The 288358-nt window shown below is 36.5% G+C and overlaps 2 protein-coding genes across 3 annotated transcripts; both read left to right on the top strand.

The window, feature by feature from the left end:
* Nucleotides 1-146770: 146770 nt before the first annotated feature.
* On the top strand, nucleotides 146771-270337 carry LOC135074513 (voltage-dependent calcium channel gamma-3 subunit). 2 transcript variants are annotated; one of them, XM_063968821.1, is made up of 7 exons: nucleotides 146771-147090; nucleotides 154443-154469; nucleotides 264766-264889; nucleotides 266311-266549; nucleotides 267736-267828; nucleotides 268679-268819; nucleotides 269304-270337. In XM_063968821.1, the coding sequence occupies exons 1-7, from the start codon at nucleotides 147009-147011 to the stop codon at nucleotides 270095-270097; spliced, it is 1500 nt and encodes a 499-aa protein (XP_063824891.1). In that variant the 5' UTR covers nucleotides 146771-147008; the 3' UTR covers nucleotides 270098-270337. The 2 variants fall into 2 exon arrangements, with proteins under 2 accessions (XP_063824891.1, XP_063824893.1); XM_063968823.1 differs by lacking the exons at nucleotides 146771-147090; nucleotides 154443-154469 and adding an exon at nucleotides 164578-164749.
* Nucleotides 270338-270635: 298 nt separating this feature from the next.
* On the top strand, nucleotides 270636-284268 carry LOC135074958 (uncharacterized). Its single transcript, XM_063969324.1, has 16 exons — nucleotides 270636-270760; nucleotides 270930-270944; nucleotides 271699-271834; nucleotides 272072-272224; nucleotides 272906-273030; nucleotides 273323-273434; nucleotides 273980-274067; nucleotides 274222-274282; nucleotides 274626-274754; nucleotides 275177-275279; nucleotides 276198-276313; nucleotides 276543-276634; nucleotides 276762-276857; nucleotides 277364-277560; nucleotides 277685-277837; nucleotides 284058-284268. Exons 1-16 carry the CDS (start codon nucleotides 270753-270755, stop codon nucleotides 284220-284222), a joined length of 1749 nt encoding a protein of 582 aa, XP_063825394.1. The 5' UTR covers nucleotides 270636-270752; the 3' UTR covers nucleotides 284223-284268.
* The last annotated feature ends 4090 nt before the right edge of the window (nucleotides 284269-288358 follow it).

The raw sequence follows: 288358 nt of genomic DNA, 5'->3' as shown, positions 1-288358 counted from the left end.
ACGTTGAGACGTTTTTCCTTAGCAGCATCAGCCCATTTCATCTGGGCCTCTTTATTTTTCATTTCTACGAGGATTGGTCCCGGTCTGTTCTTGGTTCCCGGCAGGCGCTGCGTTGTCTGTATGTCACTTACATCCATTTCCAGTTTAGATGCCACCTTAACTAGGATCTGGCTTACATCTCTGGGGGCAGATTCGGGTAATCCAGCAATTTATTCGGGTAATCCAGCAATTTCATTGCATTTGCAGTTAGCCTTATAAATTCACTTGTGAGGAATATGAAACTATAGATACTTATAGAGTTGCCACCACTAAAAGTAGTCCAAGTACTAGAGTTAGACTACCCCAAAAGCGTCCAATTCACCACTTCACCTATCACCATAAACACCAAAAAAGTATCAAGTAACTGCTTCCCCGAAAGTAAGGCAAACATGGAAACAAACTATTCATAGTCGCCGAAGGGACGCTGTTATCGTATAACCCCTATCTCCCCTACAGGCCCTGCAGCCCTAATGTCGATATCGATAGATATGAAAGAAGTTAAGTTTTCTAAGACAATATTATCTGAAAAAAAAGGAAGAGAAAGTCAGGATTTATTTTTACTTAATTTAACTTTAGCATAAACAACCTTTGTTATTCAACAATAACGTATCCAAATGGAAAAAAAATACAAAGAAATTTTAGTTTTGCGAATTAAAATATTTTTTTAGTGAAAACGTATGGGTACTTACCTAAGTTTGCTGAGTTGCACCACTTAACCATAACGATAACCGGTGCTTTTTGCATGTTTTGACACATTTTTGATGTTTGTTAAAGTTGAAGTAAGATGGTGCAACCCAGCCCTAAAATTATAGAGCTTCTTCTTAATCTGCTTATGTGAATGAAGTACATTTACTTATTTTATTATTTATTGATTGATTCCGAAAGGAAGGAAGCTTCAAAGGTCACAATTATCGATATCACAAACGATACACATCACTACTCAAACTCATACCTTTGTGTTTGTACCACTTTTGCAAACTTGCCCGCAGAGGCTATTATGGCGCACAGCTTTCTTATGTTATTAGGTGAGCAGCTATGGAAACTTGTGTAGTGCTCATAAGTGCTTAGTTATTGTGGACCGTGACCGGGCAGAGGATTGGCAAGATATAAGGACTGATGCTAGGTGTTTCTTTACGAGATCGAATCAGAAATAGGGAGATCCGTAAACGAACTAAAGTCGCTGACATATCCCAACGGATTAGCAAGCTGAAGTGGCAATGGGCAGGGCATATAGTACGCAGAACTGACGGCCGATGGGGCAGCAAGGTTCGGCCACGTACCGGAAAGTGCAGCGTAGGACGTCCACCCTCAAGGTGGACCGACGACCTCATAAAGGTAGCGGGAAGGCGCTGAATCCAGCCCGCCACCAACCGGCCATTGTGGAAATCATGGGGGGAGGCCTATGTTCAGCAGTGGACGTCCTATGGCTAAAATGATGATGACGATGATGATGAAGGACTGATGCATCTAGGAAATATGGAAAAATATTACCAGGTTACTTAAATAAGAGTAGCATTTGCCTGCTTCGCTAGTTTATAAACGGCTTTCTTCTGTTATTAGGTGAGCAGCTATGGAAACTTGTGTAGTGCTCATAAGCGCTTAGTTATTGTGGACCGTGACCCGACAGAGGATTTGCAAGATAAGGACTGATGCGTCTAGGAAATATGGAAAAATATTACGAGGTTACATAATCGTAGTTAGCTTTCAACCGTAGCTTCGCGCGCCTATAATGGTAGCTAGCTTTTACATGCCTGAAATTTAGTTTGTCACAGAAAGACCGATTAACTTGACAATTAACGTTGTAATTAACTTAATATCATTCAAAGTATAGCCTACTCATGTTATTATTCTGATTTCAAAGTTGTAAAAATCCATTCAGTAGTTTTTGCGTGAAAGAGTAGGTATATTCAGGATAGGGTTAGTACCTACTTAGGCAGTAATAATTATAGGGTATCTAAATATTAGTGGATAGGAAAAGAACATAATCTATGAACTTATAAATGTAACTAGGGGCCGCCCGCCCGCCCGCCGTAATTAATGTAAGTGCGTATACAAATCAATAACTCTTTTAAGATAGGTATAATTAATTTATTATTCATCAAAATTTTTAAAAAAATTTGATGCTATGAATAACCATTGTTTAAAAGGAAACCAAGAGTCTGAGTTGTGTTTTTTCTGACTGAAACATCCACCGAGACCCTCAGCTTGCAAACTTTTCTCAATTTTAATTATGTAGCTTGTAAAAAGTGTATGAATTTTAATGATTTGCACAACTTGGCTGTGTAATAGGCCTACAAAATTTCGGATCAACCCCACGGTTCTGGAACGACGTGAAAATTCCAGAAAGTTCCAGGATCCAGCTATAAGGCCGCTCTGTAAATATTTACTGTCGGTTTAAAAGTTACAAGTCAAATAACATCTGCATTTCAGTGCAAACGTTTAAGTTTTTGCTCGGTTGTTGTTGAAAAATATTTGTTTTGCGAGCACCTTTTAGTAATTACTAAGCTTTAAGTTTAACTTGAGTTTTCTTTACACAGACAGTGGTTTTGACAGAAATGTAATTGATTGAAACCAACACTACCTGGGATGGAAAGGATGAATTAACTGGTCCTGAAAAATATGTGAACATGTAAAAAATTATATTATCATTCGATACCAGCTTTGATTAGATAAAATTACGTACTACTGATTTTCATGAACAATAAGATCCTGGTCTTGGATTGATCTAACCCTGTGCCTGGCCACTGACAGGCTTTTGAATGTAGAAGCACTAATTTTCATTGACAAAATATCGCTTGCTACACTAATTGGGCATCTCTATAAGTATACCGCCATAAACTCTGTTGGTTACCACAACGGCTCTTGTGTGTACCGCATACGTACCCTACACCTTGCAACGGGGCGTCTTAGCTAGCTCAGTCTGACACCCCGCTGTTTAGTACTAAGTCCCAGTTCGCCTTCTGCGATGAGGGATGTGTACCTATCCAGGATGCCTACAGGGATATTTGACCAAGGAAACGCACAATCAATAACACAATGACACTTTGTATTTCTAGTTCCACAATGGTTCCTTATTCTAACTTCACTGACTCTAAGTTTATTATTATTACAAGCAGTTACTTTACAGGTTATTTTACAATTACTAATTAATGGCAATGAAAATAATAGTGACGCGCCCGGTCCGCGTCCCGAAACTAATTAACATATCCGCGAGAGGGGCGGCGCCCTGTGCGAGGTTTAGCGAGTGTTAGTGGATACTTATAACTATGGGGGTAGGACGTGATTTCATACGCTAGAACCATGAGACCTAAGTCGTCAGGCGAGCTGAAACCACTAGGGGAAAGGCGTCGGACCTACGTGGCGAGGGGGTATGAAGTTTGGGATGGGTGGCAGCAGGATTGCTACCGCAGGTTCGGGATGAGTATCACATGCACTACTTGGTAAGGATGAGAATAGGCAGCTATCAACGATAGAACGTTTCAACAGCAACACGAAGCTTTATGGCTCCGCGGAGGTAAACGAGGTATCGAGTCAAGCCAAGTTAGTGGGAACAGTGTGGGTAGCAATTCGCTAGGGACTCTGTGCAATGCAACCGAGGGAACAATAGACGCGCGCGCGAACGTCTGGTTGTTGCAATGGCTCCCGGAGTTGTTGTTTTTCTTCGTTAGTTAGTGCTTTATCCATATTGTACGTGGGTACGATGTTAGATTCTGTATTTTTGCTGGAAAACACTACTTCTTCGCTTTTATCACTGTCTTCTTTAGGCCATTCTATTTTTGCTCCTAGTCTGTTTACTATGTCCATGCCTATAAGTATTTTCTTGATTTGTGGGTGATATAACATTTGATGGTTAATTGTCTTCCCTTTGATACTTATTTGCATGTCTAGTGCTTCTTTTATTCCTGCTTTGTTTCCATCTGCCATTATGGCTGTTATGCATACCGTTCTTGGTTTTAAGTTTTTCTTTATGAACTTATCGTACACTGATGATCTCGTGGCTCCGGTGTCTACGAGTGCTTGATATTTTTCGCCTAGTATTGATACGTCTACGAATGGTCGGTTGTCTTTATGTACTGGGTTCGTGTTTATCGCCATGGAGTGTGTGTTTCTATTTGATTTCCTGCAGCAATTTCTACTCAGTGTGCCGATTCTACCGCAGCCGTTGCAAAATATTACCTTTTTGCTTCTGCAATCTTTCATTGAGTGTCCTTGTTTGCCACAGCTCCAGCAGCATGTGTTTGTGTTGTAGTTATGCATGTACGATGCCGTAGTTTTGTTTCTTGTATTATCGTTGGTTTCTTTGTTTTCCGTTTCCCTGTTTTGGTAGGGTCTATCGGCTTGACTTGTGTTTGTTTTCTGGTAATCTTTTCTTACAACACTTGTCTGACGGTCTGCTGTGACGTTCTCGTAGTCATTTGCCAGTTGTATCAGTTTGATTATCGAGTCGGCTTCTGATTTTTTTATGTAGTATTTGTATTTAGTGTTCATGTTTTCGTAAATTCTATTTAGTTCTTCCTCTTTTGATAGTTTTGCGTATCTGCGCATGAGTGTTTGTATCTCAATCAGGTAGTCTGTGAATTTTTGGCGGTAATGTTGCCTATAGTTCACTATTTTGGCTAACAGGTCACTGTCACGGCTCACAAATGTCAACTTGAAGTATTCTATGAATTCGTTCCATGTAGTGAACGAGTTTTTATTATTCCGATACCACAGCACAGCCTTACCTTTCAGGAATCTGGGGAGCACTTTGAGCACTTTATCTTGTTTCACCTCGCCCGACGACATTAGTTCATCTAGTCGTTCTAGGAACTCCACTGGGTCGTTGTATGTGTCGAAACTTAGGTTCCATCTGGATGTTATGTTTTCGGTCTGATCCATGGTGTACGACATGTTTGGTTTGTCGTTGTCTAGTTCTTGGTGCATCTCTGTGTCTTCGAAATCGGTTTCTGACTCACTGTCTTCGGCGGACTTACTGGCGGACTGGACTGGTTGCTGGGACTGCTTGGTTCTGAGTAATTCTGTGAGGCTCTGTCTCAGTTCTTGTACGGTTCTGTTCTCCGTTTTTATGTTTCTTCTTTTGCACTCGTTCTCAAGTTCTGTCTTCTTCAGTTTATATATCCAAGATGTCGGTTCTGACATGTGTAATTTTCAATTTGATGCGAAGTTTTGCGTTCCTTGTGGTCTTTCGCTTCTCTAGCGATCTGGTGGTCCCTGTAGGTTCCGTGGGTTATTCAGTTGGGCGCCATTGCAACGGGGCGTCTTAGCTAGCTCAGTCTGACACCCCGCTGTTTAGTACTAAGTCCCAGTTCGCCTTCTGCGATGAGGGATGTGTACCTATCCAGGATGCCTACAGGGATATTTGACCAAGGAAACGCACAATCAATAACACAATGACACTTTGTATTTCTAGTTCCACAATGGTTCCTTATTCTAACTTCACTGACTCTAAGTTTATTATTATTACGAGCAGTTACTTTACAGGTTATTTTACAATTACTAATTAATGGCAATGAAAAGAATAGCGACGCGCCCGGTCCGCGTCCCGAAACTAATTAACGTATCCGCGAGAGGGGCGGCGCCCTGTGCGAGGTTTAGCGAGTGTTAGTGGATACTTATAACTAGGGGGGTAGGACGTGATTTCATACGCTAGAACCATGAGACCTAAGTCGTCAGGCGAGCTGAAACCACTAGGGGAAAGGCGTCGGACCTACGTGGCGAGGGGGTATGAAGTTTGGGATGGGTGGCAGCAGGATTGCTACCGCAGGTTCGGGATGAGTATCACATGCACTACTTGGTAAGGATGAGAATAGGCAGCTATCAACGATAGAACGTTTCAACAGCAACACGAAGCTTTATGGCTCCGCGGAGGTAAACGAGGTATCGAGTCAAGCCAAGTTAGTGGGAACAGTGTGGCTAGCAATTCGCTAGGGACTCTGTGCAATGCAACCGAGGGAACAATAGACGCGCGCGCGAACGTCTGGTTGTTGCAATGGCTCCCGAGCGAATGCTAGGCGCCCGCTTTTTTTTTTTTTTTTTTTTGAAGGGACGCGCGCTGGTAGCTTGAAGAGCTTTTCCAACTTCACCGGGCAGAGTGGCGAGTACAGAAGGTACTCTAGCCGTTTGGCGATCGTCGGTCGCAGACCGACGTTCGCGATCGGGCCGTATCGAGCGCATAAGGCGCCCGATCAGTGGCGAACCCAACTAGAGGGTTGCCCACCGCGGTGTTGGACCAAAGTCCAGCCTACGGCGGGCTCACTCTAGTGGGCCCGATCGAGGGGGACTACGGACGCGGCCTGAGGGCGCCACGGTAGGCTCGGACCTCGGCTCAGGCAGTGTCCGGGGGACGGATTGGGGAGAACCGGCCCGGTACATGTCTGTACCGTCCAAAATGGAAGGCAGGGCCTCGTACTCGCCGGCGAGTACGGTGTAACGAGCTACTGTGTTGTGGAGTAGTTGGCGTGCTTAAGGCAGTGATGTCTGTGTTCAGAAATTCGGTAATAGGATCGTCCGGGTCGTCTAGGACATGCCTAGGTCGTCGGTATTGGGCAGCGACATCTTTCTGGGGTGTATACGTGGCGGCGCTAACGATAAGAGGGTTCTTGTGGTTGATCGCTTTATCAAAGTAGCGGCGAGAGGCTTCTTTCATAAAGTGATCAATCGATGGGATCTCGAAATCTCTATGGAGATTCGTATTACGCACGAACCACGGGGCATCCGCGGCTCGGCGTAAGAATTTGTTTTGGAGGGTCTGGAATTTCTTAAGGTCTGTGCAGGAAGTGTGAGCAAACACCGGACTGGCGTAAGTCAACACTGGACGGATGCAGGTTTTGTAAATTGTCAACTTATTTCTAAGTGACAATTTACTTTTCCTTCCAACTAGGTGGTAGAGTCGGTGGATGTAGTGGTTTGCACGGCTCAAGACGCGTCTGAGGTGCGGAGCGAACGTTAATCTCTGGTCGAGGGTGACACCTAAGTATTTGGCCTCACTTTTCCAAGGAATAGTTTGGTCAAATAAGGTGAGATGGGTGGGGACATTAGGACGAGTGCGAACCGGAGGACGTTTCGCAGACAAAGCCCTAGAAAAGTACACTGCTGCACTTTTTTCAGGATTTACCTCGATACGCCACTTCCTGAACCATTCGCCTAATTGTGTGACTGCGCGTTGGAGCGCCAAGATGATGTAATTCCGATTACGTCCGGACTTGTAGAGTGCGGTGTCGTCCGCAAAGAGGGCTAAATCCGTATGCGGATATTTGGGGATGTCATTGACGTACAATGAAAAGAGGATGGGCGAGAGCACGGAGCCCTGGGGGACTTCTTATGGGGCGGGGGGAGGAGAGGGAGCCATCTACTCGGTAACGAAAGGTGCGATTCGATAAAAAGTCACGTAAGATGTGCACGAGACTGTCCGGCACACCGAGTTCGTAAAGCTTGTAAATCAAGCCATTGTGCCAGACTTTATCGAATGCCTTCGCTACGTCGAAGAATAGCACTCCTGTCCCTACGGGTGGCTTAGCAGTGAGGCCGCTAAGTATGTGCTCCGTTAAGCGGTGCACCTGTTGTACGCAGGAATGTGAGGCGCGGAAGCCAAACTGTTCGTTTATTAAGAGATTATTAGAAAAAACATAATCTCTTAATCGAGAAACAATTATACGTTCGTATAACTTACCCATGGTCTTTAAGAGACTGATGGGTCTGTAGCTTGTGGGGTCAGCCAGTTTCTTACCGGGCTTCGGGATGCCAATGACTTCTGCCTCTTTCCACGCGTCGGGAAAGATGCAGTGAGACATGGCCGCGTTGAAAATAGCAACTAAGAGGTATACTAGGGGGGCGGGCAGGGCGCGTAAGACTCTATTAGAGATACGGTCCGGGCCGGGGGCTTTGTTGGGACGGAAACCTTTGATTATCGTTCGCACCTCATCGACGTTGGTCGGGTCTAGGGTTGTGGTCGGAGGGAGGGCGGCTCTACGTTCGGTTCGTTCGAGGGTACTGGGGGAGCACTGTGCTTCTAGACTGTCGGCTAGACATTCGGCTTTGGCGTCGTCGTCAAACGCAAGCGTTTGATCGGGACGTAAAAGCGGTGGCGTGGACGCTACGGTGTCGGACTTAAAGGCTCTCGTCAACTTCCAATAGGCTTGGTGAGATGGCGAGATTTCTTTAAGTAGATCATCCCACTGATTGTTACGGAGTTCCGCGATACGAGCCTTGACAGCGCGCTGTAAGGAACGTAGGCGGGCTCTGTTTTCCTCGGTTGGATAAGCGTCGTAATCGCGAGTGGCTGCGTTCTTTGCCCTCAATAGCTCTCGCGCGTCGTCCGGCAACCTGAGACGGTGGTTAGCCATCGCAGGCACTTGCCTAGACGAGTCGCCGATGGCGACCGAGATGTGACTAGTGAGCGCATCGATCGCGTTAATAGTTTCGTGAGGCGAAACTATATCGTCGGGGATTGAGGACAGTTGTGGGCTCTGACAGTTCCCAAGTTTTACCTTGAGTTTGTCCCAGTCCACAACTGTCTTCATAGTGGGTGTAGACTCAGGAGAGCCTAGTTGGAGTACGACCGGGCGATGGTCAAAAGTGAGCGCGTGCATGGTTTCTATAGAGTGTAGGCGGAGGCCTATATTCTTTAGAATTGCCATGTCAAGAATGTCGGGCCGATGCTCGACATTGTAAGGATAGTGAGTGGGCGTCATAGGGACTAAGATATCAAAAATGAGTTCCTCAGAGAGTTCGCTTAGCATCATGCCGTTGGCAGTGGATGTTACGCAACCCCAATGAGTGTGTTTGCTATTAAAGTCGCCGCCAAGAATGACTGCACTATTCATAGCAAACAGGGCCTCAAAGTCGCTCCTTAAGGGAGTCTTGTTCGGGGAGAGGTAAACCGAGCCGATGAGTATGGGCTCGTGTCCAGTCATGGCTAGCCGACAAAGGGAGACTTCTAGGTTAGAGAGAGAAGGGGGATCGACTAAAGCACAGTGCAGAGAACGCTTATAGTAAATAGTTCGCTATCCTAGGATTGCGAATAGAGGGTGTTAGGAGGGTCTCTTGAACCAGAAAGATGTCGACCTGGTGGTCGGTAAGGAACTGAGTAACCTCGTCCTTCTGCTGTCTAAGACCGTTAGCGTTGAAAAAAGCTAAGGTGATTGACCGGGGTTTGATCCTAGCGGTGGGGTTAGCCATTACGGAGCGTGGAAAGAGGAGATAGCGTAGCAAAAGTCTACGTGTTCGGCGAGGATAGATAACCTATCCATGATGTTGCCTTCGCCATTAGTCGCGCGCAGTTTTGCGGCGATCACAAACATCTCGCCGACATTAATTTGGCCAAAGAAGTCTCTGCAGGTGAATGTGACGGCTGGGGCTTGGCCTGAGGGGCCGGGACTTTGTGGGCCGGTGCCTTAAGGGCAGAGGGACAAGGGTTAGGCGCCTGATGGGTAGGTGCCTTTGGCGTAGCCTTAGGGGCTGGGTGGGGTTGAGGAGCCTGCTGGGGCGCGGGTGGGGCCACAGCTGTCTGGGCGGGGCTAGGCGCCCGCGGTCGCCGCCGTCTCTTATATTAGCTCTGTCCGTGCGGCGTGCGGCCGCGCAGCCGTAGGGTTGTCAAAATCTCTGCGCTCGGTGCTAGGGCTGTCGATGCGTCGCGGGGCGCGTCACAACCTAACTATTAGGTATGTACATGTACATATTGACTGTGTACCTACGTCGAGATATATTATCTCCCCGAGACGCTGTATAACATTTCATTAGTGGTCAGCCCACGCTCCCAGCTCGGTTACACAAACAATAAATTTTCATTTTTGCAAAGGGACAAGTGAAAGAAAAGATAAATAGAGGCGGAGATTTGCGTTACTGTCGCATAAAGTGGGTAAACTTTAAAAGTATAGAAAGAGTCCCCAAAAAATGGTCTGCCCTCAAAATAACATGTTGTTTAAGCTTATTGCTTCTTTAAAGCGGCTACAATAGTTTTAAAAATATAATATAAAGAAGGAAGTAGTACTCTACATAGTATCGAGCCATAATAAATGCTTTATTGGTTCTTATTTATTTTATGTAAGTAGTAAGTTGGTATACGAGTAGATACCTACCTACTGTAAATTTTTCTTCGATATTTAAGTACATCTTAAAACAAAAAGTTTCTATGTGTTATTCGTTTTCCCCACGAACTATTCGAAGAACTGAATACTCGACCCGAGTGCCGTCGGTAAAATATTTGATTAACAAAAAAGATTCATGAATCTCTACGCGGACCGTATTTTTGGGAATATATCGCATTAATGATTTTTCTTTTTGCCGTTTTGGGTCTGGGTTTTGATTTATGGTCGGAATAGGCTAATATCGAGAAATGTTTCAGCAAATATTTGCCTATATGAAAATTGTGTAATATTTTCCTTTAGTGTCCCACGGTCATTACATAGATTTGTTTTTGACTTTGTATTGCAAAAATTGCTGAGTAAGGGCTCTTTCCCACGGGGAAATTCCGTTTTTGGGCTGGAACTGTTCTTTGCAGGATCACGTTAAGTAGTATAGGTACGTGTTATAATATTAACATTCACAAGATCATCCAGTTTGCAGTGTTCCGCATAAAATCCGTTCGGATTTGGAATTTGAATTTCAAACTCACACAAATGTTCACATAACTGTTTTGCGGAATCCTGCATTTCTAGATCTGAAAGGACCGTTACATCACTATTATATTCGTGTAGCCAATACATTCCTTTGACAGATATTTCTCCAATACCTGGCTGTTCCAAACACGGAAGCAAAAATACCTAAGATAGCTTTTAAGAAAGATCGCGTACCGCATTACGTCGACGGCGCACACTGACTCGATTTCAGGAAATTGCACTTTCGACTTGCAGTGTCTGTAGAACTAATACCTGATGGAATAGCTTGAGACTTGATTTGAAGTCAAGAAGAAGGGATATATGTAGTGATTGCCCTGTGCAGTTGGATTTGTATTTGTGGAGCGCAATCCGTACTGGTAAAAATTGTCTTGTATACCTACCTTCTTACGGACTTTGGCTTTTGCGTGCCTTGGTTTTTTTGTGAAACGTAGAAACTTATAGACCAGTTAAAGGAACCGCGGAAGCTATCAATGAAACTGAAAGAACCAGCGAATGTCAAAAGCGAATCCTGAAAATCTACTATTGGATAATGTATATTTAACAACTGTCAACTATTTACTTATAAGCAACAAAGAGACATGAAATAATCTTTTAGGCAGATCTAGAAGATAATAAAAGAATTACAGTTAGTTTCATTGAGGTTAAATACTTTAACCATACACTGAGGTCCGAGTCGGTTTAAATTGCTTACAGCAACATTACTTTGCCTATTCCTACTTATACATTGTTCATATCATCATCATCATCATCATTTCAGCCATAGGACGTCCACTGCTGAGAATAGGCCTCCCTCAATGCTTTCTATGTTGATAGATTGGTAGCGGCCTGCGTCCAGCGCTTCCCTGCTACCTTTATGATGTCGTCGGTCCACCTTGTGGGTTGACGTCGGACGCTGCGTTTTCCTGTACGCGGCGTCCATTCCAGAACCTTGCTGCCCCATCGGCCGTCAGTTCTGCATAATATGTACCCTGCCCGTTGCCACTTCAGCTTGCTAATCCGTCGGGCTATGTAATTTTCATTACGTATAAATAAAAAATAAAAACTGTTATTTCGAATATTATTATATTACTGTTAAAATAAAATAAAAACAAAATCTCTTATCAAAAAGTAACAACCGCGCTTGTTATTCCACGGTTTTAATTGAAAAGTTATTAAGCCTTTGCGAATTTGCGTAGATGGCTCGCCCTTTGAATGAAAGTTGAACGCGGGCAAAGTTTTATGATATTAACCAACCCACGCTAGATGAGAGATTACAGCGGAACTTACTCGTTGGTCTAGATTACCCCCTCTAATTCCAACTGCATTCCACTTAGTTCCTTGAAGCAATAAATTGCTACTTTCAGCTTCTTTTCCCAACTAACTTTAATTGCGTTTTTAAGAGCCACTGCTAATACTAATCTTGTTATCGTAGATTATTGTTAATTAAGGGTCTAGTCTACACTTCAACACTAATATTATAGAGGAAAGATTCGATTATTTGTTTGTTTCAAAATAAGCTCAAAACTAGTGGAACGATTTGAAAAATTCTTACACCATTGGAATCATACATTAGTCCTGATTAAAATAAGCTGTAGAATGTTGCCAAAAGCTACCGCTTTTGAAGTTTGCTAGGTCAGCTAGTATAAAAATATAAACGTAAAACAGGTCTTTTTAAGGAACTTTCCGAAAGTATTTTATCGAAATATCTTCAGCACGTGTCGAAATTGGCTGTAAACCTAATTATTTGAATAACGTTTGACTGTGATCATACGCTTTGGTTGGATTACTCATCATTTTACGAAAGACCTCGTCAATATAAATGGGGGGGTCTGTTGTCCTCAAGCTTGTAATTATTTTTGATTTCTCAGTACTATGTATTAAGTTAAATGCAAAATACTGAGAAAATACTTGATTGAAATTGGAATAAAGGCATAATTCGATGAATTTAAGAAATTGGCAATTTCAAGATAAAATAAATCATCTTGAATTTGATCACAAAAATTACTCTGAAATCGGAACTGGAAGATTATTAGCTTTTATTTAACTTGCAGCTTGTGTAAACAAAAATACTTTAATTAGGTAGGTAAGTTATCTTGATTTTGCCATAAGAAAAAAAATCAAATACTTAGGTTAAAAATACAATCTACATAAAAGAACCTACGCGACAAACTTGTAGTCATATAAATTGAGTAGTTAATGTAATAAAGGACAATGTTCGTTCTCCATACATTGTTCGCCTAAAGAACCAACAATTTTGACATATTACTACCCGAAAGCGAAATAATACGATTCTGTGTGTAAGAACAATGATTCCTGATGGACACTTGCCATAAAATTAATGATTAAGAATATTAAATCACAGCGATTTTATAATATGTCGTTTATGACAACATGGCGTCTAATGTATTGTGTGAATGTATGAACACCGATTCGCGAAAAATGTTTTGTATTGTCGTCACGCCGAGTCGCAGCCAAATAGTATAAAATAATAGAACAAGTTTTAGAAATACAACTCGGCATTCCACTTTTACAATATGCCCACATATTGCACGTAAATAAACAACATGAATCGTAGGTTGTTTCCACCCTTGTCATCTGACACATGAAATAAACTCCTATTGTATTATAGATATCGAAGCCGAATCGTATATAATAATAGAATGGGTTTTGGAGATCACTCGGGGTTCCACTTTTATAAAATACCTACATATTACATAAAAATACCACAAATCATGAGTTTTCTTTTCACCATTTACATCTGACACGAGATAACAAACTCCTATCTCCATGACTACCATCGTAGTCTATGCCAAAGACTACAATATTTTAAGCAAGAAGTTTCAAACCTTAGCGGCTACGGTAACCCCTGGGCCACATACATCATGATAACATTCGGTCGACACCGGAACGAAGTCTTGCGATTATGCAAAAAAGCATCGTATTCTAGTGCGGCTATATCACGTTCAACCGGGGTTTTAATTCGACTAAAGTCCTGACTAAAGACTGGAAGAAAATACGCCGCATTGTATGAGCACTTCGTGTTCGTTAAAGCGGCTTCAGATCTAGAGCCCACATAGTTTTCTTTCCAATAATATCCGCAAGTAGCGCTGCATGATCTTTACAACAAAAACGGCAATAGTTATTAAGGTGCCAAAATTATATGATTACTTTGGCACGGTATTATACACGTGCGAAGATTTGTCATTTTCATTCATTTCTTCATCATCATCATCATTTCAGCCACAGGACGTCCACTACTGAACATAGGCCTCCCCCAATGACTTCCACATCGCACGGTTGGTAGCGGCCTGCATCCAGCGCCTTCCCGCTACCTTTATCAGGTCGTCGGTCCACCTTGTGGTGGGTTGACATTGCAGAATATGACTTTTGATAGGTTCATCATAGAATTCGGCGGGGATATCCTCACGGAGGAAGTTCGTAAAAGGGCGGAACAAGATCTTATAATAATGCAAGGCCGAAGCTGTTACGCGCGTGCTCCTACGTGTAATCCGGCGAGTATGCAATAAATAGTAATGTCTGGTAAATAGTGGTAATACGTATCGTTCGTTCGTTCGTTTCAGCCGAAAAGACGTCCACTGCTGGACAAAGGCCTCCCCCAAGGATTTCCACGAAGACCGATCCTGCACCGCTCGCATACAGGCACCTCCCGCGACCTTCACCAGATCGTCGGTCCACCTAGTGGGAGGCCTGCCCACGCTACGTCTTTCGGCTCGTGGTCGCCACTCAAGAACTTTCCTGCCCCAGCGGCCATCAGCTCTACGAGCTATGTGCCCCGCCCAGTCTATGTCTGTATGCGCTACGATTACAGGGTATCATTTTGCATAGTCGCAAGACTTCACTCCGCTGCTGTCAAATCAATGTCGCATAATGTTATCGCAATGTGTGTGGCCCTTGGCCAAATCACAGAAGCCTATGCGAAGAAAGAGCACTTGAATGACAATAAAAATCAGGGTTACCATTTTATAAGATTTCCTCACTATTGAGGGTAACAAAGTAACATTAATAATCTAGCCATTAATTACATTTATTACCTATACGAGAAAGTAAAGCAACATGCGGTTTTATTTTAATTTGTAAAATATTAAACCCCTCATATTTGTAACAGTTTGTTCCAAGTTTAGTTTTACTGTTTTGTTAACAGTATTGCTGTTTCAGCTGTCACTGTGAAGCTTTGGGAAAATAAATAAATAGAAAAAATATTAACATAAATATTTATTTAAGTTTTTATGTTCATTATCATAATATGCCAATTTAAGTTACACTGTGTGACAGTCTTTGACACTAAACAAACTCTTCAGCTTAATAATACCTACCTACAGGGCGTTTTTATAGTTACTCTTGCTGATGAAACAAGAAGGGTTGATTCTACTACTGAAATACAACTACTTTTCTTACAGGACCAATATCAAATTCTCAAAAAAATTCACATCCTCGTGATGGTGATAATTTCTATGGAGAGGTTTTTTTTATATTCGGTCTCTTGGGATAAGTTATTCCATTTGAGCAGTAGAATTAATCCTTTTTATTCGATCACATATAAAAACAACACAAGTGTTTAGGAAAACTTCTTCTTTGGTATGGTATCACTACGGAGTTATAATGTCGGCAACTCTGTATCACTGACTTGTAACTTTCAAACAGCATGAATAATAAGGGCACCACATTGGTTTTCTTTCTGAAAAAAGGCTTTCAGTTTTAGTACTAACCCTTTAGCACTATTTCATTGAAATAAAAATACAATAAACGCACAGAAGACTGAAATTGAGTCAACTGACGTGACATTTATAATTTGTTGACATTATGACAGTTTGACAAGACTAGGGATTGAAAAAGTTTTAATTGAAAAAGTAAAATGACAATTTATTAAAACGATTCACATGGATATAATCGATTAAAAATATTGATAAAATGTTCTGATACTTGCCTGTAGCGATTATCCAATCCTGGTTTCTACTGAAAAACTACCTCGTGGCAAGATTTTAATAAAATAATAAAATCTTTATCTTCTCTTTCACAATCTATAAAAGTTCATTTGGTCTATTATTATACATGTGCTATGAATGAGGGTTTTCGCGATTGAAAAATCCGCGAGATGGCAATACGTAGACGCGAGGTCCAAATGCTGCATGATTGGTGGATATCTGTCAATGTCATGTCAAAAATAACCAATCGTGCAGCATTTGGACCTCACGTCTACGTATTGCCATCTGGCGGATTTTTCAATCGCGAAAACCCTCATTGGCATAGATTATGAGAGACTGGCAACTATACTAGGTTGATATCAGGTGATCCGTCTGCTCATTTGCCTCCTGTCACATAAAAAAAAATATATATGTTTCTCACACTTCAACTGGCATTGGATTCAACATCGGATTCTGACACTTTTACAGTTATGATACCATGAATATCAGTTTATGGTCCTAATTATTTTTATTTTATTTACGACCTTCAACCAGTTGGACACTTTAGATATCTTCTTGTAATAGTGTCAAACTGTCAATATCTTTTTAGCTTTTAACGCAAATCTAGTCTTCAAAGCAGTTTAATCGATTTATTTTATTTTCAAAATCGATATTTTATTGTCTATGATGGCCGCAGGAACATCACTATACATGGACTCCCAGCAATAAAGTACGGTAATGCCTCGTACAGATTTTATCGGCAAAAATTATGGAACTTGATAGGTTTTAGACCATGCCACGCACCAAAACGTCCGGAAGTTGTAATAGTATTATAGAATAAACGTTAAAAGACTTATTTATTTAATTTTTCAATGCTTAAGTGTCCATTAGAATGAAAGGGTGCTTAATGTATTAAAAAAAATAGAAAATAATTATGATGGGTTAATGTTTTTGGGCGGTTTTTTAGGCGGTTTCTGACAATGTCCTTTATGAGTTTGATAGAATTTATATTTTTTTAATCCTTTTAGAGCATATAAAATCTTGTTTTTAAGAGAGGTTTCTTTCTTTTAATTTTAAAGCAAGTTTCAAATAACTAACAAACTTCATGATATCCAGCTCCTTAATAATAAAGTTTAATACGAGCCCAGGCAAACATCTTCGGGACCTACAGAAAACTAATAACGAGAAAATAATACGGCTTCAGCAATTTGCCTTGAGTTTCGAAGCCATGTTTGAGTAAACAATTTAAGATGCAAATGTTCCACTTGTGAGTGGACAATGTTCTTAATTTAGCTGAGGGTGGGTAAAGACACAATATAAGTTTATACGTATTTCGTTTTAGGTTAACGGGAATATTAGTAATTTATGCAACACTTAGGTAGACCGAGGAGAGTTGTGACAGTTAATAGCTCGCTGATAGCTATCATTAAAACCTAAAATAAATTAAATAAACTATAGTTAATAAGTTGCCAAAAATCGACAGAGTCACAACTCTCATCTGTCACAACAGCTCTTCTCGGTTTCCCCTGTACTAATGGCATAACTAAAACTCGTACACTTTAAAGAGTACAAATACCAAAATGTGTGAACAAAATGACAAAGGATTTAGTTATTTCTAAGAAGATGTATTAAATTTAAAAGATAGAAAAAGAGAAAATTAAACATAATTAATATCATCTTTTAGATCATCTTTTAATTAAGAGCGTTTGTAGCAAAAAGTTGGCGTTCGAATTTTAGGTTTTTATTGCTTGACGTCGCGTAGTGAGTGCGCAAACTGCATTTATCTGTACAATTTCAACGCTGCGTCGACTAAACGATCTTAAGAGCGTTGTAGCAAAAAGTTGGCGTTCGAATTTTAGGTTTTTATTGCTTGACGTCGCGTAGTGAGTGCGCAAACTGCATTTATCTGTACAATTTCAACGCTGCGTCGACTAAACGATCTTAATCCGTAGTTTGTATCGTACCTAAGACAGTACATCATACATAATAATAAAGAAATAATGTATAATTTACCTATTTGATTTTTTCTCAGATCAGACTTTTAGCAAAATCAAGTTACGTAATTAATGTATTTTTTACACTAGTAAATCCCGCGACAAGTTTTTAATCTTTAAATTGAGTAAAGTAATAAGTTGATGGGTTTGAAAGAATTTATGTTTTATTTTATTCTTTTTACAGCATCAAAAGCTTGTTTATGAAAAATATTTACTATTTAAATTTTACTTTTGACTTTTTAGTTTTTATGATGCGGGATGGAAAAATTAAAATGTATTCTGATTTTGTGACGTTTCCGCACATAAATATGGATAGGTTAAATAAATAGAATGAAATGTATGAAAACGAGCGTGCCATTTTTTAAACGTTATCTATAATATTTGTGTCCATCAAAGAGCTTGTAACTAAACATCGTAAGCGCCATTCAAATTATTATCTAAAAGTTAATAATAAATATTTAGTTTTTGTAAATCTAAACAAGTCAGGAAATCAAAGAGGTAAATACTGATATCATTGTGATTTTATAGAATTTATTATTATAAACCACGGTCGTATAATGCTAAAAAATCAGAGGTAACTTTAAGATTTTTATCCATAGAGCAAAATTTATCTAATCGTGTTTTTAAACAGTTATCCCATTAGGTACACATGCGTTCTGTAATACAAACCCATCAAAAACAATACTTGTCAAAAAACCAAGTCTCACTACTCAGTTGATCTACGGTAAAAAGTTGTGAGATCCATGTAATACCAAGTCCAATCCAGGAAATCATTAACGTTTAAACATAAATATATTGACTTGGCCATCGCATGAAAACACGTGTAAATTAAATTATTTAGTGCGAAATGAAACGAAATTTTGCATGCCTGTGTAGACATGCAAAATTTCAGCTCAATGGGAAAACGGGAAGTAAGTAAATTTTAAGTTGCAAGATTTTACAACTCCAGATGTCAAAGAAAATAAAAGCTTCTTTACAAAGAAAAGAAAGATTTATGAAGAAAATAAAAAGTACTGTCTACGATACATTTGTTAGGCCGTGTTGCACCGTCTTACTTTAACATTGACATCAAAATTTTGGATGTCAAAAATCTGTCCAACATAAAACATCGGTTATTGTCAGTTAGGGTCAAAGTTAGGTGGTGCATCTCAGCCTTAGTGTATTTTAATTAAATTTAATACAAATAAGGATGACGAAAATATTCGATAAGTGATCTTACTCGAATATTTCTTATAGTAGGTATACAAGATGTCGAACAAATGGTTACTTACTGAAAAAGTGCTTAATGAGACCTAGCAAACGGCATCAATAATATGTTTAAGAACAAACTGAATCTATTCAAAAAACCTATATTTCCAGCTTTCATACATTTAATACAGTTACAAACAAACACGAAATCAATGGTTTCTGAGAATTCTGAGTGCCTTAATGCCGTCCCCTTTATCTGTTTATTTAGTACTAGCTTTCCGCCCGCGGCTTCGCCCGCGTGGAATTTTGTCTGTCACAGAAAAACTTTATCGCGCGCTTCCCTGTTTCAAAAACCGGGATAAAAACTATCCTATGTTCTTTCCCGGGACTCAAACTATCTCTATGCCAAATTTCATCAAAATCGGTTGCGAGGTTTAAGCGGGAAAGCGTAACAGACAGACAGACAGACAGACAGACAGACGGACAGACAGAGTTACTTTCGCATTTATAATATTAGTTGGGATTTATTAATTAGTATCTCTTGATGATATTGTAGCAAGTTAAACCTAAAATCATGTTTTCCGTAAATAATTTAAATAAGAATGCAATTTACGAGTTTGTTGTTTAATTATTATATATTACTCAATTAAAAATTTAAATTTAAAAAATTAACACTTCTAATATGGTAGGTATGGCTGGCGGCATACATTTAGTATGAAATTCGGAAACATTGAATTTTCGCATAAATCCACTTTATTCTTTGACCTATTTATTGTTATTGTTTTAAAGAGCTCATGAAGCACTTACAGGAACAGTAAACAGTTTCTCGATATCTTGTATAATTAAAAATCAAGTGAAATCACTTATCGTTTCCACCCTGTACCTATACTTTTAAAAATAAACTCATTTTATACGTTTATTTGTATAAGTATCTACAATTCGTCAAATCTACAGTCAGTTTCTCCTTTTATATATTTAGATTTGTCTAAGTGTCATCGAGCGACCGCTGGTGGATTTGCCATTTACCTGACCTACCCCTTTATTACTAAACGTTTAATATCAGATGAATAGTTACGCACCAATTTCTTTCATTCAGTCGTCAGTAATTGAACTTTCGGAAAAACATGACGAAGCGTTGTGTGACCATACAGACGCTATTCAACTTTTATTAGTAAGGAAGAGTATATTTTATGTTGGTAGAAACACAATAGCATAGACTAATGTTTTGACACCCTGTTAAAATTTTTGTTAGTCATTTATTTTTTCCTGACCAAACAGATACCATAATAATATCTTTTATCTATTCTACCCATATTCCGTAAGTAAAATAATAAAAAGTTTGAAAAGAAAGAAATTACAAGTCCGATTTACCTAAACAAATAAATTAAAAATACATGCGGATCAAAAGTACTCAATCATACTACAATTTACGAAAAAATCACGCGTGACGCATATACGTCAGTGGGCAGTCAACTGACATAGACCCGGCGTCTACGAGTGCCAAAGCACGACTGATTTATGCCATTTGATGCACCCGATTTTATAGTATTTTCAAATTAATTTTTCATTTGAAGATTGAAGATAGATATTTTTTCTTTTTCACACAATAATAGTACTATGTTTCTTCTTAAGTATAAAGTAGTTTATGTTGCCAAATGACTTTTAGATTATGAGATGTGACCTGTTTTCTTGCAGTAATTTTCTCGAATTTTGACTATCTTAGACATGATAAAAATGCATTTTAATGAATTAAACATCAAAATTTTCTCAATACACTTTCTTCTTTAGGGTATGCTTACTCTAATGAATACATTATATCTTCTTGCTTAGAAATAAATTTGTTGTAATATTAGTTCAAAGTTGTGCCTTCGCGAGTTACCTGGAAATCGGGCTTTCGAAATTCGCTGTTTTCGTAGGCAAAAATCCAATTTGAACGAGATTTTGTCAATAGACATTCCGTAAAAACGTATGATAATTACGATGATATAAGTCAAAAGAAGCTATAACAATAAATTATATGACTAAAATCATTTCGTAATCTGCCAAATTCTCGATTTCTGCATGAAAAATGTGACAACGCTCTTAATCCGTAGTTGTATCGTACCTAAGACAGTACATCACTATAATAAAGAAATAATGTATAATTTACCTATTTGATTTTTTCTCAGATCAGACTTTTAGCAAAATCAAGTTACGTAATTAATGTATTTTTTACACTAGTAAATCCCGCGACAAGTTTTTAATTTTTAAATTGAGTAAAGTAACAAGTTGATGGGTTTAAAAGAATTTATGTTTTATTTTATTCTTTTTACAGCATCAAAAGCTTGTTTATGAAAAATATTTACTATTAAAATTTTACTTTTGACTTTTTAGTTTTTATGATGCGCGATGGAAAAATTAAAATTTATTCTGATTTTGTGACGTTTCCGCACATAAATATGGATAAGTTAAATAAATAGAATGAAATGTATGAAAACGAGCGTGCCATTTTTTAAACATTATCTATAATATCTGTGTCCATCAAAGAGCTCGTAACTAAACATCGTAAGCGCCATTAAAATTATTATCTAAAAGTTAATAATAAATATTTAGTTTTTGTAAATCTAAACAAGTCAGGAAATCAAAGAGGTAAATACTGATATCATTGTGATTTTATAGAATTTATTATTATAAACCACGGTCGTATAATGCTAAAAAATCAGAGGTAACTTTAAGATTTTTATCCATAGAGCAAAATTTATCTAATCGTGTTTTTAAACAGTTATCCCATTAGGTACACATGCGTTCTGTAATACAAACCCATAAAAAACAATACTTGTCAAAAAACCAAGTCTCACTACTCAGTTGTTCTACGGTAAAAAGTTGTGAGATCCATGTAATACCAAGTCCAGTCCAGGAAATCATTAACGTTTTACATAAATATATTGACTTGGCCATCGCATGAAAACACGTGTAAATTAAATTATTTAGTGCGAAATGAAACTAAATTTTGCATGCCTGTGTAGACATGCAAAATTTCAGCTCAATGGGAAAACGGGAAGTAAGTAAATTTTAAGTTGCAAGATTTTACAACTCCAGGTGTCAAAGAAAATAAAAGCTTGTAGATAGCTTTACAAAGAAAAGAAAGATTTATGAAGAAAATAAAAAGTACTGTCTACGATACATTTTGTTAGGCCGTGTTGCACCGTCTTACTTTAACATGGACATCAAAATTGTGGATGTCAAAAATCTGTCTAACATAAAACACCGGTTATTGTCAGTTAGGGTCAAAGTTATGTGGTGCATCTCAGCCTTAGTGTATTTTAATTAAAGAAGAACGGTCACGCCCCACTGTATAATCCGGCTGTATCTCCAGGTCACCTAGATACATTCCATAGCAGCTGTAATAGACATTTAGGTACATACATTTACCAATTTTGGTGATAAATAGGCATTTTGTATTAGTTTTTGTAAAACGCCTGAACAAAAACAAAGGGTAATATTTTGGTGTTATACATAGATTTCGAATATAAAAAATATATAATTTTACTAATTAAGCCATGACAAAAAAACTGAGGTATGTCTCGTTTCTGTCGGGTCTGGGTCACAGATGACCGTTCTTCTTTAATACAAATAAGGATGACGAAAATAATCGATAAGTGATCTCACTCGAATATTTCTTATAGTAGGTATACAAGATGTCGAACAAATGGTTACTTACTGAAAAAGTGCTTCATGAGACCTAGCAAACGGCATCAATAATATGTTTAAGAACGAACTGAATCTATTCAAAATACCTATATTTCCAGCTTTCATACATTTAATACAGTTACAAACAAACACGAAATCAATGGTTTCTGAGAATTCTGAGTGCCTTAATGCCGTCCCCTTTATCTGTTTATTTAGTATTTATTAATTAGTATCTCTTGATGATATTGTAGCAAGTTAAACCTAAAATCATGTTTTCCGTAAATAATTTAAATAAGAATGCAATTTACGAGTTTATTGTTTGATTAATATATATTACTCAATTAAAAATTTAAATTTAAAAAATTAACACTTCTAATGTGGTAGGTATGGCTGGCGGCATACATTTAGTATGAAATTCGGAAACATTGAATTTTCGCATAGATCCAGTTTATTCTTTGACCTAATTATTGTTATTGTTTTAAAGAGCTCATGAAGCACTTACAGGAACAGTAAACAGTTTCTCGATATCTTGTATAATTAAAAATCAAGTGAAATCACTTATCGTTTCCACCCTGTACCTATACTTTTAAAAATAAACTCATTTTATACGTTCATTTGTATAAGTATCTACAATACAAATACCTAACCAACTTAGTTGACGTTTTATAAAACTATTTGTCTAAGTGTCATCGAGCGACTGGCGAGCTGGTGGATTTGCCATTTACCTGACCTACCCCTTTATTACTAAACGTTTAATATCAGATGAATAGTTACGCACCAATTTCTTTCATTCAGTCGTCAGTAATTGAACTTTCGGAAAAACATGACGAAGCGTTGTGTGACCATACAGACGCTATTCAACTTTTATTAGTAAGGAAGAGTATATTTTATGTTGGTAGAAACACAATAGCATAGACTAATGTTTTGACACCCTGTTAACATTTTTATTAGTCATTTATTTTTTCCTGACCAAACAGATACCATAATAATATCTTTCATCTATTCTACCCATATTCTGTAAGTAAAATAATAAAAAGTTTGAAAAGAAAGAAATTACAAGTCCGATTTACCTAAACAAATAAATTAAAAATACTTGCAGATCAAAAGTACTCAATCATACTACAATTTACGAAAAAATCACGCGTGACGCATATACGTCAGTGGGCAGTCAACTGACATAGACCCGGCGTCTACGAGTGCCAAAGCACGACTGATTTATGCCATTTGATGCACTCGATTTTATAGTATTTTCAAATTAATTTTTCATTTGAAGATTGAAGATAGATATTTTTTCTTTTTCACACAATAATAGTACTATGTTTCTTCTTAAGTATAAAGTAGTTAATGTTGCCAAATGACTTTTAGATTATGAGATGTGACCTGTTTTCTTGCAGTAATTTTCTCGAATTTTGACTATCTTAGACATGATAAAAATGCATTTTAAGGCTGATATTTCAATCGTCAGATATCTTTTAACTGAAGAATAACCTTGTCATTTTGACATATTTCCCGTACTTAAACTGTCAATGTGCCAAACTTATTCTTCAGTTAAAACTTATCCGACGATTGAAAAATCAGCCCTTAATGAATTAAACATCAAAATTTTCTCAATACACTTTCTTCTTCAGGGTATGCTTATTCTAAAGAATACATTCTATCTTCTTACTTAGAAATAAAAGACAATGCCGGAAATTGGCGTCTTTTTTTTTTCGCGCGGCCATCGACCAAACTTTGTTTTTTGATTACAAAATAGTGTAATAAATCAAACTTACTATGACATGTATACCTCTAAACTCAGTCTGAACTGAGTTACGAGCATTAGAAGTTTGATGATTTTCATACTAGATTTGCTTTTTGCGCGCAAAGTTTTGTAAGAAATTGCAACAAACTAGTGAGATTGTATGTGTAAACAAACAATCCCATCAAAAACAATACTTGTCAAAAAAACCAAGTCTCGCAACTCAGTTGTTCTACGGTAAAAAGTTGTGAGATCCATGTAATACCAATGTATCCAGCATGTAGTACAATGTACCATGTAGTCCAGGCCAGGAAATCTTTAACGTTTTACATAAATTATTGACTTGGCCATCGCACTAAATAATTTAATTTACACGTCTTTTCATGCGATGGCCAAGTCAATATATTTATGTAAAACGTTAAATATTTCCTGGCCTGGGCTTGGTATTACATGGATCTCACAACTTTTTACCGTAGAACAACTGAGTTGCGAGACTTGGTTTTTTTGACAAGTATTGTTTTTGATGGGATCTCATTTCTTTTTGTATTTTGTAGACAGCAATTATGTATCTAGAAAACTGGACCGAAATTGAAAAAAATTACTCGACTTGGCGGTTGCACTACCGTGCCCCCAAATATTTTAGTTTTGATTTGATTCATACACCAAACACTACTTATATTCCAAATTTGAAGCTTCTAGGTCTGCTAGAAGTGCCTTAGAATTTTGATGATCGGTGAGTCAGTCAGTCAGTCAGTGAGTGACAAAATTAAGTAACTTTGACCCGTTATAATTCTTAAACTACTGGTTCAAATTGAATGAAATTTTAAATATACCGTGTCTTTACAATGCCTGCATAGCTAATGAAAATTCAGCCTTCTAGTTTTATCCACGACGAAGTTACAGGCGGTCGAAAATGGCCTGAATTGCTTCGAGAAAAGGATGGTACGGCCGTGCCGCTTTTTTGCTCGACTTGGTGGTGTGCCGTGCCCCCAGATACCATCCATTAAATGGTCCAGACATCAGTATGGAGCAGAATCAGCGCAATAAAAAAATATCGCAATATTTTGTTGCAATTTCTTACAAAACTTGCGCACAAAAAGCAAATCTAGTATGAAAATCATCAAACTTCTAATGCTCGTAACTCAGTTCAGACTGAGTTTAGAGGTATACATGCCGTAGTAAGTTTGGTTTATTACACTATTTTGTAATCAAAAAACAAAGTTTGATCGATGGCCGCGCGAAAAAAAAAAGACGCCACTTTCCATACAAAATCTGGCATTGCCATTTGTTGTAATATTAGTTCAAAGTTGTGCCTTCGCGAGTTACCTGGAAATCGGGCTTTCGAAATTCGCTGTTTTCGTAGGCAAAAATCCAATTTGAACGAGATTTTGTCAATAGACATTCCGTAAAAACGTATGATAATTACGATGATATAAGTCAAAAGAAGCTATAACAATAAATTATATGACTAAAATCATTTCGAAATCTGCCAAATTCTCGATTTCTGCATGAAAAATGTGACAACGCTCTTAACTTCAACAAACTTAGATAATAACAAAGTTCAAAGGAAATTCATAATCAAATCTCACGTGAATCTAATTGTTAAGATGAATAAAAACAGATGTAAACTAGAAACTCTTGTTAACTTTTCCTTAGCTACTTTGTTGGTAACTTTCCCTTATCCCAAAATCAACCAAAGTAACCCTTGCCTTTGGTGGCTGCTTGTTTGACCCAGTAAAGATACAAGAGCAACCCTCACTGCAAATTAAGTTTGATGTCAATTTATTATTTCAGTGGAACTCGTAAGATTGTTTTCAGTAGCTTTTTATAATTTAAATATTGTTTTGGTTGATGGATTTTAATTGCCCTGTTATAAACCCAATTCTTTACTTTTTTAACACAATCTGTCTTTTCTGTACGACTAGCCTGCAGCCTACAGCTTGAATGAACTTACGTACCACTTTTTTTTAAAGAATAAATATAATAAGTACCTAAGTAAAGGACAAAAAATATTCCTGTTAACCCTTCATACTAAGCTAAGTCACGAAGAACTGGAAGCTTGAAGACGTAACGTTGGCAGGCCTCCTACTAGGTGGACCGACGATCTGGTAAAGGTTGCGGGAAGAACCTGGATGCGGGCAGCGCAAGACCGTTCATTATGGAAAATCTGTCAAACTCTATACGAAATACACCAGTTATCGTTATTAGTTACGGCTAGTAGCTTGGTGCCTCAGTCAAGTCTTTTTCTGCTGTCAGCGTCTAAACTTTAGCCTCTCAATCATCGGTGTAATGGACACTGTTAGCACGTCCCGCGGTCTATTTAGCAACTAATTACTATAAAGTGGGTAGTCCAGTATGGCGGGTCGGCAGCTGTAGCGAATAAGTTAAACTATAATTAAGGCGAAGTTCCGTTAAAGTTGTTTAGATAAATTAGTGACCCTTTTCTAAAATGTCAGCATTGCCCATTAACTGCGGCCTTGAAAAGGGTGTAGCCGAAAGGCCCTTTGTGTATTAAAAGTTGATTAACGTTTGCTTAGACCAATAAGTTGGCGATCTGAATTTTTGCTCGACAAGTACCATTAAGGTAGTCGCATTATTAAGCACTATCTTTTGCCCACGACGTCACAAAATAAACAATAATACTGTAGTTTCATTTAAATCTGTTCAGTAGTTTTTGTGTGATAGAGTAACAAACATACATCCACACAACCATTTGCATTTATAATATTAAGGCCGAGTTGCAACACCAATCTTTAACCGTAACTATAACGATAACCGGTGCTTTTTGTATGGAGTTTGACATATTTTTGACGTCTGTTATAGTTAAAGTAAGATAGTGAAACCCAGCCTAAGTAGGATACATAAAGGGGTGCGATGGTGAGGGACCTCCTCGTGGTGCACCCTGGGCAACGTCCGCGTGGTCTGTTCACGCGGGCGGCTAACTTTTCACCTGCGCGGCAGGTCTCGTCAACTCGGCGGGCCTGTCTGGCAACCCGTAACCCACAATTGACTGGGCCGGGGCCGTCGAGGCATTTGCCCGGGCCACGATGCAGGGGACATCTTTAAAAACCCCCACAGGTGGGGGCTGGCGGAGCGTTTGCCCGGGCCCATTCTTTGGAGGGCCGCTCTCGGTACTTCTCTGATCAGCAGAGCTGATCGAGCAGCGGCATAGAGCAGACCGTAACCCGCTACGGCGGGCCGGGGGTCCTGTTTTACCAGGGCCGCGAGGAGAAAACCTCTATAAAAAACAACTGGAGGAGGGTATTGGGGGTTCCCTTGAAGCCAAAGAGGCTCGCTCGTGAGCGAGCCTCTAGCCTGAGGCGGAGCTGCGGACGAATGTCCAACCAGGACAATAACTCGCGGCTCCGTTTCTTTGGGGTCTGGTGGAAACCGTCGGGTTTTAGTGGGTAGGCCCCGCCTTAAGTGGGTAGGCGGGGAGAGTCCCACATAACCCACTGGCCGTCCCCATAGACCAGTGGGTATGCGCAAAGCATTTCCCGACGAAAAAAAAGTAGGATACATAGAGAAATCAATCTCATACCCTTATCTTAGCTCACATTTACTTGTTGTAGATGTGGAAGCGTTGAGATTCATAGACACTCATAGATCACAGGTATTTTCATTCAAAGAAAAAATGTATTCAAATACAAACGGCTCATGAAATCCGACAAATAAGCACGCTAGACATGATTTATATAATCAAATCCTTTGTCAAAACTAGAAATCCCAGGCTGAGTTGCACCACCTAACTTTGACCGTAACTATAACAATAACCGGTGCTTTTTGTATGGAGTTTGACAGTTTTTTGTCGTTTGCCAAAGTTAAAGTAAGATGGTGCAACTCAGCCTTAATTAAGCTTCGAATTTCGGAAAACAATTAAACGCGTAATCCTGCATCACGTAATTCCTACATATCCATTAGTCGATCCGAGTTTACGTCCATTTTCACGGGTAGAAACGAGACTTTGCCCATTATGAGAGGTTCGGAGTACTCGCCCTCAGGGGCTATCAGGGCAAACTGAGGACGCTACCTGAGAATGGAAAAGGGGAATTACTTGCAAGTGTCGGTAGATTGAAATGACATTGCTTCGACGAATGAAAAATTGAATACTTTTTGGGAGGATTTATTTATTAGAATTAGCTTGGTTGGAGATACAATCTTTAGGTATATTTGAACAAAGTATAGTCGAAGGTTACTAACAATTATTCTGAAAAGCTTTACAGTCAATAATATAACATTTTGAATTTAGGACATTCAGAGATTACAAAGATTAGATCTGATAGGGTCAAGTAATGAAAAGATGCGGTATGACAAATCCGATCTTCATAACTTATTTGTAAGTCTCAGTTAAAAGTGATTTGCAGCTTTTTATATATATTTATTTAAGTATAATTATTATTTCATATCTCTATTTTCACAGTTCCGCTCATAGAATTTCAAATCCGCAAGAAAAAATAATCAATAAATTGTGGCACAATACAATCTATATCGTGTTTTATTAACAAATACCTAACTGTGCTATTATCTGACAAATTTTGATGTCAAGAATATAGTAAATCGTCCATATTATATCATAAATCTCTATTAAATGTACATTGACTACCTCCAAGTCTCTCGAGGTTTACCCTGAAAATTCACTTCGATATAATATCGTCTCTATTTGTCTCTTTCAGATACCTTAGCATATTATGTGTGAGGGAGGGTGATAGATATTTTCGAAGGTTTGAAACCTTTTACGTGGTTGCACCTCAGTACGTTGATTGAGATACAAACTTGATAGACTTAACAAAGCTCTGAAACATGTAGATTGACGAAGTTAGGGATAAATGGATATCTAATTATTCATCGGAATGTACGACATCTTGATCCATTGTAGGTGTATCAATTGTCAAAGTATTTAAACTCGACATGATGTAATAGAACAGTTCCATTATCTAGACGACTATGGAAATAACAGAGAGGTATTTAATGCAGTAGTTGTAGTATAGGTGCAATTATAAAACACCAAACCAGATTTACTTGATTTGTTTGACTTTTGTACTTAAACTAGCAGTAAAATTAGCAATATTCACGTTAAGTCTTTCTGTTTCTTTCTATTATTATCCCAACTAATCCCAACTAATATTATAAATGCGAAAGTAACTCTGTCTGTCTGTCTGTCTGTCTGTCTGTCTGTCTGTCTGTCTGTCTGTCTGTCTGTCTGTTACGCTTTCCCGCTTAAACCTCGCAACCGATTTTGATGAAATTTGGCATAGAGATAGTTTGAGTCCCGGGAAAGAACATAGGATAGTTTTTATCCCGGTTTTTGAAACAGGGACGCGCGCGATAAAGTTTTTCTGTGACAGACAAAATTCCACGCGGGCGAAGCCGCGGGCGGAAAGCTAGTTCCTTATAAGTATTTTGAGTTTTTTAAATTCTACTCCAACATAGTAGATCTTGTAGTGCGGTGACTATTCATTAATTAAACACACTAATATATTAAAAAAATATTTTTAAAATACGCTTCATAACTACTAAAATTTGCTCGCAGCTGGATTTCAATGCATAACCCCCATCAGTCGAACAATAAAATTGATTATAGAAACGTTACTAACTTTCAGATTTCAGCGAACTTTGAGAAACGCTGCTTCTTACTCGTGGGTACTCAAACCTCAGCTAATCCTCCTAAACTGTATTCCCCGTAAGCCCCACCTTTGGCAAGTTACCTCGAGTTGCCAGAACTGATATTCAAGGCACTAATCCTCCACAGATTTCTCTTTCAAGTCCTTTGTTATTAACCAACTTCTATTGTTCTATTTCGGCTTACAAATTGTTTTGAATATTCAAGATCGCTTAACCTAAACTGGCATTGAGAACAGTCACCATATTTTGAATTTTATTGCTATGCCTTAAAGTTCAAAACAACGGCAAGTTTGAAGCTAATATGCTCGTGTAAGGGTTAAGTTAGTCGATTTCTAACTGGCGTTTAGTTGTTAAGAGCACTTTGATTTTGTTAGTCAGAACTTGTGGCACAAATAAAATAGGCGAGTTTACAGTTAGAAACTTCGTGTTATGCTTACGTTAGAATGTTTACGTTAAGTTTACGGAATAATTGAAGTTATAATTATTATGCATAAGGGCTGTTTTGGATTACCTGTGTTTGGGAAGATTCGTCGTCTTAATAATTTGAATGTAAGATATTTATGTGGTTCAATCAAATGCTGGTAAATTATCTTTATAATCAATTTTCTAAACGAACAAAGACTGACATACGTAGTAAATATAATGTTTCATATTATTTCTACCAATTAGGTAGGTACTTACGTATCGATAATGAAGAGAAAGTAACACAAATCGATACCCACGTCTGTCAATTACGAATGATAATGCCAATCGATTCCCGAGCGAACATCTCGTATTACACGTAGATTCTTATTTGTAGTATCATTCAATAAATAATATTTATGAAACTGTAATAAGTAATAACGGCCTATAATAACACTTCCCTTAGATTTATAGATATCTCTAATTCTTCTAGTAAATAAGAGAGGGTGCTGCAGTGGAGATGAAATGACCTGATTATGATGAATGGTTTGTAAATATCTCAAAATGAAGCCAATACCAGATATTGGAAACTGGCCAGCAGAGCGGCCTCCTTAGTTTTAAATTAAGAAGACAAGACTTTGATGATATTTTGTTTTTTCCTTTAGCTGTCACTTTTCTAAACTATTTTGCAGTTCTCCTGATCAGTGCTCCTGGTAGGTTTACTAGCTACGAATACGTATAATATCTAGTTTCTATACAGTCCTCTCCGTATCATCAGTTACATTGGTCTTAGCCAAAGAAGTACTCGATTCAAACGGGACTATTCCCACCTCTCGTTCCCACCACTGCAACTCCTGTGTAGCCAGGATCTACAGCTTGACCGCCATAAAAACCCAACCAATGAAGGTCAAGTTTGTCCCGGGGGAAAGTTAAACTGTCATTGGACCCGCAACGAAATTAATCAGAAGAACATAGGAGGAGTTCAAAACTAAGGTTCGACTTCCCTCCATTGCAATGCGGATGACAGGTGACAAAGGTTTAAACCCTTTAAGAAAAGATTATGCACTACGGACGCGTACTCGGTTCAGTGACCACTCGCTAAGCCTTGCTAAAACTAGTGTAATATTTTGTATAACAACACGTCTCGCGTAATTCACACCGCTTCCTCGGACCGAAATAATGTGGCGCATTAGCGGCCGCCACAGTGATTAAATGAGTGGCTGTGAGGGAAGTAATAAAACAACGTGTACCAACGCCGTGGGTAGTGTTTTGGTTAATGGCTAGGCTTAGTAATCTGGATGAATTTGGTACAAGTCCAGCTTAACCTTTACAGACCTTATACTATGACAGTCTATTGGCTAGCACTTACATTAGTACTTAAATTATGACATCAATTACAGTATAGTGTGCCTACCATGAGTTTACGTTAGGTGTGCTCGCTAGCGACTGCGTAAAAAAATGACATTTAAATGTATGACATATTGTGCAGCGCCCCTAGCGGCTACTTTCAAGAAATAAAATCTTCATAGAATTTTTTGACGTATTCGCTAGCGAGCTCACCTAACGTAAACTCATGGTAGGCACGCAGTTCGTTGAGGCACACCGGTATAGATCGTGTCATCCACGAAGACGCGCCCACCATTCTTCCGCTAATGTTTGAGTGTTATCGGTACACGCTATCCATGAGTGCACACGCACACTACAATAATGACGCTCGGATTGCTCAGATCAAACTCCCCGCACCCTGCGCTTTCCTCGACCAAAAATTGGTGTGGCGCGTCTTCGTGGAATGTGAAAACCTTTAGACACAACTTTAGTCCACGTTCGTAACTGAAATTTGATAACGACGATCTATACAAGTCAAAGATTGAAACCGAAAACTGCATTTAAACGAAGGCTCAGCTCATCGCTCTTAGATTACCAAAGTCCTAAGCTAGCCAGCTATATGACCGCGTAAATCATGTTTATGCGGGGCCGAGGCGCCTCTGCCAAAGGCTCGTCGCTTCCGAACATTAATTACGGGCCACTGCACCCCGTGAAATATGAACCTGCGTGATATCAACCATTGCATTGTGATGGGAATTATTTATGCGATTCTGAACGGGAGACGTCTAACTGGATTTAGAGCGCATATTGCAGTGATATTCACTTTAGTCGCTTTAGATCACGTTTCTGTATGATTTTGACTTAAATGCAGTTTTAGAAACAGAACCTTTTAAATATGCACTTGAAAAAACTTTGATGAATGTATTTGTTTATTATTTATATTTATTTTCCTTTGCTCATAATAAAATGCCTCTTTCAAAATTGTCACAACCCTGCGACTAAAAACCCTCAACGGATTAAGCCTAAAACATAAATAAGATCACTATTAGTTAAATATTTGTTCTAAATAAACTTACAAAAACATAAATCTCTATAAATTCTTTATTATCCTAAACGATATCAATTTCATTCATCAAACATACACTCTACCATTTTCTATTGCGCATTGAACGGCGGAATAAAGTTCATGACATCTCATAAAAATAAATCAGATACGGTATTCGTATTTCAATGAGAAACACCGATTACTTTTGTGCTACAATTTTTATCAATACCCGCTAGTGTGAGTGTTATTGCCTTCGATTTTTGTATCGCCATATATTTACGAGCTATATAAATCAGTATATCTTGTATGAGCTACTTATCGCGGAAAATGTGATATGTTTTGTCCCCCGGGTGATGTATGCTCTGAGCCCCGTGACTTCCACCTCGAAACGGCAACATGTTTTCTTTCTAAAATCAATATAGCACCGAAGCACGTATGAGAATGAGGTGAGAGGAAGCTAATGTCACGATGTTTGTCACCCAGATGTTATTTGCGATGGTATTTCGGTCTGAAGATATATTTTATGAACGGGGATTGTTTATTTTTTATAGCGAAGCCAAATAAACTTGTACGAAAGTTGGAGTTCGCAACTTTCGAAATAATTGAGCAGGTCCATTGTCGGCGAAATATTCTTTTGAGAATTCCAAGTTGTATAAATAGGCGTGTCGGTAGGATTTATTATGAAGGCCAACTCCAAAACAAGTTCGGGAAGTGTGTGATAAATAAGAACGATGAGCGATTTCTTTTCATTTTCGGCTTTTTATTTTTGACGTGAGCTAAGCTTCAGGTTCCAGAGGATGTGAGAGAGCTATTTTACAAGCTTTTATTTAACTTGATGACATTATAGATTTATTAGCGTTCATTTAATTTTAACTAGCGGCCGCCCGCGACTTTCGTACGCGTGGATCCCGTTTTACCCACTTCATCTATCTTACGCGGTTTAGATTTTTTCATACAAAAGGATTTTCCCGCTAATTCCCGTTCCCGTGGGAATTTCGGGAATTACTTGTTGTAACTAAGCTTTAAGTTTACTAAAGTACCTACATACCAAATTTCAAGCGTCTAACTTAAGCGGTTTAGATTTTTCATACAAAAGGATTTTCCCGCTAATTCCTGTTCCCGTGGGAATTCCTAAGTATACTATAACCTGCCCAGGAGTATGAAGAATAATTGTACCAAGTTTCGTTAAAATCCGTCGAGTAGTTTTTGTTTCTATAAGGAACATACAGACGGACAGACAGACAGACAGACAGACAGACAGACAAAAATTTTACTGATTGCATTTTTGGCATCAGTATCGATCACTAATCACCCCTGATTGTTATTTTGAAAATATATTTAATGTACAGAATTGACCTCTCTACAGATTTATTATAAGTAGGTATAGAAGATAAATAAAAAATGCCAATCCGTTTTTCCAAAGCAACCAGTGGCAGATTTAGCAACACCATAGCCGCATAAATTCTAAACAACGATTTAATTCAGCTTAGCTCGTTAACTGACCGATCAGTGCTACAGCGAGGCATAATAGTTATAAATTACGTCGCACACAAGAGCCTTCTGCGAGCTTCCGCCGCTTCCTACTCCCGCCGGGCCACGATTTATGTCAGCAGAAAAACTTGTTGTCTCTGTCTACGCGTTTAGTACATAAATCTGTTGTAGCGTAGGTTACGTTAACGACAGCTGAATACTTTATAGCGACAATAGGCGTTTGTAAACATGCGACTTTACCTCGAATTACCGACAGTGGATTTCGTAGGGTTGACACAGTTAGATTTTACAAAATGTTTAGAAAAACCAAGTGAAAAGTTCTTTTAAGATTTTTTAAAATAAAAATCAGAAGCACAAATGGTAAAGACTTTCTTATGAACACCATAAATTGTTTGAAAAGTCTCTTTAGGGGTATTTGCTAGCCCTGGCTACGAATAATGCGTCTAGTTCCACTAATTACACTGGTTCCCTGCAAATTACATTACGTTAAAATGTTGGTGCTCTAATGTAATGTAGTGTTTTGGTATACACAATTACTTAGCACACATAGTTATTTTTGCATTGCATTTTATAGATCTTAATATTATTATAGTGAAAGTAAGATAAGCCATTAGGTATATCTGAATAAAAAGTGTTGCGTTAAAATTTGTTTAAGATCATTGGAGCTGCTGTAAACACATTTTGTATGCAGTGAAAACTGGTATCGCTGGAAGAAACTAAATCTTAGCTGCTTCCAAAATGTGACGGTCTATACTTGAGTTAACAGATAAACTCTAATAAGTACTTACACACCCAAGTAGCAATTGGTATTAATGGCAAAATCTTACTTGTCTTAACTCTATCTAAATTTACACTTAAGCTAAAACCAAATAAACTTAGAATAGAGATTTTTTTCTTTAAGAGTTTATATTCTTCATCGAGCACTACTTAAGCAAATTAAGAATGTCCAAAACCAAGTTAAGTATTCTTGAGATAATTTGGTCTTAAGTTATTCTTAGCTTAAGTTTAAAAAATCTTATTTTACTAAATTATGATTTTTTGTATGCTCACTTAATACTAAAGAGTATAGATGAAGTATTATTTAAGTGTTGCAAAGTAAATAAAGTATTCGTAGATTTTCTTAGGACTCTTTAAAGACCATTGTCCTAGAAATAGTTTTCTGAAGATTAAGTTAATTACTTTTTCACTAGAATTAGTACATTTTGAGAAAAAATACACTTAACGGGACGATTTCGATAAAACAGGATCACGCCTACTAATTCAAAGTAATGCACGCCTGCGGCGTGCGCACCTTATTATTAATTTTTGATACAAAATGCGTGCGGTCGCCCGCGAACTAAATTATGTTATTATAAGTAAACTCCAAATATGATTTACTAAAATATTGTCTAAAATATTTTCAAAATTGTATGGTAAAAAGTTGGGTACAACATGATTATTATACAATGGAGTAGTTTCGTGATGTTGAAAACATTAGATTTAACTAAATGGAATTAAAATATAGACCAAATAAAATGCCAGTGAAGTTATTTTTGAAATCCATCAAGAAATGGCTGAGAAATTAATTATTTAAATTACCTCCATATTTTTGCGTGGAACTTAAACATAAAGTCAAAGTCAAAGTCAAAGTCAAAAGTCAAAAAGTCAAAGTCAAAGTCAAAGTCAAAAGTCAAAGTCAAAGTCAAAATTTCTTTATTTGTTTGGACTAAATAAATAGTTCTTACAAATCGTCATTTTGCTCTTAAGGAGCCTCTACATGTCTCATAATCTTTTTACCCTACCAGCGCTTCGAGACCAACATTTGGCAAGTGCTGAGAAGAAGCGCCGCAACAAACTCAGTCACCACTGTCTGCCGGTTAATATAAATAAATAGAAATAGTAGTAGTAGGTACATTCGATTCAGGAGCAGTTCACTGAATTTACCATGCATTCTTGTATGGTGTATCTTATAAGAATGGGTATACAAGATTGCGTGGTATATTAAACAAGGTAGTGACGTGCTAATATCTAGACTTACATATTAAGATACTAGTAGAAATGACTCGCATACATAAATTTGAATAACTTGGATTGACCAGTCCCCGAAAGCAGCGCCTGTTCACAGACATGACGAGTGAACCAGCCATCGCTTCACTCGACCATATTAGAGGGAATGTAACGACCCGCCTCACTACGCCACCACCCCAGAGACATTTTAGTGAGAATGACAATTCCAAGTTATCTCTTAAAAAAAAAACTAATAATAAAGCTAAGTAACAGTCCAGATTGAGAAGCATGACACTATAACATTTGAGAAATTATTATTAGTTTATATTATTACTTTTCATTTTAATTCTTTTTAGTGCGAGCATGAGAGGACCATAATCCTACTCCCAGGATGACTTATCATTAAGAAAATCTCGAGTTGTATAATAGGCTTTTTTAAGCATGTGATCTTTAACTATATCTTTAAATTTATTATACGGTAGCTCTTTATATTTATCAGGGACTTTGTTATAAAAATGGATACCTTGTCCCATAAAAGTGGCAAAAACTTTATTAAGTCTAAAGGCGGGTATAGCCAATTTATTTTTATTTCTAGTGTTAATTTGGTGAATATCACTTTTCTTTTTGAATTCAGTAATATTTTTTTGAATAAATAGAATACAGTTTAAGATGTATTGTGAAGCGGCCGTGAGAATGCCAATTTCTTTAAACAATTCTCTAAGGGATGCTCTTGCTTTCATTTTATACAAGTATCTTATCGCACGTTTTTGCAAAATAAATATTGTTTCAAAATCTGCAGCTTTGCCCCATAGCATGATTCCATATGACATTAGGCTATGAAAGTAGCTAAAGTAGACTAAGCGAGCTGTTGAAACATCGGTTAATGACCGTATCCTTTTTATTGCAAAAGCCGCTGAGCTGAGCTTTCCCGCCAGAGTTTCTATATGGGGGCCCCACTGGAGTTTTGAATCCAGGGTAATTCCCAGAAATACAGTAGAGTCTACCAGATCGATTGCATTATTATTAAGTTCTATTTGTGTACTAACTGTTTTTACGTTAGGCAAAGAGAATTTTATACATTTTGTTTTCTTTGCATTGAGTTGTAAATTATTTGTAGTGAACCAACTTAAAACTCTTGTTAGTGCATTATTTACATCGTCAAAGTTATTTTTACTTCTATCGATATTAAAAATCAAAGATGTGTCATCAGCAAATAACACGATTTCGCAAGAGTCCTTAACAAAATATGGTAGATCATTAATGTATATAAGAAACAAGAATGGACCCAGAATGGACCCCTGCGGAACTCCCATTTTCACAGGTGACCCAGAAGACAAAACACCATTTATGTCAACTTTTTGAACTCTAAAGTTTAAATAGGATTGTATTAAATCCAAAGCCGAGTCCTTTACCCCATAATAGTGCAGTTTGCGAATTAGCGTTTGATGTTCTACGCAGTCAAAAGCTTTTGAGAGATCACAGAAGACCCCTAGTGCATTTTGAGAATTCTCCCAAGCCTCGAAGATATGTTTAAGTAGTGCAACCCCTGCATCGGTGGTGGAACGACCCTTGGTGAAACCATATTGTTCACTATGAAATAGTTTATTAGAGCCAAAGTGAATCATAAGTTGCTCCTGTATGATTTTTTCAAAAATCTTGCTCAGAGCGGGCAAGATAGAAATGGGTCTATAATTGCCAGGGTCGGTTTTGCTACCAGACTTAAATAATGGCATTAGTCTACTATGTTTCATGAGGTCGGGGAAGATTCCCTTCTCTATGCAATTATTGAATATTATCGCTAACTGTGGGGAAATTATATCAATAATGTGTTTGACTATCTTGACAGAGATGCCCCAGATATCAGTTGTACTCTTTACGTTTAAAAGATTAAAAGTTTTAGTGATATCTAATGGAGTAATATGTTTAAAAGAGAAGTGCGAGTCACAGGGTGTCACGTGGGTTTTCAATATTTCTTCGGCCTCGGAGGGAGATGACTTTAAGTTGGCCGTTGTTGCTGAAGCTATATTCCCAAAAAATTTGTCAAAAGCTTCCGCTACATCTTTATCTGCAGATATCAAATTATCGTGAACTTTGAGAGAAAAGTCATTATCTTTTGGTTTTAGTTTACCAGTCTCTCGGTTGATAACATTCCAAGTTTCTTTTATTTTATTACTGGCGTTCCCTATCTTGTCCCGAATATAAAAAGACTTAGCCATGAAGCAAACTTTCTTAAAAATTTTTGAATACTTTTTTACATGCTCAAGAAAAGATATACTATTATTATACTTTTTCATGCCATAAAGTTCATATAACGTATTTCGACTTTTGTATATTCCCTTAGTAGCCCAGTCACTAAACTTTGATTTGGTATTTGGTTTTAATGGCTTTACCGTAAAAACTTTGTCATGTTCGGTTTTAATACATTCGAAAAGGTTATTGTAAAGAGCATCTGGGTCTCCCTGCACATACGGGACTAAATGCAATTTATTTTCAAGATTATTTTTAAAACGTTCTAGACGACTAATGGTTACAGGTCTACATACGGCATTTTTTTTACTTTTATTATTCAAATTATTACAAATAAATTCTACTTTAATACCACAGTGATCTGACGTAAGATTGTGTATGCGGTGGTATATGGCATAGGCGGTGCCGTAACGTCAGGCCACCTGTTCAAGTTTCAATCACCATGCTTACCACCTCTAACGCATTGTCGAGAATGACACTATAATGTCAAAGTCTTCTTTTTCCTATATAATATGGTCAGTGGGTCTAGACAAAGTGCAAATTATAATCGCAAACCAGTCGAAAAGTGGTCGAAAAGCCCCGTTTTTGTATGGAGTTTTGACGGATTCGATTTTCGATTCGATCAAAAAGTGCGTTTTGTCTAGGGGGGCAGGTCTTGGATAAATGTCAAAAAAGGTTACACAATTTCACTAAGAAAGATTCTTGAGTGACCCTGGCTGATTTAAAAAAAATGGATCTGTCAACAGCACTGGACCAGGGGTGATTTACTGTTTGTACTCCGATCAAAATGGCGCGAATATTTGTTATGCGCAACTTTAGGGCCCTGTAACTTTTGTATTTTTATAGATTTATTTTCATGGTTCTTTCACAATTATTATTAGTTTTACTTATATTTTCAAGTTTTATTAAAAGGAAAAAATGTCCATTTAACTAACTAGGTGACAGTAGGTACTTTTAAAAAATCTTAACATAATAAGTACCGAAAAATGTTTGTAATAATTGTAATCCACACTTATTTACGCTTCTCATTTAATAAATTAGAAACACTGGGTGATTAAATTTAACAAAATTACAATTTGTTAAAAGTTCCATAAAAACAATTAAATAAAAACTTTTCACAATAAAATACGTCAGTGTTTATTAACACGGCAAAAATCATATGGCCGATATACAATGAATATAATTGCTTATCGCTGAGTGTAGCAATTACAGAGTACAAAGAATACTTTACGAAATATGAGGGTGGTGCAATTTACCCGCCAGTACAATATACCGAACTTTCCCCTATATGTTATAACAAAACTAAAAACGTAAAAACCAATTAAAATCCTATTAGAACCATTTTAGACTTCCACACGGACAAAGTCAAAGGAGAAATCATGAGTAATTAATAAATAAGTTAGTAAATGAATTGTTCTCTAATGTATAGCAGCACCAATAAATTTAGCAAGACTAAGACAGAATGAAAACTATTTAGTTTTAACTAAATAAATTTAAGGTCTACTTGATACCACATGCACTTAAGTAATAATTCATCAAGTGAATTTTAAGTGTAAGTTAAATCTAATGTTTCTAAACTAATACTATGTAAAGTATAACTTGACGCAACTCTTTCTTAACTAAACTTACAAATTCAAAATATTCTATACTCTTGCTACATTAAGACAAATTAGAATTACCGCCATTATGAGCTATGTATAAGAAAAAATAAACCAGAAATTAACCTATAATAATATCACAACAAGAGGATATTTAAATTACACTTTTTCTAGTTGCATAAATGTCTAAGAACGTTTGTATAAAATAAAATATTATTTTATAACCTCAAAGTTTCTTTATACAATAAAATTTCGTAATATTTTATTGATCTTATTAGGTTTTTTTCAAGGCCCTCCTGTTTTATACCATTATCCATTGATTTTACACGAGAAACCACAATGCGTTTTATATTTCCTATGCAAAAATGACATTCACGGTCTTTTCTAGACATAATATTAAATTAGTTATTAAAATAATTTAATCGCCATTTTCATTAACCTTTATCTAAAGTTGATTTGGTGTTAAAGATCACAATGTTTTCAAAATTAAAGTTCCTCTTTAATAAAAAGTGTCTTACATAGTTCTTCATGAAGTTAAATAAACCTTAGCTGTAAAAATAATTATTAGTCTTAAATAAGTATTCAAGATATCTTCAACTCTATTTCCTTGTCTACAGTCATACTACTAGATATCCTATAGTACTTGTTTAGAAATTCTTAAAACTACACTCTTAATTAGGTTTTAAGTCTGCCTTAAGCGTTGTCTTAACTGTTTCTCTTTGATTTCCAAAGGATTGTGCCCTTTTTTGCTTACCATTGTCTTGGGGCATAACTTCAAGATTTCTTGAGTGCGACTATTGTCTTGGCCAAGACAACGGCTGGAATTAGGCTACTAGTCTTCAAGATATCTTCAATGCCTTATGAAGATAATCTGTTGCTACTTGGGATACGAGCATAATATACCTGCACAATGCACTGGCTGGACTGAAATATTCTAGGGAATTGCATTTTTACTGTCTATATTTTGCTTAAGTGTAAAACGTATTTGTGCAATATTTTTCTTTTACATCAAAATATTGAGTCAACCCTACGCAGCGAGAAGATGGTCTTTTTGATTGGATGGTGCCGGCCCGTGACTGCCTGAATCGGGCCTGAAATATTATAGGGTGTTGCATTTTTTACATGTCTTAGATGTAAAAATCTGTTCAAGGATATTTTAGTTTTACATCAAAAATTGGCATTTTTTGTTTAGAGTCAACCCTAACGTAGCGAGAAGATGGTCTTTTTGATTGGATGGTGCCGGCCCGTGACTGCCTGAAATTGGAGTGCACCCGATTGCGCCGGTTTTGTTTCTACGGCGCACACAAAAGGGTTATGAATTTGGATTATTTGGCAAAAGGGCACTCTTGCTTTTAGAAGTTAGAAGTTAATATAAAATTGCAGGGGAATATTGCAACGTTTGTAATACATAGTTTAGGTGTTGTCTTTATAAGCAGTTTACAACACAGAATTAATAAAACTTTTCATTCCAAAAGAATTATCACAATTAATAGTACTTACAAAAGATATACTCGTAGTAAAATTATTGAAATAAAGTATTAATACTAGGTACATTCATACTGTGTAATTAAATAAAAATAAAGAAAAGATTGAAGTGTGAGCTCAATACAAGCAAATAAGTACCTACCTACTTAAATCTCCGGCTCACTTAATTTTATGTTTAAAACCTTTTTTTAAAAAGTAACTGGTAATTTAAAGCCGAGTAAGCACTGAACCAAAATCAATCCAATCTAACAAATCCAAACCAAAATACATTTGTCTTAGTTAGACCTATTTATTATTTCTTTATTAATGGTGAATTAACCACAAATTGGATCGGCGAAATTACTTAGTGTCCTCAAATTCAGAGCTCCAAATAAGCTTGGATTCAGCTTTCACCCTAAATCAGGGTTTGGTAATACCTAATTTGATACCGAGATAAGTGTGAAGCTTACTCGTACCAGCAGTGTTCTTAATTCATTGCATTAAGGTTCTAAATCGAATGCAGCTGTTTACTTCATTGTTCGCGACTGTACTCTGTACGTATTCTGTACGTATGATAACCGGGGCGATTTAAATGCATTCGCGAGCCACCTTTTGTAGGAAATTGTGCGAATCGTTACTACAAGCCCCTAACTCCCTCTTCCATATTACAGCCTAGATAGAACAGATAACTCACTTTGTTGACGATTATTTATCATAAGCAAAGTGAATTATTATAGGTAATTATTTATAAATTTGACAACTAGCTTTTGCCTGCGTTTTCGCTCGCGTAAAATTCAGTTGGTCTCATATGAAGACCACACGGGAAAAGCAATGAATGTCACCTTTTTTGTGAAACTTACTTTTTAATGCCATCTGTTAGCTTTTTAAGGAAACATTCTATTTCAAAAATCAGAATTGGGTAAAATCGTCGTGGTCAACTGTAATAGTTCAATGTGTGTTTGTTTGTCCATGGCAAGAAACGGTTATATTATGGACCATAACTTAAAACTTATTTAAATAAATCGAGTTTTAGAAGTACAGGCAAAGCATATGTTAACACAGTAATAAGTTGTTTTAATATCTCATATAAAAGAGTCTAAAATGAAAGAAATATAGATTTTCAAATTACCTTTAAAGACTGTTTTTCTCTTAATTGTAGTTTTTTGACATTCTTTGTTTTTACCGTGTGGTCTTCGTATACTTCTGTAAAGTTTCATCAAAATCCAATCAGTAGTTTTTGCATGAAAGAGTTAAATCATACACCAGCGGGCAGCGCAGGACCGTTCATTGTGGAAAACCTTAGGGGAGGCCTTTGTCCAGCAGTGGACGTCATTTGGCTGAAACGAACGAATGAACGAGTATTGAAAGTAAGCAGGCATTTTATTTGAAAACTGGTGCACACATTTAATTTAATTTCGATTAGTTTCAGCATTGACATGTGGCTAACTGTTCTGTTTTGACTATCCATACTTCTGATAAAGCCGTATTTTTTCTATTTTACGCAAGGTTGTTTGCGAAAATTTTGGAAAATGGGTCAGATTTCCTAATAATTGACCTATATAAATATGGCATGTTATTGCTCGTGCCTATGTTTTACAGACCGCTGCTTCGAGTTAAGGAAGACTTAAGGCAACATTTTCGAATTAACGGTTTAGTATGTGAAAAGTTGAACGCGTGTTGGTTGCTAGTTTAAATCGACATTTAGCATGGTAAAAGATAGGACTTACAAGTAACCAAGCCTATTGATTTTAGTGACCCCTGGACAAAGCATTTACCATGAATAAACTCGAAAATTCCCGCACATTCAACATACACGTCAGAGGCTTAATTAATTTAAAACCCTCACATATTCAGCTATAGAATTTCGCTGCAATATTCATTGATAAATTTGAGCCGTCACACAGCCTGTATACTCTCGGTTCGGTGTCGCGGCACTGCCGGATTACTGGGGCTTGCAGTAATTGAGACAGGTTTCGGTGATATAGTTTAAACTCTTCACGTAAAAGCATTTGTAAAATGTGTATAAAATAAAGTTCTTTTTTTATTTCTTCTATCACTCAGCCCTTACTAAACTAGCTTCTTGCAGTAGTAAATGCAGGCTAAGTGGTCACATGAGACCGCAGTAACAATAATGATTCCTATTGTGTCTCTATTCGCAGGTTCGCTTGAAGGGTTACGTGCTCTACAATATTTGGTCTTGACTGGATTCGAATGACACAGCTACTGCTGACATTATCGGACTAAAGTATTAAGAGGCTATAAAGAGTTTAAAAAATCCTCTACAGCCAAATCATTCAAAAAGCTATAAGGATATTCCATGAACATATTAAAAGTTTTCAAAGGACAAGGACTTTACTTACTTCTTTTCCTTGATGAATGAAACCCATGTGAGCCTTTCTCGTTAATCTGATTAATACAATGACCAAGGACGTTAATTAGTAGTTCGTGGCCCCAATACAAAAAGGTCTTCGTATGCTAAGATGTAGGATTGTAGGCAACGCAGAACAGTCAACTTCATGCAAATGAAGTTCGAAAGCCGTAGACATAAGGTGCATAATGCTTTCTACAAGCATCCAGTTAATATTGTAGTGGACTTAATTTAAGGTACTGGCTATTTATAATTATTTAAATGGAGAATTTCAAAAAGAAAAAGTCAAATCATTTGTTTAAATCAACAAAAAAATAAAATTCAAAAATAGAACTGCTCAAAATATTCGAAAGCCACAAAAACAATTGACTGAAGTAACGAGTTTCATAAAAATGGAAAGGTAACTCAAGGAATAACTTTTGATACCTACGTCATTGTCCATTACCTCATGGAAGTTTTTTTTAACTTTTGGTAAATGTATTCTATTGTTTCGGACAATAACAAAATAACAATCACGTTCATTCAATTGTTTCCTACTTCCTAAAACATTTGTAAACTGAAATAAACAGACTCAACATTTCCCCAACACCTCGTAACTCCGAGTGACGTGGTGCAGCCTTCGAACGCCCGCGGGGGCAGTGTCGCGAGCTATTTGACAGCTCAAAAATTGCTTCTAGTAATAGTTTTCCACTCAGTAACGTGTAAAAACATGTCGCAAAACGCTACGTTCGTGTATACTCGAAGCGGTACTTCGTTCGTGTACACGTATGTCGTGACAGAGAATTTAATGCAAGCCGTTTTCGGCGAATACTTAATCTCGTACATACATAGAGAGAAATTAAGTGATATAATTTAAGTGAACATTTTAACGTAGCTGTGGTACCTACGTTTCGTTGAGTTACGAAGTGTTGTGGAAATTCTCAGTGCAAGCAAAATATTTAATTTTAGAATTTAATTTTAATCTCAATGTCAGTAATTTAATTTTAAGTTTCCTTTGACTAAAAGTACAGTCTTCTATTTTATTCATGGTCTTATACTGTTTCTAGTTTCTGCTTGGTATACCATGTTCTTTCAAGCGAAAGGCATGGTGTACCTTATACGTAAACTTTCTTGATTTTCCTTGCAAAAGTTCATTTTCCAGCAAAAAGGCAAGGCATTTCCATCTAGTTGCACCAAGGTAACGGAAATCTAACTTTATTTTATTTTAGTAAAAAATGTCGTCGTCTGGTGCCAACTGCAACGTTTTAAATCTTAATTTGAATTCAATTAGTCCACTGTTTAAACTTAATTTTGATGCAGAATTCAATCTACGTCTTCACTTTCAGATTTCAGTTAAAACACTTTTATAGAGCAGCTTTTATCTGCGGCTTTACTTTTTTTCGCTCTGTCAAAGAAAAAAAGATAGTGCGCATATCCCTTAATAAACCAGGATTTCCCTGGGACTGAAACTATCTCTATACCAGGCGTGAAAGCGTAACAGACAGACAGAGTTTTTAGAAAGACCTTCGCATATAGTATTAGTATAAACAGAACTACCTACTAACCACATCGAAGATTGAATTAATACCGTGATAGGTTTATAAAGAGCACTGAAGTAAAAATGTGTAGATAGAAAACTTACACTGTTTTCTTTCAGAGAAAAACACGAGGAAAAAGTACGAGTATATCAGAAATATTAGCTCCAATTCAGTTACCGATACTCGGTATGAGTGTTAACAGTTTTAACAATCCCCCTTTAGCCCCTCAATAAATATCTTAGAGTTTCCCGCGTTCCGGGTCCGAGTAAACGATGAAAGATAACTCGATTCCGACAACAATTTTCATAGTTGGGAATAGTGATGTGTGAATGTATCGATATGATGTCAATAAAACGCAGAGACCATTCTATTATTTTCTTTATTATAATACGCAAATCCACCACCCACTTACTATCAGGTGAAATGCAGACCCAGAGTTTCCTCGTTGTGGAAAATAAATAAATGAAACGCATTTATTTTCCAAGATAAAGTCGTTTTAATAAGACAATAAACTTAGTAATAATTAAATTCAGTTATATCCCATACAAACAAGAAACTACTTGTATATTAATATCTAGATTAATTAAGATATTACATAGATTTTATTTGTTTGGGTTGTGTGATCAAACTCATATCACTTTAGTAGGATTATACCTACCTCTGGATAATACCTAATTACCTACTATACATATTATAACACTTAGCCAAAGTGACTTAGGTTTAATCAAATGAAAAAATCACCCGGAACATCACTAGCGTTAACTCAATTCAGCCAACAATTTTCATAGTTGTAAAAGTTAAACCTGTAAATGTTGTTACCCAGCTATCAACGTCGCTTTTTCTTTCGTGAGACTTCAAATTATACACCTCCCAACTCTTAGAGGACACAATCCAACTTGAGAATACACTTAGCGTAAAATATTTTTAACAGAGACGAATGGGGCTAAGGATTAAGGAGTTGAAAAAGTAATTATGAGGACCGATCTTAATCCGGTTAACCCGGCGGAAATGTAAATAAAGGATTGTCTGTCACCATCAGATTTTCAACTTATTAAAATATTTGGTAGACGTTTTTTGGTCGGTGCCCTCTGTGCTGTCGTTGAAGTTTTTACGGAAAAATGGATTCCAATTTTTGATCAGCCTTTTGTTTTTAAAGTCGGCCTTGGGTAGCTTTTGTTTCGCGTCCTACGATTTTTTTTTCAATTAAATCTGATGACATAGTAAAGTACACTTACTGATTTGCTACACTCTTACGCGGTCGTGTCCTTGGCTTAGGACATTGCGTTAGTGCTATTAAGTACACACTGTGCCACGGCAGCATAAAACGCGGTGGCGTACTGGCGTAGTGTGTAAGAAGGGGATACAAATGCATGGGAAGCTAGTGTAAGCGGTGCCGCGAAGAGGCTGCGGTATCACGGCCGCCGCAGCATAGTTTCACGAGTGTGTAAGCGCACTAATAACGCAATGTCTATGTCTAGGACACGACCGTGTAAAACAATGACGAGTTACACCATGATGTTTGTTAAATTGTTTTATATTTTTGTTTAATTAACGCCTAATTTTTGCGTGGCTCAAGTGTTGACAGACACAAACATCTTACTTTAACTTTTCCTATTCGCAATAGTCCAGATTCAGCAAGAACTCCTCTTCACCATTTTTTTATTTACAACAAGTGACCCATAACTTTGTGGGCTGACATTGTATTATTTATTTACGTCCATCTATCGGAGAAACATTTTATAGTTGACTTAGTGAGGAATGGGACCGATAAACGCGAATGATTTTTTTATTGCCTTCGCTTCCCGTTCCTTCGTCTATCCCGTTCCCTAAGGAAGTTGGTTTTATTGCTATATTTTTACACAAACCGCCCCTGATTTGCTCAGTGAGAACGTGAATAGCATTTTATTTTCATTTTTGCTGTAAAATTGTAAAAACACGAAAATAGGTGGCCTCGTTTTGTTGTAGAAGGCAAATACAAAAATTCTGGGAATTCGTAAAAATCAATTTATTTTTCAGATGCAAAATATGCTATTGTCACACTATGCGGTAGGTATCCAGAATGTTTCTGGAAGCATTATCAGCATTTGTCATTTAGTATAGTTACTTTAATATGGATAGAGCATTCCAGCTTTTGATGATATACTAGGTGCTATCTTTACATAATTTACATAATGATATAGAGTCATGTGATTTACTCAGAATCAGAATGAATACTAATAGGTTTGTTATTTATGACCACAATATATTAACACTTAATCCATAAGTAAGACTCCTCTTTTTCACCATGATCTCCAGCTTTAACAGAAAGTAAAAAATCAGACAACAAGTAGAAATCCGATTATAAACAGTCATAGTGGTCAGCGTCATACCATTATGTCTGTATTCTCAACCTTGTCAGAATGATGAAGGTAGGTACGTTGATTAGCATTTTCTCAACCGTTTTAGCAAGTCTCTGACTTAAACAGGTCATACCCACAGGGAATTCCCAAGAAACTGAGGTCGTAAAGTCTGAGTATTGTAAAAGTTGCGATCAGATTATGGTAGTTAATAGTCTTAAATCTTAATCCTAGTTTAGTCAGCCTGTAGCTGATTATAGCAGCTATTTTGATAGTATTAAAGAAATTAGAATTGGGGGAGGCCTTTGCCCAGCAGTGGACGTCTTTCGGCTGATGTGAACGTACGAAAGAATATTGGGTCAGACATTATAGGTACGAACGACAGCACATCAAGGCAAACTATCGCATCTTATACTATAGCACTGTGGTAATAGGAGCTATTTTGCTGTACAACACAAGCGTCCTTTAACAATAACCAGAATTAGATCTAATGTATTGGGTTCCAAGAAAACGTTAGTGAATTGAGATAAAAAAGAAATGTATTATCGAACAGAGAGGTTCAATCGTTTCGCTAGCACTTACTAGACACCTCTGAAAAAGCATCGTTACAAATTAGGTTAGGGTCACACTGTATGCCGCGCCATGCCACGCTAAAAACGGTTTGGCTGAATGTAATGCTACGCAGAAATCGGAAAAATCACCAATGGTAAAGCGTCACTACAGAAGATAACCACCAGAATAAATTGTAATACTGACTGGCTGACAGGTATTTGTTTTTTTAGTGATGTAATCTAAGGTGGAACAAATCTTATTCCAATGATTTCATCACCAAAAGCCGATTTCCTGGTTTGAGGCACTATCGCAGCAAATCAATTTAGTAACCTCAGTGTGATCGCAATATGATTGAGTATAGAAAAATACACCAAACATCGTTACGCACGCTTATTGTACACGTGACCTTACAAAAATAGCAGCACTCCCATTATTTCGCCTACCCGATTACAGTCCGGCAAAATTTTCCGCAGCCAAACATTCTTTCTAGGCTCTCCCAATTCCCCCTACCGGGAAACAATTCAAAACCAACTGTTCGTGGAATGTTCCGTAATTCTTGTAAAAGTTCGAGAGCCGAGGGGACTCATTGAAGTGATCGATCACCCACACCTGGCTAGCACCTACAGTGATTAATACGATACAGTTACACACCTAATTGAGGAAACTCTGTGAATATTACGAATATTAAATTATTCTCACAAAGAGCACGCGCAGAACACCGAAAGGGAGCCTCTACTTAAGAGCTAATTTATTATAGCTGCCTCTTAGTGTCATGATTCAATTTGAGCGTAGACCTTCGTGTGTACCCCGCCTATAATAATTTGATGTAATGCCTAAAGTGCGGAGAGCCTGCCGGGTACCTTTCATAATTAAGTTACGGAACCTAATAATGCCTCTCCGATATTGTTTTAAGCGATTTCTTCCTTGATGTTCTTAAGACATTTTCCGTTGTTCTCGTCTATTTACTTAACATCTGAAGGTGGAAGTTAGTAAAGCAAAAAAAAAAAAAAATCATAAGTATTAAAATTTAAGTCAGAAAACGCAATTTCAATTCTCTTATAGTGGAATTTGAGTAAGAGCTCAATTATAAAGGCATTTACTGTAATATTCACGCGAATGTTTGACTTGATTATTTAATATGCCTTACAAAAAACAAAAATTTTCACCAAATGTGATGAACACTCACTAACAATAAAACCGCTTTCCTCAATTCCGTCCAAATTACATTTCTATTGATAGATAAAAACCCTCGTTCATTGTCGTCTAAAAGACCGTCTCTTAATTCGTGCAATTACCTGTCTTTATAATGCCTTTAAATTGACATCTCTAAAATAATTTTCATAATCTTTCGGCCCATCGCTAATGGTCCTTTATTTAATTCGAAAACCCTCGGTAATTACATTAAGTGCTATTAATTTCACGTTCCATTCGATCTTAAAGGTCCAGTATCAGAGGCACGAGACCACAACATAAACAGAAACCGTAATGTTGCTTTGTAAAGTGAAAATGGGAACCTCCTCCTTTTGTTGAAGTCGGTTAATAAAAATTATCATGTATTACAAAGTTTTCCATACAATGAAAGAAAAGAAAGAAAGAAAGAAAGAAAGAAACATTTATTGCCATGGACATCACAAAAGACAAAAGAGGTAAAAAAAAAAGCAAATAAGACAGAGGTGACATAAAACATACAATGAAAGAGCAAGTAAACTAAGCAGTGCCACCCTGTCGCACAGCGATGCCCATCGCAATGGGACCCCACTCAGCATATGCCGTGGCCCCCGGTGAGGGAGGCCACGACGCTGGTTTTCAGTGTGCCCCATGCCGAGTGAGAGTCACGGACACTAACCTATACTGCATAAAATATACATACATAAATAATAATAATAGTGCGCGTATAAATTTTAAGTGTAAATACAGACGTAGTAGAAAATATACGATATAGACGAAGTAGAAAAGATGTGATATGATATTTATAAATAAAAGGATAATATTTAAAAAACAAAACTGTGTGTGTGTACATAATAATAATAATAAATAGTAATGTACCTAGTTATTTCGTTGGTAGCATCACTAGCATCTAACACCACTACCATCATCATTGTAATTTATTCTATGCAAGAGAGTAATCCTCTTTAATTTACTATAGGCAAATGGAGCAATGGCATTCACTTCCTACACAGGTTGAAAAGGCCAGATGTTCACATATTTCTATCTTAGTCGACTCTACCTATATCAAGGGTAATCTTCGGTACATGATCTTCTTTCTTCGACTTCGGCTTCACTTAATTCGAAATTGAGACTTACAGTCTAAGGTATAGGCTTGTTTTACTTGGAGCTAAAACTAGCATTTTTCGTGCCATGAGATTTCTAAAAATGGGCCTTCTGTGGTTTTTTATTTTGTGACAAAAGTGGAGGTATACCCAACATAATGCGTATTGTAAGTGCGTAAACTTTGTGGCTTTGTTGACATTCTCCTGTTTGGGATAAATATAGACATTGTACCTACGTACGGCAGTTATTTAAACACCCTTATTATGTAGGTACTCGCATCTGACGGTAGATAAGGGAACGTATCGAATTCTGAAATCAGGAGATGTTTGGCTGGCAACAATTAAAAATAGAATCACGTATGTTCGGATTCATTGAAGGACTTATTCGTATTTAATGAATTATCTGCCATACGACGAACCCAGTAACTTTGAGTGTCTAAGGCTGGGTTGCACCATCCAACTTTAACTTTGAGAAACGTCAAAAATCTGTCACACTCCATACAAAAAACACCAGTTAACGTCATAGTTACGGTCAAAATTAGGTGATGCAACTCAGCCTAAGTCAGGATCAAGGAGGATTTATTTATTATATCAACTGAAACCCAATTAATGTATTGGCTTTGGCTATTGGTTTTAATTTGGATCAAAATGAACCACTGAATTATTCCAGCAATTTCCAGGTAACAGGGATAAGATGTCAACAGTCAACACCTGTATACATAGTTTAGCAACTACGAACAAATCAAATTCTTCACCTTTCCCTTGAGCCCAAAAAAGGCAGTATTAAAACACGAAAGGATATTACAGTGCAAATTTATTCGGAGCTATCTGAAATTTAAATGTCAGTTCATCAGAAGTTTCCACCGAGCTACTTGGAACGTGTGAGTATGTGATTCCTTTAGATCTTAAAAAGCCCTCGAGATATGAGGTGTTCAGTCGAGAATTTTCATAATTGGTCATTTACGTTCGCGAAAAGTTTACGGAATAATTTGCGTGGTATGAATCGCTTGATGAGCTATGTTAACTGCTGTTCTGTTTTGAATGATGAGGTACTTAGAAACGTCCTTTGTTTAAATCATATTCTGGGAACAGTTTAGCCTCTTAGAAGTTGGTAACACAGGCCTTTGCGGAGTAATCTTTACGGGCTAGACAAAAGACGGATTATGCTATGGATATTGCATACAAAGTTCACAGAATTCAAAATTAACATAGCTTTCTTAAAACTCTCGTTTTGTTTTATTCTAAGTAATGGCGGAATTTAAATAAATTTGACACTGCCTTCAAATAATGTAATATTTTAAATCAAATCCGTCACGCCACGTCACCTGACGTCTTAATTTGGTATCAGATAATATAAACGATGTTTCGCAAATAAATTGTAATATTATAAGATCGCCTAAATTCACAGATAATCAGAATTTCAATATTTTATATGATAAACAGTTCAAGACTTTGTAGTTGGAATTAATTAATTAGAATTAGCCTAGGCGCAGACCATCGATTTTTCGTCGGCCGATAGTTTAGTCGGGCAGTTGATCAGTATGGGCATGTATGGAAGTGCGCACATTACACCGATTCGATTTGGCCAATTCTTCATACAATTTAAAATCGAACACAATTATCGGCCAACTAAAAATCGGTGGTCTGCGCCTAGTCTTAGTGTTTGACGTTTAAAGAACAAAGAAATCTTGGAACGATTTTGTTAGTCACAGATTTTGGCTACGGCCTACTACGCAAGATCCAAAAGCATTTTGTGATATTGGAAAGAGGTTTTAAGGCCGTGAAAGAAAATTAATCAAGTTCTAAATTATTGAGACCTGAAAATTAATCCGCAGTTGATCAAAGGAAGGAATTGCAATTCGATGATTTATAAGTCGATTTCAGTCGTATTACAGAGTAAGCATTTTTGCTAAGTTCTTTTAAGAATTAAATTAAATAAGGTTTTCTTAAAAGTGGTTGCTGGGTGATATTTGAAACCGTAAATTAAAACTTCTATAGCAGACTTCATAATTTGAGGTTCCATATTCTAGTGCTTTTTATGTAAAGTTATAACGAAATATATTTAAGAAATAATGAATCGATTCGACCTTACATCGAAAATTAAATCAGATAGAAGTTTAGCAAGCTCCACAGTCTGTAATGAAAATACCTAATCTTAATTATTTTTCAAAAAACAAAATACAATTGTGTTCTTTTGTTTCTTGTGTGTATGTTCTTTGGCAAAAACAAAAAACGCTCGTCTATCACTGTCCAATTTATTTTTGAATCTCAGTCTCAAGTGTTAAGTCGGCCTTAATATGCGAATATCATGCACAAACACTGTTCCCCTATAAATAATATCTGGGTGTTAATTACGTCTTGGTGCTGCACTGACCTGACATTTTGTTGGATTGGGAAAATTTATGTTGCGGAACATTATGTAATATTGCAGGGAATTCAAGCGGGAACATTTTCGTATGCAGAGTTGAAGAACTTCAGTTTTTAAAGTGGTTGTAACTTTTTGCTGTGGTTCGTGTAAGTGGGAATGGGTGGAGAACTCATCGCTTGAGAAGAGAAAGAATGATGTAACAGAATTTTTCACAATGCACTAAATCAAAGTCATACCCTATGAGTGCTTTGAGTTTAAAGTCGGTTTTTCCTAAACAACATAAAGATAAAAAATAGAAAAATTGACTTTTTTAGTAAAGCTGAATCTATATCTATAAAAGCGAAAGGTCACTGATTGACTGACCCACTCCTCACGAAATCTCAGAAACTACAAGTGCTAACGCCTGTATTCACAAACATTACTATGAGGTCCCACAGTGCGCGTGGACGCACAAGATGACACGCGAACCAATCACAGAGCTCTATTCAACGCTGTGTGTTCGATTTGCTGCTTCACTTAAACAAGTATCGTTTGTGAATAGGGGCGTAAGAGTCTCACATTTTGCATAGGGGTTCCTTTTAGAACGTAGGTGGACGTTTAAGAACGGATTTTATGAAACTCCACCCCTAAGGCGGTAAAACGGGATCCACGCGTACCAGCCGCCGCGGCGCGCCGCTAGTAGTTAATAATAAATCTAACTAGTGTTTTAGGTCCTAGGTTATTAAGACTTTGACTGCCGATACACTAGACACTATAGAAATTATATTGTTCGAGTCGCTTGGCGTCCAACGTGTGAAAGCATAAGAAACAATACACGATATTAGTTTTATATTCATAAATGTTAAAATGAATACATTAACAAATTACAATAGGTAACCTAACCAAATTATTTACAAGGTTTCTTTCTATTCTCTGATCTCGAATAAAAGCCACAGTGATTCCATTTGTTTTGTGTTGAAAGTTTATATCGAATTATCTAGAATCTTAATCTTGTTTTTCTTTGGCAATGATACCTATTGGGGCAAAACTTTTCAGATCCCAATAAAATGGGACCGCTGAAAATATATTTTCGGTCTCAGTTTTATAAGATCTCTTTCTGTTATATTTTTTACGTAAAAAGTAGGTGTTTATATTAGAAATGGCCCTGTATTTTCTTTTAATGTTGATTTGCATTTAACTTTGGTTTGCATGTCCTCGTAGATTTAATTGAATGCTATTTTTAAAGAAGGAAGATGAAAATGAGAATGCCAGAAAATGTATTTTTTAGAGAATTTTCAAAATTTTACATTAAATTACCTCTTATTACTAGACAGCAGTCAGTAGTTTATAATTTTCAAATTGATAGCCTATATTTAGCATTAATCATATTTTGACAAGAAATTAATTGTTCGTACTGATTACTGACTGAGATATCATAATACATAGCTGCGATAAGGCCTGCCTATAAATTATATAATTTGAATATTTCATGTTAACTGGATTAGCGCAGTGGATTATTAAATCTTTGAGCTTTATTGTATCTCCATGGCATCTTATAATTAGAAGGGCGAAGTGCGTTAAATAAAATTAACAATGCAAATTCGGAAGTTCATTTTACACTGATGAATTTCTTAGGTACCTCAATAAAGTTTTCATTTTGTTTACGGTTAATTAATGGACAATTTCCTAAAATGAGTTACGGGAGGCCGATTTTGTAAACTTTGCTGTCACAATCCACGCTTTGATTTTAATAAATTAATTTAATATTCCGCAAAACCTTTGACATCAAAACATAACTTTATTAAGTCTTAGCAGCATGACCAACATCGATTCTTATTTGTACCGTGAAACGGTTTTCGAACTAGCTTCTACTTTAACTACGGACGCCTTATCGCGATTAGAAAAAAAAATGATTTAAAACGATGCTCTTTTGTCTTTTTTCGTATTCTTCAGATTTTGAATTAGGAACTGTCTGCAGTTACACTTTTACATTAGGCTGGGTTGCACCATATTACTCTAACATTGACAAAGGTCAAAAAACACAGGTTATCGTTATAGTTATGGTCAAAATTAGGTGGTGCAACTCAGATCAAGTATGTACAAAATGTACATACATACAGACTGGGGATGACTACATGGTACAAAATAAATTATGTTTAACAGTTCATACAAGACAGACATTATAGAGTCAAGAAATACAAAATATATTGAGGAGTTTATTTTTTAAAAGATGTATGTATTTTGATTATAAGTTATTAACTGTTTACTTGCGAATGGCTGGGTTTCAGTAGGTACATTTTCAAACAATCGTATAGGTTACACAAATAGAAAACAATTACCGATAATATTATTGAAGTAAATTATAATATTGAGTAGAGAACTCATGAAAATGAAGTCAGGGAATAAGATTCTCAGAAGTTCAAATGCAATAAAATGATTTTCATTTCACATGAACATTAACCATACGGAGAAAAGCAAAGGTTTTGCGTTGTTATGTTTTATTCCAGTAACTTCTGCTAAAATTCACGAGAATTTGCGTTGCCGCATAATCGATTATATTGGTTACCTAATAAAATTATGATCGATTATAGGTACTGCGCCTTTCTGCTCCCTTGAGGAAGGCCTTTGTACAGTAGAGGACGTCTTGCGACTAAAATGATGATGATGATTATACTGTTGTAAGTCTACGACGGATATAATCGATTTAATTTAATCAGCTAATCGGTAGTTATACTCGTACATCGATAATCTCGATAATTGTGTAAAAAATGATTATTATTGGGGCATAATCGATTAGCTGATAAACAAATATACGGCTACACTACACGGGATCCATATTTTTACATCCAATATTTCTGGATGAAACGCCACCCCAAGCCAATATGTCAAACGCCCTGACGTTACAATATTCCCCGAGATTTTTTCAGGAGCGTGACATAATTTCAGGCATTAGTCCCTTGAAAATGTTTTCCTTGTTATCATTAATAGGTTACCATTTTTCATCTTCAACAAAATCCTTCCTTACAAAAGTCACTTTGGAAATTGACGTTGGCAATAAATAAAACGGCCATCTTTTGAAATGTTAAATTCAAGTTCGTTGGCTTTGATGGGGAAAAGTTTTATAATTTCGGTTATTTCTCAATAATGGATTTTTAACGGAAATTAAAAGCAGTTACAATTCCCACGGCAGAGTTTTCTGTTTCGTTTAAGGAAGTTTACTTACTTACCAAAGAAAAGCGGTTTGTTATAATAATAAATTTAACTGTGATGTTTACATTTAAAAAAAATTGTATGAGATAGTCTTTGTTTTCTGAATAATGACTAGACCTACTCAAATTGGCAGGTTAGAAGAGAAATAAAATTGACTATTTGTTTTTTTTAATTTCCAAATGCACTTACTGAAATTTTCGGGTTGGCGTTTGAAGTAAATAATCGGTTTTGCATCTTACTCGTCAAATGATCCTGTTGGTGTCATCATCGTCATCATCATCATATTTTCAGCCATTGGACGTCCACTGCTGAACATAGTCCTCCCCCAAATTTTAAAGTAATTAGTTCCAGATGTGTAATCGACTGTAACACTTTTTCTTTGGAAATGTAATCTTTATATTTATTAAAGGTAAAGTAATAAAAAGTAATACCCATTTAATGGGTATTAGCTAAGTTAAAAATACAAAGTCTCAAGTTGTTAGACATCCCAAGCTGTCTTCTCAAAGACAGTAATTAAATTTAACTTTCATAACTCTCAACACACTATCGTATCACCCGATCAACCTCGGGGACTAAAATTGGCTTACATCTGAATTATTTATATTCCGTTATTATCCACTGTTGGGGTGACCTAAACAAACCCGCCTAATACTAAGCAAACTATGAACAGACCCTCCGGGAATTACCTCTGCCCTTAAAGAAAACTTGTCCAACTCTTATTGCCTTTGCTTAGATATTCGCGGGGAAACAAAAAGGACGTATAAAAAGTTTAGCATTTATGAATTTTGCATAAAATGTTTTTAAAAACTTGGACCTTTTTTCTACCGTGCATCTATGCCTAAAGCTGTGAATTTTTGGTTCAACCCCTAATTCATACATTTTCTCAAAATACTATAGATTTTTTGTTATTGTGTTGAATAGTAAGCGAATTTTTACTATGAGATCCCACAGCGCACGTGGACGCACAGTGACACACAAACCAATCACAGAGCTCTATTCAACGCTGTGCGTTCGATTTGTTGCTTCACTTAAGCAAGCATCGTTTGTGAATACGGGCGTTAATATCTCTTAGTAATGGGAATAAAAAGACCTTAAACATACCATTATACCAAATGTGGTAAACTTCAAAAGAGGTCCCTACTTTTATTTTAATTTAAAAAACATAATTATGTTTAATTTGAAACATCAAAGCTAATGTTTAGTCTGTTATAAAGCTGACGATCTTAGCAATCTCAACGACTACAAACCAAACAACGTTGTTGTAACTTAATTTGAATATTTTTGTAGCTGTCGTGAAAGCTAACGCCCGTATTCACAATCATTACTATGAGGTCTCACAGTGCGCCTGGACGCACAGGGTGACACACGAACCAACTACAGAGCTCTATTCAACGCGGTACGTTCGATTTGTTGCTTCACTTAAGCAAGAATCGTTTGTGAACACGGGCGTAAAGCCCTTATCTTTTGTTTCTTGGGAAAATAATCCTTATTAGAAGTACAAAGGACAACACAGACAGTTTTATTGCAAAATTGATCTTATTACAACTAGGATAAGATGCCACTTTGTTTAGATTGACGTAACGTTGTCTGTATAATAAAAAGTTATTACGATTATACTCATGAGGTATAGTTTGTTTTTGTGAATCTACTTATTTTTACTTAAGGCGCTTACTTAGTCAAACTTAGGTAGAGGACTTAATTAGACCTAATACAGATCTATTACCGTAAAATTAAGTAAAATTTAAGTCACGTACAATACTATCATAACAAATTGGCTCGTAACATTTAATAGTATTCGAAGGTAATCCTTTACAAGGATATAAGGGCTCATAGGTTTTTGTTAACAGAGTTATTTTTGATCCTAATCACAATAGTTAGTAAAATAATACCTAAATTATTTATAACCAAAATGACGAGTAGGTATCTAACTTTTAAAATTATATTCAGTGTCATTCAAATATAAAAAAAAATCTGCTAAGGAGTATGAAACTAAAGTCTCAAAAATATAAAAAAATTAAAAATACCGTATGCGTGTTGGAGCCCGCCGTGTAGGGCGACGCCGTGGTCAAAATCTAAATATTATACATAAATGTCTCAATACCAATTTAAGCTTCAACCACACCAAATAGTGCAGATCGCCCTCACCGGCGCGATTATAAGCCAATGACAGGTCGCGCGACCCAATGACAGGTCCTGCCTATGATCACGCCGGCGATGGCGATTTGCACGCGTTGATGTGGTTGAAGTTTTAGGCTAAGAACTCACGGCGCGATTTTCATCCGCGCCCGCGGCGGTCGTGGAATTGCGGTTTTATTTTAAAACTCACGGGAGCGGTTATTTGCGCGGTTATTCTAAGAACTCACAGCGCACTTTTAAATCGCAAGGCCGCGTGCTAAGTCACTGGTACAAAATTGTCACCCGCCGAGTTGGACCCGATTACAACCGCGCCCGCTTCGGGCAAAAACCGCGTCGTGAGTTGTGCATTAGTTTTTACATATGTATCTGCATTCTACAGAAGCTGCGGGCCCGCAACCGCCGCGGGCGCGGGTGAAAATCGCGCCATGAGTTCTTAGCCTCACACGCTATCATCTCCGCTCAAGCTTCGCCTGTTCATACCCGTGGCCTTACTTCCTCAGGCTAAATGAAGTTGGCAGTATAAGCTACGGCGGCGCTGAAAGTTTCAGCGCGGGCATCTAGACTCTCACATTGAAATAGTTACGCTACTTACAGTTTTCTCGGGTCACCCGGTGGATTTAAAGTTTTAAGTCAATAATATTTTGTCAGTGAAAATATTCACTGTACGATTATCTATCTATTGGGTTATAGTTGATGCAATTCACGAAGGCGTTTTTCAAAAGTTTTTAAATAGACATTACACTATCGTTATGTGCGTGTACACGTACACACACAAGTAAAGCTCACTCGCCTTCGTGAGTTGGAGAATTTTATAGTTAGGTATGAGCTTGCGTTTTTCTACTTACTTTTTTATAACATTATTTTATCCTTGGGCTTAAAGGTAAAAAACGACAAAATAGCATATTATTAATTCACCCATGTAAACATAAGATTTCATCTCTCGTTTGCCTATGGAAGTATGATTCCCGTTTCCTTCATTAATATCGAAATTTTCATTAAATTTCGACTTCGAACATGCGTTAAAAGGTTGTCCAAACTTTTAATTAGTTACCTACATGAAATAATGTGATGAGTTGAGTTCGTTTACCTCACTTACACCTTGTATGGCTTACTTCAAAAAGTTCCTGAGCGCCTCTCCGAATTTATGCGAGACGTTAGTGTTGCTGATGCGTCGAGGCTTTTATCGATAAATCGGAAATATCCACAATATTTTCAAGTTGTAACATGATTCATTCTGTTATACAAGAGTTTCTTTCATCTTGTTGCTTTTATTGACTTTACATTATTATCCACAACCAGTGCAATGTGCTGCTACATTACGATTTGAAACTTACTACAAACTGATCTAGAAATTGAAATTTTATCTAAATGCTACACTAAAACAAAGAAACTATTAGAGCTGCTTATTCTATAGTAGGTACTAAGTGTATTTTTATTCTTAGGCAAGCAGTGTATCTTGACTAGCAATGTTAAAACGCCGCTTACTTCGCTCTGTTTTTTTAACGACTCACGTCTTTATTTACTAGCTGACCCGGCGAACTTTGTTCCGCCTTAATGGCAATAAATAAGCAGACTTTTTTTTTATTTCGAACGGGATAAAAGGTATCCTATGTCCTTCTCCTGGCTCTAAACTACCTCCCTGACAATTTTCAGCTAAATCGGTTCAGCCGTTCTTGAGTTATAAGTGGTGTAACTAACACGACTTTCTTTTATATATATAGATGGGATAAATATTTAAATAATGTTATTATTTTTCTACTTTTAGCTATATTTTTTGGGTCAGTTTTTCATCTATAAGAGTAGGCGCACACCGTCGATTTTTAGTTGGCCGATAGTTGTGCCCGATTTTAAATTGTATGAAGAATCGGCCAAGTCGAATCGGCGTAGTGTGCGCACTCCCATACATGCCCATACACCGATCGATTACTTAAACTTTCCGCCTACATTTCACTACGAGCGCTGACAATCGCAAGGGCAGGCCTTTATGGGCCGTGTAAATCACTGTACTACTTGACCCACCGATAGCGAACATTAAAAGGGTTTGATTTACAACTGAAGTTGGAACATTGTCGCCATCTGTTGCTCGACACGTTGCGGAGTAGTTTATTGTTGAAGGTGGACTGGACTGCGTTTGATGTAGTACCCCAACTTTTCCTTTGACGTAATTGCGTTACTTTCTCTAATGGATACTTCCAGCGAGTTATTAGGGTGGGGCTTTCTGCTATTTTGTAAAATGGTTTTAAAGAATAGTGAGAAAGTCTACTACTATTTTAAAATACTAGAGTTAAGGGGGAAAAAGTAAGTAAGTAAATTAGTAACACGGCTTTTGATAATACAGATACTATTTTACCTGAATGATTAAGCTGGCGATGAGTTCTTATAAAATACAAAATCTTTTCGCAAATTATCCTATCCTGTCCTTTTCAGTATCTTGTGTATGTAACATTTAAAATATATTTTTCAATGATGTAATACTGAATAAACATGTTTTCTTTCTTTCTTTCATAATTATTTAAAGGACAACCATGATAAAGTAGAGCGTGACAATTATTATTTTAAATAAAATGTCAACATAAGAAATACTTTCAAACTATGCAACTTTTATACAACTACGAGTAGCATTTACAGTAGGTACTTTCACCAAGAAAAACACGCTCCAGATAGAAACAATCTGGTTTAAGCCAGAAGTAACAAGAAACTGTCTACTGGATGCAATATTGATTAGCCTAACTCCTGTATCGGCGTGTTCCCTAACTCCGAACCAGCTTAGTCTAGGATCTCGAACTTATTATGGAGTTGAACTTTACAGCTGTGGTCTTTGTGCAAGGAAAGAGCTAGCATTCAAATTTCCGAATTTTTTATTCAGTTGTCTCGTTTCATTCGAAAGACGTCCACTGCTGGACAAAGGCCTCCCCCAAGGATTTCCACAGAGACCAGTTCTGCGCCGCCCGCATCCAGGCACCTCTCGCGACCTTCACCAGATCGTCGGTCCACCTAGTGGGAGGCCTGCCCACGCTACATCTTCCGGCTCGTGGTCGCCACTCAAGAACTTTTCTGCCCCAGCGGCCATCAGCTCTACGAGCTATGTGCCCTGCCCACTGCTACTTGATTTTAGATTTTTTTTATTAATTTGGGAGACAGTACAACAGTAATTTTGCATTCGGTACCCAGATAGGGTCTGAAGGTCTCGACTCCTAAAGGCACAAAAATCATAAGCACGGCTTTTTAGAAAAAAACTCATTTATTTTTGCAAATAGGCTTTTAAAAATCACTTTTATTTTTGAGTAAACAATAAGTTTTTTTTTGTTGTTTGCGTTTGTTGTAAAAAAACTGTCTAATAAAGACTATAAGCGTGGTCCAGCTTTGTTTCATATTGGCTTTGAAACTGAAATCGAGTTCAAAGTCGGCATATACCCTTTTGTGACATTCCAAGAACTCAAGGAAAGGGGGAAGTTCGCTGAGAGGTGAGGTGAAAGGATCCCAAATTTCCGATATTGTCAACGGTTTCGATTGTTTATTGGGCACTTCCATGATAAAAGTGATTTTTAAAAGCCTATTTGCAAAAATAAATGATGCATTGCTTATATAAAATGGGGTGGGTTTGTTGTTGCCAGGAGTGTGTATGAAAGGGTATTTTGAAATGTATATAGGCCTGAGACGCAAAATTAGTTATTCGAAAATGTTGTTTATAGAAGTTAATCATCTAGTCCTGTGAGGGTGTTGGTGTTTTACAAACAACCCTGTATATTTAGTATGCGGTTTAATTCCATTACCTGAGAATGCCAATAGCACCATCCTAAAGGAAGTTAATCCGACTAAATGCCGCTCTGTTGATGTTTTCATAATCCTTATGTAAATATATCCTCATTAAGGCAATTCATGTAATGTTAATGTGCCCGAACACATAACCTGTCCTTTTTATTGCCAAGGCATAAATTATTCAAAACAGTCCCACTGGCTGGTGAGATAAACGCGGGTGACGGCCTAAGAAAGAAAAACGGGCGAGGCCACTAAAATCCGACCCTTTTCGGTTGATAAAAGAAACAAAATTAAATACGCCTCTGATCTTTTCCCCGAACAAAAAAGTCAATTTAAATGTCCTTTAATGACGTGAAATAATTTATTTACGAAAAGCCGCTCCTTAAAGTCATTATGCCATTACCGAGTATGATTTTGAGGAGGAATTTAAAAATGTCGAGAGATTTTGGTTTGGTAATTGAGAATTTCTTTTTATAACCTCTTGTGAACCAGCGTTCGAGGTAAATACACTTATTTTATGATGTTATATGGCTTCGCCGTGCCCTAATTTGAAAACCATACACGCGTAAGTTCATCTACCTATCGTGTATTTTCTATCTGATTACTAAAAAAATAAGAGTTAAGGATGGCCTAGACCTTATGCGGAGATAGTGGCCTTCTGGCAGCAAGTTTGATAAATCTCTTATATTTTTTAACTTTTACCCGTGGGCCGTTATAATATTCGGAGCGAAGTCTTTCGATTATAATTATTATGTATAAGCGTGCAGGTTCAGTCAGTTCGGTGCCTACCTGTACGTGAATACATATCGCGATAGCGCGAATCTTCGGGCTATCACGATGTGTGTGGCCCAGGGGCTACTATTGCTCTAGCTAGTATGACGTTGCTTAGAATTGGAAGAAAGTCCATGACGTGGACTTGATCTTCCTAATTAAACCTTTAATAGAAACTGTGTAGGTTTGTTGTCGACACAAAAAGAAGAAGAAGAATAGAAACTTGCCCCCATTTAAAATGGCTTCCTTGAACAATATAAGATAGAAGTTTTTTTGCTCAAAATTGAGCTCTAACTTTTATTATAATGGAATTATACGATTATAGACTCCATCCTGGTAAGCGATGAAGTTGTCTAAGAATATTAATAAAAGTTTCAGCGCCCGAAGCTTTCAAGTTCTCGGTTCTATTAAATTACAGGCTAGTAATAATGCTATGGAAATAATAACCTCCATTAATGGTTCAGATGATTAAAAACATTTTGAAAGGAAAGAAAAAATCTTGAGGGAGGCCTTTGTCCAGCAGTGGACGTCATTTGGCTGAAACGACGGGTACTATGTAGTTCTAAAGGGACAATTTTTCTTGAAGTAACATAAATATAAGACCTACACTTTACTTTAACGAATAAACTACTTTACTATAAAGATCGAAAGCCACGTAACGATGTAAATAGGTATATTTATAGGACCTTGAGAGAAAATTTGCGGTAACTTAGATTTGTGTTCAACCATAGGCATTATTTGAAGATCTATGTTCAATACAAATAACTAGCGACCTGCCCCGGCTTTGCACGGGTGTTAAGTATACATATAAATTTTCCTCTTCAATTACACTACTTATCTAATTAAAAAAAAACTGCGTCAAAATCCGTTACGTAGTTTTAAAGATCAAAGCATACATAGGGACAGACAGTGGAAAGCGATTTTATTCTATACTATGTAGTGATGATTAATTATTAACCAAACCTTTGATATAAAGTCTGTAATACCCATAAAGTCACAGTTAAATACAGATATTCATGTTCAAAGGCTGCGCTGCATAGGCAATAGGTAACATTATACAAACAATAGCATATTAGACTATACGTTTCTGTTGCAATTTAACCCCTATTACCACCATATAGGATGCTACAGTCAAACTTGAAGTGCCGCGTCTGTACATGCATATTTACACTGTGGGAAGCTGAGAGTTTAATTAATACGGGCACAGAAGGCGGGTTCAAAAACTTTGATTTTGCTTTACGTAGCTTTCGAAAAATAATATTGGAACGAGTGACGAACATATCAGAACCCCGTACTTTTTTCCAAAAAATGTAGGTACCTTTTGAAGAGTATCATTTGTACCTAATTAACTATTGCCCGTATTCACAAGCGATGCTTGCTTATGTGAAGCAGCAAAGCGTTGAATAGAGCTCTGTGATTGGTTTGTGTGTCACCCTGTACGTCCACGCGCACTGTGAGTCCTCATAGTTCGTTCGTTCGTTTCAGCCAAATGACGTCCACTGCTGGACAAAGGCCTCCCCCAAGGTTTTCCACAATGAACGGTCCTGCGCTGCCCGCATCCAGGCTCTTCCCGCGACCTTTACCAGATCGTCGGTCCACCTAGTAGGAGGCCTGCCCACGCTACGTCTTCCAGCCCGTGTCCTCATAGTAATGTTTTTTAATACGGGCGTATGTACTTTTCTGCAGTAGCTTTGTGATAGGTGACAAAACTTTGTAGTTGTACTATGACTAATGTGGATAAACCACATAATTAACAATAAAATACTCATCGGTATAACGTCTTCCGTTCAGCAGTAACTAGGCTGATCATGATCATGTTTAAAAAAGGTTTACATAAACTCTAGAAAAAATGGATTGGATTATATAAAATAATTATGTATCTATCCGCCACTGTTGATAATAAACTAAAACAATAAGTACATACATAAAGCAATTCACTATTTTCACTAAATAATAGGTTGAGTAAGAAGAAGAAGTTAAAATAATTCACATATATATCTTAAAACTGATTGCGACTAAATCCCAATGTTACATTATTAGTGCTCGTTGAAATATTTTTCAGGGAAAGCATACGAGGAAAAGAAAATTATTCCCTTCCACAGATGTTACAATACCCTCATGTGACATTCATTATCTTTGTAATGTATATGTTCTCGCGCTACGAGATCGGATGTTTTGTCGCTCCGAGTAAATGTAGCTAAAATAATATTGACAGCTGTTATACATAACGTTGTTTTGTTTGGAATATAGGAGGTCATGTATGAGGAAGTACTTGTTTTGAAGTAACATAATACCTATGTATTAACAATGTTAAGCATTAAGTAGATAGTTAACTAAATATTGATTCACTTGTCCACTCATTTGACCTCTTAATGGCTCTTAGGACCACTAGTGGCTAGAAAACTAAGCAAAAAGTGAAACATTCTTAGATTACGTTTAATTACAGAAAATGTATAGAATAAGTCCCCGGATATAAAATGTTTCTGATCATACTAAACCTGCCCCCATGGGGATCTGAACCTGCTCAGCTTCTCAAAATAACTGCTAAACCGTCCATAAACTCCATATAACACAATATTTCCGCTCGGAGTATTGACAATCGCATATAATATTTTTATACTCGAAACAATTTTGGTAATTCCGAGCGAGTTGTTCTGCATGGATAGAATAACAATTCTACAATCTTCGCGTGTCACGCGCCTGTCTCCCGTTGGACCCCCGAAGAGAAAAGTAATCATTTCGAGCAATCGAAAGGTCTAAATTTATATTCAGACACCGTCAATTTTAATGTTTAGTCTCTCAAAAATATAAATAAGGGACTTGATAATATAATTTGCGCGGGACGCCCCTTCTAATCTTCGGATTAGTTATTCAGGGCACAAATCACTTTATCGCTTTTGAGAGCAAAATATTGGATTATCGAGGTTGTTGAGAATTTTTACCTTACAATAAATGTGTACTTACTAATTTAGAGATGGTCTGCGGCCGAAATCACTTTATTTTTCTAGGTTCAGAAAATGTTGAAGAATACTACATTGCTCTAAAAATATTTAGCGCTAATTATGTTTAGCTTCTGCATACGAACAGTTACTTTTACTTCAAAATGAGTAGCAGAGATTAACTTCCGAGTGTTTGAACTTCGTTGAGCTTTCAGTTTCGTTACGTGTTCATTTCAGCAGACTATTATTTTCGTAATAAAGACTGGTCTTAATGTCAAATATTTTTAGGGAATTTGTAGTTAATAATATAAATTATTACAATACGCTTCGACCTAATTAATATTTTGTGTGACTGAAAACAATAAGACAAAATACAAACTAAATACTTAAGTTTTCCTAGAGTTATTCAAAACGCACGCGCGGGAAACTGTCGTCTTACGTCCTTGTACAAAATTAAATGATAGCGCATCAAGGTAAACTTTGTGGTAAGTATGTTATGTAGGTAGTTCTAGTAGGTGCTATTTTACACAAAAATGTAAATGATGTAATGTTGATTATACAATATCCTACAGTTTCGTCAATGTCTGTGCCAATTTGCACTCGATATTTTGCGTGTCTCGGCCCGATGATATCTTATATCACGTTACCAGGCCTTTTGAGGAATATTGAATCGAACAGTAGAGTTGATACTAATGATATTGAGTAAAAATGTAGTGTGTATCTCCCTATCTTCTTCGTCGTCCTGGTTTGTTTTGATCTCAAGCAACATAGGGCCATATGTTTTTTTTATGTGACAGGAGACAAACGAGCAGACGGATCACCTGATGGTAAGTGATTACCGTCGCCCATAGACACCCGCAGTCCCAGGGGCGTTACAGGTGCGTTGCCGGCCTTTAAGGTGAAGATACGCTCTCTTCTTGAAAGCTTGCACGTCTAACCGGATATGTTTGTCATGTCAGACCTGTCAGATGGTCATCATTGACAAAGAAGGTGCTTATCTGCTGGCGCGATGCCCCTCGATGCTTCTCAAGATAATCAGCCTTAAGGCACTTTGATTTCGTACTATTTAGGGTCAAAAGTCAGGAAGTCAATTGATTTCTTGACTTCCTTGGGTTTGACTTCCAAATATCAAATAAAAAAGATATTTATTTATTTATTTATTTAAGGACAACCAACAAAACATACACCATACATTCACAGTTTCCTTATAAATAAATTAAGCTAAGGTGTTGCCTTAATTAAAGGTTGCCACGACATGCATCGAATGTTGGATAACAATAACGTTGCCAAAGTGACAGAATGCAAAACATTATTAGCTAACCGTCGGAGTATACGTACGTACGTAGCGAAGATGACATATCAACGCTGGCCCCGGATGAACGTGACAGGTTGCTAAATTGTGACTGAATCCTGTTGATAGAGGAGAAATGACCCAGATTTGTCCTAAAACCATTTGCTTTAAACGGCAGATACCTGGACAACCGAGCTAGTTTGAAGGGAACATTGAATTTAATCTGTTTAACGAGATCAGGACAATCTATGTAACCATTCATGAAATTTATTGATAAATAGGTACCCAAAATTATTATCATAAACTTTTTTTTCTTGTACCTATAAGTAGGATGGGGTTGAAACTTATCAATCTTACAACGAATATATTTTCCACAATGAGATTAGTTAAATAAAAGGTAAAGCATCATTTCGCGGAAATGTCATGTGAAAGTTGATGACAATTTGCTTTTCTGGGAAGAAATATGGACCTGAAGGGTAACACGCCTGTATGTGATGAATAAATTCCCGTAGGGTTACATAAGCTAACGCATTCTTATCGGAGTTAAGCTCGTCTCATCTATTGTTAGCTTTTTGACGGTGACAGATTGAGTTTTCATAAGCCTAGGCGCAGATCACCGACTTTTAGTTGGCCGATAGTTGGGTCGGGCTGTTGATCAGTACGGAGATGTATGAAAGTGCGCACGTTACACCGATTTGGTATCGGCCGATTCTTCATACAAATTAGAACCGGGCCCAACTATCGGCTAACTAAAACTCGGTGTGGTCTGCGCCCAGGCTGATAGAGATCAAACATGCTTATAATATGTGAATGATCGATGATAATGTACTGATGTAATATACATTGTGTTGTTGTAGCTTATTACACAAACTAAGAATTGTATAATTTGGATATATTCGTATTACCTACCTATGTTCGTTCGTTTCAGCCGAATGACGTCCACTGCTGGACTAAGGCCACCTCCAAGGTTTTCCACAATGAACGGCCATGCGCTTTAATTTTTTTCTTTAAATTACCTATGACCTATTAGTAACTTTAATAAAATTAATTACAGGACAAAATACGTTCAAATTGAAGTTCGCTCCTTCGCCGAAAAAGTAATTATGATTAATCAGCGTACACAAACAAATTAATCACTTTTTATAATCATTTTTGAACAGTCATTAAATCTGTTTAATGACACGGCTTAACTTAAGAAAAGCGAATCTGCTATTTGATGTACCTAGTTTAAGTAGGTACCTATGAAAATTACTTTTATTAATGTTATAAACTAGCTTTTATCCGCGGCTTTATCTGTTTATCCGATAATTAAGGAATCAATTAAAATCTGGATTTTAAAAATTTCATCAAAATCAGCACAGTGGTTTAAGCGTGAAAATGTTAGTTACATTTTATGCGAAAACTACTCAACTAATTCGGATGAAACTCCACAGTATTAGTAACGGCATTTTAAAATATTTAGGCTGTAATTTATAGAGATATTGAGTTATACTTAGTTTACTTTATTTTATTAAGAGTTAAACTGAATTTCACGCGGGCAAGGTCGCGGACAAAAGCAAGAGCACGAAATAATATGACATGGAATGTTTCTTCCGACTTCACATTAAAGCACAGTGTATGAAGAAAGCTCTATGAATAATATCCTAGTGGAAATGAAGAGCTTTAAGTCGTGCGTGAAGGATTGCAAAGTTGTCGGGAACAACGCTCTGTGAGGACGGTTTTATTCGCAAATGGTGGGAGTTTATATGAGCTTTGTCTTTGATATAAAATGTTAATATTGCATCTTAGAAGTTTTAATGTACTGGGTGTCAATACCTGCAGGTTAGCAGAATTTTTAACAGAGTTAAAATGACGCTTTTTAGTTTAGTGAGGAATATATACAGAAAATTCATTATTATGTCTTTGAAATTTTGTAATTACTTTTCTATTTGATTCTTCTTATATACCTACCTAGATTAAATCACCGATTCAAACTAGCTAGAAGACAGAGTGAGTTAAACCTTTTCTCTAATCATTTGAAAACATTAACTCCCATACTAATAAAAGTTACAAACTCATTGTATAGTAGTTTAAAGTGACATTTCCATACTAAACTTCACTTTAAACAAGTGTTCAACGAGTGAATAACTTTTACTAGTAAGGGGGTAAATCAACTGCAGCTGCTTTCAAAAAGTCTTATGAACGTAGCTAACAATAAAGTCGTTTATCAATATCAATAACTCGACTCTACCAAACTCAAACTCTCATAGATCCCATAAAACCCGCACCTGACGTTCCAAACGATCACGTTCCAGCTCCACAGCAAACAAGCGCCGATCCGTCAGCAAAAACGCTGACTTTATTCAGGAGCGTCGCCAACTATAAATAAGGCCCGCGGAAAATTATATCATCGTGTAAGTGTGATGCTCAGATCGTGCGTGAAGGATTGTCGACGTGACGGGCGGCGGCGGAGCGTTTTACGCCGCCATTAAAGCCGAACAAAACGCCCAGTTCGCTGACAATAAAACAGCCGAATTCCCTTCGGCCGTATTTTCAAATGGCCCGAACTCCCTTGGAATGTTTGTTTTGAGATATTTAGAAGCCCTCCATGTTTGCCGACTTATGTTACGGAAAGGAAGCTCGCACATTCTGTAGGTAGGTAAACAGTCCACGTAAATATTGTCCGTGATATTAATCGGGCAATCGTGAAGTTGAAAACATAAAAATATTGTCAAGGGTCGTTTTCTTTTGGCTTTCACCAAACTACTGGCCGTGAAATTGAGATGTAAAATATTGCCTTGCAAATATCAACTCGGCTTTTCACTACTCCGTTAGTTCCGTTACCCTCTTCATCTCTATAGAAACAGACACATCGAAATTGTTAAAAATGTATCTGTCTTCCTTTACGATGTTCGTTCATTTCTTTTATACACGACATTCTTATGAATTGATAAGGTGTTAGTAGGATTGACCCGTAGTTTGGTCTTAGAAAACTAGTATTTAGTATCATTTTTAAATAATTTATGCCTACTCGTAATAGAAACAATTTGGAGACGAGCGCCAATATACTTGCCTAGGAGTACAGAAAGTAAGCGTAAACGATTATGTTCATAATTAGGTAGATTAGGTACTTATGAGATGTTATCGACCCAAATCTGCCAATTTGCTTTGATTACCAACAAATTTCGGTATCTTCGATACCATCAATTCACAAAGAAGCCTAATCCGCGGAACTTATTAACACAATAGCGTTAATAACGATGTAATGAGGGTTCAAAATCCAATACAAAATATAGGGATTAATAGCGAGGCCACGTAGTTTAATACGTCCCGAGATCCATTGGGACAAGTTAACATGCCACACTCCACCGCCATAAAATAGAGGCGAACAGAAAGTCTACTCCCTTGGTAGTATCTTCATTGCGCAACCTCATGGTGTGTGATAATGTCAGTTATGGTTGGTCTTTTGGATTTCTTCAAAGAATATGGGTAATATGATTGAGGTTTGGTATCAAATTAGATTTTACTTAATTACTGACAGTTGAAAAAGTATTTACATCTGCGAAAGATACATTCAAGAATTTCCGGATACCAGCCGCCATTTTCTATTTTTCATTTCCATCTTACTTTTCTCGGTAAGCTCTCTTTTAATTGGACGCTAATGATGCAGATTTTTTCACACGTCGATTTTCCTTATGCTCTATCGATTCATGATCAAATGAATTTTCATCTTGAGTAATTTGGTGTGATTTGTTTATTTCAAACTTTAATGCCAAATAAAGTAAGTACATAAGGCGAACTTAATGCACTAATAAAGCATTCTCGACACGTTTACCTTTAGGTTGTTGTAATGCTGGGACTCAGTAGTTGGAGTCGTTTTTTGGTGCTTTGGAACACTTTATACACACTTCATATTCTCTTATTATTATGAATAAGTAATATAAGAGATTATTGCTGAGAATACCTACTGTTCTACCGATTTACACTGTGCTATCACGCCCAGGGCTAACCCAACCAATATATATCATTCTCTGGCTCCACCAACTTTGTAGTTGCTTGTAATTTCGGCTAGGTGTTTAGCAATGTATGCGGTATTTATGATGGAATTTATCGCCAGAATTTGAGCTGTTTTGATGCCTCGTTGTTATTGTCTGGACTGAGTTCGGGAGCAAATAACAGTATTGATGAATGCGGGCGTTTAGTTCGGAACAATACTTAAGAAGTTTAGCGCGATCAAAGTTGAGCTTTGTCCCATTTCAAAAAAGGATCGGTGGTAATCTTGTCGATATTATCACAGTGAATAGATCCTCCATTTGCTTTTGGTAAATAAGATAAGTTGCGGCTAAATGGCCTCGTGTAGTGGAGACTAAATGGCCTAACGCCTGTATTCACAAATATTGCTATGAGGTCTCACTGTGTGCGTGGATGCACAGCGTGTGTGCTTCACTTAAGCAAGCATCGTTTGTGAATACGGTCGTAAGAATGGTGAAGAAATGTTTTTGATAGTAAGAGATATTTCAAAATTATAATTTTCCGCCTTATTATAGCTCAGAATAATTATTTTTATTTATTGGAATACCAACAGCTGCTACATGATTCCTCGTCTATAACTACTTTCATGAAAACAACACAGAGAAAGGAAAACTCATAATAATCCACACCTAGAACCGGTCTATAAGTCTTGACAGGCCCCGGTTCAAAGGGCATAAGTACATGCAAAGAATAATTTATCCTAAGGGACTGCACGTACGCATTCCCTTCAAGAAGTGATACATTCAGAACGTGCGACCCAAAAATCTGTTACTTTTGTCCTCCCCACTTACCTGTGCCCTGATTTGAATGGGAATGGAAGTTTTAATGTTGTTTTGGAATGTAGGTGAATGAAACCGGGTGTTTCATTGGGTGAATATTTATTGGCTCTTGAGTAAGGATGAGGTATTTTTAGTGTCATTTTTTGTGAGATAAGACGAAGAGAATACAGTAAAGTCATAATATAGTAAAAGGAATGACTGACCATGAAAGATGAAAGCGAATATACAAGGGCTCTATCAAAATACCTAGTACACATTTTGCGTAGGACGTCTGTTGTGAGTAATTTACAAGACCGCACAATAACTGTCATGTTACTAATTGACTTATTTATTCCAACGCAGTTGTCATATAATTTTCAGTGTGTGGTCTTCAAAACGTCTTATTCGAAAAAGCCCTTGAAGTAGGAGCAGCGATAAAAGAATTAGATACATAAATTTAAAACATAATATCATATTTAGTCAATAAGGTCGCATGAAACGGCAATATCGAAACATCCATAAATCCGTCTCATACATCCATAGACTTTTCGGACCTAACGGCTTTATTTGAGCAGAATTTCTAACTGAACCAACAAATACAAAACCAATACCTAACACAAAGTAGGTAACTAAAGCTTTGTTTCAGAACTGAAAATGTTATTTCATGCTCCATATTTCCCTCCTATAAAATTTTCACTGTTAGCTTTTGGTAGTCGACGTAAAATCGAAATTGGTGAAGAAACAAACAAAATGTATTTTGGGACCGATACACGTGTTTTAGTTCTTTGTTTTTAACATGTCCTATATTAACGTATATCGATGGCTCCTACGTATAAGGGCGAAACTGCCGCTTACGCCTTTTTCCAATTATTTAAGCAATGATTTCACTTTGCTCTAATCTATAACATCAGTAAGAAAAAAAAAATTTTTTCCATTAGATACAAAATAAAATTTTAGGCAAATAGGCGTATGTGCAAAACTACGCCACGTATAAAGCCCAATCATACGATTCGTCAATCTATACAAGTAGTTGCTTACATAAACATATATTTTTTATAATCCAAATCTTAAACAAAGCCATGAAAATATTTAGCAAATTGTTTTATTTATAAATTATGACACATTATATAGTTATTTAATTTTTAACGTTAAGAGTCGCATCTCAAACTAATTTGAAAATTATAAATAACTTGAAAAAATCGAACTGCCTAAGGCATCGTGGGTTCACTTCCCGCCTTAGGCAATTCGAATTTTCAAGTTAATTATATTTCTTAAAAATATGACACATTATGTTAAAAGACCTAACTAAATCTCGAGCACAGTATATGGGCGTATTTGCGTTAAAACGTAAAACGGTACATTAAACGACTTTTTCTAACTGATTTATTATTGACTAGCTTTCCGCCCGCGGCTTCGCCCGCGTGGAATTTTGTCTGTCACAGAAAAACTTTATCGCGCGCGTCCCTGTTTCAAAAACCGGGATAAAAACTATCTTATGTTCTTTCCCGGGACTCAAACTATCTCTATGCCAAATTTCATCAAAATCGGTTGCGAGGTTTAAGCGGGAAAGCGTAACAGACAGACAGACAGACAGAATTACTTTCGCATTTATAATATTAGTTGGGATATAGCACATGATAACAATTAAAATAATTACATGCATAAATAAAGAGAGTAATCGCTTAAAATATTACATTTACGTTGTCATTTAAGTCTCTTTACGTTTAACAATATACATGAAATTATAGAAATATGCCGACGTAAAAGGGCAATGCGTAAAATCTCAAAATATATAAGAAAAATATAAAAATTGATAACAGCAATAGCAAAAGCATTACATGTTAAGGCTAAATGTGAAATTTCATTAAATTCGTTTTAGTAGGTCAGAAGATATGACCCAAAAATATGGTTCTGGCCACTAAAATGGCTCTCCTGTAAAATTTACTTTTTTCACTTACGCCAGTATACGTAGGAGCCATCGATATTTACACGTGGAAGGCTATTTTAACCGCCCATTTAACGAAGAACTCGTCTTTATATGAGACAGTATTTAGTAGAGAGATCAAGTTACATTATAGTATAAACTACATAACGGGTAGAATTTTAACCTAGATTTGTTGACAAGCAATGTAACCTGATGTGACGTCATGGTATGATGTTATGTTATTATTTATTTTACGCAATGTTTTACGACGAGCGTATATTATTATGGTTGCTTAGTTTATACGCGTATCTAGTAAAAAGTATCAGAAAAATCCTTCCAATAGTATTACATGAAGGTGTGAAAAACATCCATTCATTATAACATACTTTCAGTTTATGATACTTCTTTAAGGTAGGTACTCGTACATGTACCTACTACATGTAGTACGAGTAGGTGAGGTTCCTTTAAACAGAAACCATTGTCAAGTAACATCTCTACGTAGACAATTGATGACCCCATAACAGTCCACATAGAAAACATTATCTAAGTTATCATTGCCTTTAGCATCCCGTCCTTCATCACAAGAGCTGTTTTCAACGATTTTGTTAACATCACGATTCAACGCTCGTCTGAATAGTGCGTGGATACAAAGCGATAATATTACCCACGTCAAAACATGACACTGCCGAGTGTCTTTTAGGCTTCTTGTACACGGTAAGAAAAGTCAGTTTTTTACCGTGGGAGAGCCATGCTTCGGCACGAATGGGCCGGCTCGACCGGAGTGATACCACGGCCTCACAGAAAACCGGCGTGAAGCAGCACTTGTGTTGTGTTTCGCCGAGTGAGTGAGGGTACCGGAGGCCCAACCCCCCCCCCCCCCTCCCCACCTCCTAATGATAGCGCAGTTAAAAACTATTTTACCCCAGGAGGGTACCAGCTGCGTTAGCGTTGGAGAATCCCTCCCTGGACATCCATGCTCAGGACACAACACACCTGAGCGTGGATGCCCAGGCCGCCCCTCGTACTCTGGGGAGGGCAAAACCGCGCTCAACACCTGGGGCAAGAGCAAATTTACCATGGCACCCCCTGCCACGCTGGCCGTGGACTTTTGCAATATCAGGGGCTTACACTCTAACCTCAATGCTGTTCACCACCACCTTGAGACAGCAAAGCCGGCCTTGCTTTTCTTAACCGAGACTCAGATATCGTCTCCTGCGGACACATCTTATCTCTCCTACCCTGGGTATAAACTGGAACATGCCTTTGTGCCTAGGGCCGGGGTGTGCGTGTACGTAGGGGGCAATATCAGTTCTCGACGCCTCAGCCACCTCGAAAGCAGGGACCTCTCCACCTTATGGCTCCGCGTAGACAGCGATGACCACCCCCGCGTCTACGCCTGCCTCTATAGGTCCCATAGCGGTGATGCCGAAACTGACCGACTCATTGAGCACGTCCAAATGGCTGCAGAATCAGTGCAGCAGCAGATCCCCTCTGCAGAGATCGTGATACTTGGCGATTTCAACGCCCATCACACCGAATGGCTCGGATCGAGCAAAACCGATCATGCAGGGAGATCTGTTCACGACTTCGCCTTCGCATATGGCTTGACACAACTGGTTACTACGCCCACGCGAATCCCAGATGTAGAGAGCCAAGAACCTTCACTGTTAGACCTTCTGCTGACTTCCCATCCGGATGGCTATCAGCTATCCGTTGGCGCCCCTCTGGGCTCCTCGGACCATTGCCTTATCCGGAGTACGGTGCCACTCACGTGCTCGCCGCGACCACGAGTTGCATGCAGTCGCCGCGTGTGGCACTACAGGTCAGCAGACTGGGATGAGATGCGGTCCTTCTTCGCATCTTACCCCTGGAGGCAGGTTTGCTTCACGCAGGATGATCCCAGCATCGTTGCTGATCTTGTTGCTGATGTGGTGCTGCAGGGTATGGAACTTTTCATACCGTCTTCTGTTGTTCCCATTGGTGGCAAATCTCAGCCTTGGTTTAGTCAATCCTGCAAAAAGGTTTTACGCCGGAAGCAGGAATCCTACCAAGCCTGGGCAAATGCAGCGAGGCTACGGGATGAAAACACCAGCGCATTAAAAAAGGAGTTTAACTTTGCCTCTAGGTCTTTCAAAAGAGTCATTGCAAGGGCGAAGTCGGAGCACATTGGTAGAATTGGTGGGAAGCTAGAGCGTCTTCCTTCTGGAACTCGTGCGTTCTGGTCTCTTGCCAAAGCTATCCAAGGAAATTTCTGCACGCCATCATTTCCACCCCTGCACATGGGAAACGGTTCGTTGGCCCACGATGCAAAGGAGAAAGCCGATCTTCTGGGCAAACTCTTTGCGTCCAACTCGACACTGGATGACGGGGGACATGAGCCACCGATTATACCAAGGTGTGAGAGCTGTATGCCGGATATCCGGTTCCACCAAAGCTCAGTACGCCTGGCTCTATTTTCCCTGGATATCCATAAGTCGAGTGGGCCCGATGGAATCCCTCCTATCGTGCTGAGGACGTGCGCTCCAGAGTTAGCACCGGTTTTAACGCGCCTTTTTCGGCTCTCCTACCTCTCTGGCATAGTCCCGACCTCATGGAGAACAGCTTTGGTGCACCCGATCCCTAAAAAAGGTGACCGCTCAAATCCGTCCAACTATAGGCCGATAGCAATCACCTCCTTGTTCTCGAAGATAATGGAATCCATTATCAACAGCCAGCTCCTTCGGTACCTAGAGGCCCACCAGTTGCTAAGTGACCGACAGTACGGTTTCCGTGGAGGTCGCTCGGCTGGTGATCTTCTGGTCTACTTGACACATTGTTGGGCACAGGCGATCGAGACTAAGGGGGAAGCATTGGCGGTCAGTTTGGATATGGCGAAGGCCTTCGATCGGGTTTGGCACAAAGCGCTTCTTTCGAAGCTCCCTTCCTATGGGCTTCCCGAGAAATTATGCGGATGGGTCGCCAGCTTTTTAGCAGACAGAAGCATTAAGGTCGTTGTCGACAGCAAATGCTCAGACTCTATGTCTGTGAATGCTGGTGTCCCCCAAGGCTGTGTGCTATCGCCTACGCTCTTCCTTCTGCATATCAATGATATGCTGCAAATTAGCGGCATTCATTGCTATGCGGACGACAGCACGGTTGATGCCGCTTATACCGGCCGCGCAAATATCTCTCGGGAGAACGTCATTGAGAGCCGTAACAAACTTGTGTCCGACATTGAAACCTCCTTGAAGGAGGTCTCAGACTGGGGTCGACGCAATTTGGTCCAATTTAACCCTACAAAGACACAAGTTTGCGCGTTCACCGCCAAAAAGTTGCCGTTTGTCGTATCCCGCTGTTTCGAGAGCACTCCCCTAACTGCCTCAGCCAATATCGGAATCCTTGGTGTCGACATATCGAGCGAAGTCCAGTTCCGTGGTCATTTAGAGGGTAAGGCTAAATTAGCCTCGAAGAAGCTTGGTGTGCTCAATAGATCGAGACGGTATTTCACTCCAGCACATCGTCTGCAACTTTACAAGGCGCAGGTTCGGCCTCATATGGAATACTGTTCTCATCTTTGGGCAGGTGCGCCCCAGTACCAGCTTCTCCCTCTGGACCGCATTGAACGGAGAGCAGCTCGAATCGTTGACTGCCAGGACATTTCGGATCGGCTTGACCCCTTGGCGCTGCGTAGAGATGTATCCTCACTGTGCATATTCTATCGCATGTATCACGGGGAGTGCTCCGAAGAATTATCCGGACTTATTCCTGCCGCCACTTTTCGCCACCGATCTACCCGACAGCACTTCCACCCCCATCACTTAGATGGTTGGCAGTCCACAACAGTACGTTTCTCTAGAAACTTTCTGCCCCGTACAACCAAACTGTGGAATGGACTGTCGTCTGCGGTGTTTCCGGACGGATACGACCTGCAAGCTTTCAAGAGGAGAGCGTATCTTTACCTTAAAGGCCGGCAACGCACCTGTAACGCCCCTGGGTCTGCGGGTGTCTATGGGCGACGGTAATCACTTACCATCAGGTGATCCGTGTGCTCGTTTGCCTCCTATCACATAAAAAAAAAAAAAAAAAAAAAAAGTCACCGGGCTTATGCGAGAATTCGTGCCGTTTATACACGAACCGTGCACGTTGCTCCGGCGCTGACCAATAAACAATTGCGGACGCGCATTGTGTTATAAATTTTACGTAGCTAGGTCCGACGAAATTTTTGTCTTGTCTGCCATAGACACGGTGAAATTTCTTAGCGTGTACAAGAAGCCTTATTGTATCAGTAAAATATCCCGACTGAAATTGAAATGCTGAACGGAATGACCGTTTTGAAGCTGTGACGTCGACGATGTGACGTCCATTGTTCTTTTTCAATGGGGTGATGTGAATGGAGACTTTAAATAGGGAAATGTCAGTAAATTGGAAATTAAAACTGGGTCGATATGAAAAATTGGGAGTTACAAAGAACTTTTGTTATTTCTTTGAAAAGAGTTAAAATCTTTAAAATAAATGACAATAGTAATGGAAGTGTAGGATTAAACAGCTGTGAGTGAAAAGTTCAAAATAATGCTGTGAGTTCTTAAAATCTACTGTATTTTTTCCCCATTCCGATTAAAATTGTGTCTTTAACTGTCGTAGGTCATCAAGTTAGCTAGCCATCACAAACACTATTTAATGACAATAAAATACGACATGGATTAAAAAAAATCGTGATATAAAATCGAGTTCACATTATATTATGATTATGCAAAACTGCTGATGCAGACAAAAATGCAGACACTAAACTTTAGTACTAGAGTTTTGCGACTAAAAATTTTACGACACGTCGTGTTTCTATAACGGAATCCTGTTCAGTTATACAGGGTTTCTCAATGTGGGGTAAGCGAACCCCCATGGGAAAAAATTTACGTAATGGTGCTAAACTAAATAATTTCCAAATTTACTCTTAAAATTGACATTTGCAACAAGAAACAGTGTTTGTTTCTTCACATCAATATTAAAATGACATTTTCTTTGGCAATTTATTGAAATTAAAACCTAATTTTTTTCAATACTCAATTTTAATGTTTTGTTTGGGGGGAGGGGGATTTTAATTATCTAATTTTAAAGGGTTCTCTGTCACCTGGAAACTACATATAACAGGGGTTCGTGGAGCCGAAAGTTTGAGAAACCCTGAGTTATAAAATTCAGTGCGCGTGCACCCGACACGACTTTTACTGAAAAGCTCACTATAAAAGGAAAAAAATTGCATACGAAACATAATCCGCTTTGACTCCTGATGTTACTTTATACGGGAAAATGCTGCGTCATTTCAATATGTCGAAGATTATTCACTATGAGTTACTGCAGATTAATGAATGAATGATTTTTGTTTATGTGAGAGGAAACTTCTTCTAGGTTAACTTTATTATATCTAACCTTATACTAGTAATTTAGCGACAGATGGGTCAAGTCCCAAATTAAAAATATTTTCGTCGATAAAATTATCCATAGAAATAGAACACGCCCTTACTATGGATTGCGAATGCTATGGAACAATTTTTATGAAATTTTAATACGTATTACTGCTTTGTATAAAAATATCTTTACTTAATAAAGTACTAGAGTATTGATTTCAGCTTTCCTTTTATCCTCTAAGTATATTAAAAGAAGGTTTTCCTTTCCCAATACTGAAGTTTCCGAAATTTTCGTGAATTGGAATCCGGAATACTTGGCTCTCACAGTTCATTATCTTCAATTGTGCTCCAATTTCAATTAACTTCTAATTAGATCTTACAATTAGTTTAACACGAATTCTTTTGTGGTTTAATAGTTAGGTCACGAATCTTCAGTTAAGTAAAATGTTTTTGGAGTTGGTTTTAACTAGGCTAGTCTAATAAGCTGAGTGGGAGTTAATCTTTTTGGCTAAAAACCTTCTATTTTTACAGTTTTTTTTTGCATTCGCATACTTTATTTAGAAAAAGTGTTTTTTTTTTAATAACTCTTCAAGTAAAAGCAAATAGAGACACAATAGAAATCAATAATTGTATACCGGGGTCTCATGCGGTTCTTGTGCTTCATCCAGTGTCTAAGTAGCTCAGTTAGAAGAGCAGTCGCCCGGCAAGGTCGTGGGTTCGAGTCCCGCCTTAGGCAGTTCGATTTTTTCAAGTTCTTTAAATTAAATTTAAAATTTAGTTTGAGAAGCGACTCAATTCGCTAATAAAAATAACGATTTGCGTATTGAGTACGCAAATAATGGAAAATAGGCAAATAAATCACAAGTATTTTAATTGCAGAACCGGAAAATGCGAAAACTCGTTGCCTTTATTAAAAAACAAACCTCAAACGGTTAACAACGTTCTAAATAAAGAAACGTTCATCCAATTTGGACGTGTTGTTGATATTTCCTTGGAGGGAGAGAAGCAATTCCATGGAAATTAAATCATAAAGGCAAATAGTCCGGATCACGTCATACTGTCCGTTCCATGCCCATGAATTTTGAAATGAATTTGCAAAGAGTTATTTTTATTGGTGCCCTATAATTGCGTGAACGAATTTGAATGTTTTAAAACGACTGAACGTTATAATATGAATATTTATTAATGGGACTAAGCTTTGACCCACCGCTTCACCAGCGTGAAATTTTGTCTGTCAAATAAAAAAAATATCGCCCGCGTCCCTGTTTAAAAAACCGGGAGAAAGACTATCTTATGACCTTTCTCGGGACTTAAACTATCTTTTTACCAAATTTCATAAAAATCGTTCTTATGTAATTCAATAGTTTATATGTAAAAGACAGACAGAGTTATTTTCACAATTTTAATATTAGAATTGGCATGAACATACCTACATACCTTATGTGTGAAAATTAAGTATGAGTAATAATGTCAACAGTTCAAGACAAGTAGCTGTAAAGTATTGCACGTTTATAGATACATTTTGCTACTAAACTGCATTTAATCTATCGACTTTGCATTGTAAAGACAGCAGTTAAAGAATAATTTACGTACCCCGCCCGTACGACTATGCCAGCAACGCCCCTAAAGTTCAGAAATACATTACAAACGTATAGTTATTAACTGTTCGCATTAAGTTGGCAACTATGCGCGAAAACGTTAGAACAACAACGTTTCAAGTGAACTTACTGCAGCTTGATAAGCACCTATTTTCACGTTCTCTGAATTGTTTTGTGTTGAAACATCTTTTAATTATTTACGTGGGATATAATAGGTTAAAACAGTTTGAATTTAAACTAATTTCAAATTTAAATTACAGCTTTGGAAACTTCCAAAGCTATAATTTAGATTTTTATGAATAATCAAGTAAATAAATCGACACCCAATATGATTATCATTTTAACTTAATTTACACGTTTCTACAACTTTATGAAGTGAACTAGACTTATCTGTTGAAAGTGTATGTAGAAACGTGTAACTTAAGTTACAAATTATTATTCATATTCTGTCTTATCATGGAAGCAATAAACTTATTGAGTATTGACTTGCTTTTAAGCACGTCGTTTCGTCTGAAAAAACACCAAATCCACACAAAAACAGTCATAATGACCCGTCACTAAATTAGCCGGAAGAGTGTTTACCCTGATGACTTACTCCTCTTTCTAAGTTAATACAGATTTGTTGGCGATTCGTATTCACGCTGCGACACTTTATTTGGCCTCCACCTATTGTGATTTAGGCAAAGCAATGTCACGTAGAGTATTAATGCTCTTCATCAGTATCTGGTCGGCCGGGCTATACACAAACACATAGGCTGAGTTGCACCACCTAACTTGGACCGTAACTATAACGATAACTGGTGTTTTTTGTATGGAGTTTGACATATTTTTGACGTTTGTCAAAGTTAAAATAAGATGGTGCAACCCAGCCATAGTGTACAGCGAGATATATGGGATACGGATTATCGCAAGGAAATAGGGAAGACACTTTTGGAGGGAAAACTTCGCGATACCAGAGCACATCGATAAGCCAGTACTAACACACCTACTCGATTATACTTTCAAATGAACTGCAAGACATAAAACGAATTGATACGGATCCGAGTGTCGCGTCAAATCAGGCTGTAGAGTTAAATAAATTGATTTGACTTCAAAAAAATGGATACATCGACTTGGTTTTTAGGGTTCTTTGGCACAAGCTTCAAGTAGCTTTTTCTAATTCGATGTATTTGGTTTCATGTAGTTTTTTAAAGTTGAGATATTAATGAAATATTTAAAATGGGTAGTTCACACTGAAAAAAAAAATGGTTTGGTTACTGCTTACACAAAAAAGTTATAGGTTAACATTCAATTCAAGTAACCAAACATTTATTTTCCAGTGCAGGAAATTTGTATTCGAATCTTTTGTTTTCACTGTCAAATTGATCAAATGCAGTAATAATTAGGGGATTTGTTCAACTGGAAGCTTCCACTTCAGTACGCCCTTTGGACGACTTTGATTATTTTTCGGCGATTTAAAACGAAAATTTCAATCAAATATTTGTAACTGAGAAAAGTTAATTCGGCGTAAAGATGCCTTTCATTCGGGATTGTTGGGTCGAGTTGGGAGATTAAAAACAAGGAATCCGTTGAGGTTAGAAGGGACACGTAATTTGTTATTCGCGTGCTGCATTATGTTGGATGTTGACAATACAATGTTATGTAGACCGCTTCTGTTCGGGTCACATACTCGTATCTGCCGCTTGTTTCGGCGGGAACTGGCGTTACAATGTTTTTTGTGCTTTGCTGTTCACGCATTTGGGTTCATGTTTGGTCTTGTTAATAGTTTTAATTTTGTTTTATACATCCAACGAATTATTGTAGCCCTTATTTACATTGAATGCAGTTATAACTTAGGCTTGGTATGAGACTTAATAATGTTGCGTTTCAATAAAACTAATTTTTAACGTGCCTGCAAAAAGTATCTAAACGTTTTGTTTTATATTAATTTGTCACCAAAAAGCTTTATTAATGTGTGAAAAAAAAGCAAAAATTCTATAATACTTTTCAACAAACAATGACTAAACAGGCACATCAAACGAAATGCTACGAACCGTGTATTAAGATACAGTTTTAAATCCCTTGAAGGCTTTTATCATGTTGATATGTTAAACTCCGTATTTTGGTTTTTATTTAACGTAAATGAGATTACATTCACAGAATAACATGCTTATCATACTTAACTGTTAATGAGTGTGACCTTTCAATGTTTGAATTTACTAATTTATTATGAGCTCTTCACTTATACGACCCCAATTAAGAATAACGAGCTATTGGAAAGGTCCATAAAACGCGCCGTGTAATTAGCATCCGATTGTATTTAACGCAATTTCAACGTTTAAACCTGCGAAAAGCTAGCGAGTCATACCTACGGACACAGTGTGGAGAGATCAGTATGTCAACACATTAGAGACAAATTAGGGCTTTTGATCGAGCGAAAGGTCTGATAATTATTATTATTATTGACACTGTTGTTTACCCACTATTTATTTGACATTTAATTGACATTAACTCTATTTGTATTAATTTATTTATTTGGACATGATTTGTATTTCTTTCTTATTGATACTGCAATTGATTATTATTAATAAGAAAATGTATTGAAAATTAGACATGTAATGAACATTAAAATTCTTAATCTTATTCTTTTTCTGCAAGAAATCACTGAGAACGTATCGGAGAGTGTTTAATCATTTCATGCAATTTCATTTAATGCAATTTCACGTTTAAACCTAGCTAGCTAGCGAGCGAGCCATACCTACAGACACAGTGTAAAGAGAACAGTATGTCAACACATTAGAGACAAATTGGGCTTTTGACCGAGCGAAAGGTCCGCTAGACATCACTGAGATCGTATCGGAGAGTGTTTGATTCATTTAACGCAATTTCAATGTTTAAACCTGCGAAAAGCTTGCGAACTATACCTACGGACCCAGTGTGGAGAGATCAGTATGTCAATACATTAGAGACAAATAGGGCTTTTGTTGACCAAGCGAAAAGTACGCAAGAAATCACTGAGATCGTATTGGAGATTGTTTGATTCACTTAACGCAGTTTCAACGTTTAAACCTGCGAAAAGCTAGCGAGCCATACTTACGGACACAGTGTGGAGAGATCAGTATGTCAATACATTAGAGACAAATAGGGCTTTAGACCGAGCCAAAGGTCCGTCACTGAGATCGTATTGGAGATTGTTTGATTCATTTAACGCAATTTCAACGTTTAAACCTGCGAAAAGCTTGCGAACTATACCTACAGACATAGTAAAAAGAGAACAGTATTTTAACACAATAGAGGCGAGCTATACCTACAAACACAGTGTAAAGAGATCAATCAGTCAACACAATAGAGACAAATAGGGCTTTTGACCGAGCGAAAGGTCCGTAAAATCACTGAGGGCATATCGCACTTATTGATGATTCTCGAAATCCTAGCGATTTATCGTGCTACTTTATACAGATAGAAACGTATGTACCTGGACCAATATTTGTAAGAAGTTGACTAGCAAGTAAAATAGTGATACACTTTATTATTTCGTGGAAAAACTATTTCTTAAGATAGTCTAAATTATTTTAAGAGTCCCAGCACCTATAATGTATTTAATACTTATGTGATAATAGCAAAAGCAATAAGATAAGTAATGTTGGTATAAAGGTCGTTACGTATTGCTCTACAAAAACTACGAAAATATCCATGAACAAATTCGTTCCTGCTTTCATTCCCTTGAAACGTAAACTAACGTCAAACTTTCGACTGTGAAGCAATAAAATATTCGCGTGCATAATTCACACTTCCGTCGACATCCCTGAATAACATACTAAGCTGGCTGCACTCGCTGCTCTCTGCTATATCGAATGAGTTTCGCCAAATTAATGTCCTACAGCAGGGGTAGCAAACCTTTAATGTGCCATTTTTCTAAAAAAAAAGAGATGAGCTATCACAATATTGCAAAATAAAAACTTTATTTGCTACATAAAAGAAACTTTCGTTCGTAAGATATTTACTTCGCGACCCGTATTTGGGTAGTTCCCGCGACATTCACCAGATGGTCGTCCACCTAGTGAGATACCTGCCCACACTTCGACTTCCAGTTCAGTAGGACCGATCGTTGTGGAAACCTTTGGGGAGGCCTTTGTCCAGCAGTGGTTGGTGTCCCAAAATATTGTGCCCTTGGTTCGCCATCCCTGTCCTATACCATTACGACCTCAACGACCTCAACAACCTTGGTGAACTTACCGTAAAGAGCGATAGAGTTGAAAATCGCGCAGCTGAGGCGGTCCCCTCCTTTTGCATACCCATAAGTTATGTGGTATTGATGGTGTTCTTATTGCTTTTAGCTTTAAGGTTGAAATGGGATAATAAATCTGATCCGAGCCAAACTGCCGACGCGGAGTATCTTGACGGCCTTTTTTGAGAGTTTGCGGCTTTACTTAAATGAATAGGGCTCAAACTTTTGTGAGGATACTAATGACCACTCTAATTAACATTTTGAGAGCAGTACCGAGTTGTGTATAGTTAGTTTACAGTTTTCGGGCTCTTGATTTCGGTTCATTTGATTCGAAATGAACATTAACGAATAATTCTGAAATGTATTGTTAAGTTTACAGTTAGTGTGCTTTAGTCATGGAAAATAAGGTTTACAAAACGTTATTTCAAGTGTAATACACCTCCATGCTTGTTCGCGTACCGCAATTTGTAATCTAACTGCTCTTCTAAGTTCGAATCCCGTAAGGAGCTAATCTAATATTTGATAGGCATTAAATACTTTTTACCCCTAAACACAAGTAGCTTTTAGAACGATTGAATTTAAGCAATCTGATCAATAATTTTAAGCCATTTTATTTATCAACCAGAAAGAGGTTTTTAAAAACAAGATAATTTTCATTATTTTAGTACGTTTACTAGTCATCTACCTAATTGGTTTAGATTAAACTCAACTAAATTAGGACTAAGGTATTGGTACACGTATCTAAATACATTTGCAATCTAATTAAATGAAAATTTAATCATGAGATCTTATTGCATAGTTTCACAATTCCAATTACAATGCACGGATACAACCCCTTTGAATCATAATGGGGATATACACTGGATCTGGCACGCGCTTAAATTCACTGAAATTAGAACAATATTACTAGCGCAATCGCGTCTACGAGATTCGGAACTACCCAGTTGCGTCAAGTGGGTTCATGGTTCAAAATTTGCACCTTAATGCAACGAGTTAAGAATGTGCATTCTGCAACAAGCATCTAGAACAATCTCTGAAGTTTGATAGAATTAAAGTAAACAAACTGTTACGGCCCATACGATGCAAGTTCAGTCTTGGGGCTTGGCAGAAGTTTCAGCAAGTGCTTTGTTAATTTTTAAGTCGGGCTCTTGATATTGGGGAATATTTTAGTAGGAGGTACAAAGTTGTCTAGTTAGTTAAACAAAGACAATTTACTATCAATGTAATTATTTGAGAGTTACTTGACACTGCTTGAAATACTTAAACTCCGTTATTGTCCCTAAATAGAATGTTTGAATTATACCTATTGGAAATATTTATAAGATTTTAAACTTTCGCGTTCAAACGAAACGAAACGTCAAGCCGTGAGTACCTACATTTAGTAACTCATATAAAAAAATTTCGTGTTGAGACCCTTGTTTCTCTACATAATGGAAATTTTATTCCTCACTATTTGATGAAATACGATTATGTAATAGGGATGTTTCCTGGTTAAAAAAGCAAGAGTTTTAATTAGTCGGTCAGATAGCTTATCAAAAAATACACGACACCTATTTTTCACTTTTTAAAACTAATGAAAATTTAAAAAGTTAAAGCGTGCCAAAGTTCTAAAGAAAAGGCCCGTGACGTCCGTGAGTGCGTAAAAGTGCTGTACTTTGTGACGTCGCGCGGAACTTCAACGCATTATAACTTTGTAAATATTTGTTTGATTGACAAATAAAAATATACGTGTCCAATTTTTTTTTTAATAAAATGGACGGACTAAAAAAATTTTTTTAGGAAACTAGCCTATTAATGGGTGAAATAAGAATCCTTAAATGTCACTATTGCCTTTAAGATTCTATATTTAATAAGAATCTAAAGTAAGATAATTGTAAGTTTAGATACGAAATGATCACTGATTTTATCTGGGGGCACGGCAGTGCCCCCGCCAAGTCGAGCGCGAAGCAAACACTGCCGTACCATCCTTTACTGGAACCATTTCGCCGCATTTTCAGGCCCCTATTTGAGAACCTCTGGATAAGACCAGAACACAGAAATTTTCGACATCTAGTAAGCTATAATCACATACTCAAAATCCAAAATTTCAAGTCTGTAGGTCATTTAGTTCCGAAGTTAAGCGAAAGCAAAGTTTCGCATTTACGACACTCACTCACTCACTCACTCACTGATGATCATCAAAATAGAACTAGTACTTCCCATAAACTCAGAGAGCTGAAATTTGGTACAGAGTTAGGGTTTAATGTCCACATAAAGGGAAAACTATAAAAACTAGGAAAATCGAAGATCTGGAGTAACACCACATTCATAATCAATACTACTCCGGCACCGTGGTGTTCGCCTCTATCGCTCACCGCTAGATGGCGCTGGCACTAGCAAGCGGTGTCTAGATTTTTTTCCTTTCTAGAGAAAGTCGTCGATTAAGTTGAATGTTGTGTTATTTGCATTTCGTTGATTTCGTTTATTATATTGTAAGGTTCGCTAAGGTTATGTTATTAAAACAATACTGATTCGTTGTCCATTTTAAAGGTCGTTGAGTTTATTTATTGTGTTTAATATCGTAAAAAAATGTCGATAAAACGACGACGTTAAATAATTTTGCCACGTTCTACAAAAAGAAGTGAAATCCCACCAAAAACATTCTGTAAAAAACTAGCCAAGTCTCGATGGAGCTGCTTGTTTATCTCTAAAAAGTAATGAAATCTAGACAAAGTCGTGCCAAGTCTATGGTTCCTTACTGCGATTTCTTTATTATTATAGTTAATGTTGTGTGACTTGGCCGTTGAACAATCTTTATTAAGATAATCATACATAAGTATTATAAATACGCAGCTTTACTAAACCTACAATTGACTGGTTATTGTTGAATCAACGTTTTCCAAGTGGCAATTTTCCATCGTCAATGGGTAGCGGTTCTGGCGACAGATTGGTGCAATGGTGTCATGGAGCACCTGGTTTTGTCACCCTTCAACGGCCAAGTCACACAACATTAACTATAATAATAAAGAAATCGCAGTAAGGAACCATAGACTTGGCACGACTTTGTCTAGATTTCATTACTTTTTAGAGATAAACAAGCAGCTCCATCGAGACTTGGCTAGTTTTTTACAGAATGTTTTTGGTGGGATTCATCTTTACACGCTGGGACAAGTCCAAAACTTGTAATGGTCTATTAACTTTCAAAACAAATGTCTTAATTTTACAAAACAATTTCGTCGAAAATGCTAAACAATCATCGTGATTGCCTTCATTAACCGACAAAGACTAGACAAACGACCTAAAACATCTTTCAAAATATATCATAAATCCGAGACGGAGAATTAACTTATTAGGAGACCGCTTGAGCGGTTCAAGATTACACCGTTTTAGATGCAGACGTACCTCTTCGGTAAGTTTGAAAAACTCAATAGGTTCATTTATCAAAAGACATGATTTATGACTTGAAACTCTTTCAGTAAATACAAATGAGGGAAGCAGGGCTGGGCCAGAGCCAAAGTGAAGCCTGATTAATGATTTTAGAGTCACGCAGGAATGTTTCGGAAAAATAAACTCAAAAGTTTTACGGCCAAGACTAAATTGCGTTTGTTTTGCGATGTCGAACAAACGAATATTTTGGCAGATGTCAAACTTTAAAAAATGATATTTTTTTTGAATGAACAGCAAAATTTATCCTGAATACCTACCTACTACCTAAAGCACCCCAATTGGTCTTAATAATGAATCATTATTACGCAATACTTTAAGTCCTAGAAGTGTTAGAATAAAATGAAATTAAATCAATAATATAAACAATTTATATTATTTGACTGAAAGAAAATTATATGAAAGTTGTAAGAAAGTTTTTTACAGACATGCAGGTCACCTTCGATTTCTTTTACAAAACTTTGATCATCGAATTGGCCATCATAAGTAGGTACTTGAAAGACGTTTTGCTAATTTCCGTTCTTTTCTAGAAAATGACAAGTTTGAACGATCTGCAGCGTATGTGAAACTTTTGGTTTGGAGTTTCTCGTTGAAACATTAGTTAGTTGTCCAGTTATACATCTATCGTGAAAGAATTTCTTGTCTTTGTAGACATTGTCGACAAAAAAATTATCGATAGTTTTGTCTATTTCGTACCTTTAAATTAAACGTTGTTTTAGTCATCCTTTGATTCGTATCATGCTTTTTAGTTTGACATTGTATTTTTTTCACATTTAATTATACCAGGCCGGTTCATCTCCGCGAGTTTACATCGAAAACAAAACACGCACGATGGCCCACCTACAGGATACTATTCGACAAGACCTCACATACGAGCGAACATTGACTCACGCACGCGTATTCTTGTGTATGATGGAAAAAAATAAAGAAAATGGTGTACTAAATACTGTGCAGTATTTAACTGCCTAAATAATAATAAAAACACAGAATGTACTTTTTTAAGTTGCCTCAAGACACTGAGAGGTAAATAAGTAGTTAATATTATTCATGTTAATTCATACTAAATCATGTATTTCCTCCGCCATTTTCCGCAGTTTGGCACCTCACGTCACATCATTTTACCGAAGTCAGCCCTATAGCTTCGGCGCAGTGCCGATCACTGACGTTTGTCAACAAAATGGTGCTTGACTCTTAAGACAGGCTAAATTACACCATATTGTTAATGACATTGAGCATACATTTTTTAAAATACCTTCGCGAAGTAAAACTTCTGTACGTAGTACTTATTATTATTCTGTGATTATACTTACATACATTCTGTTCCATGTATTATTTTATTCCATTTTTGAATAACCAGCTAGCAACCCCGGTGTAATAATTTGTGCCTCAACAAGCGCTTTATTTTAATAAATCGAACCTACGCAACGTGATCTCTGAAGCACTTTCTTTGAATCAATGAAGTTCATTCACATTTCAAAGGTACGCGTACCTCAGGATCGAGAGTCAAATTCTCTTTCCACCATTTATAACCGCAGCAGAGGCGATAAAAGTCACAACTACCGACAATGCTGTTTTCACATCACTACACTGTCGATGGACGATGAATAGCCCATTTCCGGTGGCCACGGGTAGTGCCGGAAGAAGCCGGGGCTCTCGCCCTAGCCTTTTAGTGTGTCGTGTCTTCTTATCCTTGAAGAAAAGTTTTTAACGCAAACTGAACTTGAAGAAGCAATTTGCTGTTGTCTTTGTACAAAGTTGCTCTTTGACCCTATATTTTAAAACGATAAATATTCAGGATCTAAAGGACGTTTATTTTTGTCTATAAATCAGGCTATATTTTCGTAGTAATATAACGCCAAAAACACGTAGAAAATTTTTAAAAAACTTTACTCTTCCCGATACAATCTTTTCAATGGCTAAAAAACGAAACTTTTACATCGAAACGCTGCTCTGTATCTCGAATATGATCATCTATATGAAGGAAGCACTTAACAAAGTGTTCTGTTAATAACTGTCAGCAGAACTAACTTTGGAACTTGAAATACTTAGGCTTAGTCTAAACTTAGGACTTGAAATGGCAGTCTAGAGCGCCGTGAACTAACTACGGACCGTGTGAGCTTTACCTAACCTCTAGGCTGGGCTTAACTAGTGTACATTTACGACTGAGCATTTGGCAGCCAAATAAAAATCACTAAAAATACTGTTGTATGACAGTGATGTTTATTAAAAATACCAGTATTAAAATTTTTGTCGTGTCGTATTATACCTAAGTCATTTCTAAGTTATGGTTTCCTATTAAACGCTATACTCGGCGTACATATTCAGCATCAAAGGTTGCTATCGACGTCCATAGAGTCAATACGCCAACAATTTCTCCACAACAGTATATTTCTAAAGTAAGCATTGTGACGCGGCCTACGGCGTGTATAGGAGATGAAAGCCTTACTACGCTTTCCTTTTTATTATTATTACAAGCTTTTTATTACAAGCTTTATATTGACTTCACTTGTTAGTATGTGTGGGACAAATCTTGCATCTGAATTTAAGACCAGTTTTCCTCAACCGATTGAGCTGAAATTTGGTATACTTATGTAAGTACGATGACAATGCAATATTATGGTACCATTGAGCTGGTCTGATGATGGAGTCGGGAGGTGGCCATAGGAACTCCTAAACAAAACGGCGGAATCTATTCGAGTTTGGTTTCGTTGGATTTGTCTTTTAGAGCACTTTAGTGTTAGATAATGTCCAGGGTCCTGAGATTAAGATATAACTAAAAAGTGTAAAATAAAATTTTAATAAAAATAAACTTTTTTAAAAACAAGCTCTTATTCTGAATTTCGAAAGCTTGTAGCGCAAACAGAGAAAAAGAGGAATAAATGCCATGCGCGATACAAGCTTTCGAAATTCAGAATAAAAGCTTGTTTTTAAAAAAGTTTATTTTTATTATAATTTTTTGTTTAAGGTGATACGATATTAGTTTGTATAATTAATCTGGATTTAAAAAAAATATATCTGACTAGAGTTTGTATAACTATTTCGAAATTATTTAGGTATCACTTTTCACGGAATTATTAATTTATAATCTTTCGGCTTTTCGTATTAATTGCGTTGATCGTTTCATTCAATCCTGGACATACGTGAAATTCCTCGAAATCCAGCTTTCGAGCAAATTCCAAAAGGGATCACTTTGCTCAGAATAGAATCTCATATCAGCGTTTAATCCATGTAAGTTTTATTATAACACAGGTCGCCCTATACTCGTAGCTTTGCCATTTGGTAAACTGACACTTTGTCCTAATTATTACCTAGGCAAGCAAGGTTGCCAACCGCCGCTTAAAGCGCCTTAAGTTTAGATCTTAAATAACTTACACTTCCATCCTTTAGTTAATTTAGAGAAAAACATTAATTTTACGTCAATATGGAACATATTTCAACTCAATGTACTTACTCACATATTAAATCAACTGTAGCAAAAACTAAAAACAGAAATTATGGTCTCATATTCCTAGCTTTATTAGATTAAAGCTTTTATCATAAAAAATACCAAAATACTCAAACATTTCTCATTTCTAGTCGCGAGAGGACCGTGTAATTTCGCCCTCAATATCACCCTAAAAGCTAGTCTCATTACAGCAAAGGACTATTCCTCAACATCTGTATATTTATGTAGTGCTATCCTTTTAGCCCCAAGGTTTCTTGCCGACGTAAGAAAAACATGATTTATCTTGTGATATAAAGGAAAAATCATAAAACAACAATACCCTTACATTACGGACTGAGAGGTCAAACCGAGACCGGCGTGGACTCACGTCCAGTTTTACCATGAGTTTACATGTACGTCATCGCTTGCGAGTGCGTATAAAATATCTATGACTATTTAGTGATTGAAAGTAACCGCTTGGGGGGCTGTACAATCTGTCATAAACTGTCTGTCATTTTACGTTGTCGCTAGCGACACACATCAAACATCAAACCCGACGTTAGCCCGGCGGCTTGGTGTCGGCGGCTTTATTTAATGTAAGACACTTTCTACGAATTTTAACACCATGTCAAAAGTCGACGACTCATGTCGGCGACCAGTGAGTTTAGTGAGTAGACCGCATGTAAACCTATGCTAGGCACACTGGAATGCGTTCTACATTATCGAGCAACTCGATGGTAGTCGATATTTAATTATTCCCTCACAGAGATATCACTACGCCCTTTTCAATTTAATGAAGAAGACAAAGCCACGACTCGAAGGCAATTTATTCGTCTGTACTGGGTGTATGCAAATTCAGTCAATGTCGGGTTCATTGTAAAGTTCTTTTTACGTAAAATCTATTCGATTGGAAAAGAGTAAAACTTTGGAGCAACCGCAGAAAATATACATAAGTTTATATATTTTTTGATGGTTTATTTATGTAACATTTAAAAAATACCTTCTCGATAAATCATTATTATAATCACGTTTTTGACACTGTTATGTTACATAGTACATCATAGAGTGCGACACGTGACCCTGTACACCATTTGTATTAGACCTAGGGCTGACAGAATTTAGAAAAATCTAGGACTATTTTTTATGAGAAACGAATTTGCGAATCCAAATCTAACAATTAGACCGCTAAGTATGCGATAAGGAGCCACACATGCACAGATCTTTCCCTTAATAGCATCGGACTAACATAGCTATTTCATAATGCTCAAATCATAAATCTGGGAATCGGGTCAAATAATTCTAGTTGGATCTGGTAACAGACACACATAGACTGGGAGAGGTGAAGCTAGATACGAATAATTTGACACTGATGTCGCTGCTATGTATAGATAGATCATTTTTGTATGCAAAACTTCGAGATTGAACGCCGAAAAATATTCTAAACAAACATTTTCCTGCGGTTTCAACTTGTCACAGACTTTATCGCATTTCCCTAGGCGGGCCCTATATTTTGGACGTAACTACAGTTGGGAGGTTAAGTTTTGTTTCTTTAACTTTCGGAGATGTCTGACAGACTGACAAACACTGCAATATCTGGCTCGTAGTTTTATTAAACTGGAAGTCCGAAGAAAAAGTCTACAAGTTACTGGATTAAGTTGCATAGCGGTTGGATGTTGAGTCTTGAGACGCTTATCATTTCCACTACATTGAACTCGCCCGAACGCGAACGCCCGGACTTAGCTCACACGCTCCGTAACGAGAAATCAGCCGTCGATAATGCGGGCAAAATCACAGTTCCCACTTTCAAGATTTGGATATAAAAAGTTACCGAACTATTTCGGCGTTCGCTCTTTCAATTCGCGCCTGAAAATGGCACAGCCTAAAAGAGTGTAATGGTAAAGGTAAAGTAAAATGTTTTTTATTCTACTTACTTAAATCTTTTATAAACTAGGATATAAATTAGCCCAGACTAAGCCGACTTTTCTTGTACTGTAGCAGTTAGGATGAATAAACAAAATATTCTGACATTACACATAAAAAAATTCAGTGCAAAAAAGACTTATACTTAGTTGAAATAAAAACCAAATAAATGTGTACCAAAATCCTGTGGAATTTCGGCGTGCTTTTACAAAAATAATTTCATATCTGGGATTTTGTGGTCACATGTTACTCCATTTAACATTATCTTTAGTACTTAAGGCATAAAATCCCCGGTTTTATTGCCGTTGGGGTGTTTTACTGTTTTAAGTTGCGTATCTCGTCTTGACAAAAATTTGAATTACGTCACATCAAAGTGAAATAAAAAATCCTGAGGGCGACGAGAATTTTAGTTTTACCTCTAATTTAATTTATTTTAAAAATGATACAAATCGTAACAAATAGCGTTAATATGATATGATTCATTACCCGACCACTCATCAGATTTCAGTTTCATGAAACTGAAGTAATAAATTCTACCCAAAGTAGCTCTATCATCTCATTTCCCAACTATTTAAGTGTCGATAAACGTGTCGAAATAATTTAACTAATGAAGCCGACTGCAATCTGCCGGAATTTATTCACCGTAGACCCGCAGACTGGATTGTAGAGAAAAAAGCATTTAATTGCTCCCAAGGAGCCGGGAGAATGGTGAAAATTCGGGTAGCGAATTTATAGGAGCTATTTGGATGCAAATGATGAGCTGGCTGCGGCCTCGCCAGTGACGCTGTAACCCCGAAAGAATAAGTGAGAAACGTCTTACGAAAAAAGAATCGCGATGCTCTTTAGTATTTATTCAAGAGCGCTCGCTCCTGTAATAGTACGTTGAATACTTATGATTTTCTCGTCTTTCTCTGCCTGCTGTGTTTGCGAGATATCACTTAACTCGTTGTTAAGTTAAACTGTTTGGTGTAGCAATAAGCTAGGTCTTTAGAATAAAATGCTCGAGGTTTTTGGTCGGAATTTCGCGTGGACTTACTGTTTTACTGACGTGTGTTTACTATTAAGTGACTACAGTCGGAATTAAGCTTTAAAAATATTATTTAGATGTAGTATGAAATAAACATCTTTGAGAATATCTATGATCCTTAAACTTTGTTTTGGTGGAATTTCAATACGAACCAATCACAACACAGGATAATATTGATGCTTGAGCTTGAAAAGAGAGTGATTGAGAGTGACATTTTGTAATAAGGTACTGTTTTTAACATCTGCAATGTTAGTTCGTTCAATTGCAATTCATTCAATAGCCATAGGGCTCAATTGCCATAGAAAAGACATTTCTATTTTGTCATTTTTCAAAACAATGTTTGCTATGTATAACAAAAAGGAATCGTCCGATTTTTCTTCGTTTTCTCGTTGAGTACTTAACTGTAGCTCAACGAATCTTCCGATATAGTCAATCCCAAACAAAATAGCATAAACTTCCATCAGAACAGTTTATTATTCCGGCATAAAGTACCTTTCATTAAAATCGATTGTACTCGTAATTTCGTTTTGGCTGATGATGCATTGGAATCGCAGGATAGATACATCAGCCACGTAATTATGAAATCGTTTTTGTAATCCATGTTAACGTCATTATCCAGTTGACTACAACACACGATGCTATAATCTCGTTCCCCGAGTGAATTACACGTTATCATTGGGCATATGCCAACCAATAGCTGTTAATGTTGACTGTACTGATAATTTCTTCAGCAGTGACACTCTCGAAACATGCATGCAATTAATTTGTCAATGCTCATTTGTTTTTCAACATTTATTTGTTTTTATGATGCACATTCAATTGTTTTCAGATGCTCTATTTCTTTTTCTTTAGTTACTCTTTTCATTTGTTTTAACCTTTATCGAGTTTGACAAGAAATAAATAACTTATCTTTTACCTTAAAATATTGACGCGATGACGTCATGGCAGTTAAGTCGATAGAATATAACACATTTTCATCATGGAGATGATTGTGTGGATTAATTCGTCATGAACAGGGACATAGGAACCTATAGTTTGCCACCTGTCTTTGCAGAAAAACTTCTGATTAATTTCGTTGCGGGTCCCTAGACAGTTTGATTTCCTTTGGGATCTTTTCAGGTTGAGTGTGATTGTCAGCAAAGCTTTAGATCCTGGCTCTGTGCAATGGTAGAAAAGAGTGGTGAACTTGTCTTGAAATCCTCGTCGTTTCAGCCGAAAGACGTCCACTGCTGGACAAAGGCCTCCCCCAAGGATTTCCACAAAGACCGGTCCCGCGCCGCCCGCATCCAGGCACTAAGTGGGAGGCTTGCCCGCGCTACGTCTTCCGGCTCGTCATATATCTTACTACATTAACTAAAAACATAACCTCCGGCGCAGTCGGGTAAAATACTTACTTAGTTCTGATATAATTTATTTCATGAGTTATTTTACTAATAGGTTCATAAGTTAGTTTACTACTTATTGGTTGCTAAAATTATCTTCAAAATACTGAATCGGTAATATTATGTAGAAGTGTCACGTATCGGGTATAAATTACAATAATTTTAGGTTTAGCTATCCTCATCCGGATCCCAAGTATCGATGATCTTATTCAAAGCTGTAAATCACGAGATCGACTCTGGATCCACGCCAAATGGCCGGCCGCATCAACCAATGCCACCCTATAATTTCTTTTACTCGTCTAAATTCTCACACGGGCATCTTAAATCCGCTTTAACTGCTTACTTGAAAACGTTCGTTTTATGACCTAGTATTACGCCCGTATTCACAAACATTACTATGAAGTGTCACAGTGCGCGTGGACGCATAAGGTGACACATAAACCAATCACAGAGCTCTATTCAACTGTGCGTTCGATTTGCTGCTTCACTTAAGCAACGTTTGTGAATACGGGCGTAAGTCTTATTGCTAGTTTGGCGCCTTTGGTATTTTATTTTGCCTTGAAATGAGACCATGACGTCTTTTGTATGTGAGACTCATCTCTCCACGGACGACTAAATTCGATCACATTAAGCTAAACACAGTGGCGTCTTATCTCGCTGTTATACAGGCTAAATTGCAACAAAAATGTAAAGTCTGATATGCTGTCGACTGTAAATCAGTGCATCGGTAACTTTTAGGAAAAAATTTATCTTTGCCAGGGCATTTTATAAATGATCATTGTTTGAAACTAAATACATTGTAGAGCCTTATTAAGGGTGCTTTTGCAAAAACTCAGTCATAATAATTACAGGTGATAAACAACATACACAAAATCCCAATTACTAGTAATAACTACGTCGTGTAACTATGAACAATTTTAAGACCAATAAAAAATAACTGAAGAACTAATTGAACTGGAGAGAGTGTTAACTTTATTATTGGAACCAATTTAGTAACAAAAGTAGTACTGGCAACCAACACAATACTTCTTAGTAAGTGAATTATTTTTAGTAGAGTAAACTCTAGAGGCTAGATACTTAAGTTTATTGATAAAGATGTGGGTAGGAGAACAAACAATTGCTTATTTCATTCGAAGTCCGCGGAGTGCTTTCAAATAATTAAATAAATAAGACATATCTTTGAACAAACAAGCTAGTTTCATGTCGATACAAAATACGATTAAGTTTTTATAGGAGCTGATGTTATGAAGTTTGGCTACAATTTTAGTTTTATCAGCTTTGAAATATTCAATACTTTAATGCTGTCGTAAATATTTAAAAGGGTTAATATGTATGAAAAAAATCCCGTTCATCTCTCATATTTATATCAAAAATATCGATAGTACCTTTTTTACAAATATGTAGAGGTGAAATTTTAGTTAGTAACTTGAAATTGAAAGGTATGGTGAAAATCCGTCATTATAGTGGAAGACTTTTAAAATTATAGGTAGCATTTTAAGTGTTATAATTGCCACCAAGACCTTACTAATTTTGATGGTGAGCTATCTTTCCAGACCTGCATTTAGCCAGGATACTGAGTCGTGCTCAAAAAAGTCACAAGTCAATTCCTTCAACTATAAAATAAAGTAGCTTGAGTGTGCCCTTTGTCAAAAAACGAAAAAGGGTCAGCCGTAGGATTTTAAGGGCTGAAACTATGCCATACCTGTAAGTTGTGTTACGTAGGGCGCACGGTGTGTTAATAATGTTACTGTCAAGGTACTATACCTTGACGTGGGTCGGAAAGGGCTCAATGGCGAGTATCAAGTTTCTCTTAGCTGTATTTTACGTGAATGTGTTAGGTACATGGAGCCAATATGTTTTTATGGCACAACTAGACGCACAATATTCACTTATGTAGTTCCGTAATCTTTGAATTGATTTTCTGCTGGACAGGGCGTGACACGTAAGCAATTACGTATTGCTTGCTTGGCTAACTTTTTTACTTGTGAAAAGTAAGTATTACTTTTTTGTCGGATATTCTAGACCTATAAAGTCCTATTAATCACTGCAACCGGTATAAGTTTGTGATCACCACTATTTTTCTTACAGTTCGCCTCCGAGTGCTGCATCTAGTAGAGCAGTATGTCAAAGTATTACTTGATAATGTATATGAGTAGTCTTTAACTACGTCCGATTCGTATGAACAATCTATAGAAAAGTAATTTTTGAGTTACAATATACATTTTCGTACTGAGAAATAAGTTTAGCAGCTCGCCTACTTAGCGCTTATACGAGTAGGTATTGTAATTTTATAGAAATTTAATAGTAATCCATAGTTTTAGATCTTTATGAACTCTAATTTACTTTAGTTATTAAATACTACGTTTGATGGGTGCACGGACATCTAAATAATATGACATTTCATGTAGTTGTAATAAAGTCCTATTTTGCAACAAAATGTATACTTGGATGTGTTTTTTTAGTTTCACAGTAAATTAATTGTAAATAACTGTAAATAAATCAGTAATACATTAAGATCGAAATGTGAGTTTAAAAATGTGAGAGGGATTGCCCTCCCAATAATTTTGTCATTAGTGTGACTCAATAGAAAACTCGAGGTGAGAGGTAAGAGCAAGAAAGAACAGATATCAATTTGACTTTAATATTGGTAGATACGAGCCGAGGAGAGTTGTAACAGAGGTCAGTTGTTAAGAGAGAGAAAGACCATTTCCCTGAACTTATGACCGTTTTATTAAAATTTCTTAGCGAATAGAGTCGCTTCTCAAGTTCCTGTCATAATTTTTAAATAAACAACTTGAAAAAATCGAACTGCCTAAGGCGGGACTCGAACCACGACCATCCGGGCGACTGCTCTTCCATCGTGGGTTCGAGTCCCACCTTAGGCAGTTCGATTTTTTCAAAGTCAAAGTCAAAGTCAAAATTTCTTTATTTGTTTAGACTAATAAATAGTTCTTACAAATCGTCATTTTGCTCTTAAGGAGCCTCTACATGTCTCATAATCTTTTTACCCTACCAGCGCTTCGAGACCAACATTTGGCAAGTGCTGAGAAGAAGCGCCGCAACAAACTCAGTCACCACTGTCTGCCGGTTAATATATATAAATAAATAGAAATAGCAGTAGTAGGTACATTCGATTCAGGAGCAGTTCACTGAATTTACCATGCATTCTTGTATAGTGTATCTTATAAGAATGGGTATACAAAATTGCGTGGCATATTAAACAAGGTAGTGACGTGCTAATATCTAGACTTACAGATTACATACCTAAATACTAGTAGAAATGACTCGCATACATAAATTGGAATAACTTGTATTGACCAGTCCCCGAAAGCAGCGCCTGTTCACAGACATGACGAGTGAACCAGCCATCGCTTCACTCGACCATATTAGAGGGAATGTAACGACCCGCCTCACTACGCCACCACCCCAGAGACATTTTAGTGAGAATGACAATACCAAGTTATCTCTTAGAGAAAAAAAAAACCAATAATAAAGCTAAGTAACAGTCCAGATTGAGAAGCATGACACTATAACATTTTAGAAAATTAGATTAGTTTATACATTACTTTTCATAACACGATTTTAATTCTTTTTAGTGCGAGCATGAGAGCACCATAATCCTACTCCCAGGATGACTTATCATTAAGAAAATCTCGAGTTGTATAATAGGCTTTTTTAAGCATGTGATCTTTAACTATACCTTTAAATTTATTGTACGGTAGCTCTTTATATTTATCAGGGACTTTGTTATAAAAATGGATACCTTGTCCCATAAAGGTGGCAAACACTTTATTAAGTCTAAAAGCGGGTATAGCCAATTTATTTTTATTTCTAGTATTGATTTGGTGAATATCACTTTTCTTTTTGAATTCATTAATATTTTGTTGAATAAATAGAATACAGTTTAAGATGTATTGTGAAGCGGCCGTGAGAATGCCAATTTCTTTAAACAATTCTCTAAGGGACGCTCTTGCTTTCATTTTATACAAGTATCTTATGGCACGTTTTTGCAGAATAAATATTGTTTCAAAATCTGCAGCTTTGCCCCATAGCATGATTCCATATGACATTAGGCTATGAAAGTAGCTAAAGTAGACTAAGCGAGCTGTTGAAACATCGGTTAATGACCGTATCCTTTTTATTGCAAAAGCCGCTGAGCTGAGCTTTCCCGCCAGAGTTTCTATATGGGAGCCCCACTGGAGTTTTGAATCCAGGGTAATTCCCAGAAATACAGTAGATTCTACCAGATCGATTGCATTATTATTAAGTTCTATTTGGGTACTAACTGTTTTTACGTTAGGCAAAGAGAATTTTATACATTTTGTTTTCTTCGCATTCAGTTGTAGATTATTTGTAGTGAACCAACTTAAAACTCTTGTTAGTGCATTATTTACATCGTCAAAGTTATTTTTACTTCTATCAATATTAAAAATCAAAGATGTGTCATCAGCAAATAACACGATTTCGCAAGAGTCTTTAACAAAATATGGTAGATCATTAATGTATATAAGAAACAAGAATGGACCCAGAATGGACCCCTGCGGAACTCCCATTTTCACAGGTGACCCAGAAGACAAAACACCATTTATATCGACTTTTTGAACTCTAAAGTTTAAATAGGATTGTATTAAATCCAAAGCCGAGTCCTTTACCCCATAATAGTGCAGTTTGCGAATTAGCGTTTGATGTTCTACGCAGTCAAAAGCTTTTGAGAGATCACAGAAGACCCCTAGTGCATTTTGAGAATTCTCCCAAGCCTCGAAGATATGTTTAAGTAGTGCAACCCCGGCATCGGTGGTGGAACGACCCTTGGTAAAACCATATTGTTCACTATGAAATAGTTTATTAGAGCCAAAGTGAATCATAAGTTGCTCCTGTATGATTTTTTCAAAAATCTTGCTCAAAGCGGGCAAGATAGAAATGGGTCTATAATTGCCAGGGTCGGTTTTGCTACCAGACTTAAATAATGGCATTAGTCTACTGTGTTTCATGAGGTCGGGGAAGATTCCCTTCTCTATGCAATTATTGAATATTATCGCTAACTGTGGGGAAATTATATCAATAATGTGTTTGACTATCTTGACAGAGATGTCCCAGATATCAGTTGTACTCTTTACATTTAAAAGATTAAAAGTTTTAGTGATATCTAATGGAGTAATATGTTTAAAAGAGAAGTGCGAGTCACAGGGTGTCACGTGGGTTTTCAATATTTCTTCAGCCTCGGAGGGAGATGACTTTAAGTTGGCAGTTGTTGTTGAAGCTATATTAACAAAAAATTTGTTAAAAGCTTTTGCTACATCTTTATCTGCAGATATCAAATTATCGTGAACTTTGAGAGAAAAGTCATTATCTCTTGGTTTTAGTTTACCAGTCTCTCGGTTGATAACATTCCAAGTTTCTTTTATTTTATTACTGGCGTTTCCTATCTTGTCCCGAATATAAAAAGACTTTCAAGTTGTTTATTTAAAAATTATGACAGTTTATCGAGGTCACAGATCACAGAAACTAAAGGGTGATGTGAGAAGGGGGCGGGGCAGGTGTCGCAGCAATATTCCCAAAAACGGAACACATTGCACATGCTCGTGACAGCAATGATGACAGCAGTGACTTCATAATGTAAACAGTTTCAATGCTTGCGTAGTACCACAGAATAATAATAAGTAGGTACTACGTACAGAAGTTTTACTTCGCAAAGGTATTTAAAAAAATGTATGCTCAATGTCGTTAACAATATGGTGTAATTTAGCCTGTCTCAAGAGTCAAGCACCATTTTGTTGACAAACGTCAGTGATCGGCACTGCGCCGAAGCTATAGGGCTGACTTCGGTAAAATGATGTGACGTGAGGTGCCAAACTGCGGAAAATGGCGGAGAACATACATGATTTAGCATGAATTATCATGAATAATATTAACTACTTATTTACCTCTCAGTGTCTTGAGGTAACATAAAAAAGTACATTCTGTGTTTTTATTATTATTTAGGCAGTTAAATACTGCACAGTATTTAGTACACCATTTTCTTTATTTTCTTCCATCATACACAAGAATACGCGTGCGTGAGTCAATGTTCGCTCGTATGTGAGGCCTTGTCGAATAGTATCCTGTAGGTGGGCCATCGTGCGTGTTTTGTTTTCGATGTAAACTCGCGGAGATGAACAGGCCTGGTAGTACTAAAGATTATTCGAACGTTGAGTACTGATACCGCAGTGGATTTTGATTACATTGTGTGTGTGAATAATTTCTAATGCGACACTGATTTTCGAACTCAGCGCATTAGATTTCTCCAACACCGAATGAAACGTTTATTTAATTAAATTACTTTCAAGGTATATTTCGTTGTTTATTAAATACACTCCGTAACAATCCGTAGGAAAAATATTAATCAACTCCAAATACAGAGGCAATGTAAACATCGTACCTGAGATGTAAGAGTAAGGCTGGGTTGCACCATCTTTCTTTAACTTTGACACACGTCAAAAATCTGTCAAACTCCATACAAAAAGTACCGGTTATCGTTATAGTTACGGTCAAAGTTAGGTGGTGCAACTCAGCCTAAGTCAGTTCTTGAAAAGTTTTCATGTTATTACAGAGTAATCGAATTTAATAAAGGAATAACTTTGTTTGGGTTTCTCGGAAGGTAATAAATGCTGCTAAGACTTACCGGATTGTTTTGGGTACAAACCAACAACTTGTAGGGAAATGTAAAAGTATCTACGGAAAGGTTAAATGCGATAACTTTTTAGGTAAGATATTTGGGAAGGGGTATTGTTGCGCTTACTTAAATACTTAGGTATTACTTGAGTGTATGCATCTGTTTAGTAGTTCCTGAGTTGAAAACCATCGTAAAGTGATATTTTGTGTAAGAACACTCTTCTTCTCTCTGCACAAACCAGAAGAGATGAACGAATAAAAGTGTAAGTAAATATTTACTAAAAAAAATCTGAAGCTCTAAAACTGATTTCAAGTTTCAGGATACATCTTTCAGTTTCACTAGTACATTACTAAGGTCCACAACGTGGACTCTGCTTATAAAATAACATGCTTATTAAATAACATTTAAAACGAATTAATACTATTTATTTTAATCTTTCATATTATTCCACACCAAAACATTCACAGTCGATATAGATCATTTCATCCACGAAGATGCGTCCTTTCTTCCGCTAATATTTGAGTGCCAAATTATCCCTGAGTGCACACGTACACTACAATAATGATACTCAATCCGAGTCAAATCGGATCAAACTCCCCGCGCCCCGCGCTTCTCTCGACCAAAAATTGGGGAGCGCGTCTTCGTGGATGAAGTATGTATACTACCTCAAGTATAACGAGCGCTGAAGTAAAACTGAATTATTTCAGGCGTACTCAGAACTTGTCACGAACAACTCGCATGTACGAGTATGAAACTCGGAAGAAATAGACAAGTCTACAACGCATTGTGACTGGGCATAAAATGCATTTTGTTTTGTCTCACGCCGGGGAAACTTGAAGCAAACAAGTTCGACACCCAATCCTTTGTGGCGTACTTTTGAAAAGTTCCAGTATAGGTAATGTGGCCATGGTTCTGGTAGGCAGGAATCTTATGAGCTTTATGTAATATTCGAAGTAATCTATGCATATTTTTTATCCATGTCCTTATTCTAATTCGTATGCCCTTAATTATTTGGTCAATTCAATTATGAAGCATCTTTCTGTAAATTACGTTTAATTCAAACATAATTTCAATAATCCTATAAAAATAATTTAAATATACCATACGCAGAAGCTATAGACTCACAAATTGTTACAAGAAATGTTGCTGCAGTCAGGTGGAATGGTGGCCAGCAAACGAAATACAACCACTCTGTCCAGAGTGTAGGACCAAAGAAGAAAATCCAGCTAAAGAAAGTAGCTGAAGAATATATTATTTTATTGACTCCTTATGACTACCTATTTTAATTTTGTTGCTGAGTAGGTTTAAGGTAAAAAAAATACCACAAAGTCACACAATATGTTTTATCTCACAATTAGACCAGCAGCAACGAGATTTTGTCCTGCCAGTATAAAATATTTAGTCACCCAAGCGTAGTGTATAAAGGCCAGCTCCCACCAGTGACAGAGGAGGCGACCGCTTCCGTTGCGGAGCGGAGATGAACAATTTATTTTTCTCCGCAAAATATAGCGTCGTTATTTTGTGCCAAAACTAAGACTTAAATAAATGGAAACATAATTATGAGAGACTAAAAAGTACGCTGTTAAGAGCCATTTCACAAAAATATTCCGCGCGAATTTAGGTAAAAGCTGTCAACGCCACGTCAAAAGAGTAAAAAGAACGCTGAAATGGACAAAAAAATCTTGAGCCGTGACCGTATTAAGACTTGATTTAAGTTATTAATTTTAAGGTAGAATGAGGTATTCAAACTTGATAAATTATTTAAATTTTTAATAGAGTTTAATAAGTCTTTTATATTTCGATTCATAATGAAACACGAATAGGTATAATATGTAAAATATATATTAAGTACAAAATAAAGACAGTCACATAGTGAAAAAAAAATCTGCCCCTTTACAGCTCCATCATCGGGCCCTGGATACGAAATATTCGTCAAGGCGAATCACACAAGCCCAAACTCCATAGGGTTCTATTGTTTTGTTACGGAGGTGGCCATTGCATCTCCTCCAGATCCATTATCAGACAGAGCTAAGAAATAAATAAATAAATATTATTATAAGTAAACAAATAACTAAAATAATTCATCTTACTATCTTACTTCTTACTAGTCTTACTAATATTTTAAATACAAAAGTTTGTGTGGATGTCTGGATGTTTGTTACACTTTCACGCAAAAACTACTGAAAAGATTTTGATGAAACTTTACAGTACAGTACAGCAGTACTAGGCAGTCTGTGTTCAACTATCACTCGGGTCGGAAGTTCCTATCGCAAGACCTTTGGTTCACTCAGTTCCGATACGACTCTAGTGCTGTGTGTAATTATTTTCGTGAATACACTGAATTTATTAATTTCTACGAGTGGATTTCATTTTGCCTGAGACCTACGCCATGAACCCTGAACCAGAAGACCCTGTCGCCAGCGACAGCGACGCTCATCCATCCCTGGCGTCGACCAGAATAACAATGTCAGGCTATAATTTATGACGATCTGTGACAAACTAAATTTCAAGCGGGTGAAGCCGCGGGCAATACTACATATTTCATACTAGCTTTTTGCCCGCGACTTCTTCTGCGATGAAGTGGAAAATGGTTCTAATAGAATTAAAATATTCTAAGAAAATTAATTTTGTTAAAATAAATGATTATATTTTTTGATATAAAATCTACAAAATATTATTATATTTAAATATTTGAATACTTACAAAATTATGAGATCTTTCTAAAACAAAATTAAAACACTACACCTGCCGCAGATTTCTTTGTAAACAATTTTTTTTGTTTTTCCTTCAGGTGCTAAAATCACCAGGCTATTGTGTGCGCATACTCTGGAGTATGCCACATACAACTGGTCGTCGGAGAAGCATAGATTTCCATTAAGTCTACTCCTGCTACCATATGGAACTCCGCTAAAACTCGTGAGGGCGCCAACACTTGCTTTTTATCGAAAATTAGTATGAGCAGCTGCGCACGCGGTTGCCCGTTGCAGGCTCTATGCAACCACACTATTTTAAACCGTGGTCCCTAAGCATGAGATGGGAAACTGCACTCTCTTGAATTCTCTTGAATTTGATGGTGTTAGGGGAATCCTAGGAATGAATACAGACTTTCCAATGGGATCTCCTCATCAATATTGCGAAATTGCGAGTTGCAATGCAATGTAACGTTTTCACTTGTTATTTTATTGTAATCTGACCTTGATTTTTCAAACACGTGTCAAAAAAAAATTAAATCAAAAGTACTAAGGAATATTTCATTGATATCAACTTAGAAACAAGCACAGATCACAGACACTAAAGGGAAATGTGACAAGGGACAAATTGGAACATATTGCTTGTGAAAGCAATGATGACAGTAGCGACGTCATTATGTAAACAGTTTATATTGCTTGCATAGTACTAAAGATTATTCTAACGTTGAATACTGATACCGCAGTGGATAATGAGCACATAATTTGATTTCTTTGTGTGTGTGTGAATTTCTAATACGACACTGAGTTTCGAACTCAGCGCATTACTTAGCATCTCTCTATATTTCTATGGAACCAAGTTATCTCCAAAATAACATTCCACACCTTTTTAACATAGTCAGGTAATAATTTTAATAAAATACGAAGCACGTCATCTATCAATAGGATATATGTATATTTTAGAAGTTAATAAATTATGCATAAAATATAAACACTAGAAGTTTAGTTAAATCGTAGAATTTCTGAAAAACAAATACTAAAATCGTACTGAAAAAAAAGTATTAATATGTTATCTAATTTATTTATTAAACGTCGAATTTTATCAAAGATTTTGTACTATAATATAGTTTTTGAAAATATTTTATAGCCTACATAGAAAAAAAATTAGGATTCTAAATCGTGAAAGAATTTTTTTTCGGAGCTATTGCCTCCAAACAAACAAACAAACAATCAAATCTTTCCTCTTTTATTACTATAGATTTAACAACAAAGCTTCCCTCTCGAAACAAAACGCTTCTTTTTTTTCTTCACAAAACAAAACTCAAAGCGGATAAATAAATAAACAAATCTTTGAACAATTTCAAACAATTTCACAGCGCCATCTAGTCCAAAAGTAGACAACCAATATGCTTGTGTTAAGGGTGCTAGCATAGTGGATATACTTTTTTATAATTTATTTATTAAATTAAATACATGGTACCTACATATTATACATAGTTACACCCAGATCCGTCAAAGAAATTAAAATTCATCATTTCAATTTCTGCTCGGCCGGCCGACTCGAAACAGCCTCTCGGCATAGTATCAAATGTATTTGGTCGCCGTACAAATCACCGCTTTACGACACGAACGCACGTAAACGTCACGGCGGGAAAAATGACACAGGTCCTGCCTTGACGGGCGCTCGCGCCATACTAATCGATGTCGGCTTGCGCATTGTAATTTATACTGATATTCACATCAATATTTTGACAAAGTGGTTACTAATATTTAAACAATAACTGTAGAAATCAATTCTACAATGAATATTCTTTATTTTGGGATACTTTTATTGCAGTTATTGCTGTGTTTTTAAACCAAAAACCACGATCAAAATGTGACGTTAATCTTCAAATTTGCCAAATTATTTTTAGATTTTACTCAATAATGGTAATGAAATTCAAGAATCTATTTCATTAATGGACTACAAGAATATATGTCCGATGATTACTATATATTTTTAAGCTTATTATATGAGCATAAATAATAGATACAGGACTTTGAAAATGAGTCTGCGGCAATTTTTCCGTAAAATGGTTGTGGGAGATGGGGCACTGTGAATTAAGCAAAAGAATTTTAGTAAATCCGTTTCATTAATGGTCAACAACAAGGATTGACCTATCTTTCGCAGTTATTAAATAATCTCTGGGTGTTGCTTAAGATAGTAATTCATGCTTCCAAAATCTTAGAATTTCGCACGAAAATGTAAAATGGCTCTTAATATGGAGCTGTGTAAAAGCGTTTACGATAACTGAGGGACATAAGCTATTATAGGGTAAAAAGTATCTTGGATATCTTTTCTTATTTGTCTTATTTGACGATAGAAACATATTCTGAGATTATTTTATACTGCTTAATGGCGTGCATTATTATAATGTAGATAAAAGAGGCAATGAATAAGGTCCTTTTCATATAGGCTAGGCTTTAGGTAAACGCTGTCTCGATCTATCATCAAGAAGCAAGTAAATTAAATTATCAGGTGCGATAGCACTGGTTTTTATCACTAATATTATAAAAACGAAAACTTTGTTTGTTTGGTTGTAATGAATAGGCTCAAAAACTACTGGACCGTTTTCAAAAATTCTTTCACCATTCGAAAGCTACATAATCCACGAGTAACATAGGCTAAATTTTATTTCGGAAAAGTTAAATAAAATAGAACGAGGGCGGGTCCACTATAGGCTATATAATGTAGTCCAAGTGGGCGAAGCCGCGGGCGGAAAGCTAGTTACGGATATAAAGATATACCAGTACCTACCTATGTATACCTACTCTGACATTTTCAACTGTCTACCTATACTAAGTTTTCTTTAGAAACCCGCTGGTACCATATTATATGCCTCCACTATCACCTATCTATCTCTGTCTTTCTCTGTCTGATACGGAACTAAAACAAGTCTCGAGTTACAACCAAGAAGTGTTGTAAGCAAAAGAAATTATCAGGCGCGACCGCTGATGCGCCCATTTGGCGGCTGTCCAGCGCCGATCTAGTAATTCACTTGCGAACGAGATTAGCGCGGCATCTGGCTTGTATTTAGTGAATTTGCAACATCTATACGTAATAACAGGATTAACAACGTGTGTGGGGCGCACGTGGTGGGAATGAGGGACGTCTGAGATTGGTGGCATTAATTAACATTAACACCTCTGTTGTAGTAGTTGGATGGATGGTAGAGGATAGGAGGTCTTGAGTTCGAATCCTGTGAAACATCATCATCATCTTTCAGCCATAGGACGTTAACTGCTGAACATAGCTAACTACTTACTAACATTAAATGTAATTTCAAATTGGCAATGTGAGCGCTTTGGATATAAATCTGTAAGCTCACTTGCATTTTAATTAAATCCCAACTAATCCCAACTAATATTATAAATGCGAAAGTAACTCTGTCTGTCTGTCTGTCTGTCTGTCTGTCTGTCTGTCTGTTACGCTTTCCCGCTTAAACCTCGCAACCGATTTTGATGAAATTTGGCATAGAGATAGTTTGAGTCCCGGGAAAGAACATAGGATAGTTTTTATCCCGGTTTTTGAAACAGGGACGCGCGCGATAAAGTTTTTCTGTGACAGACAAAATTCCACGCGGGCGAAGCCGCGGGCGGAAAGCTAGTAAATAAATAAATAAATAAATAAATAGGCCTCCCCCAATGATTTCCACAATGGCCGGTGGTGGCGGCCTGCATCCAGCGCCTTCCCGCCACTTTTATGAGGTCGTCGGTCCACCTTGTGGATGGACGTCACACGCTGCGCTTTCCAGTACCTGTGAAACGTGATTTTATGTACTTATTTTCCCTGTTTAGGATACAAAGGCTTGCCTGAAAATAAATAATATGTGACGTATGGTGTGTAAACTTGATAGTCCGATCCAGCAAACATTATTTTATTTTCTAAAATTCATGGCGGATTTAAATTATAACCAAACGCTCTCAAATACCCATCACAAACTGAACATTTTACTCCATCAACGGATCGAGTAAAACCCCGATATCCGGACTATCTGAGAGCAACGTGAACCTACAGGATCCGATGGAGCCTAACACCCTGTAGTCTATTTCGTTGATGGATTCAGGACTTCGGAGTTAACGGCCCAGGCACTGGGGTTTATTGATAGTCTAGCTAGATGGAACTCGATTAAGCTTTTAGACACTTATTTTTCGTCGTGAGCAGTTGACGGATTTTGAGCGAATTTATTGTTTATGATACAAGGAGTTACTAAAGTTAGGTTAGTACGAAATGAGCCCATTGCCAATGTAATGGTTACATTTCAATAATTTGATTCTAGCCTTTTTAAATCAAGACAGGTAAGTAAAAATCCAACTTATTTGCTACACAAAATAAGTAGTTTATTACCTACTTATTTTATAAAAATGAATGTTGCAAATTAATTTTAACATTGGTGTGGCCATGAAGTAAGGAACTAACTTACAATAAGTACCAGTTAGCTGCTAGTTTCTCTAGATATCACGGGCTAATTTCTACTGTTTACATTCCACCTGGGTGATAAGATATCTACAAACGTACTTTTTCAAAAGAATAAGATTCGTAGCTGTTTTCTAGGTTTCACACCCGCAGAACTTTGGTTCAGCACCTAATCCCGAAAATGCAAAACATATACCTTCATTTCGTCCGGAATTCAACCGGTCTCCTGCCACAAAACTATCTGGGACCGTCAAATTTTCATAACGAAGTCGTATAGCGACACTTTTCCGGAAAATATTCGGAACAAGAAAAATTGTTTCGGTTTTATGAGAACTTTTCGTTCCCGTTTTAATTTAAGAACCTGTAAAGCCGTGGAATGTGTAATTGAAATTTTTATTGCAGGATTTGATGTAGGCCTGTTCGGCGGCGTTCCTGAAATATTATGTCGATGGATAGAGTATATTTTACGACTTTTTTCTGCCGGGAAAATGACCTCTGGGGTATATTTGGTTTTGAATTAAATTGATTTTAAGGTTTGAAGATGGAAAGTGAACGAATTCATCGTTAAAAATCGGCTATGTAGCAGATTGAGACTAAAATATTACAAAATTGCGTCATAGTAACCAATATTTCAGTACTCTGACATTGCCCTAGAGTCAGACAAGGTTATAGAATCACTAATTAAATCCAAAATACCAAAACCATTCGACTATTCAGCAACGTTGTATTTACAAAATTAAAAATAAAATTTTTGAACAAATTAATCAGAAAGATGCTTGAAATATTTTTAATTGGGTCTACAAAGTTATGCAAGCTCATGATTATTACATGAATACCTACTTACATCTTTTCAGTGTCAGTGACTTGAAGAAGCAGCACAAATTTAATCTACTCAGGGTTTGCATATTAAAAATCTGTTTTTGGAACGCAAAGGAATGGAAAGCTTCGTTTGAATCAAAGGTAATAATGCTAAGGTTCTCAACCTTCGTTGATTAACTAATACATTAGAGATACCACCTAGAATCTAGTGTAATCTAGGTCCTAGATGGATACGTCATTATTCTGTACATGTAGGACTGTAGGTACTTGCAAGAAATAAAGTTGGAACATTGTAAAATTTGGACAGGCTTACGCTATAATAAAGCTGCGAGTATCTCTTCTTGCAGAGAGTACAGAGTGTATTTTTCTACAAACTTACTTTTGTTATGAAATGGACAGTTAGAAATCTTAACATAACTACGAATTATGTGTGTTTCTCGCAATCTGAATCTCTATGTAAAGGCATCTGTTTTGGATAAAATGTAGTACGCTGTAGCTGGATAATGACAGCCCTAACATAATATTGCTACCTTTTTATGTTATTACACACTGCTTTTTCATAACTAAACAAACCTTGATCTTTGAGAACCAACGTTATATCGCTTTCAATTTAACATGATCCAGGCGCACTTTCCAAGGAATTTTTCTAGTAATTTGGATTCAATTCACAGCAAGCAATGGCCTGCAATAAATAAAATGCAACTTCAAATGAGGCCGCTGCCTAGCTGCATAGTAAAAATAGATCAGTAATATCACTTGAAATACATAAACACGGGTCTCAACGCGACATTTTTATATGAGTTACATTAGTACTTACAGTTTGACGTTTCGGCTGTGTTGTTACAGCCGTGGTCACAAGCAGACTATACAGGGTGTGGTTTTGTAAAACATCGCCCATTGGTACGGGTACACATGAAAGTAATTACAAAAAAATATAATTACAATTTTGACTATTACTTTAGTAGTAAAAAACCTTGTTCAAATGTCTCCTTAAACTCTCGTGACGGCGGTTGTAATCGCCCGCACTACCTTCGCGTGCCCCGCTACACCAACGAACACATGCGGCCGCCGCCCCATTAGAACGGGGGGACTGACTGGTTTTTTCCATGTTTTTTTTTCATATTTTTATTTTATTTTTTTGGCATCTGTATCGTGTATACTACCACCCCTGAGATGGGCGTTGTTTTACAGAACCTCACCCTGTATATTTTAATTGAAATGGAACACGAACGTTGTGTTTTAACTGTAACATTACTTTAACTGTAACATAACCATAGCCGGTGTTTTTTGTATGGAATATGACAGACTTTTGACGTTTGTTAAAGTTAAAGTAACTCAGCTTAATAAGTGTATCGAAACCGTCATTGAATATAGCTTAATTGACCCAGGCTGGGCTGAAGCTATTGCATATTGGTGTATGCGTTCTATTCAGTAAATCAGACTGCTATCATGAACACATGGGCTCTGTATTGTGACAAGCGATATTAGCAATCTCATAGGTGTTTGAACATGTGCTATGTTTACACGACGGCAAGTGAAGTTTAACACTTTGGTATTTACACACTTGTAGAGCTTTTAATTACAAAAATATAATTTGTTGTGAGGTCGACTGCCAGTGGGAAGTAATTTTTTTTTTCAGTAATTATAAATGCTTAGTGAACAAAATATTCTTAGTTGACATTATAAATTTAAATAATTACGAAGGTCGAAGACACTTACTTTTACTTCACGTAAAACACTGTCATCTTTGGTAATTGTAAAAAAAATAGTAGGTACCTACAAGTGTGCTAGGTGCTATACAAAGAGACCAAACGCTACACAAGAATTTTACTTATTTATTTTAACTACACTAGCTGGAAATAATCCAACTCACTTGTGTACTTTTTGCTTCATTACATTCCAATAAAATGTGTAAAATGGGGCTGCGAAGAAAATTGAGGGGGATAATAACGGTTTTGGGATGCTCTTTAATGTTTTCGGGAATCGCACGTTGATAGGTAAGGGTTAATAGACCTCTTTTTTTCCTCTTTTACCCGACTTCATGAAAGTTAGATTAGATTTTTGAGTCTTTACTTTGGGTTTAAAATCTCAATGGACGGACGAATAAAATTCATGGCTACAGCGAAGTAACGCTAATAGTATTAACTCTAATAATAGATTTTGGTAATTATACCAAATAATGTAACTAACCTTATAATTTACCTTTGTATGCGATTACAAGCAAATCAGTGATTTAGCTAAAATGCTATTTCAAATTATTTATTAATACGGAGTTAAGAATACCACATAAATAATATTTAATTCTAAAACACACGACGCAATTTCACTGAAGCAAGTTTCGTGTGGTGGCATTTCAAATCCAAAACATTATTAGGACAGGACCCTATAGTTGGAAGTTTGCTACCTTTGGTCCAAGACTGGATAGTTTTAACCCTTATCAACTAATATTAAACCTCATTTCCCCGAATTTGATTAAGGATTTGCGAAACATTTCGAAGAGTTGCTAAGTAATAAATGTCATATTTCTGCTTTTAGTATTCGCAATATCGACTGCGCAATAGATTTTGGTGACGTAAAAATTAAACGACATGCAATATTGAACCTTAAACACTGAAGTTGAACGTAAATTTTTTAGGAATCGCATACCCGAATCGAGCCCGTTAGTCATTTTCAAATCGCGCGCCATGCCGATATTTCAGGTGCGCGCATTGTATAATTGGAGTAATAAATTACTGTTTGATCATAAAATGTTAATAAATAATTCAGAATTTAATCGGGCCGTTAATTGCAGCATCGGCAGCGAGTGAAATGAATCTTTTCATTTAAAATATGATCATGTATCGTTTTTGTTAATGCGCGTGTGTTTTCGTTCTTCCGCCCGGTAATCCGATTGAGGAGCGTTGGCGCGTAAAGCGTAAATAAAGTTTTTGAGCTATCGACATTGGAATGGATTGCGCGATTTTGTACAAACAATAACGGGGCATTATAGCCGGATGGCTGTTTATTGTTTAACACGCTCACTGCGAAACCATTTTTCGTAGACTTTCAGCCAGTGCGTATGAGGTCTTTTCGAGTCAATATTGAACTTCTTTACAGTGCGTATGAGACCTTTTCTGCCTCACAAAATATTGTTTCTAAAAATACTTTAAATATAGCTCAAAAAAGACAATATTGGCTTGAAACTTTTCTATTATAAACTTAAATAGATGTTTAACCTTAAACTAGCTTCGCCCGCAGTTATGACATTTTGGTATTGAATAAATTAAAAAAATATATATGACATCTTTTCTGCCTCATTTCGCACTGAAAGAAAGTCCAATTGTGTCTCGACTAGGGATGGGAATAAAACATAATTTCAGTTACCAAAAAATTATAATATTTGTTTTTAATTAAAGTGTTTTTCATTAAAACAGGGCAAACAGTAGGATTTGTCACACAGAACACAAAAAGTTACAATTTTTTTAGTTTTTTTTTTGCAGCCTGAGTGCTATTTAGTGTTAGTCTTAATCTGTCGTAGCAACCTACTCAGCGCTTTCGTTGACCACCTTTTTTAAGCGAATGTTCAGCACATCATTGTCATCATTCCGGAGGTTGCGAGTTCGATTCCCGCACAGTATTTGTGTGCATGAACATATTTGTTTGTATTGGACTGGGTGTTTTCTATGTATAATAATATGTATGTATTTACAAAAAAAAAAGTATGTAAGTATGTTTATATCCGTTGTCTAGTACCCATAGTACAAGCTTTGCTTAGTTTGGGACTAGAAGCGCAGTGTAAAATGTCCAAAAAATATTTATTATTATTATTATTTTTATCTGCCACTAGGAATACCTGAAATAAATACGTGCGTTAAGTGTATACAAATGCCATTTTTAGTTAAAAAGTCAGTGTTAATGTGTCACCGGCTAACAGCGTGCGTCCGTATCGAAACTTATCACATCACTATTCTAAATGCGCGGCGCCCGCGCCTCACCCTGTGCGGTTATGAGGCCTGCAATTTTTGAGGCAGTTCAGACCTCACGGCGCACTGAACGTGATTAATTTCTATCCAGTGCGTATGGGACCTAATCGACCTCATACAATATTGTCTACGTCATTATGCTAGGCTTCGTAAGAGAAGCAATTTGATATATTTGTCTCTGTTGTACTCATAGAAATGTTAAAATAGTCGCCCCCCGCACAGAGTGAGAGAACGCGATTATCACTGCCGCACCTGCGGTAAGTTCTGCATGTGGCTTTTTAGACCTCATAACGCAGTGAGCGTGTTAACAGTAAGCGGGAGATATGGCTTCAAATAACACGTTCACGCCGACGTGAGCTGTGACATATTTCAATAACACGCATATTTTTGTATGGAAATAATTATGTGGGGAGTCGAGTCAACAGAACGCGACACATCGCTTGTATTACTGTAAGCTTTCAAGTTTATTTGTTAAACTTATTTTTTGTATAACGTTGACGTATGTTTTAGCATGCTAAGTATAAGTAAGTATTAAGTAAGCATGAGTAAGTATGTAAACTATACGCAGACTAAACGAAACACAAAGTAATAAGAACTATTTTTAGACTTAAGTACCTAACCTACACAATGTAAGGGACGGGCAAACTAAGGGACTTCTAATTAATGTTTGTCTAACAACGTAAAATGTATATTTTATAAATTCTTGTTAGCTACGGACAACGAATATTAAACTAAACACTGTGGAACAAATTACTTAATATTGTGTACTGTAACGTTTTTTAGTTGCAAAAAAATGTGTATCGTGTAGTCTGATGTACAGTCGACTATACACTATACATACACTTTTGAAGCGCATATTTTTTATTGGTGTATGTGACCTTTTTCAAAGCAATAAAGTGACCTTTTTAAAAAAATTCGCAGCCGATCCGTCCAATTTTGCTTTGCGCGCCGCGTTGAAATACCCGTGAAGTGTCCATGGCCTGCAAACAAGTTTCGCAAACATTTTACGGTTATAATATGTGGCGGGAAATTGTTCAGCCAACGTCAGGTGTGAACAACCTTTGTAAAATAAAGCCGGCTGTCTGCGAGCCACGGCTCAGTGCCTGCTGTTCACTTGAACACCCCTGCTCCGTGCTATTGGTTTTTACTTAGACGGAGTTGGTTTTCATGTTGGAGTCAATTGCCTGCTTGTTTTATTGGTAAATGCTTTTTCTGTGTAGGGTACACAGAAAAAGCATTTACCAATAAAACAAGGGTTTATTTTGCTCTTTGCGTGTCTTGGCAATCGGGGTTATTTAGAAAATACTATAGATGTAATTTAAGCGTTGTTTCATTACTTTTTTTGACAGATTAAAACTAACTGTAAATTAAAGAATGTATAAAGGGAATTTTCTTGTAAAGAGGATATAGTAATATTATTCTGAGCTTTCTGAATAAACTTGGCGTTATTATGAACTCAGCTATGATAAAAAAGAGGAAAAGTCAAATAAATCTAGTAAAAGTGATATTGATATGACCCTCAAAATTGCCAGAATAGACTGTTTATCATAATTCCTTGCGTTTATGTATTTTGTGAAACACTTTTATAAATACTGCATTTGCTATACCCATGAATCGCTGTCAAAAAATTCATTAAACGCATCGGAAGTACTCTTTGGAACAGGCTTAGCGAGTTTTGGACAAAGCCCAGAATTACGAGCAACGTAATGGGACGTATTCACTTGAAATATGTAGTCAAAGTTGAGTAAAATGTGGACGTCCGGAGTTTAATTTGTTTGAGTGTACACTCGACTGCGAAATATGGACAGAAATATGACGGGCTGTTTTTTTTTTGTTTTATCAGGTTGGCGATTCTGAAACATTCGGTCACTAATCGATGTACATGAGTGTACCTGTAACAATGTCATTACATTTTTAACGAATAGGAACCTAGTTTCAAGTCAAAATTTTCAAGTCTGGACTACACAGTTACACCTACCTCTCAAGTAAAGTGCCTATTCATTCATTGTGTGTGAGATCGTATTTTACTTAATTAAGTTCTCGTTCTTGTTTTATTTAGATTTTTGATAAAATATTTTAATTTATAAAATATAGTAGTAGGACGAAGTGTTTTTTCTTTATTTTCATGATTTTTAGAAAACAACAAGAAATAATAAAAAAGAAAAAGTCTGCCCTGTAAAGTACAATGATAGCATAGCTAGATACGCTTTAATGTGCCCTCTAAAAACTACAAATGTACCTAATTCACAAAAGAACGCACCGACCCGTTAACATGTAACATGTCGACAATAAAAACGTGAACATCTTTTTGCAGCCGACTGTACGACTTGAATGCATGTACTTTGCGACACGATACACGCCCTTTTCAGCTGTGGAATTTGTTAAGTAGTTACTAATTGTCACTGAAGCATTTCAACACTTGTTCGCACTTCGTATTTTGAGTTTGAAATTTGTGTTTGTGAGAAAACTTCGGTATTAATGTAATTGGATAGGGCACCCATAGTGGTCACGTCATTTAGCCTTTAAAGTTAAGCAGCTTATAAACTGCTATAGAGGTCCCGGGTTCGATTTTTGTTCTAAGTCCGCATAGCTACCATTAGTATCTCAATCACCTAAATCTGTCGTCATAATTATCATTGTTAGTTTCGGAAGTTGGAGTGTTCCACTCTATGGTTGAGGATTCCGGTTTAAGCTCGATTCCACCTTCGGCCTGATCATCACTTTCCTCTTGGTGAAATGTAGGCCAAGAGCTTCCTCGTTGTGGATGAAAAAAAAATACATTTTTAAAGCCACCATTTTATTAAATTAATCTATCGTCACAGTGACTAAACAACAAAAACAAAATAAAATTAAGCCAAAAGAGTCTCTAATTTAGAATGTTACCCAACTTTTTGACTCAAAGTAAAATTAGTTTCAACAAAAACTTTTAACGAGGTAATAATTAAGTCTTTTAGTTCAAATCTCAAACAATATTAAAGCAAAGAAACTAAAAATGAACTCATGGAGGAACTAAAATCATAAAAGTAAGTTGGATATCTACTAGATATCAGGCGGTAATTAGTTTAATTAATTTACCGGAGCGCAGGTTCTGCTGCCTGAGCTAGTCATAGCTTGCAAAATGCGAAAATGAGACGATTCACGGCAGTGTTGTTCCTGACAAATTTAGGGTTGCCGTATTCTAATTCTAAAATTGCCGGATTTTTAAGGAAAACTAAGAAAATTGCCGTATTGTATAAAATGTTTATTTGGAAGGTTTAAATTTAAAAAAATACAAGTGATGTATTATGTACTATGCGTATACTACTTTTAAACTTACTTATTTTATTCTTCACTTTTTAAGGTTTTGAATAATTTAGTCCAAGAACCTACCCGAATAAAAGTGAAGAATCTACCAAAATGAGGACATAACGATTTTAGACATTAAAATCTCGGAGATAAGGTTGCATTTTTGGCGTTTCTTTTCGTGGCGCTTCTACTTCATCTATGGTTTACAAGTTTTTGCGTTCCATTAGACGAAATATTTATTTTTTGTTTACTAAAACTCATGAAAAACTCTAAAAACTCTACTTTACTCAATTGCCGTATATTTTGATACGGTAATCAAAGTGCTGCCGTATACCGTATTTATGGTGCCTATATTACGGCAATTGCCGTATCAAGAACAACACTGATTCACGGTGATTCACCTTTTCCAGCGAAACTGTATTTCGGATGCTTCTTTGCAATTAGATTTTGTTTCAAAACTATTGCTACATTTTTATTTTGTTGATAATCAAGAAGGATACGTTAATTTTATCGTGTCATCGTCTCTATCGTGGCATATCGTTTAATCTAAAATCGATATAAATGCCAAGATAAAAATATACCTTGTCGTTCTTGCAGCCCGGTTGATGGTGAAATAGGTATCTTAATATGAATCTCGTAAAGCAAAGCAAAAAGTAACAAGTCTTACATTAGGTAATTTTACTTTCACTGGTTGGGTTTTTATAGCGGTGGGGACGAGAAGTGGAAATAGTCCCGTAAGGACATCATCCATTTTGGTCCAAAATCAAAAGTGCCGGCCAAAAAATAAAAGTGCTGTATTCGGATAGAATACGTCCGCCTTAGCATTTATTACTATGGCACCAAAGCTGTAGCACCACTGTGCATCGTAGTATTTGAGTTCTAAAAATATATGAAACGACTGACTTTGATCTCAAATACTACGACGCACAGTGGTGCTACAGCTTTGGTGTCATAGTAACAAATGCTAAGGCGGACGTATTCTGTCAGAATACAGCACGTTTTTTTTAATTGGCCGACATTTTTGATTTTGAACAAAAAATGTATGAATCGTCGATGAATTTTAGATCTCAAATACTCGACGCATAGTGGTGCTACAGCTTTGGTGCCATAGTAACAAATGCTAAGGCGGACGTATTCTGTCAGAATACAGCACTTTTTTTTTAATTGGCCGACACTTTTGATTTTGAACAAAAAATGTATGAATAGTCGATGACTTTTAGATCTCAAATACTCGACGCACAGTGGAGCTACGGCTTTGGTGCCATAGTAACAAATGCTAAGGCAGACGTATTCTGTCAGAATACAGCACTTTTTTTTGTTGGCCGGCACTTTTGATTTTGGACCAAAAATATATGAAACGTGGATGATGTCCTTTAGGTAATTTGAAATGTAAATCATATAGATAACTAGCGGCCGCCCGCGACTTCGTACGCGTGGATCCCGTTTTACCCCCTTTTCCCGAATTTTCTTTGCTATAAACCTCACGGAGCCCGAGACCTTTCCAACGAATGCAAAACCGTGGAAATCGGTTCGTGCGTTCTGGAGTTATAGCGTCAGGGAGGAAAACCCGACTTATTTTTATATAGTAGATTATTAGAATGTTTGCGATGCTAAATTTAGTTTCAGTTTCCCTTTAAAATAAATAACTAAAATGCTTACTTCATGACCTAGCTAGTAGCACCTTTGAAAACATACCCTACCCTCTACACACTTACTTACCTTTAAATAGACAACTACAAAGCCTAAGCCGAAAACCCGTATCTCAATAGTTTGCTCATTCGTCCGTATCTCTAGTATCAAAGAAAACAAACCTTCCAAATAATGTCATCCTTGTAACCCGATAAACAAAGGCTGTATTGATCAAAATTAAAGACATTCGATCGGTCCCTTTTTCCTTGTTACGAGTAATTGGCGTTAGGATAATCGTTCACGGATAATAGCCCTGGCCAGTTTAGTTTAGGATTACGGTAATTGGGCCGGGCGAAACAGTGGTCCTGGGTGACACAGGCTGGTTAGAAAGGCCACATCGAATTTCGTTTATTTAAATTATCTATGTAAGTAGCAGGAAGGCGCTGTATGCAACCGGTCATTATGCAAATATTGGAGGAGACCTATAATTGGCAATGGACGTCCTATGGCTAAAATGATGATGATGAATTAATTATTAATAGTTCTAGGCTCTTTTCAGGCTAAATATCATTAAACATAGTTCCAAATATACTCATAGTTTGCACGTAGTTCGGGACGACCGCGACATTGTGGTTGACACTGAGACATCGAAAAATGAGTTACAATTAGGTCCGATTGTCCGCTTTTTTGTTACGTATTCACATTTCAATTAATGCTGTAGAGCAATTTTGATGAAAATAATGTAATTTTATAGTTTTGACCCAAGAAAATGAGTAGCGAACCCATGCAAATGGTTTTATACATTTATTTTTGCAATATTCTGTTTTGTAACTACATGGGGGTGTTTTTCCACCAATTCCACTAGCTAGAGTTTTTGCTCTAGAAACACGTTTTTTGATCGTTAAATAATCTGTGTAAAATCAAGGTCTGGTTGGCTGACCAATTCGAGCCATGCCATCTGAAACGCGATATGGAACAGTGATATTAGGCCGCTTCGATGGGAACTGTATCGGACTGTTAAATTTTATGACAATTTCATTTGGTAGATTTAACGTCTTACCGTTTTGCCCCTGAATTTATTGCCTTGTTTAAATGGAGCGTTAAATTAGTGTAGAGTCTTGATTTATAGTTAATTGGTATTGATGGGGATGTAATTGTATTAGTTTAATGGTATTTACTTACTTACAATGTAATTTTCACATTAATTTAGAATCACATTGTTAAAAATCTAAAGATTATCAAGTGTTATTAGAGACTAACTTTTTCAAACAATGAAATCTTTCCTCTTTATAATATTAGTCAATTTCCACCCCCCCCCCCCCCCCGCTCATTAAGCTTCTTAAATGCTCTTCTAATTTCTGAAACAAAAACACACCATTACTAAAAAGGTAGAATGACTGATGATACAATCAACATTTCAATTTTCATAGTATGCAAGCACTAACAAAGCTCCAATCAACCACTTGAAAGCCAATACGTTATTATCAAGCTTCACCCACTAGACATAGGATCCAAAATACGTTAAACAAATAAAGGTTATGAATATGATCAATCAGACCGCTAGGGACTAAAGCCCCAAATGATTGTCGAATCTGCATACAGTGGCTGTCCATTAGCACATTGGACGCACAATCCGATGATATTTAATCAATGATGTCCCGTACTATTCATCTGCCCGTATAGTTTTTTAAGTACTAACCTCCCAGGAGAATGGTGCCTAGACCTGAATAAAATAGTGACATGGGCTGGGTACAAAGTTGTTCATGTTACTTAATTAGTTGTTTAGTTTTAAGCACTTTTATTGTAATGCTTATTGGTGTAACTTTGTGCCTTTAAGTTAATTCACAATTAAATAATTTGTCATTTTTGGAAAATAGGTTGGTTCAGATAACTCTATTACTTTTTTTTAATTAAAGCACTCGGTGAATCTAAATTAGAAAGGAGAAAGTTATTAATGTAATTACCTACTGATTATTCGATATTTACTTTGTTTTCTTACAAAATTAATCCTCCTTTTCCATCAATGACAAAAATCTTATTTCTGCAGGTTCCACCTGTTGACTCATAATGAAATTAAATTTATTCCGATGGCTTAAAAACTTGGTAGCAGGGCCACCGTTGTACAGAACGTTTCAATTTCGCTAAGTTTATTCCACGTCAAATATTAGGCGATAAATCATACTTGACACTGTTTTCAGTTAAGCCGAATCAATTACGAGTAGTAAAGGTGAAATAAATTTTCTTCTCGTGTACTTGTCAAGATGTGATGTACGAGTATTTAACGACGAACATCTAAAAAGACTGTCTGGAGTATATTTTCATTTTTTACAAGTAAAAGGACTCTGGATGAATTCAGCTCGTGTGGGAGGATCAAACGATATTTTGTCGTAGTTTACTTACAAAATCTCGTTATATAAATGTATTTTGTACTCACTTTGACGATAAAACTTGGCAGTCTATCGTATCTGTTATCTATCACACTCCAATAACATAAAAGCCCATTTCAATAGCAATCATATTTACGAAGTGATAACCGTGAAGATATTATCAGAAAGTTGGGAATTAATTTGACGATAGTTTGTTTACACTGCTGCGAGCAGAGTGAACTAATGATCATTGCAAACGTTGTGATAGGGATAGAGACATGCGATTTTTGGTTTTACGAAGGTAACACGATAGAAAATAATACAAAGTAATAAAAACCTCCGGTTATAGGGGAATTTTTTGGAGAAATTTATCAAATAACCAAAAAAACACGAATTTAAAAGCAGATTTTTTTCAAAAAGTATCATTTTTTATTATTTGTTGGCCTTTTTTGTGTATTTTATGTATTTTTTTAGTATTGCCTGTTATTTAGCATTGTTACTGTTTTTATTTTATCAGGATATACCGCTTAGTTAAAAAGTTATTACGTTTTCTTTACAATAAGTAATTGGAAGAAAAAAAATTCTATAAAAAATTTAAAAAAAATCTCAAAAATTTTTTCACCTCTTTTTTGTCGATAAAAATAGGTCTAGTTTCATCTATTTTCATATGTACACTTTAACGTGACTCACACTGTATAGTCATGCGTTAGTATACGGTCCCAAACTGTGAAACAAAAGAAACCTATTGTTTGAAGCGATCAAATTAAGTTGCAAGTACGAGTAGGTTCTCTGTCACAGGTACTCTATTAGCAAACGAAGTGCAAAATAGGCGGTCTTCAAACGCTCCAGGCTGAGACTAAAGCGCATTGTCTGCATCGAGAGACTCGCGACTGCATACTGTTTCCGCGCGAAATGAAGGTGCATACAAACTTCATATTAAGTTAGCGCAGAATTCGCGCCGCATCCCAACTAGCGTTCGTTGCTTGTTACTTTTGTTTTGTCGTAGCTCTTTTAGCATTCGCTTACGTATTTTGTAACAATTCGCGCGGGAGTTTTCAATTTTTATTTTTGAAACTTATATGAATGGGTAATTGAGAGACATTATGCAGTTTCTGTGACCTACTTTTCTAGTCGTAGTACTAGGTTATTTGTAGATATGTATTTTTTACTTATTAAATAAAATTTGTTTTTTTAACTTCAAGCAGAGAAGTAAGTTTTTTACCCTAAAAACTGGTTTCTCTAGAAAACTTTACGTGAATCTTCTAAAATAAGTTCTCTTCATAAAGTTTCCATAATAGGTTTAAACATTAAATATTAGTTTTTCCGATTTAGTTTTTCTAAAATAAAGTTTCAAAATCAATATTCTCAAACTTGCTTGAGACGAGTCCACACGGAGTTCATCAGTTCGCTATCGCTCGCTAGTGTAGACACAACTTTACTCACACACAACTCGGCAGATTTGTTTCCGAGTTCCCAAATATACCTACAGGGAATTCGCTTGATTGATATTACGTTTGAAATTGAATTTTATGGATCTTCAGTACTATCGAAGTGAGTTTAAACTTGAGATGGTTAATACTGTTATCTTTTCTCAAGGGGGTAAGTTTTGTGCATGAAGTTTTAAAAAATGTTTTGTAATGCGTTGTTACTTTGTTTCTTGTTGATGTGAAGACTTTGCTACTATGCCAAAAGTTTGTTTGCCTCCTGTCCCATAAAAAAGATCGCTGTTGTTTCATTCTGTGAGATTCATAAACTAAAACTATGTTAAAACTACATAGATTGGTCCAATTTCAATATTATCTAATCACAAGAATAAGTGCGTGCTTAAGTGTGAGTTAGTTTTACGGGTCTCAATCTAAAAACGACGAAATCAACCAACCTAATTTTGTTCCATTGTTTTCAATAAACAATTTACCAAAAGATAACAAATATTTCAATAAGTGATATTACAAGATCTAAAAATAACTCTATTGTTAACTCAAACTGGCTAGAATTCGTGTTAAAAGGGGAAAATACCCTAAAATTTTCTCTTAAGAAATTAACTTTAGTTACTTTACTAAATATCTTAGCGGTCTAAAAATGAAGTACTTAAAACTGTCTCGTTAAGTTTGAAATAAAGTACTTTCGCGAAGAAAATTTTAAGCCTTTTAAAATTGAGCTTTCAAACTCTATTTATTTGTTTGTAACCAATACATTACAGCTTTAAGCTTATGTGTTTAACGTTATGTGGCTTAAAGCCGTGTCCCGTAAATAATAAAAACTTACTCCATAAAGCGTTTCAAAAAAGGCCTACATTTTGTAAGTGACGATGAAAATCAGAACGGTTCCGTAGAGTTCACATGTAAATAAAAAATAATGTTACATAAAGTTATGGTCTATTGTCCATATTGTAGTTGAGAATACGTCTCCCGCAAAGGACAAGTACCTACTTAATGCGTCTTTAACGAGTACACGAAATTACCAACGGTGTATTCGTAATCGTACTTTAAATTTAATTAATTTATCAATCTATCCAAATTATTTGGGTACTTAGTGTTTTCAGGTTTGGACAATCCCTCCAATGAACCATATCAGTCGTTTGTGACGCCCCTTAAAAGTCTGACTCCAGTGTTTTACACCAGTTAATTGCACAAGATACGATAGAAAAATAATATAATTTTATTACATTTACCTACAGGTTACTTCTACTCGTACCATTCGGTAAATGTGTTGTGAACAAATATCATCAATTTCTAATGTTAATACCACTCTAAAATATACGCGCGTTTTTCGCACGTCCCTACTATCCCTAAAAACCTCACGCAAGTCTCCAAAGATAACCGCACAATGGGTTATTTATACCTACTCGCTGAGCAAAGTAAAAACTAGGGGTGCGAAAGGGGTCAGCACAGTTGGACGGCCATAATTTTTCAACTCATTAGGTACGAGTGGGGTCGTGCTGGATAGCCAGGCTTCATTGGATGCGCTGTGTTTAGAACACCTGTGCATGCTTATGTGGTTTCTTCTTGGATAAGCGCTTTTAACATGCACCGTGCTAAAATGAACATCAAGGGCGGGTATTTTACGGAGGTTATAAAGTGGTTTACACTTTTATTTATTAAGAGGTTGTTGGACGTAAAAGATTGGAAAATATTTTGAGAAAATATTTACAAATAGATTGGAAAATATTATAAGAAAAAATTACAGGAAAAGTTGCAAGTAATTTGGGTCGAGGGTCCTGCCTGCAGTTGAGTATAAATGACCTGATGATGATGATGATGATCATTATATGGTATGATATCTACACTGACCAATAATTGGTAAATTAAATATCAGCAGGTTTAAGAAAGTATCTAACTTTATCTGGTGACGTCGGCAACCTTTGAAATCTATCATGACGAACTTGCTTTATTTTCCCTATGTTTTTTGAGATTCTTTGAAGCAAGATAAGTTAAAAGTGTATTTTAAATACACATTATTTACCTATTTTGAGATAATTCTTTTCCAATCACAACATAAAACTATTCTAAAGCATTTTAATTGTGCGCTTACAATAAATCCCGTTTACTTCACATCCAATATCTTATTCCAGCCCATAGTCACATGTAAAACATCAGGTAAACCGAATAATGGAATGCATACAGAAAGTTGATAGCAACAAGATCCGCATCTTTTGCTACACGTACAGACTGCACATCAACCCTTATATTTTTGTTGCAAATTCAACCTTATCACCACTGCATAAGGCACCACTGTGCTTCGCTTGACGTGCAGTCGTTTGTATGAGGGAATAGCAAACGTGCCGGTTCCCGTCGCCTCTGGATTGGCAGCTAATAGGCAACGTGTATACGTGATTTTGTTTCGGACTTAGACCGTTATTTTAATTAACAAACCTTTTCGGTGATCAACGTCGTATTAACCCTTAACTGGTATCGTAAATTGGACATACGTAACTGGTATCGTGGGGGCCGCGCGGCCCCCATACTATGTTTGCTTCTAGCAAGCATGTTTTACCTATATACTTGAATAAATGCTCATAAATGATATACATCAGGCTTTTTCTATGAACTCATTTAGTTTTTATTGTATTAAATCTTCTTACATTAATATTTCAAGACATTACATAATAGTAACAACTTTTTACGTAAAATTTTTTTAACGTTACAAATATCTATGAAACCTACGTTTAGAAAGTTATAACCAAAAATATTATTATTTTAATTAATCTTTATTAATGTGAACTTAATAATAAATAACATTTTAATGTAATGTTTAATAAAAATAATAAGCATTTTATAAAAATAAAAACATAAATATTATGTTGACAAACATTAGCAGGTACTGGTGGATTTTCAGACCACTTGTATTTATTTTTTCATAGTAGCTGGATTGACTAGGTCCTACAACATCTTCATTTTCACTCTCTAAAGAAAAAAACTAGAAAATCAGAATCAATATCCTCATTATCGACCGAATATTAGTGATTGGGTCTTCACAATGACCTATAATTTTATTATCACTATATCCTTCTTCTGACATGCTACTAATCACTAATTTGGAATCAAAAACTTCGTTCTAGGTATCTTCTATTGTTTTATCACTAATAAGCCATCAATACTGCAAAAAACAAAAAACAAATAAAAATTGCCGTGAAAAAAAACTAACGTAACTGGTATTGTGGGGGCCGCGCGGACCCCAACACGTGCATATCTTCGTCCTGGTGAATGATGCATTGCTGAAACGCCTGCACCAGACGCGAGTAGCGCCGAAATGAGAATACCAAAAATTTTGACTGCCCACGATGCGTAGCTTCTCAGAAATCAAAGAAAACGTCATGCGTGGGGGCCGCGCGGCCCCCACGATACCAGTTAAGGGTTAAAAATAAATTGGGTATAATATTCGCGGAAAAATAAGGAGCGGACAAATCCATAGTTCTTTACCTCTTTTTGACATTTTTCGCTGATATTGGGATATGCTGTGGTATTGTAATTATGGTAGAAGGTACAAGCAAGATTACGCTAATGCTATGGCATACATTATTGGATTGCAGTATTACTGAACAAAGATAATGTTAAATAATATAATTCTACATTTTATTTTGATGAAATAATTACATTTTTAATGTTGAGTCCGGAGTAACTGTAACTAGATCTTTTTGAAATATTCTTCCCTGATCGATGTAATTGTAAATCCTAATAGTCTTTTCCATAATAATACTTTTCTCTATCGATGAAAAAACTTACATTAGAAGGAAGCTAACTCTAAATTTTATGTCAGCATCCGGCCCTATTAATTAAATAAGCTTTCATAACTAAAATTACCATACCCTTTCAATTTACAACAATGAACTAGATATCTGCCGCCTACGCGGTAACCGGTAACTAACCCTAGGGAAAAAGTATTCGATTTCGCCGCCAACGCTCTGTAGTCGATAGGCGGCCAATATACAATGTGTATCACGTCACAGCGTGTTTCAGGCGCTCTTGACCGAACGAGAACTTTAATTAACGGATTCCAGAGTCTTTTAACAACGTGTAGAATACACGTACTAAAGGTGTGTTCTTTAACGTTTGGAGTAGACATCTACAGTTCGTGTTACGCAATATTTTTCGCCTGCCGAAGTAACAATAAAATGATGAAAAGGTTTCGCGTGATTGTACTCAAATTGCTCTAGACTTACCTATGATGTTTGCTCCAATGACACACGTTACCGATACCTATAGGCATAACAAATTGTGGTGTTTAATAGTAACTGATTAATAACTATGTGCTTTATGATGTCTTTATAATTTTCTTTGTATGTTAAACTCGTGTGATTTTGCTGTGTTAAGACTCGGTCTTATGAATGAAAATAGTTATTTAATACATATTTTATTCTATTCACAAGTTTCAACATCATAATTATTAAAAGTATTTATGAGAGCTTCCATTCCTCTCAATGATATAAGTGGCGGAGCAGCAGACAACATAAAGGAGCAGAATATAAGTAAACGCTACCAACATTAAAAATGAAAATAATTTCCACGGGCAACGCGACACGACTGCAAAAAGGTCGCATCAAAAACAATGGGCAAAGGAATCGCCTATTCCGAAACCATTATTATTCTGTGCAAGAATGCATTCCGGCGGCGAACAATTCGTAATCGGCCCATTATGTTGCACTTTGGCTCCGCGAGCCACGTATTTGTGGTCGAGCTTCATCCGTGGCGACCACAAATTGAAACTGTTAACGTTTGAAGTTTTGGTGCTATTCAGACGGAGCGGTGCGGAATACGAAACGCTGCGCGGACGCTTGTTACTGCTTGGAGATACAATTACCTACCGTTTATTGGAACTTTGTACCAGTATTTGGCCACTGTGCAGTTTTGTTTGTTTTCCATGTTTTCTTTTTGATACGAAACGGGGTTGTTAATTTTTGAAGATTTCACGCTAGTCGAAGCAAGAGTGTATCATATCCTCAACAATCTCATTTTATCTCATAGGGGAGAGAGTTGTAACAGAGGAGAGTTGTGACATTTAAAATTTTTGGAAAGCTTATTATCTATCAGTTCTAGTTGTTGACTCGATACATGATCTTAAAAAGCGCACTGTTACGAGCTCGCTAGTAAACTCTCAAAAATTGACAATGTCTCCTCTGTTACAACTCACCTCGGTCTCCCCTACTTAAAATATTTATGAAAACAGTTTTAATACAATTATTAGTATATTTTCAACGCTTTCAAAATCTTCTCTCGTCTTTTACCAAGACTTTTTTATCAGACCACATCAAAATGTATTCTTTACCTTTTACGAAAACCTACACAAAATCAAATGCCTATCTACGAAAATGTTTCAAAGAGATAATCATCGTCGAACTAGCGCCAAATAATAACCCATAAATAAGGTAAAAGGTACGCTGTATAATATTTCCCTGAACATTTTCTTCACATATAGTTTCAGGCGTAAGGGGTATTACAGACATATTTTTAATTAGATTCCAATTTTTGTAGGAACACGTCCTATTTTCGTGCAAAAAAAGCGTTTTTTCCATGCGAGCTTTTTTGAACTACTTTTTGCTCAGTGGTTCAATTCTATAATTTTGTGTCTCTTGCTTACCCTGAAATTTCATAAATAGCAAGAGACGTTAGACATTCGATTGGTTGGCGGAATACATCCCTGTCATATTCATTCTTCCCTGTCAATGAAATTGGATTGTATCGACCGAAATAGTTTTGTTATTTTTACCAAATTAGATTTGTGATCCTTTAATGTGAGATCGGTTTAATTCTGTGGATTCTGAGTATTTCACACTTGAAGATAATGGGGTCTTAAAGATTTAATATTTATGTGGACTAGTCGTGAATATTCTAAGAAAATCAGCTTAATGCGAATCTACATGCAGTGTAGTACCTATTATGTTAAAATAAATTAACTATTTCCACCTCTCGTTCCCATCGCTGCAACTCCTGTATAGCCAAGATTTACAGCATGAATACCAATAAAAAACCCAATCTGTGAAAGTCTTTGTCAAGATTCTGTTAAAATAGTTGCCCATCACAATGTGTACAGTAAATTGTGAAATGCGATCTACACTGAAACAGTAAGAAATAATTTTAAAGGAACCTATGGGTTTGGAAAAAAAATGTATGGGTTTGGAAAAAAAAGCTTTTTAAAAAACTTAAACTGCACCATTCGAGTTGACAACTTTTTTTCTTAACACATTAAACTTTCTCTTTAACTTACACATTTCGACCTTGATTTATAACATGAAGCAAAAAGGTCAATCAATTATTATAAGAGTATCAACAAACCCAAATTCAGTATTTAGATTTCTCCCAACAAATCAATCCTCTTTCCCAACCTATAATTTAAGACTAATGACGTGCTTCTGATGAGCGTCAAAGGGAATATACGGAATTTGTCAAAGTAATATTTTCTTTGGTTGGAATACAGGGATAATCGTTAATGCCCTGCCCGGGGCAAAATCCCTTGTATAGATTGCGGTATCACCATAAATAACTCGGTAACTGTTTTTATGGAGGAGAAAATTACTCTTTTCACTCACTGCCTTTTATGTACAGAGAATTTTTGTTTACGATTTGTAAGAGTGACGTGTTGTAAAAGAGTTTTCCTTGAAATTTGATTTTGAATAGTAGCGGGAGTTCTTTCAGCTTTTGAGAATTATAATTTGAGATAGAGTTTAACTCTAATTAAAGGCCCGGAAAGGATTTTTTTCCCTTGAAATAAATCTATTTTTTGTGTGATAATCCGTAACGATGTTATCAATTGGCGTATTAGTAATTATCGTATATTGATGTAGTTATTCAGAACTAAATTAAAAATTCTTTCACAAAATAGACACATCACATCACTGGTGAACATGGGCCTCCCCCAATGACTTTCAGATTGGCTGCTATTATAGAAGAACGCATCCAGCTATTCTTATTTAGTAGTATAGTTATTAAATAAGTGATGGATCTGGTAGTGTGAAATTAGATTGTCTTTTATCTAAATATGTAATTTGTAACACAAAATCATTGCAACTTAAAAAAACAACTAATATATAAATCAAATTCATAAATCGAAGTTCTAAATGTACTGTCCGCTCGACTGGTCTTCAGTCAATGACAGTTCGAGCTCGTACGTCTTGCGACGGCTCTCCAGGCTTCCTGGCTCAGTAACGATATCCTGGCTGCCGGCCAATTGTTCACTGTGACGTCTTCATCAAGACTGTGTTCAGAATGTAGGTTCATTAAGGCTGTATCTATGTAGGTGTATCACCAACAGTTGCATCTTTATATAGTATAAAAAACAAAGTCGCTCCTGTTGTCTATGCACTTAGATATTTTCATCAAAGGATAGAGTGATTAAAAAAAAGGTTTATAATTTAGTATGCGTATCCTTGCGAAGCCAGGACGGGTTCCTAGTTTGCTATAAGAAGCATAGTTGTATCACGGCTATAACTCTGAGAATAGTGACCGAGTTTCTTATGTTGCTTTTATAAAGCACTGGCTCACAAATTAGTTCCAAAGCAGTATTAAGGATAATGTTAAAAAGCGCATCGTGAGACGTCTGCTCACAAGATAATGTGTTTAAGGTTAAAGGAAAACATTGGATGCAGGCCGCATGATGATGATGATGAATAGTAGGTTAATCAACTGATATGCATCTTAAGTTCAGTTATTTACCCTCCAGTCTCTAGTAACAAAGCTCTGGCGATCGCCCAAGTGTTCACGCTACATGTGCATAGTGTATTGTTACTAATTATCCTGTTTTCGCCTCCGAGATTTATTTTACCGTGTAGTACCCCTGTACGACAAGCCAATCCGCACACAATATTCAGCGTAGTAGTAGTAAAAAACAAAAGAGCGGGCAACCCCACCCCTACCACGCTGTGGGCTCGGTGTCCGAGCGGTCTCATTCCTTTGTGCGCACGCGCAACGACCGCACGCAGTATAAGAAAAATGCTTAAGTGACGTCACCAGGACGTTTTTACCGACAAAAAACGTAATTATTTTAAGTTGTGCAGTGTAGTGACGAGAATTAGACCCAACACAAGGTTGGTTGTAACAACTATTTTGTGCAAGTGCTCGTACATTTTTATTATAAGCGTTGTGACACGACGCGTAACTTTGACCCATTTTTAGCTCCAAGTTAACGCGCGATGTTAACCAGTAGCCATTTTTTGCTCCGAGGTAATGCGAGATGTTACCCAGTAGCCATTCTTTTGCTCCGAGGTAATGCGAGATGTTACCCAGTAGCCATTTTTTTCTCCGAGGTAATGCGAGATGTTACCCAGTAGCCATTTTCTGCTCTAGCGAGTTAATACGAGATATTAACCAGCAACCACTTTATATTCGGTCATTTTTGCGGGTCATTTTTTAACCAGTAGCGTTAATACAAGATATTAACCAGCAGCCACTTTATGTTCGGTTATTTTTTAACCAGTAGCCGTTTTTTGCTCTAGCGAGTAAAAACGAGATATTAACTACCGAGATAGCCAGGTATTGTAATATTATTCACTTTTACGAGTTAAGTATCTTCTTTTCGGCCATTTTTAAAAGCCGTAAAAACAGAACATAATGAGCTCATACAGAAAAATGTTGCGTTTCTACGAAACTACCCACATTAAGAGCTTGCCTTCTTGGCCTTACACCTTATGAACCATCAACCGTCTTGGAGCATGATGACCCGGCGCCGCGGACGCACTCGCCCCAGTCGAGCCTCCGCCTGCTTTTATAACGACCGATGACCCTGTGGCCATACACATTGTTCAATGCTACAAAGGGTAACTGAATAATTTTGTTGTTTCGTATTTTTATACATTACACCAATCGATATTGGTCTAAATACAAAGGCTAGTAAGAAAGAAATAAGTATCAGATCAAAATTCAAAGTGCATTTATGTAGATTCATTACTTGCTATTATAAGGTCAGAATAAAAGATCCTAAATAAACCTTAGGCCGGTTTGTTGACCGAACCGAGTCGAAGTGGAAATAAATGCCTACTTTATATATGAAGTATGACAATATGTCGTGTTTTCTATGCAACGACTCATATTAACTGACATTGTGATTGTGAGTACTTATCAGTCTCACATTTTTTTGTTGGAAACTTACAAAGATCTTTCTACATTTCCGGTCGGTCGACCAATTACATCGACGGTCGACAACTATAACTTATTATAATCCTCTAAAACGGGAAAAGAGGTATTTATTTGATATGACAACTAATCCAGGCTGCTGCACTGAATATATAATTTAAGCTTTAGCCGTTCGCATAACTGTGTGAATCGAGGCTTTATACAGAGGCCGTACCGACAAGCTACGCCCTGCTGTATGGTATGATGGGCTAAGACCTATCACCCGCCCGCGGCGCAACCACGCCGCCTTCCACAAGCGCAGGCGCCGTTATTTACGCCGCAGCGCCGCGCCGCCGCCGCCGCATGCCCAGCGCTGCCAGCGCAACGCGGGAAGCGCCATTAAAGACCGACCAGAACACCAAGGTAACCCGCGTCCCTAGACGACGCGCCATCTATGTACAGGTATGTGCTGGCCGCTTAAAATATTTTTATTTTAAATGCAATGTACATATTATCCGGTTACAGAATTTATTGTACCGAGATACCTATTCGATTCCCGATTCGAACCCAGATGAATTATTTCATAATCATCATAACCATGCGAGTAAACATAATTAATTATACAAACAAATAATTATACACGTCGGCGTAGAGACGTTGATATTAAGAATATTCTTAATCGCATCCGTCGACACGAGTACATTCTGAGATTACCCACTTGTTAAAAAAAAAAAAAATGTTCCTTGATGGTGGACTTAGATAGCGTTTATATAAGATGCTAAACAAAGTTTATGTGGTTTAAGCACTTCAAAAGGGATGATATTTTAACCGCAATTAAACTTTTAACAAAAGATTCATTTATGGTTTAAAGAAACTTATTAATATAATATGTTTATTACATAAACACGATAGCCATTGAAAAGCAAATAGAATTATGGTCTTATTTTAACGGATGTTTGTTTTGTATCTGAACAAACAGGCAACATTTTTGTTTGTCTCTTTGCGGCCTTTCTTTAGCCCTGATATTTTTACAAAGTTTATTTTTTTATTCATGACGTCTCACCAGCTTGTATCTATAAATAATAGATAAAATCTAAGAGCTTCCTTAAACTGTATCGGTATCGGTACATAAGATGACGTCATTTTTTTCTTGTATTGGAAAAACATTATTATGTAGGTTTGTACCTACTAATCAATGTATGATTAATGCTAATAATACTATTGATAGTCTTACAAAGTAAGGCTTCATCATCATTATTTATTTACTAAAAAAAAAAAAAAAAAAAAGGTCAGTTTTAACTCCATGTACTGTTTTACAATTGGTTCGTATAAATTATTTATGTATAACGTTAGAATTCTCATAAGAAGAGATGCGACATCATGAAATACATTGAATCATTTCTTATCTTGCTAAATCTTTTAGACAAGCAAAGTATCTAATTATGCGTTAAAGCGATAATAACTATGCCTTTATAAATATAACACAATAATAATTACATTGTAATCAATGTAATAGAAAATTTTTGACGCATCAGAAAAGAAATCGGGCCGCTTGTAATAACAACCGGACTAGTGGACTTTGGTCAGTCAAAGAACGAATCAACCACATAAAATAAACTATGTGTTATGTAGGTACCTACCAGTACTACCACTACTTGTAACCTTCAGTTTAGATTAAGGACATTTTTTAATAATACCAAAAAATAATGCGATATTATTTTACGAATCGATAACGCTGCCACAAACTCATAATAATGAATGAGTCTTTCTTCCCTTTCTATGAAGTATAAATTGAGAATTAGTATTTTGTTATTTTTTCTTAGCATGATTATAAAAATTCAATCATCACAGTCATAATACTGAAGCTGACTGAATCAAGGTGTCTGAATAAAGACACGGAGTAGGAGCTTGGTTTAATATTGTCTCAGAAAATGTCAGACGCTTTGGTTTCAGTACATGACATAAAACTATTTTTTGTTTCTTGAACTTTGTTTGATATTTAGTCATAATTCATATTTTATCGTCTGGCGTAGAGATTTCTACACGATTAACATGAATTAATTCCAATTAATTCGCCTTAGAATGGCGACCATTTTTTTTTAGACGTTAATACGTTTTTTCACTAAAAATAAATAAATAAAAATAAAAAAAATAGAATGCCGGGGCAACAGGTACATCAGTAGTACCATATTGCCCATTTAAGCTTACCTTTCCTTGGCAGTGAGTTTTGTATTTGGCAGTCGTTGATCAAACAAAACGTACCAGACTCCGCTACCTATACACTCCGCAAATAATAAAAAAAAATTATCCTTCCTTCGACATTTTACACTACGCTCCTAGTCCCAAACTGAGCAAAGCTATGGGTCCTAGACAACGGATATAAACATACTTAAATACCGTTTTTATATACATAAGTACATATTATACATAGTAACACCTAGACCCATCACAGAAATTAAAATGTATCAATTCAATTTCTGCCCGGCCGGGGATCGAACCCGGGACCTCTCGGCATAGTAGTCCGTTTCGAAACCACTACACCAAATGACTGACAAATAAATATTTTTACAATGCTCAATTACATCATTGTACCTACCTTACTCTATTTTCTTAGCATATTCTAAAGTCGGGTGCATCCTATAATAACATTAAATAACCACCGCTTAGCAATATCGTTAGTGAAATCATATAATTTATTGAAATATATAATTATTTAAATAAATATTATAATTTATAGGTCAGGTTTCAAGAATCAAAAGATTGCTATTAAATAGTGCTATTAAATAGAAACCAAACTTTTTCCTCGCAACAGTGTTACTTGGAATCCAAATTAATACTGTTTTGGAATACTGGTCAAACTGTATCCAAATAAATTAATAAGTTTTAATTAACCACATTATTTATTTATTTAATTAAAATGCAAGTGAGCTTATGTTTTACAACAATCAGAGTGTTAGCCTTGCAGTCACTGTGATCGATTCGGTGTTAACCACTACCGTCGTCAAGCTCAGTTCTGAGATGAAACTGGATAAATATAGGAAAGGAGTGTCGACACGAGGGCGTTCGGCCCACACAGCACGCGACACGCGGCAGTATGGCCTGCGGTTTGCGCCGCTGTCAACGTTGACACAATTAGCCAGTGTGCTGGATAGACAGGATGCTCTGTCAACTGTCTTGGCAACTTTTTAAAATCAGTAGTCGTACTTAACAGTTAATAGAAGTACAAATAAATGTATATAATAATACTCTATAATGAACAAAATCTTGTTGAGACCGTGATACTTGTTATTGTTATAAATAAGTGATGCAATACGATTATAATACAAAAATATTGCTTTATTATGTATTTAGTACATTGACATTTACTCTCTTAACCATTTAACATGGACATTGATCCATGCTCTAAACATCTACACGGTAAAATAAATCTCGGAGGCGAAAACAGGATAATTATATGATCAAACGAACTTACCAAGTGAAGTTCGATCTGAATTATCCTGTTTTCGCCGAAGAGATTTAAGGTCCCTCCCAACCCGAAGATTTCTATATCTTCTTCCCTGGAGGTAAACGTCAATGTCATCTCTTCTCTAAATATAATGAGACCGCTCGGACACCGAGCCCACAGCGTGGTAGGGGTGGGGTTGCCCGCTCTTTTGTTTTTTACTACTACTACGCTGAATATTGTGTGCGGATTGGCTTGTCGTACAGGGGTACTACACGGTAAAATAAATCTCTTCGGCGAAAACAGGATAATTCAGATCGAACTTCACTTGGTAAGTTCGTTTGATCATATAATACTTCACTGTTCTGGGAGGTTAAATATGATGTCATAACTATCTTGTAAGATTAATTTTATTGGTTACTATCACGTTAACTATGTTATAAACTTGCTAGCTTAATTTAAGCTCTTTTTCTCTCTTATTAAGCTCTGAAACTACGAGTAAGTAGAGAAAACAAAAATTATTCGACGTCTACACATTGGAATGAATAAATGCGTGGTTATTATGAAAGTGAATGAGTATGCTGAAGTATATTTACTGGTCCTAGTTCCATCATTTTCAGTGCCATTACAACTTTCCCTGGCTTTTAATGTGCCCCAAAAATGGACACAATGCCGATTGATAAAATTATCGGGCCTGTTCAAAGCGAGAGTGAATAAGTAGGCACTTGCAAAGCAGGTATGTACTCCTATGTACGTATTATCCTAGATCAGTCGAATACCTGCTTTGTGCTGTATAAAAAATATTATTCTTTAAAATCACGAAACACAAAAATGAAACGAAAATTAATTTCAAACTATTCAAAGAAAAAACATTTAAAAATCATTACTTAAATTCAGTCTTTTCTTGTTTCAGTATTTCCCAAGAAGGTAAACTGAAGCACGCTGGCTGGTAGCCAAGTGCTCGCTGCAACATGTCCATCGTACATTGGCACTTTTTGCCCGTCTGTTTGTGGGTTAATAGAATGTTAAATGGTCCAGCCGTTAAGATGGATGAAGATTGAGCTGTAGCCGTTCGAGCATTTTAAATTGAATGTTAGAAGCGATTTACTTGGATTTTACACACACTGTGAAGCTTTTTTCAAAGATAGTCATGATCGTAAGTTTTTGTTAAAATGATTTCAGTGAACGTAATCTGTTAGTCTTAAGTTTCATTTCCTTATGGGACACAGAAATTATCTAAAGAGAAGTTGAAGTAATAATAATAATAATCTTTTATAATCTCATGTTGCAATACCCTAGCAGGGTCCTTGTAATGGGTCTACGAGTATGTCTATATTATGTAAGAACCTCTGTATACCAACATTGGAGCAATAAAGAATTTGAATTTAAAGTTTTAGATAGATTAGATTTTTCAACGATACATTACCAACCAGTGTAATCACATTCATAACGTTCCAATATTAAAGATTTTACAACCCAAAACGATGCTCAAAGCGGTCTCATATGCAAAGTATAATTAAATATATTATTAAGCATCAATAACGTTAACAATTCAGGCATATAAAACAAAACTGTTCGGTCGTAAACTCGGCGTGATGGGGAATGTTATTACACCTTATAATGTTGATTTTATTGTTATGGCGGCGTAGACTTTTACCCGTGCTTACGCGGAGCACCTCATAACAATGAGCCATAACAGTTCTCTCTCTATTGATCACGTAATGTGTCGCGGAACTTCGGTTTTCATGTAGGAAAATATGAAGTAGGTATTGTATAACTTTTTTGGGTATGAAACTATGGAGAACTAGCTTTTGCCCGCGGCTTCACCTGCATGAAATTTAGTTTGTCACAGATCGTCATAAATTATAGTCCATAATAATATGTTATTATGGGTTATAAACAATAATAATGTAAAGTTTCATCAAAATTCGTTCAGTAGTTTTTGCGTGAAAGATTAACAAACATGTTAACATCCAAACAAACTTTCGCATTTAGGTAAGTAAGATTATTATCAACGTATTGGAATATTATATTCCTTTTATGATATGAAAAAGAAATACCGTTGTTATAATTGGGAATTAATAGCAAAATTAAACTACTTCGTTCTCAATTAAAGTTGTCCAAGTGCTCTCTTAAAAATGTTATGGTCTTATTATTTTCTAAAGAATAAAACAGAGTTTTATTGAAACTATCAATTTGTCCATAGTAAAAAATTCATCTGATGTTTGTAAAACCGTCTCATAATATTATTAATCAAGTCCTAAAAGAATAAAACAGAGAGTTTTATTGGAACTAATAATATATCGAGGATCAAAAACCATCTAATGTTGGTAAAACCGTCTCTTAAATTACCTAATAGTTAATCAAGTCATATTTAGTTCTCAAGATTAGATTAGAATTAACTACACTTAATTCTTCGTTAACGTTAAACTTCGTTAAAATTTCGTAGGCAAAATACAAACTTTCGACTCTATTGTGAGGCGTTTCAGCACCAATTGAGATCTTATTGTGTTTGTAGTGGACACCATGGAACTACCTCACGCTGTTGCCAAGATTTATTTTAAAATATTAATGTACTGTCGTGCGATTTCATGATTTATTCATACTTGAAACGTTGTCACCTGCTGTCGGAAAATAAGTTTTTACGTGGCTTTTTATATTACATACTTACTGATGCATGAAGGTGATGAAACCAACTATAAATTGAACTGTTCTTGTAAACAGTAAATATTAAAGTTTCTAATGCTACAACCGTTAAATCAGAAGAAAGCTTTGATGAAAAGTGATGGATAGATTTGAAAGTACATAACTATTACCGTACAAAAAATTGTGTTGAATTTTTTTTATGTGACAGGAGGCAAACTAGCAGAATCCGTCTACCTGATGGCAAGTGAATTGGTCTATTTCTTGAAAAAAACCTTAGGTGAAAATTACTTTGACTCATTGATTCAGTAATAGCTTACAGAAGCACAACCAATTACTTAAAGTTGCTAACTAACAGCTGCCAAAATACACAATCCCGTTCAAAACACGTTGGTGCTATTCTGCTATCTAAAAAGTGCTCTTAATGAACTGTGCAAGCGCGGAAGGGTTAAACCGTTAACCACTTCAGCGCGGTGCTTACGGGCCGAGTCGACTGGAATACAATGCCGCGTCAATGAGATCAGCCCGTCTTTGTCAGCACGGCTGGCGTATTGTTTTTGACCGTTCATTAATAAATGGAGGTGTTTGATTATTAGCAGTGCATGTTGGGAGGAATCGGTAAAGAATAAGATACTGATTTATTATGTATTTCTCAAATAGCTAGGTTTCTAGTAAGGTTTTTATTATTTGTTGTTTTAACCAAAAGACGTCTAATGAGGGTCAAAACTCTTCGCATATCCACAGGAAGTAAAATATTAAATCAAGCAATACCTATACGTCACTCACATCTCACAATATTACTTACTTTTAATTAACTTCAGCCAAGCTACAGAAGATTGACGGTGCGTAAATTACTAATAGTATTTAAAAAAAATATATGTTCCCATTGACTTTTTATTTATTCTCCAAGATAAAAACCATACGATAAATCTTCTAAAGTAAATTTTTACAATCTGACGTTTAGATTTACAGCTCGTTGTGATCGTGCTTCATATTTGCTTTTGAAGTTCAGCGAACATCCATCAAAGCAGATGAAGCAGCTGATATGCGGGCACCCATGCTTGGTTTGAGCTAATATTTATTCGTGTGCAATCAAAAACAACGTAGCACTATACAAGTATACAGGGTGGAAAGGAAGGTTGTTAATAAGTTTGACGATCATTTCAAATTCTTGATTGAATTCTCTATCGATTTGTAATAAGGCCTGAAAGTAGTTGTCTAAAGGTAAAAGTAACTAACAGTACTTTGCAGAAAATAAATGTACGAGTATCTTACGCCCATGTGGGGAAATAATAATAATAGGTATTTTGAATAACAAAAATAGAAAACGCATATTTATAAAAGCTTTTTTAATAAAGTGATTTTAGTTAGTATAGGGATTGTAGAGTTAAAGAAGCTTAAATTGGCTCTGCATAAGACCCGATAACTTCTTCACAATAAGAGCTATTACGGTCTCGTCTTGGCAACATTTAAAAATGTTTTAGTGGGATTAAAAATGGTCTAGAAACAGTAGACACAACGCAAAACCCTCGCGAAAATACACGTCTTGCTTTGAGCTAGTCCCAGTTGCGTTTTACTTTCTGCGTACATAAATGTGGCCCAGGCATTCCCATTCCATACCCAAGTCACCGCGACGTCGGCCCAACAAAAAGAATCCAACGTTATCAACGGTACGGCCCAGCTGATTTGCATTCAGATTGTTTACGTTTCGCCCACATTCCGGCTTTCCACCATTCGGCGGCTTCTTGTAACAATTATTTCGCTAATTTCCGTATTTTTTTAAGTTAAATACGCGACAATGTGGCACATTGTTTGTTGTATTATGCAAAGCAGGGCCCTGATGGCAAAAATTCAAAGCTGTGAAATATGAAGGTAGATAATAATTTGGATTTGTGCAAAAAATCTTTTGCGGAGACGCTTTGTTGCTTAATGAACAACAACGTATCTTGCTGGCCAATCTATTTAATTCAAAATATTATAGTATTTCCTATATTACATTTTAAAGCTGAAACAAAACTGTTTCATTTAAGTTCGGCGCTCTGTTGCAAAAATAGCTCGCTCCTAATGAGGCCTTAGATTTGTTAGTGTGAGACGCCGTTCCTTCGAGCAAATGATAAAAGTCTAGATAACTACTTAAACACATCTTTCTGTCTCATTTCTGAAATGCGTAAAAAATACTTTGCTAAAATCATGTAAAATACCCATATTAGCGTAGTGTTCATTAACACGTTCAAAGCTGTTCTCATTTCTTTGATATTACCTACTCGTACATAAATCAACCTCTGTGTCTTTCTGTATTTTTCTTGCAGTCTTTTCAGTTAAAGCCCTGCAATAAGTAGAACTTTTTTTTCTTTAACCAAAAGACAGACTTAGTTTTCTTGTATTGTCTCTAACATTTCACTATCGTATGTAGCCGACGGTTCAAATAAATGTTAGTACATACCTACATTTTTTTCAATGCAAAATTTAACGCTTAAAATATTATCAATAATTAAAAAAAATAAAAATAATTACCTTTCTAATTATCAGTGCTAAAATATATTGAATCGAACACTAATTAACGTTTCACAATTAGCGGCCCATTAATGAGAGATTTGGTCCTAAGTCGACTTAATTACATGTCATGAAGGTTGAAGTCAAGTAATGTAGGTACTTGAGACACCTTTATTCGTTAACCTCTGGGTACTTTCATGTAAGTAGGTACTTCTTCTAAATGGTATTAAAATTTTGAAAAGGTATTTACTTTTCTGTAACACACGTGGGCAATGGGCATGTACCTTTTTTACTTTTAAAATAGGTACTATAATTATGTACCTATCATATCAGTAAACTTGAGAATACTATCAATAGTATTAAAAGAACGACACATACACCCGTATATTCACAAACGATGCTTGCTTAATTGACCCAGCAAATCGAACGCACAGCGTTGAATAGCTCTGTGATTGGTTCGTGTGTCACCCTGAGCGTCCACGCGCACTATGAGACCTCATAGTAATGTTTGTGAATACGTGCGATAGTGTACTATCTGTGTGCATAAAAATGGTTTGCGATTTGTATACTTGGGTCTAAGGTGAACTAAATAATGGATGTTATTACTACGCTTGATAAGTAGATGTACTCGTATGTATTGAATCAGTAAGTCCAATTTTTGTGTGGAGCACTAGGCTGTAAGGTCATAACTATACGATCATAACTAATAACAAATAATTTAAAAAAAAAAACTAACAGGTAGATTAAAAAAGAAAACTCCAACTTCAAGTAAAATTTTCACCATCGTTTGGTCATTGATGCTTAGTTTGGGGCATAGACAAAATGTTTTACAGTAGCGAAATGCACTTTTATTCCCCAGCCGGTAATATTACCTACCTACCTATCCAGGAACCGGTTCATTTGGCGCGTCCCGCCTCCCGACTCCAGCGGCTGTTGTGAATGGAATCCAAATTACTTGAAAAATTCGCCGAGTGCACTCCTGCCGAACGAACACTTACATTCCTTAATAAAATCTACTAGGAATTGATACAAGTGGACGCTGTATTTGATATAAAAATATAAAGTATACAGTATTATTTCTAGTAGTGTAATGGCTGTATTTAACCACCTTCACTCAATTTGAGAATTCATAAGTTATAACGTAGCGTAAAGTTTATTGACGTAACCTCCGAAGCTTGGAAACATTTTTTTAGCAATCCAACATCATAAGTCACTGGCCTGGTGCCATGTGCCTACGGTCATGATAGCTAAAAAAATCCCTGATTTTATCAGACAGTCTATATTATAGAAAAGAGCAAAGAGAGAGACCTTTACCTAAAAGGAGTCAAAAAGAAGAGTGTAATTAATGGATTAGGCTAGGCAGTTAATTATTTTAGATGTGATATTTATTAATTAGTAACATTAAGAACCTTGAATTGTTGGATTAACATCTGACTCATACAGATACTTTGACCAGGGTTCCAACCCACGAAAATAGCTGAAGCAATTCAGAAAGAAGCACAATAAAACCGAATACTCTTTACTGCGTCTACTTTCATTAGAAGGACCTAATCTACTAGCACTCTATCGCAAGGTCAAGATTAACCGTGCCCTGTATCATTCTCGTCCCATTTAACGAAACAAAGCGAATTGGAAGCCGAATGGGACACACCGACAAATGTCAGGGGGTAATTGGTAGAAAATATCACTTTTTGCTTGGGATAGGAGATGATAATAATAGAGCATGTGTTGGAATTAACGAGAAAACTACGCTAGCTTTGTATTGTCTTGTTTATTGTTGATCTCGTATCTTAATGTGTAGGTAATATCTAACCATCTCTCATTACAAAAAATCTTCCTTGTAAGTAGGTAGATCTAAATTGCTGGAAGATAAAAAATTGAAGACGATCCGGGAATTGGAACTGTGGGCCCATTTTAAAGCGGGGTTAGTCACGAGGAAACTTTTGTCACATTTGCCTTGTAAATTAGTGGTAGATTGTAATTGTAATTGTAGACATTAGAGGTTGAGGTTAACGTTTCTAATCCGCATCATCATTCTTGTAAATATTGTCTCGTATAATCGGCATTTTCAGTTTTCTCTTACAAAATTACTTTACTCACTCAAAAAAACTATCTAAGAAAGTCTAATCTAACACGAAAAACTATCAGGCTGGTAAAGATGCTGAATAATCTTCCAAAAGATTTTCACAAGGCCAAAAATATGACGAAATCAAACACATCCAAGCTGTGAAGCCGCAAAAGTTAAAATCTAATCTCTTTATCTCTGAAAGGTCAAGTTGAACGCCATAAATCATTCTCGTGTCATTAGGCGAAATGAAAGCGAGCGAGTGTTCGCAGTTCGCACAAACGGCAACAGGATATGAGGCATCGATCGCGCGAATGTTCGCACTAAAGATGTACACGTATCGATATTGTCATGTCGATATAAAGCGATGCGATAATTATATCGATTTTTTTATCGTATTCTCTAAGTAAAATAACTTAGTAACTTAGATCTTCGATATTTTATCAGTAAGTGAGCAAAGTCGGTGCTATCTGAATTTATTTCATTACGGCATTAAAAGATAAATTTCTTTACTATGTTTGCGTAGGTCCAGTACCTCTCAATGTTTATTGTAATGTTTACTAACATTCGATGTTTCTCTAGAATCAACTACAATTTCATTGATATTAAGACTTTAATTTGAGAATTTTTTGAAAATATTGATACCTAAAGTTAATTATCGACTGTGCCGATACATAATGTCGCGATATATCGTCATATCGATATCGCGATATACATTGACTTTTTATCGATACTCTGAACATTTTGGACATCTAAAATTCACACTTTCCCTTCCCACGATCAAGATGACAAACCCTTGAAACCGGTTCCCGGCTCGGTCAAGTTTCCTTAGTTTTTCCAGCTTTAGAAACACGGGAGCGGGATTGGCAAGGCGTACTACTGTATAATGTAAGCAGTATACCGACTGCGTAAAAACAAGTAAAGTCACCTTGATCGCAACGTAATTTTACTGCAAGCGTTGTGTTTGCCAAATCGTTAGTGCATTATTGTATAAGCAAACATGTTTTGACATGAAGTTATCTTTATATTTTTTAATTTTCATTCACCATGCTTTCTTTAATAATAGCAACGTTGCTCTGAGGCATAATTTAAATCCATCATCTCGATAACGTCTTGACTCACCTGTGTCAACAGCTTTTTCGTAGAATCTTTGGTATTATATTTGGAGCTTTTAGTAATTAAAATAAGTAAATTTAAACTAATGCTAAAACATAAGTATAAAACTACATTTTGGTCCTTGCAAGGTGGACCGACGACCTGATAAAGGTAGCAGGAAGGCGCTGGATGCAGACCGCTACCAAACGTGCGATGTGGAAGTCATTGGGGGAGGCCTATGTTCAGCAGTGGACGTCCTGTGGCTGAAATGATGATGATGATGATAGCCCTTGCATATTCTCTCATAATATTCAGACAAAATACCATTTCAATCTTCATTGTGAACCATTTGTCATTGAAATAAATTTTATAATTTTATCGATAGATTGGTCGGATGATTTACAGATCAATCTAGAGGTACGTCTCACTCATGGTACTTTTGGTTACTGTAAGAAATTATTTAGAATCTGCCTTCTCTTTTAGCTTAGGTATTTTTTAGGCTAGCATTTAAGATACTGCTGCGGTGGTGCACTGTGGCTTTGCTCACACCCCCTCCTCTTCACTAGGAGGTTAGAGTGGGGGGCTGCAACGACACCCAGTGTAATCTCAAGTTAGGGAGCAATTTGGTGTTTGCTTTCAGCAGTGCAGCTTTAACTATAAGATTGTCTACATTGAAACTAGCATAAAATTTTATCAAGATTTTTTTGGCTCGCCAATTTTCGAATGGTGGGTTGGATAAGAGAAAATGTTCGGTTGCATGATAATATTTTGTATTTTTTTTTCTTAAAAGCTTTGAAGAAAATTTAGTTTTTCGCTCGTAAACCTAAGATGGTATCGGAGGCAACATTTACTTTGATAAAGCCAATCTGAAAGTCAAAAGCTTTAAACCGCTTACTTTTTGCATTTACAAAAGTGTTGGACTCTTTTGTCGAGACAATTATAATATTAACAAGATGCTTAGATGGTCTTATACAATAAATAAATTGATTCAGCAGCGTAGGCGTAAAACATATCAAACAACAGAGAGAAATAATTTCGCATTAAAATTAATATAAAACAAAGTTGACCACTCGGCCAAACTTCAATATAATGTATTTCATCCTCTACATTGGACTGGATTAACTATAAGATACTGTTTATTACCAAACAAACTCACGGAATATAAAACAATAAAATTTGAAGCTTAGTAGTTTAGGTGGCGATAAGCAAATAATATCTAGGTAGGATGACCAAAACTGTAAGTATCTACTAAACTAACACAGTTAGCCATAAAAACAATAAGAGTAGGCGCACACCGTTGATTTTTTAGTTGGCCGATAGTTGTGCCCGATTTTAATTTGTATGAAGAATCGGCCAAATCGAATCTGCGTAGTGTGCGCACTCCCATACATGCCCATACTGATCAACTGCCCGACTAAACTATCGGCCGACGAAAAATCAACGGTGTGCGCCTACTCTAATTAATATTATTTACATTAAGTTTATGTTTATTTTGCTATCTAGTAATTTCAGGCTCATATTAAGGGATGTCACTAGAGTATGGAAGGTCAAATAACTAGACATTAACCAAATGAATACGGACCTTTAAATAGTAGTAATATTTAAGGTGTTGATACGTCATAACACTCTACACGAATATAGTATGAGATGTCAGATCGAAGTACTCTTATCAATTCGAGAAATTGCTACTAAGCAAGATGAATATTTTAAATTATTCCAAAACAAATTGGCCTTTGTTACCAGCTACAAAAGCAATAACAACTAAATAATGAATTAGAGGCTAAGCATTAAATAAATTCTTATTCCAGTTTATGAAACAATGAATTAATAATTCCAGACTACTTGAAATATAATTTGATTGATTTGGAAAGGTGCCTTTGTTTAGTGAAATTGTTAGCGTCAAGTCTATTTTACAGAGTTGTGTTTTTTGATTTGGTTTACGTAACGATCGTTAATTTGCGTAATTTTATTTTAAAATATTGTTACTTTTACATAAATTACTAAAGAAAAGGTTGTAACAACGTTGTATGTTCTGCTTTTTTTATATTAAAATATAACAAAAAAATTCCTAATTTACCAACCGAATTCAGAACCTCCTCCTTTTGTTGTAGTCGGTTAAAAATTACTTTAGCTCCTGAAATAACAAGAAAACAAATGAACATCATTACACGAAAGGAAAATAAGCGTTTTCGATTTTATGAAGCCATGTAAACATGAGCCTAAATTTTGTGGTCGGTCTTTACATAGCCGATGTAAGTGAAAATAGGAATCGTTATTTTAGGGAGTAAGGAACAGGCTTTATAAATTATTCACTCAATAAATTCAAGACATTTTGATAAAAGTGAACTAAAAATACTAATAAAGTTAAGCAATATTGTCAAAGTTGGCAAATGTTTTAATAAAATGTTGCTATTATTTATTATGAATTCCACAATGAATGTCCAGAGCTCGTGTTGAATTTTTTTTGTTTAACCTTTTGGTAAATATAACATAGGTACCTACTTACTAATTATGTTCATAGTGAGAATATCATAAAGTACACAAAATTTGCAAAGAATATACTTATATTCTGCACCTTACAGTCAATTTAATTCTACCGTACCGCAAATGAACTGTTCAGTCAACAGTTATTACCGCAACAGCCGTCACATGCTCTCTCCAGTGTTTTTATTTACAAAAATCTCAACGAAGTGGTCTGCGGTAGAAAAATATTTTCGCGGGTCGAGAGGCAAAGCAGCCATGTACGAAAATTTATTTTATTAAAATTGAATAAACACGCGGGAGCGGCGAACAAAAATAACACATCTAGGCCGCGCTCGCGCCGTGAATTTTAGTTTCGCTTTTACGAGAGTCCACTACGATCATATTCGAAACATTTTGCGGGCAAAAATACAAAAGTGAAGCTATAACGTTTTTAACGAAGTTACCACACTTTTCAACTTTGGCGGTGCAGTGTTTGACATTTTTGTGCTGCGGTGAAAAAGTGCTCTCGCGAAAACATGTTCAATCATACGAGCAGTTCATGCAAAGTTGGTTCTAGTAATTATAGCAGGAAAGGCGATAGTCCCAAAAAGAAAGATGGTAAGTTTTATGCGCCTATATTTTGTGTGCTGAAAAATGTGAAATATCTGCCGTAGGTTGTGTATTTTCAATACAAATGCGGGTATTTTTCATAAAATTTCAATGGTCTGTTTCAACTACGATACTATTTTGTTTCTTTTTGTCTTGGTGAAATTTACATTTGATAGAAATAGACAAAGCTAAAAGAGTGTTAGTTATAACAACAACATACTCGTATGTTGTTTTAAATAAAGAGACAGCGGAATGTCTTACGAAAAAGACAAATTAGCAATACTTAAGTAGGATACATTTTTATTTTGGACCACTTGGACCGAATTATACATTAGACCGAATGGATACCAAACAAGTTCTAACGAGACGCATTATAAAGTCTCATGACGTGACTGTCAACTATTAGTTTAACATGTTCAAGCGCAGTTGTATCTGAGGGAGGTATTTTCCAAACCACTGAATGGATCCATTAACCACAATTCAATTATCTACTTTTGGGAGCAAATAGGCGGAAAACGAGTATACCTACTTTGAATAAATATTTAAATTGGCCAGTTAAAAGCTTACGCGGTCTGTAAACAGATACACCGAAAACAACGTTTGACTTTTAAAATCGTTTTATAAAAAATAAAACAGGCTGCCCTTTTTATCTCAAATGTCTTAAGAATTAGTTTAACTCCCAATCATTCCATACAAAATACCTAGCCACAAACTTAGCAGATCTTGTACTGAGTATGTCGACTAACGGATGGTCATTTTAAATCATAATGTTATTAAACATCATACTCATACTCCGGGAAAAAAAAAAATTGTGCTCATCATGAATGGTAAAGAATGAATTAAATCATTTTAATCAAACATTTTAATTTATTTCTATATGGTGTCTTTAGTATTATGTAGCCTAAAGAACTCTAAACACCAAGCCCGTTTAAAGCCCGGCTGCTTTATTTCAAAAGCATCATTTGGATGACTGCACTTTCTAGGACTTGACAATTTTATCTAAAGTCGACTCGACAACTCATGTCGGCGGGTCAGCGAGTATGTGCTAATAAATTTAAAATCTGGAGTGTTTACGCGAAATAATTCCAATTATAATGACGTATGCAGATTGAATTTAATATTTAATGTGAAAGCAATGGCTGTTAAAGCAATCCCAAAATATAAATGAGCGATATACCTAAAACGGTGTTTTTCATACACGCCTGGATGTTAGCTTTGCGATTTCGATGAGGTTTATGCGTGTTTTTACGGTTATTACACCGATTCCAATCTTCATAACAACTGAACCTTTCTGATTTAGTGTACGGTTTAACTTCTGAACGCCGGTTTTTTATTTGACATTGAGTTATGTTATCGGCCTGATCCAGACCAATATAAATAAATTGGGTCAGAAACTAATGTTGTTTCTTCGGATTTGGCCGTAACTGCGTAAATGGGACGATTTTGAGAGCTACTGAAGTTCTTAAACAGTTTTTGGGATTTTGGACACATAAAGTGAGATAATGGATTTACAGTCGATGACGTAAGAATAGTGAATGAATTGATTAATGAATGGAGGCATGAGTCATGACAGAGACTGCAAGAGTGATTTATGTAAGTGTAAAAGAGACGACGAGCAACGACTAAGTGAAGGTAAAATAAGCGAAGTGTGATTTATTAAGATTTAAGGAAAGACTGAATCAGAAAAGCAATTTAACAGATGTAACTAAAATCATGAAAACGGGCTAGAAATATCAATGAAAAATCTTATAAAATCCACATTGTCGTCACTCCTACATCAATAATCGAACATTTCACTTACTTTTATCGCATCAATGCGATGGATACCTACAGATCAGATACAGCCAAACCCCTGCGTACAATATTCAGATATACGCTATCTGTGATATACGCTATTTAGTGCACTAAAGTATCAATAATATGCCGTCAGTGTACGAGTACTGCGCCTGCATTAAAATAATACTTGCAACAGGAACTTTTGCAAAGATTTTCTCCATGAGTGCCGGCGCCAGAAAATTATCAGCCAAGCGCGAAATTAAAGTAGCCGTGAACGGCATAAAATTAACTAAGACTCTTCTTCCACTGCCTCTGTTAAGGTCTTAAGCTAGGTTTGCTGCTAAAGTTTTGGCATTACTCCCGAAAACGTATCTTGTTTCTTTTCGCGGCTGTGGCAAAGGAATCAAGGCAGTAGGATTTAAGAAATAAAAATGCTTCTTAACACTTTCATGGACAGTATTTCAGACACAATGAAGTTTTGTTGTGAAAGTTTGATATAAGGAACGGAATATTCGTGTGTGTTTGTATTATACTTTGTAAGTCTCAGGGTGAAATGCCCAATTTTAGACATAGATACTTGTACTTTTTTGATTTCAGTACAATTTTAGTAATATTGTGAAAAGTTATTTAAACCGTTCTCCAAACTAATTAAATAAAGTTTATTAATATGCATCTATATTTCCATGTTTACACCTAAATGTCGTAAATTACAAGTGGCTGGTGATAAACGAGAGTTTGTTAACATTAACTTTGGGGAAAGGTTTAGATGGGTAATAATAGACACTGTACTAAACCATTCGAGTATATTAATAAACTTTCAAGAAGATTTAAACAGCATTTTGCATTTAATGAATTTGTGTTGGTAAAATGGTATTATTTAAATAGAGACAGATGTCCAAAAATGAACTTACGTCTTATGTTAAAACTATTAGGAAAAAAAACTAAAACATATCTGTTTAAAAAAATAGGATAAAAATGCCTGGGAAATTTAACCTTTTGCTTGATTCTAATGAAATAAATCGAAAAATTTCCACATTAAACGTATTTAAACATGTTGTCGGTTCAAAAGGGTTTGGAATTTCCATTCGTGGACCAACAGCCCATATTTTGGATAGCGGTGGATGCAAAAATTCAAAGCCCCGGCTAGGTTCTTTAAATGTGTACTTACGTAAGCCGTTTGCATATTTGAAAGTAAGATTCCGTCCGTCTGTATCCTGGAATCCAGGAAATGCCAGTTGGCCCCGATGGCTCTTTCATATATTTATGAGGCGATTTAGTTTTGTATTGTCCTTTACAAACAGAATGTCAAGCATATTTTACCTTTCTTTCTGAAAACAGTTGGAATTTTCTCTTTGGCGACTCAGTGCAGCTTTAATTTTGCATTTAGCAGGTTTATTAAGCACGCTCGAATGTTACAAAATGTTGCAGAATTTCAGACTTTCAAAACTTTTTCCAAAATTATTTTGAACCACGATGCGAATTTAACACCGAAGAAATGAATTATCATTCCATATGAGTTGAAATTGATATTCTCAGTCAAATTTAATAAGATTGGTAAGTAAGTCTCACCGTTACAGCTGACACGGATTCGATATGCGACAGAATACGAAACACGAGAGAGGAATAATTTATGTGAAGATGCATGACGGTCTGCAGTCAGTCGCATCCAGATATAAGGTCGTGGAACCTTGCCAATGCGATTTTATGTTTTTTTTTTCACGCGTATGCGTCTTAGTCATAAACTAAACATGGCGGAATAAAAAAGTTAGCGAGGAAAAAACAAACACTGAACAGACTTTTTGGCGGGAAAGTGAAGCGTCATATTAGTTTTTTTCTAATGTAATTTATTGGTGGATTACTAACCTTTGTGCTCGTGATCTCGTGAACGTGCATGAGTTTTATGCAAATGAAACAAAACAATGCAACATTAGTTTTCAAATTCTCTCAAAAAGTCCATGAAGGGAAAGAGAGGAATCTCATCTACTATCATTATTCATTACTTACATCATATAATTAAGTTTAAACTAGCAAAAATATATAAAGACTTGGTTTGGCTGTAATATGAAAATATGCCTTTGCAAAAAAAAAGAATGGAACAAAAAAGCTAATACCGATAAATAGTAACGGCCATTTTGCTCGCACCATGCGTACTGGCCGTTGTAAAAGTCCGAGAAAAAAGGTGGCGAGGAGGAAAAATAAAACAAGCGACGATCAAAACAGAAGTGACAAAAGGCTATCTCGATACGGACACTAGAAGGAATGCGGCCCCATTTCATTCGTCCTTTGTTTTTTTGTTGGCCCGTTTTTGCAATTGTCTGTCAGGCAGAGTTAGGGTACAGCGAAACAGCGAATTGGCAAATTGGAGTGTTAAACAACGACATAATGATAAATGACTATTTGAAACCTCTATTTATTTATTAAGATTTTCTTATGAGCAGTAATTTGAGTTTATTAAATTGGCTTTGTCCTTTCCTTTTCAACGAGTATTACCATGTTAAGAAGTCTTAAAATTTTGCATATTCTTATTAGGTTCCCCATCCGCTCCTTCTATGAGCATACTCGTACCGTCTTCACACGATATCAATCGAACTTCAGTCGTGCATCAAAGGCGGCCCTCGACGGGTTTCGCGTTGCGAACCTCGTTGTAAACTATAATATTATCGCGATGTTCACTCTTATTCAGAATGATATCTGCTACTCCTCGAGCGAGCTCTCAAGCTAAACATATTGGTTTCATAACGTATAGGATGAAAATTGTTAACTTTGCGAGTTTCTATCTAAATATTAGGTATTGTTTCATGCTTACAGTGTAGTGTAGAGATGTTTTGGCAGGTTAATATTGTAATTTGAAATGTTTTAAACATGAATACCAACTTGACAATGTTAACATACACACACAATATAGAATGGTATTTCAGAGTAAGTAAAAAATCAAGGAAAGAATTATAATAAAATAATAGGTACCTACTTTAGTTAAAATTGAAAAACTTTGTCATCTAATCACTAGAATTAAAAAGTATAACGACTGGGATTAAAACTTTTTGTACGTCAACAACCTGAATATTTTTTTTAGTTTTATAGAGTCTACAAAGTTCTGTAAATAAAGCACTAGCATGAACAAAAATTATAGGTAGAATATAAATTCTTTGCAACAAAGTTTTTTTTAAATAAACTAATATTCTGATATTTGAATAACATCATTACTAGGTTTATAAAATATTCCATCAAATAAGACGCAAAAGAGCAAAAGTTCTATATCGGTGTTACGAGTGTTGCTTTGTTTCCCAAGTACAGAAACCCTTTAAGCCTCTTTGTACGTGCGCTGATCTTTTAAGAGGATTTTTTGGAGTGTATTAATAGGAAGATACTGCTGTATTTTGATACACTTAGGCTGAGTTGCACCACCTAACTTTGACCGTAACTATAACGATAACCGTTATTTTTTGTATGGAGTTTGACAGATTTTTGACGTTTGATAAAGTCAAAGTAAGATGGTGCAACCCAACCTTAGCCTAACACCGCCCACTACAACTGCCTTTTGACGTCACATGAAGTCGTAAAACAGGGGTTTTAGATATTTATTATTTTCTTCTAGAAGCATCTTTAATGGGAGAATTTAGGATATTCTGTCACATTATCGTATAGCGTGAGTAGACACTAGATTGGATCAGATGCACTGAAGATTAAAACAGGCAGTATGCTTTATACCATAGCATGTTCAATACGGGAATATTTTAAAAAAAGCAGCCGGTGCCAAGGCGAAGTTTAGTAGGTAAGCAAAAGACGAAAGTTTGATTGCGCTCGCTATTCCGTTGTAGAGCCACGATTTCTTTCTTTACATTAATGCTAGCGGCAAAAGACTTTATTTTCTTGACCCTGGTCCAGGTTCGATTCCCCGACAGTTCACCCAAACTGAAAAAGAAGGATAATTCCCAAAATTAAAGATTTTACTGTTTTGTCGGCACATTAAAAGGAAACAGTAGGATGAAGATAACGCGTCCTTCAGTTATTACACTAAACCAGGTTGAAATTTACTTTTGTATGTCTGGGCTGAAACGCTGGCTGTAAAAGAATCTTATCTAACCCCACCTTTTCAATCGTTCTTCATTGCGAGGTCCCGAGATAGCTCCTTTGGCCGAGATTGCTTTTGTCTCGAATCTGCAACTCGGATAAGGAACAGAAACTAAAAAAAGGTTAATTAATACTTACAGGATTTATTACACAGTAATCTAGAGCTCTTTTGAAGTTGTTATTACAATAATTTCTGTCTCTTTTGTGGAATTAAGGATAAATACCTAAATAAGAGCTCGATTAGTAACAAAAGTTCTGTGGCTCACCAGTCATTTTATTTGAAGCAGAAAATTCAGAAAGTAAAAAAATATCCATACAATAAAGACGCAAAAGGCTCATATAGTTCTTTCAATCCTCACATTTGAAAAGTAGATATTTTTTTAAATTGTTTGTTTGTATTGAATAAGTACCGAAGCTACTGGACTAATTTGTAAAATTTTGTCACTATTAGAATCCTACATTATTTCTAACATTAATGGTACGAAGCTCGCCGGGTGAGCTACTTAGTTAAACAATAAATAAATTCAAATTTATTTTTATTAGCTACGTTCAGGGCTGAATTATGACAAGTAAGCTGAAAATGCTGGCCCATGCCTTATCTTATAACACCTTCTCTCCCACTTCATTGCGTCTCAAGACACTTCTTAAGATGTACCATTGTCTTCAATTCACAACTTGAAGAACGTTGGAATAAAATAATGAAGTCTCTAACAAGATTATTAATTAGACGCTTTGAAAGAGTGAGAAGTGTGGCTCAAATTAAATTCTCAAGTTTTCGACATAAGTAATTTTCGTTAGGAAATTAGGGTACGAAAATTTTACTTTATGCTAAGATTAATCTTTGGCTAAGATAAGATTATAAAAGCACTCTTTGTTGTTGCTATTTTACAGTCCTAATCAATAAAATTCTGTAATTTTAAAACAGTGTGTAAGACTTCAGCTGACGAAATTCCTTTAATGTATAAACGGCGGTACATAAAACATTTATTGTATTTGTAGTAGGAGCGTTTTTGCAACAAAATACATGAATCAAGTGTCACCTGTGCCTCAGTGTTCAAACAGCGTTGTGACGTGTGAAATTTTCTGGTCCGTGTTTGGAAACTCATGCAATGTGCACTCAAGAATAGACCTTAATTGCATGGATCCGTGTCCGAGTTGAATCGAGTTTTGATCGTCGATTCAGAAGCAGCGTAAATCCGTCCCCGCCTTGTAGTTTGCACCAAACAGAACGGATTTATCGCAGGCGTGTTAAGGTGTGCTTGTTATTACAGTTTGTTTGGCAGATAGGGCTGTACTCGTTAGTTCGGAGCGGATTCAGGATTTCTTCAAAAGCCGCCGTTATCTGCCTTGTTTTGTGACTCTTTATAATTCCTTGGGGTGTGACCACCATGTTAAGCTTTAGAATTTTTTGAAACAACGTTCTTTTTGAGAACCGTACGAACTTTTGCACGGGATCGTTAAAGTTTTTTTCTAAACAAAGTGCTGTCATTTATGCAGGCTGTTTTATGTTTCAGGGAAGCTGGCAGACAAGTCTCCGCGTGGTAAGCCATCATTATCTTTTACTTTAACATTCATTATTTTGAGTTAACAACAATCTTGATATAGATCTATACCAAATTCAATTTACACGCATTCTAGATACCTACGCTTATTGGATCAATTAGTTTGCTAAAGTTATTTGATTGTGATAGTAATAATTAAAATTAAACGGTATCCATGGTTACAATGATAGATATCGTAAATAGTTTGATTCACTTTATTAGACTCCAATGAAAACAACTAGAAACACGGATTATTTATACATAACAATTAAGGCATTCCTAAGTTCCTTCTATCTTTAGGTAGCGATTCCTATTCATCAGACCGTTCCTGTTGGAATAAAAATAATAACTGAATGTAACGATTTTTTTACAAAGTAACTATCGTCAAGAAGATGAGTTTCCATACTTTACGTTGTACTTAAACTATAAGAAATGCCACACATGACTTCATACATTAGCCTAGAACTGGTCTGGCCATGATTCTGTGTGGTTACGCGTTCCCTCTGCCTTGGCCTTAAACGTACCGTGCGGTTCAGCAGACTATCGTGTGTAAATAAATAGATGTATACAGGTATGTATTTGTGTTTATGCATAGCTACTACCCAGATTGTTGTGACGGTGGTTTCATTAATCGAAATAGCGTTACGTTAAGGTAAATCAGACAAACTTAAATGGTGTTGAAAAATTTTTAGTTTGCCTGTCTCTTATTCCGTGGGTTTAAAAGTTATAATGAGGAATTGATCAATATGAAGATAAAATACTTAGAAATTTACATTAAAATTAATCATCAACTGACTGCCTTCTTTTCATGACAACTGAGGCGTGCGTGTTTTTCGAATTAGATGTTTTATTTCAAAAATTGAGATTTATTACATTTTGTGTGACATCGACCTAGCTAGACTAACCTTTGCTCTAGGGGTTATGAAACAAACAAATGAAAGACTAAGGACTGAGTTGCACCACCTAACTTTAACGGTAACTATAACGATAGCCGGTGCTTTTTATATTATTATGGAGTTTGACAGATTCTTGACGTTTGTTAAAGTTAAAGTAAGATGGTGCAACCCAGCCTAAGTAAAATGTTGATTTTGTTTTAGTTTCGTAAGATTATTTGTGTTTTTAGCCAGAATTTGATTTAGAAATGAAGTTCGAAGCACAATTTTGCGAGTAAGTATAATATGTATATTTAACTGAAAAAAATTCTTGATGAAGTAATGAAATTATACTCAGTATTTCATAACGTACTTAAAATCAACACTTAAATTTAAAAAAAATCGCAATAAAACCATACCCAAAAATACTTAAAATTAGTCAATTCCATAAATTCATGAGCCACTTAACCATTTAACTGTCTTCCAATAACGTCAGACACCATCACCCAGATCATTACATAACCGTTTCGAACCGTCAAATAAAGATTTTAATGCATTAAAAGATCTATCGGAACGATCAATAGGAATATGAAGGGGACATAAAATAAAATTGGATGTAATAAAACGGGTAATACCTGGTGGTGCGGCCGTGGCATATCGTATTCCTAGAGCCATAAGACTTGGGCCATAAAACCCGCGTTAGAAACGCGTTTGAGCAAGAAAAGCAAACATTGGCTTCAAACAGAAACTTGATTACAAATTTATTTTTACACTAAAAGATTACTCAGTTCTATTTTAAAATATAAAACGACTTTGCGCATAAAAAGGTTAACTACTTTTCTGTTTCAAAAATGACCTGTGGTGCGATTGTCTAAGGCAATCGTATTCATTTGACAGTTCATAACGTACGTTATGATGTGTCAAACGGCTAATTCTAATTGTGTAAGGAGTTCATAAAACGATAACGATTTGATCGTAATTTTATACGATGAGTGAATGATGAATATGATTTTGACAGAAAATTCGAATTGTCTAAGTTTCATGAGCCCATTGCTAATGTCAAATGATTGCGGTGACTCGTAACTCATGATAATCGTATAAATTCTCATAGAGGTGTAATTCTATCCTCGTCCTCGTATGCAAATTGTTAATTTATTTCTTTGAAAGATAAAGTGTGGTAAGCGGTGAGTTCTTGGTGTTAATGGAAATAAGTTTTAGTGAGACACAAGAGTTCTTTTTCATCAACAACTATAGCACTAAAAGCTGAGTTACACGTGTTAAGTAGATAAGTGTTTTTCACTTAATTTTACGTGATTAAATTGCACGTACTTAAAACAAGCACAATCTAAATTTTGACTTGAAACTTACTACTAAGTTTTGTACTACGCAATTAATTACTTAAAATTAAGTCAATAAAGTAGTTAGGTAGGTACCTACTTATCTACTTAACACATTTTAATCAGCCTTAACCCACAATACTGCCAAAGTGGTAGGGTAAAGTTATGTTGGGACATAAGTGCCCTGTGTGGGCTTATTTACAGGAATAAATGACTAATAAAATAAAGAAAGCTGTTTAAATATACACATCTTTTTATTTAAATTCTTTACACAGACACAGACAGCTATAAATACTTCTTTTGTGGTCAGCCTTCGTCTCTTTACAAACTAAGTTTTCATTTTAAATATAATACTATAGGTACTTTAATCACAGCATTCTTGAAAACTTAGTTTTTTTTTGGAACAATCAACAAGATATAAAATAACCATGAAAAATCAACAGCCTCCCTACTCATTTGTACTTGTCGTTTTTTCTAACAAATAATTATGCAATAAAATGTATTGTTTTAAACTTTTATGGTTACTAAAATAATAATCATTAATACACTTCGAAGAGTTCCAACACTGGTAGATGGTAGGACAGGTGCAGGCGCTGTAGAACAAGATGAGAGCTGCAATGACAAACAAAATAACAGGTTAGCTGCTAGCTAGGATATAGCAACAACACATATCTATTATCCTACTAATATTATAAATGCGAAAGTTTGGATGTCATAATGTCTGGATGTTTGTTACTCTTTCACGCCAAAACTACTGAACGGATTTTGTGTAAACTTAACAGTACTATTGTTTGTAACCTAGATTAACATACAGTCTATAATTTATGACAATCTGTGACAAACTAAATTTTAAGCGGGTGAAGCCGCTGGCAAAAGCTACTAAAAATACCTTTATTATTTGTGCAACATAAATCATACTGTTCATACATAATAATAATATAAACATACATTATCATATTCCATTATTTAACTTACATATTTTAGAGTAGCAGTAGCAGTAACTGGAGTATTCTCCACCTGGGTGTGGGAAATTATTGGAAGAGTTCCAACACTGGTAGATGGTGGGACAAGTGCAAGTGCTGTAGAGCAAGACGAGAGCTGCAATGAGAAACAAAAAAAACATGTTAGCTGCTAGCTAGAATGTGGCTGAAAAATTGTGATAAATCTTAGTCACTGTTTTTTTTATGCATAACGAGGCAGGTATTTGACCACAATCGCACCAAGTGTTAAGTGGGATGCAGTCTAGGATGGTACATATCTGCGCTGTAAGTGCCTATTCACTCTCGCCTTGTAAACACCCGGATTATAGTCTTCGGGAAAGACAGCAGCAGGCAACAAATTCCAGTCCCTAGCTGTTCGCATTATAAGAGTCATAATAATGTTATGTTGTGTAAGTATGTTGAACAGTTTATTGGTTAATGTCAATAAAATAGGCCTTACCGTTTTCCTTGCTTGCACCTCTTTAGACGTCCCATCCCCAATCTTGTATAGTGCCCAGGACGTGTTGCGCCAGAACTCAAGTCAAGGAACCCTCATCACACGACCACGCGCTGTTACTACATTATTTAGCTGGGTCTCCATCTGGCGTGGGCAATTATTCTTGCCTTTGGCACTGAAAATGAAATTGATTATTTGATATGAAGAAACCAAAGTTACAGGAGTAGTTATTGAAACTTGGGTTGTTTTAATTTTTGATAGAATGCCTTAATTTAGTGTAATAATCTATACTTGTGTTTATAAACAAATTTTACAAAAATCAAACTTCGTAAAAGTAAAGTTTTTCAAGTTTTTTGACACTTGACAGATAACACTTGTCATTCACAGAACATAGATTAAAATACTACTTCTCAAAACACTTATTTATGTATAATTGATTAAATGTGAGATTAAGTTCGCCTTAGGTTAAAATTTTGGCATTAAAGTATAAATAAATAAAAAGAAGTAAACATTTCACGTCGTTTTTCGTTGTCCATTAACGCCACCTATTGTAGAGTAGTAGTCAACTTAGCCTGCCTAGCCTTAAAGTATGTATGCCACCTGGGGGCGGGTAGTGAAACTCGTATTTCATTCGTTCTATGCGTTTGGTTATATGATTTGCAGAGGTAAATTTTTAGTTCGAATTCAATGTTTTTATGAATAAAAGTATGTTATTAAGGTGCAATCATAAAATTTTATTAAAAAAACTGCATTTGAACATGGATTTCATTTGTTATTTGTTAAAAAATAATGAGTTTTAGCGAATGTTTTTCATTAATAAAACGCAAATCCATGAAACGATTAAATACGACCGGTCACTTTTCGGTCTTCATGGAATGGACAAAATTACACAATTCGAATTTAGATATACGATCGATGATCAATTGTATTCATTGTCCATCCATGAACAACTTTACACAATCGCACTTCTGTTTCTTAAACTCTACTTGTTAGAACGACCAAATCTAATAACTTATGCGATAAAAGTTGAAAATAAGAACTAAAAGCACTCTACATACAAAATACTTCATCATGTCTTGTATGTAATACTATGCTTTTAGTTAGTTTAATTACAACGAGTTATTATTTACATTTTCCAATAGAAATGGTAGGTATTTCTATCCTAACATTTCGAATGCATAAACCCGTTTACCGATCTATATAAATACTCTTTTTTTATGGCCCAATGTAACAGTTACGTGCAGCGACGATGTCTGCTATATCCATGGTCGGAGTCCAGGTTTATATCGTTAGGTGCGCTGTGAGCATTATGCCCAATCCGGGCGGAGCGTTTTATTATGTGGATGTGTCCTTTTTTACCCGCCTCGGATATTGTTGTAAAGTAGATATTATGCGGGCGTCGAACTGGTTAACATTGTGATACTATGTTTTTTATTTACTAAATAATATAGGAACCACAAGTAATTTATTTATTTAATTAGTTAATAGGGGAACGAAACCAGTCATCATCATCATCATTTCAGCGACAGGACGTCCACTGCTGAACATAGGCCTCCCCCAATGACTTCCACATCGCACGGTTGGTAGCAGCCTGCATCCAGCGCCTTCCTGCTACCTTTGCCGTCGGTCCACCTTGTGGGTGGACGTCCCTAGCTGCGTTTTCCGGTACGCGGCCTCCATTCCAGTAATAATTGTCAATTTTCAATAGTAACACAGTGTTCAACGTCGTGATATTTTTGAACATTGTTTTTCTTATTATATATTTTTTTAAATAATGTTGTATTTTCCTATTAAGTTTTTTCCCTTCAGACTCTATTACATTAAATAAGGCGTATACATAATTTATGTAGGCTTCACGAACTTTCAATAAAAGTTTAAAGGATTAAACACAAATTACCATAATAATATCTTTGCAAATCTGAACTCAGATTAGATCTCAATTTGCTTCATACAAGTACCTAGCAAAGATAAAATGAAATCGTAAGGGCGATAAAGGCTAAATTTCAATATTCATAGCTTTACCTTAGCCGGCTGACCATAGCAATTAAACTAATGGCCCTAATGAACGCAAACGGCAGCTATCTCGGTGGTCGAGCGCACTGTGTACTAAATCACCGGCTCGATTACAACTGTTACAAGAATTGTCGTCAAATTTATGGTGTTACAACAGAAATTGGAGAAAGTCGTCACTATTTGAAACGTTTTTCGTATTTTTAAAAACATTTTTTTCAGATGGCAAAGAGAGATTCTCTAACAAGTCGTCAAATGCTATTGTTGTTTTGGTTTTCAGTCAAGTAACGTTAAGTATAAGAAAAGAAAATACGATGGTAAGTATTATATTAATATAATGAGGTTTATAATAAAATTATTATAATATAATGTTAAATATGTCTCATAAAAAGCTCAACATATTTTATGAGAACATTATGATGGCAAGAAAATTATATTATTATTTTTGAGCTTGGAGGTTTTTGAGCCACAGTAATAGCATTGATGTAGTAAGAAAAACAAGAAGATTTTTTGCAATTTCAATATTGCTTCAGGTTTTAATAACATAAATATTTAATTGAGCAAGGTTATCCTATTAATATTATTAAAGCGAAAGTTTGTGTGGATGACTGGATGTTTGTTACTCTTTCACGCAAAAACTACTGAACGGATTTTGTTGAAACTTTACAGTATTATTGTTATTACGATATGTGACACTAAATTTCACGCGGGTGAAGCCGTGGGCAAAAGCTAGTGGTAAATAAAGTTAAAAAAATACATGAATGATTCTTAAATAATATTAATACACGAGTAACTTGCTGATTCGAATAAAATCGAGCTTGGTTCGCCTTTATTCTAGTTGCAATGCTTTATTGAGAGCAGGGATTATGACCTGGCTTACGAAATCTTGACTACGTTTTCAAGAAGGCTCAAAGGGCCTCCTCGGGGACTGATAATACCCAAACCAACGCCGATGGGTTCAAGTAAGGTCAAGTTCGATTTGACCCACCTCCTTATAATGTAATACTTGGTTATAGTTAAGTTGTGACTCTTTAGAAGTATCTATATAGTTGTCTTTGTGTAGTATATAAGAGACAATGTACAATTTTGTCTAACAGAAGACGTCTTTATTGTTAATTAAGAAAAAGTTTTTAGGTTGTGACTCTTTAGTAGTACGTACCTACATTTGCCTTTGTTTATTAATTATAAATTTTGTCTAACAGAAGCCTTTATAATCCAATTAAAAAAGTGTTTGGTGCTTATTAATTATGTTAGGGCAGACAGTTTTCTTTGACAAAAAGTGACTTCCAAACTAGGACGAATATCACAAGTTCATTCGTTGTCTTTGAAATAAATTGTTCATCTATTTTTTCCCGTGTCACTCACTCACAAAAAGTGGGTTAAAAAAATGTTAGGCCTTTATGGCGAAGCCTTATTAATCGCTTTAAATTAAAATACATTATTCAATCAAGATACAAAGTTATCGAACGTATGACTTAGACTTTTCCTCTTCTTTTCTCTTTCTTTAGTCAGACCTTGGTCACTTTTTACCCACTTCAAAATCAGTCTACATCTTTAAATTTTATCAGACCAAGCAATGCCCTGACAATTCCTGCCAAAGACAAATACCGCCTGTACATTTCCCCTAAATAATCGCCTCTATACAACTCCCTAACGACGTTTAGACCTATCACACTGTATCTGTATACCTACATCTCGTTCCAAATTTAGGACAATGATCAGACAGATTTAATTTAAATACGTCGTAAACGAGGACACTTAGGCCGAGTTGCACCACCAAACTTTGACCGTAACTATGACGATAACCGGTGCTTTTTGTATGGAGTTTGACAGATTTTTGACGTTTTTCAAAGTTAAAATAAGATGGTGCAACCCACCCTTACAATCGCAACCTTACAGGCAAAATGTATTATCTCGCGGAAACCCATGATTTGAGGATATTGAATTTATTATCATTATGGGCTTCGTTGTGAAGGGTTCGGGTGATTAAGCTCTTATGCTGCCTACAAGTGAGGTAATTTGAGAAATACCGGGGATATCTTGTCGTAACCGAGGATAGCCTAAATAAAACGGCTCTCTACACAATACATGTATCCATAATATTATTTCCTTCTTTGAAGTCAGAAACAGTGTTGAGTAAAGCACATTCGCCAAAAATCAAGAAAAGTGCTCATCATTTAATTTAAGTACAATAACATTATCGTCTTTGTGGAAATCCTTGGGGGAGGCCTTTGTCCAGCAGTGGACGTCTTTCGGCTGAAACGAACGAACGAACGAACGAACATTATCGGTAGAGTTGTGAATGATTACAAATAATTTTGTTCAAAAGATAAGTACTTTACTTGCTCCTCCAGTAAATTTAAAACTTAAAAGTCTGTGATACTTTTTTATAACTAACCATCTGGAATTCATTCATTGCAAATACTTTTTATTTCACTTACGGAAAAAAGTTATTCTTTAGCGTAAAACAACTGAAGAAACATAATATTATTATTAAAAGACTTATTATGAGGTTAGTTAAATAACAATTATGTTAGCTTAGTTGACCCAAGCGAATAAACAATCAGCTAAGACATAGTGTGCAACCATTAGTAAAGCTAGCGTCGGAAAGTAGGTAATTAATGAAATAATTAACGTCTGGCTGAAATAATTACGAACACAGCCTAGAGCAAGTGCGAAACTATTGACTCTGACTTGTTAAGACGGGTCGGGTTTGATATACAAACGAGCTGAAAATGGCACATAAACCTAAATAAGGGCTCTTATGCCATCGTGATAGGTGCTATTTTGGAACAACAATGTGCAGATGTGCTGTCGATTCTAAGAGCTTCCACAGCTTCCAGTTTTTTGCAGGATCCCGTTTATTATACTCGGCGCAAAGACTCGTGGCATGCGATATTATAATAAGACAGTGCATATCACGTTTTCTCTCGCACTCACATTCATGAGTGCGCATCTCTGTTTCAAAAATTACTTATGGCCCCGCCTGTCACGAGTCTTTGCGTCGAGTACAGTATTTTAAGGCTGAGTTACACCTCCTAACTTTGACAGTAAGTTTGACGATAACCGGCGCTTTTTGTATGGAGTTTGACAGATTTTTGACGTTTGTCAAAGTTAAAGTAAGATGGTGCAACCCAGCCTAAGTGTTTTAATATTAACGTTCACACGAATATCCCGCTTGCAGTGTCCCGTAAAAAACCGATCCGTTCGAATTTGTAATTTGAATTTCAAACACACATGTGTTTTCACACGACAGTCCAGTTTCGCGTGATCCTACATTTTATTTCATCCCTCAAAACTAGATCTAACTAGCTCTAACTGAGGGCAAGTTTGATAAGAATGGTTTTAATCACCGGCAAAGTGCTGGAGTAGTGGTTGCAGCTAATTTATTCATGGTTACTGCTGCCCAATTCGATTACGGCTGAAGCCAAAACTTGGGCTAGTGGCCTGTACCTAACAATTCTATGGAGTAGAATAATTGCGGTATAGGATGCTTGAATTAGTATATTTTCTTAGTAATCAAGAATAACAATTTGAAAGTTTTGTTATTCTTGTTTTTTAAATAAGTAATATGAGTAGGTAGTTAATTACAATTCAACGCCTCTTTGGATCAGTAGTTAGACGACTTGTAGTCGGAGTTCGATTCCCAGAGAGAGCTAGGGAGATTTCACACGATAAGTTATGACCACATAGTGCAGGCTGTCACAAAGTTAGATGCAATATTTTCAAAAATAATGAAATGTTCAAGAAACAGTTCTTACATATTAGCATCTCACTCATTTTTTGCATCAGAGTATACAAAACCAGTATGTACAATTAATATTGTTATCACAACATAATAACACCTTATTAGAATATCAATTTCAAACTATTAATAATCCAGCAAACTATAATTATTACTTGTTAGCAACACGATTCCGAGAAATTTCTAATTACTTTAAAATACGAAGCAATAGGATGAGTTCACGAGCTTACTATATTAGACTTTACTATGCTAGTCGTCCCTAGGACGAATTCCTTCGACTTAATTAAATATTTTGTGACCTTCACCCTTCAACGCCTAGAATACCGTCTGCATTACAAACGGTTCCAACTACAAATAGTTTATCTGATAATTGAAATGACAAAACCTGAAGGAGCAAACCACAGCACATTTTTCATGCCTGCCCAAGGTAATACCCGTATGTCTTTTATCTCTAATGGGAAAAATAAATGATTGTTTTTACGACCGTTGCCTTGCAATGGAAGCTTCCTCTGAGATATACGACCGTCGCGAAAGCAACAGCAAAAAATGTAATCCTTAAAACAAAGAGCTCTCAAGAACTACTCATTCCTCACATTTCATTTGATATCAATCACTGCTTACAAAGACTCGGAGTCCTTCGGCCATTGTCGGGCATGTTCGGGTTCGTAGTTCGTAGCGGCTGTACTCCAGTATGTCTACGGCTCTACGTAAAGCGCACGTGTCGTAGCGCGTAGCTTCGTAGCGGGAGGTTCGAGCGACTACGAATATTTTTATTGGGACGTGGTTGTGATAAACTATCCAAGTGATTGGTGTACGTGATGTTGTTTTAGTTGCAAGGATTAAAATCGATTGATTTTCAATTTTTCCCCCCATTATATGGTAAGTGCTTTTAATTATACTTTTTAACAATGATAATGTCCTTGGAATATCTTTTAATTAGTAGTTCACGACTTTATTTCAAGTTTTTTCTCAAGAATATTTTTCGTTTTTGTTTTCAAAGCAAGTTATTGTGCGTGACGTAAGGAGCTTGTTAAGTTGACATTCGGCAAGCCACTTCCTTTTCTCGCCTTCTCAAAATAAGGGCAAAAATTATAAAGTTAGGCTTGGTAAATCTAGTGCAAGATGTTTAGATGTCATTAATTTGTGTTGGAATTTAAAAGAAAGTGCATCATGCCTAGATAAAACCTTTGAGTCAGTATCTAAATTTTATTATAGAGCTGATAAAATTATGAATAGGTATGTAATGTTAAAAAACGACTTGATTATTTTGGCTTGGTTTTAAAATTTGTAGTAAAAATATTGTTTGATGTTTAATTAAAGGTGTTTTTTGGAATAGAATTGCAGTAAAAATCTAAGAAACTAAATTGTAATTTTGACTCATTTAAAATTAATTTTAAATAAAACAAAAAATGTGTCTAAAAATATCTGTAGCAAAAAATTCACGCACAATTAGAGAAAATTATTTGTAGGTCTAGTCTTGCTCTAAGTCTGTAGCGTATCAAACGTTGTTCTACTGTGTAATTATGTTCTTCACTTCCCAAAATAGGTCAAAAATATTTAATGATTTGCGAAACTTATAAGATTCTGACAAAAGTACATTGCAGCTGAGTTGCACCACCTTATTTTAACCGTAACAATAACAATAATCGGTGCCTTTATATGGAGTTTGACGTTTGTCAAAGTTAAAGTAAGATGGTGCAACCCAGCCGTGTCTCAGTCGTACTAAGCTTCTTTGCAACTTTGTATTTGTTTCATTTCTCGGAAACGAAACAATAAAGCTGCTTTGTGCTTTAAGTATTTGGTTTCCGACATAAGCATGATTAAACAACGTGATGACAGATTACGCGTTAATTATACTGAATTAAGTAGCTTTTGCCCGCGACTTCGCCCGCCTGATTGTCAGTTTTTCACAGAAAGACTGAATCGTGTTGTTAAAACCATTCTATATTTTTACCTAGTTCTCAAACTATGTTTATACCAAATTCTCATCCAAATCAATTTAGTGATCATGAAACGGTAACAGACAGTTTTGAAGTTTGTTAAAAATGTTATGTAATACAAATTAAAATACAATTTATAAAAAAAAATCACCATAGTATAATAACGACTATTGTATCATTAATAACTACCGATTACTTACTAGTCATTTCTGATTGGGTTTTTATTGGCGGACAGTCTGTAGATCCTGGCTACGCAGGAGTTTCAGCGGTGGGAAAGATAAGTGGGAATAATCCCGGTAACAATACATTATAATATTTACCATCTATTATGACATTAATATTACTCATACTTATAATGTCAACCTGAAATTTTTTCATGCTTCTTTCACTCACAATTATCTTCTATTGAGGAATGAATAAAATAATCGAAAATAACAACCTTAGAAAAATAAACTTCGTAACGATTATCTTAAGCCACAGTAGATCATAACTTTTGTTCTTTATTGAAAAGTGATACCTATAAAAATAATTGGGACTGATATATGAAAACGAGAGTATCTCATATATTTACGAAAAAGTTACAATATTTTATAGCATCGTGTTCACTTTTATGAAACATAAAAGAGTCGAGACTTCAAGTCTTATTACTTTGATAGTTGAGAAGCGTCAAAGTATATTTGGAAATATGTTATAAATATTTATTGACTGTGTGTTTTCTACGTTCATACGTATTTCACTTAAAAAGTATACAAGTATCTTTATTTATGTCGTCTGGTACCCATAGTACAAGCTTTGCTTAATTTGGGACTGAATGGCGCAGTGTATAATGTCCAAGAATATTTATTTATTTACTAGCAAGAGTCCGCGGCTTCACCCTCATAAATTTTGTAACCGCGTTAACTCATTTTTACGCCTGTGTTATAACCATTTTTTGATTGGGACATGATCGCGACAAAGAATTTCTGTGACAGAGCAAACGCTACAATGAGGGCTATCGTTTTAGCGCTCACCAGTTTGCGCCACTGTAGAGTAAGGTCCTGTCACTGGCTAGTAGCGAAGACAGTGGCACCAACTGGTGAGTGCTAAAGTGGTAGGAGGACTTTCGCATTTGCACTCATCAAGATGGCACCACTGTAGAGTAAGGTCCTGTCAATCGCCGGGGTGCCAACTTTGAAGTATAAAAACGATAGCCCTCATTACAGGCTTGTGGACTTATAATCCTTATTAAAACCCAGTCAATGATGACTTTAAAATGAAGTACACATTCAAGTGTTACTATTAGCGGTCCACGTTTGTTAGTGCGGACCCACTAAGAGGTTTTCCGGTTTCTGAGCACACAGCGTGGGTCAATAGTAGCCCACGCGTGGCGAGCGCGGTCGGCAAGCTAAGAGACTCTATTTGTTTGGGACGCCCTTATAGCGCCTTATCAGTCAAGCGAATTCGATGTAGTTACGGAGCAGAGAGGGTATTGTGAAAATATGGTATTTTTCACGTAGTTTGCAGTAACTGAGGTCATAATGATAAGTTCAGATTTTAGAAACCACCTAGAGCTTTGTTCACAGGCTTGTCATTTAATAGGTTTCAACGCGCCTTCTAAAACTTGAAATCATAATTAATTTATTTATATCATGCTGACTAAATTAGCACTAACCTAGCAATACCCTAAACCTTATACCTTTTCACTAAACATAGGGATCGCCTAAATTCATTGCTTAGATTATAAGAAAAGAAAAATAACTCTTTTAGTTTTCAAAATTCACCCAAGTAGTAAATTCAAGCTCATTAATGACAGTTCATAGAATTTAATCCCAAATGGAATAGAAACTCAGAAGAGAATTTCACTAAAAATCCGAATCATGAAATTCTAACATTGTAACCACTGGTCTAGCGTTGTAAATACATGTATAAAGATATGTGAGTAGGCGGAGTGCGAAGCAGAGCGTGAAGGTGATTCACACAGGGACTGGGTGTCGCCTACATTAAAGTATTTTATAAATCTTATTTTCGGGCAACATTGTAACCAGCCTAGACAGGCCGACTTTAATAAAAAAGAATATCGTAATAAATTTCAAATAAATACACTCGACATCAAATAAATCGCACCTCCCGCGACAAGCATTTTCAAACGTATGCATCCCCACTTCTCACCAATATTGGCACCATTTAAAAGCCTAGTTCTAACCTTCATTTCATTAAATGAAAGGTTTTTACCCCAAAAATGTGTCTAAGGACGGATCCAGAGTCACTTCTTCAAAAAATAGGTAGTTACGCTAAAGCCAACTTTTATGGCTATAAAACTGTTAAGTTGGGATTAATCGCTATCAATCTGTTAAAGAGGACACGTGAGATCATTATTTGGTTTTATAACTATAAAAATTGGTCTAATTGATCCCATAGGTGGGCCCAAAGTGAGGTATTTTTTCAAGTCACATTTATGGTATATGTTAATCATTTATAAAGAAATTAAATGTGTTTTTCTTTAAGGATATTTATTGGGCTTTCAAATAACACCAACATTGTTGGGGCACCACGATTGTGTCAGAAGAAAATCGTTAAAGTTCGCGTCGCGGAAGGTGCGGTTTATTTGATGTTGAGTATATGACACTTTTGTAAAAGAGCTTGATGTTTTCAAAGAACCATTCAAACAGTACCCGCTCGAGGATATTTACGTAACATCAATAGATGCTGAAGAGATGTTATTAAGGAAGCAATAAACTTATTGAGTATTGAGATTGTAGTAATTTATTTGATTTAGTTTTACCTATATAAGTACATTAAAACAGTACACCTTGTAACGATTTTGTTGTGGAAAAGTCTTGTTGTGAGCGTCACACATTTTATTTCTATGGATAAATAGACACATCAAGCAATGGATTTTAGCATCTTTTAAGGTTACATAGCTCTTATTTTGCAAAAAAAGTTTGTAAGTGAAAAAGGTAACGCGAAGTTTTTTTATTATCAAGTTTCTATTACGAAGATACAAAAAAAAAACTCGAATTGATTAATTGATTGAAAAACCTTAGTACCTAATACAATAAAATTTGTCTTCATTTACCAAAAAGGTGTTTGAATATCAACACAAGTGAGATTCGCACATACGAACTGAGTAAATCCCCGTCAAATTAATTCATTTAGCAGGAGCGTGAGGGCGTTAATTGTGAACCAATTAAAGCCGTAATACGAAATCACGGGACTAATTAGAATCGATAACTACTGTATATTATTAAATCATTATTATAAGATTATTATCTCTTGTAACTACATCGATTGCTAAGTGACGTGAGATGTATCACGTAAACATTTATGAACTTTGAAATAATTTTACATTGTAATTATTTTCGTGTTATAGAAGATCTTAAGAGTTGCAGAAACATACACAAATACAAATTTAATCCAATAATCACCCAGTATATCATTTTAGGACTGTCTAAAAGTATGTAATACAAATCGACTTGAGAACCTCCTTCGTTTTTTCGTCGGTTAAAAAGAATGCAAACTGCTGGTTCAAAATATTTCGAAATATTTACTGTCGATAAAAAGATTACTTACTTAACCAAAACTGTAAAAGACTGCAGAAACTTTTGAACTTCAGACCGAAGTTATTGTGGTAATACTGATGTTTATAACTTCCAAAGGCAATTAGAAATTAAATCTCATCAGATTTCCTAGTGTTCTATAAAACAATAGAGAGAAAATATAATACGAGCTAATTGTGGTATGTAAAATTAATTCCTGGAAAAATGGCTTTGTTAAAAAATCTGATTATAATATTTCCAAACGCAAATTACAGACGTTAATCTAAATCGGAAAAACTATCATTAACAATCGTAATTATAACTCATTTTCAGAATTAAATTTGTAAACGTCATTTGCCATACCAATTAAAATTTTGCTTTTTGACATAGTTTAATTTTGTTTTGCAGTTTACACTAAAGCGTGTGCAAAGCGGTTAATTAAATAAACTGTGATTAAAATTAACGCCTGCCCGACACTAACCATTCTGAGGTTAATTATTTACATTCTAAGTATATTTAGTCATGCATTAAAAATGAGGTAGGTAATGAGATTATTATGTCAAAATAATAAATGGTTATCAAAATAATAAGACTTCGCAAGTTATTTTAATTTTGAATGAGAGCTTTCTAGGTAGGCTTTTCTAGATTATATGATTATAAAAGCTACTCTGAAAGCTTAAAGCTCTAGTATGATTATTCCATAATGTGTACTCACAAAAACTTTACATTAAAGTTGCAGAGCTTTTATTGCGTGAAATACTTTATTTGCTTTTTGGTCTATAAAAACTAGAAAAGTAAAATTCGTCACTTGGTTTATCTTGTGTTGTAAGCTGGAAAAAGGAAGAGCTTAAAAAGTTCGTATGGAAATACCTACAACGTTTTAAAAGTAAGACTTTCTTTCTTTATGGGGCTCTGAAGAAGGAAAAAAGTACTTAAAATTTGTATAAAATTTCAGAAAGATACTTGAGTACATATTTTGACTTCGAAATATAAGGCACGTGTCATAGTATTTAAGGGAATCCCCTTCCAAAAGGGGAAAGCCAGGGATTACAGTTTGCACAAAACACGGCTCTACGCGTTCTTAGTCGTGGGAAATGGCTAGTTTTCCATAATTCATTATGTATTGTGTCATGAATTATATTTTACTATCTAGAAAATCTGCTCGCCCATTCGGTGTGAGATAGTGGATCTTTATACGAAATCACAGAATAAGCCCGCCAGCATAATATACTCGAAATATGCCTCTGTCCAGACACAAAGCTATACAGCTCCAGTTCCCAAATTCAAAATATTTCAGCGAAATTCAAAACATTTTTAACTACGTGAACTTTTGTAACACCGCTGAATCTGCTATGTCAATAGCTTTCTACCTGTTCATTAAATATAAAAGGGTAACTGAGGCGGACCGTGATAGTTTTATTTGATAAGGCTATGGATTTCAGAGAGGAAAATTAAATTGGAAATACCTCTAGCTCTGTAAGTCGAGGCGATCTGAAAAGACTTATGCAAGCAATCAAAGCGTTTAATAATTACGAGTAATTGCAGTGAACGCTTCTTTATTCATTTAAATTACAGGGATGAATAAATGCAATAGAGATGAATTTATAAACTGGAACGCTAAGTCCATGTATGTATGGACTAGGCGTTCCGTATACGCGAAAACTGAGTACGCGTACCAGGGTACGCGCAATCCGTACGCACCTGAAGAAGAAAATTTAAGCTTTTCATCGTTAGATATTTTTTTGGGTATTGTTTGTTCTTTGGAGTCATAAATTATTAGCCTAAAGAGAAAATTATAAAATAATTATTATATTATTTAATATTAATTATAATATAATTTGTAGGTAGATTTTTATATCTACGAGTATGAGTACTTTTCAGCTACTAAGTCCAAAATAATACGTCAATGCTCAGTTTATTAAGGCTTCGTAATTGGGTGGTTCTAAGAGAGAAGTATTATGTTCGTATTTTAACGTTACTTCAAAAGAAAACTGAAAGACTTGCGCTATGTAATTTTTGTACGCGAGGCATAAATCCTAAACCCTACTAAAAGTGGCTGCTAAAGGTACAGCAATATTTCTATTTAACAGTAGATTATGGTTTATGTATTATTCCACTTATTCTTCTGCTTTAATTTATGTGTTTGCGTGTTCTCTGAGTGAATTCACAAGGACGGCTTTGGGTATTATTAGTTATAAAATGTAAATAGATACTGTATGGTTAGTTTTTAAGTTATTATTAAGCCTACCTAGATTAAGTTATGCTATCGCATTAGGTTTTAAGTACCTGTAAAGATAGTGTTAATGTGTGTGGAAATAAATAAATAAATAAAATAAAATAAATAAATGTTATTACTTCTTAGTCCTCGTAATTTGTGGTACAATAGTGAAACTTTAACAATAGTACGCAAAAGTAGTGAAAGAAACTGGCAGTTGGGTTCCTGGAGTTTTATAGAGAAGCATACTGAGTAAATTCTAAAGAATAAATGTTAATCATTAGCATTATCATAATAAAGTTCAACATCGTGTTATCATTTCTTAAATTATTCGTTCAAAAAATTGGGTGACCCAATTTGGCATTACATACTTCACGATCAGATAAAAGTCATGTCATTACAAACATTTTTGTATCTAAAATGTCCCAAATTTGATATTCAAGTTTGAGGATTTCTTCATTTCAAGTTGATTTTTAATATTTTATAACTAGACAGATGCAATTTTTGCACACCACATATATTGAAAGAAAATGGAATACTACACTGAAATCTGTTTCTATCATTTATCAAGAATTTTTTCAGTATCAAAATGTGTAATATCAAATTCAAAGGTTAACATACCTACCTACCAAAGTTACGAGCGTTCAGCGAAACCATGGCAACGTTCGCAAAGAATATAAACCACCTTAACCATAAGTGATGAGAATACAGCCATTTATAATCAAGCCCGATGGAGTGCCCAAACGAACAACTCCCGTGCAAACATTTGGCCTTAATAGGGACTCCACACGTTGTGTTTAACGGAGGATTTAATGGGACATGTACATTTTTTACTTGTGATTTGCTGTACATCATCTTGGGCCAATTTATTGTACAAATAAAATCAAAAACATTTATTCAGTTTAGACCACAAGTCTCACTTATCATGAGCCCGTGATAGTCCACTATGTCTACTGGACATGGACCCATTTTACGTCATCTGACATTGTTCTTTGATCTGCCAGCTATTTCTGCGTAATAGTCACTGCATCTTAATAGTCGTCACACACTGATTTCGGTGAGACATAGGTATTAAACCTTCGTTAAAGTTATGAAAATATTAACATTAAACATACTTGAAATTGCGTATAAGGGGAAAAACATTATCATCATAATCGAGTCTGAACATGAGTATTTTCGTGAGAATCAATAAAATTTTATCTCGATTACTTCTTAGAAAGCCACCTACGTTGCTCTCTGTATTTATTGAATTACGAGAAACGTGTGGTGTGCAAAAGAAAGCATGATAATTCTATTTATATTTTTTCTTCCACCGCAAAAATAAGTCAACTCACGCCCAAAGCGATTATTCCCCGGGGTTCCATCACAGCACAGCAAAACGTTTCCTATGTTATCTGGTAACCCTATTAGTATACGTTACGGTTTTTTACCTCGCATATACAAACACTCTGTCAAATGGATTACGTGTTGTCTTTATATTACAGGTTTGTTGACTCCGCCGTGGTTCGGCCATTTCGGCATTTTTCGCTCAATAAACGGAGTGCATGTTTTTAAGTGTTGTGATTATTAGTTTATTCATTGCTTTAAGTTATAAATAAATTAGAAATACAACTATTTCTTAATTCATTTTGAATATTTAACTTGTTATTATTCATTAGATAGTCTGCAACTGGGCTGGCGTGGTTTTCGATCACGCTTTGTTTTTCTTTAAAACTTTATTCCAAGAATATAGACTTGGAATACAAAGAATACCTACTTACGTCAGAAAGATAGAAACATATTTTTTTTAAATAAGAAAGACCTCATGGCTTGAAATATTTTTGTTTTGAAGCTACCTTACTTATAAAAAATGTATAGTAAATAAAACTTAAGATACAGTTTAACGTAAAGACGTATGTACTTAAGACCTACTTTCTACTTTAGCACATAAAATAATATTATCTCTTTTGGACTTTTAAGCAGGTACTGAAATACCACAAAAGCCATAGAATTCGTCACAAAGGCTTTAATTTCTCAACACTGAACTTGGTTCCTGATAATGCATAACAAATTAGGCTCCGAAGATTTTCGGCTTCCCCAACAACACATCGTCAACATAAAGCTGGCTAATACACACCCCTTCCCACTTCCCACCCTCCCACACCCTGTTTTGGGAATGATTACACTTATTGTGCTGGAACAGTGGCGCAGAGTTGGGTCTACAGAAGTGCTTTGGTGGATTAATGCTATAACTATCCGTAACGGGATCTCACAACATAAGCCGAGCCTTTTAATAATTCTTCATAGGACCAGCGTTATCTATGGAACTGACTTTAATATAATCTTCTAAATAGGTATATTGTATAACTCAAAGGTGACTGACTGACTGACTGACATAGTGATCTATTACCCGCACCGCACAGTGCAAACCACTGGACGGATCGGGCTGAAATTTGGCATGCAGGTAGATGTTATGACGTAGGCAAAACGGGAACCACGCGTAAGAAGTCGCGGGTGGCCGCTATGTTATAATAAAATGAAAATCACGTGGACGTGGGTGAATATCCCAAGCACGTTTTTTACGCGGCGGAGCTGAGAATCGATGGGAGAAATGTAACTAGAGCGATGATTTTTTTTCTGTATATAGTTTAAAAAGCGTTTTACACGATAGCAAAGTCTTCAGGACAATAGGTAGTTATTTTATGTGCTAAAAAAAATTTCAAAGACCCAAAATCTAATAGCGGTGGCGCGTCCTAACTCTATTTCTATTCATAAATTGTGTTATTCCTTCTTTCTCGGGGATTCTAGTAATTTAAGAATAGTATAGCTATAAAATACATTAAATAAGACTTCCAAATGATATGAAAAAAATGTGATATTTCATAATTTAAGTGTTTTAAATAGCCTTTCAAAACTGTCCCACGAAAAAAAGCAATTACAGTGGCTCAATTTCGACACTCTCTTACTTCTCCAAAGAAGCTTTGAGAGACGTAGAATTCTTCTTCCCTGCATCAATCAGCTGTGTCCTCCTGATCGGGCTATAAAGACTTGCGACTTGTGGTATTGTTTTTCCAGCAGACCCGTAAATATTTGTATCAGCGGCACAGGAATACAAAATTTTTCAATTTCGATGACAAGTATATGAGTGAAAGCTACTTACTTAGATGCTAAACGATTCTTTAACATGATTAAAGTTTGGTGTTTTGTTGTATCTGCATACAGAAATTATTGATCAGATTTATAGTTTTCTTTATAATTTGAATTTTGTAACAGTTTTTTAATTCCGGTGGCGCAATTTCGGTGGCTCCGGTGGCGAATCTATTGCAAGAATTGGTCTTATTGGCTCTGGAGCATTGTACCTAGGTCTACTAAGGTCTCAGTCATAACTACAATGTCGTCAGTTAATCGAAGTTGTGTGATGTACTCGCCGTATCTTGATATTGAGCTCGGTCTAGCTCTGAAGCTTGAAAACCTCTAAGTGGGAGGTAGTGAAGACTTTAAGAGATTATTGTGTCTCCAACTCTGAACCCTCGCAGCAATCAGATAAGTTTCGAGTTCTGATCTTGGGGGAGGGCTGATAAGATGAAGTTTTCATACAAATACTTCAAAAGTTGCATGTATCGACAGTCAATTTGACGCCATTAAAGAGACTGTAGCACAGCTCAGGTCTTGACCGAATCAAAGAAGGTACAAAAAGGCCAATAATAATGACTGATTATAGTCCTCAGTCTTCTGCATAATTTGACGCAGAATTAAATATGTACGTAGTATTACGAACGTCTTTTCGAAAATGAGGTTGTCTGGGAGACTGGATGTTGGATAGCGAGAGTGTCATATTTCAGGAAAAAGCGGTAAAGCCCGAAGCAGGAGGCCTCACCTGACTCTGGACCATCTCCAACGTCCATTCCATTCCAGTCTCCACCACCACCACCATGTCTTATTTTTTGGTTTATCGGCCAATAAACATGGTGGTATTTAAGGGAACTTTAGTACTAGCATTCCATCTGATTTCATAAGCTCAGTTGTGATTTCATTATCTCCTGGTACATACCTTGTTGTTTTTAATAGGGCATTCTAATCTCGCTCAAGCTAAAGTCTAGGATATCTTCGCTAAAGTGTCGTAATAATCTCGATCTTCAGCCTAATTACTAGCAGTGCTTCTTAATCTCTCCTAGCAGCTTAGGCATTTACCAAAATGGTTCTGCTATCCTCGTTATTCATGTTGGTATATTCAATTTGGTCCTCGCAAATACATACTTTCGATTTATTACAAAAAATCGTCTCTATAATACACTTTGTATCAGCGTGAGGACTTGGATAGCTATTTATACATCGATACTAAGCAGAATCTTAAAAATAGATGAGAATAGTTCTGAAACAGCTAAAATTTCCCTAGTCTCGTAGGTTGCAATCTATTCTGCCACTCAAGCTGAAAATTCGTGGGGTTTTGGAGCTGGATTGGCACTGGTCGTGGCTTAGGCTTCATCAGTCGACATCTTTTGAGCATCTTTTATTCGGCATTCTTCTATTTCGGTGATCACTTCTTCTTCCTCGGTCCCTCACTGCTGAGGATTCGCGATCCTGAGCTGGCTTATGACCTAAGCGTCATGGCGGTCATAAGCTGTGTGGTGATCGGAGAATGCACATGTGATTAAATTGCCTGTTCGTCTAAAAATGATTACTACATTTTGATTTTTGCAGTACTATTAGGCTGCAGCTCAGTACGCTTTTACAGTTCTGGTATCTTTTGCTAGGCCTTCTCTCTCCATGAGGCTGGCTGGATTTAGTCCTCCGTTTCTTAATTGTACTACTTTCATTTAGCTCGTTGTCGCTAGGTTTGCATAGTTTTCCGTTAAATTACCCTGTCACAAATATGTAATGTGTTAGTTGAGTAGCTGGTATAGATCTAGAAATATCTTCATACTTAATCTCCAGTTCGCATGGTCTTTAGCGAATAATTAGTTGCGTAATTCTGAGTGTAGGATAGGTATGATACCATCATGAAAACTTGGCTTGCCTGGACCAATATTTTTACTTATGGAAGATAAACCTAACACCAACCTGGGGCAGTTGGTCGCCCTCCCGGGACTAGAGTTGGTTTCTGGGTTTGAGGGTCATGTATGATGTCTTTGGATGAGTCTAGAATAACGGGGCTGTTGGCGGCTAGAGCCAGAAAGTTTTGGATTTGTTCTCTATGGAGGGATTTTGCCGTTATCACCATGCTTAGCAGGCTGGTTGGCAGTTCCAGTATGGTAGTATAATACCTGGAAAGATGCTGCAGCCCACCCTCCAGTATTTTGATTGCTTAGTCGGCTCTTACGACTCACATGGGAAGATCTGATGCTTTTTTAGGGTCACAACACAGGCCTGAATATTGTTATTAATTATAACCATCTTTACTGGATAATAATACTTAATTGATTACAAATAAATAAGTAATTTGAGACAATTATCCATAACATTTCGAATTCCGCTGTATAAATAAATTTCGGTGGATTGATTCTTAATTCCGGTGGCTCAAATACAATTTCGGTGGCTCTTGATAATTTCAAATTAACATATCTCGAGAAGTATTAATAATATTTTGATCTCTACCATATCATTGAATAATACAAGTTATTTACTATTATTTCTGCCACAGAAAAGTTTTGGAAAGTGGAAATTAAAATTCGCCACCGGAATTAGGCAAAAAACGAGTTTGTTGATATTCACCCACGTATTGTTATAATCCTTCCTTTGTCGGCCGTTTGGTGTAGTGGTTCGTAACGCACTTCTATGAGGCCCCGGTTCGATTCCCGCGTAGTACAAATTTTGAACACATGTTTTCTATCTATAATATGAATGTATTTACAAAAAAAAAGTATCTAATAAGTATGTTTTTAATCCGTTGTGTAGTACCCATAGTACCAGTTTTGCTTAATTTGGGACTAGAGACGCAGTGTAAAATGTCCAAGGATATTATTATTATTATCCTTGTGATTATAACGTGATTTTCGGTCTGTCACAGGAAGATTTAGTACGCGCGTGTCCCCCTTCCAAAAACGAGATTGAAATTATCCTACGATTTTCCTGGATATTAAAATCGCTATACCCATTTAAATCGGCTGCTCTGCTCCAAGCGTGAAATAGTAACAGATTGAAAAATGTTAGTAATGATGAATGTGGATGGACATGAACGTGGATTAACTTCTGCCCAAGGTTTTCTATCAGCCACAAATTGTGTTCACAGTTTCACGGTATTTTTTGCGCACAAACCTAAATACTGATAGAGTCAGTTTTTCCTTGCAAATTCTCTACAATCTTTGCTTTTTCAAAGTTTCATGTTCATGAGCTCGCACAGCGCACATAAATGCATTCCCAAAGTAAGAAAGTAAAGTCGAACATTCTTGGAAGTGGAAGCAACATTACCAGTACTCGATACAGCAACGCAATCTTGTAGTTTTTATCGATTTAAATGCAAAAAGCGCCGTATCGTATCCATTTTACTGTAATGTCGTGATACCGATTCTAAAGCGTGACTTTTTATTGGGTACAAAGCAAAATTGTAGAGTGGGGTGTTATTGCGATCACCTGTGTATAAACGTTTGACGTTTAGCGTTATAATCTGTAATCCGTTTGATCCTTCACATGGAATGTATATCAATAACGCGGTTTGAAATTTAAGCATACAAAACAGATTATAGCTAAGCTGGGGATAATAATGCCTTCGTAATAACAAAGTCACTATAACACACATAATCCTCTTTATCTTTGATCATCGATACAAATTCAAGAGTGATTGATATACCAAATGTCACCTTTCTTTCCCACCACTACAACTTCTGTATGGACAGTGTCTACCTACAGCTAGGCCTCCAATAAAACTCAACCAGTAAAAGTATGGCACTATACAGTGGGTACAGTAGGTATGTATCCAAGACATTAAGGCTGGGTTGCACAATAACCGGTGTTTTTTGTATGGAATTTGACAGATTTTTGACGTTTGTGAAAGTCAAAGTAAGATGGTGCAACTCAGCCTAAGAGTATGTATTTAATTATTTGTGTTTTTTTAATCAAAATTAAAACTTAGGTACTGTCAAAGTTTTAACATCTATTTCACAATAGAATTGCGAACTCTTTTAAGGCTTTCAGTCTCTGTTTCTAGGAGGAAAATGAACACTTTTATCTATATAATTACGCCACTAACTTCCTTTGGCAATTAAAAACATGGCCGCAGCAAAGGAAACAGTCAACCCACTCACAATCATTCTGCGAAGTTATATTACAGTTCTTGTTTTGTGAAAAAACGTCTTCCCACAAACGTCGGATTGTCAAAGTCTTAATTAAAAAAAAAACAAAAGTATATATTTACAAAGGATTTCAATTGTTTTACATTAGAAACAACAATAAAAACACAATGAGCCGAGTTGCACCACCTATCTTTGACCGTAACTACAAGGTGTCTCAAAAGAAAGTTTACATTTGATTAGCTTACTGCGTGAACGCAACAAATCCGAGGTGTGCGGGGGTTATGTCAATCAGTAGCCTGGCTCTTGGGAATTTAGGTGCTATGGAGTATTTCTCGGGAGCAGACCGTGCGTTTTCCTTGCGAGAATTTTACAAAAATGGTTATTCTGCGACTGTATCGCGTAGATTTCGCCACTTAAATGATGCTCCAAGCATTCTTCTTATTAAAAAATGGGCCAAAAAGTTTTAAGAGACCCGTACAACGCTGGAATAGTAAAAATCCGGGCGACTATAGTCATCAAAAACGTCTTACATTCACTACGTCATACCACCCCAAAACACAAGGGCTCGTTCCCACGGCCATCCAGTTTTGCGGGATTCCGTAAAGCTGGACTGTCACGTGTTTGAAATTCGAATTACAAATTCGAAAGGATCGTTTTTTTGCGGGACACTGCAAACGGGATGTTTGTGTGAACGTTAATATCAAAACACGTATACCTATCCTGCAAATTGCCTATACTGGATTGGTTTGGTTATCACTTTCTATTAAAATGACAGTTCATAATATTAAGCCATTAAAAATATATGACTAAAAATTTTAATTAGAATCCAGAAATCTAAATGTGCTGAGTTGGACTTAAAATATAAATTAGAGTGTAACAGTGAAGTACAAGTAATTTAATGTGTTTAATTTGTTTCCGCCTACTACACGTATTTGCGTTAATTTATCTAATTACGCTATAGGAAGCTGAGGTATAATTAGAATAAATAAGGTGTCTACAATGTTGAAGCTACGTGCAATGAAATTGTGTAAGAGAAAGTTAAAGGGAAGAAAAAAATATAAACAATTAGATATAGTAAATCATTCAAGCCTTTTTGATTATAGAGCTATTTATGATTATAGAGCTATAAATGCTGAATTTCTTTCATATATTTATTTTAAATGTATCTCAAAAGCAATTCACTGTTTCCATTTTAATATTTTCAAACTGCACCCTTGCCATTTGCGTATTTCTGACAGGCAGTAAAATATACCAAAATCCTAAACTCTATCATAGATAGCAGACTTACACTTTTTTAATTTAAGACTTAAATAGCAGACATAAACTAATCTCACCGCGGTCCTCCAGAGGGTTACGTTCATAAAATAATAAAGAACTTGTTATCAGTCCGCCATTTAATTTTAATTTAAAAGGACAGGCCGTGGCCTGCAGTCTACCGCATTTCGCTTCCATCCTGTTTACAAAATTACAGGAATTTTTAGTTGTATTCTCTCCTAATTTATCCTTATGTTTACATTTCAAGCATGTAATTCAATTTTTGCGGCACGCTCCGTCGTTAAAAGGAAAATTGTATTAATCAATGTTGGTCTGCAAAAGCTTCTCAACTTTCAGTCGTGTCAGTTGTGTAGTCTTCCGGGCTATTGATCGGGAAGGAAATTGTTTGTTCGATGTAAAAATAATTCTTATGTGTACAGCTGAAGCGTCTTATCGTCAAATGCTTTTATCATTTTACCGTCTTTTTAGACGGCTTACTGCTGGGTGTAAATAGGTATTTACTAGGAGCGTCTGAGAGCAATTTTTGTAAAATACTCGTACATTATTACAGCAAAAAAAATCCAGTGACCACGAGATATACCTGCTGTATTTTTGAACACAGATAGGTATTTGTTTATTTTTTTTTCATTCGTGCCGAATGAATTTCTTTTTAGTTTCTTTTCTCCAAGAAGTTGATTAAGTTTAAATATTCATGTAGTTTACTTCTCAAATACATAAAATTTGCATGACTGTAAGTAGTAACTAAATGGTTTTTTAAAATAAACAAAACATTGTTTTGCCATTTAAAGCAATTGTTTCAAATAATCCAAGTGGATCGACGCCGAAATTCCTTTGCGATGTTAATTAAATTAGTTCAAGACCAAAAGTCTTTATCAAAAGCTATTCGAAGATAACACGTAGGCTGTTTATGTGTCTCCACGCTATTTCGCGTTATCAATGCTATAACTGTACGACTATGTGATATCTTGAGTGTAAATGCCGCATCTTATGTGATAGTTGTATGGTATCGTGGGCAAACTATCACTGAAGAATAGATATAGGCAGTAAGCTCAGTATCCTGTAACTCCACACAGTTTTAGACTAACTAACAAAGTTGAAGACTTTAATCTGCCAACTAAAAGTCTTATAATCATAATCTGCCATTTGCACTCCACTGTTGAACATTATGCCACTTCTAAATTTTATCTCATGGAATGCTACCAATTTTCTAATAAAATATTCATATGTTTTACTCATAATTGTAAGCATTCGCTGAGCATAAAGCATGACCCGAAATATAAGCGGTCAAATCAAATTTAATTCGAAACCTTATAAATGCAGTGGCCAGTGAGTATTGCCAACATTTCTTTTATCAAAAACAGAAAGAAGGAAAAGAAAAATATAGTATAAAAATAGTCTTCTAAAAGTTTAATTTTAAAGCAATACTCTCCAATGGTGTCTCCACAATATTTAAAGTAAATGAAAACTTTGGTTATAAGAAAACAAAGCAAAAATCAATCACGCCAAGGACTGTGCCTACACTGCCTACCGTTTAATCTTACGCTATCGCATAGTCGTCCCTACTAATTACGTCGCGTTATTAAAAGGGTCGAGTTACAATCATTGACGATATTATGTGGTGTTAATACATGGCTGCCTTAATGATGAGACTGCAAGGGTTAGTAACTCCGCACGCCTATTAATTTGCTAATTAATTAATTCTCAAATTATGATGAGGAGCGTTTATATTGGTCATTTGAATAAGTTTAAAGAGGTTTTAGCTCGCCAAGTATAGTTTTTTTGTCTGCAGTTTTGTGTAGGTAACATTTAAGCTATATTCTTGGCTATATTATAACGTATTAACTGACATAGTTAATGCAATACGTACGTAAAAGTTTGTGAAAGAATTAATCTATACTTATAACGGAACGGAACGGGAGTTAGCGGGAAAAAATATTTGTATGAAAAAATCTTAACCGCGTAAGATAGATGAAGGGGGTAAAACAGGATCCACGCGTACGAAGTCGCGGGCGGCCGCTAGTTGTCAATAAAATGAAATGAAACAAATATTATACTCGCATACCACGTTGATACCTACTTCCAACATCCATATTTTGTAGTTTCAAATAATATTTCTACCTCTATTAGTGGTTGAATAGATAGAAAGTTATAAGTACATCCATGTTTAGTGCAATCTATACTTATAATAAATCTGTAGAGAGTTCAATTCTGTACATGAAATATATTTTCAAAATAACTATCAGGGGGTGATTAGTGATCGATACTGATGCCAAAAAGGCAATCAGTAAAATTTTTGTCTGTCTGTCTGTCTGTCCGTCTGTATGTTCCTTATAGAAACAAAAACTACTGGACGGATTTCAACAAAACTTGGTACAATTATTCTTCATACTCCTGGGCAGGTTATAGTATACTTAAGAATTCCCACGGGAATAGGAATTAGCGGGAAAATTCTTTTGTATGAAAAATCTAAACCACTTAAGTTAGACGCTTGAAATTTGGCATGTAGGTACCTTAGTAAACTTAAAGCTTAGTTACTACAAGTAATTCCCGAAATTCCCTCGGTAATGGGAATTAGCGGGAAAATCCTTTTGTACGAAAAATCTAAACCGCTTAAGTTAGACGCTTGAAATTTGGCATGCAGGTACCTTAGTAAACTCAAAGCTTAGTTGGGTCATTCCACCGGCCAAGAAAATCACGTGTCCGGGGCCAAAAAGTACCCGAATATCATAATATTTTAGTAACAAATATTTTTATCTAATAGTATAACTTTGGATCTTGTTGTTAAACCACAGAGATAGTTAATAATCGTTAATTAAGTAATTTAAAAAAAATCGTAAGTCGTCAAAAATTGATTACCACGGCGTGTCCGCGCTCCGGATTTCAGAACAAATTTGCTCGTATAAATTAATCCGTTATTATTACCGCTTTCAATGCTTATGTAATCGATTACTGATTAAATAAACATTGATAAATTAAATACGATATAACTATATTACTAAAAGGTTTTGTAAAATAACTATTTGAAGTTGTGTCCGGGCGTTAACCGTGATTACCCCGACACGTCGCTAATGTGCGCCTACGTCCCTAGCTACGCAATTTAGAAACGAGCTCTATCCTCCCCCGTGAACCTTTAGTGGTGGCCTCCGTGCCGAGGTGTCCGGTAATGCGACTCGTCGCAAGATTTCGGAGTTATCAAGATAAGAATATGATTACCTAGACCTTGGTTCAGTGCACGGTTGATTACTCTATCCTGTTTTTTTAGGTTTCTTTACATGGAAAGTTTTTGAGAATGTACAGGAATAATGGTCCATGTAACCGCATTTTTGTGTATTAAAACATTTGGGATTCAACTTACAGATTGGGCAGGGCTCAGGATAAACCTTAATTTTTTGACTACCCCGACCTTGATTACCCCGACTTTTGTCACCGGGTAATCAATAGAACTGTAATTTTACTAATGAATGATTAACTAAATAACGTTTAATAAGCAAAAATAACCATTCACTGATATGAAATCCTGTTAATACATATTATTAATGATAATAATATCTTATCCTATCTTCCGCCCTACCGGTGTAACAGTCGCCACTACCACGCCTGAACATCTGTGGGACCTGAGACACTCTACTCCACCTAGGCTGCTCGACGTCAACGTTAACCCACCAACCCGCGACGAAGTGACCAAGGCTATCCTGTCTCTCAAAATTGGCAAGACCCCTGGACTCGACTTTATCACCGCAGAAATGCTGAAAGCCGATGTGAACTCCGCCGTCGACGTCCTGACACCTGTCGCCGAAAACATCTGGATGGAAGAGGAACTCCCAGATGACTGGCATAAGGGGCTTCTAATTATTGTGCCAAAAAAAGGGTAAAGCAAGGGTATCAGTATCGGAAGACCCAAGAGATGCGATCTGGTGTGAGGAATTGCACACCGTTGGTGCAGAGGCTGTGGAACGAGTCCACAATTTCACTTACCTCGGGAGCATCGTGTCAGAGCCTGGAGGTACCGAAAAGGACATCATTTCGCGCATTGCCAAGGCCAGAGCTACCTTCGCACAACTTCGAGCCGTATGGCAATTACGGAAATTGACCCACGCAAGATCAAAATATTCGGGTCCAACGTCAAATCAGTTCTGCTCTATGGGTGTGAAACGTGGAAGGCCACTAAGGTTATCTCGCACCAGCTGCAGATCTTCTTCAGCCGCTCCATTAGATATCACTAAAACTTTTAATCTTTTAAATGTAAAGAGTACAACTGATATCTGGGGCATCTCTGTCAAGATAGTCAAACACATTATTGATATAATTTCCCCACAGTTAGCGATAATATTCAATAATTGCATAGAGAAGGGAATCTTCCCCGACCTCATGAAACACAGTAGACTAATGCCATTATTTAAGTCTGGTAGCAAAACCGACCCTGGCAATTATAGACCCATTTCTATCTTGCCAGCTTTGAGCAAGATTTTTGAAAAAATCATACAGGAGCAACTTATGATTCACTTTGGCTCTAATAAACTATTTCATAGTGAACAATATGGTTTTACCAAGGGTCGTTCCACCACCGATGCCGGGGTTGCACTACTTAAACATATCTTCGAGGCTTGGGAAAATTCTCAAAATGCACTAGGGGTCTTCTGTGATCTCTCAAAAGCTTTTGACTGCGTAGAACATCAAACGCTAATTCGCAAACTGCACTATTATGGGGTAAAGGACTCGGCTTTGGATTTAATACAATCCTATTTAAACTTTAGAGTTCAAAAAGTCGACATAAATGGTGTTTTGTCTTCTGGGTCACCTGTGAAAATGGGAGTTCCGCAGGGGTCCATTCTGGGTCCATTCTTGTTTCTTATATACATTAATGATCTACCATATTTTGTTAAAGACTCTTGCGAAATCGTGTTATTTGCTGATGACACATCTTTGATTTTTAATATTGATAGAAGTAAAAATAACTTTGACGATGTAAATAATGCACTAACAAGAGTTTTAAGTTGGTTCACTACAAATAATCTACAACTGAATGCAAAGAAAACAAAATGTATAAAATTCTCTTTGCCTAACGTAAAAACAGTTAGTACCCAAATAGAACTTAATAATAATGCAATCGATCTGGTAGAATCTACTGTATTTCTGGGAATTACCCTGGATTCAAAACTCCAGTGGGGCTCCCATATAGAAACTCTGGCGGGAAAGCTCAGCTCAGCGGCTTTTGCAATAAAAAGGATACGGTCATTAACCGATGTTTCAACAGCTCGCTTAGTCTACTTTAGCTACTTTCATAGCCTAATGTCATATGGAATCATGCTATGGGGCAAAGCTGCAGATTTTGAAACAATATTTATTCTGCAAAAACGTGCCATAAGATACTTGTATAAAATGAAAGCAAGAGCGTCCCTTAGAGAATTGTTTAAAGAAATTGGCATTCTCACGGCCGCTTCACAATACATCTTAAACTGTATTCTATTTATTCAACAAAATATTAATGAATTCAAAAAGAAAAGTGATATTCACCAAATCAATACTAGAAATAAAAATAAATTGGCTATACCCGCTTTTAGACTTAATAAAGTGTTTGCCACCTTTATGGGACAAGGTATCCATTTTTATAACAAAGTCCCTGATAAATATAAAGAGCTACCGTACAATAAATTTAAAGGTATAGTTAAAGATCACATGCTTAAAAAAGCCTATTATACAACTCGAGATTTTCTTAATGATAAGTCATCCTGGGAGTAGGATTACGGTCCTCTCATGCTCGCACTAAAAAGAATTAAAATCGTGCTATGAAAAGTAATGTATAAACTAATCTAATTTTCTAAAATGTTATAGTGTCATGCTTCTCAATCTGGACTGTTACTTAGCTTTATTATTGGTTTTTTTTTTCTCTAAGAGATAACTTGGTATTGTCATTCTCACTAAAATGTCTCTGGGGTGGTGGCGTAGTGAGGCGGGTCGTTACATTCCCTCTAATATGGTCGAGTGAAGCGATGGCTGGTTCACTCGTCATGTCTGTGAACAGGCGCTGCTTTCGGGGACTGGTCAATCCAAGTTATTCCAACTTATGTATGCGAGTCATTTCTACAAGTATTTAAGTATGTAATCTGTAAGTCTAGATATTAGCACGTCACTACCTTGTTTAATATACCACGCAATTTTGTATACCCATTCTTATAAGATACACTATACAAGAATGCATGGTAAATTCAGTGAACTGCTCCTGAATCGAATGTACCTACTACTGCTATTTCTATTTATTTATATTAACCGGCAGACAGTGGTGACTGAGTTTGTTGCGGCGCTTCTTCTCAGCACTTGCCAAATGTTGGTCTCGAAGCGCTGGTAGGGTAAAAAGATTATGAGACATGTAGAGGCTCCTTAAGAGCAAAATGACGATTTGTAAGAACTATTTATTAGTCTAAACAAATAAAGAAATTTTGACTTTTGACTTTTTGGCTGTATTCGCCGAATTCTCCAAAATCTCCAAACGACAAACTCTTGGTACGCTGCTACGAAATACCGATCGGCCAGCAGATCAAACGCTGCAAGTGGAACTTGATCGGCCACACTCTCCGAAGGGACCCCGATAATATCCCCAAGCAGGCTCTAGATTGGAACCCCCAGTGCACTGTAGCAGACGAGGCGAAGAAGATCGGCAAGACTTGGAGCGAGATCAAACGCGAAGCTCAAGACCGAATGCGATGGAGGACTGTTGAGTTGTGGACGCCTTCTGTCCCATATAGGAGACATAGGACATTGAGTCACTAATATTATATGTATAAGCGAAAGTTTTTTACTCTTTTACGCAACAACTACTTAACAGATATTGTTGAAACTTTACAATATTGTCGTTTATACATCAGAATAACAAATGGCTAGTTTTAATAACATTTATTTCACCATAACTTAAAAAAACCTTAGAAAATAAAATATTTTGTTTTATTTTTGATTACTCTGACTCCCAACTTTGATTACCCCGACCATGGAAATTTTGATGTCACATAACTTTTTATTCCTGCTTGCTACAGATGGGCCAATATAAAAAATATGCACGTAACAATGTCCATTTTGAAATGTTTTACCTAAACTTACCTACTCTAAATTCAAAAATAAAAAAGGTCGGGGTAATCAACTAAATAATCCAGATCAGGAGAAATACCCAGTTACAACAGGATATTGCAAAATTCTCACGGGAACGGGAGTTAGCGGGAAAAATATTTATATGAAAAATCTAAACCGCTTAAGTTAGACGCTTGAAATTTGGCATGCAGGTACCTTAGTAAACTCAAAGCTTAGTTACAACAGGATATTGCAAAATTCTCACGGGAACGGGAGTTAGCGGGAAAAATATTTGTATGAAAAAATCTAAACCGCGTAAGATAGATGTAGGGGGTAAAACGGGATCCACGCGTACGAAGTCGCGGGCGGCCGCTAGTAAAGAATAAATAAGTATACTTTACATAAGGTCTATCGTTATCGTGATACCTACAACGAAATTTCAGATTCAAATTATTTATTAGTATTTAGGCTCCTCTCAGAGTACCTATACACGTCCCAACTATAGCTTGCCCTACCACAACTTCCGGACTACATCGGCTGGTGCTGAGAAGAAGTGGCGGAAGAATCAGTCAACTTTCATCATCATCATCATCATCATCATCATCATCATCATCATCATCATCATTTCAGCCACAGGACGTCGACTGCTGAATATAGGCCTCCCCAATGACTTCCACATCGCACGGTTGGTATGCGGCCTGCATCCAGCGCTTTCCTGCTACCTTTGTCAGGTCGTCGGTCCACCTTGTGGGTGGACGTCACCTTTCTCAACCTTAAATTTATTAATTGAAGACCAAATCACGCCCACCCAAACTAAACCGACCAACAATTTATTATTCACAAATAAGTCGTATTCAGTCAGAACTCAAGGAAATGGAATGTTGATTAATTCAGTCGGTTTTGACAACTGCTCCTTTGATAAGTAATAAAGGAAAATTAATTTGCAGCTGGTTTGGATACTAACCGGCGTTTTATTGAGGTTATTTTTTTACTGAAATATTTATTTTTTCATTTAATTCAGTATTATTACGCACATTTTAAAAAGTCTAGTGCTTATTCTTGTTGTATATTATTATGCAATTTATTTACGTCAAACGTATTTAAAATGAATTATTTGAAATCTATATCCTTTGTCAGGTGATTTAAAACTTTGACCCTATTAAAGGCCAGTGTATGGTATGTGATGAGGCTGAACATACTCTATTTTCTTCATCCTACTAAATTATTAAAGATTGTAAGGATGTTTGTTTCTCATCACACAACAACCACGGATTTTGATGAAAATTTTATGGTGTTCAATGAACACCATACGATCTGAACATGAACACTGTTCATGTCTACTTATCATAATTTAGGCTATACACACTTTATAACGGTCTAGCAAGTAGCAACTAAATTTCACGCAAGATAAAGCCTCAAGCGAAGCTAGTTAGATCAAAAATTTTCAAGCTTAATTTGCAAATTATATAAAACATCGTTAAGCAAACTAATAAAGCCATTCTAATGAATCGACTATCCAAACAAATTTTGCTAGTTCAAATAAAACTCGACTGAACAAACAGGCGAGTCAAAGAGATGTTACTTCGCAAAAATCGCTTTTTAATAGCATTAAAAGTCTCTCTAAAGCAAACGCGGAAGACTTGGTAATCAGAATGTCTAGAGAGAGTTTAAAAATTGATTTAAGTGAGAATGGAATGGCTTTTGGAATGTGTGCGCTATATCTTTTAACGATCGACTTGAAGCGCATTATTATGGATTTCTACCAGTCTTCGTGCTTAAATTAATTTTATTTATCTAGCTCACAAGTTGATCTGCTGACGGTCATTGTTTTACTTAAAGAATTCTTAAAATTGTTTTATGGTAGTAATAAAACTATGCAATGCTGTTTTTTATGTATTTTTCGTGTACCATTCAATCAATTCAATCTTGTTTTTAGGGTTCCGTACCTCATAAGGAAAAAACGGAACCCTTATAGGATCACTTTGTTGTCCGTCCGTCCGTCTGTCAAGACCCTTTATCTCAAGAACGCGTGAACGTATTAAGCTGAAATTCACATGAAACACTCAGGTCTATTGTCCCTTTAAGCTGTGAAAATATCAAACTTCTAAGCCAAGCCAATCAAAAGATACAGCCGATTATGTCGATATTTTCAACAAATTTTCGACACTCGCAAAGGAATCAAAACCTACAGGATACTTCCCGTAAACTCAGAATCTTGAAATTTGGCATAAAGCATTGTCATATAATGCAAATATAGGAAAAATTGCGAAAATTTCATTTTTTTTGTTATATAATATAATAAAAATATTTTAATAAAATGAAACTTACTACCTTATTTCTCACGAACGAATAAAGGTATCAAATTGAAATTTATACCAAATACCTAGATCTATTGTCCCTTTAAGAAGTAAAAAAATCAAACTTCTAAGTTAACGCGATCAAAAGATACAGCAGTTTATACCGACACCTTAGACGAATTTCCGTCACACGCTAGGGAATCAAAACCTACAAGGTACTTCCTGTGAACTCAGAATCTTGAAATTCGGCACGAAGCAACGTTATATAGTACAGATAAAGGAAAAATTGCGAAAATGATAAATTTGAAGTTATATAAAATTTAAAATATTATTTTTGCTTACATGACATAAAATATTTTTTTAATAATTATAAACTTACTACCTACCCTTTTTCACATGAACGCGTAGAGATATTAAAGTTGAAATTCATATCAAACACTTCTTAAATCTAATTGCCTCTAAACTGTGAGAAATTCTAAATCAACGCAAAAATTCAAAACGCTGAGGTAGGTACCTACCTATAATGCAAATATAGGAAAAATAAATAAATAAAAAATAATCATACCGCATATTTTGAAATTCGCCACTACTCGCAACGGAATCAAGTAAGTAATTTGATTTAATACGTCATAAATTGTAAACCGCTACGTTTGTACGGCGGAACCCTCGGTGTGCGAGCCCGACTCGCACTTGGCCGGTTTTTTTGTAAGAGTGTTTAATAGTAGCTCTTAATATTTATCTGAAATTGATCGATTAGATAAAAATAAGTCAAATATTATAAAGTAACTTCAGATTTCAATAGTTTTGTTTAATATCAAACTATAGATGAATTGGTTAAGTTACTAAATTCCAAGTCAAACCACTCCAAAATTCGATGTAATATCTTAAAATGAGTTCGACGTAAAATTTAGGTAAATGTTGCAGATTGCAACGCGTTGAAATAATGCTACATTTAAAGCAACAAAAGAATAAACTGTGAATAACAAATGCCTAGTGTTCCATAAAACAGTCGTAGCAAACTGGCCACATGCCATTATTTGCGTAGTTCGCAAAACGGCAGCGTAACTTACACAAAGGACTTGGATTGTAACGCGACTTGTCTTAGGAATTTTTTTTAGATAAAACCAAAGCAAATACAACGAGAAACATCGTTGGATTTTATAAGATTTATAATCAACTAGCTATTCTCGCGACTTCGTAAGTACGTGTAAAAATAGTTTCAAGAAGTCCAGTTTTTGCAATATTTCTCTTTACTGCTCCGCCCCTATAGGATAATGTTATTAACCTAAAGCCTTCCTTGATAAATGGGCTATCCAATATAAAAATATTTTTACAAATCGGACCAGTAGTTCCTGAAACATTAAGCAGTTGTTACAATAGGGATGATGACTGGGTAATGAAATCGAAATTCTATTTAGTCCGTCAGACAGATAATTAGAAAATATTAGACTCATATTTTTAAATTTTTTCCATAATCCAATAATAACAGTATTATATTGAGTTGAAATGTCGCGTGACGTCACTTTTGAGTAAAAATTCTACTCAAGCGTGACGTATCGCGCCATTTCAACTCGATGATGTAGCACTGTTATTGTTTAATTATGAAAGAAAATAAAAAATATGAGTCTAATATTTTCTAATTCTTTTCTAAATCTGTCTGACGGACAAATAATTAAAATTTTCATCTAGCCTATTCTAAAAAAAAATGTATTTCACTTTTTTTTTTTTTTTTTTTTTTTTTTTTTATGTGATAGGAGGCAAACGACAAACTTGACCAGCACGTTTATAAATCAATTCAAATTCTTATCATCATCATCATCATCATCATCATTTCAGCCATAGGACGTCCACTGCTGAACATAGGCCTCCCCCAATGCTTTCCATGTTGATCGATTGGTAGCGGCCTGCGTCCAGATAAATTCTTATCACCTATTCAAAAATAACGCACTTCATTTCGCGACAAAGACAGAAAAAACTACAAGATAAACATAGTCATATACGATATCCTTGTGAGAAGGAAAACTGCCATTTTACCCAATAAAGGAAGAGACAAAGGCTCTGAAAATCGCATTATGTTTCGCGTCTACCGTCGTTTTTACCCTCACATATACTCGTAATTCACGCATTATCTTCCCATGATCGAGAAGTGAATATATCTTTTTGTTGCTAATGAAGATATAAGCTTGTTCATCATTGCAAAGATTTAGGCATTAATTGGCATTCTTGGGAAAGGGAAGAACTTTAGTAAGCTGTGCGTATATTTCGATTTCCAAATAAAAAGCTTGCAATTTACTTTACACATTGAAAACTTGTTTTTCAGTCTCTTGTAGGTAGTTTATTTATACTTTACTATCTTTTTCCCGCGACTACAACCGCGTGAACTTTAGTTTGTCACAGATCGTCATAAATTATAGCCTATTATGTTATTCTGAGTTATAAAAAATAATACTGTAAAGTTTCATCAAAATCCGTTCAGTAGTGTTTGCGCGAAAGAGTAACAAACATCCATCCAGATATCCAGACATCTAGACATCTAAACTTTCGCATTTATAATATTAGTAGGACTAGTAGGATAATTAGGTACGTTAACATTTCTATATATATATGTTACTGTAAAAGCTCGAACTACGGTTAATCTTAAGATTTAAGTGTAAGTCTTAGGATTTACCGACATGAGTTGGTAAATGTAAGTATTTCTGAAAATACGACGATTTTTTCGAGCTTTTACCATTCGAATTTAGTATATGCTAGGTTTTACCTCTGTCAGCAAAAGAAAAAAATTTCTGTAAAAGAAAGTCGTGTTAGTTACTCCACTTATAACTCAAGAACGGCTGAACCGATTTAGCTGAAAATTGTCAGGGAGGTAGTTTAGAGCCAGGAGAAGGACATAGGATACTTTTTATCCCGTTCGAAATTAAAAAAAAAGTCTGCTTATTTATTGCCATTAAGGCGGAACAAAGTTCGCCGGGTCAGCTAGTGTTGAATACAATAGGATATTATTTGAAAACTATAACATTTTTCTATAAATACTTAACCCTTAATTAGGCGCATGGGGTCAAGGCGACTCCAAATTTAAAAAAAAATGTTTTACAGTGATTAGAGCGCGCTCGCGCTCTTTCTAGCTTCCTCACTCCCCACGGGGTACGCAAATTAGTCGCGTCCAAAATATCAACGCGCGCGCACGTATTGCTGCTGTCTAGAGGGCTGACCCCATGCGACCAGTTACGTTACATTTTTTGGAGGAGGTAAGTTTTAACTATTATGTTTTCTTTTAGTTTATATGAGTATATTGTTAATTATTTTTGTGTGTATGTATGTGTTTATATACTACGTAATTGTTTTATGTGATTTTGAGTTTATTTTGAGTCTTTTTCCTTTTTTTTTCAGTTTTTTACCGATTTGAAATGTCTAACGAAAGACAAATTTGCAATGGCTGGAAGAAGTGTCCGATGAAGAGCAAGATGTAGCTGGTTCGGATTCGGAAGACGAAACGGTAAATGATGCTGCTATTGATGGTGCTCATGATTCAGAAAGCGAAATTGAAGAGTCCGAAGATATTCAAGACAGCCCTGAACCATCGGAAGGTAACTTTTTTTATCTCGACATACTCACAGAAATGGCCCGAAAGTGAAATGGTCTAAAGTACCACCATCTAACGCAGTAAGGACCCGAGCACAAAATATTATTCTTCACTTACCAGGAGTCAAAGAGTATGCAAAGAACGCCAAATCTCCCCTTGAATACTTTCAATTGTTCTTTGACAGTGTGGTTATTGAACTTTTGGTCACAAATACCAATTTGTATACAGGGTGTTAGGTAAATGGGTATATGAGCCGACACTAGCCCATGTTAACATGGTCATATAAATGGTATGGTGAAGTCAGAAATTTGATATCATCATTTTATTTTTTTTTAATTTTCATATAAAATAAATTTTATAAAATCCGATTTGTATGAAAATTAAAATAATTAAAACGAAGATATCAATTTTCTGACTTCACCATACCATTTATATGACCATGTTAACATGGGCTAGTGTCGGCTCATATACCCATTTACCTAACACCCTGTATAGATAAAATAAAGGAAAAGTTCGGAAGAGATCGTGATGCACTTCCATCAGAGGTCATGATGTGGACGAGACGGTCCAACAATCGAGAGCTAAGCGCGGGCGCTGTTCATCATGTCCTAGAAAGAACGACAAAAAACTGCCAACAAAATGCTTTAAATGTCATAAATTTATTTGTCAGCAGCACTCGAGAGTTTACTGTGTCGGATGCAGAACAGAAAACTCCGCTGATGAGACTGATTAGTTATTATTTTTTAAGTTGATCTCGGCCATGCCAAAAAAATAGTTTTGAGACAAAGGTTATATTTTTTATTTTTTTAATAGATATAATGTTCCAGTAATGTTTTTGTTCCTTAAAGTTAATTATATTAAAGAACTTTATTAATTACCATAAAATACATTTCATTTTATTTCTTTTTGACACTCCTTTCCCAATATTTGTTTGGGGTCACTCAAGACCCCATGCGCCTAATTGTGTGATATTTTTAAAGCGCCTAGGTAAGGGTTAATTGTATTTTTTATTCATGCAACCTAAGGCATGAACAGCTAATATTTTGCTGCAATATCCAACCCCACAAGTTCATGCTGTGTACTCAAATTGAAAATGTTCGAAGCTAGGATGGGGAAACGGAAAACCTTGTCACATCAATCAAAATCGATCTCATAAGATGCTTTTCATCGATCAAAATAAGATTCCGATCACGAGAGGTAGGCATCGAATATGATTATGACATGTATTGGTAATAAGCTGGCAGCCGAAGACGTGTTAGGTATAAGATCTACGAGTATAACTATTTATATACCAGCCGTGGTAAATGAGAAAAGTTTGTGCGGTTTCAGAGATTTTCTGATTTGCTTTCGAAAAACTAAAAGTAACAGTTGGATCTGTATAATCTTGGGAGTACTTTGAATATATTAGCTGATGAAACGGTGAAGTTTCTTGCGTTGATTTATTACCTCGGCGCTTACAAATCGGAAAACATTCACTGTGAAATTATTGAAGGAAATTGCAAAAACTGTTTGTAATATTATTGGCTTGGAAGTATTCTAGATAATTTATTAGTCCTATGCCCGTTTTCACCATCAATCCCTAATTTTTAAGTGACCCCTTTGGTACAAATACTACAAATAACAGGAATTTTGTTTACATAGGGGTCACTTAAAAATTACGGATTGATGGTGAAAACGAGCACTAACCGCCTAAATTAGCTCTCAAATGACACGATATATTCAAAAAAATAATGTAGTCAAAGAAACGTAGGGACAAGAATCCCCATCGTCACGCATCAGTGCAGAATACGGGCCAAGTTCAAGAATGTATGGAAATGTGATGGAGACATATCGTATTCGCCCGATTCTACCGTCTAAGGCTGCGTTCATACACTCGCGGAAGTGTATGGAGAACTAAGAGCAGGATAATTGATACTGAAATCCACATTTAGGTAGATATAGCTTTCTTTTTCCACAACGAGATAGCTCTTGGCCTGTATCTCACCTGATGGTAAGTGACGATCAGGCCGAAGGTGGAAGCGAGCTTCACCCGGAATCCTCAACCACGGAGGAACTGGCTATCTTACCTCTAACTGCCGGAACACAACAATGCTGTTAACAATGTTGTTATGACAGACTTAGGTAAGATGGCGGTAGCTAGCCAGGCGGTCTTAGAACAAGCCCTACCACCAACCACACCAGTTCCTCCCAACCACGTTATCCGAAGTTTCGAATGTGTCTAACTCTCTCATGCAAAGCGAGATGACAGCATGAGCGACAGTGACAGGTAGACCCAAAACGAGGCAAAGGGTTTAACGCTGTGGACTCTGAGTAAATTGTTATTTTTAAACTCAAAAGTACAGACATTTGCGCCTTAATAACGTTCATAATAGACACTAATATTGACTGCGTTCCAGTGAAATCATCAGTTTGTTAGATGTGCCTACATCCTGCTTCAAACACTTCTCTAGTGTTTACTTAAGCCTGTGTACATGAACGCGTACTAACGAGTCAACTCGCACATTTTTATTATTAAGTAAGTTATTGTTAACTTGCATTTTATTCATGCACTTTGGCCAGCTACGCCTGACCTACATTTGGGACTTTGGTAGTTTAACATCCTATCTGTGGACAATGGTGCTGGTTGCATTGTTACAAAACTTTCAAATTATTAAGATTTAGTACATAAGCCCTCAATGTAACTGTTTGTTGTCCCAAATAAAGAGAAAAAAAAAAAAAAAAACATTTTTATAATCAGTGCAATAAAGCATTCGGCAGCTAATACACGTCTTTCAATAAATCCCATCAGCGGTTGATACGGCGTAGTTGTCTGACAAATTGACATCAGTCTTACTTTGACACCACATCTTACAAGTTCCTATACGCTAATGTGACCTCTCCGACGTCTACCGAAGGGTACATCGACGCTTCGTTCATACAACTGAGTGCTCTCTATATTTCGTTTCGTATTCACCGTCTTGTTCCTTATTTGATGCTTTTTGTGGGCAAAAACAATGGCTTCCATTTGGGAATTTCGCATTAAGGAGATACTGTAGTGAGAATTGTGTAAAATATCCGACGTGATGAAATATGAAGGTCAGGCTCTGGGGCAAAGTAAAAAGTTTTTGAGGACTTGTCTGGAGTTTTAACGTAGGTATCGCCGGATGATTTTATTAGTTTGTCTTTTAAACAAGAGTTTTAACGATATTCCTTCACTGAATATATTTTTTACACCCGAAAAAAGTTTTATAATTGGTATGAAAGCATTTTTTTCGTATGATACTAACGTATGATAATATGCGACTGGACTGGGTGAATTGCTTCATTTTGCATTTAAACGTATTTTTTTAAATATTAATGAATTTTTAAACACTAACGGTGTGTCCCAGAACTCACAATATCTAAAGACTAGTCGACGTTGATTTATTAGCTTAGGCCCCACAGCCCATTTTTTCATTTTAAGACCAAACAACGCTATTGCAACACCATTTTTCGCAGTGCGCGAAACAAATCGTCACCTGACATGTGCTGTTTGCAACAAACGTCAATCAATCAAGCGACGAATAGAGTTTTAAATTGCGTGATGCGGCATTCAAATTGGGCGCCCGTCATTTTTCATGTAAACATTGGGGGAAGATTTTTCCCACTTCCAAAAGTGATGGCCGAGTGACGGAGCGGATCGCATTCAGTGTTGATTTTGGGATTTAAAATTTCATTGAGTTGCGCTTTCCGAGTTTTCACGTTCAGGATTGTGACCACTCATGCATTTGTTAACGTTAAGCTAAAACAGTTTCAAAGTTTCGTCAAAAGGTAATTATTTTACCGCAAAATGAGAAGCACGCTTTTGTAAATTTCTAAACACTGTTTCTAATTATGATTTACCTCGTGATCAAAGCTCTAAGCTCAATAAAATTGTCTTGACAAGTACTTAATTCATATTAACATTTGAAATAGTTACATTTAAATATGCAAATGACTTCAAACCGCCCACCGAATTGCTAACCCTTGACATCTAACAAAAACCGCCCACCTCTTTAGATCCGCTGTAAAAATAAGAAGCGACAACCGCTGTAAAAGGAGAACCAATAAAGGCGAGGATATCTTCAAGTCACCTTGTGTTAAAATGCACAGGGAATAGTCCATATTTCATTTTCGTCCGCCACTTGAATACAGAATGAGGCGACTACTATGAATACTAAACAGAAAACAGTTTATTTCGTTAATCGTGCAAACAAGAACTTTCAGTTTGCTATCTGACGAATAGCAGGTATGTAGTTAGTACTTTGTTTTGGAGAAACACGTAGGGTTGTGTTAACATTTGAACTGGGTTGATTTAACAGCGCAAAGTTATTGGTTTTAGCTGCGTAATTTGATGATGGCATGGCATATAACGCCATAAACACACCATGTTTAACTAGAGTTAGATATTTAGTAGATAGTGGTCAGATATTTATTTCTTTTAAACTTATATGCATAGAACAGTGTACATAAGACGGACTTAGATAGTTGTTTAAGTAGATAAATATTTAAAAGATAAATAACAATACAGCAAGTTGTAGGTAATATAATAATATCTACGGTCTTATCACTAGGAAACGATCTCTATCAGAAAGCTCAAAAGTAAGCTTCTTACTAGCAGAAGTCGTAGTTGAAGATTTTCCTGCTGATTAAAACTGAATACATTAATAAATAATAATTTATTGTTGTCATTAAACTTGACAGTACACTATATTGAGAAAGCAATTATTATTAAAACAAGATAAGTACGAGTATTATTGAATGGAAGCTCACTGAAATCTATCACATAATATCGTGGCATATTTCCACATTAACCATTTCATTGTGCGAGGAAAAATGCTGGGGCCATTTTATCTTTACCACTTTCGACGCCAGCGGTGTACGTTTCATGCATGTTTGACGCGAAACTCGTGGTATTCTCTAACGATAGCTTTATTTTTAAAAGTTATATGATAATACGCCCCCAGGGAGCGTTTAGGACGTTTTTTTTTTGTAACCAGTGCGTCACATTGTTTCGAGATGTAAGGAAGAAAAATGTGTGTTTAGTTTTTAGGGTTCCGTATTTTAGATTATAATTAATTTATTTACTGGACAGGTATTTTAAGTACATCATATAGGTATTTTTACACATACAGGTATTTTTAGTTGATTGAAACTTGAATTGAAGTGTGTTGATGTGCCTAATTTTTCAGTATTTTTACACTAATCCTAGTTATAACTACTCAATAAGAGTTCATTCTAGAGCAGGCCAAAGCAATTATTTACAAAGGGAATTTTATATCAGTGAATTTGCTTTTGAGTCCAAGACTATTCAAGTAAACAGATTTAAGCATCATAAGCGGTAAAGAAAACTTATTTTAATAATGTTTAACAAGTTCGCGTCAAGAGTGGCTCACATAATATTAAAAATGACCTCCAGACATAAAGTTTGAAAGATCATATCGGCGTGCGTGTGCTTGAGTCCCCCATATATTATGAAAAAGTTTTTGCATCAGAAACACTCATGAATATTTTTGCTTGTAAATTATAGTCACAAAGCGTCGTCATAAAGACTTGTTTAAAAGTTTGGACTTTAATAAAAGTACGGAGCTTTTATATGGGCGGTCTCAACTAACTGTTTATTACGTAATGGATGGTATGAAAAGTTTTAATATAGTCAAATAGGGTAGATTACCTGGGCCAATTGAAAATTTACGTACGGGTATCATTCGCGGTAAAATATATTTCATGATAGTTTTGCTAAAGTATCCGTGTCCCATCAAACATAACCGTATGTATGTATAATACCTATTGATGAAATGGTCAGCAGATTTTGCAAAACAAAAAATCGAACTTAGTATCAAATTGAACTCGACGATGAAAATATTATTGTCTAAGGCACTGCTTAGATTGGACTGTGTTAATTACTAACGAACTAGAGTTGGCATAACGACAGACAAATTTAATTTAAGATGATTTATAGCCATTGTAACTTTAGAAGTTACAACTATAGCTCTTTACTAGATTGCCTGGTTTGATAAGTGCTGTAATTTATGCGTCAAATGTAACAGTCTCAGTGCTGTGGACCATTTAAAAAAATAGAAGATTTGAAAACGTACTTATAAAGGTGTGAAGAATAAATTACAAACATTAAATTATGTATATTTTTGTCACAATGATCGTTTTTTCTGTGAACTTCAGAAAACTAATCTCTAATCCGATATTTCTCTCAAAACATCACGAACTTATACGTATTCATTTCAATTATGCTTACACTAAAGCGTTACACAGAGCTCTTGAAATCAATTTGCTTCTATGCTTCTAATATTAACTCAAATGTACTAACGGGTAGTATAACAACTAGATCAAATTTTTTAATGAATCTACAATGTCCCCCTGCTACCTTCATCATCATCATCATCATTTCAGCCATAGGATGTCCACTGCCTAACATAGGCCTCCCCCAATGCTTTCCATGTTGATCGATTGGTAGCGGCCTGCGTCTAGTGCTTCCCTGCTACCTTCATGATGTCGGTCCATCTTGTGGGTTTCGCTGTGTTTTCCGGTACGCGGCCTCCATTCCAGAACCTTGCTGCCTTATCGGGCGTCAGTTCTGCGTACTATGTGCGATGCCCATTGCCACTTCAGCTTGCTAATCCGTCGGGCTATGTCAGCGACTTTAGTTCGTACGGATCTCCTCATTTCTGATTCGATCTTGTAAAGAAACACCTGCTACAAGTACTCTAAATAATCCCGAATCATCCAAAGACCAAAATTGCAAAAATAAGATTACAAACGAAATATTGCGCCAATGCGCCAATCGCTTACCAATTATGAATTCGAAAAAAGCTAACACCAAAACGTGGCATGGAAATATGGCCAGTATTTTTGTGATTGGTCCGCTTAGCCCGACCTTTATAAATGAAGTAAGTGACTTTTTCATGTGATGCGGATTTCGGCACGCGTGCGGATCAGTAGGCTAAGATGCGCGCCGCGATAAGCGTTTATCGCGCCATTTTATCGATAAGCCCATACATTTGTCGTCTAAAATCCTCGATAAGATTTCACGGCGCGCATCCTAGTCTGGCCCGTCTGGTCTCTTTAATTGTGGCGTTCAAATATAATCACGCTACTATTACGTGGGTGTAGCCCGCGTAATAGAAAAATCATGTATGAAATAATGAAATGCGTGCAGCTCGCACGCGTGCCAAAATCCGCATCACAGCGAAAAAGGCACACACCAAAACGTGTCATGAAAATATGGCCAGTGTTTTTGTGATACCAACCTTTATAAATGAACTAAGTGACTTTTTCCTGTGATCGGATCTGATCTCTTTAGTCTGTGGCGTGCGTATTATAATCACGCTGCTGGTTGCGTGCGTTAACCCGCGTCATAGGAAAAACATGTATGAAATAATTATATTATTATGCGGGCAAACCGCATGAGGAATCGTTCCGCACGCGTGCTAAAATCCGCATCACAGCGAAAAAGGCACACCAAAACGTGGCATGAAAATATCGCCAGTGTTTTTGTGATAGCCCAACCTTTATAAATTAACTAACTAAGTGACTTTTTCCTGTGATCGGATCTGATCTCTCTAGTCTGTGGTGTGCGTATTATAATCACGCTGCTGGTTACGTGCGTGTAGCCCGCGTAATACTAAAAACATCTATGAAATAATTAAATGCGGGCTATCCGCATGAGGAATCGATCCGCACGCGTGCCGAAATCCACATCAAAGCGAAAAAGGCACGTCCACAAAACGTGGCATGGAAATATCGCCAGTGTTTTTGTGATAGCCCAACCTTTATAAATGAACTAAGTGACTTTTTCCTGTGATCGGATCTGATCTCTCTAGTCTGTGGCGTGCGTATTATAATCACGCTGCTGGTTGCGTGCGTGTAGCCCGCGTAATAGGAAAAACATGTATGAAATAATTAAATGCGGGCAAACTGCATGCGGACTCGGTCCGTACGCGTGCTAAAATCCGCATCACAGCAAAAAAGGCACTTACACCAAAACGTGGCACGGAAATATGGCCAGTGTTTTTGTGATTGGTCCGCTTAACCTAACCTTTATAAACGAACTAAGCCAGATAATCACCGCTGCGCCAGCAAATCCCACTCGCTTTGTTGTGACATAGCTGTGCAGTTACAGCGCGTTCGACATATTTCGTACGCGAAATAAATCGAAAATGGAACGATCGAACATTTTAGGTTTTTAATTGGATTTTTTATGTCATTTGTTTTTTCATTGTCTATGTTTGTAACAACTCCAGCTTATGGCACGACTAACTGAGGCTGGAAATCGTCATCTTCACCAAACTGAAAGCAAACTAATTTCTGAGTTTTACGTAAGTGAGTTAAAATTGATTTTCAGAAAATGTATTTTCCTTCACATAGGTACTGATGAAGTTTATTGATAAAGAAAATCATTCTTATAACTCAAAGTCAGTAGAGTTTTCACTATATTTTATTATTATAAAAAAAAATACCAATAAAGAAAAATTACTAAAAGTAAACATAATAATAAGCGTTTCATGCCCCCTGCCTTCAAATATCTATCTAATAACAAATTTATCTTTGTTGGTACTAAAAAAAGTTTGATTGGAAAAATCTTCGTTCTCCAGACCGTCCTCTATAATATTTTTTTACGATAATTTAAGTGCGGTTGGTCTTATTATCAAAGTTTGGGGTAATTTTCCACGCAATGAGTTTTGATTTGAAAAAATGTTGGGCCGTTACTCCTAATTGTCTTGGAAGCCTGTTTTATATAAGGGCCTACTATTACTTCATACAAAAAGTGTACGGTACTTTTGTAAATGGAAAACATATAAAAAGTTTTCCTTGAGAAAGCTCTAAAGACTCTCAGATCTTCTTGTCAGGATTTATTTGAATGGGCATGAAATTAGTTCTGTTTAGGCTTTTTTGTCTTTGGCAATATTATAAATAATTATTATTCCTTTGCTGGAATATTCTCATAAAATGAATATTTTAGATACCTACACTGGCCTACAAAACTAAGTACTACACTTTTAAACTGTAATTTGAACTATAGAACAATAAAAACGTTCTATAGCAATTGTTATTGTGTCAATTATCTGTTGTGGACGCCCTCTGCCCCATCTAGGGGACATAGGACCATAAGTCAAGTGAGTCAATAGCAATTGTTATCAGCTTTCATGGAAACTGTAGTAAAATATTAAACTATTTTTCAAGTCCTTTTTATTTCGAAAGTACGAGTATATTCTTGTGTGCCTAAAAAGTTATTGCAATTTTAAGAGTGTAATATCAGAAGTGGCCTCGCCTTAGGAAAGTTAGAAACATTTTTTTACAGTTCATTTTCTCCAAACTGATTCCATTTCTTTCTATTTTAAGAGCCATTTCACAAAAATATTCCGCGCGAATTTAGGTAAAAGCTGTCAACGCCACGTCAAAAGAGTAAAAAGAACGCTGAAATGGACAAAAAAATCTTGAGCCGTGACCGTATTAAGACTTGATTTAAGTTATTAATTTTAAGGTAGAATGAGGTATTCAAACTTGATAAATTATTTAAATTTTTAATAGAGTTTAATAAGTCTTTTATATTTCGATTCATAATGAAACACGAATAGGTATAATATGTAAAATATATATTAAGTACAAAATAAAGACAGTCACATAGTGAAAAAAAAATCTGCCCCTTTACAGCTCCATCATCGGGCCCTGGATACGAAATATTCGTCAAGGCGAATCACACAAGCCCAAACTCCATAGGGTTCTATTGTTTTGTTACGGAGGTGGCCATTGCATCTCCTCCAGATCCATTATCAGACAGAGCTAAGAAATAAATAAATAAATATTATTATAAGTAAACAAATAACTAAAATAATTCATCTTACTATCTTACTTCTTACTAGTCTTACTAATATTTTAAATACAAAAGTTTGTGTGGATGTCTGGATGTTTGTTACACTTTCACGCAAAAACTACTGAAAAGATTTTGATGAAACTTTACAGTACAGTACAGCAGTACTAGGCAGTCTGTGTTCAACTATCACTCGGGTCGGAAGTTCCTATCGCAAGACCTTTGGTTCACTCAGTTCCGATACGACTCTAGTGCTGTGTGTAATTATTTTCGTGAATACACTGAATTTATTAATTTCTACGAGTGGATTTCATTTTGCCTGAGACCTACGCCATGAACCCTGAACCAGAAGACCCTGTCGCCAGCGACAGCGACGCTCATCCATCCCTGGCGTCGACCAGAATAACAATGTCAGGCTATAATTTATGACGATCTGTGACAAACTAAATTTCAAGCGGGTGAAGCCGCGGGCAATACTACATATTTCATACTAGCTTTTTGCCCGCGACTTCTTCTGCGATGAAGTGGAAAATGGTTCTAATAGAATTAAAATATTCTAAGAAAATTAATTTTGTTAAAATAAATGATTATATTTTTTGATATAAAATCTACAAAATATTATTATATTTAAATATTTGAATACTTACAAAATTATGAGATCTTTCTAAAACAAAATTAAAACACTACACCTGCCGCAGATTTCTTTGTAAACAATTTTTTTTGTTTTTCCTTCAGGTGCTAAAATCACCAGGCTATTGTGTGCGCATACTCTGGAGTATGCCACATACAACTGGTCGTCGGAGAAGCATAGATTTCCATTAAGTCTACTCCTGCTACCATATGGAACTCCGCTAAAACTCGTGAGGGCGCCAACACTTGCTTTTTATCGAAAATTAGTATGAGCAGCTGCGCACGCGGTTGCCCGTTGCAGGCTCTATGCAACCACACTATTTTAAACCGTGGTCCCTAAGCATGAGATGGGAAACTGCACTCTCTTGAATTCTCTTGAATTTGATGGTGTTAGGGGAATCCTAGGAATGAATACAGACTTTCCAATGGGATCTCCTCATCAATATTGCGAAATTGCGAGTTGCAATGCAATGTAACGTTTTCACTTGTTATTTTATTGTAATCTGACCTTGATTTTTCAAACACGTGTCAAAAAAAAATTAAATCAAAAGTACTAAGGAATATTTCATTGATATCAACTTAGAAACAAGCACAGATCACAGACACTAAAGGGAAATGTGACAAGGGACAAATTGGAACATATTGCTTGTGAAAGCAATGATGACAGTAGCGACGTCATTATGTAAACAGTTTATATTGCTTGCATAGTACTAAAGATTATTCTAACGTTGAATACTGATACCGCAGTGGATAATGAGCACATAATTTGATTTCTTTGTGTGTGTGTGAATTTCTAATACGACACTGAGTTTCGAACTCAGCGCATTACTTAGCATCTCTCTATATTTCTATGGAACCAAGTTATCTCCAAAATAACATTCCACACCTTTTTAACATAGTCAGGTAATAATTTTAATAAAATACGAAGCACGTCATCTATCAATAGGATATATGTATATTTTAGAAGTTAATAAATTATGCATAAAATATAAACACTAGAAGTTTAGTTAAATCGTAGAATTTCTGAAAAACAAATACTAAAATCGTACTGAAAAAAAAGTATTAATATGTTATCTAATTTATTTATTAAACGTCGAATTTTATCAAAGATTTTGTACTATAATATAGTTTTTGAAAATATTTTATAGCCTACATAGAAAAAAAATTAGGATTCTAAATCGTGAAAGAATTTTTTTTCGGAGCTATTGCCTCCAAACAAACAAACAAACAATCAAATCTTTCCTCTTTTATTACTATAGATTTAACAACAAAGCTTCCCTCTCGAAACAAAACGCTTCTTTTTTTTCTTCACAAAACAAAACTCAAAGCGGATAAATAAATAAACAAATCTTTGAACAATTTCAAACAATTTCACAGCGCCATCTAGTCCAAAAGTAGACAACCAATATGCTTGTGTTAAGGGTGCTAGCATAGTGGATATACTTTTTTATAATTTATTTATTAAATTAAATACATGGTACCTACATATTATACATAGTTACACCCAGATCCGTCAAAGAAATTAAAATTCATCATTTCAATTTCTGCTCGGCCGGCCGACTCGAAACAGCCTCTCGGCATAGTATCAAATGTATTTGGTCGCCGTACAAATCACCGCTTTACGACACGAACGCACGTAAACGTCACGGCGGGAAAAATGACACAGGTCCTGCCTTGACGGGCGCTCGCGCCATACTAATCGATGTCGGCTTGCGCATTGTAATTTATACTGATATTCACATCAATATTTTGACAAAGTGGTTACTAATATTTAAACAATAACTGTAGAAATCAATTCTACAATGAATATTCTTTATTTTGGGATACTTTTATTGCAGTTATTGCTGTGTTTTTAAACCAAAAACCACGATCAAAATGTGACGTTAATCTTCAAATTTGCCAAATTATTTTTAGATTTTACTCAATAATGGTAATGAAATTCAAGAATCTATTTCATTAATGGACTACAAGAATATATGTCCGATGATTACTATATATTTTTAAGCTTATTATATGAGCATAAATAATAGATACAGGACTTTGAAAATGAGTCTGCGGCAATTTTTCCGTAAAATGGTTGTGGGAGATGGGGCACTGTGAATTAAGCAAAAGAATTTTAGTAAATCCGTTTCATTAATGGTCAACAACAAGGATTGACCTATCTTTCGCAGTTATTAAATAATCTCTGGGTGTTGCTTAAGATAGTAATTCATGCTTCCAAAATCTTAGAATTTCGCACGAAAATGTAAAATGGCTCTTAAACCTAACCTGTCACCTGTCATCCGCTTTGCAATGGAGGGAAGTCGAACCTTAATTTCGAACTCCTCCTATGTTCTTCTGATTAATTTCGTTGCGGGTCCAATGACAGTTCAACTTTCCCCCGGGACAAACTTGACCTTCATTGGTTGGGTTTTTGTGGCGGTCAAGCTGTAAATCCTGGCTACACAGGAGTTGCAGTGGTGGGAACGAGAGGTGGGAATAGTCCCGTTATTTCAAACCTAAGATAAGACAAAATGACTTCAAGTCTAAGTAAATTGGGTAAATATATACCCTAGAAATACTGCGTATTTACCCAGCTGTATTCAGCAAATAGTTTCCAGTGAAAGCGAGTTATCAAATAAGACTTAAAAGGATAGTGAACTTTGCCAATCTGTTTATTTTCACGCCTAATCTCAATAGATTAGGCGTAATAATTAGGAATCAATAAATTCAATAATTTATTTACGTAAGTGGGATAGAGATAGGTACAGTAGGGTGTCCCGTAGTTGTATGGGGAAAAATTTTTTTTGAGCTACGGTTACGCAAGAGATATCAAAAGTTGCGTTTTGACATATAGATTACGATTAGCATTAAATTTAATTAGATATCTGTCATCTTGAGGCCTCTACCTGTCCTTAAAAAAATTTAAAATTGCTATTTTAGGGGTTCCTAACATAAACTATAAATAATACAAAAATAGCGTTTTTATGAAATTTGAGGGTACACAATGAGTCACAGCACGGTTTAAAATAGTTTAAAAACCAATAAATCCATAAATACTTGAAAAACAGAATTGGCATTTTGACCAGAATTAGGCATTTACGCGCGCGATTTTAATGTATTCCTAATTAATCCATGGGTCAGCCAAGATATCGATTTAATTTAAGGATACTCAATTCCCTTCTCACAGCAGGTTAATAATTTTATTACGCTATTATAAAGCAATGATTGGCATCTCTAAGTGGAAGCTAACAAAAACGGCAGTCAATTTTAGAAAATCAACCATAACTTGATGACCATTTGTCCAATTTCATTTATTTTTTATTTAAATCAAAGCTCTACGTGTGCGCTTGATATTTTGTGGTATAAATTGTATCGATAAAATCAACCTTTAGTTAGTAATTAAAGGAAAATTGATTTTTTTTACATTGTTGTGATACTACTTTTTAAATCATTTTTTTTACAAAATGTCTTATACTCTACTAAAAGTTTTACACAAGCCAAAAAAGTGTATTAAATTGTCTTTAATTTGATATATAATATGTATGCGTTTCATAACTAAAAATATATTTTTACTTCCGTTGAAGTTCACCATTGATAAAAAACTGCGTACAGAACAAAAACTTCAGCTAGAAAGTGTATGTAACGTACATAAATGTTATTTATATTTAATAGTATGCTAAAACTATTTAACATGTCAAGTAGTATTCTGTTTAAATATAATATTTTAAAGATTTTTGGCTAGGTAGTTTTTACCTGAAAATAATCAAAAAGTATATTACTACCATATATTTGTTAAATTTATGCTAAAAGTATGTAATATTATAACATAAAAGTGCGGTGCGATACCTTACAGCAATAAAACTTCAACAGAAATAATACCAACAGCCTCGCCGAAGAAGTAGAAAATTTGAGAAAAACAAGTCAAAATATGAATTCTGCTAGTTCGAACCAAACCTATTCCTCACTGGAATCAGTCTGTCATTGCCTGCAAATCATATCTTAGGGTTCCACTGCCACTGTTATTACAAAATAAAATGAAATAATTGTGAAAAAAATAGAATAGATGACAAACAGTGAAGGACTGATTAAGTGATTTTTTGAGACATAAAAATGCCGGTAGAGCCCTTGAGACATTATTTTATATTTTTTAAATTATTTTTACGGTAATCTACATCTTATGACGCAACTTTTGAGGGGTCTTGTGTAGCGATGATATAAAAAAAGATATTTCGGGACACCCTAAGGTACAGTCAGCGTCAAATAGTTCGTCACACCAAAAATGGCCAAAAGTTGACAACACAACCTTATTCCAATTGAAACAAAGACGTGTTGCGCACTTATTGGCTACTTTGGGTGTCACAAACTATATGAAGCTGACTTTACCTAGATTGGATTTTACAGAGATAGGAATGATGGCTCTGAGTTTCAGTAACGCGAGGAAGGAAAATAATTATTTCTCTAAGTTAGAGATATGAAAAATCATGTTTTTAGGAAAATAAATTCCCATTTCACACTATTGTATCACTTTTTGGGGGGAAACCCATCAAGCCACACGAGTGTTGTTTTAATCATACATATTACATTTCAAGTCATAAATTAATAAGATCAAAATACAATAGGTACTTATGATAACTTCTATACTATGCAAGAATCTAGAAACGTCCTTGGATTTGCTCTACATTTACGGTCGACGACGTTTTGTATTTTTTCATAAAGAATTTAACTGACTCATTTATATTCGAATGGCTTTTTTGTATAGCTCAACCGGTCATCGTAAACAAGAAAAATATAGCCCAATTTGGTACAACATCGTAAAATAGCATACTTAGAGGGCGCTCTGCACATAATTACACTACAAACACTCGTATTACTCTCCTCAATCAACACTCATTCGTCGGAGAGAAAATAAAACCATTTATACCCCAAACAAATAGGATAACTATTGCTCTAACGAGATTGTCCCTGGGAGTGGCATTAAAATGGACTCCCAAAAAAGAGCAAGACATATTACGCAGATATACTATCCCGTTTCAATTTTGTTAAGTAGTCTTGAATGCCTACAATTTGGCGGGGCGAATAAAACAAGAGCGATAAAAAGGCAGTGAGACGCCTTAGCTCCATCTTGGTGAGAGATTAACAGCTATAATCAAGCAATTGGGTGGATAACAGCGATTTTTATGTCGCATAGACCGTGGCGCCCCCGCTGCCTGAGCGCGCCATCAATCAAGCGGTAGAAGCGCGTTATAACAATGACTGTACGGAGAAATTTAAGCGTAAGAAGCAGCGTAAATTTTAATGCTGATTTGCGCCGTAAATAGGTCAGGAGATGAGCACACGTTTGTTACGTTAGTATCCTTCTAAGTATTTGTTTTTATTAAAAACAGTACAAAATTTTATAAAAAGAGCGACGCGATCAATAAATACTGCAATAGGTCGCGTATCGTAGTTGCACTACCGTTTTTGTATGTGCTCGCTGTATATCGATCTAATGGCTCACTTTAAAAAGATAACACAAGCGTTTCAAGTCGCTTACCCACGACAGCGCGCTAGTAAGCACATACGAACACAAAATCCTGGAATTCACACTGCTCATGGCCTCTCGAGCTTATTTATTGCCGGTCGCCTGTACCAAATGTCCACTCGTAGAACTCAACCAAGTTAAAGTGGTCACTCCAGCCACTGAGCCAATATGTAACAAAACGCCACCTGAATTTCGTCAGGGAATCGAAAATAGCTTGAAAACGGTGCGAAAATAGCATGCTCCGAATATTTTACAGCCTTAAATCTTGTAATGAAAGGTTTTGTTCAAGCACGAACAATATTAATGGGCCTGCATTTTATAGGCTTATTTACTGAACGTTTTTTGGTGGATGCAACGAAGTTTATGCTGCGAGCGTAAATTTTAATTTAGTGGTAATTGGAATGTAGTAGAATGAAATATTTTTTTATATTCACAGGCTGCAAGACTTTATCTACACTACATTTAAACAATACTTTACAAAGTAGTTCTTAGGCGCCATCACTTGAGATTAAGACTCAAATCAAAAACTACTGACAAAATTATAAAAACTTTTTGCTGTCTGAAACGATTGATTTATGAACATCAATTAAACGTGCGACGATTTAAAAAATTACATCTATTTATTACTTTCAAAAAGTCTTCCATAAAAATGGAACTTTCAAAATGAAATACCAATCAATTAGCACTTCCGAAAATCCCCTCGACCATACTTTTCAAGTTTTGGAATAATTTAATATAAAGAGCCCAAGTTTATCTTCCTGAGTTGTAAAGTTAATCCAAAGGTAGAAAGGTACAGGGAGTAAAAAATATCATCTCGATTTTAGACTTTATTGCTATTGTACAAAAGCTTTTATAAGTCCAAAGCTCGATTGTATTCCCTTTTACAGATGAAGTGAGATGATTTAACGATTAGGCTTGTAGTGTGCAATTAATTTCTCTTTGAGTAACTTTTGTGTACTAATAATTGAAGATGGCAGGTAGCTTTCGCGAAACTTTTCGTTTCCGATGTTTATCTTTAGTAATTGATGGACAAATTTAACTTTCGAGATGGGGCGGACTTTAGAGTTTTGAGATAATTTCAGGTGTGTAAAACATTATTGATTATGATCTAACTGGAATAAGTTTACTTTTTGTTAATGTTACGTAAGTAGGCATAACATTGTCACAACTTCACAAGCTTAACGATTTAGTTAGCTGATTGATTTAACTTGTGTTGTATAAAAGATGTTTAAATGTTTAATATGATCGTTACGTACGTAAGTTAACAAGTGAATAAAAACCTTTCCCCTTTATTTTAGGGAAAAAGGATTAATGCTGTCGGGTTCAGAACAGTGATTTGAGTTCACTGTTTAAGTTTTTGCTTGCCCTTAACCTTTAACTATGGACGTCGGGTCTCAGAGGCCCACCCCCCATTCCGATTTCTCGGTTTAAACACCTTCCCGCCACGTGCTGCTCTCGACCATCTCAGTAGCTTCAGTTTTAACTGTGTTTAGACCGATGAGGCATAAAATCGCGTCTTCCGGCACTTATTACGTGAGTAATAACCATCCAAAATTTTGTCCGGGCCTGCGAGACCCGATGACTATAATTTCCATACAAACATACTTGTATGGATGTGACTTGTCAACTATTTTTTTTTATATTATATTATTATAATCTTAAGTAAATTGCTCTAGTTTAAGAATACTTCATGGCAGAAAGTATCTGAGTACATCAGCTATATTATTAGCCCAACTATTTAAAGAACATTTCAGGAGTAAGGTATTACTTGTAGACAATTCTTCTTTTGAGTTTGGATGTCTTAGAATTCACCATTGCTGCAGATTCCGATTCTGAATGGTATACATTTTGTCTATCAAAGCTCTCAAAGAAAGATAACACATGCCTGTAGAGATAATTTGTTTTTAGTGTTCTAGGCCACTGTGTATAATTTTAGTAACTTTAACCCTTGTCAAAATTTTTAATTTATGTCCTTCAGAAATTTTGTTCATGTTTTTATGTTACATGGTTATTAATTAGCTAGGAAAAAAATATTACTTTCATTTATTAATAATCGACTGTAATCAAGGAGCCTACATGTGATGGCAAGTCAATTAACACTGAAAACTGTCTAAGTTTTTTAAATTTGCAAAAAAATAATTCAATGATGGTTAAAATTTGATTACATTTACCACTGAATCCTTTATTAATAGTTATTAGATATATATCAACTCTTTAACAAATTCAAATTACTTCAGATATAAAAATAAGAAGTATTTTAGATAGGGGTCTGTGAGACCCGACGTCCATGGGAGTGTGATTATTTTTTCACGTCCATAGTTAAAGGTTAAGCCTTGTTCGCACTAGTGGAATAATTTAGTCAAGTGGCGTGTAAATTTAGTATTTTAAATGTGTCTTAACACCAAAAATTTAGTCAAGTAGGTTACTAAATTTATGTCAGTCGAGCCAACCCATTTTTATTTTGAAAAGCTTTAGTAGCACATTCCACCACGATCCCTGCTCACTGGTTCTCCGTCTTAACGAATCCGGACCTGTCGTTTTAGTCAAGTTCATAATAAACCTAACACCGCTCATTTGTAAACTGTACTCGACCCACCAGGTGGACCGATGATCTGGTGACGGTCGTGGGAGGTGCTTGGATGCGGGCAAGCGCAAGTCCGGCCGTTATGGAAATCCTTGGGTTAGGTTTTTGTCCATCAGTGGACGTTATTTGGCTGAAATGAACGAACAAAGTCGACCAAAGTGCGAACGGTTTATTTGTCAGTAGCGAGTGTTTTAGTTACTAAAAGCGAGTTACTCGACTAAATTACTAATACAGTGCAAACAAGGCTTTTCACCCTATATTATGTAGTTACGCAGTTATGTCGCATGCGGAACGTGACTTCCTTTAACACTAGCCGTTTACGCTGTTATTTGTGGGGACGGTGAAATATACTCGACAATACATATAGGAAATATGAATATAAGCCAAAAAGGAATGGTTAATAACTCAAGGTTTTGGCACATAACAATATAATGTCACAGATAGTAATTATGTATTTATTATAAGCGGATTAGTAGATAAAATACTGATAAACAGACTTTCGCCCGTGCTTAAGTGAATCAGAAAATCGAACGCACAGCGTTGAATAGAGCTCTGTAATTGGTTTGTATGTGACAATGTGCGTCCACGCGCACTGTTTTTACCTCATAGTAATGTTTGTGAATACGGGCATTTGACTCTAAAATGTTATTCTATAAAGTATTCAGTTTTTATTTTGCTGTCTAAAATTACCTAGAAAAATTTCTATTTTAGTTTCGGGTTCCAACCCTCGACTACCTAGGTATTTCATTACCCCCAATAGTTGTGGTTTCTAAATCCACTTAAACTTAAGTTTGTTTAGGCATAGTCTGACCGTTTTCAATCTAATAGCTCTTAAACTGAAACCATCTAGACAAACTCTATATTACCTACTTTATTTCACTCGAATACAGTATCAGGTGAGGTCTTAACTTGAAACTAAAACACTTTTTACTTTTAAACTGTATCATGGAAAAACTACTTGACCGTTTTTGAAAGAAAAACAAAACAAAACAAAAGTTTGGAATCATGAATGAGTGTAATATTTTGTAAGAAATATTAATTTTTGAGCTTTGAAAGCTTACTTCTTGCAGTCCTTGTCAAATTTCGTGATTCTAGGTCAATAACCAATAACCTTTTGACCTCCCTTTTGACCTGATTTTAAGTTGACCTGACGAGTGTCATATAATAAGAAAGAGCCGCAATTAAGTATTTCCGCTCTTGAAGGTGTTCGTTCATCCTGTTTTTCAATAAATACATAATTTAACTGTTATTTTGGCTAAAATCTCAAAGTATTCTTACGAGTACTTTTATGTTATTTTACAATGCAAACTTCTTTTTATGTTGAGTAGAGCTAAAAAACCTGTGAAATTCCTTCATAAAGATGGCCAACAGTTAAGGCGATTAGAGTCCTCAATCCGCGTCAAATGGGCATTTTGTAAAGCCTACTCCTCTTTTACTGCTGGACAGAAATAGTAGAAAAAAATATATGTTATACAACAGTTCAAGGACTACATTTGTGACGTTTGAATTTTCGCTACGTCTCTTTGTTTTGGATTAAAAAAATAAATACGGGACATCGATTTTTTACTTAAATTCCCTACTCCTCCAAAACGGCTATGTTAATTTAAAAGATTTTTGCACGAATAGATTAGGAATTCTTTAATCTTTAAATGACACGTTGAGTTTTTCAATCGAACATTACTTTCATTCATAAATTTTACTTTTGATAAATTCCGAACGTTTTGCTGTTGAGGGGGCCTTCGCGGGGTGCGGGCGGCAGTCGGCCGCTGGCCTTCAGACGGGGAGGTTGTGTCACTCGCTGCAAACTGACATTAGCGATCAAAATGAATTTTTTCTTTGGCTGAGTTGCACTACCTGACGTGACCTAACTTTGACCGTAGCTTTGGCGATAACCGGTGTTTTTTTGTATGGAGTTTGACATATTTTTGACTTTTGTCAAATTTAAAATAAGATGGTGCAACCTAGTCTTTGTTTGACAATAGTTTTTATGTCAGAGTTGTTCATAGAGCACGTTCTGTCAGACGATACGATTGAATTAAGGCATGCTCGGACGCTATTATCTACCTAAATAGAATCTATTAGTGTAAAAAAATCGACTTGAAAAAAAACGGCACTAGATAATAAAAGTTTAAAATATATTCCGTTATTTATTTACTAGGCCTTTGCAATCAGTATCCAAATTAGGAGCGAGTCAGAATCAGAAACTTAATCGACTTACGTGAAGAATACAATTTATATTTTTCATACTTAGGCTCGGCGCAAATGGGCCATTTAGAATTAGATTTTCAATATGTTTCTTTGCGAAAATACCACAATTAAAAAAAATAAGATAAAGTGGTATTGATAAATTGTTCTATAGAGCTTATTAAAAATGTGGATACTGATTACAATTGCCCGTATATCATGATTGATATTTTCGGAGTCGGTGACAGCCTACTTTTTGGTGATTCGTTTTAGAGTTGGTTTTAATTTTTGGCGAAAATTAATTTATTTCATGCCTTTAGTAGACTATAGGTACTCAATAGACCTTGTTGTTGCCACTGAAGGTGCATAGGTACACAGTACATTGATACCATATTTTTCATGTTAAGTGCGAATAAACTTCCCTAAATTACCAAACCATGAAACGTACCTATAGGCTATAATAATTAAAAAGTTTCGTCGATAAAAACTGAAATCCTCTTATAAGATGATGAATTTTGGGAGCATGTCATGAAACTAAAATTATTGGCATACAAAAACTTTAAAAAAAAAGGTTTTTTATTTTAATTTATTTTTTTATTTATGATGCGGAATTTGCTGCGGAGTAGTAGCAAAAATTTGTCGTTATGTAGCTCGTAATAATTTCGAAGAATAGGGATGTTTCCTGGGTAAAGCAAGAGTTTGAATTAGTCCGTCGGTCAACTTACCAAAAAAATATGTACTTTAAATGTATTTTTCACTTTTTAAACTTATGGAAATTTAAAGAGATAAAGCGCGCCAAAGTTCAGAAGAGGCATATGACGTTAAGGCGTGCTTAAAATTTTTGCGATTTGTGACGTCACGCGGAATTTCATCGCATCATAACTTCGTAATTACCTGTTTGTTGACAAATAAAAATATCCCGTGTCCAATATTTTTTGATAGTGTAATTGACGTACTAAAAGTGTTTTTTTAAGAAACTAGCCTATTCCTACGGCCACATTCCAGCTCCATCATCAGACCCTGTTTGCCTTTGAGAATTGAAGTAGGTAGGTACTCGTGATTTTTAAAGTAGCTTACTTACATAATATTACTTACTTATATTTATATAAATTAATAAATACAAATCAAACGAGCCTAAACTCGATGGAATCGTTTAATACCGGAGTTGCTATGGGGCCACTGACATTCCAGCTCTATCATCGGATGGACTCCATGTCATCACTATATTGCATTGCATGCATTTGCACAATACATGTACTTATATCCAAAATTTTAACTCAATCAGTTGTTGAAGGATTTCTAATAAAAAGACGAGATTAAACACATTTTCAGTTTATTCTTCATAAGACGTGACACAAAGAGAATGACAATAGACAAAAGAAGAAACATTTACTTTTTTAAACCATAGTTAATACTACTATGTATTCCAATACCTACAGTTGTCGTCAGGAAGTTGGTCTAACAAATTCAGCTTGCAAGATTCCACCCGAAGTTACCTACATATTATATGTTCAAATTTCTAGAACGGCTTAACCGACAAAAACATTAGAAAATTTACGAAAAAATAAAAAAAATATATCCCGTACAAAATGTTCATGGATTGTGTTATTTTTATTAAATACCTTTACGCCTGAGTTAAATGACACCGACATCAAGGTTCATCAATTCAAGTTTAAAATAATAGGCAGTAATGTCATGAAAAAAGAGCTTCTATTCTGTATCTACCTATGCCCGTGTAATTTTGATCGGTGTCAAATCGGAGTTTTCGTGCGGGGTGCGCGGGTGTTTCGCGCGGCGTGAAGGTCAAACGCCCAAGGTCATTGAGGACTCTAATCGCCTTAATGATGCAAACGTAATCGAACTGGTTCATTTCTATTAAACTTTTATGGTTAACCTACTTAACAACCGCACTTTTCCTGCAATAAGTACTTATCAAAAAAGTTTATAGTCGTCCTCTGAGCATCATTTTGTATATTTTAAGGGAATTTTCACCCAAATATTTAAGTAGGTCGTTCGTTCGTTTCAGCCAAAAGACATCCACTGCTGGACAAAGGCCTCCCCCAAGGATTTCCACAAAGACCGGTCCTGCGCCGCTCGCATCCAGGCATCTCCCGCGACCTTCACCAGATCGTCGGTCCACCTAGTGGGAGGCCTGCCCACGCTACGTCTTCCGGCTCGTGGCCGCCACTCAAGAACTTTCCTGCCCCAGCGGCCATCAGCTCTCCGAGCTATGTGCCCCGCCCACTGCCTTAAACCTGCCTGCATCTAAGTAGGTCACTTTATAATAATAACATTTTTGACTATTGTAGAAAATGGAAGATGCCATATCAAAGAAACACTGTGGCATTCATTTTAATGTAAGTAAAGTCTGATTAGCTGCTCGACTCTACAATAAATAAAGACGTCATCATAAAATCTATGAAGAGTCTATTGTAGAAAATAAAGGAATATTCATTCTTAACGCAATCAAGATAACTTTTTGACACTTTTCGTTTAATATAATTGTGATTACAAGAAAAAAATATAAGATTGTTTCGCTATTAGTATACACGATAAACTTAGTAACCTCGGGCGATTTGTTATTTGCGCACAGCTAGCTGGCAGTGTTTTCTTGATTGATCACCGCCCATTTCTGATGTATGAGGATAATATCCCATCCTTTTTACTGGGTAATTAACTTATGCTATTGGCAAGAGTATTCGTAAATAAAGTTGAGCAAATAGTAGGCGTTGAGCGAACAATAGAGTCGTCATGAAGATAAATCTTTGAAGGCCAGTTCTCCCGTTAAAGTCCCATAAAGCCTTATCTACAAGATAAACAATATCTTTCACAGGTCATTTACAAAAATATCTGACTATGACGCTGGTCCTGAAACGTGAAAACATTACTTAAACTTCAGCAAAAGGACTATAATATGCATTAAAACCTCATTTTAAATACCTACCTACATACATTTTCATTATTCGGAATAAACGCATACCTATCGCATTACTTTTTTTAGTTCAGGATTGAGTCTAGTTTTAGTTCATTCAATGTTTGAGCTATTAAAATGATGGAAGAATCGATGCTATAAACTGTTTTTTTTTTTCGTGTTTGTTTTTAAGTTGTGGCTCACGTTATACTTTTTACTGTATTCAAATGGATATAGAATACGTGTTACAATTACAATGTTTGGCTTTTAATGATAAGGTTAAAAGGAATGGCTGAAACTAAAAACCGTTCATTACAAAGAAAATGTAGGTACCCAGATGTGGGAGTAAGATAGCAAGCGGCACAGCCTCAAATGCATGACACCGTTCCAGTTTATGCGTTGTTATACTCGTTATGCCTAGGCTGGACTTTTTGTTCAGTGGTGGTGTCTATTACAATGACATAAGGTACAATTCAATGCAGCAAATACGAAATGGGTCTTCATTCTAGTATTGAAATGGTCTCTTTCTATATTTTATAAGTAAACAGGCGAAGAAAAATTGTTTGTTTAATCTAGAGCCGGTTTGTTAGAAATCAAGATAAAGTATTTTTTTAATAGTCAATTTCTACTACGAGTATTACAAAAAAATGTGGCTCTTTTTAAGTCATTTAATCAAAAAAGTTTATAAAAGTAAATAACTTGCGAAGTGCTTTAAAATCATCTGGGGGCACGGCAGTGCCCCCACCAAGTCGAGCAAAAAAGCGGTACGGCCGTTACCATCCTTTTCTCGAAGCAATTCAGGCCATTTTCGACCGCCTGTAACTTCGTTGTGGATAAAACTAGAAGGCTGAATTTTCATTAGCTATGCAGGCATTGTAAAGACACGGTATATTTCAAATTTCATTCAATTTGAACCAGTAGTTTAAGAATTATAACGGGTCAAAGTTTCTTAATTTTGTCACTCACTGACTGACTCACCGATCATCAAAATTCTAAGGCACTTCTAGCAGACCTAGAAGCTTCAAATTTGGAATATAAGTAGTGTTTGGTGTATGAATCAAGGAAAAACTAAAATATTTGGGGGCACGGTAGTGCAACCGCCAAGTCGAGTAAAATTTTTCAATTTCGGTCCAGTTTTCTAGATACATAACTGCTGTCTACAAAATACAAAATGAAATGAGATCCCATCAAAAACAATACTTGTCAAAAAAACCAAGTCTCGCAACTCAGTTGTTCTACGGTAAAAAGTTGTGAGATCCATGTAATACCAAGTCCAGGCCAGGAAATCTTTAACGTTTTACATAAATTATTGACTTGGCCATCGCACTAAATAATTTAATTTACACGTGTTTTCATGCGATGGCCAAGTCAATATATTTATGTAAAACGTTAAAGATTTCCTGGCCTGGACTTGGTATTACATGGATCTCACAACTTTTTACCGTAGAACAACTGAGTTGCGAGACTTGGTTTTTTTGACAAGTATTGTTTTTGATGGGATTAATATATTCAGTTTCACACCGGACTACTACAAATTATTTCAAAACAAAATTGAAAAAAAGTTCTTTACCTACAAATGTTGATTGTTGATGAAAGAGATTAACTAATGGTTTAAGATGAAATGTCATTTTACTGCGTAAACAACCCTAACTTTGAAAATGTAATAAGGTGTGACGTCACCCCTTATTTCTTCAAAGTCTCAAGAGAGGTAGCATTTGGACAGCTCATAAAAAACATGTCAAATACCATGCCAAGCCTATTTTTGTTTTCTGTATTCTCATACCAATTATTATACGGAATTTGATAGACATAATACTCGTTCGACAATACGATATGTGGCGGCCATTTTACAAACGCTCCGATGGAGCTTAGGGCTTTAATTGATTTGGTACCCTAATTGGATGCCAAGAAATAATGGATGGTAGGGACCGATTTGTACGCAGTCAAGTCTTATAGGCCGTAAATTATTGTCAGAGAGCAACTACGTGGCAAATAATAGGTAAAAACACGAATTATGTAATGTGAAAATGTCACTTCTGTAACCATCTTTTTTTGTGCATTAAACGCAAATCAGCAGATTTATAGATTACTAGCTGACCCGGCGAACTTTGTTCCGCCTTAATGGTAATAAATAAGCAGACTTTTTTTTATTTCGAACGCGATAAAAAGTATCCTATGTCCTTCTCCTGGCTCTAAACTACCTCCCTGACAATTTTCAGCTAAATCGGTTCAGCCGTTCTTGAGTTATAAGTGGAGTAACTAACACGACTTTCTTTTATATACAGTGTGAGTCACGTTAAAGTGTACATATGAAAATAGATGAAACTAGACCTATTTTTATCGACAAAAAAGAGGTCAAAAAATTTTTGAGATTTTTTTTTAATTTTTTATAGAATTTTTTTTCTTCCAATTACTTATTGTAAAGAAAACGTAATAACTTTTAAACTAAGCGGTATATCCTGATAAAATAAAAACAGTAATAATGCTAAATAACAGGCGATACTAAAAAAATACATGCAATACACAAAAAATGCCAACAAGTAATAAAAAATGCTACTTTTTGAAAAAAATCTGCTTAAAAATTCGTGTTTTTTTGGTTATTTGATAAATTTCTCCAAAAAATGCCCCTATAACAGGTGGTTTTTATTGTTGTGTATTATTCTCTATCGTATTACCTTTGTAAAACCAAAAATTGCATGTCTCTATCCCTATCACAACATTTGCTATGATAGTTTGAACAAAGGCCTACCACAACATTATTCTCCTCTACAGGTAGGGACAATTTTAATTTTAACTAAAATGCTTATTTTACTTCGAAATCTTTTGTTTTTACTTGAAATCTAACTTGTCTTTATCAAAATTACAAATCTAGAGCCATTTTCAGTTTCGTTGTTAACGAAGCGTTGAATGGCGCGCCCGGAGAGGCTTAGTTCAAACGATCATAGCAAATGTTGTGATAGGGATAGAGACATGCAATTTTTGGTTTTACAAAGGTAATACAATAGAGAATAATACAAAACAATAAAAACCACCTGTTATAGGGGCATTTTTCGGAGAAATTTATCAAATAACCAAAAAAACACGAATTTTTAAGCAGATTTTTTTCAAAAAGTATCATTTTTTATTATTTGTTGGCATTTTTTGTGTATTGTATGTATTTTTTTAGTATCGCCTGTTATTTAGCATTATTACTGTTTTTATTTTATCAGGATATACTGCTTAGTTTAAAAGTTATTACGTTTTCTTTACAATAAGTAATTGGAAGAAAAAAAATTCTATAAAAAATTAAAAAAAAATGTCAAAAAATTTTTGACCACTTTTTTGTCGATAAAAATAGGTCTAGTTTCATCTATTTTCATATGTACACTTTAACGTGACTCACACTATATAGAAGATTTATATCTTATACTAAGTGATTAAATGTCATGTCTTTCTTCAAAATAAAACGATGTCCATAAAACAACATTTTTTTCATAATTATTTTTATAGATAACAATGTCAAATCCATTATACTTGTATAACTATTTTCATCATTCGTTTACCCAACTGTTTCAGAAAAAGGGTTCTGCTTATTGAAAGATTTACACAACCGGAATAAATATTAAAAAGATACTTGTATGACAATGCATCGGCCACAAATCATTTTTCCATTTCCACAATAAACTCCAAGCCAAAGACATAATCATAGCAAATAAAAGGAGTCCCATAAAACACATTTTGCCATAGAAACCATTGTAATCACTTCTCGGCGGAAGAACGTGAAATGCACTCAATTTAAGCTTTCGTAAAGTCGAGTTTCAAATGGGCATTGTTGAATTTAAAGTTCAACAGCTTTATGCGTTCTTAAGATGGATGAGAGCGATTTCACTTTAATAGTTCCTACCTACTTAAGTATATCTACACTTATACATTATGAAATGAAGCCGATGGTCAGATTGAGTAAAAGTAGCTACATTTCTTGAGTTTAAAAGTTATATTTTGTACATTTAGGTAATACTGGTATCGCATAACCGTTCAAGTAATAAAAAGGTTAAGCGTCCAAATTCTTAAAAAATGGAGTTACCTACATGATTATTGATTATGCCTAGTTAATAAAATTAGATATTTAAAATCACCACCACAACCGTCCACCTACAAGGTGGACTGATGACATCGTAAAGGTAGCAAGGAAGCGCTGGACGCAGGCCGCTACCAATCGATCAACATGGAAAGCATTGGAATTGTCGTTCTTTAATTATAATTATGTTTAGGTTACTGTGTGATTTACTAACCATAGTTTATAAGACCTTTGTTACTAACACTTTTATGGGCTATGCCTGAAATAAATACCTTTTATTTTTATTTTTATTTATTTTTATTTTATTGGGGGAGGCCTATGTTCAGCAGTGGACGTCCTATGGCTGAAATGATGATGATGATTTAAAATCATAATGCCACTTAAAACAATGTAATGAATTAACGTAACGTTTTGGCCTTCTGATAATGTAATTTTTATTTGTACCTATTTTCAGCTCTATTATCTCAGAGATAGAGATTACCTGTATAAGTCATCTATCAAGGAGTGATGTATTATTCTCTGAGGTATAGAGGGAAAAGCAGATAACTTCCTTAAGAAGTAATTTGCAGGTATCTAATAGACACGAAATGCACCTGTTACGCAACGATTATTGTTTATTCAACCTAAATATTAACAGTATTACTGATAATTACAGTTTGCAAACTTTTTTTACATTTTTATTTCAAAAACTAAGAGCTTGAAAACTTCTCATGTTATAACTCAATTCGGTCGTTTAAAGAGAAAGGTATCCTAAAATCTAAAATAAATATTTTTAAATTCATGTAATGACTAGCTGTATTATATTTGTGTAATGTTTCACAAAAGCTCCGGCATAATAAATAAAATATTTTCATTGTATTTGCATTATAACAACATCTTTGACGTTTTATATTTTACATTTAAAAGAAGAAAGATCATTGATCTCGCTGAACTCAAAAAATTAATCTCTATAAATCAATTATCTAAATATCTAAATTCGTAGTTTACTAATGGTAGATAATTGAAAATCTATTAGCTACTTTTCTATTTGAAAGCACAAATCCCAATCCCCGCCCACTATGAAACCCGTAATCCGATATTATTGAAAATCGTTATCATTTACACTAGGATTAAAACGGTACGATCCACGATTGTTATTGAAATCTCTGATTGTAGATACGCAGAAGGATTAAGTTACATAATGTATGAACTTTTTCATATTATTAAAAACTTCTCGCGATCAAAAGCTGTTACGGATTAAAAACAGTATTTATTTCTAACCAAACCCATTAAATATGTAGGTATTCCTAAACTGAAATGTGGATTCAGTGGGTTAGCGTGAAAACATAACCAAAAAATGTTTTTTAAAGTTGCTTCATTTTGCAACTGGTCGATTTTCTGTCTAAATAAAATAAATATGAAAAATGTTTCAGATCTTTTGTTCCATCAAATTTGTTTATTGCGAATCAAGAATCATTTATCTACAATGAAGGTACGAGTATATTCGTATTTGGAAATTTCCACGATATCTAAGGTTTAATGTATTCGTATTTGGAAATTTCCACGATACGGCTATCCACCTCTAGATTCGGGTTTCTTTACAGATATGCTTACACCACAGATCATGCAATACTCGTACTATAGATAGTACGTGACGTGCCTCAATCTGTCATTCACATTTCAAATAAAAGTCGAACAAGAGAGACATATCCAATATCTACTCATACTAGCACTTACTGTTCAAAGGACTAGTACCAGTACATTCTATTCGAGTTTTATGAGAAATTCTTGAATCCTAAACCCACACTCGTCTTTTAACTTCAGCCTAATATCAAATCCAGGGCTTTGAAAGTATTTTTATCAATGCCTATCCCAGCGTCTTGTTCGGAGAAGTTACTTATTAATTTTGTGTCAGAATTTATAAACTTTGTAAGCTGCTTAGTGCTTATCCAATGTGTGTGTGTGTGTGTGTGTTAATCGTTATTTCAGATTTAGTGTTAATCGTAGAAGTAGTAAGAGGATATTGATAATTAATTTTAATACATCTTGCTTATACTTAGGAAGAAAATAATTTGTCGTGTTAGGTATAAACTCTTCTGTCATCGATTTAGGTAGGTACAGCTTAGCACCGAAATTGGCAAATATCTAATTTCTTTGTGTATGAATATTAGATAGCTAAAAGTTAAGTAACTAAATAACAAACATTATGGAAACGTTTTTTGGACTTTCTTCTTACACATAAGTACTCCGCTATTTTCATATTTTAATACGAAAACGTATTCGAACAATGGCGGCGATTTAAGCAAATGGACCGCAGGATTTGCTTTTGTTAATCCCTTTTACTGACTATTCAATAACAGATTTGTATGAACTGCAAATCAAATAGAATTATGGTCAAAATATGGATACGTTTAGTATACAACCCGTAAAATTATATGACAGTTTCCAACCGCGAACATCATTTTGGATCACAATAGAACTGGTAATAAAACTTGGTTGATGTTACATTCCTATTTATTTGTTACATAAAATAGCAAATTGTTGTTACGTACCAAGTAAAGATTGCAAGAAAAATTATGTTTCAGAATAGTGAATAAGAATATGTGAGTGATGAGAGTAGATTGTTGATTTCAATATGTGAAATATTTTACTGTTTGTGAATTTGATCACACATTTTTTATGTACAATTGTATGCATATTTTAAGAACGTTTAATTCATATCATAGTATTAATTAGTAGTATTAATTATATTTGATGCAGACTGTACCTACCAGTCTACCTTCCCCTCTACTATGATGCTTTTACACAAAGACCTACTTACTTCTAAAACTTATATCGTTCTAGAGCACGCGTTTCTAGCCTCTTTTATGAGACCAAACTTTCAGGCCAATCTCAAGTAAAAACTTGAAGCAAACTCAACGAGGCCTATAAAAACTACGCGCCACCCTAATGCGCTTTTCCATGATTCGCTTCGCATCGCTCGCACGGTACGGACGTGCGCTCCGCCTCGCCCGCCCGCTCGCATGCGCTGCGCTCCGAGTTCCTCGAGCTTATCGCCCTCGCTCTGCGAGTCTTGTTTCTGTGGTGTTTTGTCACAATTACGTGGCTTGCCCGCGGCTGCGCTTGGGATACCTAACGGTGATAACGAACAAGCGTAGTTAAACGCCTTTCTAAAGGCGGTTCGGTTCGATTGGGAGCGACCGACAGTGCCTTTTTCAAGGCGCTGAAATTTCCTGCCGCCGCCGGTATATTAGGCTGTGAACCTTGGCCTCCTGGAAGGCACGTTTGAGAGGGTGAGGCGTTCCTCCTCGCCCTTGAGACACTCGGTTTCACAGTCTTTTCACTGCCGGGCGTGACCCCCCCTACCCCTCCCTACTTTCCATCCCTGAAGGAGCGTATCCCTGGTTGTTTTTGCAACCAGGGCCCTCCTGAAGGACTGATAGGAGTAGGTACTCACCCTACGTCGCGGCGTTGCTACGTTGCGGCGTAGTTACATTGGTTAGGGCACACTTTTCCCACTCACCCCGCACGGTTTACACCGACTGTGCGGGACTTACACACCGCTATAACCACCGAGTTTCTTGCCGGCTCTTCTCGGTGGTTGCGACTTGCGAACCGGCGTAGATTCACGCGTCGCGAAAAGCAACTCCATGCCATGGACACGGAGGAACTTTTAAAGTTCCTCCGGGCCACTCACCCGGAGGTCCTCTCCGGGTTTAAAGCCCACATACGGGCAAAGACCCTCGCAAGCTCTGTGTATGAGGAGCCTGCTTCCCCTTCATGTCCCGAGGACGCCATGTGCGATCCGAACTCGGCCCCTCTACCAATCCCACTCACGAACGAGCACTCTATTGTGATAGATCACCAATCCCATGCCCCCAGTAGGGACATGGAATGTGACTCTGTCTCAGACGCCGATGACGGTGGCTTCACCACCGTCAGTCGTCCGAAGAGGACCCGCAAATCCGCGGCCTCTCCCCCTCCTTCCCCCCCTGCGAAGGCGCTGAAGGCCAACTCGGGCCTCTCTCAGCCCTCGCAATCTTCCCAGCCCTCCGGCTCGCAGTCGAGCACCGGGCGGACTGCCAGAGTCCCCCCAGTCTTTGTCCAGGACAAGGCGTCCTGGAACAAGATTTCCGGCGCGCTCAAGGAGCGCCACATCAATTTCTCGCACGCTAAGTCGTGCAACGTAGGCATTAAGGTGTCCTTGTCCACCTCGGACGAGCACCGAGCCCTAACACGTTTCCTCGATGAAAACCGTATCGGTTATCATACCTTCCCTCGCGAGGAGGAAAGGGAGCTGCGGGTTGTTATCCGTGGCCTTCCCAAGGAGCTAGACTCCGCCTCCATCTTGGCCGACCTCAAGGCACAAAACTTTCCCGTCAAACAGGTTCACCGTCTGTACAGGACTCGTACTCGTGAACCATTTGACCTTGTCCAAGTTGTCTCGGACTATTCCGATGAAGCTAAATCGATTTTCAATTTGAAATCGGTTTGCTTTATCTCCGGGCTCAAAGTCGAGCCACCCCGTAAGCGCGGCGCTCCCGGCCAGTGCCACCGCTGTCAACATTACGGGCACGCTGCCCGTAATTGTCACGCCCGTCCTAGGTGCGTTAAGTGCCTAGGCGATCACGGCACAGCCGACTGTGTCCGTGACAAGGCCACAGCCACCGAACCACCGAGCTGCATACTGTGTGGTAGCCAGGGTCATCCTGCGAATTATCGCGGTTGTCCCCGGGCCCCACGCACTCAGCCGCGTGCCCCCATCCCCTCTGCCCCCAGGCAGATCAATGCTACTCGCAACTTTGCGGTAGCAAGTGAGGCTCCTAGCCTCCGCCCCAACAGGCCCAATGCTTGGGCTAGGCCTCTGGTCTACACCCAGGCTGCCAGCCTTACTCCCGCACCCGCCCAGACAGCTGTGGCCTCACCCGCGCCCCAGCAGGCTCCTCAACCCCACCCAGCCCCTAAGGCTACGCCAAAGGCACCTACCTACCAGGCGCCTAACCCTAGTCCCTCTGCCCCTAAGGCACCGGCCCACAAAGTCCCGGCCCCTCAGGCCAAGCCCCAGCCTACACATTCACCTGCGGCTGACATTAAATTGGTCAGAGACTTTTTTGGCCAAATTAATGTCGGCGAGATGTTTGTGATCGCCGCAAAACTGCGCGCGACTAATGGCGAAGGCAACATCATGGATAGGTTATCTATCCTCGCCGAACACGTAGACTTTTGCTACGCTATCTCCTCTTTCCACGCTCCGTAATGGCTAATCCCACCGCTAGGATCAAACCCCGGTCAATCACCTTAGCTTTTTTCAACGCTAACGGTCTTAGACAGCAGAAGGACGAGGTTACTCAGTTCCTTACCGACCACCAGGTCGACATCTTTCTGGTTCAAGAGACCCTCCTAACACCCTCTATTCGCAATCCTAGGATAGCGAACTACAATATCATTAGACACGATAGGCCCACACGTGGCGGCGGCACGCTTATTTACTATAAGCGTTCTCTGCACTGTGCTTTAGTCGATCCCCCTTCTCTCTCTAACCTAGAAGTCTCCCTTTGTCGGCTAGCCATGACTGGACACGAGCCCATCCTCATCGGCTCGGTTTACCTCTCCCCGAACAAGACTCCCTTAAGGAGCGACTTTGAGGCCCTGTTTGCTATGAATAGTGCAGTCATTCTTGGCGGCGACTTTAATAGCAAACACACTCATTGGGGTTGCGTAACATCCACTGCCAATGGCAACATGTTAAGCGAACTCTCTGAGGAACTCATCTTTGATATCTTAGTCCCTATGACGCCCACTCACTATCCTTACAATGTCGAGCATCGGCCCGACATTCTGGACATGGCAATTCTAAAGAATATAGGCCTCCGCCTTCACTCTATAGAAACCATGCACGCGCTCACTTCTGACCATCGCCCGGTCGTACTACAACTAGGCTCTCCTGAGTCTACACCCACTATGAAGACAATTGTGGACTGGGACAAACTCAAGGTAAAACTTGGGAACTGTCAGAGCCTACAACTGTCCTCAATCCCCGACGATATAGTTTCGCCTCACGAAACTATTCACGCGATCGATGCCCTCACTAGTCACATCTCGGTCGCCATCGGCGACTCGTCTAGGCAAGTGCCTGCGATGGCTAACCACCGTCTCAGGTTGCCGGACGACGCGCGAGAACTATTGAGGGCAAAGAACGCAGCCACTCGCGATTATGACGCTTATCCAACCGAGGAAAACAGAGCCCGCCTACGTTCCTTACAGCGCGCTGTCAAGGCTCGTATCGCGGGACTCCGTAACAATCAGTGGGATGATCTACTTAAAGAAATCTCGCCATCTCACCAAGCCTATTGGAAGTTGACGAGAGCCTTTAAGTCTGACACCGTAGCGTCCACGCCACCGCTTTTACGTCCCGATCAAACGCTTGCGTTTGACGACGACGCCAAAGCCGAATGTCTAGCCGACAGTCTAGAAGCACAGTGCTCCCCCAGTACCCTCCCAGTAGACTCTGCCCACCTCCGCATGGTGGACAGCGAAGTCGAACGTAGAGCCGCCCTCCATCCGACCACAACCCTAGACCCGACCAACGTCGACGAGGTGCGAACGATAATCAAAGGTTTCCGTCCCAACAAAGCCCCCGGCCCGGACCGTATCTCTAATAGAGTCTTACGCGCCCTGCCCGCCCCCCTAGTATACCTCTTGGTTGCCATCTTCAACGCGGCCATGTCTCACTGCATCTTTCCCGACGCGTGGAAAGAGGCAGAAGTCATTGGCATCCCGAAGCCCGGTAAGAAACTGGCTGACCCCACAAGCTACAGACCCATCAGTCTCTTAAAGACCATGGGTAAGTTATACGAACGTATAATTGTCTCTCGTTTAAGAGATTATGTTTTTTCTAATAATCTCTTAATAAACGAACAGTTTGGCTTCCGCGCCTCACATTCCTGCGTACAACAGGTGCACCGCTTAACGGAGCACATACTTAGCGGCCTCACTGCTAAGCCACCCGTAGGGACAGGAGTGCTATTCTTCGACGTAGCGAAGGCATTCGATAAAGTCTGGCACAATGGCTTGATTTACAAGCTTTACGAACTCGGTGTGCCGGACAGTCTCGTGCACATCTTACGTGACTTTTTATCGAATCGCACCTTTCGTTACCGAGTAGATGGCTCCCTCTCCTCCCCCCGCCCCATAAGAGCCGGAGTCCCCCAGGGCTCCGTGCTCTCGCCCATCCTCTTTTCATTGTACGTCAATGACATCCCCAAATATCCGAATACGGATTTAGCCCTCTTTGCGGACGACACCGCACTCTACAAGTCCGGACGTAATCGGAATTACGTCATCTTGGCGCTCCAACGCGCAGTCACACAATTAGGCGAATGGTTCAGGAAGTGGCGTATCGAGGTAAATCCCGAAAAAAGTGCAGCAGTGTACTTTTCTAGGGCTTTGTCTGCGAAACGTCCTCCGGTTCGCACTCGTCCTAATGTCCCCACCCATCTCACCTTATTTGACCAAACTATTCCTTGGAAAAGTGAGGCCAAATACTTAGGTGTCACCCTCGACCAGAGATTAACGTTCGCTCCGCACCTCAGACGCGTCTTGAGCCGTGCAAACCACTACATCCACCGACTCTACCACCTAGTTGGAAGGAAAAGTAAATTGTCACTTAGAAATAAGTTGACAATTTACAAAACCTGCATCCGTCCAGTGTTGACTTACGCCAGTCCGGTGTTTGCTCACACTTCCTGCACAGACCTTAAGAAATTCCAGACCCTCCAAAACAAATTCTTACGCCGAGCCGCGGATGCCCCGTGGTTCGTGCGTAATACGAATCTCCATAGAGATTTCGAGATCCCATCGATTGATCACTTTATGAAAGAAGCCTCTCGCCGCTACTTTGATAAAGCGATCAACCACAAGAACCCTCTTATCGTTAGCGCCGCCACGTATACACCCCAAAAAGATGTCGCTGCCCAATACCGACGACCTAGGCATGTCCTAGACGACCCGGACGATCCTATTACCGAATTTCTGAACACAGACATCACTGCCTTAAGCACGCCAACTACTCCACAACACAGTAGCTCGTTACACCGTACTCGCCGGCGAGTACGAGGCCCTGCTTTCCATTTCGGACGGTACAGACATGTACCGGGCCGGTTCTCCCCTATCCGTCCCCCGGACACGGCCTGAGCCGAGGTCCGAGCCTACCGTGGCGCCCTCAGGCCGCGTCCGTAGTCCCCTCGATCGGGCCCACTAGAGTGAGCCCGCCGTAGGCTGGACTTTGGTCCAACACCGCGGTGGGCAACCCTCTAGTTGGGTTCGCCACTGATCGGGCGCCTTATGCGCTCGATACGGCCCGATCGCGAACGTCGGTCTGCGACCGACGCGGACGAGCCTGGGCTTCGCTACGCGAAGCCCACACTCGGCCTCGTCGGCACGCGCACCGACGATCGCCAAACGGCTAGAGTACCTTCTGTACTCGCCACTCTGCCCGGTGAAGCTGGAAAAGCTCCTCAAGCTACCAGCGCGCGTCCCTTCAAAAAAAAAAAAAAAAAAAAAAAAAAAATGCGCTTTTCGTTATATTTTGACTGGCAACACTTGTAGGTCGACGCATACGGAACCATCGATCAAAGTCCTCCGTACATTACCTCCCCGATCGGGGCCGACCCCCGTTTCCCTACTTGTAACATTATAATACAAGATTATGTTGGATAATGATAATATGAGGAGAATGATCGAGCATTATACGCAGGTATTAAACCAGAGTGCCGATATTTTAATTCAAATCCCTGCCAGTGGCATGTATAACCGCGCTGATAGAAACTGGCAATTTCGTACTGGTAAATATACTCGTAGTATGATAAATCGATCCAAAAAGAGATTAGATTTTCAGTATTCTTCATGTTTCACTTGAAAAAGCGATTTTCAAAAGTCTATTTGCAGAAGATAAATGACTCAGACTTTTTATTACTTTTATGATTTAGTTTGCTATCAAAATAAGTTTGTTCAAATCACTTGAACCTACATAGACCTATGTCAATATTATTCGGATTTATTTGTTAGAAAATCTACCAGATTCTTTTAATGCGGTCTTATAAATAGGTGCGTGCGAGCTCTAGCGATGAAACGTGCAACTTTAGTGGCGTGCAAAAAGGATTATAGTGATTCAGTTTCGATACTCAAATAATTTCTCGACTGAACGCGTTTTCGCATAATTTCAGGATCATTTAACTAACTACCTTTCGCTGCTTTTGAAACAGTAATCAGTTCTAACAGCACGTCATCGCCTTAGTGGCGGTTTTACAGTGGTGGTACTATTATCATTGAAATGTAATAATGATGTAACTATGAAATTATTTCAGGAGTTTGTTTGACTTGAAAGGCACACTTAAGTAAATATTAACACAAAATAATATTTAAAGTCTTTATGGGAATTTTCAGATAGCACGAGGAGTTTTTTTGTTCAAGCAGTTGCATTTGAAACTAAAAACAATTTTAAGATTTCTCTCAAACTTTGTGTTTTTTGTAACAAAGCTCGTGTACACACAAGCTAAACAAACAAACAAAAAACAAGACCTAAGCTTAGTGCACACAACTTGCCCAAATCTGGATTCGCCAGGTGACTCGACTGTCACTGTAAAACACTTTGCTAACAAATCGATACAAGAATCGAAAAGCAATGTAACTTGAAAGAAGGTTTCGAAACAGCGGTTATTTATGCTACTTTTTGTAGTGTGTGTTTTTTTAGGTGTAGATACTAGAACGGTAACATTACAGGTTTTGTATGCGAAAAAGAAAAAAATATAAAAGCAAAAAAGATTACATACACGAGAAACGAAAATGATACCGAGCAATATCAATCAAAAGGTTTGCTTATCATACTTACTTCATACGCTCCAATACCAACTTATCCATTAAGCTAGCATTCGAATAAAAATAAAAAGGTTATACACAAAAGGAACAGAGTTTTTACGTAGTACACCACTCTCATTACTTACAATATCAGCGAAATCGGAAAGGTCCTCGGAAGGAAATGGATCTGTAAAAAACAAAGTAAAGAAATTGGAATTTTTCTCAGTCGAGTAAACAGCAATAAACGTTGGGCTGGGGATAGGGTTGCCAGGCGTCATGTTTGGCTTTTTAGGGACTTGTCCGGTCAAATATTGCCTTGTCCGGCCTGTCCGGCTTTTGTTAGGCTTTTTATTTGGTTGCCTGGTTGCCGCGCCAGGCGAAAGTCGAGCCACAGAATCATATGAAGCGCACGCATCAGGATGTTGGTTAGCAACCGATGATGATAGTACTCACTCATGAGCTAACACTAATTGCACCCTCCCCCCCGTCACATGTCCGGCTTTTAGGGTAAAATGTCCGGCCAAATGAAGCACAAAGTCCGGCTTTTGTGATTTTGGACCTGGCAACCCTAGCTGGGGAGAAGTTCGCGGTGCCTACTCGATAATACGAAAACTGCTCGATACTTGCCGAGTTGCGTAAATGTAAACTAATCTTTAGGTCGACGCATTATTGGCACCTGCTGTTTTATTAGATTTTGTGCTAGTAGGTACTCTTGTGTATTACTGATATTGATTTTTGCCGCGTTACATGTCTAACAGCAGTAGAGCCACATGTAGAGCGTTATCATTGTTGGAATAAGTAGAATTATGATTATTGATAACAAGTTAAAACGAGTCACATGAATACTTAAAACTAAGTTTATTTGTTTGACAGTTTAATTTTTACCTGGATTTAACGAATATTTTAAACAGCGCTCACATACTTGTTAGACGGCAAATAAGTAAAAAATTAGAATGTGGTTTGAAAAGTCTCAGAAGGCATGTTTTTGGAATATTAGCATTTCAATCCGCATGCGAAATCAGACAAATTCTATACACAATCCTGTACCACAATTTGTGCAAATTCGTACAGAATTGGAAATTTGATGTTTCCAAAATACGTCGTAGCTTTATTTGAATCTCAATTTAAGAAAAACTTCCTTTTAAAGATGTTAGGGCAAAAAAAGAATGAAAAATTGTATAGTCTACTAAACGAATAAATATAATTTTGATTTTTGTCATACGTCGTTGACCGGCAAAAAGGCATACACTACTAACAGAGACTTTCCTGTATTTATTAAGCTAGGTATACGCCATCATCACCCATTTACTAATCCAAATATAAAAACCCACTTTCATGATTACTAAAACTAAATTTTTAAAGGTCTTTTAGACCTAGCACAGCAGCACAGCGGTACAAAAGCCTTTATAATCTAACTATCCTAGTGGTGAGCGCAAAATGCATTTTGCCAACCAACTCAATATGGCATCTCGAGACTCGATAATAATATGACCGGCCATGTACTCTCATAGCAAACTGTCTGTACCACTGATGGCACATAAGGGGTGACCTGACTAAGGCTACGCTCATACACGCATGGAATTCAGAGACGAGCTCAAAGGGAGCAAGTAAATGCTAGTCTATGTGTAATTCAGTTCATTGTCAAATTAAGACAACAAGTACGTACCATAGAGTAGCTTTACCATGAGTTTACTTTATACATCATGGCTAACGAGTGCATCAAACAAATCTGTGAAGATTTTAGTTCTTTAAGTAACCGCTGTAAAGTCTGTCATATAATTATATGGCCATTTTTTACGCAGTCGAGGCGAGCACACACACCTTATGTAAACTCATGTTATGCACACTGTTTTCCGCTCCATGTAAGCTACAAATTGAGTGTGTTTAGTTGAGAGAAAAGTCATACTTTTTTCTTCATGCTTTCTTATACACTAAAGGGCAAAAGTATAAATAAAATGCAACTTGTGGTTCACCTGATGGATCAGCGTCAACTAACATTTTGTTAAATAAGAGTTGATTGTTATGAGTTGCTATAAACATAAGAAAAACTTACTATTTTGGTACTTATTTGGTACTTTTATGGCACGTCTTTGCAGAAACGAGAAATGAGTTAAACTGTCGCTCGCACCACACTTATCTTATCGTAATGTAGTCTGTAACAGTTTTTCTCGGAAAATCTTTATGGCGCGTTCCACGACAACCTTATACCTTTCCAGAAGGATAATTGTACGAATTTTCATATGCCCCGAGCTATGTTCTACTCTCATCTATCCTATCTCTTTGTACATCACATCAAAAATGAGGATTTAACTGTAACATTGTCAGAATTTCTAAATCTATTAACGGTAACCTACAAATAATAATAAAGTTACCGCATAGAGCAAAGTAAATCTAGAACATTAAATTTAACGTCCGTATACCTACCTCTGTATTGTACTGTTAGACAAATATCAAATAACGAACATTGTGTTGCGGTATGCTTTAATCGCACAAATAGCATCTAACAAAGCTAAAATTACTATACTGGAATGTCACTTCAACGTTTTACGAAATGATGATTTTAACCTGCATAAGTCGTCATTATTGTCAATAGTTAAGACCATAAAATGAGCGGGTGGGTTGCACCATCTAACTTTGACAGTAGCTATGACGATAACCGATGCTTTTTGTATGGAGTTTGACAGATTTTTGACGTTTGTCAAAGTTAAAGTAAGATGGTGCAACCAAGCCTTATTATTGTATTCACTGATCACTTTTCAATCATTTAAAATCTTATTGATAAAACTGTCTATTACATTACTACGTGTAGGTACTTAGCTATTTTATGCTGCGTGTCTCAAACAAATTGAATAGTCAATATTGACACTTTTACAAATTAATACACACAAACATTCCCTGATGATACTTGATATTGATTTCTTAAATATACCTAAACGGCAATACTTATATAGCTATCGATTTATTATTTCATTAAAGAAGTTTCATATATTTCGACATCGTATTAAGCCTACTATAGGTAAACATTAATATACCGTTAAGAATCAACAAACGTTGTATCACAATTTGAGCTCGCTATAACCTCCTTTTCGTTATTATAGGGAAAAGGTCTCCAAATCCTTCCATACATTCGGATCCTGTCAATCGTGCGAGTGGTTGTCCAAATTGTCACTTGATGTTCCCCCGATGTCCCCTCTTCGTTATCTTTGTATACGATGCCATTAGTTGAGAAAAACTCTCATGTTTTGTTGTTGGTTCTCTACAGTCGCACACTTGTCAGAAAATATACTTTTGTAGCAGAATCGCACTTATTTCAACGGTATGAAATGCTATAATGTTATGTTGCCATCAAAAGCAATGTTTGTATGAAACAGACATTTTTTTAGGTTTGAAATAATGATATAAATTGCTGATTAAGCGACTGCCTCTGCATAAAAAAGTTGCGCACTTATTCTATTTCAAGGCGTGATAATAAATGCAGTTACAGGGCAGGTATGCCGTATGTACCATCCTAGACTGCATCTCACTTAACATTTCCGTTTTATTCTGCATAAAAAAAAATAGCACAAAACATCATATTTAATTATTAAGTAGATGTACTTTAAAACTTAAACGTTTTTGGCTAAGACAGTCTTTAGAGCTATCTTCAATCTTTGCACTGATACGTCTTAATATACCGTCAACTTGATAACACCGTGGGTTAGGTGATATTATGATATGCATCTTAGGCCCAGAACAGACGGTGAAACGCAACTGCAACGAAACTGCAACTGCTAGTTACTTTTGAGTTGCATCTAAGTTTCTGCCATAGCGTCCGTTGAGAGACCACACATGACGCGACCAGTTTGAAACTTTCAGTTTCAGTTTCATTCATCGGAATCATCAGAAAGTTGCAGTTTCGTTGCAGTTGCGTTTCACCGTCTGTTCTGGGCCTTAGTCCACAAATTAATCACAATACCAAATTCACGTTATGGTAAATGGATGTTATGTCAGTATCTCGCGTTATGCCTTCTCATACATCATGCATCCGATAATGTCGGTTATGGCTGATCGTTTGGCTCTCTAAAGAATGCAATTTGGTGTATGGGTGAAGTTTACTATCAAATAGGAACTCCTTTTCAATCGAACCTCATAACTATATGGAACGGTAAAAGCCTTTTTGTAAATAGTTCTAAATAGTAATTAAAAATCATTCTAACTTTTTTTTTCAATCCACAATGGGCTTGCATCTCACCTGATGAAAAGTGATGATCCAGCCGTGGGTGAAAGCGAGCTTCACCCGGAATCCTCAACCACGGAGGAACTGGCATCTTACCTCTAACTGCCGGATCACAAAATTCTGTTAAATATTTCACAGAAAAATATAAGTAGGCAAGTAAAATATTAAAATCGAAATATGTTATCGTAATAAATAAAATTTTCGTTTGATTAGAAGATACTCCAAAAATCATACTTACAATTGATTAAGAAAACAACACGGGTGTTGGAAACCAACAAAGAGTTTTTACACATTTTATACTTTTTATTACTTTTTCTTCTAAACAAAATAAAATCACTTCTTCACTTTGACAGCTGAAAGAAAGTCGTTTTATTCATACATTTTATCCATAATTTTAATTCAATAATTCATACACATAATTAATTTATGTCTTATGCAACATAAATTGGTGCCGAAACCCGTACATAGTTCACATTGGTTTTTTTGTGTGCTGCTGGAAAATTATCCCGAGGGCTAACGCCGGCATAGTTGCCGATTGCAGTAGGTATTATGGCTACCCAGGTTTGTGGTGACACTAACCAAAAAACCAAACTGTTACAAGGACAATGCAAGGCCGCTATAACACGATGTGTTACTTTTTTGGACAAAAAGTCAGACCCGAGTGTGTTTGAACTGACGAACCGAAGGAAAGCAGTAGAAGAAGCGTTCGCGCGCTACAACCAGCTGGCGGACGAGGCCATTCTGCAAGGCCAGGAGGTGTTGGACGGTGACGAGGAGTTCGAGGACCGCTATTACGATGTCCTCTCCCGGATCGACGCTCTTCTGGACCGCCGCAGCAGTGCTTCGCCGCTGGGCTTTGTGAGTGCCGTAGACGCTTCGACGCCGCTGTTCGAGACCACGAGGCTGCCTCCGATAGAAATCCAATATTTTGATGGTAACAACGTCTGTGCATACAAGCCATTCATGGAGCTTTTTATGGAATTAATAGGCAAAAACTGTAAGTTATCCAATGTACAAAAATTATATTATTTAAAGAGCTATTTAAAGGGCGAGGCTTCGAATCTTGTAAATAATTTGCCTCTCATAAACCAGTCGTATGATGATGCTATTGCTTTGTTGAATAGGAGATACGACACTAAGGGACTAATGATTAAAACGCATATTAGTGCTATTTTAGATCTGCCTAGTATTACGCGTGGCACTGCCCAGGCCATACGTTCCTTAGTGTCACAGATTTCGCAGCAAATGAGCGCGCTACGTAGCTATGATGAACCCGTTGATAGCTGGGACTCCATATTGGTTTGCATTATGATGAAAAAACTAGATTCACTGACTGTAAGATTGTTTAATGCAGAGCAGGACTTTCGTAGCATGCCCAGTATGGAGTCGCTGCTGAGTTTTCTAGAGAGACGTGCTATCTCGCTCGAGGCTAGCTCGGCTTGTGACACGAGCCGTACAGAAAGGGCTTCGATGTCTTTTCATATTTCCACTTGTAATACAAAACCTAATCCAAATTGTAATAATGCAAAATCAACAAATCATTGTTTATTGTGTAAAAATAGCTATCACAAATTGTACAAATGTCCTACTTTTTTATCAATGAAGCTTTCAGAAAGGCTTTCACATGTAAATAATTACAATTTATGTAAAATATGTTTAAATAAGCATGCACAAAAATGTAGATACAATTTTACATGTTCTTTATGCAAGGAGAATTCGCATAATTCTTTAATACATAATAATTATTCATTTCAACAATCAAAACCTGTACATATTAATTCATTGCATGCATCCAACACTGTAAATCATTCATGTGAATTTGAAACTGTACATACTCATACAAATAGTAATACAAAAATTTTGTTTCCCACTGCTTCTTCGCACAGGCAAAATATGCCTCATGTCGTCAAGACTGTAGACTCCGGGAGTCAAACTTCTTTTTGTAATCAGGCCTTGGTCGTCGTACCAGGTCTTCATGCATATTGTAATACAAAGGCTTTTCATACATTGGGTCAAACTTGATGGGGGTCTTAGTGCTTCTGATACATCCATAAATGACTAAGTTGGATTTTTTCATTGCTTTTACATTATAATTATTTTTATACAAGTGAGAAAACTTGAACCAAGTTTATTTTATTCATATTAGCTTATTAATTTCATAATAATAATAATTGTTATTTCATTTCTATTAAGTACCTATTCAATTATTTTCGATATGAATAATAAGTGTTTTGTGTTTGTTTTAATATTGTTAAGGATGTGTTAGATCGCATACTATTCGAAAATTTAATTTTGCATGTATATTTCCAGAGATTGCTAAGATTCTAGATTTCCTGATTTATACACCTGAAAATGTTATCTTTCATATTGTATTTTAAGAGTAATTGCAAGTTCAGTTATTTTAATCATAAGTTTTTATTCATTGTTTAATACAAATAACTTTAATTCTAGTGCGTATTGCATTTCGCGCGCGAGACTATGTTGGAAACCAACAAAGAGTTTTTACACATTTTATACTTTTTATTACTTTTTCTTCTAAACAAAATAAAATCACTTCTTCACTTTGACAGCTGAAAGAAAGTCGTTTTATTCATACATTTTATCCATAATTTTAATTCAATAATTCATACATTCAATAGTTAATTTATGTCATAAGCAACAACGGGAACCTCTTTTGCCTGAAATCATTAATTTGTCAAGTGGGCGGCACCGATGTTGAAACAACATTCGACGTAAGATGACAAACAATAGATTTATATCTTTATACACTCGACATCAAATAAATCGCACCTCCCGCGACAAGCATTTTCAAACGTATGCATCCCCACTTCCCACCAATATTGGCACCATTTAAAAGCCTAGTTCGAACCTTCATTTCATTAAAGGAAAGGTTTTTACCCCAAAAATGTGTCTTTAGAAGGATCCAGAGTGACTTCTTCAAAAAATAGGTAGTTACGCTAAAGCCAACTTTATGGCTATAAAACTGTTAAGTTGGGATTAATCGCTATCCATCTGTTAAAAAGGACACGTGAGATCATTATTTGGTTTTATAACCATAAAAATTGGTCTAATTGATCCCATAGGTGGGCCCAAAGTGAGGTATTTTTTTAAGTCACATTTATGGTATATGTTAATAATTTATTAAGAAATTAAATGTGTTTTTCTTTAAGGATATTTATTGGGCTTTCAAATAACACCAATATTGTTGGGGCACCATGATTGTGTCAGAAGAAAATCGTTAAAGTTCGCGTCGCGGAAGGTGCGGTTTATTTGATGTTGAGTATATTTATCCTTCCCATAGCGAAACCGTATAAAATCCTGCTATGATTTATTGAATGTTATTTCGTAGTCCAAAGCCGGAGGCTTTCCGATTATGAAGACTGTTATTTGCGAAGGACCCGACGATGTATATTTATAGCCGTCATATTAAACGCGGTTTTGTGGTGGAACACTATATGAGCGTTTGGAAACTTCTATTTGCTAATGCGAGCGTGGGGAGAGATACTTGATAAAAGAAATAGTGAATACAAGCTTGGGTTTTGACGCAAAATAAATGAAAGTACTAGTAAACACACATAAAATACCTTTAGTTGATTATTCTAAGCGTTATTCGTAAAGTATTTTAAAGTAATTGCGGCAACCCTACTCAGTTAATTTCAAATTGAAAGGTCTGTGATCCAATGAATCCAGGAATCTGGTTAAAATATTCTTTTTAGCACTCCTGACTGGCTTTATGTTTGATCTTTAGATGGTAACACACAATTACTGGTGTCGGTCTATAATTTTGCGGTTTGTATAATTTGCGGTCTTAACATCAAATTATACTGAATTAAACTGCTTACATATTAGGTAAAGCAAGAGAAAAGTTAAGAAAACACTTGTAGCTGTAAAAAAATTTGAGACTGTTTGTTATACTCACATACTGTCGTCTGTACATCAAGGCAAATACCGTAAAATGTTATGTAGTTAAATAGGTACTATTTTGCTACAAACATGTACCTTTCGTCTTATCATTGCACAAGAAATTCTACCCAACTCATTACAAACAAAACTCTAGCTTCGTCTTATTATAAAACTAGGAAGCCTGCAAACTGCACCATTGAGATAATGGAATGGTCACGGAACTTTCAACTGGATTGATTGATTGCACAAATAGAACGTTGTTTTCAACAGATTTATTGTTTGGATTCGTTTCAGTATTGGAAAGTGTGGATTAAGTTTGCAATATTACTTAAATTTTGTATGACTTATTATAGTTTGCCAATGGTAGTAAAGTGGTGTGTTAGTTACTGGTGGGTATATTGATTGGAATCGTATGTGTTTATATTGTAGTGGTCTTATATTATATCTTTTAAGTAATGGAACTTTGATTTGATTTTAAAGATGAGATATAAATAATCCTGCATTTTGGACATTAATATCAAAATAACTTTACCTCTATGTAACTATCATAAACAATAAAATCTACTATTATATCAAACAGTAAACTAACAAGCACAACCAGTAAAGTTTTGGATAAAAGTAGGACGCAGGCATAAAATGGAGCATTCATTATCATTTTCATAAAACTCTCCATGAAACTAGCGTACTTTGAATAAAATTATAATAATGATTATATTGCAGTTTCCATCAAAACTAATTCAGCTTTACATTTTAGCGTGAACATTACGTATTCCTCACATATCACGCGCCAAAAATCTTCAATTAAATCCAGTCTGTTATTGTTTTGAATATTCGTCCTCTGTTTATTAATCACTGATGGCTAAACCATCAATCATTCACCAAACGAATAGCAAAATACCATCCGCTGATTTACGATTTCACAGCTTTATACATTCTGTAGTTAAAAAAAGATTTATGATGTGTAACGCAAGTTTCACGTCGTAAAAATATATTTTATTGACTGCGACAAACGCGGGCTTGAATAAGCCTAGCTGCAAAACGGCGTCACTTAATAAAACGTTTCTCTAGGGACTGAGGCAAACGGCTCAATAAGATGAGACGGTGTCATCATAGCGGGTAAAAAATGTCGCCGAGCGTGGGTGGGGGGCATTAAATAAATTGCAGGCGCCTACGGGCCGCGTAACTATGCGCCTGCTGTCTTCCACCCTGATTACTTGAATGAGTCAATTTTGATGGAATACCTTTTCGTGCGTAAAAATGTGGCCCAGTTTAAAATTGTCTTGAAAAAGTCAACTTTAGAAATTAATGTCAATTTGTAATACTGAGATGCAGGAAAATAATCGAGTCAAGGCACTTACAAGATAGATAGGTAGTACACCTATCCTACCTACACCATCCTAGACATAGCATCGCACTTAACATCAGGTTCGATTGCGGTCAAATACCATCGGACATTTTATAGAACAGAAATAAATAATGTGAAAAAAATGTCAGACATTATAAGACACAAAGCTACAAGAAGAAAAGAGCAACGAAGCAACACACAAAAGGAAGATGAACAAGATATTGACATACTTTAGCAAAGAAAACAAAGGCTCATTTTACGACCCAAAGCGTAATAATAAGTATAATAAAACACCATTTAAACTTCGTTCAGGCAAAACTTCTTGAAGATAAGGAAGCAATAAACATATTGAGTATTGAGTATATGCATCTGCCATGTTGAGTCTAAAGTCTAAACCAAGATTTTATGAATCCAAGTCTGTACTGTAAAGCGCAAAGCGCTGTAAACGCCGGGAACACTAGGCCACTCCACCGCAAAATGGGTTGGCACATGTCAAATTTTTATTGCTTCAGAAGTTTCATCGCCTAGAAAGCAGAAAAACTTTTCCCTATCTATCGAGATGTGGATACTTTCCGAATGCTATTGTACAGATTTCTTTTCCGTTACAGATAAGTGAGTCTTTTGTAGAGTTTCGAGGATTGTATTTTAGGTGTATTAAGGAAAAATAGAAAAACGAAAATGTAAGCGAATATAATCTAGACTTACTACGATAGTTCAGCTCTCGCTAGATAAGTGGCTCATCCAGCTAGCAAAATTTATTATGATTCCGTTTTGACGGATAAACATTACTTGTTATAATATAATTTTTGACAAAATACCAATGAAAAATCTTATTTTAAACTTATCTTTTGGGGCCCTCGCCCACGGCGAATTTTTGTCGCACGTTTCGTAAACGAGCGACACAGCATTGCTACTAGCGCGCGTTATTCGCATTTTCAACGCACTACAGAAGTGAAGCCAACGCGCTACTAACGCGCTACAGCAGCGCGACTGCATCGCTACAAAAATTCTTCGTGGGCGAGGGCCCTTATAATAAAATCACGGTGAGGAGGGTTGGCAAAACGAACCACTTACACCAAAATGAGTTTAACAACTTTACAAGTTGCGTCGTCGATGAGAGTTCCGCTTGTCTTTGGTGTCGCGTACCTAAGTAATTATGTTTAATGATACCGTTTATAGCTGTCGTTACTATTAGAAACTTTTTGGCGGATTTCTGAATACACCTAATATAGATACAGTAATCCCTTTTTATAAGGTACAAAAAAATATTATCTAATCAATATAAATCTTTTGATGAAAAACCAAGTAGGCCAGTAAGCCTAGGATGTGCACCGCAATATATTTTTAGACGACAAACCCATACGTTTGTCGTCTAAAAATCTAAAAAATATCACGGCGCTTATCCTAGCGTAATACCTTGAAAAATAACTAATTGCCATGATGGGGCATAAGTTTAATACAACAATCAGAATTTTACTGTACGTTAGCTACGTGATAAAAATTTGGTTCTTCTGTACTAATCTATTCTGTGGCGAGGGTAAATACTGACATCACGCATGTTGCGGGTAATTTGCGCGCGAATTTATTTAAGGCGATTAGAGTCCTCAATCCGCGTCAAATGGGCATTTTGTAAAGCCTACTCCTCTTTTACTGCTAGACAGAAATAGTTGAAAAAAATATATGTTATACAACAGTTCAAGGACTACATTTGTGACGTTTGAATTTTCGCTACGTCTCTTCGTTTTGGATTAAAAAAATAAATACGGGACATCGATTTTTTACTTAAATTCCCTACTCCTCCAAAACGGCTATGTTAATTTAAAAGATTTTTGCACGAATAGATTAGGAATTCTTTAATCTTTAAATGACACGTTGCGTTTTTCAATCGAACATTACATTCATTCATAAATTTTACTTTTGATAAATTCCGAACGTTTTGCTGTTGAGGGGGCCTTCGCGGGGTGCGGGCGGCAGTCGGCCGCTGGCCTTCAGACGGGGAGGTTGTGTCACTCGCTGCAAACTGACATTAGCGATCAAAATGAATTTTTTCTTTGGCTGAGTTGCACCACCTGACGTGACCTAACTTTGACCGTAGCTTTGGCGATAACCGGTGTTTTTTTGTATGGAGTTTGACAGATTTTTGACTTTTGTCAAATTTAAAATAAGATGGTGCAACCTAGTCTTTGTTTGACAATAGTTTTTATGTCAGAGTTGTTCATAGAGCACGTTCAGTCAGACGATACGATTGAATTAAGGCATGCTCGGACGCTATTATCTACCTAAATAGAATTTATTAGTGTAAAAAAATCGACTCCAAAAATAACGGCACTAGATAAGTAAAAGTTGAAAATGTATTCCGTTATTTATTTACTAGGCCTTTGCAATCAGTATCCAAATTAGGAGCGAGTCAGAATCAGTAACTTAATCGATTTACGCTTACGTGAAGAAAACAATTTATATTTTTCATACTTAGGCTCGGCGCAAATGGGCCATTTAGAATTAGATTTTCAATATGTTTCTTCGCGAAAATACCACAGTTAAAAAAAATAAGATAAAGTGGTATTGATAAATTGTTCTATAGAACTTATTAAAAAATGTGGATACTGATTACAAATGCCCGTATATCATGATTGATATTTTCGGAGTCGGTGACAGCCTACCTTTTGGTGATTCGTTTTGGAGTTGGTTTTAAGTTTTGGTGAAAATTTATTTATTTCATGCCTTTAGTAGACTATAGGTACTCAATAGACCTTGTTGTTGCCACTCAAGTTATTTTTTTATTTATGATGCGGAATTTGCTGCGGCGTAGTAGCAAAGATTTTTCGTTATGTAGCACGTAATAATTTCGAAGAATAGGGATGTTTCCTAAGTAAAGCAAGAGTTTGAATTAGTCCGTCGGTCAACTTACCAAAAAAATACTTTAAATGATACTTCTTCTTCTTCCTCGGTCCCAGGATCGTGACCACAGATAGTGTTCCTCCACAGGCTGCGGTCATAAGCTGTGTGGACCGCACGATGCAAACTCCCGCCCACCGTCTTCCTCACCGCGTCCGACCATATCGTCGGTGCCCTGCCCCGAGCGCGTCCCCCTTCATACTGTATGATACTTAGGTTACACAAAAAGTATCTTTATCTTCGAACGCAACCAGATCTGAGGCTGGTGGCCATAGTAAATGTTGTTCGTCTTGGTAAGACCTTTCAAATGACACTACAAACATAACTATTGGAGCCGGGTACCATTCTGCAAAAAAGTATGTATATCTTCGTACACAACCAGATCTGAGGCTGGTGGTCATAGTAAAAGTTGTTCATCTTGGTAAGACCTTTCAAACGATACTAGACACATATCTATTGGAGCCGGGTACCATTTTGCCCATTGTTCTTTACGTAAAAGTTAAAAAAAATATATACCGTACAAAATGTTCATGGATTGTGTTATTTTTATTAAATACCTTTACGCCTGAGTTAAATGACACCGACATCAAGGTTCATCAATTCAAGTTTAAAATAATAGGCAGTAATGTGATGAAAAAAGAGCTTCTATTCTGTATCTACCTATACCCGTGTAATTTTGATCGGTGTCAAATCGGAGTTTTCGTGCGGGGTGCGCGGGTGTTTCGCGCGGCGTGAAGGTCAAACGCCCAAGGTCATTGAGGACTCTAATCGCCTTAATGCGAGGTCTCAAGCGTGAGCTGGATGGGTAATCTTTGTGCTTTTCTTGGCTTCATACTTTCCCGGGAGAGTAGGTATGATGTCAGTGCTTCAGGCTATAAATTTTATTACAAAATAGATCCTATTACGACCACGTAAGGTCAGTGCTTGCGTAGTCACACTATCTTTCGATAGTTCATAGTTTATCATGTTTGTGGTATCAATTATTGTGCCGAACCTACCCTTTTCGAGATTCAAAATCTCGTTTATTTTTTTCTTATGGATATTGTGGTTTCTTTCCTATTTTTCAACATACCTAAATCAGACATTCAAAAAATTTGCTTATAATTCACCAATTTGACACTTTTGATCTATTACGTAGCTATAGTTCAAAATCTCAAGACGCGGTAATCTTTCTGCGAGAAACCAAAGTACAGTAGGTTTAAAAGGCTGTTAAGAAAGAAATGAAAAGTTATGAGCTACCGAAAAGCGCACTCTCCTACCAACAACGGGGATGGTCGCCCGTGGCTCCAGTAATTATATTTAATGGTGCCGTTTATAGCCGAAGTCACTATTAGAAAGTTTGTATCTTTGGGGCTTGCAGGGTAATTGCTCGCAATCTGTGCTTCAGTTTATTTCATGGTCCGAGATTCCAGTTTGAACACGTCACTTGTGTTAACAATGACATATCAGAAAAGATACGCAACGGTAATTTTTTTTCCTTTAATTATGTATGTTCCTATATCATTAGGAATTCAGTGAAGAAAACCGTTTTCATAAACAACGCTTAAACTCGATTTCATCGGGACTATTACTATTTACGAGTAAGAATTATTAATTTTGGCGTTTCACTCATGTTGAGATGTTTCGTGTGTAAAAGCAATAACTGTAAGATATTTGGAATATAAGGATGTTTTTGTAGATAGTAGCTCTGCAGAGCACGTGCCAACAGAATGGTATAAGTCAGTGTAAAACCAGAATTAAGACTAACAAAATTGCCCTCTTTCAAAACGGATGAGCTTGCTCTTGATTACCTACTATCGTATACTACATTTGTATGATTATAATCTCGACGTAGTTAGCAGATGTGATCAGTGACGTAACGAGTTTGCCCAGTTTTCACCCGACTACGGTCAAGCCAAAAGGAAAGGTTATGATTTTGGCAGTCTATTATGATATAGCTATCATAAACTCAGAAGGACAGCGGGTTGTTGAAATACGAACACGAAAATACTTCACTCTTGTTTTATTGTAACTTCTTCTTATGAGTTAGGCACAGTAATTATTGCAATAATAAGTAGGTAACAAGATATCCGACACAGTGGCTAGGATAATGTTAACGGTTTCGATTCTGCAGCAAGACTGCGCTCCTCGACACCGTTACCCATAACGAAACTTCCCCTACCGCAATGCGGCGGACGTCGCATTGGCCAAGATGTTCCCGCCTTGGCCAATGGGAAGTCAGCAACACTACTTAATATTAACTAAATACTATACTATAATAATATTAATTATAATAATTATGGATCGACTGATATAAATTTAATTAATGATTTATGGTACTATTTATACACATTAAATATTTGTATTTGATAGCGGAAGTAGTAAAATTATGACACAACGTTACTTTGAATGAACTAAATACAATATTAATTATAAATGATCATGAATAAACTAAAATACATTTAATTAGTGATTTATAGACATACTTATGTACATTACACATTAGTATTTGATGCCGGAAGTAGTTAAATTACGACAACTCGGCCATCCATCTTTAAACGAGTCCTCTCGTTAATTTAAAACATGAAATTGGATTACATTTAGATGTATACTAGGTTTCTTACATAACGTATTCTATAATGATTTTAGAATAAATGCTCATTTTCCCTCCTAAATACATACTCTATACTCCCTAAATACCTACGCCAGTGCATTAAACCATAGATTTAGTTACCGAATGATGTCCATACAAACTTACATTTCATATTATACAAGTTATTATACATCCTTAGACAATTATATACATTCATAATCATGACCTTAACGAATATTTAGTTCATAACCTTAACTAGAGTGCAGATATTTCATCCTCACATCCTTAGACATAATATTACATTCATTCATAATCATAACCTTACATAATGACCATCTAGTTCATGACCTTAACTAGAGTGTTTAAGTTAGTTGCCCGGTCCATGACGTTGACCGTTACCGGCAATAATGACTGCTGTGCCGGTTGATGACCTTAACCAGTACAACAAACTTAATTTAGTTTTTACCTTGCCCGGTCCATGACGTTGACCGTTATCGGCAATAATGACTGCTGTGCCGGTTCATGACCTTAACCAGCACAACAAACTTAATTTAGTTTTTACCCTTAATTGTTTTGGATGCCTAATTAGTAGTGACAGTAACAAGCCTAAAAATATAGGTATTCATTCAAGAAGTATCAGACTCATTACGACTCTCATTATCAGATGACATCTCATCAGAAGAAACAGACTGTGTGATGGAAAGCCAGGGAAATATTTTATCTACCGCGATTATAGCCTCGTATCGTTTACCCTTTCGTGTGATCGGGGTGTCTTCTACTACGTATCGGTCATTCGGAAGTATTTTCTTGATACGGTATGGACCTCTACATTTAGGTTCAAGTTTCTTAGACTGTCCCTCGATTCCAGTTGTCGCACGTATGATCCTAACTAGGTCACCTACTTTAAACTCTATGCCTTTTTTTCTATGTGCATCGAACGATTCCTTATCTTTGCCCTGCTGTTTTTCTATTAAGTCGCAGGCTTCCGCTCTTATTTCTGACAGTGACGATTGAGTAGTGGGAGCAGTTTCAGAAATAATTTCATTGAATTTTCCCTGAGTTGGGTTCGTAACCGTTCTCCCGAATAATAGCTCGGTTGGAGTCTTTTTTGTTGTTGAATGAATAGTCGTATTTATACCCAATTGAATATCGGGCAAATGCTCATCCCATATACCATTTGGTTTATCATGATTCATAGCACCAAGAGCAGCCAAAATAGTACGGTTGTACCGCTCTACCTGACCATTTGCTCTTGGCGTTGCAACGGCATTAAGCACGTGCTTTATCCCCGTAGATTTAACAAAACTCTTGAAAGCACCACTAGTAAAGCTGGTCCCCTGGTCAGTGATAAGACGATTTGGCGTGCCAAAATAACTAAAATGCTCACGAAATACCTTAATACTTGTAGCAGATTTTGTGTTTCGAACAGCTGATAAATTTATAAATTTTGTGAATGCATCAACAATTACTAATATATAAGAGTTTCCCCTTTTGGTTTTAATAAATGGCCCCAAGTGGTCCGCATGAATTGTGTCAAAAGGAATATCTATTTTTGGGATAGGATGCAGTTCACCAGCTTTCTTTCCACTTGGTAATTTGTGATGGGCGCATTCCACACATGCAGCCACATACTTCTTAATGAATCGTCTCATTTTGGGAAACCAGTAATTTGCCTTTATACGCCCTAACGTCTTATCATAGCCAAAGTGACCTATATCATCGTGGTTAACTTTTAACAGTTGCCACCTTGCTCCCCGAGGAACTAACCAGCGTATACTCGAATCATCAAGAATGCGATAAACACGACCATTAACCAATTTGTAATTTTTGAAAATTTCAGTAGTTTCCCTAGTCTTTGGGTCGTTAAGTATATCAGCAATGCGCTTTATGTCATCATCGGATTGCTGATAAGTGGTTAACCAATCATCAGTATCAATCACGAGTATATCTAACAAATGCATAGAATCCTGTTCATCTACCGGACACCTACTCAACGCATCTACATGTGCCATCCTTTCACCTGATCTATACTCTATATCGCAATCATATTCAAGAAACTGTAACCACCAACGAGCTATCCTTGGTATGAGGTCGCGTTTAGTGAGCGTTGTACGAAGTGCGTTGCAGTCTGTAATGATCTTAAACCTAATACCTAATAGGTAGACTCTAAACTTGCTTAGGGATGATATGACGGCCAGGGTTTCTAGCTCGTACGAATGTAATTTTTGCTCATCAGGGGTAGTTTGTCTACTATAATATGCAACTGGGCGTATCATACCTGTAGAGTCTTTCTGCATTAGAATTCCTGCAACGCCGATCTTGCTCGCATCCGTGTGAAGTTGAGTTTCAGATTCTGGATTATAGATCGCTAGCACTGGTCTATCTACAAGTACCTGTTTTAATTTATTGAAGGCGTCCAACTCGTCACTGCCCCAGCGCCACGAAGCATCTTTCTTTAGAAGGGACGTCAATGGTTGTGCGATAGCCGCGAATCCTCTGACAAACCTTCTAAAGAAGCTGGCGAGCCCTAAAAATCGTCTTACCTCATGAACGTTTGTTGGTGGAGCGAAGTCAGATATCGCTTTAGTTTTTGTTGTACCAGGTCTTACTCCATTTGCACTTACTTCATAACCCAAATAATCGATCTCGTCAAAGAAGAAGTTGCATTTCGCCAGTTTGAGCGTTAATCCATTTTTCATAAGTAGTTTTAAAACTTCCTCTAGACGAAACAAACCTTCCTCGAACGAGCTAGCCGGGATAAGGATATCATCCATATATACAATTGTGTACGCACGAACAGGTGAGTTTTGGACTATTTTATTCATTGTACGTTGAAATACAGAAGGTGCGTTAACAAGCCCAAAAGGCATCCTTTTGTATTCATACTGACCGTCCGGGGTCACGAACGCAGTTTTTTCACGAGACTGTTCCGCAATAGGTATCTGATAGTACCCTGACGCTAAATCGAGTGTAATGTATAGCTTACTACCAGAGAGTCTATCGAGTTGATCCTCAATTCTTGGCAGGGGGTAATGTTCACGTTTTGTTTTTCGATTTAGTGCACGGTAGTCTACGCATAGCCTCTTTTCTCCCGATTTCTTGTTAACTAATACTATTGGGCTAGCATAAGGAGAACTAGACTCTCTAATGATGTCACAGTCTAACATATCTTGAACCATATCCTTAACCTGCTGGCGTTCGTTATACGGTAGTCGATACGGACGATATACTACTGGTTCCGTGTCCGTTAACTCTATAGTCATTTCAGTGGCTGTAGTAAATCCCAAATCCTTTAACCCAGACGAAAAACAGTTCTTGTAGTCGTTGAGCAACTTTTTTAGCTTAGCTTCTTGACCTTGAGTCAATGTATCGCCACTTTTAATACTAGTATCAAAATCATCCTGGCAAGAATCTAAGTAATTAATATTAATGGCGTTTATAGAATAACTTCTTGTAACTAATTCGCCAGACTTGAACCTAAAGTCACTATTACCCAAGTTTTGAATCAGGACGCTTCCTACGCCATCTTTTAACCGGTATTCACCAGGTAATAGGTAATGTTCTCTATTTGGAACGTACCTTAGACTACCATGAACGTAAATAGTACCGGTATATCCATTTGGACTTTTTACTGGTACTGATTTAATTTCGTGAGACCCCAACAAAACATCACTAGAGCTAACAAGTGTGCATTTTACGGTTCTATAAAGGTCAGATTTTTGGAATATCACATCTGTGCCCGTTTTTATGATTTTAATGGTAGGGCGTTCTGTAAACGTGTGACCTAATAAGAGGGGACATGGTATGATATGGTCATCGACTACAAGAATGTTTACATTATGTTCGGTAATCCCCTGTATCTCAACAGTTGCATATAACGAACCAATAGGGAGGCATGCAGCATCAGCAATACCTTTTAGCAATGGGCCACTTACTTCCTGCCATTTCAATTGTAGCCGTTTGGCTTCGCTAACTCGTATCAAAGTACCTTCGCTACCTAAATCAACTAAACAATGCAACAACTGATTATTGATTTTGGCAGGCATCTTATATTTAAGGCTAGTATTGACCCCGTAATCAACATTTAACACGCTTTTACTCTTATCGTCTGTGGCAATACTATTTTTCGATTTCGGGCAGTCCGCGACTAAGTGACCTAATAGTTTGCAATTTGTGCATTGTAGCCTGGGCTTTGGGCAGCGGAAAAATGGATGACCCTTCTCATTGCAGTTATAGCATAGTAAATTATTATTATTGGACTTTAGATAGATATTAGCAGTTCTATCATTAGAATGAGTTGGGTTATTATTCCGTTTTTCCCTGTCCCTATTCCTCGCGACGTCGTTATTGGTTCTATCATGTCCTACCTTAATGGATTTCAAAAACTTGAGAACTTGTTCAGGTTCATTAAACTCAGCACTTTGCCCGCCTACCCGTACATTCCGATCATCAATACCAGCTAACAAGCAGTCGACTGCGCGTCTACCTGTGATTTCGCAACGATTCAAGAGGTTCATTTTTGAATAATAATATAGATCCAAAGATTCTCCGTAACGAACACGTTTGGCTAGCATTTCCGTTAATAATTCTGCGTAATTTTCCCTCGTTGGGAAAGATTCACGCAGCTTTATTTTCCATTCGGACCACGAATGAAGTACAGAAGGTAACCCCTGATACCACGTTTTTGCTATACCCTGAAGCTTAGACATCGCGTAATGAACTATCTGCCTATCACTCCATCCGTATATTTGAGCGCATTCATCTACCTTATGAATCCATGCATCTACAGTCTGTTCCTTATTTAAAGGGTCAAATTCGGGTACAACATTTAAGACCGGGAACTTGTCACTGTCGCTACTAGTTTTTAAATTACTCATTACATCAAGAAATTTCTGAAAAAACATATTCTGGACATCATTGCTATTATTCGTATTAGCTACATTAGACACAGGCGATTGCGGTACGTTTAGTCTAGACCTCGACCTTGATCTTGATTTAGGTGATAACCTTCTATCCTTGGAATTATTAAATCTGATATGCTCACGTGAATCTGGCCGCCTTGAAGTAGATCTTGAGCGCCGTGAGCACCTCGAGCGCGACCTCCTCCGTCTTGAACGCCGGATGAACGGGGACCGGGTTGGAGAGCGACCTCTGGACTGGCTGCGGCTCCGGTCTTCATCAGAAACCGCTGCATGGTGGCAGGGTTCCCTCGCCTTCCGAGACTTGGACCGACGACGTCGGTGGGCTTTATCCTTGCCCATGGTTCACCTCGGAACAGAAATATTATATTAATACCGTATTCATCCTTACCACGTACGTAGCTATGCTTCGTATTGAAAACTCAAAGTCGATTGGACCACTCAATATTATGGGCAGAAAACGTTATGTTATGTTTATGTGTAACGACTTAAAACGCTAGGGTACATTAAAAATAATCGAAATTATCATATTCTAGTAAACACTAAAACAAATTGTTTTAATATTAACTCTGCGTACCTACATAATATTTCACTCCGAATACTTGTAGTTACTATCACTGGACATGCAGCATGTAATTATGCGAAAGCATAATTAAATCAGATAGCTTAATTAAATGCCTAGACTCATTAGGAATGTAAAATATTGGAAGCCTTGAAACCATCGTAACCCAGTGATATTTCGGTTATTATACTCATTGGGTAGGTACATATACATTATTTGTGTATAATTGTATAAAAATTATAGAAAGGAAAGAAGAAAACAAAATTTTCTTCGTGTTAATTTTCAATACCAATTGTGGTGGTATACACGAATATAAGAAAAAAAATCTACCAGTACATCAAGTAACTTGCATTATCACGGTCTTACAAAAGTTCATCAAAACTTCTTTTTGTAAAATATGAAATAATCAGGATAGAAAAGACAAAAAAATGTTGGTACTTACACTTCGTTTTGCAGGCGTTTTTTTTCAGATCCCACTTCTGAGATATGATATAGCTATCATAAACTCAGAAGGACAGCGGGTTGTTGAAATACGAACACGAAAATACTTCACTCTTGTTTTATTGTAACTTCTTCTTATGAGTTAGGCACAGTAATTATTGCAATAATAAGTAGGTAACAAGATATCCGACACAGTGGCTAGGATAATGTTAACGGTTTCGATTCTGCAGCAAGACTGCGCTCCTCGACACCGTTACCCATAACGAAACTTCCCCTACCGCAATGCGGCGGACGTCGCATTGGCCAAGATGTTCCCGCCTTGGCCAATGGGAAGTCAGCAACACTACTTAATATTAACTAAATACTATACTATAATAATATTAATTATAATAATTATGGATCGACTGATATAAATTTAATTAATGATTTATGGTACTATTTATACACATTAAATATTTGTATTTGATAGCGGAAGTAGTAAAATTATGACACAACGTTACTTTGAATGAACTAAATACAATATTAATTATAAATGATCATGAATAAACTAAAATACATTTAATTAGTGATTTATAGACATACTTATGTACATTACACATTAGTATTTGATGCCGGAAGTAGTTAAATTACGACACTATGTACCTATGTGTATTTACGGATGTTCTTCAGTGGTGCCTAAAAATACATATATTCAACCAATTATGATGAACAAGGTGTCAATCGATTCGTATTATAGTCAAGTCACATTAAATTTTGAGCCGAACACTTTTCTGAACCCAACGCGATGACCGATTTGAACGATTTTTTCTGTAGACATTTTTAAAGCTTTTTAGCTTGTTTATTCTTCGTTTAAACGCATTTGGTTTGCAAGAATTCAGTGAAACACACTCAAAGTAGGTACCGTAGCTTCGGTAATTATACAAATGATACCGTTTATCCTTGTCCTGGCTATTAAAAAGTGTGTGCCTTTCGTCCGGGTTGGGGTATTGCTCGCAATCTGTACGTAATGCGGAGTACGGAAACTCTTTGTCTTTTAATAATAGGATGGAACAGGTTCGGGCCCAACCCACTTACAATTGTTTTTGGTCGCTTATTAAAGCGTATTAAAAAATTTGGTGACAAAAACTTCAAAATTGAACCGATATGTACCTATGACTTTAACTTTTCCCAGATGAGTCGTATTGGTAATTTGTTTAGTTTTTTAACCATTAATTTGGTTTTTGTACTGGTTTGAAACAATTTGTGTTTCAGTGCACTATTTTATCGTGTAACTGCTCTGTGTATAAAAAAACACGTTACACGTGTGTCACGAAATGTACACTGTGCTTATACTTTACTGTTTAGCAATTCATGAATAAAATACAATTTCCAATTTCAGCCGACAGAAAACCAACCGGAAAAGAAGAAGATGATGATTTTTCCAATGAATAATGAATTTTGTATCATTACTATACAGTTCAAAATGAATTGAGAGATCTTGCGACTGTACCTACTTGCTACGGATATAAAATAAGGTATAAATTGCGAAAGTTCAAACGACTTGAGAGAAATAAAATTTTATCCCTCTCGTAACCTTGATCACTCCGAATAAAATCGTAATCATAAAACAAATATTGCAGTAAGCCGATCATAAATTTAATGAACCATATACGGCTTAATATTGCCGTACAAATTTAATTAAGTTAGTTCGCTGCCTGCAACTAAGATATAGTACAAATAAAACAGTAGATCTAAACTTAGAGGCTCTAGCATTCCCGCTTATCGCTGATTGCTTCAAGATTAATGTATTTTATCAATCGGCTTAATGGCAGCAGCAGATGTTTTGCCTTTTACGGCCAAAACTGAATAAATAAAAGCAGCCAGCATTAATTAATCATGAGTATCTATTTATAAAAATATTAATAGAATAGGTTGGTTACAATCTTTGCTGTTGTTTACGTATCTTTCCCTTTCTTTTTTCACACATAAAAATCACATCTTTTATTTTTCTAAATTTTACTTTATAAAGCTCTACTGGCTGTTATGTTTGTACTATGAAAAGGAACAGTTTATAAGCAAGCTAATGATGCCCTTGTTTGGTTCTCCTCTAGCAGTTTGGCTACAACCAGATGTTCAGAAATCTCGCGCGATGTTTTCCCTTCGTTAGAAGTAAATTGGATGAGCTCTGCAAACGCTCAGACTAGCATTTTACAGTGTATTTTATTTGGCTGGCTTTTACCGTTAGCTATGGATATTTTAAATTAAATTAAAAATGCATTTTGGTCATTTGGCACTAATTGGAAACCATTAGGCGAGCGAGATTACATCTACACTAAGCTTGTCTTTTGTAGGAATAGTTTATTTTAGAAAAATGTCTTTTTGTTACTACATAATGAATTCTTATTGTAAATTTTGATTTGTCTACTAAACATTTCAAATTATTGTGTGACGACCACGAGCCAGAGGACGTAGTTTATGCAAGCCTCCGACTAGGTAGACCAACAATCTGGCGAAAGTCCCGGGAAGTACCTGAAAGCCTGTAGAGCTGGGGAAATCCTTGAGGGAGGCTTTTATCCAGCAGTGGACGTCATTTGGCTGAAGCGAACTAAGTAGTGTGAAGTCGATCAAATTATCATCCTAGTAACTCTTTAATAAATGTTTAAATGATTAGTCCTAGCGCTCTAGAAGTCTAGAGAGCTAGGGATATCTCAAAATCCATAATTTATTACAAATCTTTCTTTTAGACATCAGAGGGCCTAGTGTGAGTGTACATCAAACGCGCTCACTAGTGCGCGTACTAGCGCGTAAAAAATTACATTAAATGTATGACGGATTATACAGCGCCCCTAGCGGAAACGTTCAAAAACTAAAATTTTCATACATTTTTCTAACGCGCTTAATAGTGAGGACGTTTGATGTAAACTCACAACTCACACTCAGTCCATTTACATTGATTTCTTTGAAGTGTTTGATTTTACATAATTTACGCATGCTTGATTTTTTCCATTCTTAGAATTTTTAATCACAATATTTTATTCAAGACCCTCATCCCTCTCACCCCTCCCAGGATATCGGTGTCAAGTGTGGGTTAAATTTGATCAGCATCTCCCTGAATATATTCAAATTTCACATTCAAATAAACCGTCAAGTGTTAGCTGGAGCAAAGAGAAACGGATTTTCCTTAAGGTTATGGGGTTTTGGGATTCAAAAAGAAATAATACGTCACGTAAATGAAAATAGTTCATCGATCAGCATCACTAAGTCACCAGAATGTTAATTTGCAGGATGGGTACAAAAAATAATTTACTTTTGTTGTTCTCATTCTGGCAATTCTCTCTCAAGATAAAAGTTACTCATTTCCAACTTATTTAAACTTGTATTATATTTAAATTATCTTAGTTACAACTGAGTACATGATCTTTGAAAAGCTCTATGTCAGTGAGGCCAAAAGTAAAAATGACATACTTTTTAAATTTATTTCTTTACTTGTTAAACAAATACCAACAACTAATTTATTTTATTGTTGCCACAGTTACCTATATTGTAGACTAGCGGCCGCCCGCGACTTCGTACGCGTGGATCCCGTTTTACCCTCTTAGGGGTGGAGTTTCGTAAAATCCGTTCCTACTTTCTAAAAGGAACCCCCATGCAACATTTGAGACTTCTAGCACTTGTTTCTGAGATTTCGTGATGAGTCAGTGAGTCAGTCAGTTAATCAGTCAGTGACCTTTCGCTTTTATAATAGATTGACGTTAACCTAAATTGAAGGTTGACTACGCACGTACGTACAATAACATACACATAACCTACATACATCAGTGCATGCTATGATGACCAATTGCCGACACCACAAATAGCTTGATGCATTATCCAACGTCTCCACGGACAGCCGAACATGTCAGTAATTAACTGATGGAATATTAGTCAGCCATTATTAATGATATGACAATTGTTATACCAGAATTTAAGTTGGACTGATGTGCACGGAATAATTGATGAGACGAGAGATGCGTTTGTCAATTTTGTCGGTAGTTATTCAATAAAATATCAATCTGACACTACTAATTTAATAACAAAAAGTTCGTGATATTCGTTGTTATGAAATTTTTATCAATGCGGGAAACCATGGACAGGGTAAATTAGAATGAAATGGGAATGACCTCGTAGGTATGTCATGCCATGTGAAATTTTCCAGTAGTGGACTGCTAAAAGTTTAATAATAATGATCGATCAATCTATAGCAATGATTTTAATGCAGACACTGGCATATCAAAACAAAATATAGATCAATGTTAAGAAGAGATAAAACGGTTATGTAGTTGAACATTATCACAGAAGGGACAAAACGAATCTTCTTATACATATCATACCTACGATCTGCTATTGAGTTTACGTAATTAACGGACATGAGGCACAAGACTAAAGAGAGCTGACAAAAAACCTAGTCCAAACCCAAGTTTTCCTTTTGGTTTCGCCGCCCAAATCTCAGCTGTTTCACTTTGCGCCCCGTAATTAAACTTCTGAAACTCGAGAAGCTAATTATTTTTTGCTCGGCCCAAAAAGGAATGATTTTCGCAACTCCGCTGTAATCTCAGAAGACTGTGTCTGCAGTAGTTGTGAAATAATTATAAATAGCCTTTTATCTCCAATTACATTGCCAACGTTCGCAATTTGCGGTAATTTAAAGCTCTTTTGCTCGTTAACTGAGGTGGTGGCCTAGCGCTATGCCGCATGAATAAGGTTTTGAAAAAATCTTGTTAAACATAAAGTCTTTTCACAACGCATTTTGTCCCTAATAGGCCATTTGCGCGACTCGTGAACAATTTAATTATTTCGTCAAAAAGATTTGCGGGTAATGTGTTGAAATGGGTTTCGTGGACTTTTTGGGACATTGTTCTAATTTTGGTAACAAGATAAAGCGAAAAACAATCCCTTTCACGTAACAGACAGCGCAAATGTTAAATTACTGGATTAAATATCGTCCTTCGTTCAAAAATGATTGTAGGAACGATGAAATACTTGTCCTTTCATTAGATCCTTTCTAGATTAAAACCGAAAAGATAATATAAATTCGTTCGGACTTCAATCGCAATAAAACAGATCATCGTCCTAGCTGATCCTCAAAATCGTTTACAGTTTTATTTCCTCATCATCAAAGAAGAAAGAAGGAAAATTAAAGCCGCCATACAAATAGCTTTAACCGGAACGTCATATTACAGGATCATTTAATTGGACAAGTCAGAGAGCATAACAATAAACCGTGTAATAGAAAAAAATCCGGGCCTTATAACAAAAGCGGACAGGGTGGCCTAAATAATTGAATTTTATTATGGACGTCCTTAGCGTTATTACGTTGCGGGTTTAGGGTTGTGAAATACCGAGTTTACTTCAGCTGACTGTGTTGAGAAAATTCGTTGGTAAGCGTAGGGCACGGCCGCGGAATATCAATGTCCACCTGAGACACACACGATAGGGTATAAATGCGACCATGAGCAGAAGCGAGCGCGGGAGTAGCCTGGCCAGTAATAAGATTACAAGAGTCATGTTATTAGGATTTATGCATTTATTTTAACTACTACAACTTTTCCCCTGGTATTGATCAAAGGCCATGTAAAGGCTTTTAGTTTATTCATATGAAAAACAATGCTATGTTAATGTAGATCAAATTATTTGGACTCTACAAGAGGTTCCAAAAAGGAACGCCAGACTGACACTGGTCTGAGCTACAGACCTTTCAGATAAACTATGCTTCTATTACACTGAATCACCAGAACTTGTAACTTTACAGATCGTAAAGGGGTTTTTATTTGTATTAACCAAAAATTTAATGGTAAAGTTGAAGTTTAAAATAATAAATTCAATTTACTTTCAGACTGTTGAAATCAAATGATTGAAAATTTTATCCTCTTTCAACAAATATACTTCCAAACATTAGATAATATTATGTAACCAACCGATCGCTTCACAAACGATGACGAGGAGAAGTGAGCAGTCACTCGTTCACTCATTCATTCATACCCTTGTCCAACTGAGGTTTGCCCTCAAATAGTTTTACTACGTGCGGACGTGCGAAGTTTTTAGATAAATGTGGTATGACTCTAGCAGTTTTTCTAAATGGTTTTGCATGTAATATAATAGGAAAGCTCTTAATATCCATAATAGTTCCGTATCAATGAAATTTAAAGCGATCGAAGTTCTAAGTTTTTGGACTAGTGTCATAAAAGGGACTGAAGTACTTTAATTAGGTTATTTGTTTTAAGATAAAGGACACCAGAGGACACTATTGTATATTTTTCATCGAGCTTTAATAGACTATTTGAACAAATTACAGAACAATATTGTCGGAGGATGACTTATTTAACCTTTCAAGCCCTGTGAATAGAGACACAATACTCGTTGATAATAATCAATTCGTACGCGGTCATATGCCAACGCTTGGGGATTGATAGGCTAATTATTAAAAAAGCAAATGAGTAGTTACATTTTACTTCCTACAATATTAATATCATATTTTATCACATTCATATTACTTCATATATTATTATCAAAATAGCTCCCCCATTACTTGGCCATCAGTTTTGTATTTGACAAGTGAAGATACGTTAAGGATAGGCACATCATACAGTCACGATCAACATGAGCTTGTAATCTCGACCTTATTGTGTTGACATAGCGTGCACTATGACTCCGGGCGGGCTGTAACCATATATCATTGGTATCCAGGGCGATATTAAAATTCGTGCTTCGTTTCCGTTACGTTGGACCGCATCCAGAGTCAACAAGGCTCAGACATGACTCCCAATTCCCATATTAATACAAGCAAGCGGTGTGGATGGAATTCAGGAGAGACGCATAGTTAGGGTATTGAAAAACTGTGATGTGTTCTACGCCTCTTAGCACTGAAAATCGTTTTGTATTAGGGCTTGTTCCCAGGGAGATATTCCGTTTTTTGCAGAATCCCGTTTAGTACCCATCTTACCTTTTAATATTAACTTTCACATGAACATCCCGTTTACAGTGTCTCGCAAAAACCGTCTTTGCCGATTCTTTTGGGACGTTTATTTAATAGAATTTAACGTACTGTGTTTCACATAGAAATCCAACCCTTAAAATTTACAAATAAGTCGAGGTACACTAATTCGTTGGTGTTTCCTATGTTGTACGTTACATTACGTGTACGTTGGTATGATAACAATATGTAAGTTTTTAGCACCCATAATCTAACAAAGAATAGAAAGATAAATTCCATAAAGTGTATTTTTCTTGATACAGCATTAAACGCTCTCTCCACTATTTGAAAATACCCTCATAGTATTCTGTTCAGCAGAGCCACGACAAAAGGCCCGGTTTCGGCCCATGCCTCGAATTCCGATACATTCGCTATTCGCGCACACGATCAGGCAAACAGATATCTTATCTCCATGTTTCTCTTGGCACATTTTTGTGGGTGCCACCGCATTTTCCGCACGGACGGTCTATGTTCCTTTTTTGAAATTGTTTTTTTATTTTAACTTTTTAGGACTTTTTTTGTTTATTTTAAACTGCCAGCTAATTCAACTAAGAGTTGGCGCACACCGTTGATTTTTGGTCGGCCGATAGTTTAGTCGGGCTGTTGATCAGTATGGGCATGTATGGGAGTGCGCACACTACGCCGATTCGATTTGGCCGATTCTTCATACAATTTGAAATCGGGCACAACTATCGGCCAACTAAAAATCAACGATGTGCGCCTACTCTTAGAGTTACTATTTTATCCGTTCGTCTTGCTCAGATTTATTATTTTAGTAATTTGTGACGCCAGTATTTTATAATTTAAAGTAACTTTATAGTATCTATATGGTTTACCAATACTTCTAAAGTTAGTTTTTATAAATGAATGTATCATTGGGAAGTTAACTGTAACTGAAAATCATGGTTAAAATAAAATAAAAAGGATAAATTACATAAATGTTAAAGCAAAAACGAGAATAAGAACTTTAAAAAGGCCTCATAAAAATTCATTCAGGTTAACCCCGATTTTTGTACTAAATAATCAGACTTCAAATAACTTCTGTTAAAAATTTCCAACTCATTATCCGAGCCGTTCCGCAGGCTTTGAACAAAGACGCAATTACGAGGGCGGCACTGAAAATTTCGGGAATCAAGGAAGTGAAACAACATTACTATTTAAAAATGTATTTATTGCTTTTTAAAGTATTCTCCGCGAAATTTGACACATTTTTTTATACACGAAACCAATCATTAAAGCAACCATTCCATTCGGAAGTTTGGGTCTCCAAAATGGCCGTTTTGTAGGCGTCCACCGCTTCTTCAGGTGATGAAAATCTCTGACCACGCAATTTATTCTTTATTTTAGGGAAAGTATAGAAATCATTAGGGCTTAGGTAGGGGCTGTACGGCGGATGGTCTAATAATTCTATGTTTTCTTGCTCTAAAAACTCTTCTGTTCTGTGTGCGGTGTGAGAACTCGCATTGTTGTGATGGAGGATGATGCGGCGGTTGCAGTTCTCTTTACGGAGTTCAGAAACGACTTGTGGCAAACAAATACTAGCATACCATTCTGCATTAACCGTTCTTTGTCCCCCAAGAGGAATAGTAGCAACATGACCGGTTTTGGAGACAAATGTGGCCACCATTTTTTTTGCAACACTCCGTGAACGAACAATTTTTGTTGGCTTTAACTCATTTTCGAACACCCAAACTCATGACTGGTTTTTTGTTTCGGGTTCGTTCGCATATATCCAGGATTCGTCACCTGATGCGATGTTGTATACAGCATTTGAGGATCCTGCATGCAATCTTCCGAGAGTTCTGACGCACTAAGTAACGCGAGCCGCTTTTTGCTCTTCTCAGAGCGAATGCGGTATCCATCGGGAAAACAACTTTTTTACACCTAATTGTTCGTGAAAGATTATTTGTATTTGACTCATGCCAATGTCTAAAGTTGCCTGAATTTCGCGGTATGTCACATGTCGATCTTCTTCAATCAGCTTACGCACAGCATCAACGTTTTCTTGGGTGACTGCAGTTTTTGGACGACCTTGACGGGGGCCATCACTGAGCTTGACACGTCCACGTTGAAATTCAGCAAACCAGCGATAAATTATGGTTTTGGATGGGGCTTCATTACCAAATGCAGAAATCATCCGGTCAACACACTGTTTTTGTGTTAAACCACTCCGAAAGTCATAATAAATCATCGCTCTTGAATTTTCTCGAGTCAATTCCATTTTCTCAACGACTAAACAAGTTTCACAAGACCTTGTGATAAGACCGAGAATCTTTTTTAAAATAAATAAATAGTATTCGATTTTTAAAACAAAGGAGTTTGCAATTAAAAATATTTTAATATGATAGGAACAGTAGAAATAATCCATTCCCGATACTTTTAGTGCAGCCCTCGTATTTGTCTTCAATTGCGATGCGCCGCGGGCCTTTCAATTTGCAACGAAATAACATTAAAATGCCGAATTGCACCGCGGAATAGCAACAAAACAAAATGGCTACCAAACAACAGCTGGCCAATAATTGCTGAAGCGCCGGCTTTTGTTTTTTCTGTTGATGTTCGACTGTTAATTGGGCGTGGTGGTGGATACAGATGTTGTTTGCACATCGTTTCGGAAGCATCAAAGATTCATTAGTTTCAATTTGCTCATAGTAAATGATATTCATTTGTTTGTTTAAAACGGAACGCGGACATAAACTCGTATTGTAAAGTCATTAATTATTATTCATTCAATCGATTGTACTCGTTACTGTATCTTAAACATAACAGCAAAAATATGTAAGTAATAACTAACAAAGTCTACTGATTTTGATAGAGCTGAAAAAAAAACTACTCTAAAACTTGGTTTAAGAGTTACAACCATAAGGTTTTTTTTTTTCATTATCTTATCTATCTATTCCACATCAGAATAATATTCCTAAGAAGGGAAGGTAATTCTACCATTTTTACCTTACCTGTAGTTGTTTTGGTAGTTTTGCTACGAAGCCAATGAAATATTTATTTAGCGGATTATACGAGTATGTTCTTCATTTAGTACTTACTATTACCACTTGCCAAACAAGGGTTAAGTAGGTACTCTCAAAGCCAGAAGCCTTAAATTAGGTTTGAAAGTTTTCCATGACAGGACTTTTCCATCAAAAAGTTTCCTTCTAGTTTTAGCTTTTCAAAGTTTTTTTTGCATCTCATGGCGATTCCAATCGATGACTGAGGCTTTTTTTATCCACGAGTTCCGATTTTGCTTATTTAAATGTATTTTGTTACTCTTTCACTGAAATCTTGACTTATTTTGATGAAATCTTATTAGGCTACACCCATTTATAAAAATCCGCGCCCCAGGCAAAATCTAGTAAGTATTACAGTAATAATTTTCGTATCTCTTTTTTATTTCTTTCTTTTTAATATCTCTACATTTCTTATCATCATCGATTGATAACTTAATATACAAGGAAATAACACAATTGAAAGTCAATATTATGTAATTAACTTATTCGCAAGACGTAAAGGAATAAATATAGAGGTGTTAGCGTAGTAACGACGTTCGTTCATTGCTATGTGGGTAAATAAATGGCACACGCCGCCCCGGGGATCTGCCGCCTGGCGAAACTCTGAATTTATAACCTCACCGTGATTTGATCTAAGTTACTACTGTTACTGAGAATACTCTGTGTAGTATAAAATAAATTAGTTTTTCTGATTATTACAGTATTCCTTGCACTATACTCGTACGTACCTAAGATGAGTTTTATTTAAAAACGGGCTTTTCTAAACGGAACGAAACGGGTCTAATGCACGTCACTTAAAAATTAGGGATTGATGGTGAAAACGGGCATAAGTCAATAACCTTGTAACTCTGTAGTTCTTCTTGGACGAGTATAGACTGACTTTAACTAGAATGTTGAATACGAATACCAGAACATGATTGTAAACATCATTAAATCACAGTCGATTGATGTCAGATACTGAGCGATAATTTTCGGTTCAATATCATTATCGAAACCGTATTTACTCGATACTACAATCGTATAACAAACGGCACTACGAGTGCATTGTGTGCTTATCTCCGAGGTATTTTGTTCGCAAATTATGCATGCAGTAGATTGCATACTATCACGTGTACTCCTACAATGGAGTGGGGAGAATACTCCTGATCCAGTTATGCGAAGCAATTAAATTAGTGATTAAACAGCGCAAGGACTATTAGAAATAGTTGAACTTTTTAACTATGCACCTCAAGCATAATTTCTCAACGAAAAATTATAGTTACATGGTTCATTGCTTATAATATGCTGATCTGACTTGATGAAAATTCACTAATACTTAAACTTAACCAGTCTTTTGTCTCTTTGTCTTCAACTTATCACGAATAGTGATAATATCTTACTTTGAAATACTCGTAAGTACTTGGAACTACACTTCTTAAACTCTAACTTCATTAAAAAAATATTAGTGTGTTTTTCAATACATTTACTTTTAGGCAAGTACTTAACTGTGTACTTACTAAAAGGGTTAACTTTAATATGTTAAGGCTGAGTTGCACCATCTTATTTTAATTTTAATAAACGTCAAACATCTGTCAAACTTCATACAAAAAGCACCGGATAATGTTGTAGTTACGGTTAAAGTAAGATCGTGCAACCCAGCCTAAGTCATTTGATTATGTAAAGAACGGAAAATTCCAGAACACTAATTGCTTTCCTTAATTAGTTCGAGATATTTTATAATCATTTCTCCCACTATATTTTATGGGCTAGAACATAGGCCTTATTTGACCTACATACCTTCCACCGAAAAATGTGAGGGCCGTAGGGCGTCCTTGATGAGGGCACTTACTCCTTAATCACATTACGGTAGAACCCAATTAAATTGATCTATTGAGTTTTAGTGCGATACCTAAAGTTCGATTTAGATTATTACAGCCCAAATTAAACCGGTTTAATGAACGGTCCGCATCAAATTTGTTAATCAGGATTTGTTACTAGAAACCGTTATTTGTTTAGGATAGAGGGACTGTTTGGGGGATTAAATATAAATAAAGAGTTTCACTTCTAATAATTGGATGAGTTTTAAAAGATGCGAAAATATTGTTGAGGGTCAATAAAGGGTGCTGTTTATTGGCTTTTTATTATTTACAAAACAAAATTGTGTGCTTTCCTTCCTTTCATTGTGTGGGTTTAAATAACCCTGGTCTTTTTGCAAATTTTATGTGTTTTAATTATTGTAATTTGACTTTGGATCTTGTTCGCTGTTTTTAATAGTGTACTAAGTAGATATTTTACTTTTGATAAGAAATGTTGAAGATATTTCACAAGTGTAACAAACTAGTACTTAAACACAAAGTCAAAAATATAGTCTATTTCTCAATTAATTAATTTTCAAGTAGAAAAGCATGAGTTCTTGTTATATGGCATGGAAGAACGCACATTACACCAATTTGGTATCGGCTGATTCCTCATACAAAATGCTAGCTATGGTCCGAACAGTCTGTAGAATGCGGGTAGTCTAATTGCAAAATCCCAATACTGAAACTGAAACACTGAAAACCAGGGTCGTGGCCTTCTTTACCGTGGGCCACGGCAAATAGCTGAGTAGACCCCATTGCGATGAGCATCGCTGCGACGACAGGGTGGCACATTTTCTCTCCTTGTAATGGTGCTATTTCTGTCTGTTTTTCCATTTTACCTTTTTGTCCTTAAGTGAAAATGAAATGAAAATGAAAATACTTTTATTAAATAAACACTTTACAATTACAAGATATGTGCCGCTCTCGTATAAGGTTAACCTGTGTAACGAGAGTCAGGCTCCTCCTAAAAAAAAAAATATAAGACTAAAATTTAGTGTTTAGATTAAATTTTATCTTTTAATTTAAAAAATAATTTAAATAGAAAAACAAAACAAAAATGTGTGTGTGATAGTGTGAGTGTGATTTTGTGTGTAAGTGAATAAGTGTGCTAAGAGAAACTAGTAATTGTCTGGATTAACTTTTCTAAAGTGTCGTACGTATATTGTTCCATCCATTTTATAATAAGTTTTTTAAACGTTACCGAAACAAGTTGTGTGATGTCTTTACTTGTTGCAAGTATTTTGTTGTACAGTCTAGGGGCCATGTGTGAAAAATGCCGTTTCATGAGTCCTGAGTGTGTTATGGGAATAGTGAACCTAGGGACTCTCTTTTTGTCTAATGTTGTATGTGGGACTATTTTGTTGTGGAATCTACATAAGGTTAATAGTATGTATAATTTACGGACTGGGAGAACCCTAGCTTGCTGATACAGATGATCTGTTGGGAACCGATAAGTAGTATAAGAAGTATAAGAATGTATAAGAAAATAAACATTTATTACGATACACATCACAAGTATGTGATGTGTATCGTAATAAATGTTTATTTCTTTCAATAATGAAATGTAAACATAAAGTTTATTTGAGTTTATTTGTATTGCAGTGAAGCGGAGGGAAGGTATGTGGGGCGGGGGTGCGCAGTGCGTCCACGCATCGTTGCCACGTGGAGCGCGCGCGCAGCCCGCGCCGACGCTCAGTGGCGCCATCGCCAGCCGCCGCCCGCCCAGGTAAACTAATTTTAAACAACCTTTGTTCTAGAAGAATATTAGTAATGTGCAATACAAAGTTCCAAATGTTTGTAATAGTCTACTGGCGAAGTGGTTCCAACATTCCTCGGATCTTGAGTCAGTCAGTCCGCCACCGCCCCAATAACCAGAATAAGATAAGAATTTTATTGTCTAAATTCAAAATGGCAACCAGTTAACTTGCCCTTCGATTGATTAGAGCCATAAGTAAACCAAGGCCTCGTTACATAGTATAAAAATTACTTCTTTTTGGTAATTCATGTGCCATTTTCCGTGTGGCATTGTATCATTTTAAGAGAGAGAGACTAATTGAGTAAAAATACTATGGAGGGTAATTTTATTTTAACAGTCTGAAGGCCGAAATCACGATGTTTTTGAGAAACATAAAAAATATCTACAAAACTTGCTCATTTTAAACAATAACCTAAAAAACAAAAGAGACATTCAAAAACTTCATGATGGTGGATCTTTTAAAATTTTCGAAACATTTCCCAGTGGTGCAAATCAGAGCTGGAAAATATTCAAAAGACTAACGCTTAACGAAAAGAAGTATCTACCTGCGACGAAAAAGTTACACTTTTGAATAAAAATGCGAATTCAGTCAAATAAAGTTGAAACTTGGCGGGTTTCGCCGAGTTGTGAGAACAATTTACGTGATTCCAATTCCTAGTTTGCAGATTTCTATTACTTTATTACCAACTAGTTGCCTTGTTCCATAAGCAATTATTCTAGATATTCTTTTCCCCATTTGTCAGATGTTCAGCTATCTCTAGAATGTTCGGATAAGCGGAATAGTCTCAATATTCAGATACCGCATTTATATTACCAGCGCAGCGCCCCGATATATTATGTTCACGTAGAGCTGTGATTTACGGTCGTAAAAATTGAGCTGCTAAACAATTTTTATGCAAATTTTGTACCCGCGCTCGATAAGCAGTTTTTGACCGCCAGCCAGATAGTTAGGTTCGGTTTTATTTGCATTTTTTGATAGACCCTGTAACGAATTCTCGGTGGAATACCGCTCAGCTCTTCTCATTTTCCATGTTGAATATTCCAGCGTTACCGCGACATGTTAGTTTTCATAATCTTACCACAGATTTTAGAACTTGTATTTTAAAAATTGTCTATCGACTAATCGTAGCACAGTAGCACTGGTAGGGAAATAAGATTATGAGACATGTATAGATTATTTTGAACGTGTATTTTAAAAATTGTGTGCAGACTAATCATAGCGTTGTTAGGGCAATAAGATTACGAGACATGCATAATAAAGGCTAGTGTACTTTTTCTTTTTGGTGTATTAAATATTTAATAGGACCAACATAACAGAGTGAAGTTGTTAAACAGTTGCTGACCCTTTTTACTATTTCACTTTATTCACCATAACCTTATCTCGATTTCAGGCCAACGCCCCCATCACCGACTGTGGTCGCGCAGATCGACTCCTCAGTAGCGTGTCTCTGGCTGCTCACCCCCTTGTCGGCTGGCACAGCCGTGGTGGCAGTGCTGGTGGCTGTCTCCACCAACAACTGGCTCCACACGGAAGAGAACATGCTGAATCCCAGCTACAATGGCACGGGCCGGCACGGACTGGTTGCCAAGCACACAGTGTCGGGGCTGTGGAGGATATGCCATACTGATCGTAAGTTTCAAGACTTATCGGTTGCTTTAACAATAGTTAAAAAAAAAGAGAATTTGTAGTTGGACTCCTGTTAGATTAAACCAAGTTATCCCGGATTCGACTCTCAGGACACTAATAAAGTGATGTAACTTGAAATAGTTCATTTTAATTTGGATTTTTCGTACCCGGTGGGATTATTGGATTCGCTTTTGCATTTGAATTACTAAGGTTTTGTTTAGCTCATAAATTCCGATTGCTAAATTGCAATAGCCTTTGTGAGAGAGTAAAAATAAAAAGCGAATAATGGTGGATAAAAAGTAACTTTTGGTACCTACTTCACATTATAATGCATGCCAGAAAGTACAGTCAAATTGCAAATAGCCTTATTACCAAAGCAAATCCCAACTTCCAGTTCCAAAACTGAGCGCCGTAAACGTACTTTTAAAAACTGTTACAAAAATCCCCGATCGCGGCATAAAGCGGGCCGGCACAATAGAAACTTCCGCGCGACGGCCGCTACAATGCGTCGCCGCATCCGCCCCGCGGGAAATGCATTGTGCTCCGACTCCGCGGCCCACTTCCATCCCATTTGCGGACTCCGATGCGTCCGCTGCTGTCCATCCGCTTGTGACTACTCCATTTCCTTCATTAAAGCCGGTTTTATGCCTTTGCTTACTCTTTGTCGGCACGATTGACCACTAGAGGATTTGAAGTCAGACTTGGCAATTTGGCAATACTTCGCGGCCAGTTCCATTCCATTTGCGGACTTTGTTTCATCCGCCGCTATCTCTCCGCTATTGACTACTCCAGTTCCTTCATTAAAAGCCGGTTTTATGTCTTGTTCAGCTGCCTTTGCTTATTCTTTGTCGGCACGCTTGACCACTGCAGGATTTGATTTCTTGTCAGAGTCATTAGCAATTTGCCAATACTTCGCGGCCTGTTCCATTCCATTTGCGGACTCCGAGCAAGTCTGGACAGGACTTGCTCGGAGTGCAAGTGCCAAAATTTACCATCAGACGTGAAGTCAATGTAGAATGATAGTGGTAAAGAAAGGACCAAGAGCTTTTCTACGCCTAACTCCCAAAATATATTCCCAATCATGGTGTATGCCTATTTAGTGGTTATAAAATACTCTTTATAAAAAGTCACAAATTATTAAATTTTTAAGAAATATGATTATAACATTTTACTTTTCTTCTCTTTCCAGCTGGCAGTACGGTGTATCGGTGTTTAGATATTCCATATTTTCCATTATCACAATACTCACCAGATCCAAGTGATTCCACGAACGCTATACCTTGTAAGTATTTTTTTTCTTCATTTTCTTAGAAAATTACCTGGAAACTCTTCTTGAACTACGCTCGGCATCAAATAAATCGCACCTCCCGCGACAAGCACTTATCAAACGTATGCATCCCCACTTCCCACCAACGTTGGTACCATTTGAAAGCCTAGTTGTAAACTTCATTTCATTATAGGAAAGGTTTTTACCCCAAAAATGTGTCTTTACAAGGATCCAGAGTCACTTCTTCAAAAAATAGGTAGTTACGCTATAGCCATTTTTTATGACTATAAAACTGTTAAGTTAGGATTAATCGCTATTCATCTGTTAAAGAGGACACGTGAGATCTTTATTTAGTTTTATAACCATAAAAATTGGTCTAATTGATCCCAGAGGTGAGCCCAAAGTGAGATCTATTTTCTAGTCACATTTATGGTATATGTTCATTTATTTAGAAATTAAATGTATTTTTCTTTAAGGATATTTATTGGGCTTTCAAATAACACCAATATTGTTGGGGTACCATAATTGTGTCAGAAGAAAATCTTTAAAGTTCGCGTCGCGGAATTTGCGGTTTATTTGATGTTGAGTGTAGGTATTTTGCGTTTATAATAATGGTATTTCTGTTAAAAGCTGTTGAACTGTAAAATCACTATACTCTTCAAAAACATGAACCTTGAAAAATTTATCAGAAGTCTAGTGTTTTATATTCACACAACAGTTCCCAAAAGGTTCAGAAATCTTTGTATTTAATAAATCAGCAGATCCACATACTTAAAATCTAGCTAACCATAAGTATAAGCCTTGAAGTATAACAATGATACATTTTGCTGCTCTTGATAAAAACTGCATCTTCTATGAATTCCAGATGTGGTGACGAGGTCAGCCGCGCCTCTTCTTCTGGCAGTGTTCACTCAGGCAGTGGGCGCGCTGTGTTGCGTGCTGGGCCACTGCGTCAAGGGCCGGAGACTGTGCACCTTCATCGCTGGAGTACTCTTTATTATATCTGGTGGGTCTACTAATAATATTATGTATTATAATTGCACAAATTAATCTTCAACCACACCAATGTGTGCAGATCGTCATCGCTGGCGCGATCACGGTGCAATCATAGGCCAATGACAGGTCGCGCGGACTGTCATGGGTTGCGCTACCTGTCATTGGCCTATGATCGCGCCGGCGATGGCGATCTGCACGCCTTGGTATGGTTGAAGCTTTACGTACTCGTATATGTAGCCCCGTTAGTTTCTCGTGCTAAACTAAATGCTTGTATTAAGAATGGGTTCAAAGTTTAACAAGAACAAACGATACAGCCATTAAGGATACAAAAAAAGTCGCATGAAAGTATGTGTAAGGTCGTATATATATTTGTTACTCACTTGCACAAAAACTACTTGAACGAATTATTATGATGAAAATTTACAGTATAATATATTCCGATGAAACTAAAGATACTTACCTAAAATTAACATATTCTTTTTCCTTACTTCCAGGTCTCATAATGCTGACTGGAATTGTCATGTACATATCTGTATTTAAGTCTCAACTGGGCCACAAACTACGCTACATGACCGTCTACGATATGCCTCGGATGTCTTACAGTTACGGATATTCCTTTGGACTATACATTGGCGGCTTCATAGCGGCTGAGTTGGCAGGCACATCTGCTATCTTCCTCTTTCTTCAGTGGTACCAAAAAGACTGGATAACTGAGCTTTCTGAAAAAGCCAAAGCCGACTGTCGAGCTTGGGACCGTGAATACGCTTTCACCGAGTACAGAGAACAAGACTCCACCTTATTAGAAAGACGAATGATGAAGAGGGACACGTATCCACCCACCGGCTCATCGGCTGCTACGCCCCGCGAGAGAAGGCGGTTTGTCTTCGATGGCGACGATATGCCACACTGCTCAATACACAAAAACAGGAGAATTAATTTAAGTTCAGCATCTTTGAAAGACTTGTCGTCTTCGACGCTATACGGTTTTCCTGCGGCGCCGAGGCCAACCGCCTGCGACAACTATTTTGAGGAGTTCAAAGAAGTACCTCAAAGCGCGAATACGCTAAGCGGATTACGAAGCGCTTCAATTTTCCAGTCACAGGCATCAGTGGCCAGCGGACGATTCCTGGATACGTCAGCTGTGGAACCACCACCGTCTAGAGAAGAAGAGTTGGTGACATTTGGAGCAGGTGTTAGGGCACCTCCAAAGAATGATGAGCAGCAGAATCCTCCACGTCACGACCGTGCCGTGGGCACCGATCCCTACCGCCGTACTACGCCCGTCTGATCCACGACCAAGGGTCTACCCAAACGTTTATAAAGCATATCGACAAGTGATAAAAGTGATCATGCTGTTTCACGTACTATTCACACCTAGACATGTAACGACGAATAAATAATTATTGTACGTAGGTAGGTAACGGTTAAGAAGTGTCTTTCGAATTTACGTACAGGACATTACGTGAATTTGTGTTATGAATTTTTTAATTGTTACATTCCCTTAAATAAACACTGCCATTTGTCTAAATTGTTTATTTTTATTTATTAACACAATACCAATGCATTGGTTAACTAAATTAGGCTGAGTTGCACCACCTTACTTTAACCGTGACTATAATGATAACCGGTGCATTTTGTATGGAGTTTAACAGATTTTTGACGTTTGTCAAAGTTAAAGTAAGATGGTGCAATCTAGCTGTTTTAACTACGATAAATAAAATCTGATGAAACCTCGTTATTGCTATATCATAGAAAAACCTCTGCACTACATAATTAAAAAAACATAATTCTATTCTAGTTCCTAATTTGAAATTGATAACCAATTTTGACCTGACATTTCGATTCTGTTGAAAATAATTTTCGTTCTGATAAGTTCGCGGGTAATGTGTCCCTTTTAGTAATAGTATAATTATAAGAATTTATAAGAATACTACAACTACAACATGGGAAAGTAAGTATTTGTGTAATATTTATGATGATTTTAAAAATAAAATTGAAATACTGTATTAATGTTTTTCGTATAAAACAATGTTTTAAAACTGACAACTCGCCACGTCGTTTTAATTTTGTTCATTGTTGTTTTTAATTTTTATTCAAAATTATTTCATCTGTACTTTCAGGTGGTGGTCAAAACTGTAAGTATTGCCTGTATTTATATCATGTACCTTCGGGATACTAAATATTTCTACTTTTTTACGTAAATGCTACGCGGTAATAAATAATCTTACATCCTCCAGTTTCTTGACGATGTCACACTTGTTCTGTACAACTTTAGTTATTAGGATCAGAGTAATTTTCACGTTCTCTACGAAACATTTGCACCGTATTTACCACCATAGCACTTGCTATACCTATTTTTAACTTATTAAAATTGTACTGTGTACCTAGTCTTTCTTGAATTGAATCTAGCGCTCAATTTCTGCTGTGAGAATGATTTAGGTGATATAATAATGTCCAACATTGTCTGAATCATAATTTCTAAGACTGTGTAAATCGCAAAGTAGTTAAGTTACATAGAGCAAGAATGCCGTTAATATTTCATTAAGTTCTACTGTCCACAAACAAAATTATGTTTTTATGTAAGTTCTAAACGCATACACCAAGCGTACAATGACCGATACGCGTAGAGTTAACTGAGCACCTGGCAGCTGTGACGTCACATCAACACTCTGAGGGCTGAGTGTGAGTTTATATCAAACGCGCTCACGCGCGAAGGAATGCAACTCAGCGATTTGTCACTAAGACTTGACGCATTCCAGCGAGGTGCACAGTTGGCTCGATCGAACTTTAGTACGCTCCGCGCTATCGTGGACAGTGGCGCTTAATTAAGTTGATGATGATGAGTGCACACTGAGTCTTATTTTAATTAAATGATGCAATACACTACAGCTTGGGTCGCGACCAACGTGAGGCGATTAAAGGACCAGTTCCCAGGCTCCGTAATATCGTCGTGAACAACTTTAGAGGAATACTAGGTGTAATAGTGCCAATTGCAGTGTTGTCATGGCAACCAAAGAAGGATGTGGTAAGTTTTTGTCTTTGATTTTATTAGATGTTAGCATCACATAAAAATACATGCTTATAATGGTCCTTTTGATCCCACGTCTATTAATGTAGAAAAGAGTTAATACTTTAGTGCTACAGATCAATACACATACAGAGCAATATTGATGACTAACCTTAATTTTTAAAATTTACTCATGAAAAAAACATAGTCACCCTTATTTTTGTGCCTAGTATAAGGGTTCTTTGATTTTTCCAGCACAATATCACGGTGCAATGCATGTGGATGTGGATGTTCTGGTTCTTCTTGATACAGCCGATAGCCGTGCCGTGCACCGCTATGATCCCCATCTTCATACTGCCCATGTGCGGAGTGATGTCTACCATGGATACGGCCAAATGCTATTTCAATGTGAGTAACGAAGCACTTATACTTCGGACAAGTCTCAAGGCGGGATGACAACTGCATAGAACGACTGGTCGTCTAAGGAAAAGTCGAAGGAACCCGATCGCGTGGCAGGTCACCAATGCGCTGGACCGACCAAGTGAAATCGGCAGTGGGAGACGGCGTATGTGACTGCACTAGACAGTGTGCCAATAGACAGAGATGGCGGGAGATCGTGCGGAGAGTTGTATCCACCTCTACAACCGATGTGAACAACGCCTCAACGTGACCACGACCGCTCTGTCAAGAGCGTAACGAATAAGAAGAAGAACGTAGCACATCTCTGTAGCGAAACTAGAGGCATCAACTCTGTCGAGTTTACTGCGCGCCTCGTTGGAATGCAACTCTCCCTCGCACTCACCCGCACATCTCGCGTTCACCACGTTCGTACCAGTGTCGATGTGACGTCATGGCCGCCCGGTGCGCAGTTAACTCGACCGGGTTGTAAGCGCTCTTGTTCTCAACTTTAAATTACCTGTAAATTAAGATTTTTGGTTGCATGGTAATTGAAAAAAGTAGTTGACAAAAATGTGACGTTGCAGGCTAGTATCGCCATACAAAATCTATGGGATGGTCTCGTTTTGACAGTTTTAAAAGTATGTCAACTGAATTGGTGGAATAACCTATTTAATCCAATTTGTATTTCAGGAAGGTGTAGCTTTATTTATGCTGGCCTCAATGCTTGTGTTGCTATGGAACAATTCGGGTTTTGATCGCCGCATAGCTCTGTGTTTCTTGACTTCCGGAGACGCTTGTCAGTTTTCTGGTAAAAGGTACGAGCTAATGATAAATTTCTTAACTATAAAATGGTAGTAAGTATAAAGTATTCACAAACGATGCTTGCATAAGTGAAGCAGCAACGTTATGCGAATTCGGAGTTCGGACGCACAGCGTTGAATAGACCTCTTTGATTGGTTCATGTGTGTCACTCCGCCTTTCAAGTATCGTCTATGCTATGATAGGTTTTTGGGATCCTGTGCGTCCACGCGCACTGCGAGACCTCATAGTAATGTTTGTGAATACGGGTGTCCGTTTAAATGATAAACTCCAATCTCTTTGCTACAGACTGGTGTTCAAGTGTAGTATGGCGGCATATATCCTTTCGATGTTCTCCAATCGCCTGATCGTTTCTTCTACGTTGACTCAATATATCACACCAATATTTCTGAACTTGCAGGTATTTTTTTTTCTATTTATTACTCTTACCCGTTTAATGCAACCTTATAGCTCTTAAGTGCGTCTTCAAATTAGACGCTTAAGGTAACACTGCAGTGACGCCACTGTGCCTCGCTTTCCGCGCCACTACTAGTTTCCATACAATATCTAGAAGCGCAACAGCCGTATGTTATTATCACACTGTCACTATGGTAGTGGCGCTGCAACTGCGCATCTAAAATTGTATGAAAACTATGGGTGGTGCAGCAAGCGCGCCACAATGCTGCTACTGCAGCGCTTCCTCACGCGTCTAATTTGAAGGCGCCCTAATTAGACGTCAAGAGACGAACGTTTGTCTTCCGTTTGCAGGACCGCACACTAAAAATTGTATTACAACTGCGTTGGAATAAAAATGACAATCAATTACCAACAGCGTGCGGCCTCGCAAACGCACGACTGACGTTCTGCTCAAAACACCTATTTTGATGATGATGATGATTGAAATATCTTTAAAAAAAGTTATTGTTTTTGTTAAATACAAAAAGGTTACTTTTTATCGCTTTTCAGTCGTCATACGGAAAATCTGGTGCTGAACCAAACTTTGACGAGATGCGGTGTATTATAAACAACGCCATTCAAACTTCGTCATCGATTGGTGGGTACAAACTATTTAATACGTTATTTCCTTTTAATTAAAAGCCATTATATTTATACCGTAGACAATTGTAAATTATGTTGAACTTTGGTTATTTGGAATAAAGACAAATTCAGTTTTTAAAGTGATTTTCAACTTTGCTTTTTTGTTTTAGGAAGTATTGCAATCTTACATTCAGCGTACGCAACACTTGTATTCAAAGCTGTGTGGTGCGAGTAAGTAGTTTCAAACTTAATAACATCATAAAAAATTATATTAATTTCAAGACTATGAAAGACGAAGGTATTTTTTAAAAAAAACCCAAAAACTAGAGGTGTTTTTGCCTAAATAGGCTTTAGAAAATATTAGATTCGTATTTTTTATGTTCTTTCATAATTAAATAATAACAGTGCTACAGCAATTTGAAACGGCGTGTTCCGTAACTCACGCCTATGTAGATTTTTTCTATATACTGTAATTAGTCGATTATGAAAAAAATGAAAAAATACGTGTCTAATATTTTAATACCCAGTCATCATCCCAATTAAAGAATAATAATATCCCCAATTTCTTTTCTAGTGCTTCACCTGAAGCTGGAAAGGAGTACCCGGACGTTTTCAACTATTTGCAGTACTCTGCCTACGCATTCCCTGTTTCTGTTGTAATGTTTATGTTCAACGTCTGCTATCACATGTTACTCGTCAACATGTAAGTTCAACATCAACGAAAGGCGCAGCGTGTGACATCCACCCACAAGGTGGACAGACGACCTCTAAAGGTAGCAGAAGGCGCTGGGTGTAGGCCCCTGCCAATCGATTAGGCTAGAAATCAATGGGGGAAGCCTATGTTCAGCAGTGGACATTCTGTGGCTTAAATGATGATGATAAAAACAAAGTTTTGAATGTTGGCCCTCGGCCTTTTGATCTCATGAAGGGTGTGGTTCATCAGCAAAAGAACAAATTGTAATTCTAAATTCACTTCGGTGTTTTTTGCAGTACTTACTTTGCTCAGTAAAGAGATTTTGAATTAACTGTCACAAATTTTACTTTGTCTAGGCCATACGCCCTTTGCTTGCACATAAAATAAAGGAATCAAAATAATGATTGTAATAATATTCTTTCCCTTTTTAGTTTTGTCCGAAAACCCATGTCTGCTGGAACTATGAATGAAGTACGCACAAATATAATGAAGCTGAAGGATAGTGTTCCAAAAAGGGTGACTTTACATGAAAAGGTAAGTGTTTTTATAGACGAGCGGCTCATAGCCGACGGCAGTGGCAACGGCAGCCGTCGCCACGTCAACGACAGCAAAAAAAAATAATCAAAAAAGTTGTAGCTGTCTCTTTGTACAGGGTGCGACAAGCTACAACTGCAGCTAACGCCTCCTGTCGGCGGCAGTTGTCGGCGTGACGACGGCTGCCGTCGACGAGTCGACAGCTGCCGTAAAAAAATGGCGACAGCTGCCGTTGCCACTGCCATCGGCTATGAGCCGCTCGTGTATAAGAAGCCTAAGTCGTACAGACGACAGCACATCAGACCATACTTGTTGTTGCAATATCGCCCCTATTACAATGTAAAATAAAATAGTGTTTAGCTTGACATGCTATCGTCCATCAAATGGGTATTTGCCACCACTCCCCAATAATTCTAAAGCACAACTTTTTAAAAAGGCACTTCATTCTGGTCTTTAAAACTTAATTAATTTTAAATTACCTGTAATTACTTAACATTTTTGATTGCATTCTAATTGAAAAAGGTAGTTTAATCGAGTTGAACAAATTGTGACGTCCGTGGCTAGTAAGTATTGCCATACAAAATCTATGGGAGAGTCTCGTTTTGACAGTTTTAAAATGAGGGTTTTCGATAATTTTTTATAATGAGGGTTTTCGCGAATGAAAGATCCGCTAGATGGCGGGACGTGGATGTGGGGTCTGACTGCTGCATGATTGGTGGATTTTGACATATTATCTGTCAATGTCATGTCAAAATTAACCAATCGTGCAGCATTTGGATTTTGGACCTCGCGTCTACGTATTGCCATTTGGCGGATTTTTCATTCGCGAAAACCCTCCTTGATTGGTGGTGGCAAATACCCTATTGCATGGCTTTGCACACACTTGGCCATTTATTTCTATCAAAATATTGCTTGCAGCTGACCGTGTTCTTCTCTCTATTCTCATTGTTAATCCTTTTCGTGCGATGGAATAAATACCAAGATCCAGGATGGGCTCAATACAATCTGCAAGCTGGTGCTGAAAAAGTACCTTTGTAAGTTTTTTTATTTAAAATTCTGGAAATTTGATGATTTAGTTCTACCTAATTTTGATAGTCCATTATGTAGCCTTATTGGGAAACGTATTTTCCGTATAATCTGTATACTTTCCGATTTGTGTAGTTTTCCACCAAGACGGATATTTCGTAAAATATGTTCATTTCGTTATTTGCACATCTCTCCGATCGGATTCGTTTTTGTTCATTGTTTTCTTCTTAATTTCAGTGTCAAAGATGCATGTGTAGCTGCTATATTTGTTGTGGCCTTGCACATTTTGCCGAAAAGCTTTAATTTTTGGCAGTTCGTTAGTGTGGATAGTAAGTAAATTGAAATCTAAGTAAAAGCATACTCATCTGATATTATAAATAATTATGACTGAGATATTGTCTCAAGTACCACAGTAATATTTGTGTAACTTATTACGATCAATTTTGTATTTTTTAGAAAAAAGCGAATTGAAAGATCTGAAACCTGAATCTGCGATTCTTTGGTGGAGATTTGTTGACAAGAACATTAACTATGGATACTTTTTCATATGCGGTAAGTTCTAATAAAACTCGGATACATAGTACATAATTTTGAAGGATTTGCTACACTGGATGCGTTCTGTGGTTTTGGTCAATATTTACAACTCGATGGAGTTAACTGCGCACCTCGCTGGAATACGTCATCCACTAAGGCCCAGAACAGACGGTGAAACTGAAACCAACTGCAACGAAACTGCAACTAGTCGCGTCATGTGTGGTCTCTCAACGGACGCTATGGCAGAAACTTAGATGCAACTCAAAAGTAACTAGCAGTTGCAGTTTCGTTGCAGTTGCGTTTCACCGTCTGTTCTGGGCCTTACCCACACACTTCCCCGCGTTTGCCTTGTCCGTATCAGATCGTATCACGGCTGCCAGGTGCGCAGTTAACGTTGATTGTTTTTAATAAAATTTTAAACATGACTATTTCATTATTGGGTGTTCCGTAAATGAAACTTAAAGAATAGGTTTAGTTCTTATTTTAGTCTAGTTAAGTTATTTAAGTAGGTACCATTCTTTCAGGAGCGGCTATAGCCATAAATAAGTCGGCCAGGGACAGCGGCCTTGGTAAAATTTTGGCAGAAAACTTTGGCAAAGATTTTACGTCACCAAGCTGGTGTGTGGGACTGTTTTTAGTTTGCCTTATTACTTGTATATTGGCAAACTTTATGACTGGATGCGCTGCTCTTGTGTGCATTTTACCATTTGTAATTAATATGGTATGTACATAATTTAAACCTGCTGTAGTTAATCATAATTATTATAATGTTAGTCATAATTCAATGGTCTAAAAAAACCCCAGAATCTAAATGGGTGTCAGTAATTTTAGTATAATTCTTTCAGAGCGTGAGTCCAGCACCAGTCCCATGGCAGGGCAAACTGTATTTAGCGGCATTGGGTGTAGGAGTGGGCTCATCACTAGGGTTTATGTTGCCTTTTCTGTATACACCTGCGTATTTTTGTCACTATACAGGAAAAGTACCAGTTTTAAAAATGGTGAGTTATTTGTATCTATTGTTCGTTCATGTTGTATAATACTTAGTCTGCATGCACGAAACTGGCGACGGCCAAGCGATGGCGGAGCGATCCGACGGTGGAGCGGCGACGATGAGATGTAGTATAAATTGCGATCGCCCCGCTCCGCCGCCGTCCATTTCGTGCGCGTCATCATTTAGACTAGGCGCAGACCATCAATTTTTAGTTGGCCGATAGTTGGGCCCGATTTTAATTTGTATGAAGAATCGGCCAAATCGAATCTGCGTAATGTGCGCACTTCCATACATACCTATACTGATCAACAGCCCGACTAAACTATCGGCCGACGAAAAATCGATGGTCTGCGCCTAGGCTTACACTATTTTGTTGTATGCATTTTTCTTACCACAAAATTGGTGTATAATTTGATCTAAGTGTTAATTTTTAGATGATTTACCCTAAATAACCTGAAAATTAAATAATGATTCCTTATCACTGGCGGCGTTTACCCGTGGTCCCCCCAACATGTCCCCCTGGTGGGTCCACGGGTAATTTTTTTTACCCGTTGTCCCACCGTTCTGAACAGTTTTTGCCAGTGGGTCTACGGGTAATTTATTTTAACCATAGTCCCACCGCACAGTGGTAAACGTTGCATGTCACCTCATATTCTTGGAAAAAAATCGATAAAATAAAATAGAAAGTCTATTCTTTTTTACATCAATTTTAATTAAAAAATAATTGGAAATAAAGTATTTTGTTTTGACAAACAAAATACTTTGTGAATGTAATAGGATAAAAATGCATGTTGTTTTGTGATTAGTAGATTTAATTTAAAAAAATATATTTGTGTCAAGATTTAGTAACAAATCATAAAGAAGAACGGTCATCTGTGACCCAGGCCCGATAGAAACGAGACATACCTCAGATTTTTTGTCATGTCTTAATTAGTTAAATTATATATTTTTTTATATTCGAAATCTATGTATAACACCAACATATTTCCCTATGTTTTTGTTCAGGCGTTATACAAAAACTAATACAAAATGCCTATTTATCACCAAAATTGGCAATGATATTTGTAAATGTATGTACCTAAATGTCTATTACAGCTGCTATGGAATGTATCTAGGTGACCTGGAGATACAGCCGGATTATACAGGGTAGAAACGAGAGATTACAAAATCCAAAAATTCTTTTTGAGCACTTTAGTACTAGATGATGTCCAGGGTCCTGATGATGGAGTCAGGAGGTGGCTTTAGGAATTCCTAAACGAAACGGTGGAAACTTATCGAGTTTGTGTTCTTATCGAGTTTGGGTTCGTTGGATTTGTCTTTTCAAGCACTTTGGTGCTAAATTGTATTGTAATTGTACCAAGGCTCTGAGATTGAGATACAACTAAAGAGTGTAAAATAAAATTATAATAAAAAAAAAAACTTTTACAATCCAAGCTTTTATTCTGAAATGCAGTTGTACTAAAACGAAAAAAAAAATTGTACTTATGTTGTTCAAATAATTTCAAAAGCTTGTAGTAAACATAAAAGAGGAATAAATTCCATTCGCGATACAAGCTTTCGAAATTATTTGAACCTTGCATACAATTATTTTTTTCGTTTTATTATCACGTGTTAACGCATTAACGATTAACGTTAACTTGCGTTAAATCTTCTGAAATTTAACGTTTTAACGTTTAACGAAATTAATTTTTTTTTTAGTAACGGATTAACGATTAACGAAGTTAAATATTTGATTAACGGTGCCCAGCTATGCATTTAGGTATATACATTTACCAATTTTGGTGATAAATAGGCATTTTGTATTAGTTTTTGTATAACGCCTGAACAAAAACAAAGGATAATATTTTGGTGTTATAGATAGACTTCGAATATAAAAATATATAATTTAACTCATTGACACGACAAAAAAAATTGAGGTATGTCTCGTTTCTGTCGGGTCTGGGTTTTTTTGTATGGGGCGTGACCGTTCTTCTTTACGACCATAAAATGTATGCGTCTCGACTGAGGCGTACAAAATGATTGATTATTATACAGGGTGTTAGGTAAATGGGTTTAGAGGCCGATACTAGCCCATGTCAACATGTGCATATAAATGGTATGGTGAAGTCAAAAAATTCAATATCATCTATTTCATAATTTTAATTTTCATACAAATCTGATTTTATAAATTTTATTTTGTATGAAAATTAAAAAAAAATAAATTATCACATCACTGACTTCACCATACCATTTATATGCATAACAAAATGTTAATATGGGCTAGTGTTGGCTTATAAACCCATTTACCTAACACCCTGTATAAATAGGTAGGTACTTGTAATTTATTTTTATAAAAAAAAGAGCGCTTACTTACTGTTTAAAAAACAACACATCGTCCGTTTATTACTGTGGCACATTCGCGACACCCCCGACTTTTGCATGTCGAGCGCATACCGAGATTTGAATTTCGAAGGAAAGCTCGCGTCTCGTCCATTTATACCTATGAAGTTACAATACTGTATGATAGTACTACCGTGTCCAAATGCTGCATGATTGGTTATTTTTGACATGACATTGACGGATAGATATGTCAATCACGCAGCATTTTTTGGACCTCCCGTTTACGTATTGCCATCTGGCGGATTTTTCAATCGCGAAAACCCTCATTGAAAAGTCAGTCCTTAGTAGGTGAACATTGAAGTCCCCGCCCGTAGCACAAGCCGGGAGAGAGTTTCTTACTTTTTATGAGTTTTTCACTTAAGGCTTGGTATTTCTGCTAAAGTAGGTATTTCGCGCTGTCAAAATCTGCGCGCGCAATACTTCGCCGAAGACAGCGCGCCAAAGAGCTCTCGCGGCTACACAGTATAGAAATACCAGTTGGTTAGGTTAGGTTGACTTCCTTCCGTTCAAGCGTCACACTCACAGCACTTTCTAATACAAATCATATCCAAGTGATACAAATTAAAACAACTTTCAGAATTTTTGGGAATATATTTTAGAATCGAATAAATATAAAATATAACTGCCAAAGTAAACACGGTTCAAAGAGGCGTGGCGTCACCCGACCTTCCGGAATTTTCAAGATTACGTCACCCGACCTATCGTTAGGTCCTCGGGAGCTTGAGCGATTGGAAAAACATTTTATGATCAGTTACTCTTAGTAGCGATTATTTAGAGCTTGGATAATAAATTATAGTTGTTGCAATTCACGAAACTTTGCATGTGGTTAATTACATTAATCAGTACACGCATCAATTTTGTTCAGTCTTTTTGTTTATTAATAAATAAAAATATCATACTAAAATTGCATACATATTTTTTTGTATTGGTCTGGGTGTTTTCTTTCCATAATTTATGTATAACGTATATACGGGGCTCTGTATTGAAAATCACTATGAGCATCACACGCGGTTACCTGCCGCAGGCACCCGCTCTGAGCACTCATGGGAATTTATGCAGAGGTCGCTAGAGTTTGACTTTGAGCTTTGTTTATAGTCATTACGAAGCAGATTTTGATGGGAAACTGCACTGTCTTGAATTCGAAAGGGTAATTTGACGGTGTTAGGGGAATTCTAGGAATAAATGCAGAGCCTCCTCATTGAAATTGAGACATTTCAATTTGAGATTTCACTTGACATTGATTGCAATCTGACATGGATTTTTCAAACACTTGTAAAAATAAAAAGTAATTAAATCAAAAGCAGTAAGACTCCCAAAATAACTTTCTACCCCTTTTACACGTTTGTCGTAAATTATAATATTAAGGAATTGTTAAGCAAAATTTCAAGCAGATTGAACCAAATAATCACTGTCCCATACAAACTTTGCCCCCTTATTTCACCCCCTTCATTTCTTGACCCCATTTCGGAAAATCGGATGCCTACGTCATACAAAGAACACACCTTCCAACTTTCAGGTCTCTAGGATATCCGTCAGTCATTTTGGACTAAGCATTTTTATTAGTTGTCCAATACTCTATCGTTCCAGGTATGTCATTGACAGGAGGGCGCTACTATCTTAATGGGTTATTTATTAGTCCCAACTTTATACCACTTGACATTTCAGAATCGTTTGACTTTAGATACCTAAGCGATTTGATATTCAGAGTCCCTTAATGAAATCAAGTTCTAAAATAACTTGAGGTGTTGTACCCGATCAAGCTTTTCATTGCAGGACAGTTAAATAGTTTTATTATTAGTTTCTTCTTTAAGTCTTGATTTGTCAGAGTAGGTAAAGGCTCCATGAGAGCAAAATTTAGCTTTATAATAGTTTTTATTTTTTTTCTTGAAATATTTGACGCCTTGTAATCTCTCGTTAATATAGGTCCACACAAATAAAGAATGTTTGACTTCGACTTTAATAATTATGCTCTTACATAATTAGAATAATATAAGAATAAGAATTTTTCGGTTTTTATATAAGGTGTTATTTTTTTAACTGATCATATTTTACCAACACATCCTATTACCCCCTATTGGGTTAGTAGTAGTTTCGCACGATTTTCCTTCGCACGAATATGCGAAACGTCCCCTTTCAATAATAATTTTTTTTAGTAGGCGTTTCGCCCGGATGTATTAGAAGTATTAAAATCGCGTGCGAATCGACTCTTTTTTGAACTAGTAGTATGCGATTACTAGTTCTCAAAGGGGTCGATTCGCACCCGTTCGATTGTGAAAACCAAACTAATATATTTACTGTAAGTAAATGCTAAATAGTAAATATTAGTTTGGATTGTGAATATCCTATCCTACTATAATATTATAAAGGCGAAAGTTCGGATGTCTGGATGTCATGATGTCTGGATGTTTGTTACTCTTTCACGCAAAAATTACTGTACGGATTTTGTTGAAACTTTATAGTATTATTGTTTATAACCCAGATTAACATATAGGCTAACTTATGACGATATGTGACAAATAAATTTCAATAAATAAATAAGACGTGTCTAAAAAGCGAACTCTACCTATCGTCATTGGTTAAAATCTACAGCGCTGGACAAACTACTGTATGACGTTCGTAAATATTCATTCGGGGGAAGCCGTGAAACGCCATCTATCAACATGATATCTAACGGGGGTAAAACGAGGTCCACGCGAACGAAGTCGCGGGCGGCCGCTATTTTATAATAGGTAGCGCGGGCGGCCGCTATTTTATAATAGGTAGCTTTCCCTCCGCAACCTTATTGGTATTCCATGTATGTGTCTTTTAACTGATTTCTGTTAAACATTTCATGTAAAATTTGTCCAGTTATAACTCCATTTACATCTGCATCTGTAAACAAGGGTTCATGTTCTCCAGCCCAGATGCCGAGTAAACAGAATCGTCTTTCAGTGACGTGCAGCTGCCCCTATATTTGACCCTCTGACCTAATTTTTTATTATTTATTTGTATCTGTGTGCTCTTCTAATAAGTGTAAGACGATTGTATGTAGGTACTATTAATATGTAATTTTAACTCATTGGTTTTGTCTCATATTTAAGGAATTTACTATGTATCATGAGTTGAGTCTTCGTTTAAAAGGATGCGAACGATTTAAATTTCAATAGGTAGACAAAATTGATAATTCTTAATTATCAAATAATTTAGCTTTCTCCAGTAACACTGATATTATTATACTGTGACTCATCAAAGTCATCATTGTCAAAAATATTGACAAATCGCGAACTGTCACGTCCAAAAAACTGACACGCGTCCGTCCTCCGTAAGCGCCACCGCGCGACTGATTGAGATTGTCCAAGCCGTCATGGACGATTTTTTCCACATTTTTTAACATAGTAACTAAATAAGACGCAATATAAAAATTCCATCCGTTAAAAGCCCTCAAGTTATTTCTGAACTTTAGTTTAGTAAAAGATTTAGAATCTCAAATCGCTTATTTTAAAAATAAAACCATAATTAGAAAACGAATAGAGGTAACTTTGGGAATTTATTCTATCGAGTCAACTTCATCAAATCGTGTTTCCATCCGTTAATAGCCCTAGAAAATATCCTCAACTATGCCCAATAAAAATCTTAGCCTTTAATTTTACTGTTTAGTACCTCAAAAATGAAAAATGAAAACCTCATTTTCGCCATTTTCTCTGCTACCCGGCCTTAATATCTCCTATTGGCCTATCCTGTCACTGCGATCTCCTATTGGCCTATCCTGTCACTGCGAGAAAGTATGACATGGGAGTCCAGTACTTAGATTACCGGCAATATAATGCCGGTAACTGCACAGATGTTCAGAAGTTTTTTTTTGTTCGCAGATAAAATATTCATTTTTAAGTGTCTGGGGGTGTTGTGCAATATTGTGGTTTTCTCTGTGTTATTGGGCTCCATACCTGTGGGATCCAAATGACAATGGCATATTGCCAGTCGCCGCACCAGCCTCCGGAAGCACCACGACGACCACCGAAGCTGTTGCTCCCTAACTCAAATTTAAGTTATTTTCATCTAATAAAAAAAAATACATTTCTACTGATTTTATTTCTTTTTTCTCAGAATGTTATGTTGACAGAACAAACGGGATTTTTCTTTCTGACGATACCCCTGTGGTATCGTGGGTTTTTAATGTTTAACACTTCAGACACACGATACCCCCCAAGGGTACCTCCGATCCTTTAGTAGTTTTGGGGATTTCTCAAAATGGGGAGTTAGCTAAATGGCGATATAAAGTACAATAGTGTATTTATGCATAATTTAATCAAGTTAATGAAATGGGGATCACTCATAGACCCAATACACTGAACTGTCCCACCCGTGACATTGACAGGGGGCGCCACCGTCAATACCGGATCGCTGGTTCCGATTTTTTCCTTGTTGGAAACTTTGTTGAACGATGGTGACGCCCCCCATGTGCATGTGGATTGAGTGATCCTTGCTTCAATCTTAACAAAAATCGAGGAAGTTTTACTTAAAATATGTTAAAACATTGCGATGAAGTTAAAAAAATTGTTAAACCTAAGATAAAAATGTTATGGCCAATAAATAGGAGCACTCATACCGCACGCTTTAAGAAAACGTCAACATGTTTATTTCAGAAAATAAAGCCTTTCCACTTCTTTTTATAGTATAGAAAAATTGTTAAGAATATGTTAAAACTATTAACAAATTCAGAAATTCCTTGCACGTCCCGTTCCAAAGTTATGACGATTATTTAGGATCACTCACACCGCACACGGGCCGTACGAGTGCTCTTCAAAATAATGACTTTTTATTAATAAATACGTTTTATTTCCGTTGGGAAATGTGTGCAAACTGACGAGCGAATTTGTTAAAGAATAAGTGTGACAAAAATTAAAAGCTGAAGGAAGAAATTAACCTTTATTCTTTCCTCCAATATGCCGTGTGAGTGATCCTTACTTTTACCTCTGTCTGCTCATATGTAGTTCGTAGGCAGACTGAGATAGTATCTAAAATTATATGATCAAACGAACTTACCAAGTGAAGTTCGATCTGAATTATCCTGTTTTCGCCGAAGAGATTTATTTTACCGTGTAGTACCCCTGTACGACAAGCCAATCCGTACACAATATTCAGCGTAGTAGTAGTAAAAAACAAAAGAGCGGGCAACCCCACCCCTACCACGCTGTGGGCTCGGTGTCCGAGCGGTCTCATTATATTTAGAGAAGAGATGACATTGACGTTTACCTCCAGGGAAGAAGATATAGAAATCTTCGGGTTGGGAGGGACCTTAAATCTCTTCGGCGAAAACAGGATAATTCAGATCGAACTTCACTTGGTAAGTTCGTTTGATCATATAATTATCCTGTTTTCGCCTCCGAGATTTATTTTACCGTGTAGATGTTTAGAGCATGGATCAATGTCCATGTTAAATGGTTAAGAGAGTAAATGTCAATGTACTAAATACATAATAAAGCAATATTTTTGTATTATAATCGTATTGCATCACTTATTCATAACAATAACAAGTATCACGGTCTCAACAAGATTTTGTTCATTATAGAGTATTATTATATACATTTATTTGTACTTCTATTAACTGTTAAGTACGACTACTGATTGTAAAAAGTTGCCAAGACAGTTGACAGAGCATCCTGTCTATCCAGCACACTGGCTAATTGTGTCAACGTTGACAGCGGCGCAAACCGCAGGCAATACTGCCGCGTGTCGCGTGCTGTGTGGGCCGAACACCCTCGTGTCGACACTCCTTTCCTATTATGTATTTATCCAGTTTCATCTCTGAACTGAGCTTGACGACGATAGTGGTTAACACCGAATCGATCACAGTGACTGCAAGGCTAACAGCTGATTGTTGTAAAATATAAGCTCACTTGCATTTTAATTAAATAAATAAATAATGTGGTTAATTAAAACTTATTAATTTATTTGGATACAGTTTGACCAGTATTCCAAAACAGTATTAATTTGGATTCCAAGTAACACTGTTGCGAGAAAAAAGTTTGGTTTCTATTTAATAGCACCTTTTAATAGCAATCTTTTGATTCTTGAAACCTGACCTATAAATAATTATATATTTCAATAAATTATATGATTTCACTAACGATATTGCTAAGCGGTGGTTATTTAATGTTATTATAGGATGCACCCGACTTTAGAATATGCTAAGAAAATAGAGTAAGGTAGGTACAATGATGTAATTGAGCATTGTAAAAATATTTATTTGTCAGTCATTTGGTGTAGTGGTTTCGAAACTGACTACTATGCCGAGAGGTCCCGGGTTCGATCCCCGGCCGGGCAGAAATTGAATTGATACATTTTAATTTCTGTGATGGGTCTAGGTGTTACTATGTAAGTATAATATGTACTTATGTATATAAAACGGTATTTAAGTATGTTTATATCCGTTGTCTAAGACCCATAGCTTTGCTCAGTTTGGGACTAGGAGCGTAGTGTAAAATGTCGAAGGAAGGATATTTATTTATTATTTGCGGAGTGTATAGCGGAGTCTGGTACGTTTTGTTTGATCCACGACTGCCAAATACAAAACTCACTGCCAAGGAAAGGTAAGCTTAAATGGGCAATAATTATGGTACTACTGATGTACCTGTTGCCCCAGCATTCTATTTTTTTATTTTTTATTTATTTATTTTTTAGTGAAAAAACGTATTAACGTCTAAAAAAAAATGTTCGCCATTCTAATTCATGTTAATCGTGTAGAAATCTCTACGCCAGACGATAAAATATGAATTATGACTAAATGTCAAACAAAGTTCAAGAAACAAAAAATAGGTTTATGTCATGTACTGAAACCAAAGCGTCTAACATTTTCTGAGACAATATTAAGCCAAGCTCCTACTCCGTGTCTTTATTCAGACACCTTGATTCAGTCAGCTTCAGTATTATGACTGTGATGATTGAATTTTTATAATCATGTTAAGAAAAAATAACAAAATACTAATTCTCAATTTATACTTCATAGAAAGGGAAGAAAGACTCATTCATTATTATGAGTTTGTGGCAGCGTTATCGATTCGTAAAATAATATCGCATTATTTTTTGGTATTATTAAAAAATGTCCTTAATCTAAACTAAAGGTTACAAGTAGTGGTAGTACTGGTAGGTACCTACATAATACATAGTTTATTTTATGTGGTTGATTCGTTCTTTGACTGACCAAAGTCCACTAGTCCGGTTGTTATTACAAGCGGCCCGATTTCTTTTTTGATGCGTCAATAATTTTCTATTACATTGATTACAATGTAATTATTATTGTGTTATATTTATCGAGTATACTCGTAGTTATTATCGCTTTAACGCATAATAAGATACTTTGCTTGTCTAAAAGATTTAGCAAGATAAAAAATGATTCAATGTATTTCATGATGTCGCATCTCTTCTTATGAGAATTCTAACGTTATACATAAATAATTTATACAAACCAATTGTAAAACAGTACATGAAGTTAAAACTGACCTTTTTTTTTTTTTTAGTAAATAAATAATAATAATTATGATGAAGCCTTACTTTGTAAGACTATCAATAGTATTATTAGCATTAATCATACATTGATTAGTAGGTACAAACCTACATAACAATGTTTTTCCAATACAAGAAAAAAAAATGACGTCATCTTATGTACCGATACCGATACAGTTTAAGGAAGCTCTTAGATTTTATCTATTATTTATAGATACAAGCTGGTGAGACGTCATGAATAAAAAAATAAACTTTGTAAAAATATCAGGGCTAAAGAAAGGCCGCAAAGAGACAAACAAAAATGTTGCCTGTTTGTTCAGATACAAAACAAACATCCGTTAAAATAAGACCATAATTCTATTTGCTTTTCAGTGGCTATCGTGTTTATGTAATAAACATATATTAATAAGTTTCTTTAAACCATAAATGAATCTTTTGTTAAAAGTTTAATTGCGGTTAAAATATCATCCCTTTTGAAATGCTTAAACCACGTAAACTTTGTTTAGCATCTTATATAAACGCTATCTAAGTCCACCATCTAGGAACATTTTTTTTATTTTTTTTAACAAGTGGGTAATCTCAGAATGTACTCGTGTCGACGGATGCGATTAAGAATATTCTTAATATCAACGTCTCTGCGCCGACGTGTATAATTATTTGTTATGTA

Source organism: Ostrinia nubilalis, chromosome 9 (assembly GCF_963855985.1).
Source record: "Ostrinia nubilalis chromosome 9, ilOstNubi1.1, whole genome shotgun sequence".
In the NCBI taxonomy this organism is placed as follows: domain Eukaryota; kingdom Metazoa; phylum Arthropoda; class Insecta; order Lepidoptera; family Crambidae; genus Ostrinia; species Ostrinia nubilalis.
Note: the sequence above shows the minus strand (reverse complement) of the source record. Positions and strands in the feature narration are given on the sequence as shown.

Coding starts and splice junctions, on each gene's coding strand:
- LOC135074513 (XM_063968821.1), top strand. CDS start 147,009: ATGTTCAATCATACGAGCAGTTCATGCAAAGTTGGTTCTAGTAATTAT. Junction 154,470..264,765: donor GGCAGACAAGTCTCCGCGTG/GTAAGCCATCAT, acceptor TTTGTATTGCAG/TGAAGCGGAGGGAAGGTATG. Junction 268,820..269,303: donor AGTACTCTTTATTATATCTG/GTGGGTCTACTA, acceptor CCTTACTTCCAG/GTCTCATAATGCTGACTGGA.
- LOC135074958 (XM_063969324.1), top strand. Junction 274,283..274,625: donor TTCAAAGCTGTGTGGTGCGA/GTAAGTAGTTTC, acceptor TTTCTTTTCTAG/TGCTTCACCTGAAGCTGGAA. Junction 276,858..277,363: donor TGGATACTTTTTCATATGCG/GTAAGTTCTAAT, acceptor CCATTCTTTCAG/GAGCGGCTATAGCCATAAAT.